Raw genomic sequence first — 283468 nt, 5'->3', positions numbered from 1 at the left:
CATTGAAAAAAGTGACTTATAACTAGTTTTCACCCTTACGACCATTGCAGCATCCTCATATTCACGTGATCAAAATTCAGGTGCCGTAGTGGGCATAGTGATTAGAATGCAGTACTGCAGGCTATTTCTGCTGACTGCTGACTGCCTGCAATTTGGCAGTTCGAATCTCACCAGGCTCAGGGTTGACTCAGCCTCCTGTCCTTCCGAGGTGGATAAAATGGGGACCCAGATTGTTGGGGGCAATAGGATGACTCTGTAAATCTCTTAGAAAGGACTGTGAAGCACTGTGAAGTGGTATATAAGACTATTGCTATTGCTTGGCAAATGGCCTGGGGTCATGCGATAACCATTTGTAACCTTCCCGGGTGGCTTCTGACAAGCAAAGCAAAATCCAGTAAGACGGATTCACTTAACGATCACATGATTCATTTAACAATGGCAGTGATTCCCTTAACAACTGTGGCAAAAAGTTTGTAAAGTGAGGCACAACTCACTTAGCAACTGCCTCACTCAGCAATGGAAATTTTGGGTTCAATTGTGGTTATAGGTTGAGGACTACCTGTATCTAGAATACAGGTCTCCAGTTTTTTGGGACATATTCATAAATTTGAGGTGAGATTCCGTTTCATCTGCCGGTATTTATCAATTAAAAATCACTTAATTCGTGTAATCTGTTGTCTCAAGTGGTATCTACATTTCATTTGGCAGGCTTAGCCAAACAGTGAAAAGCAGTTATTGGTAAAATGAGGCTTAAATGGGGGGAAAAATGGAACTTGGTTAAAATATTAACATATGCAGAATATTTATTGTCCACAATTATATACTAAAGAAACCAGAAACCCCTGCAGTTTACAGCTGGAAGCATGAACTTTTAAAGACTCTTGAGAATAATTCTATCTGGGCTGCCTTCAGAAATGAAGCCGGGCTGGTCACAGATTTGATCTCCTGTAGCTGTTCTGCAAGGCAGAGGCCTCCACCAAACAGGCCACAGTCTCTGGGTCCCCACAAACTTCACCAGATGTAGCATGGGGGCCTGTAACATTTTCATACAAAATGGGTAACAGTGGTGGTTCCGGATCCTGGTGCAACTGGTACGGTGCAAGGGGGCGGGCGTCCACCACATGCACACGCGCAGCATGCGTGCAGCATGCACATGCATACTTACCGCCCGCGATGCTCCAGCTGCTCGGCAGAGCATTACACAGGCACCATGCGCTCCGGGGAAACACGGTAGATGATATCTGGATAAGCAGCAGCTCCATTTTGTCTGGCTTCAACCTTGGCTTACTTGGTCCTATCTGGATCTACATAGCTTCCAGGAATGACCTGCCGGTGGGTCTCATCAATGCTCTGGCAATATCGCCTGATGATTAATGACTTATCCCAGCAGCCTCATACAGCTGCTAAACAGCAAAGAGAGAAAATCAGCCACTGTTGGAACATGTAGTCCTTGACTTATAACCGTTCATTTATTGACTGTTTGAAGTCACAACAGCACTGAAAAAAAGTGGCTTAGGACCATTTTTCACACTTACAACCTTTGCAGCCTCCCCACGGGCATGTGATCAAAATTCAGATGCTTGGCAACTGACTTGTACTTATGACTGTTGCAGTGTTTCGGGATCTTGTGATCACTTTTGCGACCTTCTGACGAGCAAGGTCAATGGGGAAGCCAGATTCACTTAACAACCGTGTGATTAACTTTAACAATCGCAGGGATTCACTTAACTGTGGCAAGAAAAGTTGTAAAATGAGGCAAAACTCACATAACAAATGCCTCAACGATAGAAATCTTGGGCTCAATTATGGTTGTAAGTCGAGGACTATCTGTAATGGAATGCCCATAGGACTGATGTCACCACCACTATCTGGTATTGCCTGGTTAGAAAACAGCAGAATTTCTGAAAACAATGTCTCTAATCTCTATTGCTGGCTGGCAATCCAGAAGGATATCATGGCAGAAGATATTGAAAGCTATCAAGAGATGAAAGGGGACCAAGATGCCCTCCTGTCATCCAGATCACAGCAATTTACTCCCTAACTGAAAAGGATGCAGATAATCTCCTCCAAGGCATTCTATAATTGGAACAACCTTGCGTAAAGAGGGGAAATTGGCAACTGGTTGATATCCAATCTTGCTGGGTCTCAGGAAGGCTTTTGGCACTGGGACAGCAGCAAAGAATCACGAGGAATTAAGACTCTAGAAAATTTGAATTATTTTATCGATGTAGTGTAACCAGGTCATAGATGCCTCTGCCCATTCCTTCCCACAAATCCATTGGGTAAGAACCCTACATCACTGTGCTTGCCCATTCAAGCCTTGGTAATAGATGCCAGGCCTTTCTGTTCATCTACTACAAGTTTAAGAATCATTGTTTTACTGTAAACAGATCTGGCATGAATCCAGACACACCTGAGGTCTAGGTCACCAGCAAGTTGGCTTCCCAGATCTAGGAATGAAGAATGAGCTGGAATTGGAAAGTAACACTAGACCAAAGGTCTCCAACTTCAGCAACCTTAAGACTTGTGGACTTCAATTCCCAGAATTCCCCAACCAGCAAAAGCTTATGGACTTCAATTCCCAGAATCCTCTAGCCAGCAAAGGCTTATGGACTTCAATTCCCAGAATCCTCTAGCCAGCAAAGGCTTATGGACTTCAATTCCCAGAATCCTCTAGCCAGCAAAGACTTGTGGACTTCAATTCCCAGAATTCCCCAGCCAGCAAAGGTTGTGGACTTCAATTCCCAGCTTTGCTGGCTGGGGAATTCTGGGAGTTGAAGTCCACATGTCTTAAAGTCGCCAAGATTGGAGACCTCTGCACTAGACTGTTGGTTTCATTTTCCCTGTTATGTCTTGCTCGTTTTCAGCCATTTCTCCTCCTTCTCATCACTACCAAAATCTACTTATCTAAACCTTTCCCCTCCCCTCAGCAAACCTGAGGCAATATCTGACACCTACTTAGGTTCACCTATATCGCACCCATATAATCACACAGGAAATTGCGGTGGGGGGGGGGGGACTAACAAAATGTGTATTGTGACATTGTAATACAGGAATGTCAAACTCAAGGCCCCGGGGACCAGATCTGGCCCAAGGGCTGTCCTGGAAACAGCAAAGGACCGGCCCACAGTGCCTCTACCAGCAAAAATAGAGTTCAAGAGGATCGCGGGAGGCCCTCCCGAGCTCCATTTTTGCTGGCAGAGGGTTGCAGGAAGGCATCACAGCCAAAAATGGAGCTCAGGAGCCTGTTTTTGCTGGCATAGTGCTCAGGCCGCCACAGGAGCACCCGGCACGAGATATGCCCAGCTGGCCACACCCACCCTTCCCCCCTGAGGTCAAACACAACCCTGATGCAACCCTCAATGAAATCGAGTTTGACACCCCTGTTGTAATACAAACGATGACTCAGATTTGCATCCAAAATCAGGGCATAAACGCAATTTGGATTTGTGCTATGAAGTTGCAACACATTTTTTTTGGTGTGGTTTATAATAGATCATATAGCTGATCATCAACACCCATGTTTAGAAAGTGGACTTTTAGAAGGTACTTGAGCAGGGTGTTGGACTAGAACAGGGGTCTCCAACCCTTGGGCAGTGCCCTACTACCCGGCCATGGTCTATTTGGAACTGGGCTGCGCAAGGGGCTGGCCAGAGCATGCATGCACACAACTGAACTTGCGCAAGTGGCAAGTGCACGTTGGCCTGCCACTCGTGTAAGTTGAGCTGTGGGTATGCGTGCATGCATCAACCCACCACTCACATGACCCAGTTCCCCTTTCCCCCCTCAGCTAGGCCACCAAGCCACAAAAAGTTGGGGACTGACTAGAAGAGCTCCAAGGTCCTTTCCAACTCCGTTATTCTGTAATTTTCTGTTACTCCAGAAGTACTTTAGGTGTTCCAGAAGATAGAAACAGGAAATTTCTCCAGCATCATTCCCAAGAATACTAGGAGCTCAGCAAAGCCAATAACTAGCCATCATGACATCCAATTGATGATACATGGCATACAAGTACATAATGATATCATGGTGTCTGACACTAGTAGATTAAGCACATCCTTTTCATGATGCAAACATCCTTTCCTCTCCTTGCTCTCCTGCTGCTGGTTTTAACAGATTAACAGAGTTGGATGGGGCCTTATGGGTCATCTATTCCAACACCCCGCTCAAGCCGGAGACCCTACACCATTTATGACAAATGGCAGTCCAATTTCTTCTTGAAAGTCTCAAGTGATGAAGCTCCCACAACTTCTGAAGGCAATTGTTGATTTTTCTCACTGCCAGAAAGTTCCTCCACATTTCTAGGTTGAATTTCTCCTTGGTCAGTTTCCATCCATTATTCCTTGTCTGGCCTTTAGGTGCTTTGGAAAATAGCGTGACCCCCCTCCTCTCTGTGGCAGCCCCTCAAATATTGGAACACTGCTATCATGTCTCCCCTGATCCTTCTCTAGATGAGACATGCCCAGTTCCTGTAACCATTCTTCATATGTTTTAGTTTCCAGTGCCCTAATCACCCTGGTTGCTCTCCTCTGCACTTTTTCTAGAGTCTCAACATTCAACTCAGCAATTGTAGGTTATTCAGTGAACTCTGCAAAATTAACTAAAATTATATTTTCCTTATGGGATATTTCCCAAAGCCTAGGTGTCAATGACTGTATATAGGTTGTATCCACTGCAGGAAGGAAACTAAGCCTCCCCCACCATTCACTCTTGGCCATCCAACCTTTCAACCATTTTCAGAGCAAAGGATTAGAATTACACTTAAAAGGATTTATCACCAAGGTTGAAATGAGCAAGATAAGAAAAGGCGTCAGAATTCTCAAATAAAATGTCTTTTATTTTGTCTTTCCTCTCTATCTGAGACTTCCCCATTTCATAAACAATGAGGCTCTTTATTTCCAAGGTCATTGCTTGATTCAAAAGGCAAGAAAACCACAGCAGAGCGCTCCCTTTTGGCCATTAGGCTAGTTGCACTTTCTAAGGTGGGCTCTGTTCAGCCACTTTCCAGGAGAAATGGAAAATGTTCCTATAAAAGAAACTGGGGGAGGGATTGGCACGTACAGGTAGCCCTTGACTTACGACATTCACTTAGTGACCAAAGTTGCAACAGCATTGAAAAAAAGTTACTCATGACCATTTTTCGCACTTGTGACCATTGCAGGGCATCCCCATGGTCACGTGACTTCCATTTGGATGCTTGACAATTGATTCGCATTTATGACTGCTGCAGTGTCCCAGCAAAGTCATGTGGTCCACCTTCTGCAAACTTCTGACAAAGTCCATGGGGAAAGCAGACTCACCTAACATCCATGTTATTAATTTAATAACTGCAGCGATTCACCTAACAATTGTAAAATGAGGCAAGACTCACTTAAATTATTTAACAACATAAATGTTGGGCTCAATTGTGGTCATAATTTGAGGACTACCTGTACCCCCAAACAACTTATACTTAGACTGTGCCTTTGGAAATAAACATCTCTGCTTCAAGCAACAGTTCTGTCTTCTTTCAAAACCCAGTTTGGAAGGGACCCTTCTAACACCATTTTTGCTCACAAAGTACAACATCTGATTTCCTTGCAACAGAAGATATATTGTGAATACAGCTACTGCAGGCTTGAAATTCTGGGCTTGGACAGCCTAGAACAGTGGTGGGTTGCAGGCGGAATGCCTCGCTACAGGCATACCGGTGCCTGCCGGGAGCACCGGGTACCATTCCAGTACAGTACTCCAGAGGGTTCAAACCCACCCATCACCGTTCCTTATCTGTATTTGAAGGAAATGGGGCATCTGCGTATGCGCGCGCCGTGTATGGCGTCTGCGGGATGCTCCGCCAAGCAGCTGGAGCGTCGTGGAGGTGTCGCAGGCGGTAATGCACTGCGGGCATTCATGTGCTGGCTGCTGGGCCCCGTTGCACTGTACCGGTTGCACTGGGATCTGGAACCCACCACTGGCTTAGAACTACCCCTACGATCTGAGTCTGACCTAAGTGTAGTACACAAAATTATCTGCTACAATGACTTCTTCAGCTTCAACTGTAATAATACACAAGCACACAATATATGCCAACTCAAGGTAAACCACTCCAAACTCGATTGCGGAAAATACGACTTCAGCAACCGAGTGGAATGCTCTACCCCCAAAACTTTCTCCTTAAACTGTGAACCTCACCCCATTGCTAAGAGGTCTGTAAGGGGCGTGCATAAGTGCATCAATGTGGTATTTGGTATTTTGGTATTTATTCGATTTGTAAGCCGCCCTATTCCCCGAAGGGACTCAGGGCGGCTGAACAAAAACCAGGGGAAGGGGAAAAACAAATACAGAAAGTAAGACAAACAGGACAGTGATACAATTTAAAAAAGCACAGCAAGCACAGCAAATTCGAGTTGGGGGGGAACTCAATCCCAGGCTTGCTTGGACAGCCAGGCCTTAACGGCTGTCCGGAATACCTGAAGGGTGGCGAGGGTCCGAATCTCCACGGGGAGCTCGTTCCAAAGGGCCGGAGCAGCCACAGAGAAGGCCCTCCTCCGGGTGGTCGACAGCCGGCATTGGCTGGCAGATGGAATACGGAGGAGGCCTAATCTGTGGGATCTAATGGGTCTGTGGGAGGTAATTGGCAGAAGGCGGTCTCTCAAGTACAACATCTCTGTGACTAACATCCCTGTCCCCATTTATTTGTACCCATTTCCAGTGTTCTTATTCATGTTTATTCTTATTCCTGTTATCTTATACATGAGTGACAAACTAAATAAATAAACTTTTGTATTTCCTCAAGAAAAGGTCCCTAGCCTGTTTAAAAAAAAAAAGAGGGAAAATGGTACAAAACAACAACAACAACAACAAAAAGAGACTGCCATGTTGCTCCTCTCAGAAGCGGGAGACGGCAGCTGCCTTCGGGCGTTATAAACAGCCGAGGTCAAGGCAGCGCCGTTTTCCCCGAGTGAAGGTCGCCGGCGGTGTTTCCGCGGCTGGTGGCAGCGGCGGGAGGGGAATCCTTCAGCGGGAACAGCCTCCCGCGCGGTGGAGGGAGGGGGAGCGGGCAGGAGGCGGCGCGGAGGGAGGGCAGGCCAGCTTCGGGAAGCGGTGCTCCGCGCTGGGACTGGTTCCTTCGCAGCCATTTTCTGTCCAACCAAACAGCCGATTTGTGGAGGGAGCCAACCAGGGCCGCACTGGAGGTTTGTGCCTGGCTCCGGCCAATGATTGCTAACCGGTTCCACTGCAGGCTCGAATGAAATGTCCGTCTCCCTCCCCGGGCTCCGGCGTTGCCGCCGCGCCGCCGCTGAGGGGACCAGGAAGTGTGGGGAGCCTGGAAAAAAAGACCAGCGGAGCCCACGCCGGGCCCGCCTGCCTCCCGCTTCTTTGTGCCGCGGCTTCTGCTCCCCGCCGCGAGGGGAGGAGGAGGAGGCGAGATGGCGGCGCTGGCTGGCCGGCCGGGCCCTGGAAACGCGGCGGCCGCGGCGGCGGGGCGGACGACCCAGAGCGAGGCCCGAGCGAGACGGCGGCGCCTCGTCCTGGGTCGCCTGCGGGGCAGCGGGGAGCCCAACCGTCCTCGCCTTTATTCCCCCCCCCGCGCCCTCTTCCCGAGTGGGGGGTCCTCCTGCGGTGAGGACCCCCCTGAGGCCCCCTCATTACTATTTGAGGTGGGGGCGCTGTGGTGACCCTCGGGGAGGGGAGGACGCCTCCCCGTTTCTCTCCCTCCCCGGGCGGAGTTGGGCTTGTTTTTAAGCCGCTCCGCTTTGTCCGCTTCTGGCTGGGCTCGGCCTAAAGAAGAGGGGTCGCGGGGTGGTACGGGGCGGGTGGCCCCTCGCCAGCCCCGACCCTCCCGTCGCGCCGCGCCGCTTTTTCCGCGGTTCCAGGACTGGCTGGGGTCCGAGGGGGGAAATGGGACGCTGTCAGAGAAAAAGGGGCTCCTGCAATCCCCAGCCAAGGAGGAGATGCTTCGTCCTGCTGCCCGGGCATGACGGCCCTAAAGGTGGGTGGGTAGGGAGCCTGGTATTTTATTGCCCGAAAGCTTTTTCCTCCACTGGGTCTGGGGTTTTTTTTCCCCCCACTTGCGCATTTATTAGCATTCAGACGTGGCTGTTTTCTCTTGTTACGTCTCCCACGTGCATCTCCTCCACCCACCCACCCCGGGTTGTCAAAAGGGCTTTATCGCTCCCGGCCTGAAAGGATTCAACCCACCAAGTGGATCTTCACTTCGGAGTAATTCTTTCATTTATTTATTTTTTTAATAAAACGTACACACAACTACAGCAGTATCGTCGGATCAGGGTGTTGTTGTTGTTGTTTTGCCAGCCTGCCTGCCTAATTTTAAGGTGCCACCATGTGAGTAAAATGCTGGTGAACCTATCAGAAGTGCAAATATTTCATGAGACTTCTCTGACTTCTTTTTAAGGGAGCCTTGCATATTTTCTCTGGGTTATGTTTGTGTTGTTGACTTAGACAGAAATGATTAGTATTAAAGATGTTTTATCCTTGACGCAGAATGTATACTTGCCTGTTAGTTCCCAGAATTACTGATTTGATATTTATTAGAAAATTCATAGGTCTAATATGGATCCTCTCTGGTGTTTTGCTCATTAGGAAAGCAAATGAATAACCAAGACTATAAAAGCAAATTGTGGAGTTATTTTTAAAAGTTTCAGCATAAATCATTCACTGACAAAATATATACAAATTAATCTGTCCAATTGTCTGTACTTTATTAGACTTGAGACTAATGCAGATAGTTCTTGACTTATAATAGCATTTAGTTACAGTTCAACATTAATAATGGCTAAAGTAATAAACCTGTTTTTCACACTTATGACCATTGCAGTATTCCCATGGTCACATGATAAAAATCCAGATGCCTGCCAATTGACTCGTATTTATGACAGTTGCAGTGTCTTGGAGTCATGTGCTTACCTTTTGTGACTGTCTGGCAAGCAAAGTCAATGTGGAAGCCAGATACATTTAACTGTGTTTCTAACTTAACAATTGCAGGGATCCACTTAACAACTGTGGCAAGAATGGTCATAAAATGGGTCAAAACTCACTTAACAAATGTTTTAGCAACATAAATTTTGGGCTCAGTTGTGATTGTAAGTTGAGGACTATCTTTATATGCTTTTTGGCTCGTGTTCCTTTTTTGCTTCCTAAAATACTGACTTCACACACGCACGCACTCACGCAGAGAGATGCTTTTGCAATTAATAACATTCCAGACATATAAAACTTGGAATAATTGCATTATTTGTCAAGTATAATTTTAAAAGGGCATAGAAAACTGAAAGGGATAATATTCAATATAGTTATTAATAAGCAATGTACATTATTGTCTCTAAAAATAACTCAAAATATATGTACTTAGATTTATATAAAATAAATTAATATACTGTTAATGTACTGTTAGCAATATTGAAAAGACAGCTTATAAATTAGTTTGCCTAATATTGAAATTTTATATCTGAATTCATGATATAGATGAAGAAAGATATCAAAGATTGATTATCTTCACAATGGGATACATTTACTTAGAAGTTAAGTCTAATTGACCTTGATGAAATCCATAGATAACAATGTATAGGATTAGAAATGTAATATCTCAGATCTAACTTTTCAAAGTACATTCCTCAAAATGTAAAAATGGTTTTCCCACCCAATTGTATAATAGACATTAAATCATTCTATTATAAAGTAAGATTTATGAAAATATGATAAGGACTCTTTTGGCACTTTCAGATGTGATAGATGATTTTAGCACATCTTGAAGACTTGAATAGACACTAGACAGGACTTGAGTGAAATACTGTACTAGAAAGACTCAGGACTGCAAGCTAAAGAAGTTTGAAAAAAATATCCCAGAACAGTGGTTCTCAATCTTGCCAATGCCGCGACCCTTTAATACAGTTCCTCATCTTGTGGTGACCTCCAACCATAAAATTGGTGTCTCGGTTCCTAAGACCATTAAAAATATGTGTTTTCTGATGGCCTTAGGCGACCCCTGTGAAAGGGTCATTCGACCTCCAAAGGGGTCGCGACCCACAGGTTGAGAACCGCTGTCCCAGAGGGATGCCACTTTTCTAGTGATATCAAATAGTCTATGTCAGGGGTGTCCAACTCACAGCCCATGGGCTGGATGCATCACATGTTGGCCACGCCCAGCCCTGGTTTAGCAAAGGAGGGAAAAGTTGTGATACGTCACATAATGTCGTGTTGTCGTGAGTTTGACACTCCTGGTCTATGTGGACATATCCAGAAGTATTATTTGCATTAGAGAACCAGTTCTGACAATAATCTGTCATGGTTTGTTGACATGTCTTCTTCCTCTTGCTGCTATGATCTTGTCTTCACTCTCTTCCTATTGACTAATCACTGAGGTGGAGAGGCTGGATCATTTGCAGCCATTCTTTGAGCAGAGAAACATGGGGGAATGTGCCCTGTTAGGGATACCAGTGCATTCTCTTTCAGTGGAATGATAGAGACCTACTCTGATACAAATGTCTGGCTCTTGTCAAGCAATCCAAAGCAGTTTGCTCAGTGGTCTGGTGCTGCATCCCTCTTCAGTTTGCAAGGGAAAGACTAGTAATTTGGCCTGTGATCAAAGCAGCTGTTGAACTGAATGCCCATCCCTTTCAGCCCACTTCTTTCACACTCCTCTCTGGGCAACCTTTGAGTCACAGGGTGGCTATCTATAAGCCTCTTCCTACTTCCATCCACTTTGTCTGCTTCAAGTGTGAGCTACTGAGAGCAGAAAGCCCCTTCTCAGGTCAGATTAGTTTTAATCCAATATTGGCCTTGTAAAACAGCAGTAGATGATGCTTCCTTGGCGGGGGGGGGGGGGGGGAATTGAGATTATTTTATTGCTTTATAATTAATAACAAAAAAGGACCAAAACAAATATAATAGTGATGGAGATACATAAAATTTCAAAATGAAGGAACCTCCCCCCCCCCTCCCAAATTTATTAAATTTATGTAATCCTTATTTATGGAAGTAGTAGTAATTCTCTTTGAAATTCAGTTTAATGCTTCTTGAAGTGGACCCAAAGCATGAAATATTTACACAGAGAAACATTATTTTGTGAACAATTTGCCTAATGAACAATGGCCTCTATCGTATGGGACCTAATGCACTGAGAAACACTCAGTTATTTGAAATAGTGGATAATTAATTATTTATGTGTAAGTCTTTAACATTTGATATCTGTTTGATAACTTCTGAAATACTTCAGTTTGTATAAGTTCCCACAAAAGAATAAAGTTGACTGCCTGGGGATGATAAAAGAAATGTCATACCATAATAGTATCCCGGTATGCTAAAACAATTTAGCAGATAGATTGAACTGAATAAGAAATTAAGAAATGTAGTGGAATTTTCTTAATATACATGAAAGTTAAAGTTCAAGTACAGAAGATTATTGATATTATATATATTGCCATTCATGATTATAATATTTTGTATATATAGCCAATGTTCTGTTTAACAATGTTATCTTATTATTTTAGATGGATGGTGATAATTCTACAACAGATGCTTCACAGCTGGGAATTGCTGGAGATTATATTGGTAGTAGTCACTATGTGATCCAACCTCATGATGGTAAGTAATATGTAGAACAGAATCTATTGACTCAGACCCATTCTGTTTGAAATGCCTTTTTCTTTCTTCCTGTACAGGAGGCTGACAGGGAAGATATAAATGATTTGTTTTAGTGTCTACATTAAAGTGTTGCAAAGAACTTTTGAAGGAAGGCCAAAAAACTACATAAAATTAGTACAAGAATGACATCTTGCTCATAGGCTAAGCATGCCCATCTTTGATATAAATTATGCCTTAGGCCAATGATGACTAACCTTTCTGTCATCATGTGTTGAAAGTGTGCGTGTGCCTGTATCCATAATGCAATGCACACATGACACACACACCCGCACCCCGTGCATGTGCGCATGACCCCAGCACATCCACGCGACACCACACCTCCCTGCAGCCTCCTGGGACCAAAAAAGGGCCAGCAGGAGGCACGAATGCATGCATGATGCAGCTGGGCTGGGGCGACGGCTTTTGTGCCCACAGAGAGGGCTCTGCATGCCACCTATGGCACACATTCCATAGGTTCGCCATCACGGCCTTTGGCTTAATATTGCTGGTTGTATTAGGCTAGTAGCATGGTCTTTTCATTCTTAGAATGACGACGTGTAAAAATATGAAAATCACATCTATAGTGAACCAATGGTTTGCTTAACAAGTGCAATGTTCCATTAACAATCATCACAAAAAAGTTCATAAAATCGGTCACTTGGGTGACCAATTTACAGCCTCAAGAGTTACAGCCTTGATGAGGAGGCTTCATTACTGTTGTACTCAAGGACTGCCTATAATACAAGTAAGTGTAGGTTTTTCAGTTGGGTATCAGTGTATTGATTAACATTTCTGATTATGTAATTAATATTTATTTGTGTTTTCTTAGATACTGAGGACAGCATGAATGATCATGACGATACAAATGGTTCCAAAGAGAGTTTTAGAGAACAAGATATATATCTTCCTATTGCAAATGTGGCAAGGATAATGAAGAATGCTATACCTCAGACAGGAAAGGTAATATATGTAAAATAAATCTTTGATAGTTTTCCATATTTTAAACCCAGATTAGGGTCTTTGGATATGATATTGCTTTTTAACAGTGAGTCATCAGTCTCTGTTAACAGGCAAGAGTGTCATATTGTTTGGTTATTACAATTCCATCTTGTCCAGAATAGAAGTTTGCATTTTTCTCTTGTGAGGGAAAATAACTTTTAAATTCTGGGACAGTTTCATTCTCTTAAAAGGAAATGGCCAGGTCATTTTTCATATTGAGGAAAGACACTCCAATAATTAAAAATTCTCAGAAGCATTCCTTCAGTGAAAGAACATTTATTTTTTATTTAATGGCAGGCAAAATATTTTGAGTTTCAACTGTTTTCCATATGGATCATCCTGGTTGCTTTCAAACAGATTACTTCGTTAATTTTAGAAGTTTTGTTCTTAAAAAATATTTTTCACTTTCCATTTCTTTGTATAAAATGCATATTTTGTTAGTTTTCTTAATATACTTAAGAATTAATTGAGATTAATCTGGGGAATATGCTTTATTTATTATATTATTTTAAACATTAGTGGCTTTTAATATAATTGGCATTGATAATTAGCTAGATTGGCTCTTCGATTAGACGTAGGCGTGCATTAATGGGGCAGATTGAGTTTCTAAAAATGGTTCTGCAACATTTCTGCACATGGTACATGGTACTTTTGTTAAGAAGTACAACTGGGGAATTTGACACAAAGATAACAATATTTTAATATTCAGTTCTGATCTGCTTGTCATCTGAATCAGATGGAACACTGGTTAATCAAGTAAGATGTTAATAATACTTAGACCTAGTAACAACATGAATGAGAATCAGCAAACCAAAGCAAAACTCCAGTAGAATAGATGCCTTTGATATAAGTTTCCCGTGTCCAGGAATCTGTTACATACCCTGTTTTCCTCTTGAACAGAAGATGTATCATTCCCAGTCCATTTGATGACTGATTTCATCTTTAAAGATCAAAATATTTTGGGGCTTAAATGTCTGAAAGAACATACCTCCCTGTATCTGCCTGCCTTGTTTTTATATTTTAGACATGCTCCATTATTATGCCTTTTTAATATTTTTATTATGTTTTGGAGGGGGTTAATATAATTTTTATCTTTTTGGAAAATAGTAGTTTACAATATGTTAATGTACATTGTGTATATTTTAGATTGCTAAAGATGCAAAAGAATGTGTGCAGGAGTGTGTCAGTGAATTCATCAGTTTTATCACATCAGAAGCAAGTGAGAGGTGTCATCAAGAGAAACGGAAGACAATAAATGGAGAAGATATTCTCTTTGCTATGTCTACTCTGGGGTTTGATAGCTATGTTGAACCTTTGAAGTTGTATCTTCAGAAGTTTAGAGAGGTTTGTAATTCTATTTGCAACTGTTTCATTGTATGTTTAAATATATTTTTATTAAAAGTAAAGATAGCTAGGTAATTTGTATGTGTTACTATTGGAAAAGATCACTTTTTACCTGTACTTCAGTGCTTTGTAAAGATTTTCCTTTACTATACAAGTGTATATATTTATAATAGAAAAATATTCCTATTCATATCACATGGATTAGACTAAAAAAGCAGCTTGTATTTACCAATTTGTTGCTTTAACAATGTGGGTTAATCAACATTTGCAGTTAGCGTTGTAATTTAATGTGTTCAGTTCTGAGAAGAAAATGGATGAGAATCTCCAAGAAATCAAACTAAAGTATATAAATGTTGACACAAACAAGCTTTCTTCTCTTCCCCCTCTTATTTGCACTGTTTTAATGTGGAGGGGGTTTTGTGGCTTCACATCTGTTTTACTTCTACTTTGTTTACAATAATGATAAGAATGAACAGAGTAGAACAGAGTTGATACATATGCATCTCATAACAAGGAATGGTGCTTATCGTTGCAGTTTCTCTTCGTAAACAGCTATTCCTAGCAAGTTGGAAGACAGAACCTCAAATCAGCCTCTGGTTAAGACAGACTGAGCTCGCAGTAGTATGGGGAAATTCTTCAAAACATCTGCCTAATTTGCAATTTTGTCCAAGAAACTTGCCCAGAAAACCTACTATATGAATATTTAATATGACCAGTGATAAGGCAAAATCAACAGGCTCCTATTAGGAAAAGTATTTTGTATACGAGATTTTGTATACGAGAGAAAGAGAGATTTCAAACTTATTCAATTGTATAGTGAATTGCAGAAAATGCATGTGTTATATGTAAAACTACTGTTTTTCAAGGCAATGAAGGGAGAAAAGGGCATTGGTGGAACAGTTACCACAGCAGACGGCCTTAGTGAGGAGCTCACAGAGGAAGCATTTAGTAAGTACTGTATTTCTAATATTGCCTGGGGCAGATGTGGTAATTGTTGCTTAATGCTTACAATTAAATAGGCTTGTTAATTGTATTGAACTATAGCCAGTATTTATGTGACAGTTTAATGGCAAAGTACATGCAGTCCACAAAATATTGATGCTAGTCCTTGGGTTAGGGACTGGGCAAAGCGCAAAGTCATGTGACCTCATCACGTAGTGATAGCAATCCCAGCTATCATTTCCAGTTGCCATAATAATTCCAAGTTCCACAGATCATTAAGCAGAAAGTGGCAGGAGTCCCAGGTAAGTAGCATGGGCAGAAGGGGAGGATCCTGCGCAAGCTACACATGAGTCCAGGTTGGCCAGGGGACTGGAATAGGTGACCTTCTCTGCCAACTTTCACATTGACTTTGCTTGTGGGAAGCTGGCAGGGAAGGTTGCAAATGGCAATCACGTGACCATGGCTCCCTGCAATGCTATAATTGTGAGCCAGGCAATCAAGTGTGATCAAGTGACTGCAGGGATGCTGCAGTAGCCAGAACTGAGGATTGGTTATACATCCATTTTTTTCAGCACCACTGTAATCTTGGAACAGTTCAATGAACAAATTGAACAAGCAAAGTATTATCTTAAGTTTGTTTATGAATCCTTGAAAACAAGATTGAAACTAAATGAACAAAGAATTATACTAAGTGATTTACAACTTTTGAGCAAGATTTCATATTGACGTACACTTGTTGCAATCACTATAAATGATTGGCCATTGAGAATTTCCATTGAAAATTACATGTGAGATAGCATAACATATATTTTGATGCATGAAGATTTATTCCTTAATGAAAACACAGAGACAAAACAATTCTGCTGCTGCTGTTGGATTACTTACTGAAGCTTACTGAATGTTATTTTTTTAATATCCTTCATTCACAAATAGTAGCCTTTGATCTCAAGTCAGCATTGTTATTTATTTGAAATAGTTATGTCCTGAACATATTCAGAGAATCTCACACTGATTATAATGAAGAAAAGAGAATGAAACAACACTACTGTGGAAAATTAAATTGAAAATTAATGTGAAATACTGGGTTTAAAATACAGTTGTTTACCTGAAACTTGATAAACGGTAACAGTGTAATTTACCTAAAACTAACCATGCATTCTTACCATAAGGCAGAATTGTTTTAATAAAAATTTATGTAGAAAACAAATGTTTCTTTCATTATGGGATATGTTTAAACTATGCAGAATTCTGATGTCTCACAAGATCCCATTGTAAAGACATTTTTAATAGCATTCTTTGCATTTGATAACAGGTGTGTGTCTTGCTTAGAGTTCATTGAGCTTTTAATTAGATATCTTCCACAAGTTTTGAACTCTTCCTTTTTTCCAGTAGAATACAGATGCTTTTGAGTGGCTGAAGATAATTATTAATTGTACATGGTTTTGGTAGAAAATCTAATCAGGCAGGAAAGGAGGAATTCTCTGATAAAACTTTATCACAGCAGAACTATGTTAATTGCAGTTGTTTTCTTCACTGAATTATATTCTAAATATTGAGTGCCTGTATAAAAAAAATCCCTATACTGATTAAAGGATCGTGTGAATATAGATCAAAGTGTGTGTAGGCATTGCTGATAGAAGCTTAGTTCCTTTCTTCCTGTTGCCCAGAAAGGTTCATCTGAAGGTCAGATGATCCTCCTGAATGAGAGGAAGAATGTGTGAAAGTAAGGCAGAGAGACCTTTATGTAAACACCATAAAAAAGAGGTGTCTAATTTTTAATAGTTCATCTCTCTCTCTCTCTCTCTCTCTCTCCTCCCCCCCCCTTGCAATACAACACATATGCAGGTAGTCCTCGACTTACAATCGTTCGTTTAGTGAACCTTCATAGTTATAATGGCACTGAAAAAAGTGATGTATGACCGTTTTTCACAAGGCTGCTGTGGCATCCCAGTGGTCATGTGATCAAAATTCAAATGCTTGACAATTGACTCATTTATGATGGTTGCAGTATCTTGTGGTCATGTGATCACCTTTTGGGACCTCATGACAAAGTCAATGGGGAAGCCAGATGCACTTTACATCTGCATTACTAACTTAACAACTGCAGTGATTTATTTAACAAATGTGACAAGAAAGGTCATAAAATGGGGCAAAATTCACTTAACAAATGCCTCACTTAGCAACATAAATTTTGGGCTCAATTGTAAATGGAGGCCTACCTGTATTTTATTAGAATTTTAAAATGCTCAGAGAAACTTTGGGAGTAGATTGGAATATAGAACATGGAGCAGCAAGTATGTGAAACTTGAGGACTGAAGTTAGTAGACCATGCTGTTTTGTCAGAAACATTGCATTTGTTTCTTATTGCATTTGTTTCTTGTTGCATTTGACAGGCTTGTTGCATTAGATGGAACTCTCCCTGTTGAAATGATCAGGTGTATTTGTTTTGTTTTGTGTGTGTTATTAAAAGAATATTTGCCAGACATAGACAAACAATTATAAAAGAGGATAGAGAACCTTTGAGCATGTGTTTCCATTAAAGTACAGTGATTTACTTAAAAACAGTCATGCTTTAAAAAACTGAAAATATTAAAATGCACTGTAAAGAATCAATCTGACTTCCAACGTAAAATGAGAGTTAATATATTATTTAATGTTTTTATTCATACTACTGTGTGTTTTTATTTTCCAAATTAGTTCACAGTTGAACTCTTAGTTTCTTTTTAGAAAGGTCTAACATTCATCTGGCACTATCAGGTTACAGTTCTAGTACATATTAGTGAAAGAGATCAGTTTTGATACTGTTTAATGGTAGATTCTTAACTTGGATTTGGTGTTTAATCCTACATGAGCAGAAATCTTCTAACAGTGCTCTTTTTCTCATATAGCTAGCCAGTTGCCAGCAGGTTTGATAACTACAGATGGCCAACAACAAAATGTCATGGTTTATACAACGTCCTATCAACAGGTACAGCATTTCCTCCCCCCCCCATTTTTTGTTAAATATTTCCATTTTTGGTATCAGTACAATGAAAAAGTATGCTATCGCTACAATACAACACAAGCAAATGTGTTTCTGGATTGATTTTTGAAATTAATATGTATTTGTTTTCTATTCCCTAGATTCCTGGTGTTCAACAAATTCAGTTTTCATGACTTGAAGACTTTAGACATGTAAGAAATATGAACAAGGGACGCTAAAGGAAAGAGAACTTGAATTTGAATTGGCTAGCGAAGAAAGAAATGTCACTTTGTATATTCAATAGTTGTAATGTAGCTTCCTGAGGCTTGACTAATTGAGACGTGAACTCTGAATCAAACCTTTTTTCATGAGTGATTTTAAAAGAAATTTGGATTTTAAAGGTATTAAAATATTTTTTTTGTTTTGTACAAGAGTTTGTTGCTCTGTATAACTCCTATATGCATTGTATATTGCAATTTACTACTGTCAAGAGATTTGTAGACAGTTTCTTATTTTCATATTGAATCATGTTACTTTTGTAATTCAAGTAAACAGCTGGGTTTAATTCACGTTTACCCTTTGAATAAAACATAAGGGTACCGTTCATTTTGAATGCAAGTTGCCTTTATTATAAAAATTGAGATGATCTTTTGTTTTGTATCTGTCTTGCATGAGTTGAATTAAATATTTATTAATATTTAACTTGAAATTCCTCAAATGCCCACAATTCAAAATGAGCGCTCCCAGTACTTTTAATATAATACTTCAAATAATGGGAATCTAGAAGTAACCCATCTTTGGATCCTAGCATTATAACCTTGGGTCATGGTCCCTGGGAACTATTTTGCACAAGCTGTAAAAGAATGAAGGTGGGTTTGTCACGAACTGTTGTCTTGTATGCAGAATTAGTTCTGTGGATTGTCTGGTACCCAGTATCAGTGTTAACTGTATCTGGTAGTGCAGTCCCTGTTTTGCAACAATTAGAAATATGTAGTAAAAGGTTTTTTTTTTGTTGATCTTTGAATAGGGATATTCATCTTGCTACTTTTGAAATAAATTCCTTTTAATTTATGATTTCTCTCGAAAGAAGCCAGATTCTGTTTGATACTTTATTGTCAAATTACCTCTTTAACATCTTCATAGTCATGTGTGGGACCTTGGATGTTAATTACTGTGGAAGCTAAGAGGGGCATGTATTTCCAGGGATGTAAATGGAAGGTTTGAGCATCTATTTGGCTGTTTCCTGTTGATGCAATAAATTTTAAGATACTTACAAATATTGTGATTTGTAGAATGATAGTAAGTGAACAAATGCCACTGAGAACTTGAAAATGAAATTGCTGATCAGCACAGCTTTGTCCTGGAGAAAATTGGACAACAACAAAAAAAGGGGCTGCTGAATTCTAAACCATGAAGAGAGAAATGTGAAAATCTGATGCTCATCCCTCCATGGGAACTGGTTTCTATTTTAAATCATGATGGCAAAAATCCTCTAAATTTAACACACTGAACTAGCACATTCCAGTAGTATTTAACATTGGAAAAACAGAAACCTCATACAATTTTTCCTCAGAAGCTACATAGTCCAAAAGGTCCGTAGAGATTCTCAGTCACCCAGGTCATGGTTGTCCCAAAGGTGCTTTTTCAGGAGACAACTAGGCTTGAAGACGTTTCGCTTCTCATCCAAGAAGCTTCTTCAGTTCTGACAGGTTAATGGGGAAAGATTATAAATCCTGCAAGGATTATAAATCCTTCCACTCCCCACTATCCTGTCAGAACTGAAGAAGCTTCTTGGATAAGAAATGAAACGTCTTCAAAGAAAAAACATAACAAATCTAGTTGCCTCCTGAAAAAGCACCTTTGGGCTATTATGATTTATTTTAAAAAATAGCACCAATAGAGAAAGCATCTCATTATCTGCAACAAATTAAGGGAAATGAATACACATTTGTGTTTTCAGAAAGCTGTAGATATGGTGCAATAAAAACAATTAGATGTGGGAGAATCTGGAAGGCTGTTGGAAATTTGGAATGCAAATTACCAGATTTTCTAGAAAGTTTATTTTATTTGACATTGGCTGTCAATGTTATGACCAGAATTAACTTATGATCCACCTCATGAAATCAATTGATTAAGGGATTTGGAAAAATGTGAATAATTTACCTTTTAACAGAGATTAAGTCACTCATTGTGCAATACAAGCCTCAAATGAAATTAAAGTGTAGCAATTCATTAAAGAGACACATTTATGAAGCTACCAAACATAACTTTTGATAAACAAGTTTGCATCTGTGAATTTGCAGTGCACTTACTAAGACAGTGGAGAAGCAAATCCACTTGTAGCCACAGAGGATCACTTGATTACTTTGAGCCAGTTACTTTCAGCTCAATTTATTTCACAAGATGGTAAGGGGAGAAAAATATGCTCCCTTGAATTCCTGGGGGGGGGGGGGGAGATCTGTTTAGCATTTTATTGGTTCTATAGTTAAACATGGGCTTTTTGATAAATGTAACTGCACATTATAGTACTAATACCAAACCTATTATAAACACTGCTTGTGTTAAATTTGTTTAAGAAATGAAGCAAATCTAATATGTTAAACTTGAGATGTATTTAAACATTTTACATCTCTAGCCACAGTAGCTTAATTAGATTTGTTCACATGATTCAGGTTGATATAATCATAAAGTTTTATTACACTTGAAAATCAACCCCACACATCTCACCTTGTTTTCCCTTGCACTAAAGCCAAAATAACATACTGCAAAATTTAGCTTCTTAGAACACTAAACACTCTGCAATGTGAATATGTGAAACGTTTATTTCCAAATGTAATTATTACTGTTGAAAGTTGCATTTTTTAAACTAATACCATAGGTTTTAAAAAAACAAAAACATTAGGACAAATCACTTTTATTACAAATAACAATGCTACTTTTATTATAGAAAATATTGGATTTCTCTCAAGACATTTCAGCTGCAGATCATAAGACCATAAATAGCTGGCTTTAACAATCACTTCAGAATTCCAGTTAACTGTGGTGTCATTTTTGTTAACTGTTCACTGGTTCAGGCTACTTCAAAACTATGGTCAAATATTGCTATAAATCATACATAAAAATGGCTGCATTCAGATGGTCACATTACTTTAGTAAACAAACAGACACATATGAGCTATTTTTCCTCATTCTTATATATCTTACTGAATAATTACTCAGCATTTTTACAACACTAAGTACTGTACTTTATTCTATAGGGTCAATGGGGAAAATGTCAAATTAACTGGTGTATTACATTTTACCAAACACAGTATGAGTATGTTTTAGAACACACCAGTGCATGAAACCATAAAGTTGATTTTCATACTTTGATTTTATTCTAAACTGGTAAGCAGTAATTTGGAACTGCAATCCATATACATAGGCAAAAAGCTTATTTGTATCAGCTTATTAAATATATATATGACCCTCTGAACCATGCCAAATTTTTATCCACACTCCATGTCACAAACAAAACTGAAGTTGAACTGATGAAGTAAGGTATAAATAGCAACAGACTTCCATTTATAAAGATTGATACTAAGTCTATTATTATTGAAGGTGGAACAGGATGGACTAATTTATACAAGATTGTTATACATATATTTACAAAGGCAAGCAAAAAAACAAAACAACAACCAGTTTCCCAAATAGTCTGATTTTATATATATTTTAAATGAACTTAGGTTGACTCATTTATCCAAATATAATGATACTTTTAAACAGAATATGCTTCAAATATAAATTCATAGTTGGATGAAATATATCTTAAGTGCTATTAAGAGAAGCAGGCTGCAAAAATAGCTAGCCAATGTATGGGTGAGGCTACCAAAGAAATTATACACTTGTTACTAATCTAGTTCCATATATGGGAAACTGCTGAATTGTAGTAAAATCGTAATAGCCTATTGGCATAAGCACATGTACACTGAATCTCAGGTCTGAATTAACATCACCACAATTTTACCTTTGGTAATCATGACATACTCTTAAAACAAGTGCAGAAATATATGAACTCAAAAGTGCAAAAATACTCACAGATATACTCAACAGATCATATTGTCAAGTAAGGTATCTACAATCAAAGATTAATAGCCATATAATTCTCACATTCTGTCACAGTAGGCCTCCTAATTCAAAAAAGTTATAGAAAACAACACACTACAACTATGTTGAGTGAGTTCCTAAAGGTACTTCTCTTTGACCCTGTGACCACTGGGATATCTGGATTCAATCCAGAGTTGGAAGTATGTGGCAGGTAAAGTGAAAGGAAGCACATTTCTTATGACAATTCAAGGAAGAGCTGAAATTCTCCTAGCATCTAAAATGGACCTCCTCAAGAAATACTACCTTCAACTCTGAAGAACGTATTTATAGATTTTTGAAGTTTCCATTTCATAGTATAGTTTCAAAAATCTAATGTTAGCTTGAGTGATTTTTAATTGCTAAGAACAACCAAAATTGTGTGGCTGCAACATACATTTTCTCTGGGGTGTTGTTACATACTTGCCTTAGGAAAGGGTACATATATCATAAGGTGCATGAAAGAGTATGTTAGTTTCACTCTGAGCATCTGTATTATTATGCCACAAAAAGACAGTGTTGTATAGGTAGTATAACTGACATCCCATCCCATTCTCTTTATCTCACACTGCAAATATTTATCTCGGGAAAAACCCAGTAAGCAAAAGTTACTGTCAGCTGACTAACATACACAAAAGTTTGTTGATGGAACTTATTCCTTCTTACAGAGTAGCCAGTAAAAAGTGCTACTTAATTTCCAATTTATTAGAAAGCTTTTAACAAGTAGTCCACTGCTTTTCACGGCATTACAAATTGTGCTGCATCAGTATGATTATTGTAAAGTTAGAATTCTATTACCTTAGAGTGGTTTTCTCTACCAGCCATTCTCCTGATGTCTTAAGACCGGAGCTTTTAGCCACTACTCTGGAAACTTCCAGTCCCCACACATCTGAGGGTACAAACCACCTCTTCCCATACATCAAACTGTTTGCCGCTGTTATTCAAATATCTCTGGAAGATGATTATTAATAAGTATTGGAGATAAAATTGAGGGACTTGGATCCTAATTCCATCCAAACCACGAGCTCACTGGGATTAAAGGTGGCTCAATGGTTAGAGTGCAATACTGCAGGCTACTTCAGCTGACTTCTAGCTGCAGTTCAGCAGTTCAAATCTCACTGGCTCAAGGATGACTCAGCCTCCCATCCTTCCGAGGTGGGTAAAATGAGGACCCAGATTGTTGGGGGCAACATGCTGACTCTGTAAACTGCTTAGAGAAGGCTGTAAAAGCACTATGAAGCGGTATATAAGTCTAAGTGCTATTGCTATTGCTATTATGCTAAGCCATTTTGATTTGATTTGATTTGATTACATTTATATGCCGCCCTTTTCCCCAAGGGGACTCATTTTGTGGAAGCTGTAATGGTTTGTCTTATGTTAAGCCATAAACCAAGCAAATCACAGTGGCTTAATTAATATATCATAGCAGTAATTCATATATCTAATCATCTCATGGTTTACTAAGAACTAAGCCAAAACAGACTTTCTTCAAATGAATTTATCTCAGTTTCTCTACCTAAGAATGGGTTACAATGGGGCTTCTCAAAGATGTTTTGAAACTGTGAACATGGAATGACAGTAAAGTATTAGAATTACCATAATCCACTTTAAAACTGATCCTTGCAGATCAAGTGATTCCCATCTTAATTCTTATGCATTGATGGAAAACTGAAGTGCAAAATATTCATTCTATTGCACATATGCACTAAATCAGGTTTCAAAATAGAGATTTTTAAAAAAAATCATTTTATTTAGATGCCTAAGGATGCAATCCACAGGAATCTGTATAAGGTCCATGCAAATTAATGTAAAAAGCACTATTGTTCACAGAAATATCCCTGTGGGATGCATCATTAAGCTCTATTCACCACCTATATTATATACTGGCACAATTTAGCCACTTTATGCTATATTATGATAAACAATTACTCATGTATAAAACAGCATCTAAATGCCTCTATTTAATACACTTGTGTGCTTAGGAACAGATTAACATTCCTAATAAGTGCTTCATACACATTTTTGCTACATAAGGTGGTAGATAAAAAGTGCCCACTAGCATTCTGATTATTACTTTTTGATGCACTTGCACTATTTTGCTGTCTCATGTAGAAAAACTGTGAAGGGAAATGAAGCAGCTGGCACATTAGTCACAACATGATTAAGATAAAAATGTTACAGAAGTCCAATGTTATGATAGGAAACTAAGGCAATTAGCAAAATAAAATCCCAAGCCTTTGAGGAAAGTCATGAAAAATGTATGTCAGAAAAGCAATGCAAAGGTGTGCAAATCTGCTTTAAATTTAGACCAATACAGCTAGTTTCTGGAACCAACACAAAAATGATACAATTCTTACTAGTGCAAAATAGCATGATTATGCCAAAAAAAAAGCGTAGGATTCTTTCCCTTTCTTCTTCTTCTTTTTTTTGTGGGTATGTGATGCATTCATGATGGAGAACTTTTGTACATGTTCAAACTTTCTACAGATTTTAACATTTCTATGCCCATGAGAAATTAATAGTAGTGCATTTACACAGAATTTGCTTTTCATAACAGAAGTAACTAGTTCAGCAATTTGCATATTAGGATAGTCTCAAAGATTAAAATATGTGTTTGTAAACACTAGAAAAATCTTTACAAAAATGAATATATTAAAATATTCTATACATTTTAAGTTACTGTAAACAAAAGTATCTTTGTTACACTAAACATGGATACAAAATATAAGCCAGAGGAGAACAAATCTGCATATATATGAAATTCAGGTGGAACAGGAGCATAATCTACTCACTTGTGATTTGTCATACTTTGGGGACTGCATTTGATGTTTATCTTTTGGGTTCTACCTTATAATGTCATACCAATATAATTGTTATTAAGCCAAATGGTCAGAGTTTGCTGGAAGACCTGTACTGACCTATGGCATCACATCAGATTTGCCTTCATTCCAAAATTAGGTTGTTAGCCTATGCATTATGGGTATCATTAAAAAAAATTCTTTATGCAAAACTGTGTAGAAATAAGCTCTACTCAGCTCAATGGGATTTATACCTATTGCACAGGCCAGTGTTTTGCAGTCTGGCTTGCATTTTTTTATGTGGATACTAGAAGAAAGGAATCTTGACAGTGAACCTGCCAGAGAATTAATGGAGACATTTTCAATTTGCTTCTCAGGCAGCTGGTAAGAAGGCGTTAAAGCACTAGTTCTAGCCCTTATCTTTATTAAAACCAGAAAAAACTGTACTATCAAAAATTAACAATGCTGAATTTTGGTAAGCACTGTATCTTAATGCTATAGAAATAGGGATGACAGAGCTGCGTGGGCCTGTAGATTTTCCACAACTCCATTTTTAAATTAACTAATGTAATGAATTGATTGTGGTGTCCACAACAGTAACTGAATATAGCCCCCGCTTGTTGTTTTTCATGCTTAGGCTGGCCATCATGTTAACTCAAGAGTCTTTTAACCTCTCACTGGACAAAGGCACACAGCTGTATGCTGTCTCAGCACAAAACTATAATTCATTCTAAAGAGATAATTTTTATATGATGGCTTTCATTCTCTCCAAGTCACTCCCACAAATACTTTTGAAAACATGTAATTAGGCAGGGAAACAACTCTTGTTTAACAAGGATACATATTGCCTTGTTTCCTTTTTTTTTGATAAGGTTGATGAGACTCATACCCATGAATAAAGCTGTACATCAAAAGCAGCCCTATGCCACAAAAATGAATGAATAAAAGCCTAAGACAAATAACTTTTCTCTGAAATTGTTACTATTGTAAAAAGGTGACTCAATTAACCAGTATTAATGATTTTAAAAGGCCATTGTTATGCTGTTGAAAACCAAATAATTCACTTCCAGCATCTCTGATGCTATATATTTACAGCAGTCTTCAAACAGCTCATTCTACAATAGTTTTACAGACCATCATCCATGAGGATCTGAACACAAGCAAAGTTTTCAGGGACCCGCTTATTGGCTCCCCAAGCAAACCTCTGAGTTCTATTTTAAACATTTATAAATCTGTCCTGAAAATAATTTAAAGAGAAATTAGTATTTATGTAGTTTATATGCCTCCCATCTCACCAATAAGGTAACACATTATTCTTGCTCCTCCTCTGGTAGTTTTCTCTTTAAGCAATTTTCATAACACATCACATTGCTTTTTTAAATTGAATGAAATTTAAGCAGTAATTGAGCATCTATGTTTAGGAACACAAAGAGCCTTATTCAAACCATAATCTAACTCAAGATTGTCTACATTAATCAGGAGCAATTCTCTGAGCTTTCAGACAGGGCCTTTCCCAACCCCAGCTGGACTAGCCAGAGATTTTCCCTTGGCACCTTTCACATGCAAGGCACATGCTCAGTCATTGAGCTATGGCCCTTTCCTATGTGTTGGAAGCTAACACAATTGGGGATCTCTGTGTTAGGAGATGTAAGGAAGACTCTCCAAAAATTCAAATGATTATATAACCTTCTGGATAGTAGCCAGTGACCATGCTGGATAAAGTACAACCCAAAAATATGATCACTATAGGCCCAGTTTTTCAAGACTGTACCACGCTGATCTCAAGCTGGCATAAAATGAAATATTTGGAAGATTCGTAAAACTTCAAGAGTACTAACTGCCAATTCATAATCCACAGTGTAATGTCCTGCTTCTACTTTGAACTTGATGTTTTCATTTCTGTAAGGAAAGAGAAAGTTTTGTTACATCTTCAAGTATTCAGAACTTTCCATGAAATTTCTTTGTAACCTGAAAACTGGGTTTATTCTTGACTATCCAAATGAAACATTTTATACCAAATTGTTCACTGATGCTATATACTTTGAATAAAACAGGGATATGTAATTTTCAGTAATTATGGGCCACATATAACTTTTTTTTGGTAGGGCTAAAAATTGTGATAGAGCAACTATAAAAAAATGGGCAGAGTTACATTATATGCAGCGTTATGCAGCGTTATGCAGCGCTAGGGATGAACCGTTGCACTGTTGATCTTCTGATTGACAAGCTCAACGTCTTAGCTACTGAGCCACTGCAACCCTATTGCCTATCAATATTAAAATGCTACTATAATCTTTCCTCATGACGGTGTTGTTCTAGAGCCACAAGAAGTTGTGTGTAGATGACATTATTCTCCATACAGCAGAAGGTTTTTTCAACAAGGAATGAGGTTGATAGATAGCAATGGTGGGTTGCAGGCGGTACACCCTGGTATGGGCGTACTGGAACCTGCCCGAAGCACTAGGGACCGTTCTGGTACGGTGCTCCGGAGGGCCCACCAGCCTGCCCAAGCTACCTACCTGTGCTTTTAGCCTTTGGCGCGTCCGCGCATAGTGCATATGGCGCCTCGCAATGCTCCACCGAGCAGCTGGAGCGTCACGGAGGCTTGCGGAAGCATTGCAGGCAAGTACGATGCATGCTCACACCATGCGTGTGTGCGTGTGCGCATCCATGTGGGGGCCATTGCAACCGTACCGGTTGGAACGGAATCTGGAACCCACCACTGATAGGTGTTTTTCAAGTAAATTATGCTATCTATCAATCCTAGAATTCCCTGAACAGGAGAAGGCAACTGCTGGTAGTCCAAGAGACACAACTGTACCCACTCAAATTGTATTTGCAGACTTGCTACACGGAGTCTTGGTGCAGACTTATTTGATTTGTTGGTTAACTGTTTGAGCAAAGAAATATTGTCAAGGCTACCGAAACTACGTTATATAGAGCTAAATCTGAAAATCTGTCATATATATTCTTGAAAAATGTTTTCACATATTTCAATAGTCTTTGACTTATAACAGTTCATTTAGTGACCATTCAAAGTTACAACGGCACTGAAAAGAGTGCCATTTTTCATACTTACGACCACCGCAGCATCCCCATGGTCACGTGATTTATCTTTGGAAGCATGACAACTGGTTCATATTTATGACGGTTGCAGTGTCCCAGGTTCATGTGATCACCTTTGGCGGCCTTCTGACCCGCAAAATCAATGGGGAAGCCAGATTCACTTAACAACCATATTACTCAATTCAACAAGGGCAGTGATTCACTTAACAAACATGGCAAGAAAAGTCATAGACTGGGCCAAAATCCACTTAACAAATTCTCACTTAGCAACATAAATTCTGAGCTCAATTGTGGTCGTAAGTTGAGGACTACCTCTTTTGAGAAAGATTTTGAGTCAACCACTCAATTTACCTTGGAGCCATCGAACCTGTGTAGCAGGTCCGTATCCCCTCTCATTCTTGGCCGAAATCCTGAACACAATGGCCGGCTTGGATGTATGATCAACGTGAGCATTTGCAAGTTGGGCAGCAGTCACTGTACATGAGGTCTTAAGGCCACAATAGATTTTCATGAACATCAGTTGATTAGGATTTTCATGAAGCTGAGTGGTTCTTATTGCCAAATAAGCGGAATATTCCAAGATATTTCCCGAAGGGGAAACTGGAGGCTCCCATGAAAGATGAATACAGTCTGCACTCTAAAGGAAGAAGCAAAAAAACCCTCCTTTTACAATTCTAGAGAGGAAAAACACTGTAATTTTGTTCTCTAACTCATGGTATGTGCTGCTCAATACCGAGCAAAAAACTCAGAGGCACTATTCAGTTCATACATTGTACTACTGAGCCATAATATAGCTTTCTGGATTCTGGGTTAGTGTGTTGTAAAAATTCAATTCAAGACTGCAAATGTCCTGTGTTTCTGATTTAGTGTGATCTGGGAACAGAGTAATCAATGATTTATTCAATAAAACATGGTTAAATAAAACAGGCTTCTCATGATAAAGTGATCCGGGATTAAATATTGTCTTTCAAAACACATATGTCTGTGTTGAGATTATGACATCTTATGGTGTTTCAGTTATTTCTCCAGTAGGGTACATTTTGTGTGTGTGTGTGTGTGTGTGTGCGTGTGTGTGTGTGTGTGTGTGTGTGTATGTGTGGTGTGTGTGGTGTGTGTGTGTGTGTCAACATTAAAAATAATGGCTTTCTGTCTGGATGGTGACCTGATAGACAGAGAAAGGAAGCAGTATGCTTCCTCACATGTTTGGGCATACCAGGGGTTGTGACATAATACATATATACATATGTATACGTATACGCATATATATAGATATGGATATAGATACACACACACACACACACACACACACACACACATGTGTGTGTGTGTGTGTGTGTGGTTCTAGATATGAAAACAGAAGTTACATCATGACTAAAGCTGCTCCAAGATCCAGTGCTGGATTTAACAGTAAGATTTTTTCCATTAAGAATCCATATTGTTAACCATTGTACCAAAAGTCTGATGACTACTCAGAGGTTGGGGTTTTTTTTTTTTTTTTTGGTCAACTCAAAATTACTTACTTTGCTCACAATGCCTTATTTTTCCATTGCCGGCTTTTCCAAGGAACATTCATTTCTCTAAGCCTTTCATGAATGTTAACATTCCCTATTCAGATTTACACACAGAGAAGGAGGAAAGAAGGAAGAATTATTACCTTGCTAATTTTGACAATTGAAGGTGCTCCGGGAAATCCAGGGATGCAAGTCTTAAATTCACTGATTTTGCTGAAAGGCCCTACACCGCATCCATTAATTGCAGCAACCCTGAACCTGTATAAAGTGCCAGGAGCGAGATCCTGTTTCTTAAATAAACTGGCATTTGGAATATCTGTATTGTCTCCCTAAACATAAATAACATGAAAAGAAATAAATAATTATTTGCTTTTCTTAAAACACAGGTTCTAAAGACTCCTTATGTTCTAGATGAACGGTGTCAAACTCACGGCCCACGGACCAAATGAGTCATGCACTAGCCACGTCCACACCTGGTTTAGCGAAGGGGAGAAAAGTCATGATACGTCCTGTGACACTGCCGCAGTGGTGAGATACGACCGGTACGCCCTGGTACGGGCGTACCGGTGCCTGCTGGGAGCATCAGGTACCGTTCCAGTATGGTGCTCTGGAGGGCCCACGGTGGGAGGGCCCACCGTACCTGTATTTGAGCCGATCGGGGCTTTCACGTACGGAGCGTATGGTGCCTGCGCGACACTCCACCAAGCAGCTGGAGCATCGCAGGTGGTAAGTACACATGCGCATGCTGTGCGCGTGCTGATGGTGGACGCCCGGCCCTGTTGCAGTGCACTGGTTACAACGGGATGTAGAACCCACCACTGCACTGCAGTGACGCTGCGAGTTTGACACCCCTGTTCTAGATCGAATTTCCTATTAGGAAGAGCTTTCAGCATAGCTGCCTATTAAGCAAAACCAGCGTTGAATGTTTTTAAGATCCACTGGTGTAAATGGGAGAGTGGAATATATGATACATTTTCAAATGGCACATGAGATTTACCTCTGCTTAATTTGAGAATAGTATCAATGATTAACGTATAGAACTTAAAGCCCAAATGTTAAACGCCCCTGAACATCTTGGTTGTGGTTCCTATAAATATCTAAAAGTTACTATCAAACTGAAAATGTTAAACGTAAAATCACAAAATCATAATGATTTTTAATCTTAATCAAAATAAATCACGTTGAATTTCATTTGTATAAAAGCCGATGCAAATCTCTGCTTTTAAAAAAAGAAATAGGGTTCCCAAATTGAAAGAAGAAAAGTTTTTAAGGTTAACTGGCGTCAGAAAAAGACTATGTAAATACTACAAACCCATAACCACAACAACTAGAATGGCATAGGGCAGTGATGGCTAACCTTTTTGTCCTCGTGCTGACAGTGCGCACGTGCACACACCCATAATGCAATGCACACGTGACAACCCCACGTGCGCCCTGTGCCCCTGCACATGCGCCCCCCACACACACCGTTTTGGTCCTAGCAGGCCTCCCTGAAGCCCCCTGGGACCAAAAACAGAGCGGGGGAAGCGGGTGTGTGTGTGCAGCGCCCCCCCACGGCACCCCATTTTTGGTCCCAGGAGGCTTCAGGGAGGCTGTAGATTCACCATCATGGGCATAGGGCACAAGTTTGGTTAGTTCTTTACATAAGATACTAATTCCTTCATCTCAACTTCCAAGATCCAATCACCTCCCTACTTAATCTTGTTGTTACTATTTAATAGGAAAATTCAACTAACCTTCTTGCTGGAAAAAATCTTTTCTTCTTGCAGCAAATAAAACTGGCTCACTAATGCCGTGTTGCTTTGAAAAATCCCAACATCATTCCACTTTCGTTCTTGTGTCCTCACTCTTGAATTCTGCTTTGGTGGTGAAGTTTTCTATAATTCAAAGAGCAGCAGGCAGTGTTAAAAATATGGATGTTGTTAGGTAAGCTCCCCAGCTGTCTGTATGTGGTATTGCGTATCAACACCAACTCTCCTTTAGCTACGTCTGGTATAACCTGGGCCCATAACCAGTGTTAGGTAAGCTCCCCGTTGGGAAAGCGAGTGTGTTCAGAGAAGTGTTGTGAGAGTTGTGTTGGAGAACATACAAACCAGCATACAGACACACTGTAGTTTAAACAGGCTTTTACTTTCATGGAAATAGAGGTATCAGAGTCCATCAACAGTCCAAGTCATACACAGATAAGACAGTCAGTCATCAACGTCTTTCAGTTAAGGGATAATCCAAATAACATAGTCCATAATCATAAAACAGTCTGGTACTCAAAATTTGCTATTAGCACTTTCTAACAGCCAGCTTCCAAAACACTCAGATCAGATCAGCCCAGCATCTAACAAACAGAGAGCTAACAGTCATTCTGGCTCCCTCTTATGGCCGATTGAGGAAAACAGCAACCAATCACATTTTACAGTATGATTTAAAGAAACAGGTACAGCATTGCTATATGATTTATATATTGCCAACCCAACCGTTAAGATTATATTCCTAACAGACGTTTTCCACATCAAGAGTCTAATACATACAATTCAGTCTTGGAGACCTGAATGTGGAAGGAATTAAATCTCCCCCTCCACATCCTATGACAGCCCTACCAATGCTAGGAGGAGAGAGCAGATTATGTGATAGTACTACACATGTCAATTATCATTGACATAGGTAATCCTTGACTTACGACCATTTTATTAAAGACCATTCAAAGTTACAATGGCCTTGGAAAAAGTAACTTACAAACTGTGCTTCCATTTACAGCTGTAAAATGACTCTCATTATGACCAGTTGCAGTGTCCTGTGGCTACGTGCTTACGATTATGTCCAACAAAAAATATACATTGAGCTGGATTCACTGAATGACCAGTGTAAAAACTATTGTAAATGCAGGCCTGAAGCAACTTGTGACTGCAACGACTTGTGGAAAATCCCAATCCCAATTGTGGTTATAAAACTGCTTGTACAATGTATTAACGTCATCTTCTTTTAATGACCTCATACTCCCTTGTGGGGTGGAGTCTGGGAAACTGAATGGAGCTAGCGGAGTGTTTTAATGGTCGGATGCCATTCCTGTCGCCAAGGTGGAGTTTTGTTCAGCAGATACATTCTTAGTGTGCCCAGAGAGAGAGAAATCGAACTCACAGCCTCCCAATTGTGAGACAAGAACTCCACCTCTAGGCCACCAGAGCACTCCCAGTGTATTTAAGTCAACCAACCACTTATATACTAGCCCTCTGTGAAATATTCTTCATATAACTCCATGCTGCAGAAAAGTCAAGACAGCAACTGAAATCAATTTGATGTCATAGTTGCCAAGGCTATGTTAAACTAATGCATTTTATAGAATGAGCAATTAAGGCACATAGGGAATAAAAGTTGTCAAGTCTGCAAATGGTGTGACTGACTCAGTTTTCTCTAACTGAGGAAACTGATAACATAAAATACTGATCTTTCTCTAAGTGATAAATCTTATTGTGAATATCTGCTGCTCAAAATGTGTCATGTACTTACAGGTGATTGAACAGCTGAATCAAGAGGGTTAACAACTGTGGCTCTAGTTGAGGGCACTGGAGACTCTTTAACTAGGAGAAAGACATTTGAAAATTCTTTTACTACAGGTACAAACACTTGCAAAGGTAAATCCATCAACAGTGGAAATCTCTTTATCTCTTTCAGAGATAACGTTCCATATCATTTCTGTTGTACAGACAAGAAGCAAAATGCTGGCTTTCTACTTGGAAAGCAACTGACAAACTGCCTGTAATGCATGACTATCAAGAACAGATATATACCAGTATGCTGAATGAAAAAAAAATATTCCTGTCGCCAAGGTGGAGTTTTGTTCAGCAGATACATTCTTAGTGTGCCCAGAGAGAGAGAAATCGAACTCACAGCCTCCCAATTGTGAGACGAGAACTCCATCTCTAGGCCACCAGACCACTCCCAGTGTATTTAAGTCAACCAACCACTTAGAATTAAATTGAATTCAAGTTTATTCAGGTTTATGAATGCAAAATTAAATAAAATAGCTTCATTTTTAAAAAGTAATCAAGGGCAACCAAGATTTAAAATCCTACATTTTCATGTGGGATCTTCGACAAGATATTGTACATTTACCAGATTCCAGGCTTTAAAAAAAACAACATTCCTTCGCCTACATTTTTTGGAACAAATTAAAAATACATGGCACAATGAATATTAATATGCTTAATAATATTAAGTACTGCAAACAGTTTAAATTGTAAATTTAGATGTCAGTTAATTAAAACTTGGAATATTTATAGCCCAACTTTATTCAAAATATAAACTAAATATATGGAAACAAATAATTGATCTCACGTGCAACAAATCTCCACCATTGTTTTTTTTTAAATGCAGTTTTAAAAACATAGTTATTTGTAACTCAAATATCTAAACTTCATTCATACAGCATAATTTCATATACTGCATATGTATCGAAAGTTAAAAATGGCAAAAAAGTAATATCTACATTCAATCCAAATTAAATATTATTTCCAATTGAGAAGAAAATCAAAAGAAACCTAACATTGCAATTTTCTAAAAAAAAATCCATAAGGTATAAGAATAAGGGAAGACTGAATAAAATTATTACACTAAAAATTAAACAGTTCCGGTTGAGAAATCTCAAAATATAGATCATCTGGCAAATTAAAAGAGTCTTATGGCTATTTGATTGGCCCAGGTTGTCCTCACCTATATTAGGAGCAGATATGCTTATTTGTATCTTAAAAAACTCATTTGATCACAGTTTTGCTTCATAAACCAATGCATGAACAAATCTTTATACCTGCACACACGCTGAAAAATTGGAAACTGTTCTATCTTCCCTAGCTTCCAATTTCATCTGAACTTCAAATATGGTGGGATGAAACCCACAAATGGAACATACAGCTAGAAGGATTTAAATTATTTAAAAGAAATAGACCAAATAAAAGAGGAGGTGGAGTTGCACTATATAAGAAATAACTACCAGCATGAACTCTCTGACAAATTGAAAGACAAAAAAGTTAAGTATAAAAAGTTTAAAGAGGGGGACATAACTAAGGCAGAACATCAGCAAATAGCCCGAGCCTGTAAAGATGAAGTAAGGAAAGCTAAGGCTCACAATGAAGAAAGGCTTGCCACAAAAGTAAAAAATAACAAAAAAAAGCTTCTTCCAACATGTTAAAAACAAGAAAAAGGTTAAGGAAACAATTGGTCCATTGCTGGGAGAAAGTGGTAAGAAGGTGACAAGCAACAGGGAGAAAGCAGAACTATTTAACTCATTTTTTGCACCTGTCTTTACACAAAGGGATAAAACAGTCCAACCTATCAAAAACAGCACCACAAAAATCAGATTAGGAACACAAATTGAAATAGGGAAGAAAATGCTAAGTGAGCACCTGTCTACCCTAGACGAGTTCAAATCACCAGGACCGCACGGATTACACCCCAAGGTTCTGAAGGAACTGGCAGATGAGATCTCAGAACCACTGAACTATATCTTTCCGAGATCCTGGAGCACTGGGGAATTGCCAGAGGATTGGAAAAGAGGTGATGTGGTTCCCATCTTCAAAAAAGGGAAAAAAATAGATCCAGGAAACTATAGACCTATCAGTCTGACCTCAATACCAGGAAAGATTCTTGAAAAGATAATCAAGCAACAAATTAGCGAACACCTAGAAATAATAGCCAAAAGCCAACATGGGTTTGTCAAAAACAGATCATGCCAGACTAATCTTATTGCAATCTTTGATAATGTGACAAAATTAGTGGACCAGGGGAATGCCGTCGATATAGTTTACTTGGACTTCAGTAAGGCATTTGATAAGGTAGCCCATAACCTACTACTAGATAAAGTAGAAGAATGTGGGTTGGACAGCATCACCACCAGATGGATTCATAACTGGCTGACCAACCGCACTCAACGTGTAGTCCTCAATGGAACTGCATCTACATGGAGGGAAGTATGCAGTGGAGTACCCCAAGGCTCTATTTTAGGCCCAGTACTCTTCAACATCTTCATCAATGATTTGGACGAAAGAATAAATGGGGAATTCATCAAATTTGCAGATGACACCAAGCTGGCAGAAATAGCCAACACTCCAGAAGACAGGCTTAAGATACAGAAGGATCTTGACAAACTTGAACATTGGGCACTATCTAATAAAATGAAATTCAATGGTGAAGAGAGTAAGGTTCTACATTTAGGCAAGAAAAACGAAATGCACAGGTACAGTATAGGTGGTACCTTGCTCAATAGTAGTAACTGTGAGAGGGATCTTGGAGTCCTAGTGGACAACCATTTAAATATGAACCAGCAGTGGGCAGCAGCTGCCAAAAAAACCAACACAGTTCTAGGCTACATAAACAGAGGGATAGAATCTAGATCACATGAAGTGTTAATACCACTTTATAATGCCTTGGTAAGGCCACACTTGGAATACTGCATTCAGTTTTGGTCGCCATGATGTAGAAAAGATGTGGAGACTCTAGAAAGAGTGCAGAGAAGAGCAACAAAGATGATTAGGGGACTGGAGACTGAAACATATGAAGAACAGTTGCAGGAACTCGGTATGTCTAGTTTAATGAAAAGAAGGACTAGGGGAGACATGATAGCAGTGTTCCAATATCTCAGGGTTTGCCACAAAGAAGAGGGAGTCAAACTATTCTCCAAAGCACCTGAGGGTAGAACAAGAAGCAATGGGTGGAAACTAATCAAGGAGAGAAGCAACTTAGAACTGAGGAGAAATTTCCTGACAGTTAGAACAATTAATCAGTGGAACAGCTTGCCTCCAGAAGTTATGAATGCCCCAACACTGCAAGTCTTTAAGATGTTGAATAGCCATTTGTCTGAAAAGGCATAGGGTTTCCTGCTTAGGCAGGGGGTTGAACTAGAAGACCTCCAAGGTCCCTTCCAACTCTGCTATTGTATCGTATCAGGGGTTTTCAATTCAATTGCATAGAACATGAAGGATGTGTGTTTTTGTTTTATTTTTATAGTTTTCTGATGCATAATGTACACTGAACATGGCATGTGAATATACCAAGCCGGGCCATTAAACCAGCTTTAAATTATAGATTAATATTCATCTACAATTTAAAGCTGGTTTAGTGGCCTGGCTTGGTATAAACCTGGCAACCATTTTTTCTCAGTCTGAATGAAGTAAGGAATTACGGTTACTATATTATTTATTGATTCAAGCAAAGGCAGTGCTTGCATGTATTATAAAAACCTATTCATAGCTTGGTTAAGTGTTAGATATGTACCATATTTTTCGGAGTATAATATGCACCTCCCCCCCCCCCAAAAAAGAGGGTGAAAACGTATAGACTCAATACAGCATTTTTAGCCTCCCTAAACCCGCCCCCTTCACAAAAATTGACATGCAGAGGGTTTGGGAGGCCTGCAAAGTGTTCCTGGGGGCTGTGGAAAGCAAAAATAAGAGAAAAATGAGTCGCTTTTTGCTCGTTTTTGCGCCCCCCCCCCCAAGGAGCACTCTACAAGCTTCCTAAAAGCTATGCATGCCATATTTTTGCTTATTTTTGCCCCCCTTCAGCTCCCAGGAGCACTTTGCAGGCCTTTCAAACTCTCTGCATGCCCCGTTTTTCACAAAAAAATGAGACGTGCAGAGGGTTTGGGAGGTCTGCAGAATGCAAAAACCTTTTTAAAATTTATGTCTTCAAAATCTTGATGCGTCTTATACTCTGGTGCATCTCATATTCCAAAAAATATGGTACATCTTGATGCTATTCGAGAAATGGAGTTCTAGAACCACCATGAAAAAAACCCATAATGAATGTGATTCAAAATGGAAAACATCACTGACTTCCAGGTTTGAACTACCTGTTGATAATAATGAAGTTTCATCTTTTGCAACTGCCCCGTTTGATGAGTTGGTTCTAACAGCCTGCTGGGTTACTATATTTTGTGTGGTGGAGGCTATGCTAGGTGTAGAAGTATCTACTTGGGGAGATCTTGAATCAAAGTCAAGTAATTCATTTAGATTTGCTGATATCTGAGGGCCTGAAAGGAGAGAAAAGCAAAAGCCCATCACATATGATCCCAAGATAGAAATCAATAGATGTTTGTTTCCTACAGAAATTCTTTTCTTCAGATGTAGCTGGGACGTCCATGCAGCAAAATGGCTTAATAACGTGGTTTTAGGTCTTTGGGGTATATAAGATGTCCATTTTGAATGTTTATTCGCATTAAATCTATTTTAAAAACTTATTAAAATCAAATCAAAGAGGGGGCGGTGTCTCTACATGGTTTTGTCTGGGATGCTCATTTTCACAGAATGGGACAACTCGCCGTGGCCATCTCGCCACAACCAACTCGCTGTGGGGACAACTTGCCACGGGACAATTTCACACGGGATAACTCTCTGTGATAAACATTCTCCGCCACTGTTGCGCTGACATTATTTCCATTGACAAAAATAACAATAAAAATATATTAATAAAAATCAAAGCGTTGATATCCATTCTTATCCCTCAGACATCTGGAACCACACTTGACAAATAAGTTTTAACTTAGTGCTGCTTACCTAAAGTGCTAGCAGGCAAACATAAAGGGACATTGGACTCTTTGGAAACGGAATGGTTTTTCTTCGTATTTTCAGTTTCTGGAATCTTGGCCTTAGCCTCTGAAATGGAAATTTGCACCTAGACAGAGAAGACAAGCACCAATTTCTCTGTAGTAACCACTGTGTTTATGGCTATCAGCATCTAAGGACTCTTGATTCTGCTTCTGGTTGGAAACCAACAGCTTTATGAATCTTTCGCCCAATAGTCTCTATAGCAGTGTTTCTCAACCTTGGCAACTTGAAGATATCCGGACTTCAACTCCCAGAATTCCCCAGCCAGCAGATGCTGGCTGGGGAATTCTGGGAGTTGAAGTCCAGACATCTTCAAGTTGCCAAGGTTGAGAAACACTGCTCTATAGATTTTATGGTTTATATAGGAACTAATATCTGAACTTTTTTTTGGTTGGGGTGTGTGTGTGAGTTAGCATAGGTTCTGAATTCATTCTGCTGAGGGAAGGAGAAATATCCCCTTTGGCCCCTAATCACCTGAACGTTGGTGTCTATTGCTATATCCTCCCATATGCTGCTGGGTGAGGGGAAAACTGGCCCCCAAAAGCAGGATGTGCTTTGCTCTCACAAAGTCTTGGATTGGGCTTCCCAATCCACTCTAAAAGTCATCCCTGAGTTTATAGTTCTAATAAGGCAGTGATATATATCATGGTGATATAATGACCCCTTTTTTAAAAATCCATCCAGCGACTGGGTTCAGAGGCCCAAGAACTCTCCAATGGGTCTGATGGCAAGCTTGGGTTTGGTGCTACTTTGGGTAGGATAAAAAGAAACTCAAGATATCTTAATTTGGGATGAGGAACAAGTGTTAGAGCGCCTTCAGGGTGGATACATAGGCATGGTCTACCAGATGATGCCTTTGTTGATTAGGAAAGCAATGAGAAAAAAAGGTGTGATAGGCTGGATGGTTGGGTGGGTACAGAGGTGAAATCTAATTCCCCCCCCCCCCAAAACCGGTTCTGTGGGTGTGGCTTGGTGGTGGTGATGGGTCATGTGACTGGGTGAGGATGGCCATTTTCCCCCACTTTATAAAGCATTTTTTCTTTAAATGCTTTAAAAAGCTTCCAGCAATCATGCAGCTCAGCTGTGAGCCGTGTGATCATCGGAAGCTTTTTTTTTTACTACCGGTTCGCAGAACCAAGGACAATCGTCCCTACCGGTTCAGCCGAACTGGGCCGACCCGGATTTCACATCTGGGTGGTTGTGAGTGGCATCACCATACTGCTGAATCCTTGGATATGTAACGTTTGCATGTTTTGTCCTAGTTAGCCAACACAAGGGAGATTTGATTAGGCAAAATTAGTATTTTGGCTTTAGGACAGCTACTAGGTAATAAGGGTTTTGTTTGCTAATAATCATATAGACCACTTACACTGTAACTTTTGAGCACATATTCATATTATTTGAAAAAAAAAGTCCTAATAATATCCTTCACGGTATTAACTTACATTGCTTGAGGCACTGAGAGTTTTGGGGTGGAGATCCAGTTTAGTTCCTGGAAGAAGGACAATATTAATTCATTTTAGAACTTGCTGCATAAGAAAAGGGGGAGAGGGGATGCTGTTCTATGTAAAGGTACAAATAGTTAAAGGAATTAAAGGCAAGAAGACCCTCCCATCGATTCCGAGATGAATGAATTAATCAATCTAGATAGTGGGCACAATTCAGTAAAGCCTGGGAAAGTTTAATTCTAAATAATCAATCAGGACCAGGAAATGTTCACTGTTTTGAGTAATGTTTTTTTTTTTAAAAAAAAGGAGACAATTTCATTTTGCCTTTCATTTTTTAATTTTCTGCCAAAAACAGCCACCCACAATCCTGGAACAAAGATTGATAAAGAAATCAGAAATCTCCAGCTTGATCAATTATTATTCTTTTGTTAATGTAATATCTAGATAGGCAATTAATTTTCCCAAGGGGCCACATTAGAAACTGGGGCTGTTATTCTGGCCAAACCAATAGGCTGAACTTAATTCTGCTGCTGGTGCCAATGTGCTGAGGGAGGAAGGAATGTGGAGCCTCACTTCAGCCCAGCTGCTTCTGCCGCAGATGCAGAAAAGCTCTTTCTCTTGTCAGTGAACTAAAGGAGCACGCTTGTCTTCTTCTCCTGCCCCTCCAGCACTCTTAATTACATTTTATTTTGTAACTTCCAAGTGGCCTCACATGGGCCAGAAAGGGACAGCCAAAATGCCCAGGTCTGATGTATATGATGGGTTGATCTGAAGCTCAAATGACATTTTTAAAGATTTGCAGTTCTGACTTTTTAAGTTTCTTTAAGAAAGAGCATTGCTCAGAACCTGAACCATTGTTCAGGTTGCTTCAAATATCCATACTATGCTTTCTTTTCATCTGTGAAATCTTTTGGTTTGTTGTAAGATTTAAACTCTCCTCTGACATTTGAAAGGTACACTATAAAATCAATCTTTATAAGACAAATTGGGTCCTTTTGTCACTTTATGCTTTGCTTGCTATGTCCTGACCTGAGGAAGGCAGGTTGGGTGATGATATGCACCAATCTCCAACAGATCAGCAAGATCTTAGAATGGAAGTTAGGCCAGAATCAATCCCAAACCACAAGAGACATTCCAGAAAAAAAAGAGAGTTATGCAACTATTTTACTCATGTAACTTATAAACTTGCTGGGAAATGTGCTACTTTACCTTGCACACAGGATGACTGTGGCTCAGGTGTCACAGTAAAGGATACGTCAGTTGCAACCGGTGTGGGCACATCTAAATGTAGTTGAAGAAGGTATCCTTCAACAGTAGGAACTTCGTCCCATTTAACTTGAAATGAATTAGTTGTAGCTCTGATCAACTGTACCTGCGATGGTGCTGGTGGTTTCTCTTAAAAGAGAAGAATGCAATTACAATAAAATGAAAGACTTTTTTAAAGATTTTAAATTTTCTAATACAAGCATTATATACACAGCATGCTTCAGAAAAGGAGCAAATGTTCTCAAATGAGGAGAAGGAACACACATTAATATTGTAAAGACAGTCCAAGCCTATCTAATATCTAGTGTCAAAACTCTACAAGAGTGTATCTCAATCTCAACCACTTTAAGACGTGTGGAGTTCAACTTCAAGAATTCCCCCCCCCCCCCAAAGATTCTCTCTTGATACCTGAACCTATAGGCACAAAATTCCTCAATATCCTTTGTTTGGACAGTTTTGATTAGAGGAGAAAATGATGGTTTGCTCAGATATGTAAGCTGGGAAGGAAAAGGAAAAGGCTTAAAGTAGTTTCTTAATTCTTCAAACTACAGGGCAGGCATAACAGTAACAGATGTTAGAATTGAAATGTTAGAACTGGAATGTTAAAATGGAATCAAACACAGGATCCTTCATTAAGCGAGTCCTTATTTACTGAACTAATTTAACTGCCTATTGTTCTCATAACAATAAACAATAAAGTAACCACGTTTCAGCCTTGTGGATTGTGTAAATCCAGCCTAAGTGTGGAGTCTCAGAAGAGAGCAATTCTTACCTACATTACCTGATTTTTTAAAAGTTTCAAAAACAGAAAAGCAAATACATTTAAATCTGAGCAAGTTTTTAATCACCATCAATAATGTTATCAGAAAGTATTAGGTAGACCACTCACCTGTATCTAGATACCAAAGATCTTTGCAACAAACTTGATTGTTCCAAGCTTTCCTGTAGCCGTCTCTGCCACTCCATATATACAAGCGAGAGCCAACAATGACTGTGCAGTGGCCAGCTCTTGGACCTGGTAACACATTGTTTTTGTCTTCTTGACAATCTGGGATTAGATTTATCCATTCTAAAGTATCTGATAACAAATTAAATAAAAACAAATTAATATTTGACGGGATTAGGATTTAATCAAATTAACTCTACGCCAACTGCTTAATACACACTAACTCACAATGAGCAAGTTCATTCTTACCACTGTTTATTGGAGGTAGAAAAACAAAATAAACCAGGAAATCCTATAAAATCTATGCAATGTACATAGTTATTAACTAGAGTTAAACTAGCAACAAGTCCGACAATAGTTGTTTACTGACTTAAAAGATATCATGGTTTGTTTAGTCACCCTATTCACATATTTAAACTATTTAAACTAGGGGACTGGAGGCTAAAACATATAAAGAATAGTTGCAGGAACCGGGTATGTCTAGAATTCCAGTTGATGAATGTATGAGACAAAATCATGTTGGTAAAATTACAGTCGGACTTCTGGGGGAGGAGCCTGTCGCCGACGGGAGCTCAATGGAGCTCCTCTCAGAGTTCTGGTCTGTATATCTTATAAGATCTATAGATATCTCCCCTTTCTGGCAGAAAGGGGCAGGGAGAAGGTCAGTCGTTAGGATCTCTTTGTAATTCACAGCTTTTTTCTTCGCTGTGAACGGAGAAGAGGTTCAACAATAGCTGAGCTTTTACTCCAGCCAGTTCTTCTCAGCTGCTTTTTTTTTGCAGCTCTAGGCAGGTTGCCCCCCCCTCAGGACAAAGCTAAGCTATTTAAAAATCAATCCGAGCGGGGACCATTCCTGAGAAATCTCTTCTATTATTATTCAAAATACCAGCTTCAATTTTGTAAAAGGCTTATTTGTCTAGCTGCGTCACAAGATGGCGATCTTATAGCTTTTGCGTTTGATGTGACGTACTCAATCAGCCCTACTCTCCTGAAGACCTCTCCGTATCAACTGTTAAAAGATTACAAATAGTATCCCATCTAAAACTGAGGGGAGCAGAGACTTTGTTTGTTGGCTTGTTTGATTGCTCGTTTTTTTATTTTTTTATTTTTTTGGAATGGCTCCCAAATTGAAGCAGAAGCGCTTCCTTAATAACACATCTCAAGAAATTGCTATAAAGTCGCTGCCCTTGCCTCCTACGCCCTCTACTGGAGATTTGTTAACGCAAGAATTTCTTTTCGAAACCCTTAACAATTTCAGACAGGAAATCAATCAACTTATATCGGATTTATATGATAAATTTGATGCTAAAATTGCTCAAACAAAGGAGGATATGATCGGAATTATGACAGTTATGACAGACTATATTGCCGGAATGGAGGATAAATTGGAACTTTTGGAAGAAACCAACTCTAATTTGACATCCAAAATTCAAACGTTACAACAGGAAATTGAAAATGCTCAAAAACAACTTGTCATGATAAATTATAATAAGACTGCGTTTGCAATAAGAGTTAGAGGACTGCGTGAAAAGGAACAGGAGAATTTGAAACAGACCTTCTTTGAGGCTCTTAGTCGTTCGGTGGGAAGTCCGGGACTTAACTTTGATTGGCAGATTCAAAAAATTTACCGCCAGAACTCGTGTGCAGCAAAACAGCGACAGCTTCCGAGGGATATAATTATATATTTCACCACAAGGGAATCCAGAAATGTGATAATACAGAAGCTTTATAATAAGAGGCTGAGAATTGATGGACAGGACTTGGTTGTTTTTAAAGAAATACCATCTCAAATATTAAGAGCAAGGAGAGACTACACCTTCTTAACTGAAGAACTCAGAAATTCTCAGATACCATATAAATGGGAAGTCCCAGCTGGCATTACAGTCACATTTGAGAATCAAAAACATCGTCTTAATTCTGTTTGTGAAGCCCGAGATTTTTATTACAAGATTTTGAAGGCGGGACTTCCTGATTCATCCGGACTTGGAGAGAGACAAGGAGAAGGAGAAGACAAGCAGCGGGACACGTGGCTACAAGGCGGAGGGCGTTGTTTCCTCTTCCGGAAGGGCAGAAGAGTAAAGAATAAAGATTCAGCGATGCTTTTAAAATACTTTTCAAATTTTTAGTCCGAATAAAATTTCATGATTCCTGTCTGGTATAAAATGGCAAAGTTGTATATCGATGATGAGACATGGAGGCTGAAAGAAGCGCTGCTGATTTTGGACATATATTGTATATAAGATTCGTTTGAACTCTAACTTAAATTGCGCATGAATTATTTTTCCAGGCGAGGAGAGCGGAGATCGTGATTTTCTTGAGTTGTGGTTTGGGACGAACGGAGTTGGGAGGTGCGGGGGAGATGGAAGGGTAGCGAAAGTTTAATTATATTACTCTGAGTCAGAATGTAAGCTGATTTTTGTATGAATTGCTATTTGAATATAAGGTTAAGAAAGATTAGTCGGAGAGTCTCCAGGAAGGTGGAGTAAATATGAGGAGCAATGGATGAGGATAAAATATATATGTGGACACGGGTAAAGGCAGGGTGGAAGGTATAAAATTTATATGTGGATGTGGGTAAGGGCAGGATGGGAGGTGTTGGAAATGAAAAATGAAAGAAGTACTTGAGTCTAATGGCTTTATAGAAAGGTTTGGATATTTGGATAAAAAAGAGATAAATTAAAGGTTTGGATATATAGATAAAGTAATAAGGCCCTTAGCTGGAGAATTCCATTTGACTAATTTACTTGGTTCTAATATAGTTTGAAATCCTGCAAGTAATAAAATAATTGAAATTAGGAATGAGGTACATTGTTTAAGATTTAAAGATGATGGGAAGCTGTGTTAATGTAGTGGGATTATTGATTTTTCCTGTTTTTCCTTTTTTGTGTGTGCGTCTTGTTTTTCTTTTTTTTCTTTTTTCTTTTTTTACTATTTCTCTTTTTTTGTTTTTCCTTTATCTTTTATCTTTTAACTTTAAAGTTAGTTGGTTTTAATATACCCCAGTGCTTGATAAAGAATTATGCCGGGTATGGGACCTGGGAAGTCGTAAGGGGGTTAGGGAGGGGGGTCTATCGGGGGGAGGGTGGAAATACAGTTTCAATTCTTAGAACAATAAGAATGCACTTGTATACTGTTGCTCTCTTTTCTTTTTTTTTCTTTTTCTCTTTTTTTTCCTCTTTTTTTTATTTTTCTTAATTTTAGTGCAGAATATAAACTGAATAGATTAATGAATTGTAGAGATACACCAAAGTGAGGAGTAGAGGGAAAGAAGAGGGAGAAGTAAAGAGGGAGTGAGAGGGGAATGTAAGGAGGGTGAGATGGAGGGAAGGGGAGATGTCTGAGGGGGAAGGGAAGTAGAAGAGGGGAATTTTGGAGGGGAGAAATGAAAGTTGGAGGGGGAGAAGAAAGGGTGTATGGGGGATTGAAGTGTTATGTTGGTTTTTTATGGTGGATTTTTTTTTGTTATGCACAGTATATAAGTGATTGTATAAAATGAAAATGAAAAATGAAATAAAACAGTTTTAAAGAAAAAATTACAGTCTACCATCCTATTTGGTATGTCTCGTTTAATGAAAAGAAGGACTAGGGGTGACATGATAGCAGTGTTCCAATATCTCAGGGGTTGTCACAAAGAAGAGGGAGTCAAACTATTCTCCAAAACACCTGAGAGTAGGACAAGAAGAAATGGGTGAAAACTGATCAAGGAGAGAAGCAATTTAGAATTAAGGACAAATTTCTTGACAGTTAGAACAATTAATCAATGGAACAACTTGCCTCAAAGTTGTGAATTCTCCAACACTGTAAGTTTTTAAGAAGATGTTGGATAACCATTTGTCTGAAGTGGTGTAGGGTTTCTTGCCTAAGCAGGGGGTTGGACTAGAAGACCTCCAAGGTCCCTTCCAATTCTGTTATTCTATTCTATACAACACACGGCAGCATCCATAGCAAAGCACAATGAAATAAAAAAGAGCTTGTATGTGAAGTCATCATATGAATGATTATTTGCTTCCATACCAATGCCTGATGCAAGTACATAATTATGGCACTGATGAGATAGACACCATGTTTCATCATTCGCCCTTTAGGTCCAGCAAGCCCTAGGAAACTAGAGATTCAAAACCTGCTCTTCATTTTAGCCACTCCCACCTTCCTCATATGATACACCCATAGTTCCTGATAAGCAGTTTGATTTCAAAGCTTTGAAATGTAATTCAACCTCGCAATGACACCTTTAACATTTGAAGATTTCCCCATTAGATTAGATTAGATTGCTTTTATTTATCGGCCGCCCTTTTCCCTGAGGGGACTCAGGGCGGCTTACAACCTATAGGGAGGGGATACACGTAATGACATATACACACAATACATAATTAAAAAAATAGAAGCAACATTCATTCATCATTCGGGTGGGGACAGATCCTAATCTTTAACCCCAGGCCTGGCGGGATAGCCAGATCTTAAGGGCTGTGCAGAAGATCTGGAGGGTGGTGAGGGTACGAATCTCCACGGGGAGGTCGTTCCAAAGGGTCGGAGCTACTACTGAAAAGGCTCTCCTCCGCGTAGTTGCCAGTCGGCACTGGCTGGCAGATGGAACTCGGAGGAGGCCTAATCTGTGTGATCTAATCGGTCGTGAGGAGGTAATTGGCAGGAGGCCAATTAATCTACTTACATGTGTTAAACACCATTCCCCAAAAATACCAATTGATCACAGTGTCAACTCTGAAGCTGACCTGGCTGGGGCCACTCTGGGGCTACCACAACTGGAGCTGTGGGAAAAGGGAGGGGAAAGTAGAGATAGCTGGGGTACTGTAGCCAAAATAAAATACTTTCTCTTGGGAACCAAGGACATTCCCACCAGGTGTCCAGGAGGAGAGACTGGACTGTATCCTGATTGGACCATAGGACTGATTGCTTGGAGAAAGTGAAAGAACTTTTACTTTTAATTAGGTGAAAACCGGGGGGAACATTTAGAGTCGGTTTCCACCAGCTCGTGCCAATATGACACATCCAATAAATCTATTCTTTGAGGAATCCAACTGCCTCAGAGTTTTGATTGCTATGGGTCTGTTACTTGGAATCCTAACATACAAGATCGTATCAAAGAACTCTCAAATGTTTTATATTTTCAACAAAGAAAATCCTTTGTCAATTCTTTCAAGTACATTTGAGTAGTCTTTAAAACCTGTTTTCCTAGAAGCCCTCTGTGTCTTCAGACATTGGCCTTGACCCCCCTACTTTGTGATAGCAGTTTGGTCATTCCTATTGCCATTAATTAATTTCCAAAAGACACGTCAGTTATCATCCTCCCCTTCCTCTGGTATTTTCCTACTTGCTTCAACAGCACATGTATTTAATTGGATAGAGTTCTCACAACCTATGCTACTTTTCTGGCAATTAAAAAGTCAAAATGTAAAACAACGAAATCATTTCATTAATGCTACCTCCTGGCAGCAAATCATAGTTGACAGTGACTGCATTCTTCAGCTCTTCTGGAGAGATAGAGCAATAGCACAGGAGATATAAACCCAAGCCTTATTAAAAGGAATTTTAAGAAAAGAGAAAATATAAGAAATCACAATTTTGAGTATCAAAATGCAAGCGTTCAATGTTGAAGAAGATAAATTACCAAGCTGTGCATATCACCATAAACCATCACTAATAACTTGTTAAAAAGATCCGTGACCCGTCAAAACCGCGGAGGACAAAATCGCGCTCGACGAAAGCACGCATGTGACGTCATCACAGCGCGATGAAAAAAATTAAAAATTGAAATAAAATTAAAATTAAAGCAAGCCGATTCACATAAAGGTAAGGGTTAGGGTTAGGGTTAGGTTAAGGGTTAGGTTTAGAGCGTTAGGGTTACGTTTAGCGTTAGGTTAAGGGTTAGCGTTAGGTTTAGCGTTACATTAACGGTTAGGTTTAGGGTTAGATTTAGGGTTAGGTTAAGGGTTAGGTTTAGGGTTAGGTTTGGGGGGGTTAGGGTAAGGTTTTCGCTTTATTTTTACATTTTTCGATCACAGCGCGATGTTTTCATCGCGCTGTGATGACGTCAAATGCACGCTTTCGTCGAGCGCGATTTTGTCCTCCGCGGTTTTGTGGTGGAACCAAAAAGATCAAGATCCAAAAGAAAAGGCAGTGCTCTAGAAAGACCACAAGATGACACTATTCTCCTACAAATGGAAAATTATCTGCTCATAATCATATGGATCACACAAGAAGTATTATGGATCATAAAAACATTAGCTTCATGAGGTGGTGAAATTCTTTTTTTTTTTTACTACCAGTTCGGTGGGCATGGCTTGGTGGGTGTGACAAGGGAAGGATACTGCAAAATCCTCATTCCCTGCCCACTGTGGAGCCAGTCAGAGGTGGCATTTGCTGGTTCTCCGAACTACTCAACATTTCTCCTACCGGTTCTCCAGAACCTGTCAAAACTTGCTGAATTTCATCCCTGACTTCATGTACATAACTTGAGATATGCATGAAGGCTGGCCTCAAACATCATATTTCATCGTTTGTGTACAGAGCCAGAGACTTTAAGACTCAGCATAAAACAGCAAAGGAATCATAAACCTAATGCTAATTCTTGGCTAAACATGTGATTTGTTTCTACAGAAACAGCAACTACCTGAAGTGTATTTTTTCTTGCTTCAATTCCCTGGACCTTCACAGCTTCTTGGGGTGCCACATGTTATTCAGAGTCTGCAGGAGAGATGGAGAATCCCACCATTTGCAAGTGGGGTCCACAGACGTTTGCCAAGTTCTAGCCTGAGTTTCAAAAGGACCAAATCTCTTTTATCTCCAGAGGGCACAGCTTTGACTTTTTTCACCCAAAGTGATGGGGACTATAAAGCTGAAGCTTTATGGAGTGGCAACCTACATTCACAACTGCTCGGTTGGCCTCTTCCATGGAGCTGCCCCATAACAAAGCAATACAGAGCCATAATCATTTATTATAAAAGTGAAATAGGTTAATGCCGGGTTGGCAAACCTATGGCATGTGTGCCACAGGTGGCATGTGGAACTATTTGTCAGGGCACACAAGGCATTGCCCTGTCAGCTGGTCAGCGCCCATGCGCGCGCTGGCCAGCTGACTTTAACCTTTTTTTGAGGCCATTTTTCGCTCTCCCCAGGCTCCAGAGGCTTTATAGGAGGCCTGGGGAGGGCGAAAACAGCCCCCCCCCCGAAAGCCCTCCAAAGGTTTCAGGAGCTTCCCTGAAGCCTCCGGAGTGCAAAAAATGGTCCTACGGGCAAACTGGAAGTTTGGGAACGGACTTTCGGTTTGCTTGTAGGGCCGGTTTAAGCCCTCTGGAGCCTTCAGGGGCCGGCTTCCCTGAAGGCTTTGGAGGGCTTAAATCAGCCATACGAGCAAACCGGAAGTCCGTTCCTGAACTTCCAGTTTGCCCATAGTGCCCTTTTTTTGCGCTCTGGAAGCTTCAGGAATGCTCCTGAAGCCTCCGGGGGGCGGGGGAGGCTGTTTTCGTCCTTCCCAGGCTCCTATAAAGCCTCTGGAGCCTGGGGAGGGTGAAAAAAGCATTGCAAAAAATGGGGGAACCATCTGTCATGCACGCATGCGTGCTGGGGGGGATCGCGCATTGCATTATGGGTGTGGCACATCTGTGCACGACCCCCAGCGCTTCCCCCACATATGGCACACGAGCAAAAAAGGTTCACCATCGCTGGGTTAATGTATTGTTTTAATATTTGTTATAATTTCCTGTATTAGTTTAAGAACACAGCGATGTTATTTGTAGGGTTATCCAATGTAGTAGAATCCCTGCTACGCACAAGGCAGAAAAGTGATGGCAGTAAGTGATAAAAAATGAAGTATACTAACCTAAATTTAAGTATGAAAATGAACCAGTACATTTCCACTCCCCATCTTGAGCAGGGAGGCTCTCATCTGTACTCTGTGGGATCCATCCACCAAAAATGTACATTCTACAAATATAAGAACATTGAGAGTGAAGACAAGAACAAAGTGGGGGAGGATATATAAGCACAATTTCCAAGCTTCATTTCATCTTACAAATTATACAGAAACTACTAGTTCCTAACTAAAACTTGATCTTACCCCCCTTTCCCATTTCTCCACTCCTCTCAAGCCATACACTCAGAGAAATGAAGAATCAATCATGTTTTTGCTTACTGGATTTTATAGATGATATTAATACAAAACTGATTATTAAAGTTGCTTTAGAAGCTGCATTAAAATAATGCATTATTAATTTATTTGTGTGATGTCTTAGTTTTGAAAGGATAGAACAATTTCAATTGGCTTTATAAATTGCATTAGTCTATGGTTTATTCAGTCATGATTTACTGAAATTATGAATATGTTGAACCATAAAGCAATGACTTATGCCTCTGTTGGCTTAAAGCAAACATCACATTGTACCTTAGCATGATGGGTGAACCTACATTGTGCCATATACATGAATTACTACAAAACATATTAAAACATCATAGTATTGGGACAGCAGATTATCACAAGTTATACTGGGCTAACTGAAAGAGGACTCAACTTCTTTCAATTAAGCTTTTCAAATCTTGAAATGACTGTGTTTCATTCAGAATTTTATGGAGAGGGAGGTCCTAATACTATTTTCCCCTTATTTTTTTATCTTTTTTTTTTCAAACAGAATTTTTTTTTAAAGAATGCAGAATTACTACATGCCTTCTGAATGGTGGTACAAACTGTTTTCAAATCTGATCATCTCTAGCAACAAGCCAATCTTAAAACAACTAGGCCATACTAGTGAAGAACATGATAATGTAGAGATAATTTCCCTTACGAGGCAGCTGAAGTCCATAGTCCACTATCTTTATTTGTGACACAGTAGAGAGTCAAGATGGTGGACTGGTTAAAAGCATGAGACGTGAAACTGAATTCTAGTCCTTCTTAAGTACAAAGCCAGCTATGGAACTTTGGGCTAGTCACTCCCTTTCAGCCCTAAGGAAGGAGGCAAGAGCAAACCACATTCAAACATGTTGTCAAGAAAACTGCAGAAACTTGTCTAGGCAACTGGCTGAAGTCAAGGAGGATTTGGAGGTCCACGTAAACATCATGGCAAGCAATCCCAGTATCTGTCATCATCTATTACTAAACCTAATCATTGATACATTAGATCATTAGATACACTCCCCCGTGGCACAATTATACACATGTAATGTCAACATTATACAGTGCATATTTAATTTGAACCATGTTCTTCAGTTATGTGTGGGTGACAAGAAGGGACTATATCCAACAAATGGTTATGGGTCGCTTTTTCATTCTGCAAATCAAAGGAAACATAAAAATCTAGTAAAGGATGGGAGGCCATTTGATTCTGTAGCAATATAATTTGTTTGGGAGTTTCATATAAGAAGATAATATTCATGCAATGCCAAAATGAAGATTGGGGGAGCTCAAAGAACACATGGCAGCCGTTGCCAGGGTGGTTTTATGCAGACTCATCTAATATTCCAGTTCTACCCATTCCTGAGCCTAGAAGCCTTGCTCACGGTGACCCACCCATTAGTCACCTCGTTTGGATTACTGTAACTTATTCTAGATGGGGCTACTCTTGAAGAACATTCAGAAACTGAAACTGGTCCAGAACGTAGGCAGTTTTTGGTATTTCTCATTATGCCCCTCTAAATACTATTGCTCTACAAGTGGCATTGGCTCTAGATTTCTGGGTACGATTCAAGTTGCTGGTTGTTATCTATAAAGCTCTCACAGCGTAGGGCCAGCTTCTTGAGGGATCATCTTTCTCCCATTGCCTCTGTTTGTCCCACCATATCTACTAGAGAGGGCATCCTCCAACAGGGGCCTTCTATCAAACAATGTCATCTTGTTGGATGCCTTCTCAAGGACAGTACTTGCTCTGTGGAATAGCATCCCGCTGGAGTAATGTTTCTCAACCTTAAGACATCTGGACTTCAACTCCCAGAATTCCCCAGCCAACATGGAGAATTCTGAGACTGTCCAAAGACCTTAAAGTTGCCAAGGTTGAAAAACACTGATGTAGAGATTTAAATGGATCCAACCCATCTTTCATAAGGCATTGAAGTTTCCCCAAGCTGTTTCCCAAAGCATTTGAGTCAGATGAATGGGTGACTTCTGTTGTTATTGACAAGGATTTTTTTTTGAGGGGGGGGGGGAGTGGATTACTGTCTTTTTTTGGCCATTGGGGGTTATATGAGGTGAATTTTCTGCATTTTAATCTTTGTAAGATGCCCAGAGTCACTTGAGCGAGATAGGCAACTACTGTATATCATCTCCTTTTAATGACCCCATAATCCCTTGCAGGGTGGAGTCTGGGCAACTGAAAGGAGCTGAGCATTTACTGGCCAGATGCCCTTCCTGTCGCCAATGCGGAGTTATATTCTCAGTGTGCCTGGAGAGAGAAATATCTGCCCCTACCTAGGATCAAACTCACAGCTTCCTGACTGTAAGGCGAGAGCTCCACCTCTAGGCCACGGCACCACTCAAGAGGCAACTACTGTATTTAAATAAAATAAATAAATAAAGTGCATTATGTAGGGTTATTTTCTTTACAGAAGACACACGTTTGGTGTCCAGTGCTTATAGTGGTGGAATTCAGAGGCAAATCAGATTTCAAAGTCAGATTTCTAGCAACAATTGATGCACACTGACTGTAGGGAAACAAATATTCTATCATGTTTCTGAGTTCCTCTGAATTTTATATACAAATGGATCATCACATTAGCAGGGGTGGTATGGAGATCACATGACTCCAACTTAAATGGAAATGTAATGCCCCAAAAATGTATCTTGAGGGATAAGGTTAGATAGACACCAGAATATGTGCTATAATGTACAGCTGCAATCTTCAATGAAATAATAGGGCTGGAACACACATAAGTTATAAAAAAGCAGCATTACCAATGATAGCAATCAACTACAAATTATGAATATGAATAATCCTGCAACATCTTAAACAAACTATATGGATTGGTTACAGTATTATACTGCAACTTCTAGAAATATGACATTAGCATTACTCTTATGCCACTTCATGCTATAAAGTATTTTCTCCTCCTAACGCACCAACATATAATAATATATCAATGCATAAGTAAGCGTTTCCTGTTTTCAAAGCTCTTTGTTTTTTTCTTCTCCTTTCTAAAAGATGTAATGGGCTTTCTAATTAAATTTGAAGTCATGCGCAGAGGATTATATGTCCCCAAATAAAAAACATATGTTGCTTAAGAACTCCATTTTGGTTTCCCCGGGGCCTATTGTTAGCTCCCCTAATCTGCAGGCAGTGTTTCTCACAGGGCTGAAGCTCACTACATTCCACATTACAAGCAGGATCCCTAAATACAAACACTAGAGTAATGGTCTCCTACTAGGTGTACCTTTCTATAGGTGAGCTTTTAACAACAGACATACTTGTTTCCTATTACACTGGCTGTATGGAGACTACGGGGAAGTGGCACTGTCCCTTTAGTTTCTGGTTTCGACCAAGTCATTGTCTCTATTAAGGGAAAAAACAGAGAAAGCATATAGAAGGGATTATTTATTTATAACATTTATAGAGCCATCCATGTTCTAACCAACTCTAACTGGGTCCCAATAAAAAAAAATTTTATGAACATTTTATTACTCCATGAACATTTATGTAAGACACACTTGTAACATATTGTTTTTCAGACTTCAGGAAATTTGTCATGCATACAGATGCTAGGGGTGGTGGTGTATTTTTGAAAAGTATATTGGTAGGCACCAAAAGTTAGTGACAACATACAGGAAGGTGGTATTTTAAATGGTGGAACACTTATTTTTCAGTGCCATATGCTATGAAAATTGGTAATCTCCCTTAGACTTTTCAGAATCCAAATTCCAAATATAAAGTTTTATGCAAGATTACAGACAAGCAAAATAAAAAGGGAAATTGCCATTGTTAGTTTTACACTTGCATTTCATCCCTCAAATAATATCTTTTGAGTTATGGAAATTGAACTTTTATTATCACATGTGTACAGTATTATTCACCTTCAATTCTAGAGTCTGTGGTATCCTACAATTATTATTGCATTTGCAAAACAAGTGTTAAAAGGACAAAGCCATCTCTCAAAAGAAGTCATTAGTCTTGTTTTGACTAGTTTCTATTTTGTTTTTAAATAATTACTCAAAGAAATAATATTTTGAAATTCTTTTTAAAAATGACAGCTTAAAAATACTTGTCGTGTTAGCAGTATTAAAACATAATGCAACAAATAGATTTTTTTGAAAATCTAATTTTGATGAAACTTAGAAATGGCTACATTCCATTAAGTCAAACTGCTTATTTTGCTGTGTACTGTAATAGCATTCAGATAGAGCTGAAGTTTAAGAATAAATTTACAAGGTGATGCAAACTTTCCCATTGCACAACAAATCCTTCCGAATTAATTATTCCTTAGTGTATTTTTTTTAAAATAACTCATACAACTTTACTTGCAGTTGTACTCACCTATATCAAGCTCCCAAAGGTCATTCAGCCGGCAACCAGACATTCCTCCAAACATAAACATTTTTGGATTTCCCAAGTCTTTTTTACAGTATATAACAGCTGTGTGGGATTCTCTGGGAGACGGCAAAACTCCCCTGGTCAATGGAACGCTCCAGCCTATGACTCCTGATCCATGCTGTAGCTCCAATTCATAGAAATCGTTTAAATATCTAAGGTGGGTTATAAATACACCAATAACTTTCTATGGCACTACCATAAAGAAATTTCAACCTGTAAATGCAATCTCTGAGTTTTTATTACAATGCCTTTTTTTTTTTGCAAGGATACAGTATATTAAATGTTTGTTAAAAAAAAACCACAGATTTCTAAAAGAAAAAAAAAAAAACCAGAGGAATTTTCTTCGCCTGGAGATTTGTCAAAACTACCTTATGTCTTCCAGGGGCATTTTAAAACTTTCCCCCCCCACAATGCCAATTTTAAAACGGATGGGGTGGAGCCCCAACTTTTAGATTAGTATAACTGTAGGCTAAATAACAAAACAAACTGAAATATGTACAGACACTGCAACTTAAGGTGCTAAAGCAAAATTAGCTCTGATCAATTAATGAAAACCATTAAACCATACATCACTATACGTTTAAGATAATCTTAATGTAAACTGCTCTACCGTATAGCTCAGTGATGGCAAACCTTTTTCTTACGGCATGCGAAAATTGTGTGTGCGTGTGGCCACACAAATTCGATCCTCCCTGCCTAACTGCCATGCATGCATAGACGCGTGCACACACACCCTCGCATACACCTACTATCCCTCCCCAGGCTCTGGAGGCTTTCCTGGAGTCTGGGGAGTGCGAAAACGGCCTCTCTTGGCCCGCAGGAAGCCGGAAACAGATCATTTCTGAACTTCTGGTTGGCCTGATGGGGCCATTTTTCGCCCTCCCCAGGCTTCAGGAAGACCTCCAGCCCGAACAGGCCCGAAAGCCTGTTCGAAAGCCCTCCGGAAGGGCGAAAATCAGCTGGCCGCCACGCAGCTGACGTGCCAGAAAATATGGTTCCCCGTGCCACTTGTGGCACATGCCATAGGCTCGCCATCACAGGTAAAGCTGATTAAAAGTGAGAAAACCTAAACAAATCATACTAAATATTTTGTTCCAAACTCATCCACATACCTTGGAATGTTATTGTTTGAGTCTTCACTCTCATTTGCCAGTCCACCAAATAAGTAACACTTGTTGCCATATAGACAGAAGCTATGGCCAAGGCGAGGGCATGGAGGCAAACCTGCTGAAGGGGGCTGGGGTCTCATTTTCTTCCACAGCCATCGACTTGCCTTGTGGATGGAAAAAGAGCACGTTGAGAAATGCAAGCAAACTTGTTTAGAAAATTACTACTATTGTGGCTGCCAGACACCAAACTCTCATCCAAGTAAGCAAGCACTGCTCTTCAATCAATCAATTTTCTAAAAATGCCTCTAGAAACTACGTGAGGACCAGAAGCATTAATGGAAATAAAGGTTGTGTTGGAGCTGGTTCTTTCATTCCAGCATGCTAGCTTTCATAATCTTTTTTTTTAAAGTATGGTACCATACTTTACTTTTTTTTAAGTATTAGTAGTCACCAAAGAATGTGTTGGAAAGTACATTGTTATCTACAGATGCCATTCCAGGATCCATAAGATAAGGATTTGCTTTATTTTACCTTCCAGAAGTCAGAATTCTATCTGGCAAAAGTTTCAAAGGAAATCCCAAATCAGCCTGATATTATGGGTAGTTATGTCCTTGCAATCTTCTTAGCAAGGTTTTACAGAAATGGTTTATTATTGCCTCTTTCCTAGGGCTGAGAGAGAATGAAAGCCCATGGTTACCCAGTTGGCTTTGCAGTTAAGGCAGGACTCATGGTTTCCTTTTTTCCATCCTGGTTGCCTTTGTTATAAACCCCATTATGGGGTTTATAACAAAGGCAACAGTAAAAATATTGGGTTTCTGTCGTGATGGACTCTTGTGACGAGCCGATTGACAGATGATGGAAGCAGTTAGCTTCCTCCCATAATTGGGGCTTACCAGGGGTTGTGACACTAAATATATACCTTCTTCCCTGGCTTCAGCTGATAAGGAGGAGACCTGTGGCATAATGGCTAAGACGTTTGCCTAAGATGCAATACAGCACAGGTTCGAATCCCAGTAAGGGTATGGCTAGCTGATGAGAGCTAAATAGCTTGAAATAGATCTATACTAGTCTCCCTTTATTTATTCATCAGCACAAATAAAACACAAATATAACAAAGGTAACAGTAAAAATATTGGGTTTCTGTCGTGATGGACTCTTGTGATGAGCCGATTGACAGATGATGGAAGCAGTTAGCTTCCTCCCATAATTGGGGCTTACCATGGGTTGTGACACTATGTGTGTGTGTGTGTGTGTCTAAGTGCTATTGCTATTATATCAATCTATTCCAATCTTAATATGTACAATATATAGGCACCCATTTAAGAATGTATTAAATGATACCAAGATTCTCAACCTAGTTAATAATTGTGAAAAATCAATCATACAGTACCTGCAGTTCATACAAATCATTACTATATCTTCCATATTCAACCATTCCTCCAAACACTAATATTCTGGTACCATCACAGACAAATCCATGGGCTGCACACCCTGGTGGAATATCTCCTCTGACAGCAGGAAGGAACCATTGGTTTGTGGCTGCAGCAAAAGAGACACAAAAATAAACCTAGGTCATAATTAATAGTATGAGCCCCATACGACTTCTAAACAAGACAGCCACAAATTTAAACACAGAAGCCCTACATTTAATAAAGGGAGTTTAATATTCATTAATTATTAGGTTTTAAACCTAGCATTCTTAAACAAAAAGGTATTCCTTTCTTCATCTGGAAAGAGAAAACTTTTGATTCTTTACTTTCCAATCAGTCTCAAGATCTGCCAATTAGAACCTGGTGCAAAAGATAGGTATTTATGTAATAAAACATTGATATGTTTAAGTAAAACAGAGATAACAATCTTTTTATATAAATATCCATACCAAATTACCAGACAATTTTCATTTTTGCAGAATAACTTAAAAGCAGGGTTGAGATAATTTGATCACACAATTTTGAACTTCAAAACTCCATGCAAAGTATTGTACAAAAATCAATAGGTCCCAATTTATTTTTTGCCAACTTGCCCATCAAACTTTGTACAGTATATTAAAAATTAATATTAAAAAAGAAAAATCATATGATCAGGTTCTGAACCCAAATCTACTCCTTTATTTCATTTGCAGTGTAAAAACTATTATTCTCATAATCTTCCTTCATCTAATCAGCATAGTCTCTTTCTTTCCCTCAGCACAAAGATTCACTTAATAAAACCCTGTTTTATGAAAAAAAAAGTCCCTACATTCATCCTCACCGAACAGATTGGATCATGAAGTTTTCAAAGCGTACAAATACATCTCATACCTACTAGAGCCCCATTCCCAAACTAGCAATACATTCCTCCTATCATCTACCTCTAGCTTTCCTAGCTAGGCTAATCACATCCATTGTGATATCCCAATTTCAGCAAATCTAATTGGTTATCAGTCTATACTTTGAACAACTTTATTTTAAGACCCTTCTTGCTACAGTTGTTAAGTGAATCACTGCAGCTGTTAAATAAATCTGACTTCCCCATTGAATTTGCTTGTCAGGAAGTTGAAAAAGGTGACTCTGGGACATTCTAACTGTCATATATGCATAGCAGTTGCCAAACATCCCAATTTTGATCACATGACCATGAAGATGCTGTTACAGTCATGGGAAAAACATTCATAATCACTTTTTTCAGTGCCACTGGAATTTCACTAAACAAAAGGTTGTAAGTCAAGGACTACTTGTAAATACCAAATTGGTGGCCTATAATCAAGATTCAAATCTGTTACCGCCAATACCTTCCAATTATCTCCCTCATTTATCATGTGCAAATATCCAAACTTACTTTCCATTCATAACCTCTCAAAGCAAAATTGCTGGACACACATCATCTTTTCCTAGAACTCGGCATTCAACTTTTTCATCTTAACACTGTTTCAAATGCTTTCACATATTCTCACCAAATATTTTGTCACTTCCTGACCCATGCTTATAGCAATATCACCCATTTTTAATATAGATTCACAATATAACTTTTCATTTATCTACTGACTCAAAGCATTTTTATTGGAAAGCTTAACTGAAATACATCATACAATAACTCGCAATCCCTCCATGATGAAAGCATTATAAATTGTTTATAATTATAATTGTTACTTTATAATTTATTACTTTACAAAGTATTTTACATAGTCAACTAAACTTAACAGAAAAAGTGTTTTGGTGACTTTGCAGTTCTTGACATATTTTTATCTTTATTACCTATATTATATCTATAATTTATACACCTATATTGCTCGTATTCTTTATTATGCACTATTTTATATGAATCTTCCTTATCTCTGGATACAATGATTTTTTTTACTGTTATACTCATCTTTATTCAGACCATATATCTCTGATTATCTGATTAGCATCACCATCAGGCAAAGTTATGAAAGACAAAAGTTATTCCATCTTCATCTAACAGATGTATGCTATAGGACAGTGGAACAGAAGTTTGCACATTTATAAAGCTAATCTTCACTAGTACTTATCTTGTGTACACAAAATACACACAGCACAAAAAATATATACACAGTAAACCCCCAGACTTCATTCCTTGCTTCTACCACACTAAGATAGCAATTCCCTGCTTGAATAGGTCATTATAACCAAAAATAAAGAAAAAAATAAAGGTGCATGCAGGGACTAAGATTATGCCCTTGGAGATAGCAAATAGAAGCAAATATAAAGCAACACACCCAAAGTTAATGTACCAATGGAATTAACCAGTTAACTCAATCTTCTGCAGTAACTCAATTTTCTACGTTGGTGCACTTTATGACCAACACATTAAGCTGAAATTTGTGGTTGAGTGAATCTTGCGGGGAATAAATTTTGTAGGAAAAATCAGACTGTTTCGCAGCCTTCGGTCGCCAATCTGTACCCCAAGAAGGAAAAGGGCTACACAAGTTCAGCCCAGAGAACGAGGACTAAACCTCCGCGGATGCCCTTGAGCCAAAATCGCTTCGGAGTCGCTTCCCTTCGGATTAAGCGCAGAAGACCGGCTCCGTGTCAGCGAATACACACGTCCTCCGTGTTCCCTTAAAGCCCAACAGGGAAGGAGGGCAGAAATTTCCCTCCGCCACGAAGCCATGCCAGGGCAGAGGGCTGGATCGTAGGCGCAAACTCCCAAGCCTATCATCCCCAGCCACTCACCGGGCGCCCTCCCCCCCACCATTAACCCCGTTTCGCAACACGTCCTCCCTTCTCGTCCAACCCGACCCTGAGACCCCCGCGCCGAAGGCCTTTTCGCGGCTAGCGAAGCAACAGCAGCAGTTACTGCTGGAGGGGAAAGCGCCCCGCCGGGGCAACCGAGCCCGCCCTGCTTCTCCTTCCCTTCCTTCTTCCTCCCGATCCGCACCGGTATTGTATACATGCAGCTCATCGGCGATGCCTTCGTTGCCGCCCCCGAAGATGATGACCAGCTCGCGGATCGCCACGGCGCGATGGCCATGGCGGGATCGGGGGACCGGCCCCGTGAAAGAAGAAACGCGCCTCCAATTCAGGGCAGCGGCGCCTGCCGCCATTTTATCCGCCCACGCCCACAATGCACCGCGGCGGGGCCCGAGGCAGCTGCTGGAGAGTTTGGCGAGGAAGCCGGGCCGGGCCGGCCAGGGGAAAGTGCGGGGAATGAAGCTGCAGCAGCCATAATAACAGTAACAATAATGATGATGATAATGATAAAACTAGGATGCTGGCAGCAACCCGTATTAACCATCAATGCCAGTCAATAATATTTGTGATACATTTTCAAATGTTCAATTGACTCTGTTTCATGTTTAATGAATAAAATAACAACAACAACAATAACATTGTACATCTTAAGAAGGTACTTGGTTGATACCTAGGACGCTGGCAGCAACCCGTATCAACCATTAGCACCAGTCAATGGTATTTGTGACGCATCTTTAAATGTTCACTTGACTGAGTTTCATGTTTAATGAATAAAAGAATTATTATTATTGTTATTGTTGTTATTGCTGACCACAATAATAATAACAATTAGAATATCTCACATGCTGAACTGGAAAATGTGGACTGGAAAACACACAAACTTTTGAATATGTACCACACTTTGCATTCACAAAGTAACAACGACAGGTTGTACTTGTCAAGAAAAATAGGGGGCAGGGGGCTATTGCAAATCCATCAAACTGTAGAAGAGGAAAAACAAAGTTTGAATAATTATGTGAACCAAGGTACAGAAAAATTGCTACAGGCTGTGAAATCGCAGAACAGCATAAAAACAACAGAAACAAAGGCAGAATATAAGGAAAAACAAGTGGATGACAGATTAAATAGAATATAAGGCAAACCAAAGCTTTGCATAGACAGCACTTAAAAAACATTGAAGGAAAATGTGATGACAACTTAACATGGACATGGTTTAAGATGGGAACCATCAAGAAAGAAATGGAAGGTTTAAAATACTCGCTGCTCAAGAACAAGCACTATAAACTAATGCCATGAAAGCGAAGATACAAAAATCCACTGACAATCCAAACTGCCGACTTTGCAACAACAAAGTTGAAACTTTCACATTTAATATCTGAATGCAGCAAAATCGCACAAACTGATTACAAAGTTAGACACGACCGAGTTGCTAAATTCATCCACTGGTCATTATGTAAAAAATACAACTTACCTGTATCCAGAAAGTCATGAGAGCACAAAGTTGAAAAAGTTACCGTATTTTCACGACTATAAGCCGCACTGAAAATCCTAAAATTTGATCCAAAACCGGCAGTGCGGCTTATAACCCGGTGCGCTTTATATGTGGAAAAAGATCTCCCAGCTGCTTTCGGGGCTTCCTGGAGCGCCAAGAAGATTCGCGCTCTCCTCCGCTCCTCGCGACTGCAATAGATGTCCAGAAGCGGCTTTTGGGGCTAATGGGGATTGGATTTCCAGCTCGATAGCCCCTGCCACTTCTGGACGTCTATTGCAGTTGTGAGGAGCCGAGGAGAGTGCGGAGAACAGCGCGAAGGTTCTTGGCGCTCCAGGAAGCCCCGAAAGCAGCTGGGAGAGGCGCACGGCTTGGTTTCTCCTCCCTGGACGTCGCAGCAGCAGCCCCAAGCGCACCGATCTCTGTGTTTTTCGCATCGGGGTGTGCTGCAAGAGCATGCCCCGATGCGAAAAACACAGAGATCGGTGCGCTTGGGGCTGCTGCTGCGACGTCCAGGGAGGAGAAACCAAGCCGTGCGCCTCCCCCAGCTGCTTTCGGGGCTTCCTGGAGCGCCAAGAACCTTCGCGCTGTTCTCCGCTCCTCCTCGCGACTGCAACAGATGTCCAGAAGCGTCGGGAAACGTGCGGCTTATAACCCGGTGCGCTTTATATGTGGAAAAAGTTTGAAAAATTAACGCTAATTGATACTGCGGCTTATAATCTGGTGCGGCTTTTGGTCGTGAAAATACGGTACTGAAAATGAAAGTGAAGATCTTGTGGGAGTTTGAATACAGATAGATCGTCATTTGGAACACAACACGCCATGGTTGTAGAGGGCTGAAATGTATAATTTATTGACATCGCAGTACTAGGAGATGCCAGAATCGAAGAAAAAGAACTGGAAAAAAACACAAAATACCACAACCTGGCCATCAAAACTACCCGATTATGGATGAAGCATGTAAAAGTGATACCCATTGTCATCAGGGCACTTGGTACCATATCCAAGAATTTTATAAGATACATCAACAAATTTCAGCTTCCTGCACTAACACCAGCGGAACTGCAAAAAACTGCGCTACTGGGAACATCATATATTTTAAGAAGGTACTTGGTTGATACCTAGAATGCTGGCAGAAACCGTACCAACCATTAACACCAGTCAGTGGTATTTGTGATGCATTTTTGAATGATCAGTTGACTTGAGTTTCATGTTTATAATACGGCTGACCATAATAATATATGCCTAATATAATTTGTCAGTTGGAAAACAGGCTACCAGACTTCTGATTTCTCTCTCTCTTTCTCTTTCAGTAATCAATGGCGGTTTTGTGACATGGCTTTCTTCCTCCTGCAGCAATTAATCAGTTTTCATTTAAGATGGGCAGCATAAACAGTTGTTTTTTCCTAGCATTTAAGGCAGCAAGATAGCAATTTTTGTCATTGGAATTTCTTAAACCATTTTTTTAAAATGTTATTTTCACAAGGGGGATGATCATGAAGTATCTGCGTGGGGGTGGAAATTTTAAAAAGTCAAAATGGTGGTTGTGATTTTAAGTTTAAATCTCTTTTCTAGCTCAATGTTGCGACACATGTAAAAAGGAGCCTGAACTGACACGCTGCCTCCCCCATGGATGCCCCTGAGTTTCCCACTGATGGATTATAGGACGGCTCTCATCTTTAATGACCTCTTGAAATATCCACAGTGCAGAGATTAAATATATTCTGTACAACTTTTCCGCAACTATGTTTTAACATTATCGGGTGAACGTTGCATTGTATCTTCTAAAAGATGCAGAATCTGTAATTATTTTCTCAATCCAAACACAGACTGGCCTTATAATTTTAGATAAAATAGGGTTTTTTCTACTGTTACTCATTTTTCATGCTTGTAAGTTTATAGATGCTTCTTTGTTCATCGTGATCTGAAATATACACAACATTAAAAAAAAATCTAAACTTGGGCTCTTCCTACAATCTTTTCCGCCCCGTCTCTGGAATTTTCTTTCTGATGAAGAACTAGGGTGGGAGGAGGAAAGTTCACCAATTCTGCAGCTGCCGTATTCACCACATCTGGAAGCAGTTTAACTTATGTAGCTCTCTCATTCCAGCAGGCCGAAGTCTGGATTCTGTACAGTTCCATAATCACGGAGAAAGGAAAGGAAAAAGGTAATTTCCAAGTAAAACACCGAAGATATTTTTTTAAAAACAATTCTGCCTCAAATTAGTTTTGAAGAAACTAAAAAGGATTTTGAAGTATCTCGCATGTAGGATTTCAAGTGGGAATCCCAGGAGAAAAATGGTTCTGACATGAATGTTTATTACACTGAATCAGCCAGCTATCCACAGCAACTGCTTGCTTGAAGTTATTTTTCTGGAGAGAAAAAATCCACAATTGCTCTGCTGTTGCCTTAAAAGGTAAAATTTTGAATTTTATTGGAAACAGAGTATTTACAGTTTTATTTTCTTACTATTGTTTCTAGAGTTTGTCAGCCTTTAGGGAAAAAAATCCCAAGTATTGAAATGTCAGCAAAGTACTGAGCTAATATGATCTCATTTTTGAAAATGAAAACTCTAGCTTTGTTCTTAAATTCTTTTCATTATTAAGTAAAAGTGGGCATTAGAAGTTTCTAGGTATAGATATAATTATTATCCGTTTACAGAAAGTTTTGCATTAACTTTGATTTGCAGTTGAATTTTGCATTATGGTTGAAAAGCAAAAACACGTATCTTATATCTACCAGAAATGAAAGAAATCAATTCTTTATGTGTAGAATGAATGATTACATTATAAGTATGTTTGCTATATTGAGAACTAGTCTCTAAATGTAAAATCTCTATGCATGTCATTTAATATTATTAAATATATTACTTAATAGATTTATTATCAAATACTAATTTCTTAGGTTGTTACAAAACCTAAAATATGACAAGTATTACTTAGTTGACAATATGGAATTATAAAAATGTTTAGGTTAAAATCTCCATTATGATAATGACCTACATTTAATTTTCATAGTTCTCATGATTTTCTTGCTAATACTATGGCAAAATAATGCACATCCATTCTTTACTAACTACTCTTCAGTATTATGTTAGGTACAACACTGAAATTTATTTAAATACAAACTTGAGTTATTTTTCCTAAGATGATTGAGGGAGAGTACTATAAACTGGAGGGCAAACTTAGAGTTTGCTATTTACAGTATTTTATAGTATAAAACAGTGTTTCTTAACCTTAGCAACTTTAAGATGTCCATGCTGGCTGGAGAATTCTGGGAGTTGAAGTCCATACATCTTACATTTGTCAAGGTTGAAATATATTGATATAAAGAACAGAGAGAGACAGTTCTTCGTTTATGTAGATGTACCTGTAGCTACAATAGTTAGCAGACAGAATATATACACTTGCTTCTTCATTGTTATTTGTTAATTGTTGAAGGGAGAGAAACAAACAAAAAAGAAAAGAGTAGAAAGTGTTTAATAAATTATGATGGAGTGCATTAAGAAAGAAACTGCATCCCTTCAAGCTTTGTTTACATATTTCAGATTCAAACATATTTAATTTAGACCTATAGAGGTCTCAGTATACATATGGTAGATTTGATATTTTTGCTGTATTTTAACTTTCTGTTTTTTTCCTCTTATTTCACCCACAGGTTGCAACCAAATGAAAGGGCCATATGGCTTTATTACGAAAAAGTAAGACATCTTCAGAAAAAACAAAGTGTGATTAAAGAGTCGATATCTTTTCTTTTTTTTTTGCTCTTAGGGATTTTTATTTTGCAAACATGTAATGAACACTCTTGTAAAATGGCTGTGGGAAGGGGATTTTCCCATCCACAGGACAGCTTCTATTGAGGGCAGAGCCAGTTATACAGATGTACTAAAATGTTGTCTTCTCTAGCCCACTCCCTTCCATAAAATGCACTTATTGAACACAGCAAAAAAGGTTGTAAAACTGGGTCCAGTCATGTGATGACTTGGTTTATCAAAACTAACAACCATAATCAACAGGCTCAATTACGGTCATAATTTGAGGGCTACTGTAAGAGGTGATCAAATCAGAGTTGGGTTGTTGCTGGTTTAGCCCAGATCGGGTGAACTGGTAGTAGTGGCAGCAGTAGGCTCCACCCATCCGCCTGGACGCTTCTGCGCATGCAAACTGGTAGTAAAAAAAATTGGCAACCCACCATTGGATCAAATCTTAGCATTTCATTCTGATATTTAGGGTGTTTTTAATAGCCCCAAAGGCAACAAGAGACACATTAGCTTGCCAAATTAATGTACTCTTGTTGTCTTTGAGGCTATTTAAAAAAAACCACTCCTAAATGTCATAATCTCCAAGGCAAAAATCATCAGCATTTGAAGATGTTGACAAGGGTAAGAGATAAGAAACATGTTTACTTAAGAGTTTTTCTCTGGAAAATTTAAAAAGAGAATTGCTTGAATAGTCTAGGAAGAAGGGAGATTTGAATTCAGTAAAAGCTGAAGAAGCTCTTGAAGTTAAGCAAACTGCTGAAAGTATATTAAGTAACTGGGTACCATTGAAAAAGAAGATAAATATTCATAATCTAGTTTCCTTGGTTGCAGAGAATAGCTGTAACTATAATGAATGCTAATAAACTTTATGTAATATTTAATTAATTCATTATGAATACTAATATATATTACATAACACACATAATTACAAGGTAGATTTATTAGGACATTGCAAACATAGAAATGCTTCATTTTTATCTAAACTACATTTTGCAAAGTGAAAAGCACAAGAGAGACAAGAAGTTAGTTAAATGGGTCTCTGTGTTTAAAGAGATCCAATTAACTTCTTGTCTCACTCTTAACTAATTTAACTAACCCACAGCCACACAGACAGAATATGAAGACCCTTCTCCTTATCCATCTCTCACCATTGTTCCTTGTTGTCAAAATAGCCACATAGGTACAAAGCTACAGAGATGCAATTGTTGAACAGAAGCAATTTCCCATTCACTTGCCTTCAATATCTGGTACCTGCTTTTCTGCTCTCATTTAAAATTCTATATAGAAGTAAAACGCTTTGTAAGACATAGACACCCTGCTTCTAATGGGATTATTTAGAATTTTAAATCAACACTTAAAACTTCGGGCAAGGTGTCATTTTAAATTGTGATAAGAGAAGATGATTTAGTGTGGGGATGCACATACACACACATATACACAGTATATTCTCTGAAAGAATGCAGAGAAGAGCAACAAAGATGATTAGGGGACTGGAGACTAAAACATATGAAGAACGGTTGCAGTAGTTTAATGAAAAGGAGGACTAGGGGAGACATGATAGCAGTGTTCCAATATCTCAGGGGTTGCCACAAAGAAGAGGGAGTCAAACTATTCTCCAAGGCACCTGAGGGTAGAACAAGAAGCAATGGGTGGAAACTAATCAAGGAGAGAAGCAACTTGGAACTGAGTAGAAATTTTCTGACAGAAAAATTAATCAGTGGAACAGCTTGCCTCCAGAAGTTGTGAATGCCCCAACACTGGAAGTCTTTAAGAAGATGTTGGGTAGCCATTTGTCTGGAACGATATAGGGTTTCCTTCCTAGGCAGGGGGTTGGACTAGAAGACCTCCAAGATTCCTTCCAACTCTGCTATTGTATTGTATTGTATTGTATTGTATTGTATTGTATTGTATTGTATTGTATATATCAGTGATGGCTAACCATTTTGGTGCCAAATGCCCAAAGCATGCACTCGCGCAACCCCAAAATGCAAGCGCCTCTGCGCATGTGCCCCTTTGCGCATTTTTGGCTTCCAGGTTGGTACAGGCCTTCCAGGCCAATATCAGGGTGCGGTGGGGCATGTGTGCACACGCATGAACCCCTAAATGCAATGTGAGTGCTCCCTGCATACCCCTACCTCCTGCGCATGCGCGGCATGCATGGCAGAGACTTGAAAACCATGGCTGGTGGGAGGCACGTGCACATGCGCGGTGGAGCTGGGCTGGGGCGACAGAGAGGTTTGCCATCATGGATATATCCTTATCCTTTCTGTGCTTATAGTGGTGTCCTTTAGAAATATATTTTTTGCTAAAACATACTGCAGGAATTTTAAAAATGTACATGTTAAGACTTGACATGTAACCAAATTAGGTTTTTTTCTGACAGAGATCTATAAATAATTCTAATGGAATTCATGGATTAATGGGATTTATGAACCAGATTCAAATTGTCCTCGTTGTTAAAGAGCCAAGGTGGCGCAGTGGTTAAATGCAGCACTGCAGGCTACTGCTAGATCAGCAGGTCAGCGGTTCAAATCTCACCGGCTCAGGGTTGACTCAGCCTTCCATCCTTCCGAGGTGGGTAAAATGAGGACCCAGATTGTTGGGGGCAATATGCTGACTCTCTGTAAACCGCTTAGAGAGGCCTGAAAGGCCTATGAAGCGGTATATAAGTCTACTGCTATTGCTATTGCTATATTCCTATGACAAAATTACAATCAGATGATGATTGTATGATGATAAACTGTGTAAAGAGCGTTCACTTTTGGCGTCATCAATACTTTGATTTAATCCCATGTTACTTACATATGAATAAAAATAATTTCATGGGAAAATGTTTAAGTTTGTAACATGTAGAGATTTATCTTCAGGTCAGTTGGAGATGCATTGAAATATAATACAGTATTTGCAGCCAACGGTACATGATCAATCATGCAGTTAAAATATAAAGTTAAAGTCCAATTGCATTTATTAATTAGTCATGGAGCATACTAATGAAAATATTTGTGCTGCAGCTTATGTATATGTGATTGATTGAACAGCTTTCTTTATGTTTCAGTTAATCAGATCCTACTATTCCTTCTTGTTTTGACTCTCTGTGTTATTCTGTATAATAAAGTTCAAAAGATGCCATCTGCTATTCTGAATAATGAATCCAGTAAGCACCTATTTTTATTTTTTATGTTACTGAGACTGCATATGTTGGTAGCATTATAGCTCATATTAAAATTACCTTTCAAATTAGAACAGAAAGAGGCTCTTAATTAGAGCTGTTCTGGCTTTCTTTCTTTCTTTTAGTAATGCCTCTGAACATTTTGTACATCTTGATGGCTACTGACTGCAGAGTGAGAATTATGGCACATATAGTACCTACAACTGGTTGAGAAAGGCTTGTATCACTAAATGCTGCCTGTGAAACCTGTGGGATGGGGTAGCCATAACAAGGAATATGGACCTAGGAGTAGATAAGTGAGCTTACATAATAAACACAGGGCCATTTAATGTAATTGACAGAATTTAATCAGCTTTCAACAAATTCTCAACTCTTTCAGAGGCTTTTGTAAAATGCTTATTGCTTAAGGCAACAGAACTAAATAAATCACAATATATATGATAACTCATGTTTCTTCTCCTGCCGTTACTACTCTCACTGCTATTACTTACTCCCACTATTAGTTGACTTGGAGATTGTAGAGGAGATGGAAGAAGAAATTCCAGTTGTGCTATGTGCTCCTGCAGGTAGAATGGGTGCAACAATAGCTGCAATCAACAGCATTTATACCAACACGGATTCAAATGTCTTGTTCTACATAGTTGGGCTAAAGAGCAGCATTCCACATATCAGGTGAAATCACAGTGTTGTAATATAAGTGAGTGAGGGTATCATCTCTTATCCAGGGAAGTTTGTTACCCCAATTGATTGCTACATGTTTATTTATTTATTTGAAATAAACAGAGTGCCCTGGGCAATCTATCAGCCCATTAAAACAAATTACAGTGTTTTTCAATCTTGACAACTTTAAGATGTGTGGACTTTCAGTTCCCAGAATTCCCCAGCTAGAAGTTCATCAGCCAACATCTGAGAGTTGAAGTCCACACATCTTAAAGTTGTCATGGTTGAGAAACACTGTAATGGATAATAATACCCATAAGGCAACATAAAACCAAACAGAAAAATTATTAAGGTAAAAATCTTCATTTGGTATCATAATGCCAGGAATTGATCTGCTGTCGATGTTCGTCCATCCTATTCGAAGAGGACCTTGACATCTAATTTAAGGGATGTCAAGACTTCCCCGTGATTTGGATTAAAGTGAGGGAGAGGTGCGCAGGTCAGCCTCACTCTCTCTTCCCAGATTCCATTTTGCTCCATTAGCAGGATAAAGAATCGAGACAGTTGGAGATGGGCTGGGTGCAGTGGTTGACCAGGGCATCTTTCGTGTCTTGCCGTACTATTAGCGTACCACATTGCTTGCAGAGACTGCCTTCAGACCGGTATCTTATTCTAACAGGTTTCATCTGCTCAATCTACCAGAATCTGTCTTCACATGCTCCAGATAGACAAGTCCTTATCTCACCGAAGGTCAATGACCCAACAACTACTCTCAACCTGGTTTGGCCAGCCTGTTGAAGCTGTTGCCCGGGGTGTGATCTGCTGTGATGAACTAGTGTTAGCATAATTATAATTGGGCAGAAGTATAGGTTTAGCACAGGTTGGCCAATGGAGGACATGGACTGATTAGGCGGAAAAGGATAGTTGAGGACTCTCTAAGATGCTTCCAGAGGCCACCTAGGCTAGTTCACCCAAATATACAATATTATAGCATGCAGTTCTCTTTTCTTTATATATTATTTTTCTACAAAAAGTGGGAGGAAAATGGTGGGAACAAACAGGGGTATCATAAAAAAAGTGTTTGTCCAATTCGAAGGCTTCTGTAAAGCCTAATCTGGAAAGGGTGCTTTTAGTAAGGCTTTGTTGTGTAATTATTCTATGTTTACAGAATTTTACCAATTGTGTCTTTAATGTGTAACCATCGCTCTAATGGTGGCTGCCTAGAAATCACCAGAGCTTTGTACTGAATGATTGGAAGTTTCTCCTAGCAAAAACTCAGACTTATTTTTCTCTTTGCTCTTTCTTTTCAGATTTGTTTTTTGGTACAGCTTTGAAGCTAAAATTCCCTTGTATCATGAATCGATTTTTGAGACTACTAGATTCCAAGGCTTTAAGTCACTAGTTAACCTAAATACTAGAATTTCTGATACTAAACACTAAAATTACTAATTAAGGCTACTAAATACAATCATTAAACTAAACAAAAGTAATTTAAATTAAAAGTTAAGTGCTTACTAAAAAGCTGTTCCTCTCTGTATCCATCCCACTTCTGTCTTTTGTCTTTCTGTACAGTACTGTAAACATTAGTTTGGGAGGGGAAAACTGAACAGCTGCACTGTGTTATTTGATCCCTGGCTCAAGGCATCATCCATCTGGAAGTCTTCTTTTTAGCTGAAAGAACATGAAGTTGTTGGGTCATTACCATATTTCAGATGCTAGTGTGTATAATTACACAATTCAAAATGATTTCTAAACTTAATGCACTAATAAACAATTAGAACAAGTGCTATTGGGCCAATTTAAATTGGATATGGAAACTTTTATCTAAAGTCTACCTTAGTAAAGATTAAATGATTTATGAATGTCATATACAGTACTCAGAAAATGTCTCATTTTATAGCATTAATAATAACAACAACGTGCAATTTGCTACTTAGGCTGTGAGCAATATTCAGTTAGAGATAAGCTACAATGCTCAGACCAAGGTTTATGAAATGAAAGAATAATAGCAACTATTTACCGCTCTGTATTTTTTGCTTTATAAATCTAACATGCTTTTATTTGTTCAGGCAGTGGATTGAAAACTCTAAATTAAAAGACATCAAGTTTAAAATTGTGGAATTCAATCCTATGGTGCTTAAAGGGAAAATCAGACCAGATGCAACACGTCCTGAATTACTTCAGCCTGTGAGTATGCAAAACTTCCTTTATAAGATATGAAACATATGAAAGGAGGCACATAATTTGAAGTTCCAGAACTGCTTATGCTAATCCAAAGTCTTGTATGTAGTCCCAGAGATTTCTAACAGTTCATATTAAAATGTAATTTTAAATGTGCTAATAAGGAAAAATTATAAAATTTAAAAACATGCTACTAACCTTAGTTCTAGCAGTGTATTCTTCAACAGTTTTACTACAGACTGGGATGAGGAGGAAGAAATGCCAATCAGACTTGCTGATGAAGCAGAATTGAGTAAGAGAGCTAATAGGATTAGGTTGGCACTTCATATTTAAGATAAAAAATGTGTGTTAGTGAATAGAGCACCTGATTGCAACAGTTTAAAGCAGCGGTGGCTTTTTTGCATTATAATTTATTTTATTTATTTAGAAAATTTATATTGCCACCTACTCACACATGGTGACTTTCATAAACTTACAATGTGCTAGTATTGATATGACTGCTAAAATACAAATGCCAACTTAGGCTGCTACACTGAAAATTTAATTGCAAAAACAGAGGAAGTAATAATTCCACCCAACTTTGCATTGGTCAGACCCAACCTTGGGTATAAGTGCCGTTCTGGGCACTATTTTTCAGGATTCAGATAAACTGAAATAGGTTCAGAGAAGGGCAATAAGAGTGTCCAAGGAGTTAGAAACTGAAAATAATTTGAGGGATCTGGGAATGAGTAGGCTGAGGGGATATAACAGCACACTTTAATGAGTTGAAAAAGACACCAATGGGATTACACTGAAATATAGAAACCAAAGATCAAACAATTTTTAAAAAGTTTTTTTTATTGTGCCTTTATTGTCATTATAGACAGTGAACATATCTAATACTCCTTTCTCCTATTTTCCCCACAACAACCCTGTGACGTGAGTTGGGCTAAGATAGAGTGACCAGCCCAAAGTCACCAGCTGGCTTTCATGCCTAAGTTAGATTAGAACTCACACACTCTTGATTTCTAGCCTGGTGCCTTAACTACTAGACTAGAGCCAAACTGGCCTTCAGTTATCACCTTTCATCTTCCCAAAATGCAGGATTTATGAAATAATGGATTTATGTTAGAGAAAAGCAGGTTCAGCTCGAATGCTAGAAAAAATGTTCGGGGGGCTATAAAAGTTGAATGCATTTGAAGGGCTCTGAAATTCTCTTTATTTTTCTTGCCAAAAACTGCAGTCAATAGGGAAATGTGCAGATAATCTCTTAAACACCAGAGATGGTAGATTTCGGTAGCCCAAAGATGAGGACAAAAAGAGAAATAAGACTAGCAACAGCAGATTTAAGTTAAATCCTTTTTGTAAATAATATTGACAACATGCAAATGTGCATGCAAACCAAAATTCCACTGGTGTACATTACATGGGTGTTTGCTTGTTTGTGGCGGTGGTTACACATAGCATTGTGATATTTACATTAAATAATACTATCTAGTAAACTAGATACAAAGAATTTGTATTGTCTACTTTGTTAATATTTTTTTTAAAACATTCAACAGCTAAACTTTGTTCGATTTTACCTCCCTCTACTTACCCATGAACATGAAAAAGTGATTTACCTTGATGATGATGTGATTGTACAAGGTAAGTTATGAAAAAATCCTGTTTTTTCCTAATACAGCATTTCCAAAATATTTATATCATTGTTACAACATTGCTCTGTCTTATACATGTGAATGTTTGAAAGTAGCCGCAAAGAACTTATAATAAAATTCCTAGAGGCTTTTAAAGTTTTATATCAGAATATATAAAGGCAATTGATAATAACATTTCTTGAGGGAGGAAACAACCTAGTTTTTTCTTTAGGAGACATTCAAGATCTATATGATACGAAGTTAACCCGAGGACATGCTGCAGCTTTTTCAGATGACTGTGATCTACCTTCAACTCATGAAATGGTTAGAAGTGTAGGAATGCAGGTAAAAAACAAAGACATTTCTAAAACATATTATTTACTTAGGTGGTGGTAGGGGAGAAATTATATTTGTGCTTTCTTAAAAAATGCTTTGTCCTAAGTTAATATTCAAAGTTTTGGCTTACATTTGGATGAAAGGCCTCCAGAATACAAGGCTGTAGGACAGCAATGGTTCGTGTGCAATAAGTGGGGGGAGTGCAGGGAGGTCGTGTGTGCGCGTGCCGCACCCATAATGCAATGCGGGACATCCCCCCAGCACGCACGTGCGCATAACAGGCGCTGCCCCCATTTTTTGCATGCTTTTTTTGCCCTCCCCAGACTCCAGAGGCTTTATAGGAGCCTGGGGAGGGCGAAAATAGTCTCCCCCCCCCCCGAGGCTTCAGCAGCTTCCCTGAAGCCTCTGGAGGACAAAAAATGACCCTACGAGCAAACCGGAAGTCACTTCCGGGTTGCTTGTAGGGCTGATTTTAGCCCTCCGGACCGTTCAGGAGCCCTCAGGAGGCTTCCCTGAAGGCTCCGGGGAACAAAAAATGACCCTATGAGCAAACCAGAAGTCATTTCGCGTGCCCTGACAAATGGCTTTGCGTCCCACCTGTGGCACGCGTGCCATAGGTTCACCATCTCGACTCTAGGATATACTGGGATAGTGAAAAAATAATAAAGCGATCTTGGAAGAACTTCTGTAGTGATGTCCAGAAATCTACATAGATTATTCAAGAGTCAAATGTTAGATATATTTTTAGTGCAGGAATGTGCAGTAGTGTAACTAGTTACTTTGTTTTATTTTGTTTTGTGCTTCACTAATACTATAAGGGAAGGAAGTTGAGGCGGAAAACGGGCTTGAGATTTTTTATGAATGCTGCCTGCTTTTAAAGGTTTATAAATGTGGCATCTCTCCTCAATTTAAAACAGACTACGCTAGGGTCTTCAGTACCATTGGAAGAACTGAAGTACCAGGTTAGGAACAAATTATCAAGGAGAATACTGACACAAACTTGATGACACATCATAAATAAATTAGACTTTTCAAACCATCGCATTTAATAGGATCATTTCAACCAGGCAGCATATCCCATGTACTATTAAAGGCATTAATTATTCAAATATCTTTGCTGTGGATGATCAGTAACTGTCTCCATGGATGTGCCCTCTATTTCTCTGGGAGAGAAACTCTGGGAGACAGGTTGAGCACGAGCATAATTAACCATGTGCTACCATATCTCTGCTCTATCTGCTCTTCTGCATACTAAATAGAAATGATTGGATCTGGGCCCAAACATGCCCACCAAAGCTGCCAGCAAATTTTAGTATACTACTTGTTATTGAAAAGGGAAACTAAATACATGAAGGTAATATAAACTGCATAACACTTAAACGTAACCTGATTGAATCAAAATTAATGTTTATCCTGGCTACATTTTTTAAAAATTCTTAGCCCATATTTGGGGTACTGCCTCAAGTAGTAAAAGGCTACTTGACTGTGCACACACAGTTTTGAGGTTCGATATTCCTTTCTTCCCTAGAACACTTATATGGGCTTCCTGGATTATCGAAAGGAAACAATCCGAGATCTGGGTATAAGTCCCAGCACCTGCACGTTTAATCCGGGTGTCATTGTGGCCAACATGACAGAATGGAAGCATCAACGCATCACGAAGCAGTTAGAAAAATGGATGCAGAAAAATGTAGCGTATGTACCAATAGTCCTCTATTAGCAAGAACAGGTTGCCCATTGAGTTTATTTGGTAATATACCGGTGATGATTGCATGCCATATTTATTTTATCCTGCTCTATGAACATTCAGACTCCCACCACAAAGACTAGTACGGTATCAATACTCTGTGGAATGTATTTAATTTGCACTAGCTCAAAAGTCATTCTGACTATAGCACTATATTAGTGTTTGAACTAAGTATGGGAACAATATTGCATATTTTGATGGATGTATTTAGTTTAGCAAACCAATAGTTTGATCAGTTTCTGATGATGCTCAGATTAAAAACAAAAAAGCCAAATTTTAAGCTAAAGAAGTTGAGTTTACCTAGAAGTGAAAGTGTGACGGTGCATGATTGGCCCAGTCACCTACTAGTACCGAGCTTCAAATTGTGTTCTACTTCTCTACGGTTCTAATTGAACTGTATTTTGCTTTATTTACTGCATCCCCATTTAGTAAAATAGCGGTTTTAAAAATAAAGCTTCTACCCATTTGACAATCTAAAAAACTTTTTCAGAGAAAATCTATATAGCAGCACTCTTGCAGGAGGTGTGGCCACTTCTCCAATGCTCATTGTTTTCCATGGAAGATATACAACTATTAATCCTTTGTGGCATATTCGACATTTAGGTAAATTTTGTTTCTGATAAAGCATGTTTTTATTTTCTTTTGTTGATTATATTAAGCTATTTTTTAAAAGTTTGCATTGTGATAGTTTAGTTTAAGAATTAAAATGTAAGACATCTTCAACTGAATGTTTATGATCATGTATATTGTTGCTGCACTTACACATAATATTCAGCACAGTATTCTCCTCTGCTAGTAAATTGTGCCACTTTTATAAAAGTACAGAATATTATGTACTTTAGTATAGACACCTCAGTTGCTACAAGACAACAAAGGAATAATGTTATTATATCTGTTGAATATAGGTAGTCCTCAATATATTACATATCATTTAAGGAATATTTAAAGTTACAACAGATGCCCCCAAATTGCTATGTCATTTCAAAATTACAATGGCTGGACCCTGTGGTCATTCAACTTTACAGCCAACCACAGGGATACTGCAGTGACCCCCACCTCTCCCCCCATCATTCCATCCTGCTCCTCACATAGCTATTACCCAGCTCACTTATCTTTTGAAGCTCTCTAGACCCCATGTTGGGGAAGGAGGGTAGGCCATGGTGTTCCTGGATTATGTGTTGGCAACTTGAATATGGTCATTTTGTTCTGCCTGCTTGTGGGTGGGGACAAAATGGTGGCTGTCAGACAAACCACTTTGTTTTGCTGCCTTAATAAGGTCTGTAGTGTTGCAGAAGCTTCTGAATGCTGCAGGATGCTTCTGCAGGGCTATTGAGACCCCAGCAAAGCAATGCAGTTTGTCTCTGTGTCATGTGGTAGTCATCCAGAAGTGGCTACCATGTTTTGGGCAGAACATAATGGCGGTTGCTTCTGGCCACCGCCATGCAGCCTGGAAACAAAGTGGTCCATTTTGCTGCCCTAATGAGGTCTGCACAGCACTGCAGAAGTTTCTGAAAGCTATAGAAAGATTCTGCAGCACTGTGCAAACCACGTTAAGACAGCGAAATGGATTGCTTTATCGCAGGACCACATGGTGCTATTCCAGAAGCGGTGGCAATACCAAAATGCAATTCAGCCAGTGGAAACGCCGTGGAATCATGCCAGTGCAATGAAGCAATCTCTTTTAGCCCTCTGGAAGGCCTTGAAGATCCTCAAAAGCTAACTGAGGAGGGTGTTTGGCCTGGTGCGATGAGAATCGTGCCTAAGGGGACCTGGTAGGTGTGGGGAAAGGCGTATGGGGACCCAAGGGGTGGGAAGCAGAGCACAGGACTTCTCGGAGGGTGCGGGAGGCCTTGGGGGTCCAGGGTAGGTGGGTCTGGGCTTCTGCTAAGCTTCCAAAGGCCTTCCCCACCTGTGAGGCACTCCATGCTCCATTTACTTCATGCACATTTGTTTAATGATTAATTGGGGAGAGATGGGATGGGACGGTCATTAGTTGAGCTGCTTAATTTAATGATTTTTGCAATATACAACTGTTATGTTACAACAGTTGTTGGCTCTGGCTCTGCAGGCTCCATTACAGTCATATCTCTATATGGCTGTAAGCTTCTGAGATGCGTTTGGTTGGAATTGTAAAAATCCTAGCATCATTTGAAAAGGACTGATGGATTTTATGTATGTATGTATTCATTTATTTAACAGATTTATATGGCTGCACAGCTCACACATTGTGTGAATAAAGGTATATTACCTTCCACAAGTATTTACTACTATGCCTACAGATCCCAAAGTACACTGAATTCAACATAGCTTAGATCAGGATATACAAGCCCAGTTTAGCATTGAACACATTTAACTAAATGCCATCTACATACAATTTATTCTTAAGCAAAATATTTTCTTTGGTAAAAAAAAATGACCAAAGATACTTTTCTTCCCTCCCCCCTCCCCCCCCCCCCCCCAATAGGCTGGAGTCCTGATGCTAGATACTCAGAGCATTTTCTTCAGGAGGCCAAGTTGCTTCATTGGAATGGGAGATATAAGCCTTGGGGCTACCCTAGTGGACACATTGACTTTTGGGAAAAGTGGTTTGTTCCTGACCCTTCCGGAACTTTTAAACTGATTCGTCCTAACAACTAATTATGCCAAGACATCAGGAACAGTTTTCAGCATGATCATGGTTGTATGTGGGATTTACCTCTTATAGTGAACATGGCTCTACTGTATAAGATTGTAATTGAATCCTATGATATAGAAGCGGCAAAATGAAACTTCACCACAAGTGCAATGAGGCCACAAAATATGCACACTATTATCTTTTTAGCAGGAGCTGAAACTGAAACATTGTTTAGGGGAAACAATCTTTATATCACCAAGGTCTCTATTTAAATAATTCTGTAAATAAGAAGTTACCAAAATAGTTTGTAATACTTCTGAATATTTTTTTTTGCCATAAGTGCATCTTTTATATATAAAATTGAGCTAAATAAAATTAAGCATCCATTATTTTATTTCAAATAATTTAAAATTGCTTTGTTGTAACAACACCAATACAATTAATCATTGACTTTTAAACAATGTTACAATAAAGCACCAGAAAATATTATAAGAATTTGTTCTTGGTTTTTTTGCACAAAAAAAAGGCAGGTCAGACATATTAAATACATTTTAAAGCACCATATTCTAGAACTGATGTGCATTCACATCTCATTAACCTGGATGTTTCTTTCAAAACAAGTCATCCCCTTTTCACATCATAATAGTGAACTATGCATGATCGGCAGCAAGATAATTCTCTGTTTAAAAAAAGTGTTCCAGATCCCTGATGCAAGGCACTTCAAGCACTTGCAAAAAAGTATCCATGTAAACAGTGACACATAAGTGTGCAATCTTAAGCACACTTACTAGGAAGTAAACCTTGTTGAATATCGTGGAGCTCAATTTGAATAAACATGCATAAGATTGTGCTGCAAATGAATTTACTAGATTATTGACATGGAGTTTCCACAGAGACTAACCAACATGATTAGAACTAGATACACATCTTAATATTAAAAAGAATTGGCTTGGAGGATTAATGTACATTATTTTATGGCAGGTCATAAATATGCTCATCTTTTAATGAGCAAGAAATCAAAACACTCTGGAAAAATTCCAAAGTGACTAGCAAGCTATGGTTTGATTTTAAATTGATCCATACAACCCTACTTCCTAACATTTTAAACATTTCCAGCTATTTGTGAAGTAGTTAGATAATCTAAATTATATACACATTGAAATAGAGTTCTAGTACATAATTCAAGTATCTAAAGCACCTAACCAATAGATTCTGAAAAATTTTGTTTACTTCTTTTATTGCTTTTATCTCTACCTCTCAAACAGAAAACAGGCTGGAGGAGAAAAGAAGGCATAGATAGCACAAACATTCTCAGTAGGAACTATGCTTTTAAAAAGACAATGGTCACAAACTGTTGCACTGCAAATTTAGCACATCATGCAGAATAGTCTAACAGAGTGCATATCCTCCACAAGCAGAACAGTGGAGTGTCATAGATAAAAACAGTGCAACTCCTGTTTTCACATCTATCTTTCCTTCTCCAAGCCTAACTTAGAGCGATAAATACAAAAGTAGTTATATCAACTGCATAGAAAAGCATTGCTTTACTCAAAGTGAACCATTTGTTGACACCAGCAATGCCAACTGAAATTGTTGTAACATATGCCTACAGAGAGCACCATATCCAGTAGTAACTCAGAGCTAAAATAATTTGGGAATGAAGCTGAAAGAATGATAAACAGAAATAAAAAAAATACAGAATTGGGTCCCTGAAAAATATTTTTGAATTTAAAGGTAAATGTGACTTGCCCCCCACATTTTTCAAAAGGCAGTTTTCACATTTGATTACCAGTGACAAGACCCAGAGAGAATTAGGAATCTAGTCCTTTTTGGGGAAAGAGAGGTAAACTAACCTGTTCTGTCTGAATAACTTCTCTTAATGGATAGGCTTGCATTTCTACTATCTTGTTATGTTACTGTTTGGTAACTGATAAATCAACATTTCTGCCCTTTAATTCATATAAATGAGCACACACAGGGTATATCCCAAAACCGATATCTTAAAAATATAACTTCACAGAGTATCTTACAAAAAATGGATTTAAAACAACATTGGACATCACAAACAAGAAATCACTTGGCTAAAACGGCAAAAATGGAATAATTTTAGCTATAAAACTTTGTACCAAAAAAAAAAAAAAAAAAGAAATAATGGGGAGAGAATTATTTTCTCTAACAAAGGACACTTCTTTAAATTAACCTAATTCATCTACCAAAAATGTCTCATTCTAAGAAAAACTAAAGAGGTACAATGCTATTCAAATGCTTCAGTTGGGGAACTGAGGTACCATTCTTGACCACTGCATTAAAAAAATGACTGTAGAATATAGAGTTGATTCTAAGTACTGACTCTCCCTTCTTCTTGTGCTCTTGAGAGGCTAAATTCCGGAATCTGATCTGTGAAAGTTTGCATCATCCACTGTCCATTAGGAACGGAAGAATCACTGCTGTACTCCATGTTGGTTGCTGCATAAAAAGAAACCTTCATCAATTGCTAAAATTAAAGGAGGAACAAGGAGCACAACTACATACAAAATGCATGAAGAATATAGAAGCACATATTTTATAACATTTATGCTGTTCATGTGTTTATAGTGAATTCAAAATGAATTTTTATGTTTAGGAATTTAAAAAAAAACCTAAGCAAATCTTCTGGCTTTCTGGGACACAATTTCAGGCTTCAAAGCCTATGCTGGAATTCCTCTTCTGAGACTGGACAGAAGGCTCCAATTTCGGAAGAAAAAATCCAAGACTCCTGCTCTCTCCTTGAGGATATTTTTGCAATTTTTCTCATTCCCACACTGTAGAGAAGAAACAGGACTAGAAGTGGTGTTGGCTTCAAAAGCCAAATCTCTTGTACTTGCTTTCTGTATTTCCAACACAAGAACATTTTGAACCACCCTTTGTACTAAATTAATACCCTCCTGCCAAGAAAAGTGTGTATAGTCAAGGCTATGGTTTTCCCAGTTGCAATGTATGGCTGTGAAAGTTGGACCAGAAGAAAGGCTGAGTGCCAAAGAATTGAGGCCTTTGAACTATGGTGCTGGAGAAGACTCCTGCAAGTCCCTTGGACTGCAAGGCAATCAAACCGGTCAGCCCTAGAGGAGATCAATCCTGACTGCTCCTTAGAACAGTGTTTTTCAACCTTTTTTGTGCAAAGGCACACTTTTTTCATGAAAAAAATCACGAGGCACACCACCATTAGAAAATGTTTTAAAAAATTAACTCTGTGCCTATATTGACTATATATAAAGTAATTCTAGGGCCTAGAAGACAGAAAGGAGGACCCAAGCAGTGGGGGGGGAGGGGAGGGTCCCCTGCCCGGTCAGCTTGGAAGGATCTTTCCCTGCCCAGTGAAGGTTGAAGGGGCTGCAGGAAGGGCCAAAGTGACATCCACGAAGCTGATCACTCCAATCAGGGAAGGGGAGCGGCACCTTTGTCCCATCCTGAGAAAGCCCTGGCAGCCTGGGCTGCCTCTGGGTTCCCCTCCTCCAGGGAAGGGAGCATTGGTGATGGGCAGGCGGCTGCCCGGGGCAGTCTTGGAGAGCAAAGGTGAGGACCTCCTTTGTCCAAACGGGGATCTCTCTTCCGCTACCCACACCGCCAGTGGTCAGCCTCTACACCCCCCAGCCCGCTTCCCTCCCTTTCTTCGGGTTGGGCCGTTGGAAGGGGCGGGTTGGGCTGAGCCGGGCGGCGGACGAGACTCCTTTCTCAGCCGCGCAGGGCTCCTGGCGGACCCTGGCCCCGTGGGACTGCAGCTCCCTTGGACGTTTGAGGACGAGAGGGGCGCTTTGGCCCTGGTAGTGGTCCTTCGTTTATTCCCTGGAGCCGTCGGCTGGGCTGGGCATCTTCGGCTTGAAGCCAGCGAGAGAGCCCCTGTGCCCCAGCGGAGGGCGGGCGGGCTGTGGGCTCCCGGTCCCCACATCAGTTTGCCTCAGTTGGCGCGGCTCCAGGGTCGCTGCCTGTCAAGCGGGACATCAGGTCGCGCGCCACCCCTTTTGCTCCAATTCGGGGCGTCCTGTTCTGTCAAGGCTCGCGGCGAGGCGGCGCTCGAAACCTGCCACCGGCCCCGAACGGAATGCGCCGCGCGAAATGTCTCCCCCGCAGCTCCGGCTGTCCAGGAGGGCGGCCGGTCGGACCCAGCGCGGGCTCACATACGGCGCGGCAGCGGGAGCGAGCAGGCGGGCGGCGATGGCGGGTGGGGGGGTCTCCAGCCCCAGAGGCGCTCGCGGGGCAGAGCGGCATCCCAGGCATGCCGCACGCCCCGCCCAAGCCACACGGTAGTTGGCCGGCGTGGAGGAGAGAGCCAACGGGGCGAGGAGACAGGAATCGCCTCCCCCGATGCGCCACGGAGTCCTGCCGACGAAAAGGTCAGCTGACACGGGTCATCCTGCCGCTCATCCAGCCGAGAGCTGCCGGCCCGCAGCAAGCTTGTCTCCTGCCGCTTGTCTCCTGCAGGGGTGGCGCGACGCGGGGGTGTTTCTGCTCGGCCTCCTCCTGCGACTCCGCGGGCGAGGAAGAGGTCGGTGGCTGCTCACACACACACAGACATTCTCCCACGCACAGAGCGGGAAAGGCGAGCAGCGACACCGGGCTGCTTCCTCCTCCGCCGCCGCCGCTGCCTTCATGCAACGTGCACATTCCCTCTCTCTCAATTTCTCTTGGCTTGCAGCTGCAGCTGCTCTCAGGCAGGGTCAGCCCAGAGCCTGCAATGACAAGCCCCACCCTTGCGCAGCTCCCTCCCTCGGGCTCGTCGTCCCCTGGAGAAAATAGGATCGCACACGTGTGCAACGGCCACGGGGCTTGCCGTAGCTCTGGTTCGGGTGAAATGGACGGTGGCGGCGGGAGATTAAGCGAATTCCCCCCAACAGAGGCATTTTAAAAACGATTTTTGGGGGGGAGGGGGGGCGAGTGTTTTTCCCACGGCACACCTCACACTGTGCCGCGGCACACTAGTGTGCCGCGGCACAGTGGTTGAAAAACACTGCCTTAGAAGGCCACATCCTGAAGATGAAACTCAAATACTTTGGCCTCCTAATGAGAAGGAAGGACTCACTGGAGAAGAGCCTAATGCTGGGAAAGACTGAGGGCAAAAGAAGAAAGGAACAACAGAGAATGAGATGGCTGGTTAGAGGCACCGAAGAAGTCGGTGTGAGCTTAAATGGACTCGGGAGGATGGTAGAGGCCAGGAAAGCCTGGAGAAACATTGTCCATGGGGTCGTAATGGGTCGGACACTACTTTGCAATTAACAACACTGCATACAATGCAAAAGATGAATATTTCTTAAACTGACAAATGGAAGTTATATTTGCTTTCTTTTATTCCATGCCTCCAGTCAATGTACTGGCAGAAGGATTATGAAGTAAGTGAGGGTCATGAAGATCAGAGCATTCTAATTATTGCAGCTTGCCCAAGAAACAATTTTATTGCCTTCTCAGTTGGGGACAATAGATTAAAATTAAAACATAATTTGAATTTTTTCATGCTGTACCTGTTCCATTTGTGGGGAAGATACACTGTTCATTTTCAGAGGTTGTTGTTTCACCATAAGTACCTCCATAGGCTGCTTCATATCCTGGATCATATTTTTCTTCTTTAACAGCCATCTTCTTCGCGTCCTCTGCATAAAACCAGACTCATAATGTTGAAATTGTTTTTGTTTTTAATTCTTAAACACAGAACCATTTGTCAAAGTTATCCTAGTTCAGAATAAAATAAAATCACAACTTGAAAACTTGTAAATATCCTGTTCTATCGATAAGAATTGCCTTCCAGAAGGAGTCACACAATGGAATTTGCATTATTCTGTAATCATTAAATCTGAAATATGCAAGAACTGTCAACCATAAATTCATAGCACGAAATAACTGTCTGGGTCTATTGTTATTTACCTCTTAAGATTTGATATATTAAGTAATTCATAACTACTATTTTGATTTCACATGGAATACCTTGTGCAAGCTGCAAATCAAATGTATACTGCACTTCCTGGACTTCAGCAGAAGATGCAACCCCTTTCAATTGATCCCTTAAGTCTTTTAGCTTTATGTAATAATGAACTTTATCCTGTGCACGAGGAAACTGAGCACATCTTGCACTGGATGATGGCATCACATAGCAAAGCTGTACAAAAAAATAGGAGAAAAAAAGCAACCAATTATGTCTTCAAACCTGGTTATTTTCAAATACTAAAATAGTTTGTTATAGAGCTTTTTGATCTTTGGCTGTCTTTCTGAAAACTTAAAGAGAATAGCAGTAATTTGTGAATGCCCCAACACTGGAAGTCTTTAAGAAGATGTTGGATAGCCATTTGTCTGAAATGGTATAGGGTTTCCTGCCTAGGCAGGGGGTTGGACTAGAAGACCTCCAAGGTCCCTTCCAACTCTGCTACTGTATCGTATTGTATTGTATTATAATTTTAAATGAAGACTTGTATCAGAAACAGCAAGATGTTTGATTTACATATTGAAATAAATATATTTTGAAAGTCCTTCCATAAATGTGAAAAAATGATATTCCAATAAAGACAAGAACTTACTGTTTCTGTATCTGGAACCTTATGTGGCTGTAGTCCAAATTCTAATTTTTTAACCTTCACTCCAAAAACTTCTTTACTAAAGATGTCATAAATACCTATAGTGAAACGGGAAATACACCCATCAGATATAATACGTGCTTAACCACAACAAAATGCCCAACTCTCATTTTTAGAAACCTACATTTTCCATTAAAAACAGCTATTTTAGGTTGATACTTCTGCAATTTCTGCACTAGAATACGTCCTCCTTCCCGAAATTCTTTGCTGAAAAGAGGACAAAATAGCACAAATAAAAAAATAGGACCATAATTTTCTGATAAATACTGTATGATTAAAAAAATATATACCTGGAAAGATCTTTGCTACCTGGTGTTGTCCTTTCCACCATATTTGTAAATCCAATACCATATTTATGTGGCAAAGTATGGTCATCCATATGATTCAATTGTTCGTTGCTTAGCCCAGACATAAAAAGACATTTCCCTATGGAGCCAAAAAATGTATTTTTCATATTTTCTGGAAAGTACATATCAAAACTCTATAATTTATTTTTAAATTATATTTATTAAATTATATTTATTCTTACTTTCAAAAATAGCAAAGCAACTATAGTCATATGTAAAATGAGGTTAGTCAATATAATATAGCATAATCTTTATTATTATTTAAAGAAAATAATGAAGTCTCTCTTGAATCAAGCTCTATGGTGTCTACATAGTTATATCCAAGCAGCTTTCTTGTTAACCTGATGGTAAGTGTTTGCGCTGTTCAAAATATTTTTTTCATTTCTTGGTCCAGTCTACTGGTTCCCTGTTCAGGTATCAACAAATCCAGGGTTTTTTTTGTATGTCCTAACAGGCAATTTGTCACATTATTTGCTTTGAAATTATGTAAAAGAAATGTTTGAGTTACCTTCATTGACATATGAATATATTGGTTAATCTATTCTAGCAATAACAAAATCTTGATTACAGTCGTAAACTATTGCTTTCTGTTACTACAACTAAAAAATTCTAGATTACAACAAAATTTCCAGAGTGCATGCAAAGGCATACTCACAGAAATGATTTCCAGGTCCTGGATAATGATGACCTTTGTACGCTGCCATTAAACCTGGGTTTATACCAATCTAGGAAGGAATACATAAATGAAATCATAATTTTGTTCATGATAAAAATGTATTGGATGAAATGAAAAGAACTACTACAACACAAGTAAAACCACTTAGATAAATAGGGCATACGTCACTCCTGATGGTCCAATAAATTCATCTGTTCATAGTGATTTATATAATTTGCATAATGGCATCATTAAGCAAATGATACAAATTATGTCATTACAGAAATACTGTCATATACATTAATACATGTCCTGTCCACGTCAACCGAATGAATTCTATAGTTATTTTAGACATGCTCAGATGGAAATTGTGCCTGTTGCACTGAAAATCCATTAAATGGCATTCCATTAAATTGAGTCCTTTTATTATTTAGCTTTAGATTTCCTAAAGCAGGATATCAGATTAAGACAATATATTCAAATTCAAAGTTAACAAAGGAGTCATGAGTTTCAATCTCCACAAATTATAACATGTTTTATCTGGTCATTCAGTCCTGTAAATTCTTCAAGATATCAAGGGAAAACAAGAAATGATATACTGTACGGTCATTAAATATCAAAGTAGAGCTCAATTACTTCCATATAAAACCAAAACATAGCCAAGACTCGCAACAGGCTATCATGAACACCCTTCAAGAATTTATCAAGAAATTGCTTAGTTAATTGATCATAACCACTATCTACAGGTAAACTATTTTTACGGTTGACTTACAATTACAATGTCCAAATTGAAGGTCAATATATCGGGAAGAGTTTTGGTCAACAACTCAGCTTCTGAAACACCATTAAAGCGATCAACTTTTCTTTTGACTTTGAAAGTATCTGTGATTTTTTCCTGTTTCCCTTTGGATTTTACAGGTTTGGGTTTAGGTTTAGGTTTAGGTTTAGCAGCAGATTTTTTGGGTTCAGTAGATTTATTTCTTCTTTTCCTTCCTTTAACAGTTGCTGAAAGACAGGAGACATCTTATTTAATAGGGAAGGTAGAACAATTTTCTTATGTTTTAAGTTTAGAAATGTTTTTCAAATTTATCAAGGTTTTTTTTTCAGTTAAACTTACCAATTTCCAACATAACAATGGAGAAATTTTGGTCCACAGATCTAACCAGCAACTTCATTGTCTCTCCTAGCCCACACGACTTCTCCCACATGTTCTTACATTGTTCATCACTGTCTTCAATATGCAATTTCTTGGGCTTTCCCACCCCACAGCAATTCCTTAGAGGACTACTTTTCAAAAAACCCTCAAAAACCTCTTAGTGTATTGAAGAACCATCACCCTAAGGTTAAAAAAATCCATACAGGAAGAAGCAGCTTAAAGTTTGACCCTTTCCCCCACATCTTTACCTCAAACAAGTACTGTCATCTTTAAATTGTCCCAAATACTAGCAATTGGCAAGTCATAAACTGAGTCAAATCACACTTGAAAATGTCTCTGAAACCAACTAATACAGGTAATCCCCGGGTTACGAGTGTTCCCTTAGCAAACGTTCAAAGTTACGAGATAAGCGGTTCACCGACAAAACCGCAAAGCCCTTTTCCGCGCCGACATAACCGCGGAGGGCAAATCCGTGCCATCTGAAGAGCTAAGCAAAATGCGACCCTAGAGTGCCGACATAACCCTGGAGGGCAAATCCGCGCCTTCCGAAGCGCTCAGCAAAATGCTTTTACTAGCATTCAAAAGCTAACCCTAACCCTAACCTTAACCCTAAACATAACCTTAACCCTAAACCTAACCCTAACCTTAACTTAAATCGGCTTTCTGTCGTCGTGCTGTTGTAAAGCGCCCTTCTGTCGCCGCGCTGTTGTCGGCGCGGTGATGACATCACGGTTTTGTTGGCGCGCTTTTGTCGGGTCATGAGATAAGCGCCCCCTAGCATTTACGAACAAGATCAGAAACTACGAATCTTGTAGGATCACGGCAGTTGTTCGCCCTTACGAACAACCATAGAGGCTCTGCAACATTCATCTTGCATGTTGCTGGCCGAAATGGAGCTTCTGAGGGGAGGATCTGCCCCTCAGAAGCTCTGTTCGGGCATCCAGAGGCTTTGCCTGGCATATTGTGAGCTGAAAGTGACCTTCCGAGGGACTCATCCGGCCCTACAATGCTCCGTTCAGCCCTCTGTGGGACTCCCCAGGCTCATTATAAGCTGAAATAGAGCTCCCAGGGGCCGGATTCATTTCAGCTTGCAATAGGCTGGGAGAGGCCCGTGGAGAGCTGAACGGCACATTGGAGGGCTGGATTTGCCAATCAGAAGCTCCATTTTGGCCGGCAACCTGCCAGGCAAAGTCTGTGAATGCCCAAATGGAACTAAGTGGGGCGCATGAGGTTGGAGAGGAGACTGCTTGCTAGATCTTCACAAAGTCACCTGGTGCAGCGGTTGAGGGGGGGCAAGTAATTGTGGGGAGCACATGAGGTATATCAGTGGTTCGAGAAGGCCTTGGGTGTTCACTAGCCCCCCCCCCCCCCCCGGCCTTCCTCACTCTGAAATACTGCTTGTGCACTTAATGAGCCTCAAATTCCATACAGCTTGCCGTTTCATCAAGGATAGTAAAAACTGTACATTTAAGATCAAGGTTCATTTATGCCTCTCATATTGCAGAACCTATTTAAGCATATTATCTTAAAGAAAAGCTCTTTACAACTGAATCATTTCTGAGAAGAAAACAATCCTGCAATTCCCCCAAATTCCAGAAGAAATTATTGTTTGCAGGATTGTGCTCTATATTTCAAGTGGAAAATAAATAAATAAGTAAAATTACCTTGAATAGGTTCCTGAGCAATGTTTGGTTCCAAAACTTCCTCAAGGCCTTCATGCTCATTCATCATCTCCAAATTAGGAGCTGCAGCCATTGTTTGGTTGTAGGAAAAGGGATAAAAGGCTGGTTGAAGAGGAGTGTAATATCTTTTTTTTAAAAAAGAAAAAAAAAATCAAATAGTAAGTTAAGGAGGAAATACCCATAGTACTGGACATACATTTGCATAGCTGATTTGAATGTATTTCAACGTGTATAATTCTTAACTCATATGTATTAGATCAGGAATGGCCAAAAATCAGCCAAAAAACTGTGTGGAGCTCACAACCAAAAATAATCCAGCCTCAGAACACCTCTCACTCTTCCCCTTCCAACAGGTCAGCTGATGGGCAGAAAAGGATTACTAGTTTTCCCCTGACATTAACGGCATGGAGGAATACAGATAGACCTTGAGATATAACCATTTGTTTTGTGACTATTCAAAATTACAATAGCATTGAAAAAAGTGACTTACAACTAGTCCTCATACTGACAACCAACCCAGTATCCTAACAGTTGTGTGATCAACCTTTGGGTGCTTGGCAACTAATATGTATTTACAATAGTTGTAATATGCCTGGGTCATATGATCGCCATTTGCAACCTTTCCAGCTGGCTTCCGATAACTGAAGTCCGTAGGGGAAGCCAGATTGACTTAAGGACCACATGATTCAGTTAACAACTACTGTGATTCACTTAGCAATCATTGCAAGATTGCAGAATTAAGCATGATTCATTTAAAATTGCCTAAGCAACAGAAAGTCTGGTCTCAATTATAAGTCGAGCATTACCTGTAACTGAGTCAAATTAAGTAATCAGCCAACTCACAAAGGATAAGACTGCTGGAAATCAGTGAAGTAAGATAGGGATCAAATGCATACATGTGCATGCTTTCAGACAGGGATAAATTTGTATGTGAATAGATGAGAATGGTACCCAACATGACTGTCTAATTCAGGCCTTCAAATAGGTGGCTGGCGGCGTGATGCCCATCCCAATTCTGCAAAGGCAAAAAATATCCCAATGCATCACAATATGGCCCACAATGCAATCAGGTTTGACACCGCTGTCTAATTCATTTGCCCTACCTTTGTATTAACACATAATCCTTGCTGCTACAGGATCACAAATATACTGACATTTGGAAATCAGCATGCTTTAGACAAGCCTACCAGATTTGGCTGCAAAAACTAGATCCCCATTCAATGTGGTACACAGATGTGTACAAATGTCTACAATGTGGTACAGTAAAGCCATAGATCTACTGCCATCCAGTTTCTGCAGTCCAGATCTCATAAGCCTAGTTTAAGTCTCAATATAGATACGCCCACAACACCTATGCCCAGGACTGTCTATTAAAATACAAGTCGTTCTGGTCGGCCAGACTATTTTGCACCAGTTATTAGGTTGGCTTGATATGACATAGCAAAAATTGAGCCATACAGATGCATGTTTTTTTAATCTATGCAGTTTGGATGACAGTAATGCACTCTGCGGGGAATTGTTTGGAAACGGCAACTGATACTAAAGGATAAAACTACATATTCAGGTCATATTACACATATTTCATATCATTAGTTTTAGTTGCTTATTTGTTTCTGGGACTGAAATGCTAAGAGTGCTGAGAAAGGATTACTTGAAGAAACGTCTAACCAGAAGTTTATTCAAGCATTAAAAATAGCGTTTATGCCCTTTTCATTGTCCCTCTGGTGAATACTGCATGTAGGCTAAAAACTAGGCTCTCTCTACCTTGCTGGTAGCACTGCTGCTACTACCAGCAGTATCTTGATACTGCTGAGCTACAACTCACAACAGCTTTAACAGCATGAACAATAGTCAAGGCAAACTAGGAATTGTAGTTCAGCAGTTTTGGGACAATGCACCAGCTGCTATTCCTGCCTTAGGCTTTTTTCACCAGTGGTTTCATATTTATCAAGTCTTCCCCTAGCAAGACATGAATGACTTTATTAAGCAACAACCTAATGAGGACACATTTTTCCAGTGTGTACATTTAAAAAAAAAAACACCAAATTCACCATTAAGAAAAGTAAGCTATTGTTGCTTGTGCTGTGTTTTAATGAAATTTATTAATTACATGTCAGCTTTTTGTAAGCCTATCAGGTGAAGATAATGCATCCTGATGGTTTAAAATGGTTAGAAAATACAGTTAGTCCCCGACTTATTACCACAATTGAGTCCAGAATTTCTGTTGCTAAGCGAAACATTTGTTATATGAATTTTGCTCCATTTTACAACTTTTCTTGCTACAGATATTAAGTGAATCACTGCAATTGTTAAGTTAGGAACACTGTTGTTAAGTGAATTTGGCTTCCCCATTGACTTTGTCAGGTTCGCAAAAGGTGATCATGTGACACTGGGACACTGCAAGTGTCATAAATATAAGTCAATTGCTAAGTGTCTTTGGATCATATGACCATGGAGATGCTGTGATGGTCATAAGTGAGGAAAATATTCATAAGTTACTTTTTTCAGTTCTGTTGTAACTTTGGTCACTAAACAAACTGTTGTAAGTCAAGGACTACCTTCAGAATGGATTCCTGAAATTAATTTAAAAATGTGCTACTTATAGGAGTGTGCTCTTACTTACATAACTTATGAGCATTTTATCAGGTATTAAGAAATAAAGACGATGAACATGTACAATGATTTACACCAATCCAAGCAGTTATAAAATAAAAGTTCTGCAAGCAGAGATATCCAAGTGTGCAAAGCAGGAAAGAAAGAGCAAAACTTCCTGCCACCAATTTATGTATGGATAAAGAAAATAGGATCAAAGCTTCTTATTAATCAAGCTAGTAAGAATCATGTAAGGTCAAACATTCTTATCCAGAACTGTATTCACAGATCTGTGCTCTTTAGTTGAAATTTCTGAACTGAAGTAATTCTGCTGAACCTTAAATTTTAAACTTACTATGATCTAAGTACATCGGAATGCCAACTTGAAGAATGAATTATAAGATTCCCAGCAATAAGTCAACCTTTTTTTCTTCATTCTGACTGCATCCCTAAGTAGGATACTTAGTGGAAAGTAAAGTGTCATCCATATTAGCTTATCTTAAAAATATCTCCCAGAGAAGCGTTTGATTTCTAAATACTCTTTAAAAGAACATCTTTAAAAGAACACATTTGAATAAACCTTCAGTAGATGTTCTGATTCCATAGAGAGCTGTATGTCTGGTGTGGATGGTATTTTATATTTTATCTTTCTTACAATGAATTCTCATCCGCAATACAACGTAAGCTCTGGTTTTATCATTTAAAAGCAAATCTGAAATGTTATCAAGATTTACAGGGACCATTTGTCAGATATTTATCCCATTCTTAAACCATTTTACAGTGATTTTCAATGCATTACTGTAATATCACAATAAAGTGATAACAGTAGCTTTCTTTCAAAACTAATCTCCCTGCCCTCACTTGCTCCTCTTTCTCTCTCACAAACACACATGCACACACCTGGAATAGTGGACTGGACTCAAGCTAAAATAGAAGGCCAGAATACGAAGCCCAGAAAAATAACTACAATAAATCATGTCCTTCAATCACACAACAAAGTTGACAGACTCTATCAAAATCATGTCCTTCAATCACACAACAAAGTTGACAGACTCTATCAAACAGCATAGATGACCATGGAATGTTGCAAGTACAACAGACAGGTAAAGAAAAAAAAAGCACTGGTAAAATATATAGAAGATGATGCATTGAACCTAGTACACCATGAAGGCTTACTGAATACCAGAGATTAAATTGGCCTTGAAGAAAGACCAAATGAAGAAGAGAAAAGAGACATGGCAAGGCACAGTATTACATGGCCAGTAAGTACTTAAAAAAACAACTAGTAAGCAAAACAGATTAACAATAAGACCTGACAATGGCTAACAGCAGTGAAGCTTTTTCACAGAGGGGCTAATTCTGGCTTAAGCCTTAAAAGACCAAATGCATATAAAACTAGAATTGAGAAGACAGCAACAGACAGCAAATGTAAAGAAGCTGAAGAAGGGATGAGCCACCTAGTTGAATGCTGCAAGAAAATTGCAAAATGGCTACAAAAATGGTTTGGCAAAGTAGAACAAGGATACATTGGAACATTTTCAAGAAATAAGATTTGTTTGCAAGCAAGAACTGGTAGGACCACAAAACAGACAAAATTATTGAGAATGAAGAAGCTGGGGTACTCTGGGACTTTAGAATTCAAATAGACAAGCAGCTGCCGCTCAAAGCTTGCAGGCTTAACCATGTTGATAAAGAAGACAAAACAAGTTTGGATGGTGGATTTTGCTATAAAATACTATAGAGGAGAAAGAATTGGAGATAAAGACCTGCAAATAAAAAGACTGTGGCAAAAGAAAGCAAAGATGGTACCAACAAGTAATAAGATGCCTTAGGTGCAATTCCAAAACATTTTGAACATTATTAGCAATTGACAAAATCCCCCTCTATCCATTGGCATTGGGCAGTTCTACCTGTATAAGCTTCCATCTTGTGACAATCCCAATATTATTAAACAACATCTGCCTATCCCAGATCCTAGGGAAGATCTTGATGAAAGGATAATAATGATGATGATGATGATGATGATAATAATAATAATAGTAGTAGTATACTTTAAGAAGATACTTGGTAGATACTGAGGATGCTGGCAGCAACCCATGTCAACCATTAGCACCAGTCAATGGTATTTGTGATGCATTTTTTAATGTTCGGTTGACTGAGTTTCATGTTTAATGAATAAAGTATATAATAATAATAATGATAATAATAATAGGCTGAAACATGTAACAGTGATACCCATTGTCATCGGGGCACTTGGTACCATGTCCAAGAATTTTACAAAACAGAAAGAAATTGCAGCTTCCATCGGAACTGCAAAAAACTGTTACTAGGAACAGAATACATTTTAAGAAGATAGTTGGTTGATACCTAGGACGCTGGCAGCAACCCGTATCGACCATTAGCACCAGTCAATGGTATTTCTGACACATATTTAAATGTTCAGTTGACTGAATTTCATGTTTAATGAATAAAAGAAATAATAATAATAAGTTTCATGTTTAACGAATAAATTATATAATAATTGCAAAATCTAGTCTAAACAACTGGCTGCTGGTGCGAATCATCATCATCATCATCATCATCATCATCATCATCATCATCATCATCATCTGCCGCCTTCCAGAGCAGCAAAGAAATGGAAGCCAACGAGGAGAATAGGCTGCCCTCCCTTTGAGGATCGTCCGGACTTTTGCGGTCCAGATCCAGTAAAAAAAAAAAATTCCCTTCCTAAAAACCCAGGAAATCCAGGCTTCGGCCTTCCTCTGGAGCTCAGCCGGAAGCCCTTTGTAGTAACCGCCAACCCGGCGACAGGAAAGCGCCCACCGGGGGTGGGTGGGTGTTGCCGTTCCTTTCCTCCCCAGCAGCGTTAATATCCCCCCCCTCCCCGCGAATACCTGGTCCCTGGCTCCTCGGTTTCCATCTCCGAGTTCTGGTGTATCACCGCCACTACCACCCGCCGTCCACTCTGCCGGCCAATGAGCCTCTTTCGGGGGAAGGCCGGGGAAGACGCGCCGAAGCCAGCCGAAATCCCCCTCCCCGCACAGCCCCTCTCGCGCCCCTCTCCCACTCCGCGCTTATATACCTTCCGCCGCCGCCACGCGCCCCCTCCTTCAGCTCTCAGCACGCCGGGAGTAGCCAGCCGATAGAGATACGAAAGTAGAAGAGAGGTCCACAAAAGCAGAGTTCCGATTTCCTCGGGGGGGGGGGGAAGTAAAAATAAAATCACTTCGTGGTAGGAAGGCGACACTCATCTATAATCCAAGAGCGAAATATTGGTGGCATCTGAAGCCAAGTCAAAGGATGGATGAAGGGCCAAGACTCAAAAGTTGAATTCCTCGCTTGGAAGTTTTGAAAGAGCCTGCCTCAAGAGGGTACCTGAAAATGGATTGGCTTTCCAAGTCCCATAATTCCCTTCTAAATTTGGTCATTCCTTGAGGATTGTTTGAAATCAAAATCTTGCAATTTAGGTAGAGGAAAGCCTGGTTCAAATGTGTACAATATAGATAGTCCTCGACTTACAACAGTTCATTTAGTGACCATTCTAAGTTACAATACTGAAAAAGAAAAAGACTTATGACTGTGTTTCACAGTTTTTACAGCATTCCCCATGATCATGTGATCAATATCCAGATGCTTGGCAACTGGTTTATATTTATGACCGTTGCAGCATCCCAGGTTCACGTGATCACTTTTTGCGACCTTCTGAAAGCAAAGTCAATGGGGAAGCCAGATTCACAACAGCTGGGTTACTAACTTATCAACTGCAGCGATTCACTTAAAAACTGTGCCAAGAAAGGTTGCAAAATGGGACAAAACTCACTTAACAAATTCTCACTTAATAACATAAATTTTGGGCTCAATTGTGGTTGTAAATTGAGGACTGCCTGAACAGTTCCAGTTAGAAATAAGGCATTTCTCGATAAGTGGGACAGATCATGGTTTTGAACAGTGTCAAGCTCCCACACACAGCAAATACACTTTTGGAAACAATGGAAATCAGTCGATACTGGACTAGTAATGCAAAGGCTATTTTCAAATGCAGAGGAAAGAAGCAATATGTTATAGGGAAAAAGAGACCCAGATTAAATTGACCCTACAGTTTAATTGGACAGTCGCTAATAATCATAAATACTATTGTAACATTCTAATTTTTCCATTGATTTCTATAGGCAGGCTCGCTTCTACTCTAATCTATGTTTTCCTCTTACTGCAGTGGAGAATCATGAATCGATAACAATAACCTAAAAACTAGCAGAAGCCTGTGGGTAAAGGCAACCATCTAAACTAAGCAATGTTTTATTTTTAAATTTTTGGCCCTTTAAGATGGGTAGACTACAACACTCAGCATTCCACAGCAAAACATACCGGAGAAGTGCTGGCTGAGGAATTCTGGGAGTTGAAGTCCACTCATTTTAAAGTGCTCAAGTTTGGAAAAGAAAAGAAAAAACAAACGACTGAACGGAGTGGCACCCAGGCGGGACCGTCAACGACAGCGGAGCAAACTTAGGGCTGATACATTAGAGGGTTCCAAGTATTCTTTTTCACCAAATCTAGAAAAATAACAGGCGGCTTTAAAAAATAAGCCACGCTTCATAATTCGCGCTACCAACCGGCTCGCTTTCGGCTCTCTTCTCTTCCTTGCTCTCTTTCGCCTCCCCAGAGGTGACGTCTCGTCCTCTGACACGTGGCTTTGCACATTGTAATGTTGCCTTCCGCCGTTTGGATGCCTGGACGGATCCGCAGACTCTTCTCTCTCTGTCGTTCTTGCGGGGATCCGGAGTTCGTTCTTGAGGGGATCTGGACCGCTAATGCTTGTCGGGTCTCTGGCGTCCTTTGTAAGGAGAACCTGTTCGGAAACTTTGGTAGGATCTGAGTTTATCGTATGGGCGGGAGATGGGAAATAATCCACAACTGGGTGTGTGTTAATCAGTGTGTTAGTAAGTTTTGACTCCGGATGACTGCAGTTTTCTTGGCAAAGTTTTCCGAAGTGGCTCGCCAATGCGTCCTTCCTGGACCTAAGAGAGAGAGAGAAAGAGACTGGCTCAAGGTCACTCAGCTGTCTGTACACCTGAGGCAATACTTAGTAATATTTTCATACTTTGCTTTACTAATCGATCGCTTGGGATCTTTCTTAACATACCTCTAGTGAAATTATGTGTCCAAATACAGCTGACAGTGGAACAGAGGAAGGATGTGAGGGAACAGCCACAGCATGCTAGGATGCCTGTGCTTTACTAAACCTATTATTTACACCCTGCCAACAAAAGTGTGTATAGTCAAGGCTATGGTTTTCCCAGTTGCAATGGATGGCTGTGAAAGTTGGACCATAAGGAAGGCTGAGCGCCAAAGAATTGAGGCCTTTGAACTATGGTGCTGGAGGAGAAGACTCCAGCAAGTCTTTTGGACTGCAAGACGAACTTACTGGTCAGTCTTAAAGGAGATCATCAACCCTAACTGTTCTTTAGAAGGCCAGATCCTGAAGATGAAACTCAAATACTTTGGCCACCTAATGAGAAGAAAAGACTCACCGGAGAAGAGCCTAATTCTGGGAAAGACTGGGAGCAAAAGAAGAGGAAAAAAGAGAGAATGAGATGGAGTCACCAAAGCAATAGGCGTGAGCTTAAATGGACTCAGGAGGATGGTAGAAGGCAGGAAGGCCTGGAGAAACATTGTCCGTGGGGTCGTGATGGATCGGACACAACTTGGCCGCTGACAACAACAACTAAAACTATTTCTTTGGGCCTTTACTAAACCTATCTCTATTTTGGGATAGAGGTTTACTGTCTGTTTCACTACAGATCCCAGATATCCCAGCTCATTAGCTGATTGATCATGTATCAAGTCTTGGCAACAACATAGTTAGATTTTCTCTGTGATGATCTCCCTGTAACCTGGTCCGTCAGTGATCCAAGAGTAATAGAGTACTGACAGTAACTGACTGTGACCTGCAAATATCCCTTAGAGAATGCAAATCATACCCCTACCCAGTAATTAAAACAGTAGAAAACATAAGCATGGAAACCCTTCTTGGCCTTCCTAAAGAAGGATGCCTTTGTGTATAAGTAGACCTCGGCCTGTGCTAATTTGTTCAGTAACTGTTCAAAGTTATGGTTGAAAGTACGGTCATAAAACTGATCATAAAGTGGCAACATTGTAGGAACCCTCTGATCACATGATTATGATCCAGGTATTTCCACAGCCTGCCATGGCACCCCATGCCCCTTACCTTGGATTCCTACCACTTCCAGTTTAACAACCCAGGCATATTGGGGTTACAACAGTGTTGTGGCCCAGCAGGATCTGGTTGAGCTGCTGGTGGATTCGGATAGCGAGAAACCATATGAGTCTGCCCTGGACGATGTGGAGGACCCTTGGCAGGGTTCAGACTCAGAGTAGGGACCAGAGAGGCTGGTTGGCCACCAGGAGGCACCTGAGGCATGGAGCAGTGGAAAGGATCAAAGGCAATTTGTCCCTAATGCTAGATTGAGAAGGGCTGAGAAGGAAGCAGCAACTCACAGAAGATGATTAAGCACAGGTGGTTGTGGATTGGCCCCTCCCAAGCGAGATTATAGGTGAGGCGTTGGGAGGGGACATTTGCAGGAAACAACCATTTGAATTAGTAGTTAAGAAAATCTATCTGTGTATTCTAGCTGTATTTGTTCGTTTGGACTATCTGCGTTGCTTCATTTAAATTATCTGTGTTCCTGCAGAGATACTTTATTGAACGTGAGTTGCCTGGGCCCTCAGCCAAAGGATTCGTTATCTCAGTAAATTAAACAGTGGCAAACAGTCAAGCCTGTGTTTTGGTTTATTCACAGGCTGGTGGGTCAGAACACAACAGTAAGCAGGAGTCCTGGCATAATGTGATACTGCATTTCATGACCAAACTACTCACCTACAGCAATCCCTGTCCCAATTGCTGGAAGATTTCCTGTATATTAAGACCCTCATATAATAATATAGCTGTCACTTCAAAATGAGGTGGGCGGCAAATAATAAGTCAAATAAAGGAGTGATTCTCTTGAAGGCATAGGTCAGATTCTACAGGTTCTGTAAAAACAAGGTATGTGGTCTTCCCTTCCTCTCAAGCCATAGGGAAGGGCCATGCCAATAGCTCCTCAATCAGCCAATAGAAAATTGCAGCCTCTGATCTCAACAACACCAAGTTCATGAATGAGGGCATTGTAGATTTGTGTGTGTGTGTGTGTCCCTCCCTTCCTCCCTCCCTACTTACTTTGTGCTGGAAGAGGGTAGAAACCCCTTATTTAAAATTACAGCAGCTATGACACATTCTGTATGCCTTTGGTGGGCTGGGAATAAACATTATAGTTGCTTCATGAAGAAGATGTCTCTTAAAAATCGGTCATCTCTGTGCTATTGTGAGTTTGTGAGAAAGACCCCTGATTTGTAAAACAGTCTCAAATACTATATGTTCTTGCCATGGTCCATTGTTGCTTTGACTTCAGTGGTCTGCTCTGTATCTATATATCCCAATTCTGCTTTGAGACTGCTGAAATATTATTTTATCTCCAAATTTCTTATACATCCCATAACTCTGGCTAGTTAAAAGATTGATTCCTGCTGGGGAAAACCATGTCTTAACTTCTACTATGTTTTCTTCTTCTTCTAAGGTCCAGAACCATGCCTGCTGGTATCAGTTGGCCTAAGTACTTGAAAATCCTTACTGCAACCATGTTGTCCATGCTTGCCGGTGCACAAACCGTCCACAAATTTTACAAACCTGACCTCGTAAGTGCCTCCCACCCCCCCTTGATTGCTGTCTTGTCTTCTGCTTCAGAAAGAGAGGCTTGTTAGAGATAACATACAATTGGATATTTCTTTTATCCCTTAGGATACATCGCATGGCTCTTTGGTGATTGCCTTACCTCACCTGCAAGCCTTGTCTTTTGCAGAGAGGAGAGCTATGTAGGAGGTTACTTTTATGGCTTAGCTATAAGTCCGTGATGGCGAACTTATGACATGCATGCCACAGGTGGTACGCAGAGCCCCAGTTCAGCTCCACCACACATGTGTGTGTGCCTCCTGTCAGCCAGCTGGTTTTTGGGTCTCTGCCGCACATGCACATGCACAGGGGGGAGGGGTCACGTGGGCATGTGCAGGGGGGGGAGGCCACAGCCCATTTTTGGTCCCAGGTGGCTGCAGAGAGGCCTAGTAAGCCAAAAATGGGGCGCAGGGAGATACGCGGGGAACACAAGGGCGGTGGTGTCGGGTGCGCATTGCATTATGGGCGCAGGTGGGTGCTTTCGGCACGTGAGAACAAAAAGGTTAGCCACCACTGCTATAGATTCTTCTCCCTAGAACTTTATCCAGATGTGTGTTTTTAAAAAAGAAATCAAATTTTAAAAAATGAACACACTTTTTTCTTTACTCAGAACTTGGAAATGTGTCTTATCGTTTCATTTAAGTTACTTCTGTGTTAGTTGACAACATGTGCTGTATCTCTTTCTCTGGGAGGTCAAAGCAGTACAAATGGGCACTGCCACCCTTTTATCCATAGAACAATCCTATGGAGCAATTAGTTGGGAAAGCAAAACCGGCCCTAAGCACTTGGCCTAATTTGCCCTAAGACTTGGCAAACATGGCTGTAAAATCTAGAAACAGCCATTTTTAAACAAATTAATGGTTTTATTATAAATAAAAATGTTGATAGTTTGGATTTCAGATATCGACGGCTTATTAAAGATGCCTGTTGTGCTCCATTTTCTCTATGTATGAGATGCATCAAAAAGCTTTTTAAGTGGTCACAGCTGGGGTAATTTGTCACTTTCAGTTCAAGTTGCTTCTGGGAACTAGTCATTGAACATAGAACATGGAATAATAGAGTTTGAAGGGACCTTGGAGGTCATCTAACCCAGTGGTCTCCAATCTTGGCAACTTTAAGACCTGTGGACTTCAACTCCCAGAGTTCCTCAGCCAGCTTTGCTGGCTGAGGAACTCTGGGAGTTGAAGTCCACAAGTCTTAAAGTTGCCAAGATTGGAGACCACTGATCTATCCCCCTGCTTGAGCAGGAGATCCTATATCATTTCAGACAAATGGCTTTCCAGTCTCTTTTTGAAAGCCTCCAGTGATGGAGCGGCCACAACCTCTGAAGGCCAGCTGTTCCTTTGGTTGGTTGCTCTCACTGTTAGAAAAGTTCTCCTTAGTTCTAGGTTGCTTCTCCCCTTGGTTAGTTTCCAACCATTGTTTTTTTTTTGTCTTGTTTTTTGGTGCTTTGGGAAATGGTTTGACTCCCATGTCTTTGTAGGAGCCCCTCAAATATTGGAACAGTGCTATCACGTCTCCTCCCCTTAGTTCTTTTCATTAGCCTAGACATACCCAATTCCTGTAACTGCGCTCTGTATGTTTTAGCCTCCAGCTCCTTAATCATTTTTGATGCTCTTCTCTGAACTTTTTCCAGAGTCTCAATATCTTTTTTTATATTGTGGTGACCAGAACTAGATGCAGTATTCCAAGTGTGGTCTTACTAAGGCTTTGTAAAGTGGTACTAGAACCTTCATCTGATCTTGATTCCATCTCTCTTAATGCAGACTAGGATTGCATTGGTTTTTTTTTGGTTGCTGCCACATAGTTGGCTCATATTTAAGTGATTGTCCACTAGGACTTCAAGATCCCTCTCAAGATCCCTCTCGCAGTTACTGGCACTAAATGTTCACCAAGTCATCTATACAGTTGGGTGTTTTTTAACCTAAGTGTAAAGTCTTATTTTTATCTATGGCGAATTTCATTTTGATAGGGCCCAATGTTCAAGTGTGTCAAGATCTTTTGGGTTCTTGAGCTTGTCTTCTGGCATGTTGGCGACTCCTGCCAGCTTTGTGTCATCTGCAAATTTGATAGGTTCCCTTTCAATTCCCTCTAGATTGTTTATGAATGTATTGAAGAGTACTGGGCCTAAAACGGAACCGTAGGGCACCCCACTGCTTCCGAGCCAAGGTGGCGCAGTGGTTAGAGTGCAGCACTGCAGGCTACTTCAGCTGACTGCAGTTCTGCAGTTCGGCTGTTCAAATCTCACCGGCTCAAGGTTGACTCAGCCTTCCATCCTTCCGAGGTGGGTAAAATGAGGACCCGGATTGTTGGGGGCAATATGCTGACTCTAAACTGCTTAAGAGAGGACTGAAAGCCCTATGAAGCGGTATATAAGTCTAACTACTATTGCTATATTCTCTCCATGTGGATGTAGTTCCGTTGAGGACTAGATGTTGAGTTTGTCAGCCAGATAGAAACCCACCTGGCTGTGGTACTGTCATAGTCTGAAAATGAATAGTCACTGTAAGTTTCTAGTAAGAGTGCTAAATATAATCTGGAATTCTAAAATGTGTGGATTGACATGGACATGTGATGGATTTGTTTTTGGATATTATTTATTCATAGACACCAGAAATTCCTCCGGAAGCTGGGAAGCTCAGAACAGAACTACCAAGTCTAAAAATGAATGAGCCAGTTCAACCTTTACAACCACGATCATGAAAGCATCAACGTTGCATCCTCCATAAAGTGTTCCTTAGTAGGATTTATCATCTGATCGTGTACAATTGGAAAATCATGCATATTTAAAAGGACTTATTTTGTATCTGTATTGTTTTCTTGACTCCAAGACTGCCTCCCCTACTGCCTGCTCCCCCCCCCCCCCCAAGGGTGACTCCCTGCTCAGCTAGTTATTTCCCCTAAAAAATTCTTTGCAGGATGTATTATGTTTTGGAGGATGCTGGGATATCTCTCTATATAATAAGTTCAATTACCATTTAAAAAGCAAATGTTTGGAAACGTTTTGCTATAAGCCAATTGAACAAGGTATCCATTTGAAGATTTAGCCTCACTGCTGTACTGCAATATGGTTTTCTGCAAAACATCCTGTGTCAAAAACATAGAAATTTTATTTCAGTGATATTTGTTCTTGACTATTTTGAATTTTCACAATCAACTTCTAATATTAAATGCAATGTTTAAATATAGTTTCTGTAAGTGTCAATTCATTTCTAGACATAATTCACTGTATTCCTTTCGGCTGGAAACTTATGGGAACTGTAGTCAGCACACTTGGTGGACACTAAGCTGGGGAAAGCTGGTCTATTTATTTTGAAGATTTGATTCAGAATAGCAGCATTAAGTGCAAAAGGCCTCCGACTCTTCCAAAATACTATACTGTTCGTATATACTAATACAAATACTATACAGACTATTCAAAAATTGTCCCGTGTATTTAATTGGAAGCATTTTATTGTAAACATATTTTCAATTTTCTGTGTATTTTGCATTGCAGTTATTAGAACTATTTTAGCAGTCAATAGAGATAGTCCTCAACTTACAAGTTCATTTAGTGTACGTTCAAAGTTACAACGGCACTGAAAAAAGTGACTCATGACTAGTTTTCACTTACAACCTTTGCAGCATCCCCTTGTCACATCATCAAAATTCAGAGTTGGAAACTAACTCATATTTATGAAAGTTAGTGTCCCAGGGGCATGTGATCACTTTTTGTGACCTTCTGACAAGTAGTTCATGGGAAAGCCAGATTCACTTAAGAACTACAATGATTCACTTAACAACTGTGGCAAGAAAGGTCGTAAAATGGGACAAAATTCACTTTAAAATGTCTCACTTAGCAACCTAAATTTTGGGCTCAATTGTGGTCCTTAAGTTGAGGATTACATGTATACCTAACCTTAAATATGTGTAGCAAATATTTTCTTGAACTGTGTAAGTGGGATAGCACCTTGATGGGGCAACTGAAAAGAACAAGTCATCATTTATACAGTCTTTATATACATATTTTTATTCTTATGTCTAACAGAAGTATTTTGATTCTACAGCTGAGCAAAATCCTCTATTCAACCTGGGTCTAAATACGTGTATTAAAATGAGGGGGGAAACAAATTTTAACATTGGAAACTACAGAATCTAGGAATGAAATTTAAACATTTACTTGATGATAGAACCGCAGCAACTCCTTGTATTAACACTGCTCAAGTCATCAAGTTTTATTACTGTTAACTCAGATTATCTTCCATTCACATAAAAGCATTGAATAAGGTAACAGAAACACCATGCTACAAGTAGAAATTATTTATGAGGAAGCATGAAAAAGGGCATACAACATGCCTATTATGGCATGCAATGACTTCAGTTAGTATTGTACTCTTCTGCAAAGATGCACATAGCTAGTTTTATTGTCTTAGGCGTCTTCTTGAAAATGACCAAATTTCTATTTCTCATTTATTTCACTTTAAATATTACATATGTGAAATTTGGCTGAGGGTGTAATTGGCTTAAAATTATCCAATCTGCATCGTAAAGATATGTCAGAATTCAAGTCCATTTAGCTCTCAGGATATGATAGATGCAATCAGCAGGACGAGCAAAAGTCTCCCACTGTATATAAAACCATTATTTGCTCCTTGTTTAAAAATAGATGCCAATTAGCTTGATAGAAGTCATTCATTTTTGAGTATCTAATGGCTTACTTTATCATAAAGCATCTCTGTAGGGTAATAACACACTTTCCCTCCAGCAAAATGTAACCCAAATTGTGCTCTTCCATCATGAAGGGAATATATTACAATGGTTCACACAACAAAGCTTAAATGGTATTTTACTAAATCCAATGTATTTAAGACTTGTTCAGAGAAAAATTAGGAGGAATTGCTGCAAAAGACTTCCTAAGTTTTGCCAACCAGCTAAAAATAGATTCCATTAAGCAGAAGCTTGCCTTAACAGGCTAAGATTCTGGTACAAATTTTAGTAGAATAGGAAATAATTGAAAGATATCAGTTCTAATTAAAGTGACCTTCAGAAAATAATTCCAGTCGAAGTGTTTTGCAATGTTTCTTCTGTTACAGAAGAATGTCACTGCCAAATTGAGTCTATACAAGTTTTCTTTACATCCAAAATTAGTAAATAAGAACTTCAATGCCCCATAGAACTGGTGTGAACATTTTAATTTTGTACACATGACAAGATTTTACACCAAGCAGTCAGTTAAATAGTACAAATTTACATTGTGAGGAATGTTTAAAAAATGCAACTTAAAAAAATTCTTCTGCCCAAAACCCTACGCCTCCCCCCCAACATTTTACAGTGAAAAAACAAATTCAGTTCACATTCCTGCTTTATCCAAAACACAGGATAGTATTTGAGAGTGCATTTTACAATTCATCTTTTTCATCTGTGGACACCTGCAAGAAACAAAGCATATGTTAAGTTAAATCCTGTAGACATGCAGAATCCCCAATAAATCACTTTTAGATATGTTCACACACACCCTTTTTTTTGTACAGCATGGTTTAAAAATGGCAACTATCTCCTGCCTGTTGTCACTATGGCTTCTTCATGAGACAGAAATTTTACAGCTTCTAAGTTTTGAGGGAAGGAGAGTGACAGAGATCCAGCAAGTGCAAATTTATTATGACACTATTAAAAAGTTAAGCCACCGGTAAAAACAAGTGAACACAAGGCCCAGAATGGTAGTGCTGGTGGTAAATACTGTAACGCTTATTCTGAACTTCTGTCAGCTGATTATACAGATAGAAAAGATGGTACCTTATGATACCCTCCCCCAATTTTTCCTGACCACACTGACCGGTTTCTCTGTTTCACTGTCTTCAGTATCTTCCTCAGCTTCAATTTCCTCTTCTGGTTCTACTTCTTCAGCAGCTTCCTCTAGTTCTTCGGGCTCCTCTTCCACCTTTTAGAAATATTTAGCAAGACAAAACTTTATATAACATTATATTTGACACACACATACATGACTATGAAACCCCTATCAATACAAAGTATGTTTTAGATATCACTATACAACAAATAGGGCCATTGTTTCAAATATATTTCTTTACCAGATTCCTCAATGCCTTCAATAATGGCAGAACATAATTCCATTACTGAGCAAGGCAGTTAAATTGTGTCTGATTTTACGACCTTTTTTTTTTTGCCAGTTAAATGAATCACTGCAGTTAGGTGCAGCACACTATTAAGTGAATCTGGCTTCCCACACTGACTTTGCTTGTAGGAAGCAGTTTGTGTAGATCAAACAATCACATGACTCGAGGATGCTACAATCATCATAAATACATGCTGATTGTCAATAGCCTAATTTTAACAATGTGGGGCTGCTGCAACAGTCATAAGTGTGAGGATCAGTCCAAAGTCATTTTTTCCATGCTGGTATAATTTGAATGGCCACTAAACAAATAGCTGTAAGCTGAGGACTATTTGTACCATATATATTTTTTAAAAAAATTCAGGGATATATTCAGAGACCTGTCTACTTTGAAAATAGCTCATACCAAACTGCACACTCAAACATCAGGCGCTGACCACAGGAAATGTTTTTTGTTTTGCATTATCATAAAATGTTTTATAAAATTTGCTGCATTTTAATTCCATGGGAATCAGAAGTCCTGTACTGTGAATGCATTATTTGAAGTACCTTGGTTGAAAAGCTTTTGCTTTATGATGCACTGTTTTGCCCACATAAAGATTAAAGACAGAAATTTTAGTATTGTAGAGATGTCAACATCATAACTTTAAAACGTTGCTGAATGAGTGCACTTGTATATCCTGCTGAATTTTTAACAAGCCAAATGTTGTGCTGATGCAATTCCGGCAGTTGAATGGGTTCAAGTACAGGGTAGTCCTTGACTTACAATCATTCACTTAATAACTCTTCTAAGTTACGACAGCACTTAAAAAAGTGACTTATGACAAGTTCTCACACCTGTGACTGTTATAGCATGTGATCAAACTATGTACGCTGGCAACCAGCATGTGTTTACTATAGTTGCAGTGTTCCGGGGTTCTGGGATTGTCATTTGCAACCCTTCCTAGGGAGCTTCTAGCAAGCAAAAGTCAAAGAGATAGGTCAGATTTGCATAACAACTGCATGGTTCATTTAACTGTAGTGATTTGCTTAACAACCATGGCAAAAAGTCATAAAATGGGGCACAAATCACTTAACGTCTTTGCTTAGCAAATTTTGTTCAATTGTGGTCATAAGTCTCAAGGACTACCTATAAAAGAAAATAGGAATGACAAGCAGACAACATTTTGAATCAGAAGTGTTAACCCAGAAAAAGAAAATGGTCCCAAGAATTATTCTGGCACCTTCAACTCAAACTGTAAGTCATGAGTCTACCTCCTCACGTATTACACTATCCAATTTTCACTAACCTTTTCCTCTGGGTCAATGTTCAAACTTAGGCGAAGCATTCGTTCTATCCTTTCTCCATATTCCTTTGTATCGGGCAGCAGATAACCTGATCTTAGGGTAGCAGTTTCAAGCAGAACCACAGCAAGATCTGCAACTACTTGATCTTCTTCATTTTCCTGCACCCCCAAAAAACCCAAACAAAACACCACAGAATATTATAGGAATTGTTTAGGAATTTCCAGTTTGAGACTCATTAAGTCTCACAGGCTGCAGTGTTGAATTATTTTTTGCATTTCTCGTCTAAAATTTTACATTAGATTCATCTGTAACTTTTAACATTCTTACCTGAACACGCCTGAGCATGTCTTTTATGAGTGGATGTTTAGGATTAATTTCAAATATCTTCTTTTGGCTAGCATAGTAACTAAAAAAAGATGACAATTTTAAAGACAATTAGATATATTCTACTATCATGTTACAAGTTCTAGAAATATATTAAACAATTTTACTTAATGCTATTATACTAAAGAAAGAACCTCCATCTGACAAATCAGTAATTTAAATGAATACAGAATTGCAGTTTATGGAAAGACAAAAGTATTTTTAGTGCATTTTCATCTAAATTTAGCCACATTAAATGAGACCACCCATAGATTAAGCATGCAAATATTCAGATTACATTATATCACCTACAAACACACATCAATAATACAATTCCCAGTTTTTCCTTAGCAGAATTGTTAGTGCAGATTATTGGGGGAAAGGAAAGGGACAAAGAAACATTACTTGTTGAAATATAAAAAGCTGGGAATCCGCACTGATCTATCCACATGCAGATAAACAGCATGGACCATCCATTTTGCATATATTTGTTAACTAAGACTTAAGTGACCCACTTCCTATGCTGTATTATAGTAAAACCAAACAAATTACATTAGGCTCCAAATGAGGCCCAGAAATAATTATATAAATTATATATTACTTGGTAGCGATATCTTTCCCAGTTTGGTAAGCCTGAGCCTTCATGATTCTTTCCATGTTGCCAGACCATCCATATTGACTAGCTACAAGAGCACATGGTGATTGGGTTAATCGCTGAGATAATACTGCTTTTTCAATCTAAACAGAAAGAAAAAGTAGCATTAAGTACAAATAGAGCACACATTTTTGGAAGAATACCAAATTCTAAAATACGTACTTTGTCCTTTAAAGCTTTGTCTTTCATCCAAGTTAATAGGGGTTCGTACTCTTTTTCTAAAGCCTCACGAGTTTCCTTTGACTTTTCACTTTCATCAAACTTCACTCCTTCTTTAGCAACATTCTGAAACCTTTTGTTGTCAAACTCTGGGAGAGCCTGAATGCAATATTCATCCACTGGTTCTGTCAAATATATAACTTCATAACCTTTCTTTAGAAGCCGTTCCACAAAAGGTGAAGATTCAGCCTACAAGATAAATTCAAAACATTTAGTATGACATAATACCATACAATTTTAGAAGAAAACAAATAATGCATTTACTACTGCAAATCATTTTATTGAACAAGATACCAATAATTTTCTATCTTTATAGCTTCAAAAGAATGAACTGGAAATAATTAGCTAGAAAATTGCTTTTTACCTCTTTTCTACTTGAACCAGCCATGAAATAGATTTTATCTTGCTTCTCTTTCATTCTTTCTACATACTCATCTAGACTAGTAACGTTGCTTTCATGGTGAGAAGTCTGGAAACGAAGAAGTTTAGCTAGACGAGTCCGATTTGAATGATCTTCAATCACTCCAAGTTTGATATTTGTGCCAAATTCTTTCCAGAAAGTGTCATTGTATTTTTCTTCAGCAATCTTTTTGATCATATCAAGTGTCTTCCGAACAAGTTTCTTTCTGATTACCTAAACATTCAGAAAAAGATATGTAAGAAAACAGGATTAATCTTTTGATCCCAGTTTAAATGAACACCATTTTACAATCTGAGCAACTTCTAGATGTACTGACTTCAATTCATGGTATACCTAAATGAGAATTGCTGAGCATTCTAAGAGTTGAAATCAACTTATTTGGAAATTCTTCCCTTTTGTGGGAAATACTGCAGGTAAATCTGAAAAAACAAACTATATTAACTTGTTGGCCTTAGTTTCTATGTCATAATGTTGGCTCCTATGTACACTCATCCTCCTGTAACAGATGCCTTTAATATTTTGACTGTGCCCAGCACCCAGAAGAATCCATATTCCCCTGGCTATCACAGCATGAGTGGGAAGAGATAATACACTGATGGTATTATAGAAATAACACAACTCATGTACACTTTTCAATATTACATTTATCCCCATCTCACAATTGAGCAACCCAATTTAACTATACCATTGCTATTGATCATGATCTTTCATTTTGGTATCAAAGCACACTCCCTTCTTAAACTAGTTGAGAATAAAGTGATTCTCATCCTGTTCTTTAGCACGACAAATTTATATATAAGAGAACATCCATTTTGGCTTAGTGGTTAAAATATCAGTCTAGAAACCAGGAACTGAATTCTAATCCTGACTCGAACATGGAAGCCAGCAAGGTGAGCCATTCATTCTCAGCCCGACCCACCCTCACAGGGTCATTATTGTGGGGTAAATAGGATGAGGAAGTATTATGTTCATTGCTTTGAGACATTTATAGAGAAAATCAGTTCCAGTGCATGGTCTCTTACCTTTGTTGTTCTTTAACCCACATATAGAATAACTGAATCTACTACAAAGGACTGGATGCTAATGGGACTTGAAAGATTTCACATCCTTGCTGAGTTAAGTAGGAAGTAAGAGAATATAAAAACAGGCCTAGATGGACTAGTCTTCTCCTGAAGACTAGTCAGAAGCTATAGCATGGTAATTGACATACCTTTAGTAGTTTGTGCTGCTGGAGGGTCTCACGAGACACATTTAAAGGAAGATCATCTGAATCTACCTAAATTTAGAACAGGAACATTTACAGAGGTTTAGCAAAAAAAATAAAAAATAAAAGGATACATTTTTAAATGACTAGTACATATTATCCCTGAAAATACTTACAACACCCTTGACAAAGTTAAGATATTTGGGCATCATATCATGGAAGTCATCTGTGATGAATACTCTACGGACATACAGCTGCAAAACAAAATTTTAATTGTGATTAACTTTTGCAAGACTATATATACAACTTCTCTTGCTTTTTAAAAAGTTGGATCTGATTATTACCTTTATAAAGTCACTTTTTTTGGATCCATATTCATCAAATAATCCACGTGGAGCAGTGCTGGGAACAAATAAGATGGACTTGAATGTCACTTCTCCTTCAGCAGTGAAGTGAATGAAAGTCATTGGATCATCAGTTTCCTGGGGAAAAAAGCCAAATCCTAAGTCCTCACTTCCAGAAAGGTTGAAAATAAATGCATTACAAATATAAGTGGGTATTTTACTCATTCCAACCAAAATATGCATGGTATGGAGAAAAATATTTTTGTTCCATATGAGGAATGCATTAGTACAGGACACAGCAAGCTCAGAACAGAGCTGTTTATATTTGCTCCAATTCTTTTTCCCCTACCTGGTACTAAGAATTTTAATAGACATGATCTTAGATCAGTCCCAAGCTATAAAGGTAAACCCACCTTAGAAAATGTTTTGTAGAAAGCTTTGTATTCATCTTCTTCCACTTCTTTAGATGGCCTCTGCCAAATTGGTTTTATGTCATTCATAAGCTCCCAATCCCAGACTGTTTTCGAAACCTGAAAGCAATTCCAAATTCATTCATTTACTCTCTGATAAAATGAAACCATCAATTTTTGACAAATTGATTTGATAAAATCTTTAAAAAGTTATGTTGTTAATTTGATTGAATAATGTTAGAAATCTTGCCGGTTTAGTTTTGGGTTTTTTCTCTTCTTCCTCTTCCACAGCAGCTTCATCATCTGTCTCATCTTTGTCTTTTACTTCTTCATCTTCAATAGGCTCTTCTACAGTCTCAGTCTACAGAAAAAATGTATATTGTAATTTTTCAAACATAAGCAATTAGGATACATAACTATCATAAGCGATTAACATAAACTTTTGTCTGAAATTTTCTGTTTGAGCAGAGGGGAGTTGGACAAGAAGACCTTCAAGGTCCCTTCTGTTATTCTGTTCTGTTCTAAATTTAACTTGTACTTTAAGCAAGGAGTCAAAAACAGAAGAGATATTCCATTAAATGTTATGTCAATTCATTTAATATTGATACAGGTTTTTATATAGTTTTAATATAGAATTTGCTAAACTACGTACTGGTAGTACTGCATATTCAAGAAATCATAATTTTTGTAATACTACACTGGTAATTGACTTTGCTGCAAAATGCAACTAAAAATAACAGGTGGCTATATGATTTTGAGTTCAATCTATTCATATTTTAAATCGTGAAAAATCCTTACAAACTTCTGAAATTCATTTACTTAACTAGAGCTCTATTTTTTCCTATCAAAATTGCCTGATTCATTTTTCCTTGTGCCAAGTAGGGAGAATAATCAATTTTTTATAAATTTCATTTCTGAAAACTGTTTTGTATGACTAATATATCTTTCTTTAAACTTTAAACATTATGCCGATAAGTCATATTACAAAGTATGTACCTTGCTACTCCATACATAAATAGGGAAGTTTATGAACTGGGAATACTTCGTGACCAGGTTTTTAACTGTATCTAGTTCAAGATAATCTGAAGCTTCTTCTTTTAAAACAAGGCTACAAAAAACAAAAAACAAAAAGCAATTCAGGGCTGTATTAACTCAAAACAACTTCAGAAATTGAACTATTAAGCTTACAAAAAGTTACTAAAAGTACAACAATGCAAATTATATTTTACATAGAACTGAGAAGTTCTATTGCTAAAATATTTCAAACAAAGAGAGCTTTGACATTTCATATACTGTCTGTTCCTTTTATCAAATATAGTTTCATTTGGTGACAGTAGCACTAACTTCTTTTGTGATACTTTGATATAGATAACAATGGTATGTTTGCTGTATAATATTGAACAAGAAATTTTACAATCAGGGAAGTTCAGGTTTAAAAAACAACAACTGCTAATCTACTTTTTGGTCACAATCAAATCCTTCCTTTCCATGGAAGATAATGAAATACAGAGTGGTTTTTAAAAAAATGCAGTAAACTACATAAAATGATAATTAAATTCAAAGCCTCCAATAAAGAAAGCTGATCTTTATCACTAAATCTCTCTACCATGTATAACATAACTCCAGGTTGAGCATACAAAAAAAAATTACTTATCAGAACCAAAGTTTAAAATGGGAAGATATTTAGCTGAGATTTTCTTGAAACACCTTGTAAGTCTTATGTTAAAGAATCATTTCTTTAGAAGATTAGCATTTGTCTAGTCAAACATACACAATTATAAAATTATTTATAAAAAATGATTCCATCACATATAAAAAAATCATATATCAATCAGAGGAAACAGCAATCGAATATCACTGTATACTATATAAAATAAAATTGGGATTAATACTAGATATAACTGTAGTAGATACAGCTAAAATATCACCCTAGTTGAAGGATCTTTAATACCAATTTTAAGTATTATGCAACACTGAATCTTTTGGTAGACATTTTCTGTACTTTTGTTTGCAGATTTCATCAAAATACATCTCATTCAATAAAAACCAAATGTGTATTTCCATTAATACATAGAAATATTAATAAAGATTGTAAAACTTACGTTATAGTAGTGCCTCGTCCCAAGGTATCACCCCGAGGATCTTCAATTACAGAGAACTCATTTGAATCAGATTCCCAGATGTGTTGACTGTCATTATTATGCTTTGAGGTAACAATAACCTTATCTGCCACAAGGAAGGCAGAATAGAAGCCAACACCAAACTGACCAATCAATTCAGAGGTTGACTGGTTTTCTTCCTGCATTTCAGATATTTTATTTAGAAATTCACTTGTACCAGACTTAGCAATGGTACCCAGATTTTTGATTAGCTCATCTTTGGTCATGCCAATTCCAGTGTCTGTAACATGGAGCATATTCTTCTCTTTATCACACTGTAAAACAAAAATAATTGTATATGAATTTAACATGCCTGTTTAAATTGCCAATTTAATAGACATCAATTTTAATAATGCTGCACTATATGTTAAATTGGTGGTCTATAATGAACTGTAATGATAGACCTATCATAAAGCTGTTATAATCTGAAGAAAAAAAGGGCAGTCTGTTAAATGAATCTGATGCAACAGGCTCCTCTCATCTACCCTTTTCTGTAGTCAATTCCTTCCCCAAAATGTGAAAAAGTCATATTTGAATCTCTGCATTAACTACTCCAAATTATATGAAAGATGTATTTAAAACAATAGAAGCTGAAATAATTTAAAGAAACATTAAGGGAAATCAGTGGCACCTTACCTTAATTTTTACTGTGAGTTCCTCATTACCAGAAAGAGCATTTTCATCAGTCAATGACATCAACCGTATTTTGTCTAGAGCATCAGATGCATTTGAAATCAATTCCCTCAGGAAAATCTGTAAGAAATTTTAGAGTAATCAGACATAATCACAGAAAAATTTGTATCAAAACTTTTAGAAAGGTATATTAAGGCTTACCTCTTTATTTTTATACAGTGAATTGATAATAAGTTTCATCATCCTGTTTACTTCAGCCTGGAAGGCAAACTTTTCTGATTTTTCCCTAAGTTGTTTTATTTGTGATGCATTTAAACCATCCAATTGAATAGATTCCTCTTCCCTGCAGAGAACAAAAATCCATTGATGTATTACTAATCTTTATTTTTTCAGTAATGTTAGCAAAATAAGAATTTGTTCTAGACTCATGTTGCTTTTGCTACAACTCCAGATGAAGTCAAACACTAGCCTGCAGCAGGATTCCCCTGTTGTATGTGAAGTTTTCATTTTTTTTAAACTAAAACTCCCTCCCCTTTTTTCTCTCTTTGTAGTGTTTTACACATTCTACATCTATATTTCAACCTTCTTGGGTAGCTAAGATAATATACCTACTATAATCTATTCTAGCAGGATAGAATATTTTGTTTTACAATTAATTTCCATGCAGCTGTTTCAGCAATTGTATTATGTCTACTGATAAGTTATAAATCTCCTGCACACTTTAATAATTGGAAATTCATTAAGATAATGCAAGCAATAGTAAAAGCACATAATCCTTCTTGATGATTTGGCCAAATTAATGAGAAACAAATATTTGTTTTTCATTTATCAATAAGAAACTATTATCTTCCTGGAGACTCTATACAAATTATTTAAGTATTAAAATTCTTATAAAGAATTTGGTTGCATATCCCTCACATAATCAGTTATCCAAGCCCAAAAGCAAACTATTCTGATCTCAAAACTATTGTCTGTGAAAATACATAATACAAAACCATGCCAATTTTCATGGCATCAATTTCAGTTATTTAATTTATCCTTTTCTCGCAGCTTGAAAAATTTCAAGAACTTGTTTCATTTTTCAAAGTATTTTTTCCATAATGCACTCTGAATGAAACTATATAATCATTAGGTTTTCATGCAAGCTTTCCTGTATTAAATACATTTCAGGGGGCAATCTTATTTTGGAAAAATAAGCATCTTTGTTAAAAGATTTAACATAATAGTAAATTTAACAAAGCACCTACTCTCCCAATACATAATGCCTTACAAAAATTTTTACCAGTTGTTTCATGACTTTGAGAACAATTACAGTCCAATTTTCCAAGCCCAAAGTTAAACTGACAAATGTTCTCCTACAATATAAGTCACCAATATCCCACTAGATCAAAGTATTAGATCTGGATGGCAGGCATCCTATTTAAAGGAGTGCCTCATTTTAATCAGGAAGTGGGACATGTATTTGAAATATAAATTATAATGCCTGGTTTAAGCATTTTAAAAAACAAACCTCTGAACAACTTCATCATCTGTCCGAGATCCATCTCTGCTTTTACCCAAGTCATCTTCAACAGTGCCATCCACATCAGGATCATCAGCCAGGGCAGAGGCTGTAAAAATGGTAATTTGGACAAGTTAGCCCCACACCATCATTCAAAGTAAAACTGCTAATCCATGCATATACCCAGCATTGAGGATCTCAGAATGCTTGAACAAGAAAGTGCAAAAAAAGAAAAAAGAAAAGAAAATGGTGCAGTTCACTTTTCCCATCAGAAAGCTGCTGAAAATTAAAATGGGGAGCCAAGTCAGCGGTGTTATTTATAGGGTCATAAACAACGGGACTCCTACCCATTTAATACATCATATTTCATAGCAGACATTAGGGTGACACAACGGGTGGAGGGGGGGAATGTGAAAGCCCCTGGAAAGATTAAGCACGCTTTCAAACTCTTTCTGAATAAGCAAAGTAGATTTTGAAACCGTACTCCCATGACAGAAGCTAGTCAAGTCTCTTAACATAGTAAAGGGGAAGCCGTATCCAGCCAGCATAAATCTTGACATCAGCGTCCCTTCCTGGGACCATTTGGGTAAACTCCCTACTTTAATCTCCGGCCAGACTCCCAGAAAAGGAAAGCGGCCTTGCTGGGCTTGAAAAGTTTAGAGCGCTTTGATGTTCAACCTGTTCAACTCGTTACGTTCAGTTCAAAGGATTTTCACGAATGTTCCAGGAGTTCAAAGGATTTTCATTAATGTTCTTCCAGGAGCGCTGGAAGAACCCTCAAGCTACCGGTCCGACCCTCAGTGCCTCCGCTTTCTCCCCTACCCCGACAGGCAGCACAAATGCGCCTTCGGGACGTCCCTTTAAAAACGCCGCATCCCACAAACCGGGGACAATTTCTCAGAAGGGCGACTCCAACTGAGCTTCCACAGAACCACAAATCTCCTCGGGCCGAAAAGGCGCCTCAGTTTTTACAATGTCCCCCCGCGCCATTTTAAGTTCCTTGTCCCAGAGGAAAAGAGGCACGAAGGGAAAATACCCAGCCCCCCCTTCCCTCGCAGTCACGTCCAAAGCCGTACAAGGGCGGCAGGAGAATCGACTGAGGTAAAAAAAAGTTGACACCATTCTCTTTTTCCCTCCGCCATGCAGGGAATATTCCAGAAGCCGCCCCCCACGCGCACTCACCAGCAAGCAGAAGGAGGCATAAAATGCCAAGTCCCCACAGTTGCTTCATCTCAATATGGTGCCCGGGACGGAGAGAGAGATGCAGATTCGTACCGGCCTTCTATGTGCCTCCAAGGGCAATCAATTAAGCGAAACCACTACCCCTCCCCTTCCTCGCGGAATCACCGGCGCGGGTTTTAACAGTTGAGCCACTAACCAAGGCCAGCCCGACCCCCAAGCTTATCACTACCACACGCAGGGGGCGGGGGCGAAAGCCTCTCGGCCGCGCCAATCGCAGCGCACCACGCCAAACACAGAGCCAATGGCAAGAGCGGAGGGGGTAGGCGGAGCTATCTTTCTGCCAATCGTTGTCTTCCAGGTGAAGTTTCTCGGCGTCAAAGCGTGGCTGGGCTCCATTGGTTGTTGCTATGCGCGATGGCCAATCACGGTTAAAGGCGGGAGTAGTAGGCCTTGGTTTGACTGTTTTCCATTCATTTTTTCAAAATGTATCTCTTGGACTATGTTGCCAACAGCATGTGATATTAAGTGTGAGACTGGGCATCATTTAAAGAAAAATAAAACGCGCACGTTCCACTTCTCTTAGAACTTTCCAGAGAGTTAGCAAAAAAGCCCACCCGTTTCCATAACGACGTTAATTTCCGTTTTTTTTAATACTCCATAGCAAATGGAAGCTAAGAGTAGGTAGAAATTAGCAAAGACATTTTTATTTCACGCATTTCTTCTAACTTTGTGGCTCGATGGACAAAGCGTGACAGCTACATTTTAAGAATTATTTTTTAAAAGGAATTCTGCAACTTTTCCCAGCTTGCCATGCTCTCGCGTCATAAACCCTCGCGTCGTAAATGCATGGGCGCTCCTGGATGACGTCATATTGCTTTGCATGTTGGAAACCGCCTTCGTGTGTTGCATGATGGGAATTGCAGTATATTCGTATGAGAACGGGTTTACTTCTGTTCTTATGCAGATTGGCGGGGTGATGGGCGCTGTAGGCTAGGTATGAAAGGCATCAGGTGGGCTGATCCCAAAAATGCTTGATGAAGTATGAAGGAATGAAAAAACTAAGGTGTTGGGCTATGAACTGATTATTTTTATAATAATACTTTACAATCTACCTGAATAGCCCTTTGAAGTGATTTATAATAATAATATAAGTACTTGTAAGTAAAAGGGCAATAAATATTGTTTAAATGTTTGGCAAACTTCTAGATTCTGTCCTGCAGGACATTTGGTGATAATAGTTCTGCAGGAGAAAGGATTAGAAGAACAGGTGAATAGGGGTAGTTGTTGCATTCATGCTGACAAACACTTTTGATCTTTGTTCCATAGCAAGCATATTAAAGAAATTTGAACACCCATTAGTTCTTTTTTCAGTTTCCAAGTTGCTAACTGGAAAACAATGTTATTTGAACTGTGCTTATCTAAAAGGAAGATAATACTGTGTTTAAGTTAAACACTGCTTAAAGAATAGAAGAGTAAAAAATCTATGGTACAAGATTTTGAATGAATCCAACATTCAATCAAAGATTGAGTGAAACAAAAATTGTTTTATAAGTATATTAATTAGCCTTCCCTCAGGTAAATCAGTATGTTAAATTTTAGGATCTGGTGCTTCTAGAATTTCCAGTTAGCTTTATATGACTATATTTCACTTACTTTATGGATCTTGTGAATGGCTATTTTCTGAGAGCTGAATGCAACGAAATTTAATTTTAATATATGCTGATTAGTGTACATTTAAAGTTACATAAAATTTTTATTCTATTTTGTTTGTAAGAAAAAACAAACAATAGAACTGTAAGATTCCAGAAATTTCCCTGAGCCACCGAGATGCCAAAGAGAATGAGATGGGAGAGGAGGCTTGCAAAAAATAACAGTTTTTATTTTTGGCCAAAGCTTAAAGAGCTGGGTGACAAACTATTTCCAAAATATAGGCAAAAGCATGTAAGAAATAGCCACACCCCTGCAAGAGTGGCTGAGAGTATTATATACATTTTACCCCATTAGAAACAAAGTTTATCCAATCACAGACAAAGGTTTATTACCAATGTGGGTAACAACGTGGGTCTTTATCTTCAAAGGTTTCTTTGTTCAGGCGACTCTGTCTGTTTATTTTATTTATTGTGCATCCCTATAGCCCTGTCTGTGTGTGTGGGAGGGGGGTGTTCCCTTCCCTGGCCACATTGTTTATTCAGCAGAATGCTTTCAGGTAACTCCCTGCTGTAGTACTATCTATGAGGCACGACATTCCCTACTCTGGTTCTTTTATCTATGGGGCCTGATATTCCTGGGTAATGATGTCTTTTATATTTTCAAGGATGTGCCTAGCTTTGAAGCAAAGAACAGAAGTGAGACACAGAAGCCAAATAACAGGTTTTGCACTAATGGCAACCAATATCAAGGTTACAATTTATTAAGCTAGAATTAATTCCTAACAACTAATTTCTGGCAGTATACAATAATATAAGCAGGAGTCAATAACAAATCTCAATTCATAAGAAATGATTTCTAGCAGTATATCATATCAGAAGGTAACAGCAAGTATTGGTTTAATCAGTATCAAATATATAGTAGCATAAGCAATTCATGACAGAAGAAAATAGCCAATATTGGTTTGATCACTATGTTTCTTCAGAACAATACAGATCCACTTCTTGTTCTGTTATTTGAAGAATTGCATCCTCCTATCCAGCCTATTACCCCACTGATAGTAAACACTCTGATTCTAGATGTGCAAAAGAAAAATATGCCATTTGTCAATTGCATTAGGCCATATTATTCCTCGATTACAAATTGAAAATGACATCCATATTTGAGGCAAGAAAGTTTTTTTAAAAATAAAAGTCTGATATGTAAATGTGAAAGAGGATGAGATATCCAAGGAATACATCTACTGTGTCAATATCTTTCTGTGTCTTTTTCTCTGAACACAAAGGATTATTTTCATTTATATTTTGGGCTGTTTTATCCCATCAATTTTATTTAAATATCATACTTAATATCATACCTCACTGATTTAGTTTGGTAGCAAATAAAGAACCCGTTTCTTGAATTTCACTAAAAAAATATCCACTTGTCTAGTCCTCTAAAATGAATATTCTGACTATATATTATTCAAAATCTTGTTTGTATCATATAGACATTAATAAGATTTAGTCAGATGTTGAAGATATGTATGTATGTATGTACGCACGCACGCACACACAGAGCTGTGTGTGTGTGTGTGTGTGTGTGTGTGTGTGTGTGTGTGTGTGTGTGTTCCAGGATAACTCTGGAACGCCTTGAGCCAATTCAACCAAGCTTGGTACATAGATGACTCTCTCTGGAAACAAATATTGAGGGGGTTAAGACACCCCTAACACCCCTCGGGTGTGTGTGTGTGTGTTTCCATGTCCAGGTGTTCCAGCATAATTCCAGAACGCCTGGGCCGCTGAAACGAAAAGGTTTTAATTGTATCTATAGTGTCAACTCACAGTATTTTTGACAGTGATAGCGTACATTTTGGATTTAAGTTCTGTTAAGGTACAGCCTGTTGTGCCTTAAAATGGCTTCTACTGCACAGCATAGTAGAGCTGCTATGGTAGTGGCTTTGCAGTACTCAACAAGGGGGCTTCCTTTAATATAGGATTGGGATAAATACATACCAAGGCTATGCCGGGTTATCAGCTAGTTAAGTATAAACTTGAAAAGTTATTAAAGTCAAGTTGTATATAATAGTAGTATATACACATCAATTCAATATACTGTATCAATTACCAAATAGCTTCTCTAGTTAGGAAGTTTCTTGCCAGCTAGATGGGCAAACTACATCTTGCACCTTTTATATCTGTATAAAATTATGTTACCTGACATAAAGTGTTATACAAGCCATGAATACAGAATTAACTCCACATCTTTTAAACACAGAGAAGTGTTGCCTTTATTTGCATATGTTCATCCTGATTGTGTTTTTCCTCCTGTGAACATAAGTTGCAACACCATACAGCAAAACATCAAATGTAGAGGTAATATACCATGAGAAACCTCTGTGTGGAAAAACATTAATCTACAATTTCCCTTCAATGCAGAGAATTGGAAATGTACCCCCTTTTCAGGTTAGGAATTGAAATTAAACCATCTTTAATAAAAGTTCTCATTCAGTCTCCGATTAAGGTTACTCAGTGGAGAAAACTGCATATTGGTATTGATTCTACAGTCAAACTCCTCTTAAAATTAGTTTGTTTTTTCTAATATTTGCCTGGTATATGCCTACCTGCAGTTTAGATTGTTATTCCATATTCATTGTGTTGGCACAATACAGAACAGAACTTGGGCTTTGACCACAAAGTTTCACATTCTTTCAGATTCTTCAAAGTGCTAACAGTGTTCTCATTTTAAGGCAAATCATAACAGGTTCTTTCAGGTTTTTTTTTTAAGACTGGTTTCAGTCCGCAGATCACCCACTGCACCTGTTCCAGTTTATCTAAATTTTCTTAAAACATGATTGCACATTTCTTTGAAACTTGGCAGGACCTTTTACTCAATGGGTTTAGAGCATGTTTCTCACCTTAATAATTTTTTGATGGGTGAACTTCAATTCCCATAATTTTAAAATATTCTTTGTAGGGAATTCCGGGAGTTGAAATTCACTCATCTTAAAGTTTCCAAGGTAGAAAAACATTGGTTTAGAGCAGAGGTCCCCAGCCCTCAGGCTACGAACCAGTATCAGCCTATGGCCTGTTAGGAACTGCACCACACATCTTGAGGTGAACAGTGGACAAGCTTGCAAAACTGAAACCAGCCCGTCTGCTGGTCCGTGGAAAAATTGTCTTCCATGATTTTGGTTCCTGTTGCCAAAAAGTTTGCAAACCGCTGGTTTAGAGGATACATCATTCTGCATCAGACTGCTTTATAGCTGTGTAGGTTATATAGAATCTGGTAGCCTCTCCCCACTTTCTTTCCTATATGAAGTTAACTGATACTACTGTACTATTTAGGCCAGTTCTGGCAACAGCCCATCAATGCCATGGCCAGGGGTCTTTTTACCCTTCTGGAATATTCCTAGCTTGTACTCTATTAACAACACAAATTTCCATTCTTGCAATGTGCTAAGAAGGCATATTTAGGATGAATGGTTAGAGTTATTGTAGTTTGTTTATTTATTTATAAATATATATGCTCTGCCCCGTCTCTTTCCAAAGCGACTTTTTCCTTTTCCAAGTTATAATCAGAGATTTGTTTAGTATTGGTTTATCATCCTGTGTGAGTGCCATTATTGTTTTAAACTATGCCATCTGGCTTAGCATGTTTAAACTTACTATGGTCTATTCAGTAAACTATGGCTTAGTGTGATATGGATTCAATTAAAAGTATGGGTGAATCTTAAAAACAAGAAAATGTTTTCTAAGATACTTGATATATGAAGTAACTTAACAAAATGTTACTTCACACTAAAACAGGAAGTGCATGTTGTTTTAAGTAGATTGCATTATCTGTGTTTCATGCTTTCATAATAGTATTTATAAGGCATTCAAGAGGCTGAATTATCCAACAAATAAGATTAATAGAGCCAGTGTTAGCCTAGAGCAAAAGCCATTCCATCTTATAATTAAATCCACACTGGATAATGACACTGAACCTGCAGGGTGACAGGCATATGCTTGCATGCAGACAACCATCCAAACTAAAACAAATTCCCACAAGCAACGAGAAACAACAACAAAACAACTCTAACATGGAAACCAGATTCTGCAGCAAACTCAGACATCTATTTTGTCCCAACATTTTCATCAAGAGCATGATCCCCAGTTGCTTCTCACCCAAGATTAAAGAAGTGTTAATATGCTCTACTCATAATACAGGGGTGAACAATTAATTTTCCCAAGGGGCCACCTGAGAAACTGGGACTGTTGTGGAGGGGTGAACCAAAAAGGCTGTGAAGATGCATAGATGCACACGAATTGAAAAAAAAAATAGCAGATGCGTTCAAAACAAGTGATCTCTTATGGGTTGGACAGGGACAGCCAAACAGCTGAATGTGGCCCAGGGCCATAAAATACCTAAGTTTGCTCTAATTGTGATATATGCCAACATCTGCTAGCAATGTTTTTGTGGATTCTACGTAGGAGAAAGAGAATGGACTTCATGCAAAAGAATGAATGGACAAAAACTTGACATCAGGACTCAAAGAAGGACAAAATAACACAACATTTTAACTTCCCAGGACATTCCAAAACAGCTTTTGAGGAACAAAGAAATTGTACCAGCACAATCAAACTAGCGATTGCTGAGTTGCTGAATGCATCAGCAGGTTAAAGCTATCTCAGAAGATCATAAAAAGCACAAAAGTTACAATTGTTAATCGATAGGATGCTTGGTATAACCTGCATTTGAATAACCACTCTTTCTTTCCTTCTTTTCTGTCCCCATCTCCTCCTGATTTAAATTGTGTGTGTGTGTGTGTTTTTTCTCCTTCATATGTGTATTGGTTTAGTCAGTCAGTGGATTTGATGAAGTGAACTATTAAAAGCTTAAACCTTTTAATAAAATTTATCAGCCTGAAAAAGTGCGACCAGATTCTCTCTGAATTCAGGTGACCTGTGTAAATAATTCTAATGGTTCATTTAAGAATATTTTAGAGCTGTGTCCCTTCTGTTATAATCTGTGCTATGTGGAAAAACTAGACTCCTAGGCTTCAGAATATACTCATGGTTCAATATGTTATGTACGAGATTTTCCTACCTTATTTTTTGCAGTGCCAACTATTAAAATGTCTTAGTAGTTTACTTACTATCTCCAGTGTAGGCAGATATATTTCTGTTATAAAATATCATTAGTTTTTCATCAGTTATTTTCTTGGTTTAAAAAAATTAGGTAGAATTTGACTGAGAATATAACTGCATTTTTGTAAACTATTTATGCATCCAAGAGCTGTCCCATGCCCATTAGGTGGAGCCATAAAGCTTACATAGATTCTGCTACACATTAAACATTGTCAATGGAAGAAGATACACAAAGTAGGAGAATTAACGGTAAGTAAGGAGAATTAAAAATTATTAGTGGGGACATGCTCTCTCTCAGCTTATAAAGGTATTTAGAATGTCAAACCTATTGAAAGAGCAGGATAGTTGGAAGATGTGGCAGCCTTTGTCTCAACAGAAGAAGGAAATGGGGGATGAAAGATAATACTGAAAATTTCATGCATGTATGAATGTGTGTATACTGTTTGGTGCACACATAATGCATACTGATAGTGTTGTGTGAATAATATGTTGCCAGTTGGTGTTTGCAGTCAAGTGCATGTGGAATGATCACTATTCCAGCCGGACAAGTCTACCATTTTCCAAATTTCTCCATTCCATTCTTTCTGTGTCCTGATTTTACATACCTTCTTACCAGTCAGCATTCCATCCCCCATTATAATGCTTTATTTTATTGGCTGTTTTAATTATTTATTAGTTGTGATAATAGCAGCAATTATTATTATTGCTTGTAAAGATCCTATCTTTACAGTTTTTAGAAGATTTCCCCCAAGTGATACCTCTTTCTGAGACTTTATTATTTGAGGATGATCACACCGATTGACCTTGTAATAGGAGAGCTGTGTCAGTCTGTGGGGATAAACTATCAGGAGTCTGATGCAAGTTTTATGACCAACAAATGTTATTCAAAGGTGTACCTTTACAAAAGCCTATGCAGTTTAGTAGAATACAATGCTACCAAGTCTCCTGATTTTTTTTCTCACATTGGCTGAGTTTACATATTATGCTATGCTACAGTTGGCTTGGCATGATTTGTGTACAGACCACAGTTATCTGTGTTCATACATTATGCTATGTCATGATGAGTTATATCCCACAATGGATGTTTTTGTACAATATATTAAGCCAAATTCTAGGAGACCTCCTTATGGTTGGATTTTTAGATCACACTAAGCCAAAATATGATACATGAGGGAGCCTAACTGTTGCAGCATGGAATCTCTGGTTTATTATGGTTTACTTTGTAATGCCAATACAGCCAATTGCGATTAGCAGAAAGGTAAACATTACAGTGCTCATGGATACCAATGTACTCCAAGATATCTCACTGGTTCACTGGTTCATTCACTGATATTTTGAACATTTTCAATTTAAGAAGTAGAAGTGCATAGGTTAACTAGATGTAGGAAAGCAATGGCCTTTAATGTCATATTTATTTTGCAGGAGGGCCCATTTTGAGGCGGGTCATTTTGCCTGCTCATAAATCAGAGGTGGGTTCCTACCAGTTTGCACCTATTCGGTAGAACCGGTTCGTCAAATCTACCGAACCGGTTAGAAGAGGTTCCACCAGTGGACCCGGAAAGCAGGCCACACCTACAGAAGAGGTTCCAAAATTTTTTGAAACCCACCACTGGCCCTTGGATATGATTATCCTACACTATCATGCTCCTATTTCTAAAACTCAGTGCCTCTGTGAAAGGTAAGGATGACTACTGCGTTTGTGGTGCAATCAGAACATTGCGTGTGTTGAAGTTGTTTTAACGCAAACCAAAGATGCCTTTTAAAAAACAAGTTTACATCATATTCTTATGCATGCCAGTGCTGTGCGAGAGGTAATTTAAGGTGGTTCTGACAAGTGTCGTTGGCATCTTCATATCCGGTCACATGGGCAGCAAGCCACTCCCATAAAGGAGGCCACACCCACAGAGCAGGTTCGAACAATTTTTGAAATCCACCACTGTCGTAAATGGATATTTTGTGGTTGGTCAGGCTTAGCATGGTTACCATTTTGAGAATAGATGGTCTCCCATGAATGTCATATTGTGAGCCCTCAACTTGTTACCCAATTATGGTGGCTCTAACTTGCCCTTACTATAGCATCATGTGTGAAGGTAGCTTATGTTAAAGTATAACATGTCCAAAGTTTTGGAAAATAAGCTTGCTTAAGTGCACTGTGTAGGCTCAAAGGCTCATATGTCTCAATTATATTGTTCCTTGCTCTTACATCAATCTGGGTTGGGTTTTTTTAGCTAAGGAGATGCAAACTAGCAAATATTATTGTTCTGCAGGGATATTTGGGCATAATTTTATCCAATTTGTAATTCCATGTCAAAGTAATGGATTTAAAGCATACAGTTTTACATAGGATTTTTCACACCTTTCATTTTGTTTTCTTTTTATGGATTCAATTTGGATTCTGCTCATTCCAACCAACCGTGGCTGTGTGAAGCTGTTCTAGAGAACACCATAAATAATCCCATCTAATTTGGGCTGCAAAAATCCAGATGTTCACTAGAGGGCAGCACAGAGTTTTCAGTGTCTCTTTTTTGCTTTCCAGCCATCATCTGGATTTCTGTGGCCCAGATAGGGTAGGCTGACTACTTATATCCTGAATCATTTTTATTTGTAGACAAATGGGAGAAAAATGGAAAAGGGGAAGAACAGGTAAAGTAATGGGGAAACAACCATTTTATGATTTTTTTCACTTCTTCACATTTTCTGTATTGGCCCTTAATCTTGGTTTGGTTTGGTTTCTCTTCCAAGGAGAATAATTTAGTGGTTTAATTTGTGGAGGGAAATTACTCTTAGAACTCTGTGCCTCTTCTGGCATTGAGAGTTATTTGCCTGGCTTTATGATACTATGTAAATCATACTTGGAACAGCCTGTTCTAACTAGCTGTATCTTTTTAATTTAGTGATATAATTTCTGAAAGGAAATTATGTTAGAATTATATGTCTCTTCTTCCATTAAGGGCTATTTATCCAGTTAATGCATGCTTCTAATTCCATCCTCAATGAGGAACGATTGGAATACTTTGGGATAAGTAGTTTGTAACCAAGATTATTAGATATGGTTGTGTAGGCTTAAGTGTAACAACCCTTGCTGGAAACCAGATGATTAATAGTCCTTGTAAGGTTGGAACCATTTATAGCATTAGATTTGCTATGTTTTACCATTTGACCTGAAAAGTATGCCAAGAAGCATGACATCTGTAAATCTGTTGACACAGTATTTTGGTTTTCTAGAATAGAGTTCAGCTAAGCACCTGACTTCACAGGAGGTCTGTTGCCAATGACAACATATTTTGTAAACCACCAAGTGCCCTAAGATTGTGATGATCTAAAAATCTAATAAATAAAACATTACATTTCTTCATTTCCACACTGCTGTATATAGAAGTTGGATTGATAAGTCCGCCTAGAGCAGTGATGGCTAACCTTTTTAGGAGCAAGTGGCCAAAACATGTGCATGCGTGTGCAAATGCATGTGTGTGCCCAAACCACCAAAATGCAATGCGTATGTGGCCCACATGTGCCCTGCCCCCTGCACATGCTCATGCCTCCCGCACACACCCTGCCCCCCCTCACATGCACCCTGCTCCTGCTCATGCCCCCGCGCTCTACGCCTCACCCTATGCGCATGTGTGGCAGAGACCCAACGATCAGCTGGCCGGCAGGAACTGCGCACGCATGCGCGGTGGAGCTGAACTAGGATGACAGCTCACGTGCCTACAGAGAGGGCGTTGCATGCCACCTGTGGCACACATGCTATAGGTTTGCCATCACAGGCCTAGAGTTACCCTATGGTAAGATAGGCAGTCAATACATTTTATAAAATAAATAAGTACTAAATTTATCTTGGCTTCTCTGATTAAGAATAAAATCTTACCTATAGTATGTTTACTCTTGATTAAGAATAAAATTTTACATATAGTATGTTTACCTGTGAATAAACCATGCTGGGCACAAGAAAACCTATTTTTGAGAAGTCATACTCAGAGCTGCATGATTTTGTTGGCTAAGAAGTAAAAATGTTACAATGGTAGAGGTACAGTATGTTTATTCCTATGTATGAATTTCAGTTTTCTGTCTCTCTGCTATGAAAACATCTTAATTATTTTAAAACTATAGTCATACTGAAAATAACATCCATTGCTATTAATTTTTTTAAGTCCAGATATTTGCATATGTTTATTTGCAGGTTTATTTTTCTTAAGTAAAAACTCCCACTTATTCTCACATCCATATATTCCTTGCAAACTCAAAACCTAGCTGGCTAGATCAGGTTTGAGCTCCAGAAGAAAGGAAGTGGGAGAACCACATGGAATGTTTTATCTCTGTGATAGTTTCCAGGGATTATGGGTCCCATACAATCTGACATTTTCAATCAGCTTCTCCAGTCCATCAAACTTTGGCCATTCTGGCACTTCCCTCATATATGTTGGTACTTTCTTACTGGGATGTAATTGCAAGTTCATATATGAACTCTTGTTTTGGGAAGCATATTTTGAAACTCTTCATTCTACCTGGTGTAAAGGGTGAAATCTTCCTGAGTAAATTCTTCTTTTTGGCTTGCTTTGCGTAACACATTTTTCACACACCTCTATTCAAATATATATGCCACCGAGCTTACGCATTATCACTGAATCATAGAATTATATATTGCCATTAAATGCTAGTGACAGTGGTATCAATATACTGAGGCAAATCAGTTTGATGTACTGCTTAAGGCAGTGTTTGTCAACCTTGGCAACTTGAAGATGTCCGGACTTCAACTCCCAGAATTCCCCAGCCAGCATTCGCTGGGAGTTGAAGTCCAGACATCTTCAAGTTGCCAAGGTTGACAAACACTGGCTTAAGGCATCAAAAAGAGGGCAAATTATGAATTCTAGTCCCATCTTATCCACAAAGGCAGCCAAATGACCTTGGGCCAATTATTCATTCTCATCCCTAGGAAGCAGGCAAAGGCAAACCTCCTCTGAAACATGGTTAAAAAAAGTCACAATGACAGCAGTGTCATTAACGCCCCATCCCGTTATGTACTGCACAGAAAAAGGAGAAGTCATGGCCACTACCTTGACTAATAATAAAGCAGCTTCTGAGATAGAGCTTTCTTTAACATATATTCTACTGTAATGAACAAAACTATGACTCTATGTACATAACCATGACATGGTGTCTAACAATACAGGTTGTACTTGATTTACAACAGTTTACTTAGTGACCATTCAAAGTTACAATGGCACTGAAAAAATTGATTTATGACAATTTTTCACACTTACAACCTTTGCAGCATCCCCATGGGCATGTGAGCAGAATTCAGTCGCCTGGCAACTGATTCATATTTATGACGGTTGCTGTATCCCGGGCTCTTGTGATCAACTTTTGCAACTTTCTGCCGAGCAAAGTCAATTGAGGAAGCCAGATTCACTCAACAACTGTGGCAAGAAAAGTCATAAAATGGGTTAAAACTCACTTAAGAAATGTTTCAATTGAAATTTTGGGCTCAATTGTAGTCATAAGTTGAGGACTACCTATATTGGTAATATAATGTGAGTATTAATACAAATTAGTTGATGGTCTATTTTCTGCTCTGGCAATAATGGGGCTACAAGCAGTTCGTTGTCCTATGTTATTAGGTACAATATTCTTTAAGCATACCTTACCAAGGGTGTGACCACTTTCAGACCATTGATGGTATCCTACCCCTTATACAATGTTTTGCATATCTGCCCATGTAGCAGTGCATTGGGCCATCCAAATTATAGTGCTTAGCAGTAGGAACACTTTATTTTATTTTAAAAGGTTTGTCCTACAGCATGACAATGTAGGACAATTTCATAAATATAAACATGTTTGTGCAATTTTACAATTCTATTTGCTTTTCATTGGTGATCATAGTTGGTGAGACATTTTTATTTTTGAGCTTAACTTTCCAAATACACCTAAGCAGTGCTGATTACTGCACAGTTGTTTTATTTCAAAACCTGCACTCCTTCAAGCCTGTGTAAATCTACAGGGAGTGCTGATTTAATGACTGCAGTAGGCACCAGCGACTTGGTCATTAAGCAAAGTGATCACTAAATGAAATCACAACTGTCAAGAGAAGGCAAATATACATGGCCCAGGGTAATGTTGCAGGCGGTTTATTCTTCCAAGCATTCAGGCTTGTGATAGAGCCCATCCTCAGGGAATTTCTCTCTCACCAGAATCTCTGCACTGGGCTGTTCTAGTTGTATTTATATGTTGCCTGATTGTGTGTGGCCTTTAGTTGTTAATAGCTGGCCATCAGCACTGCAATTAACAACTAAACGCCACATACAACTTACTACTATTTAAATGCAACCTACAGAAAGAGAAGTTCCCTGAGGATGGGCTCCAACACCAGCACAAAACCTTAGAAAGATAAACCCCCGGTCCTGGTGACCCACTCAGATTGGATCCTGCAATCACAACTATGCTTATGATTGTACTTCAATTTGCCTTTGCTTTACAGACCTGTGAAGGTTTAAATGCAAGGATTGGTCAGTAAGTTACCTTTTTCATTTTCATTGTAACTGAAATGCCTCGCTTCAGGAGGCATTTTCCACCAGCAAATGGAATCTGAAGTGGATTGTCTGATCATCTCATTCTCCTGTGATTGCCCAACTGTGCTGCGGCCTATGCAACTGTTCATGCTATAAACTAATTAAATACATTTTAACCTCCTCGTGTTTGTTCATCAATCATTTGCATGTGACACTTTGTATTATTGTTCAGTAGATACTATGGTACTACACCATTCTGTAATGCGATACAGTATTTTGATGCAGTATTTTGATTTGAGTATAGTGTGTTAGATGTTAGATGATTCCAGATTTCCACGTGTTTTTCAAGTTTCTTTTTAGAGAATTAGGTCACTTGTCTAATTCATCTCAAGGTTGAGGCAATCACTACATTGCCTTCAAAGTAGCTTACAAGTCAATCATTTTATGCTCTGTTCAAAATTCCAGCTGTAAATGTCAGACTGACTGATCTTTGATCCCCTGCATCCCATTTCCCCCCTTTTAAGGAAGATAACAGATATTTCTCTCTATCCATTCATCTGGGACATCATCTTATCCAGTGGTGAAATGCAATTTTTTTTTACTACTGGTTTTATGGGCGTGGCTTGATGGGCGTGGCGTGGCAAGGAAAGGATATTACAAAATCTCCATTCCCACCCCACTCTGGGGCCAGTTAGAGGTGGTATTTGTGGGTTATCCAAATTTCCGCTACCAGTTCTCCAGAACCTATCAGAACCTGCTGAATTTCACCCCTGATCTCATCCTTCCAGGATGTCTCAAAATGGGTTGGCCCAACCAACAGCCAGTTGCTTCGGTGCCCCTGAGGGGCAATCCATCCAGATGTGGGGGATGTGAAGTTCTTCCCTCTGCCTCCAATAAAAATGCCCGGATCACGAGCTACACCGCGCAATTCTTCCCTTTTCGAGCAAAGCATTCGATTCAAACACTGAAGAGCGCGTAAAAAGGTCGTTCACCTTTCTAAGCGAAAGGAAATCAAGGCGTTTTCAGGGGCCGCAGAAGCCCGGAGGCTCATCTGAGCAACAAGAGCCGTGGGTGGCGCAGCAGTTGCAATACTGAGCGGCTCAAGGTTGACTCAGCCTTCCATCCTCCCGAGGTCGGTAAAACGAGGACCCAGATTGCTGCGGCGGGAGGGGGGCGGGGCGGCGGCAATATGCTGAGTCAGTAAACCGCTTAGAGCGGCCTGAAAGGCCCCGTGAAGCGGCATATAAATTCAAGTGCGCGCGCGCGCTCAGAGCTCAATCCAGACCCCTGGATGGTCTTCGGCGAGCCCGAGCAGCCGGAGGAGGCGGGGCTTGAGGAAGTGACTTCAGCCTGCAGCGCTTGCACGCGTGGAGAGGGAGAGCTCCCGGCGCGCGACTCACCGACGTCCCTGCCTGAAGGCGCTGGAGGCTGTTGCGCTGGTCATGGCAGTGGCGGCTGCTGGTACCTTCAGGCTCCTTCTCAGGGCAGCAGGGAAAGACAATGCGGGCAGGACGGCGGCTGCGTCTACTACTGCGGCTGCTGCTGCTGCTGTTGTCCCTTTTCCGGACCTCTCCGCCGGGCTCTCTCTTGGCAGCGGCGGCGGCTTAAAAGCGAAGCCTTACTGCACGCTGTCTCCGCAGCAGCAGCAGCCGTCCGCTCCGCCTCCGGATATGAAAAGCTACCTGTGGAAAAGCTACAACGAGGCCAAAAGAGTCACCAAAGGTGAGCGAGAATCGGGGGATGCGGCGGCGGGGGGTGGGTGGGTTGAGAGAAGGTTGTCCCGCAGGGCGAGCGCGCTCGCCTACCTTCTTGGCGCGGTGCCTGTTGCACGTTTTAGCGCCGGGCAGCTTTGGTGCCTTTTCAAAAACGAGGCTTCCGGCTTCCCTCGCTGCCCCCTTGAGGGTCGCAGAAAGGGGGCTCGCCCTCCTCCTCGTCTCACTTCCCTCTTTTGTTCCTCTTCGTTTTGGGCGGGCTCCACAATGACTTAAAAAAAATTCTTACTCGACGGTGAGTAAGGTGATGCGCTTCAGCTTCGACGTGGGGAAAGCCATCTCCTTGGCCAAGGTCACGGGGGGGGGGCAGGTTTGTCGCCCTGCAATGGCTTGAGCTTAGAATCGGAGTTGAGCAGGTGATAAACCAGGCAATAGTAGGTGGTACTGGATTTGTAAGTTGTGTGGGAGGATGCCTGTACAAACAAACACAGAGTCCTCTATCAGTAAGAACATTGGGGTGTTTTTATGGATGTCCTGATAGAAGAACGGTGTGCTGTTGATCTCTGGATAATGTATAAGGAAATGGACTTGGGAAACCCATAGTAAGTCCTTAGTGGACCCCCCTGCCTGCGGATAATACTTCAAGAACTCCAAGAGCCATGTAGGTTAAGCATCCTATTTGCTTAATTCTAGGCTGCAGACAGGGATGAAATCCAGCAGGTTCTGACAGGTTCTGGAGAACCAGTAGCAGAAATTTTGAGTAGTTTGAAGAACTGGCAAATACCACCTCTGGCTGGCCCCAGAGTGGGGTGGGATTGGAGATTTTGCAATATCCTTCCCCTGCCACGCCCACCAAGCCATGCCCACAGAGCTGGTAGTAAAAAAAAATTGAATTTCTCCACTGCTGCAGCATAATTTACAGCTCTAGTAGTTGCTTTAATGTTTACTTTTAAATAAAATGGGAATATCCAATCAGAATCTCCCCAACTGCAGTGGTTGTAATTTGCTTCTGCCTCATAGGCAAGTTTAGTTGAGTTTAGTTTATTGTCATTGCACCTCGTACAACAAAATTAAATGCCATCTTCAGTGTACATCATACATAAGAAAGCTATAAAAATAAAACAAAAACATGCATCCTTCACATTTTACACAATTGAATGGAAAACCCCTGATGCTGCATTAATATTACACTATACAGTAGAATTCAATAGAGTAAGCAAGGATTACCAGGAATCTTAGGTAGGAGGATTGCAAGCAAATGTACAAGAGAATCAAACAAAGCTCTGCCACCAGGAAGAGAATAATTAAATCAGGCATTTTGAATAAGAAGTACTGGGAATGAAAAATATAATCAAAATGGAGGTAATCCCTAGGAAACGCTTTTTTTAAAGGAGACATGTGGGTAAGTTTTCTATAGGGGCCCTTTTTCTTTTTAAAATGTAAAGAAATCATTAGGAAACATTACTGCCATTGCAGAATTCCATCTATGCTTAGTTTGCTGCAGTTGATAGTAAAAATCCGAGCTCCGTTCAAAGCGCTACTATAAAGTGTGCAGTTGGGACATGCCAGGAATGACTCTCCCAGGCATATTCTGCCCATCTCATATAGATTATCAAAGGAGTGGCTTTTGTGAATCACTACCCACACAAGAAATCAGTGGGGCATGGTTGGTACATTCTGGCACTCTTCCCCCCCCCCCCGAGGACAAAGAAGTTGACGCCTCCTGTAAGTTTTCCTAGACAGGAATTATATTGCTCTGTATAACTCCACCCTGTATAACTCAAGGGGTTAAAATAGCAGAGTTTTTGAAAAAAATAAAATGAGTGATTTCATCTATTTTTATAAAGCATTATAAAATATCTTCAGCCTCTCAGACATGGACTTGGTTGCAATGAACCACTACAATGAGTGCAATGCACTGTGACGGTGACCTTCCTGGGAATACAGCCCTAGTGTATCTCTTTCCTGACAGCTTCTACTCTGATGACCAACGTATTAGTTGGATATATCATGGAGCAGCTTTCTGGTCTTTGGAGATGGACCTGTCAAATCTATCCTATTTAGAAGTGGAAGAAGATTAAGAGAGGATTCAAATGACTTGAGGATTGAGATGCAAGTTACTACATAATATAACAGATGTTGCTGCACTTGCTAGCTGGTGTGGGTGATAATTGCACTTTAATAACCAGAAGGCCATATTTATTCCACTCCTTAAAATTCTAGCTGCAGCTTACCTCTATTGGTGAACTTTGAGAAAACTGTGGAATTTACCAGCAATTCTTTCAAAACATTAAGAATCATTTTATCTACAACAGTGAAAAAATAATCTGAAAAGTCCATTCCTGATATGGTATCTTTTTCTTTTTCTCCTTTTAAGAGAGCTATGCTTCTTCAATATTTTTTTTAAACTATGAAACATAGTAAAGGCATTGTTGAAGGTGATAGGCCATTTGAAAATCAAGGAAATGTAAGAGATACTAATCTTCCAAACATGATTGTGGATCAGTTTGCTTTTGGAGTTCCTTTGAAACATTTGTGTCTTCAGCAGCAATAATAATAATAATACGGCGAAACAACTGGCCGCTGTGATACAATTGTATGATAATAATAATGATGATGATGATGATATTGTTGATCAGTGTGAGATAGAGAAGGTTTGTATGTAGAATCAGTTTTGGTCTAGCGGTTAAAGCACCAAGTTAGAAAGCAAAAGAGACCATGAAGTCAAGTCCTACCCTACCATGAAAGCTGGTTGGGTGACTTTGGACCGGTCAACCTCTGTCAATCTCACCCACAACAACGTTACAGGGTGGTGGTTGTGGGTAAAATAGAAAAGTGTGTTGAATATTTCACCGTCTTAAATTATTTGTAAAAATAAAAGTGGGATATGGAATGAATGAAAGATTCAGGATGGCATGAAGATATTTTAATTCAAACCTGGGAAATCACTTTGCTGCTATGAGCATGCTAGAAGACAGAGACGTGGGCTTTCTATCACAATGAGTTACCTGGGCAGCAAAGCTACTATTAGGAAAGATTCAAACTGGAGAATGAACGTTCAGTATAGGCCTCTATTGGTTAGAGTTTTAATTGAACTTGGAAACCTATAGGCAACTATTTGCAGGGCCTCAGGACAGCTGCCATCTAATTATGATGGCTCACCTGTGGTTTCAAAGTCAATCCTTTCAGAGTGCATTGCTATAATCCAATCATAATTGCACAGATCACTGTTGTGAGGGCCTCCTACCATGTTTCTCTGAAAACAAGACCAGCTATAAAACAACCCCTAGCATGATTTTCAGGATGCTCGTAATATAAATCCTACTCCCAAAATAAGCCCCAGTTAAGATCGTCAGCCAGATGGATGAATTTAATACCATATTTCCCCTGAAAATAAGCCCTAATGCATCTTTTAGAGAAAAAATTAATATAAGACTTGGTCTTATTTTTAGGAAAATATAGTAATTAGATAAATTTCTGGGGACTAGCAATATGTTCCTAGCTGATATTATTCCAAGGTAAGCCTGGAGTTCACGCATTGTACCAAACCATAATGTTGTCTTTCTGGTCTGTTATAATGTATGATGAGCTGCTGCAACCCCTGGCATGCGAACTAGTGTGTAGTGTAAGCCAGACAATTTGATTTATTCACAAATCATGACTAAACAAGCCATGGTTTAGCATAACGTGTGAATGCCAATAAAATGAACTACAAACCAGGCTCATGTAACCTTCCTCAACAGATAGTAAGAGTAGAAGTAGTTAATTCAACAAGAAGTGCCAAAACAAGCCATAGGTTAGTGTCGTGTATGAGTATAATATACTTGTATTTCATAAAGAGAGGCTGGGCCATTCATTCTAAATCAATTTATAGTACTGTATTTTCAATTATTTATTTTAATTTTAAATGTACTCTTAAAGCAAGGTTACAGTATATAATACGTACATGAGTTAAGATGTTTGCCATTTTTTCACAATGCTTTTCAAATGAGCTGCTGCATAAGTTAGCTTAAATTTTCTCTCAAGATTTTGTGCTGCAGTTGCAAAAAGTATATTTCATGTATGCTTTCATACTTTTGTTTAAATAGGGCAGATGCATCATGCCGCTATGCTAAATTATGCCTGTTTCAAAGTACTATTTGTCAGGTAGCATATGCATTTTATTAAAAAGCCAAGTTACATTATGTGGCTTCAGGATTTAAAGAGTGTTCCAGAATACATTCATTTACCTTATTAGGTAAGGATTTTCATGCAGCAATTTTATCTTGCTAAGATAGTTGCAGGTTTTGTAAACAGTTAGAAGACAGAAAACTGAGTGCTGGTACATTTTAAATGAGAAAGTGAGCTGTACAAATCCTGGAGTAGTTTGGTTTGCTTTAAAATTTTTGTGCTGCATCAAATACTTTGGGCAATTTGTAAGGAATATAAAAATTAAAATGCAAACCACGATGTAATATTAAACTCAGCAGTAAAAAACAAGAATCAAATAGTTCAAACATTAAAATACTGAGGTCAAAATAATGAGAACTGAAAAGTTGGGCAATGAACAAAAGGTCTTTATGTGGTGTCAAGATAACCACAAAGATGACAAACAGAAGAGAACTGACTGTCTAAATCTTAGAGGCAATCTACCACAATGTATTTGTTGTTATTGCACTTGTTGGCAAAAGTAAAAGTTTTTAATGTAGCCTCCTGATATTGAACACTTTAGCCATGTGTTTTGCTACATGTATTGTCCCCAAGACTTATAGATTTGCTTTTTTTTTGTAAACATAAAATCAATCTTATTTAATGTTATAAAATAGGCAAGCTGTTACATACTTATGTACAATCTTTATATCTCAGTCTAATTTATTCTAATTTATCTTTTCAATCTGTAATTTATAAATATATAATGTTAAAAAGATGAGGTGATTATTTTAAATTTAGTTTAATATAGGAAAGAACTATTGTATAATGTACGGATGTCAAAAGCTGTAGGAACTTTTAAATTGCTCAATAAAAATTAAAGAATACCCCACATTGGTAAAATCAGTGGGAATTTTTCCTGGTTTCATTTGTCCAAGATCTGCTTTTTAGTTTTTCTTTCTATATACCTTGTATTGATATTCTGTTTTGACATTTCTAAAGGCTGCTTTGGATTGGAGGAAGATGGAAATCTCTTCAGTTTTTTAATCTCTCGGTTGTACATAAATATCTAACAATGTGTTCAGTTGGTGTTAAAATTGACTTTTATCATACAACAGAAAAACACCTTATTTTGTCATATGGCATTTATATGTTCATAGGTCTGAATCTTTGTGAAGTCAACACTGCATTAATAAATTACATGTAATAATCAAGTGCTTCAGTGCTATCTCAGTTATGATCCTTATAATAAATGATTTATGAACAACTGAGCATCATTACATTTAACATAATTCATTTCTTATATTTGCACTTCTTCCAGTGAATCCAGGATAGCCTAAATGGCCTTCCAGTTTTATCTTCAAAGGAACTTTGAAGTGTTCTTCTGATTTCTGGTGTGCATGTGCGCATGAAGATCAGTTGGCCAGTGTACATGTGCGTGCCAGAAACCAAAAGATCATCTTCTTGGTGTGCGTATACACACCAGGTGGCTGCTCTTCCGGTTTCTGGCACGCACGTGCACGCTCCCATTTCGGCACTCAGTGCCGAAAAGCTTCGCCAACACTGACCTAGGTCATACCACATGCTGAGATGTCCAATGCACATTTAAAATACAAAAGAGCAAACCATTTCAATAAGTATTGAACAGGCAAAGAGTATCCAGAACAGGAGCCTCTTGTGTTTCAAAGATGTGTTGTTGCCTCTTAAGCTCCCGTTAACTCTACCAGCATGAGGAAGTAATCTGTTCATGAAAATGGACTGGGGGAAAGTTCCCAAGAATCAGATCTGAGTGACCACTATCTGAATGAGCTACTGAACAGACCAGAATCTACATCATGTTAGCTAAAGAATAGCATTAAGTATCTTTTATGTAGATGCATCCCATTTATGATATATATTATGAATACCTATTCTTGAATAAGTGTTTCTATGTGTCTTTTTCTTCCATAGACTTAGTCCCTTCAATCATGAGTAATTTGTTGAATCCGGATGCTATCTTTTCCAACAATGAAATGAGTCTCTCAAATATAGAAATCTACGGCTTTGATTATGACTACACTTTGGTCTTCTATTCCAAGCATTTACATACATTGATTTTTAATGCTGCCCGGGACCTTTTGATCAATGAACATCGGGTAAGATGATGTACCAGGATGGGTGCTATAATATCCTGGAAATTCAATTGTATAGCAAGAAATAAATTCTGGATAAAAAGCATATTATGGAAAGCTATATTGTATTGACATAAATTATATTACAGAACTTTCATAAATTTTCCAAGTGGATTCAAGAATGTAAATTGGCAAGAAGTTGACTTCATCACTTTTTCTTGCATAGGACATGCAGTAATTCAGAATGAATTTAGCTCATCCAAATTTAAAAAATTAATAATTTTTTAGAAGAATCTGAAATCATGATGTCATCCTTAAAATTAATCAGTTTATAGGATACCCTTCCCCAAAGTACGTGCTCTCCAGATCTGCAGAATTCACAGGTGTAGCCATACTGCAAAGTGAATTCTGGGAATTGATATCTGCACATCTGGAGGTGAATATAGAGTAAGGTTGCCTTATTATTTGAATTGGCCTAAATTCATGAGTTTGGAGGGAATTGTTTGTCAAAAGCTTTGAGGACAAGCATTATTATTGCCATGTTATGTTTCAGGAGTGGGGAATTTCATTCCTAACTCTACTGTACAGGTAGTCCTCAACTTATGTTTGGTCATCTAGTGATCAAAATTACAATAACTCCTAAAGTTGATCACATGATGGCCTACTTTACAATTGTCATGACTATAATAGTCAGACTTCATAACAATCATAAATCAAGGACCAGCTGTACCACTTACCTGGATGATGTCAGTGGACAGGACAGTTCTTGCTTCAAACTTGTTCTCTCTAGGTCAAAACTCCACCTTACAGCCATTATTTTTTGGGCTGAAGTGTAAGGGACCATGGTACCCTGCCTTGCACTATTTAGAAGAAATGTACAGACGTTATGCATATATTTATGACATTTCAGAGGAGGGGAATGGCCTCCTTGGGCAGGTGCAACCTAATTACATTGAGATTATTTAGTTTTAGCAAATTCTATATAGGTAATCCTCAATTTATAACCACAGTTGCACCCAATTCTATAGCCTTTTTTGGCATTGTTAAATCACTGCAGTTGTTAAATTAATCATATGGTTTTTAAAAGAAAATCCAGCTTCCTCATTGACTTTGCTTGTTGGAAGTTGGCTGAGAAGGTTGCAAATGGTGATCACATGGCCCTGTGATGCTGCAACTGTTGTAAATATATACTGAATTTTGACCCAGTGATCCTGGGGATGCTATGATGCCCATAAGTGGGGAAACCCATCATAAGTTACTTTCATTGAACAATTGCCAAACCAAAGGTTATAAGTCAAGGACTATATGGGGAGATGAAAATGTTCAATTTACAGATTATTGCAGTAATGCGCGTGATATAATTATGCTACCCTAAAAAAAATCCTTGGTTTGAAAGTAAATAGAGTCTTTGTTGCTGATTTTGCTGCCTAGAATGCTATCCCAACAAAAGGACTTCATTGAATTAGTAAACACAAGTAGTAACCCTTTATATACTATGAGGGTGCAAACATTTTTTGTCTGTGTGAACTAAGTTCCCAATACAGTTTGTTAAGCATACAGTACCCAGAGCTGCATTTCTGTCCAAAGGTCAGTGGCTATATATTCATATCTATAAATATCTTTGTAATAGTAAATAAGAAATTGGATCTTAACACACAACTGGTTGCAATCTTTGGTTTAGTGCAAGCCTGGAATAGAACTATTTTTACGGGGCTAGTCGTTGGATGGAACCAAAATAATGGCCAAGAATTACCTGTGTTTTGTCCTGTGAAATAAAACTAGATCAAGTGCAATTTAATGAACGTTCCCCAGCTTTCTAAGTTCTGCTGAGTAGAGAAAGTAAGTGTGAATTTTTTTCCACAAAGCCTCTTCTGTAGAGGCATAATGGATGTGAAAGAGTAAGCAATGAATATTTGAATTTAGAACTGGCCTTCCCGTGGATGCATGAGATTACACATTTGTAATGCAGTTAAAATTAAAATAACAGGTAAAACTATACTGTAATCTAAGAGGTTTTTTTTTTCTCTTTTATTACTCTTTTGAGGATTCTTACGATAGCATGATGTCTTATTTTGGAAGTAAACAAATAAATAGTTCCTAATTTTAAAAATTGTAATGTTGATGCCTTTGATCAGATGCCAAAGTTTCTCAACGAATAGGTTTGATTGAAATTTTTCAAACAATGTTACCGATATACAGGAAGGAGAGAAATGGGAAGGAAATATTAACCAATGTTTTTCGTAATTGACTCTTTTAATTGCAATATCTAGCACTGTTGTAATGCCTTGGATAAATAGAACCAGAACTATTTTTTCTACATTTAAATTGTGTTTTTTCTTTCCCCCCTTCTTAAATTCCATCCATGGTGTGGCTACAGATTAGGATGTAGCTTTCCTGATAAAAATTGGAAACAAAAGAGGCATTTCATAGAAGTAGAAGAAAGGGAACTGGACCTCACTAGATCTATTGAGATGTGTTTCTTATATGGCTTATATTATGTGCTAAATTACTATTGTTTTTATGATTTTGCCAGTATCCTGCAGAAATCCGAAAGTATGACTATGACCCAAATTTTGCAATAAGGGGGCTTCATTATGATGTGCATCGGGTAGGTATGGATTGTTTATTTGGAACTTCAATGGTTATTTTCTGTTTTCATTTCTAAGTAGTCTGAAATAGTTGCCAGGTGCAAGCTAGCAAGCTTACTTTTCAAATTTGAAATAATATTTATAGAAATGGTATTAGGAATTACATCTTATGTATTAAACCCAAGGTTCCTTACAATCTAATTGACCAATTATGTGCCATCAAACTGTTTTTGATTCCTAGCAACCACATAATAGATCTCCTCTATGATGATCTGTCCCTCTCCTATTCTTTCAAATCTGTCAATGGCATACTAATTACCACCATTGAAGGGTGCTGGTCACCCTTCTCTTCTCTTTCCCTCCACCTTTCGCAGCATTAGAACCTTTTCTAGAGAGCGGGGTTCAAAGTGGGATGATTTGAGTCTGGTCATTTTTGCTTTGAGGCTGAATTACTCAATTATATATGGTTTGTACTTTCTGCTATCCATGGTATTCTCACTCTTCTCCAATATCAAATTTACCTTACAGCATATACATTACATACATACATACACACACACACACGCACGCACATACATACACACACATACACACACACATCTATCTATCTATCTATCTATCTATCTATCTATCTATCTATCTATCTAGATAGATAGATAGATAGATAGATAGATAGATAGATATTGATATTACAATATCAAGACACCCTTCAACCTGACCAAAAAATTACCAACATCTTAAGAAACCCCAAAGACAAAATCCAGCTAGAAAACCAAGGAGTCTACGAAATACCATGCAAAATCTGCCATGCAACATACATAGGACAAACGAAAATATATAATTTGTTTGTTTTCTGAGGTTTTCACAGGTGTATTTTATATATATATAAATTTATATATATATATATATATATATATATATATATATATATATATATATATATATATATATATATATATATATATATATATATATATATATATATATATATATATATATATATATATATATATATAATATTATCAGATAGACAATTATTAGGAAAGACTCAAGGTCTGTATAAGATTTTCACAGATTACAAATCATCCAGCCTTTTCTGGTTCCAGAGGGAATGACAGTTCATCAGATTGCTTGGTTACCTTGCCTGAAGTATTACTGCAGATACATCACACAATTCTGCATCCTATTCAGGTTCAGGAAGTGGAAAGGTGCCAGAGTACTTAATCCGTTGTTCCTAGTTGAAATACTTCTTTGTTTTCGAGGCTTCACAGGAAAAGGAAATTGGCTTTATAATGGCAGAAGAACATTTTTGCTATTTGTCAATCTCAGTCGTTAACTCCAGTAGAGCGATTCCTGTCAATCTTTATTAGGGTCATATAATGTAAGGGATGTGAAAAGAATATAGCCAATAATTTTTTTAAAAGAAAGTATAGGAACAAAAGCTATAAAAAGGTACAAGGGGGGGACATAAAAAGTTAACCTTTGAACTACTGTGTTTTCCCCAAAATAAGACAGGGTCTTATTTTCTTTTAACCCCCAAAATAAGCATTTGGCCTTTTTGGGGGGGAGGTCTTATTATTTTCGAGGTGCAGGAGGCAGTGAGCATAGTCACTTCATGGCTGCTGCTGTGTTGCAATATTTTCAAAGAGGGCTTATTTTTTGGGGAGGGCTTATTTTAGCACATACACTCAAAAGCCCAATTGGGTTTATTATCTGGGGAGGTCTTATTTTTGGGGAAACAGGGTAAGATGAAGTATAATTTAAAAACTTGTTTTCTTCCTTTTGTCTGGCACATTTGTATATACTGATTATTCTATAATCTCCTCCATTGTCTTACTATATCTAATCAAGTCATAATATATGTAATTTTAGATATGTAATGGTTTTTTGGGGGTGGGTGGGAGGGAGGACTACTTATAACCAAACTCTATCTTTCACAATCAAAACAGGTGAAATTGACAGTTCTCTTTCTCAATGCTCCAAAATCTGCTTTCCAAACATAAATAATCGGAGCACGTTTAATATTTCATTTTAAATCTCTGTAAATCACCACAGGGTTAATGTTAACGAGGATCAAATGGAGTTTCCTTTTGACAACTGAACTCAAGAACAGCACCCTTGGGTTCTATGACCACGTAAATGGGAATTGATGAATATATCCATGGGTTATTTAACTACCTTTAACATTTTCTATAAAATTAGCAAAGACATTTATCAATGAATATTAGCCCTGGTGAGTTGCTGTTATGCAACTCTTCTAAGATTTCTGATCATAACATTTAATTGGAGACACTGATTAACTGAAGTATATCTTTAAAATATGTAGTAGTAAAGGCAAAAAAGTTTCTCTGAAAATTAATCAAAACTGTTTAGGATGATTTATAAGTTTAGCCTGTATTTTTTTCTTGCTTTAAAGGCATTATTAATGAAGATTGATGCTTTTCACTACATTCAACTGGGAACTGTGTACAGGTGAGCCAGGAAGCATTTTTTCCCTCTGGGAACCTGTAATTCACTATAATAGCAATATATGAGTAGAATGAACTCCTGTCTTGTTTGACTATCATCAAATAGTCATCATCACCCATATGATGCATTTTGACTTTCACTTTGTTCTATCTTCTGCATTAATGGAAAAACCCAGAATACTATCTCTAGTCATTCTTTAACCATTCTTCCCATTACATCCAAGAAATACAGATTATAGTACTTCAAAAAGACAGGGTTTGAAAGTCAAATTTAAATATAAATATGTATGTTTAGGCGTGTACCAGTAGAAAAGAGAGAGCAACAGATGGCTGGGCTGTCTCTTAAGAATCACCAGAGTTATTAAACTGAGTCTCTGCTGCAGTAAAGGTCTGAGTGCGATAATGTTTTTTTGGCCGAACTAAGTCAAATCTATTCTTTAGCTGGAATGGATTAGCTGACTAATGTTCTTGTTTCCAGCTGTTAAAACTGTACTGGCAGGCTGCTAAAAATATTCCACTGTTTGCAATCAATGTTGCCAACAAGACTGATTCTAAATATTTTTCAGCATGAATCACCATTCTGTTTGTGCACAACAAAAATTCAGATATACGCATAATGTTAATTCTGCAAACACTCATTGATTATTTAGTCCGTTCAATTTCTGCAAATGTTTAAAACTCAGTTGCATGTCTCTGAAACAATTGTCTTCTATTAGGCTGCATTCCTGCATTTTAAAAATTGAGATATAGCCTAACTGTTGCATTTACTAAACCAAAAACAATGGCATGCTATAATGCTAGAGATTTTTTTTTAAATAATAAAAAGAATGTATCTTTAAGTTACAGTTTTTTTAAGCTAAGAGGTTTTAACAGAGAATATTTGACCCAAATTGGTGGGCAAAAATGTTTGGATTTTCCTCCTTGTTTAAATAGGGCAGATTGTAATTTGTTTATCTCAATTAGCAACTAGAGAATTTAGAATTGTTCCAACTACCAGTATTTTGCTTATGACAAGCTAGAAAATGGTATATATACCTGTTAATTTGTAAAACCTGCTTGGCTTTTGCATTGATGTTATTGCTATTATTGCCAGAGGATTGAATGTTGTGCCAGATGAAGAAATAATTGCTATGTATGATGGTTCCCATGTGCCCTTGGAACAAATGAGCGACTTCTATGGAAAGGTAAAACCTTTTTTTTGGTGCTTTTAATGTGTTTTGTCATTCCCTTTTCCTTTTTATGTTAATTTGCATCTTAATTTATGATGTTGAAACTTAAAGGTATTATAAAAAGAAAATAAACTTATATGAGTCATATACTGTTACATGGAAATTTGAATTCATATAAGTATGTTTTTCTTCTGCATCTTTTGTAGAATACTAACTTACAACTAGGCGTCTCATTACTTCTGCTTTTCTGCAGGGGAAAAAATCTTAATTTTTTTTTAAGATTTCAAAATTTAAAGCAGTAATCTAGGGCATATTTAGAATCTAGGACAAATCCTTTAAAATAGAAAACAGGGGACTTCAATTCTTATGGGCTAGTGTTGTGACTCAGCAGAAGTTTGCTGTGAGTTGAGTCGGGATGCAAGATTAACAATGCAGCTGGGGCTCGTTAGTGGTGTCTTCTGGTGATAAAAGGACCAATGGTGCCACGCCCTTGTTTCAGGAGTCAACGTTCATCGGTCATGGTTTTGTTTGTGAGAGACACTTGGAGAAGTGATTTGCTTTCTCTAACCCTGATTCAAGGAGACACTTGGAGAAGTGAATTGTTTTGTAAGAGTTTTGTTTTGCATTCTGTTATCTTCTTGTCAGAGACTTTATTTATGTTTATTTTTGGGCTCGCATCCAGTCTGAGCCGAGGACTGATAAAGTTCTTTCCTTTTAAGTTTGTCTGCCTGTCGTCTGTTAACAAGCGAAGGAGGGGGGGGGGACAGAACAGCTAGTGGCCACAATTCAAATTTGAGTGTTTTTTGGGCGTTTTCACCAAGTGTCTCAGAAGGCTTGCTGCACCATAAAATGGATGCCACCAGGGAAATGTAAAAGACCAGTTTGCAGAATAGTGCCTGCCATCTATTTAAACATCTTGCCTCTCCCAGCAGAGTCCTTCCTATTGTCTTTACACACCAAAAACTATTTACAGCAGCAGCAGCAGCCAACTTTTTTGGGCAGCCAACTTTTTGGGCACCAGGGACCAGTTCCATAGAGAGAGGTTTTTCCACAGACCTGAGAGGACCATGGTTTTGCGTGCTGCTTGCATCCCGTGGATGGAGCTTCGCTTGTTTGCGTGGCCTGGTTTTTGGCATGCTGTGCCCCGGGGCCGGTCCATGAATTAGGCAACCATAACTACATGATCATAACCACCATCTTTTAGAATAGATGTTACTGGTCCCTTCCCAACAAAGTGATGGAATGTAGTTGTTCATTCTTACATTCTAAGAAAAATTAAAGAGCCTATTTGCAGCTTCTTGAGCTTGGAAATAAAGATCATGCTGGAAACTTTGCTTTTGCAGTTTCCCTGCTTAATTTTTAATGTAAAAAGACAGGAGGGGCAGAGCCTGAAGAATGACAAGAAAAATACCCATGGGTGCCTTGGAGCCCATCACCGCTAGTTTATAAAACTTAGGCATAAACAATTTAAAAGCTAGCACATCTTTCAAAAAAATGGATTTAAATATCTTTCTAAGGACAACAAAGAGAGATCCAATTGTATATTCATTGGAGATGTTGCCAAAAATTTGTTGTCTTTTGTGTCTGCTAATCTGACTAAATTGTAACTTGCCCAGAGGTAGAGACATTATTATATGCCATCTTTTCTGTTGGTTGGTTGCTTGCAGGCAGGCTGATTGAAAGCATTATTAACACTTCTGAAATATCTGATATTGTTTTATGGCACATACATGAATGTGGTATGTTTGCTTACAGAGTTCACACGGTCACACTATGAAACAGTTCATGGACATCTTTTCCTTGCCTGAGATGACTCTCCTGTCTTGTGTGAATGAGTATTTTCTGAAGAACAATATTGACTATGAGCCGGTTCATCTCTACAAAGATGTGAAGGTATTGGGCTATCCCAATGTGACAGTCATCCATATAACAGAGTTTTCGCAGCCTGATGCCTTCTAGCTGTGTTTTACATCAACTCCTATAATACCCATTCTTCAGGAATAGGATTCTATTTCTTGATGCACATTCCACATGATTATTTTTTCACTGCTAAGAGCCATAATCCTTTATGTCCAAAATTTTAAAAAACTCAATTACTACAAAAAATGTGGTAATACCCTTATGTTAAAAAATTATGAGCCAGAGAAAAACTTCTAGCTTGGGGTTTTTTTTGCTATTAGTTTTAAAAATATGAAAGATGTTAGCTTCATTCAGATTTAGCTCACGTTTATATATATTTTCTTGTTGACAAATCTAGTTACTGAAAACAAGATTTGGGTCTTTGGAAACAAAGTTTCTGGATTTTGTGGCTGTAAAAATATCCTTGAAAATGTGTGAGCAGTGTCTAAATATCTTAAAAGTTGAGTGAAAACCTTGATTAGGTAACTGAGTGTCAACAACATGTGGAAAAAGTGGAAAAGGGACAGGGCCACTGAATGATTGATTCAACACATATACTGTAGATTTCTTTATTTGCATGAATTTGTTATTGACTGGCAGGTTGGATGAAAAACTCTTGAACAGATTGTAGTCTTTCCATGCTTAATCTGAGAAACTGCAAGGGGGGGAGGAGGTAAATAGACTTATAAACATTTAATATTTTATTCAGCTTCCTGTTATTAGCAAAATGGAATTATTCATAGCGAGCATCTAGATATGAACTTAATTTACATAATGTATACATCAGAATTCAATTTCTCTTAGAAAGTGGTTCATTTTGGCATAAAACTACCATTAAAAATGTAAACAGGATTCAGCTAATGGTTTATGAATCTGGCTTGTTAGTACACTGATTTTTAGACTGAATTTATGAGTCACCGTATTAACATAATTTGAGCAAATTGCTTTAATTTAAACAACTTGAGCAAATGTAAAGTTTTAACTTTGATATGGGCAACCTCTTATTCTGAATGTTGTCTAGGCTCACCCTGAACCATCATCTGGCTTATTTGGTTGTGTGAGCTTAGATATTATGGTTTCTAAAACATGATTGATGCTCAGTGTCTGCAAAATAATTGGGGTTTTATTTGGGAAACAACTATTAATCTATAATATAATGCAAGGTTGAAACCAATCTATTTTCTAATCATAAAGAAAGTTGAGCAGTAGGAAACTAGAAGATATTACTAATAATCCATGAGTGAATAATTATTTTCTTGGATAGCTTTCAGTTTTGTTTGTCACAGGTTTGCTCATACCTTGTCTTGCCATGCTCCCAGCAATTTACTTTATCAGCAACTGAAATAATTATAAAAATTGTTGGAGGTAGAAGATCCTGCTAATTAATTTCTTTGCCCAAAAGATGTAATTCTTATATAGAGAACTCAGTGGTGGGACTCAAACATTTTAATTACCGGTTCTGTGGGCGCGGTTTGGTGGGTGTAGCTTGGTGGGTGTGGCTTGGATACTCTCCATTCCCTCCCCATTCCAGTGGAAGGTTACTGAAAATCCCATTTCCTCCTGATCAGCTGGGACTCGGGAGGCAGAGAATAGATGGAGCGGGGCCAGTCCGAGGTGGTATTTACCGGTTCTCTGACCTACTCAAAATTTCCGCTACCAGTTCTCAAGAACTGGTCAGAACCTGCTGAATACCACCTCTGAGAGAAATATCTCATTCTCCCTTCCATTTTTCCTAACAGGATTCAATCAGAGATGTACACATCAAAGGAATAATGTACCGTGCAATTGAAGCAGATATTGGTGAGCATGAGAGAATTTTTTTGAAGAGAACACTTTTTCTTCTATTAATGGATATATATAATCTCCTTTGAATTGCCATGTATTACATTTCCAGAGAATGCCCAATATTAATTAAAAACAATGCAAGTGATTTGCAGGTGTTCCCTACTGAACATTATTTTTGTATAAAAATCAATTTTCAAGATTTCATGGTGCTTATACAACACCTTGAAAGATTTTGGTATCTAAATCATGGCATTTTTAGAATCATTTTTAGAGGCATGCTACTTCTTGTAAAGTTTGGGGTAATTTAAAAAATGAAATAAAATAGAGTGAATTTGAAAAGATTATCAAACCTTGGCTTCCATAATCCTTCCCTAAAAAATAGACTCTTTGCCTAATGTGCTTTGGTTTGTTGATGGGAGCTAAATATTTAGCAAGTTCAATTTCATCTTTGTCCAAAGCTTTCTAGTTGCTCTTTATTTTTAACTATATTCAGCATTGATTTCTGTAAGAGGTCCTACAGTGATAGCGAATAAACTCTGTAATTTTTTTCATAATAGACAATAACAGAAATAAATTGCCTTCTGTTGTGATGCAAATGTGGCAAACCCAAAGTGAATAATGTTATAATTGAAGTTGCATGCTAAGTGCATTCATATGAAGGTGCGTAGATACTTATGAATTTTAAAATCTTGGCACATGAAGTATTAAACAGTTTAGGTAATTTAAGAACATAAGAATTTTTACCGGTAAGATAAGAAGTATCGCATATCAGGGTCTATAAAATCCTGTTTTTGCAGGCTGATATATTTATGCATGTTTGATTATTAGGAACAATTCTTGAGATGCCACAAATTTACATTTTGGTAAAGCTTAAGTTCTATATTTAAGATTTGTTCTGAAACCAATTTTCTATGCCGGGTCAAAACCTTATAGCTTTCTGAACATGTCTCTGAAATCTTATGATTGGACCATCTTTCAGCAATGATTAATTTTAAACTGTCATCAGTTCATCTACATGGTACATCTAGGTAGTTTTCTTAAGAACTGACTTTTATTTATAGAAACCAGTCTGGAAAAAAATGGGAAGGTAATGTCAAAGAAAATAGATCAAATTTTACATGCAGTGATGCCAGTTTCCATAAAAAGGCTATTTCCGTGCATTGGTTCATATGTCTGCAATGTTTGTCATCCAGTCAGCTACCATCAAGGTCATATATTGTTGCCATGGTCCAGTGTATATGTGTGAACTAAAATCTCCAGTGCTGTGGCAACTATGTGGAGCATCCCCAAAGGTATGGGCTCTTCAGTACTACTGCTTAAGTAGCCCTAATAATAATTAAGCTTTTAGTATATGAGCAGGCTTTTCATTGCAGTTTTTTCATCAAAGGACCTCCAAGATTGCTTGTTTTTATTAGTAATGCTCAATATGGAATTATATGACTGCAAAAAAGAAGAAGACTTTGCTATAAATTTTCATTCAATTAAAACACTTGATTGTTTTCTCTTATCTTGTTCTCTTCTAGAGAAATACATTTGTTATGCTGAGCAGACACGTGCTGTGTTAGCAAAGCTGGCAGCTCATGGAAAGAAGATGTTCCTGATCACAAATAGCCCTAGCAGCTTTGTGTAGGTGGTTTCTTTGAGCATAAAGCCATCAAAAATTTCATCTTAATGTTAACCATTCGTTGTCACTTTAACAAATCCAGACTGGTTATACTTGTGTTATTAAATGTTGGATTACTTTTATAGGGACAGAGGCATGAAGTACATAGTTGGAAAAGATTGGAGAGATCTCTTTGATGTAGTCATTGTCCAGGCAGAGAAGCCAAATTTTTTCAATGATAAGAGAAGGTGAGTTTCTTGCTGAGTTATAAATATCTCTAAGATGGCCTTTATCGTGATGAACTTGCTTAAGTATTACAGTGAGTCAGAGAAACTGTTCCGAAAATGTGCTATATGCACTTGAGCTGCTGTGCTCTCTGCCTTTAGAAGAGTAGCTGAGATATATCTTTTGCCAACTCTTTAGAATAAGTTTATTTATATCGTTATCCTCCTGATAGTATTGCTTGAATGTGTGTGTGTGTGTGTGTGTGTGAAAACAACTTTCTGCCTGGATGGCTCCCAGAGTGAGCCAATAGACAGAAAAGGGAAGCAGTATGCTCCCTCCCATATTTGGCCATACCAGGGGTTGTGACACAATACATACATACATACATATTCAAAGAGCCAGCGCTGTCTGAAGACCTGTCCTTGGTCATGTGGCTTGCATGACTAAACGCTGCAGGCACACAGAACACGGTTACCTTCCCACCAAAGATGGTTCCTATTTTTCTACTTGCATTTTTACATGCTTTTGAACTGCTCGGTTGGCAGAAGCTGGGACAAGTAATGGGAACTCACACCGTTATGCAGTGCTAGGGATTTGAACCACCGAACTGCCAACCTTTTTGATTGACATACTCAGCGTCTTACCCACTTTGCCACCGCATCCCTATATATATGTTTGTGTGTGTGTGTAGTATGTATATAGTATGTATATGTATATATGTATATGTATATACATTTACAGACACAGACAGACAGACAGACAGACAGACAGACAGACAGACAGACAGACAGACAGACAGATAGATAGATAGATAGATAGATATTCGTAGATTTTCACGGGTACAGGTATGCAGGTCTTGGCATATTTGGGTCTTTTCCTGTGTAAGATTGAGAGTATCTTGGTGATGTTTTGACAATGTCCCACTCGCCATCTTCAGGCTGGTGCCTTCAGCTTCGTGCTTGTGCGAGCAAAGTGTGATTGGAGCTGTCATCTTTCTATAAATATTGGTGTGTATGTGTGGAGTGCTGGCTTTGTTGCTGTAAGCAGATTGGTTGGCTGTGTTGTAACATCTTGATTAGTTGGTGGAATTGATGTTTGCAGATTAGTCGGCTGTTTCATAACATCCTGTGTGGCTGAGGTACTGGCTGTATGCCTATTGTTCTTTTGTGTTGTAATGACCTGTGTAATGGGCTGTGTAATGACATCCCTAGTTCTATTTTAGTGATATCCTGAGTCCTGTGCTGCAACCTCCTAGGGGGTTGGCTGCGTTGTAACATCCTGAGCCTTTGCGTTGTAACCTCCTGAGTTCTGTGATGTAATGTCCTGCGCAGATGTCTGTGGTGTAACATCCCCGGCTTTGATTTGGCTCCGAGTTTGCGGTCTGGCCATGTGTTCATGGCGTGTGTCAGTTTGCTTTGTGTGAGGGTCAGAGGGGGGTACAGCAGTTGTGAGACTGCCATGGTTTGGCTTCTGGATGGTGGTTGCATTGGTCTAAGGGATGGGTTTGGGTTTGAGTCTGGTGAGGGTGATTGGTGGTTGCGTCCTGTGTTGTCTGGGTCTGGTGTCGGTTTTCGTGGCTGGGACTCGTTTGTTGACTAGGGCTAGTTTCCAGATGTCTGGTAGGCAGGACGTATCATCACATTTATTCATGTTGTGGGGGTGTTTCTCTATTTCGATGGCTTCCATAATTATTCTCTTGTTGAAATGTTCAGTTTGGGAGATTAATTTGGTTCTTTCAAAATTAATTTCATATCCTGTTGCTTTAAGGTGCTGGAAGAGGGAGGAAGTTTTTTCTTCTTTTCTGACTGCGTTCTTGTGTTCTGTGATGTGTGCATTTATTCTCCTATTAGTTTGTCCGATGTATGTGGCTGGGCAGATTTTACATGGTATTTCATAGACTCCTTGGTTTTCTAGCTGGATCTTGTCTTTGGGGTTTCTTAAGATGTTGGCTATTTCTTGGTCAGTGCCGAAGGCTGTCTTGATATTGTGCTTGTGTAGAATTTTGCTGATTTTATCTGTGGTGCCTTTGATGTAAGGGAGGAGGGCGATGCCGTTGTCCTGTTCTGTGTCTCGGTTATTGGATCTAATACGTTTGTGAGAGTGTGTAATTCAGTTTTCAGGTGGTCTTTGTCGGCTAGGCGTTTGATTCTGGAGATGAGGGTCTTGGCTACGGAGTTGATCTGTGCAGGGTGGTGATGGGATTGTGTGTTTAATCTTGCACGGGAAAAAACCCGAATACGCCAAGACCCGCATACCTGTACCCGTGAAAATCTACAAAAACACACATACACATACACACACACACACGTATGTATATATAAATTTGTCAAAGCACCTGGTATGCCCAAATATGAGATATTTAACACCTTAATCATTTCCTTGGCTCAGCTGGCAAGGAAGTGGCTTAGAGATTAATATAGCTGCCTAATATGTAAAAACAGCCCGGGTTTGAATCATAGTAAGGGTATGGCTGGCTGATGAGAGCTAAATAGCTTGAAATAGTTTTATACTAGTCTCCTTTATTTATTTATTTCCTTTATTTATATATATAAAGAGTTGTTGCAGAGAAATCAAATCCAGAAAGCACACACAGATAACTGATTCAGCTGGATTCATTAGGTATCTCTTTCATAATTGCTGATTCTTCCCCCCCTCCTTTTTTTCAGACCTTTCCGCAAAGTGACTGAAAGTGGTGTTTTGCTTTGGGACAAAATTCATGAATTGCAGAAAGGGCAGATTTACAAGCAGGTATTGTGTTTTTTTATTTTTATTTTTTAAAAATATACTTTCAAACCAGCTAACAATCATGCTGAAGTAAAACAGAATATCCAAACAATTGAAACAATGCTTATTTCATATTTGCATATATATATTTGCAAATATGAAATATATATACATATATCTATACTTTTTGTAGATTTTCACGGATGTAGGTATGCTGGTATTGTTGTATTCTTACACAGGAAAAGACGCGAATACAAGAACAGCATATATATATATATATATATATATATATATATATATATATATATATATATATATATATATATATATATATATATATATATATATATATATATATATATATATATATAATATTTTTATCCCATCTTTATTATTTTTATAAATAAATATCTAAATATTTGTGCCATATTGTTAGGAGGACTGTGTTGATTAGGTAATTATTTATAAAAATAATAAAGATGGGATAAAAATAAATAAATATGCATTGTGAGATAGCTATAAATAAAACTAATTTCATTCCCCATCCTGGATTTTTCTTACTGTTTTTAAAGGAAATCATTTTATTTTATTCATTTTAAATTCATTTTAAATTGTAACAATATAAATCATGGAAAAGGGGCTGCAACTCAGCAAATGAGCTCTATTACCTTAAAAAGGATTCTAGTTCAGACCTCAGATTGGAAAGGCCTTCTGTCTGAATACTGTTAAACACAACTAATTACTCATTTTAATCAACACAGAGATTATTGATCTGATTTGCTATACTGAATTTTCCTGTAATCAACTTGAACTGTAATAGTCTGCAAGTTGAAACAGTAACTCTAGAATTACCAATGTTCAATGAAAGCCTGAATAACAAACTGAAGTGATTGCTTTCATTTTCAGTCATAAATTCAGCTTTTGACATTGCCATAGGTTAAATCTCTGAAATTCGATTCAAAGGTCTAGAAAAGATCAGAGACCCCCAACCAGCTGTTACCACTTCAAATTGTATCATGTGAATTAAACACTTTGTCTTCTGAGTTTTATGAACCGCATATGCGAGGCAAAATAGTCCAAAAATATTGTCTAGTTAGGCAACAGCTATTTTTCTTACTTTCCCCTGTTCCAAAAATTGATCTTAAGAACATTCCTTAAGGGATTACTTAAAGGAGAGAAGCCTAATTTAAGCAACCAGAGCCAAGGTGGTGCAGAGGTTAGAGTGCAATACTGCAGGCTACTTCAGCTGACTGCTAGCTGCAGTTCAGCAGTTCAAATCTCACTCGCTCAAGGTTGACTCAGCCTTCCATCCTTCCGAGGTGGTAAAATGAGGAGCCAGATTGTTGGGGGCAAAATGCTGACTCTGTAAACCGCTTAGAGATGGCTGTAAAAGCACTATGAAGCAGTATATAAATCTTAAATGCTATCGCTATTGCTAATCTTAACCCATAACCCCACTACAACAATGTAATCTCAGGGCTGGTAGATTAGAGGACATTTTGGGTTAATGAGGAGATTGAAATCAAATTTCTAGATTAACAGTAACAAAATTTTGCTGGTAACTCGGTGTTTACTAATTCCCTTCCCCTAATTCTTTCTTTTAGGGTAACTTGTATGAATTTCTGAAACTGACTGGTTGGCGAGGTTCCAAAGTCTTATATTTTGGTGATCATATTTACAGTGATCTAGCTGTAAGTACGTTCTTCCCTATGTGTGTGTGTGTGTATTTAATGAAGCTGGTGTGATCCAGAAGAGTGAGCTATGTATTATGAAATTAATTAAAGTAGAGGACTACTTCAAAAATAAGAAAGGGCAAAGCACCACATTTCTGCAATAAAAGTGGGGAAAAGTCATGAGTAGGATTAATCTGGTCTTCAGAAAAAAACACAAGGCTCTTACCTTATTGCTATGTATATTTTCTGAATTTGTTTTATACAGCTTTCAGCAGCCTGTTTCTTCCTAGTAGCAAACATTCTGCAATAATAATTGAAATAGAACTCAGAGTTCCAAATTTATAACCTTCCTTGCAGCTGCCAGTACAGATTATACTGTTTTTATATTGTTAGAAATTGCTAACCAACCTGTTGCAAGAGAAAAATATCTCTCTGATTTATTTAATCCAGGTCCTGTTAATATTTCACCATTTTCTGATCTTAAACTCCTTTCTCTCAATTTACTCACCCTTTTTGCTTCTGACCAAACAATATCTGATCAGTTGTGCTTTATTTATTTACCTCTTGCCCTTAAGCCTGGTTCCTGGTTTAGAATGGGTTTGTTCTCTACTTTTAATTATTGCATGATGATATAACTTAAGATGCATTTACTTAAAAGTATAGATATCTTCGGATAGCATCTAACCTGAAAGAATAGAAAGTAAGCTCTAAATGAAATTAACACAAATGCTTTTCTTTTCTTTTTTCTTTTCTGTGATCATGGTTGGCAAAAAAGGATTTGACCTTAAAACACGGCTGGCGTACAGGGGCAATTATTCCAGAATTACGAAGAGAGATTAAGATCATGAATACAGAACAATATATTCAGACTATGACTTGGCTGCAAACTCTCACTGGATTACTGGAACACATGCAGGTTTGTTCTTTAATTTTTTTCATTCTTCTCATCCCCACCCCATTCATATCTCAGAGGCTACCACAAAGAAGAGGGAGTCAAGCTATTCTCCAATGCACTTGAAGTTAGGACAAGAAGCAATGGGTGGAAACTAATCAAGGAGAGAAGCAACTTAGAATTGAGGAGAAATTTTCTGACAGTAAGAACAATTAACCAGTGGAACAATTTGCCTCCAGAAGTTGTGAATGCTCCAACACTGGAAATTTTTAAGAAGAGTTTGGATAAACATTTGTCTGAAGTGGTGTAGGGTTTCCTGCCTAAGCAGACGATTGGACTAGAAGACCTCCAAGGTCCTTTCCAACTCTGTTATTCTATTCCAAAGATCCATGATTGATTGCATTTGCAACTCCATTTTTTTCCATTGCTATTATTGCAAATAAAAATGCACAATATAAAAACCATCTGAATTGATGCATGTAAACTCTAGATGGGATAGAGAGGAGATTAACCTCTTGTTTCCAGTTCTCTGGCCACTTAATAATTAGAGGGACCTTTATCTAATGCTTTTTTTGCCCTGGTCATGATAATGCAGTTCAAATTATTATGTGAAATCACAGTGCTGGTATTAAAATTCAAACATACGTTTATATTGCTTTCAATGTATGCTGGTGATATGGCTATTTTTAAAAAAAATAAAATCTGTCTCTGTGTTTCTTGTTCAATCTGTCCTGCCCATCTGTTATTTTTATAAATGTGTCCAAATATAGTCTATTTTAAAACTCACAAATTTGTATCATTTATGTCATGTCATTTCAGATTCACAAAAATCCTGATTGCCAAATGATATTAAATGAATGGAAAAAGGAAAGAAAGGAAATGCGGTAAATATTGAAATTGGATATTTGTGTATAAGTTTATCAAAGGTTAAGCTGAACTCAATTTTTGGGGTTATTTCTGTGTTATTTCTGTATTATCTGTGAGCATAAAAGGTACTTATTCTAAGCCAGTGTTTCTCAACCTTGGCAACTTTAAGTCCTGTGGACTTCAACTCCCAGAATCCCCCAGCCTGGCTGGGGAATTCTGGGAGTTGAAGTCCATAGGACTTAAAGTCGCCAAGGTTGAGAAACACTGTTCTAAGCTTTTATAAAATGACCTGATTAATTCGTAATAAAATAAAACTAGTCCTTACTTTCTTCATTTTCCTCATAACTTTGTTAATAGTAATAATTAGTGCACAGGAAATTCAGCTTTAAGTTTTAAGTTTCTAATCCACCTTTAACTATGGAATTTACTGAATTATTTTGGTCCTGCTCTGCTAGCCTAAACTTCAGAGGATGATGGTTGTTGAGGATAAATGAGAGATCCCATGTATTCTACATTGAATTCCCATGCATAGGTGTGGCACAAATACAAATATGGTAAAAGTATATATTTTTCCCTCCTTTCTTGAGCGGCCTTACCTCAGTGGACAGTTTTGATTTTGAGGTTTTGTTGATATAAGAACAAATCTGTCCTAAACATACTAAATATCTCGGGTCCAAAAGAAGTCTTTCATGGTATGTCTATGGAGATTTTCAATCAACCAATTCATGGTTGTCCCAAAGATACTTTTTCAAAAGGCAACTGGAATTTCTTGGTATTTTTCCTCGAAAACATTTTGCTGAAGAAGCTCCTTGGATGAGAAGTGAAACGTTTTCAAGGAAAAGCCCAAAGAAAGTCCGGTTGCCTTGTGAAAAAGCATATTTGGAATACTGACTGCTTTTTTTCCCTTTTCTTCTCTCATCAGAGAAACGACCAGAGATTTCTTCAACTCTCAGTTTGGAAGCTTATTCAGGACCGACCAAAACCCCACCTATTTCTTAAGGCGCTTGTCTCGTTTTGCCGATATCTACATGGCATCGTTGAGTTGCCTGTTGAACTATGACCATGATTATACGTTCTATCCACGAAGAACTCCTTTGCAGCATGAACTTCCAATGTGGTCTGACCAGTTGTGCACGGGTACATTCAGAATACCATTTCTTCAGCAGATGATTCAGATCAAATAACCTCCCTGACTCCCAGGGTTGCTTTTTTTTGTAATGCAATTGTTACCATATTACTACGCAGTGGCTTTTTAAAGGATATTTATTGTAAGAGCAACTTTCTCTATAGTAATTGGTTCTTGCCATACATGCTATGGAGCAAATGTGTCTATTCAGCTGCTCTCTTTATTTTTTTCTAGTGAGAATCGATAAGAACTATGGTTGCACTAAGAACGGATTCTTTCCTCCAGTTGGAAGAGGGAATGGAAAATTATTTGCACATAAATTTACATACAGCCCATAATATTTGTCTTATGCAGTCTAACCAGAGGTGGTATTCAGCCAGTTCTGACAGGTTCTAAAGGACCAGCAGTGGAAATTTTGAGTAGTTCGGAGAACCGGCAAATAGGCTGGTCCCACCCCCGCTGACTCCCAGCCTCCCAGCTGATCTTTTGTTGCCCTGAACAGGAGAATGGAGCTGGAAAGCAGGTTAGTGCGGTGGGGAGGGAATGTGGATTTTGTAGTATCCTTCCCTTGCCACATCCACAAAGCCACGCCCACAGAACCAGTAGTAAAACTTTTTGAATCCTACCACTGATTCTAATCCATGGGTGTCAAACTCATGTTGTCATTGTGGCGTCACATGATGTATTGGGACTTTCCCACCCTTCGCTGAACTGGATGTGGCCAGCGCATGATGTATCTAGCCCATGGGCTGGGAGTTTTGACAGTCCTCTTCTAACCAAAGATCATTACTTGAAATTTGGGCATGATTTAAATATTTATTCAGCTAAAGGCTCAGCTGCTATTATACTTTATAAAGAATGTAAAATCTCGTCAAGGTTTCAAATCCATGCAGAGCTGGATAACTTATTTTTTTAATCAGAATATTAGAAAATAATTTTTAGTGGATGAGAGATTTAAGTCCATGCAGAACTCAGCCATTCCCCCCCCACACACAGATGTATTTTCCATAGACAGCCAGGAAAAGCTGTAAGTAGAATACAATATTGTATTGCTTGCATTGAACCAATCAAAGCTTTCATTATAGAGATTTCCAGCCAATGAAAATTGACAGGACTGTTACTAAAATTCGCAGTAGAAACACTACAATAGCACCACAAGTGTAGAAACAGGACAATACATCTACTAAAGTATGTTCAGTGTGAACATTTTAATAATATAACAGCTCTGTATGAAGAAGATAGGTATACAGGTGAGACTCGAAAAATTAGAATATCGTGCAAAAGTTCATTTATTTCAGTAATGCAACTTAAAAGGTGAAACTAATATATGAGATAGACTCATTATGTGCAAAGCAAGATAGTTCAAGCCATGATTTGTCATAATTGTGATGTTTATGGCTTACAGCTCATAAAAACCCCAAATCCACAATCTCAGAAAATTAGAATATTAGGGAAATGTGCAATATTCTAGGCGCAAAGTGTCTCACTCTAATCAGTTAATTAAGCTATAACACCTGCAAAGGGTCCCTGAGCCTTTAAATGGTCTCTCAGTCTGGTTCAGTAGGAATTACAATCATGGGAAAGACTGCTGACCTGACAGTTGTGCAGAAAACCATCATTAACACCCTTCATAAGGAGGGAAAGCCTCAAAAGGTAATTGCAAAAGAAGTTGGATGTTCCCAAAGTGCTGTATCAAAGCACATTAATAGAAAGTTATGTGGATGGGAAAAGTGTGGAAGAAAAAGGTGCACAAGCAGCAGGGATGATCTTAGCCTGGAGAGGATTGTCAGGAAAAGGCCATTCACAAGTGTTGGGGACTTTCACAAGGAGTGGACTGAGGCTGAAGTCAGTGTATCAAGAGCCACCACACACAGACTTATCCTGGATATGGGCTTCGAATGTCGTATTCCTCTTGTCAAGCTGCTCCTGAAAAACATCAGAAGCTTCTTACCTGGGCTAAAGAAAAACAGACCTGGTCTGTTGCTCAGTGGTCCAAAGTCCTCTTTTCTGATGAGAGCAACTTTTGCATCTCATTTGGAAACCAAGAACCCAGAGTGTGGAGGAAGAATGGAGAGGCACACACTGCAAGATGCTTGAAGTCCAGTGTGAAGTTTCCACAGTCTATGTTGATTTGGGGAGCCATGTCCCATGCTGGTGTTGGTCCACTGTGCTTCATTAAGTCCAGGGTCAATGTGGCCATCTACCAGGAGATTTTGGAGCACTTCATGCTTCCTTCCACAGACGAGCTTTATGGGGATGCTGACTTCATTTTCCAGCAGGACCTGGCACCTGCCTACACTGCCAAAAGCACCAAAACCTGGTTCAATGATGGTGGGATTACTGTGCTTGATTGGCCAGCAAACTAGCCTGACCTGAACCCCATAGAGAATCTATGGGGCATTGCCAAGAAAAAGATGAGAGACATGAGACCGAACAATGCAGAAGAGCTGAAGGCCGCTATTGAAGCATCATGGTCTTCCATAACACATCAGCAGTGCCTCAGGCTGATAGCTTCTATGCCATGCTGCATTGAGCCAGTAATTGCTGCAAAAGGGGCCCAAACCAAGTACTGACTACATATGCATGCTTATACTTTTCAGAGGTTTAATATTGTTCTATGTACAATTCTTGTTTTATTGATTGCATTTAATATTCTAATTTTCTGAGATGGTAGATTTGGGGTTTTCATGAACTGTAAGCCATAATCATCACAATTATGACAAATCATGGCTTGAACTATCTTGCTTTGCATGTAATGAGTCTATCTCATATATTAGTTTCACCTTTTAAGTTGCATTACTGAAATAAATGAACTTTTGCACGATATTCTAATTTTTCGAGTTTCACCTGTAGATACAGAGTAAAGCACTAGTCACATTAGTAGAATGTCATCATGTACTTTAAGAACTATATTTTATATATTGAGGCTGCAGTCTTGTGATTACATTCTTGGGAGTAACTTTCATTGAACACAATATTTTAGTAATGTATAAATAGTATTATTGGCATGTCTTCATGATAAGAGTAAAACAGTTATGATTTTTTTTAATGGTGAAGGTTTTCTCTCTCTTTTTAAAATTATTATTCCCATGCACTTAAAAATCATGTAGGTTAAATTGTTGAGAGTTTTAAGCCAGTTCCCACTGTTCTTAACAGGACTAAAACTCATATTTCTTTTATTCACTTCTTGAGTTCAGCAGACAAACAAAGTATGTATTAAGTTGAAATCATAAATACTGACACTATTTCTAGGCTGATAATAAAACAATAATATAGCTAGAGCTTCAAAATAACAGTCTCCTTCCTTGTTGGCTATTTCAACAAATAGAATAACACAACCTTTTAAATAATCTATTGATAGCCCATAAAAATCTACATGGTAGAAGTTGATATATAATATACCAGTTTAAATCCAGTGGTTACTGGTTACTAAAGAAATTATTCAAGTTTAAAACTGTTTAATATGCAATTCTGGCTGTTTCTAAGTGAGCCAGAAATTTCTAAAATGCTTAAAGCAGTAGAGTGCAGCTTTCATGGGCATTGCAGTCCATCTATTTTGAAAATATCAAAACATTCCTTTAAATATATATATTAAAACTTTGTGTATTTTAAGAAGATATTCAAAATGTAACCAGAATTTATTCTACATTTATTTTAGGAAATAATTTGGCTCCCCAAATGCTGTTTACATAAATATTAAGCGTTTCAAGTTTGCAAAAGCATGTCTAGGTAGAAATTTGTAACTACATATACTTTTAAATTTTTTTGATGTGTAACTAAGAGTAATAGCTGGCATTATTCCATTCTGGATCCAAATACATATCTTGAAACAGATTTTCAAGATAGGTGGGTGTATTTCCTGGAGAGTAAATCTCTAAACAAATAACCCTTAAGAGAAAAACTGGTTTTATTACATTTCTGCTACTATACCAGTTCTTGTACCCAGATATTCAGCGATTATGTTGCGAGGGTCTGCTGTACTGCAGTGTTAAGTGAGATGTGCAGAAGATTATGAAAGATGAATAAGTCCTCATTTAGTGCCAGGATTCATGTTGCTCCATAGGCTTTTCATAGATTCAACCAGCCAAGCCATATTTCTCCCCCAAAGCTCCATTTTGAGTGGAAGGTTTTCATAGATTGTCTCTGCTTTTTTGATACTTTTTGTAAAATTCCATGATCATGTTATTTATTGAGGAACTTGAGCTGACCACACAGTGCTGTTGCAGTGTTACACAATGTAGACATAGAAAGATATTGATGCGGAATAGATGATTTTGATTGACTGAAGGGAAGAAAAATACCTAATGGAATCATTGCTCATCAAAATAGTTTACCTTTATATCTTGTCACTTAATTGTTTTAACTAATGATAAAACACTAAGTGGAAAACCCAAATAACAGAATTAGGCACAAACTAAAAGCTCATAGCTTGACATTATTTGAACGGTATGCATCAGTCCTAGATCTTCTGAATGATATTTGTTCACAATATTAAAAAGTCAAATTAGCACAGATTCTGAAAATTAGGCATAGTGTGTGAAATCTTCTGAAGCTTCTGTAGCTGTTTTTGTATCAGAGTATGCTATCAAGTCCTGTGAGCCTATTAATTGTAAGCATTCCTACTCAACATACTCAACATTTTGAGGACTGCTTTAAAGAAGGGTTCTTTTACTTCAGAATAAAATTTTATTTCTTTGTGTAAAGTACTAATTGCTGCTACTGGTTTTTTAAAATGACAAATATTGTAAAAAAATATGCATGAAAAGTGACTGTGGAGAGCCTTTGCATACACAGCTGCAAAATATTTTAAGAGAATGTTATGTTTTGTGTCCTTATTCTGGTGTAATTTTGAAATTTTAAAGCACACTTAAATTCTGAAATTTCTCATTTGCAATTACTTTGCTTGCTGTAGACTTTTGTCAGTATGCTCCACCTGAATATCAAAAGTGAGACAAGTTCATTTGTCAATAGTTAGAAGCCAACAAGGAAAACATCTGATTCTTAAGCTGAAACTTGTTATTGGAAAAATATTTTCATACATACAAAAATAATTTTCTAATAATACAGCATTGTTAACTTACAAACTAATAAATATTTTATTAGCATTTATTGTAATTAGGATGGAAGTCAGTGCAAGGTTTTAAGGTAGAAAGCTGGTTGGTGGAAGGGGAGGGAGAAGACCAGTGAAAACATTGTGTATTTGAAGGAAATATCTGGGGAATATGTAAATTGAATTTATAGCTGATGGTTTTGATAATTAGTGTCTATTTCAATAAAGTACCAAAAGTAAATATGAGTGAGTTCTACAAATATTAGTTAAAAAATTCTACAAGTAGACTGGATGCAAACATGCTTCTTTAAATTGCTGCTTTGAAGGATGACTTATGATGAACACGTAATACATGTTTTAATTTCTCTAACCAATGCTGCTAATGTAGTTTTGCTATCAAAAATAAGATGTTAATGTAAGTATAATGGATGAGACGCTTCTCAAAGCTTATAACAAAAGACTTTGAAGTAGTAATTGTTGGGAGAAAACTATTCTTCTTGGTAGCACAATATGTTAATTTTGTTTAATATTGGGTAAAATGTTCTTTAAAAATGATTAAAAGAATTTGAGTTTTGGATTCGTTGAAAGAATATAAAGTGCTTCTACACATACAGTGTGTATTATTCATCAAGATTAATGTTAGAATAAGTAGATGAACTTGTCTACCTTGGTATAATGTTTTTAAAGGTAGGAGAATGGAGTGATACTTAGTAAGTACTAGCAAATATATAATTGCTAATCTGTGATTTACTGCAAGAAATTAATATTCATTAGAAGAAGCCATAATGGTGTCTATGCACATGCTTCTGTTCATTTTTTTATATTGAACTGATAAGTTTCCTATGGCAGGAAAAAACAAATGTTATATTTGTGTGGTAAAACCAGAAGACATAGAGTCAAGAATGAAGTTGAAAAAGGAAAGAGGATTGAATATAAAATGAGTACAATATATTGGCATGGTCTTTGAATGAGAATCTGTTCAAACAAGAAGATGATATGAGCCTCTTTACTTCTTTCTTTTTGAGGATAAAAAGTGTTAAAAAGAATAAGACATAAGAATTAGTGTACTATATGGGTGTGATGGAAGAGTTATGGTTAGGGTAAGGTTGCATGGATGTATGTGGAAACGTGAAAACACGTTATCTTCAAATCTCTCATAAAAAAATCTTACAATTAAGACTGTACTATTATAAAAGATAGCCTTTAATACATTTAAGAGCAGCTTATCCAACCTTTCTACTATTCATTTGTGTTAAAACACAAATTACAAATGTGTGATTTAAAAAAATATCTGGAAATTGTAATGCTATCTGCTTGTGTAATATACAGTAAATCATTAAAAAAAATTAATTTTTTAAAAAAAGAATATCATTCCTTTAATGACAAGTTTGTAGCAACCCCAAACAGCATAGCTATGCCCCAATCTTTTACAAAATGAAATGCTATTTTGTAACATTTATTACTTCTGGAATACATGGAAGAGAGCAAAAATGAAAACAGTGATATTAGGATCTGCATAACTAAAATGATAGAATTATTTTCTAACGAAATTAAACAACGTTGTTTCTTAGGAATTTTCTTAGGAATTATGTTCTTCAATGGCCCTTCCCTGAACCACGTATGTCGCCTTGTATTTTAATTATTCAGTAGGAAAATGATTTCTCCAGTGAAGAAGAAATAGCTATTAGAAATCATTGTGGGAATCACTGCTCACCAACTTCTGGTCATCGGAAACCTGTTTTTAAAAAAAGGTTATAATCATTTATAACAATAAGCAATAGCACTTAGACTTATATACTGCTTTACAATGCTTTACAGTCCTCTCTAAGTGGTTTACCGAATCAGCATATTGTCCTCAACAATCTGAGTCCTCATTTTACCCACATCGGAAGGATGGAATGCTTAAGCCTGATGAGACTCGAACTGCCAAATTGCAGGTAGCAGAAGTAGCCTGCAGTACTACATTCTAACCACCACAGCTCTATTATTTATGAATAATCCTCTAAAAATTTGTTGCCAAAGTAGTTAGCAATATATTATAAATGAGCAGAGGGCTTACTTTCACTCTACTTTCAATTAGTGCTTTCAAAGACCTGATAAAGCAGTTACTTTCTTTAAAAGAAGGCTGGAAAGGGGCCAGATGTAAATGCCTCATGTCCATGGAGCCATTGCTGAGAGATCCCTATTTCTAGTAGACTGCAGAGCAGGGTGATTTGAAAGCCATTATTCAGACAGGAAACGTTATTGAACAGGAAACACTACTAAGACATTGAAGGTTCTGTTAATCAACAACTGTGAAGTTTGGCTCTGGTCTGGATAGAGAGTTGATAACATAGTTAGCATTTCAGGCTGTAGACTGGATTAGATTGTAGATTAGTTGCAGAGGACATACTTGAGATGCAGACTCTCAAAGAGGATGGTTGGGTTCAAACATTGCACCAAATATAATGTGAGGGAGTTTTGCTTTGATCCTTAAACAAGTTATTTTGACTTGGGCACCCTGCTTTGACCACCTGCCCTGCCTGAGAAGTGCAGAGGTGCAGATAGTATTTCTGTGAAATTTCCTTCCAGAAACTTAAGTCAATCTTGAGCCAACCCTAAAAAGTATAGTCCTACCCAGACAGGGTGCGGCTGTAGGGAAAGCTGTATTGCCCTTCTCTTGGTGTGTTGTTTGAATCCAGAGACCAGAATTTACTGATGGGTTTTCTATTTAAAATATATATTGAAAGCTAAATGGCCGAGATAGGTGATTAAGACTATCTTCGATGTTGTCACAGATAGAGTTGTGGTGTGTGAGTATGTATTATCTTATGGCCCCAATCCATGCTAATTCAAAGGGGATAACAAAAAGGAATAAAATACAAAAACACCCCCATACTATGTGCTGATAGTTCTGTTACTAAAAGAAGATAAAACCATATGGTCAGTTAAGTAGAAGCCATAATATTTTGTTCTATAATCCAAATTCTTGCTTCTGACATATTTGGAAGAAAATCCTACCCCCTCAGTATAAAAACTTACCAAAAATGGATCATAAGGAGGATCTGATGGAGGAGCTGATGAGTTTTCATAATTGGGATTTGAGATGTTGCTTGATGGTGCTTTGTCCAATGTAGTTACATCAATATCATCTTTTTCCTATGTGATATTTTTGAAAGAATAGTTTATGTTCAGAAAATCATTACAAAGAAAGCCACTTCGGTGTAGTACTTAAAGGCATTGAGGTAGGAAATCAAGAGGCCATGAATGCTAATCCTGCCTTTGGCTTAAATCAGATGGGTGAGGTATTCGATCTCAGTCATAGGAAGAAGGCAATGGGAAGCCATTTCCAAAAAAATCCAACCAGTTGCCAGGAGTCAAGGTGAATTGAGGACATCAAAAAGCAGAGCAAACAGGGAAGTCAGAACTGTTGGTTGTATTTATAAGTTATTTAAATACTAAGGTTTCATTATCGGAATGCATTAAACCAGTGGTTTTCAACCTGTGGTTTCCGAACCACTGGAGGGTATGAAGGCTTGAAGAAATGTTATGATTTAAATCTTGAATTAAGTCTTGGTGCTCAGTGCCATGGTCCATGGCCACAAAAGGTATTTAAAGGGGGTCCGTGGTGAAGAAAAGGTTAAGAATCATTGTGTTAAACTAAGCCTCATGTACTTCTATATCCCTTGCTTGTCCTCTTCTAGATTACCGTATTTTTCAGACTATAAGACACACTGGTGTGTAAGACGCAGCAAGATGTCAAAGAGGTAAGTAAAAAATGTTTTTGTCCTCCCTGGCCCCCAGGAGCCCTCTGCAGGTTTCAGCAGGGTTGGGGGAAGGCAAAAACACCCCCATTTTTGTGAAAAACGGATGGAAAATGGGCCATTTTCTGCAAAAACTGGGGCATTTTTGCCTTTCCCCAGCCCCACTGAAGCCTGCATAGTGCTTCTGGGGGCTGGGGGGAGAGACAAAAACGGCCCGTTTTTTGTAAAAATGGGATGTGGGGACAGGGCTTCGGGAGGCCAAAAATGGCTGTATTCAATGTATAAGACCAACATTTCCATGTTCTTTTGGGAGGGGGGAAAGGTATGTCTTATTCTCCAAAAATATGGTATATCCCATCTTGACTGAAGTGTTGGATCTATTCTGGTTAGGATTAGAGTTATTGTTATTCAGAAGTTGCAAGAGCTTCATCACTGGAAGCTTTCAAGGAGAGACTGGACTGTCAGAAATGGTATAGGGTCATTTGTTTGAGCAGGGGGTTGGACTAGATGAACTACCAGGTCCTTTCCAACTCTGTTATTATTCTTTTATTCTGGTGTTAGACCATAGTCACCAGAAATAGCATCCTCAGTAGAGCACAGCAAACTCGACAGGAGTGATGGCAATTTCTTTCCCCTTTTCTGCATGCTCTACTCAGTGAAGCTGAATGGATAAATCTGTTCTTTGTATGAAAGCAACTGCTTGTCACATATTTCTTGTTTTTGATCTCCTTGCACGATCAAAGTTGCCTATTTAAAAAAAAAATCCATGCACTGTAGCTGTTCTAAATAAAAGTCCATTTATGTTACTATGCTTTTTCTTACCCTGAAAAGTTGAAATTGAATAGTTCGGTTCTTAAATCTGAAGTATGAGTATCCAATCAAAGCAATTATTCCAATGACCAGAATGATTGCAAAGAATATTCCTGTGCCAGCTCCAGGATGTAGAGAAGCCTTGAATTGAGACAAAGAAGGCAAATGGATAATAGGTAGGAAGTATAATTAAACATTTCAAAAATTCTAAGGGAAAGTCATGTTGCTGTGTGTTAAGATACACACCCGAACATGGCATCACATGGTATTTTAAAATTGATCCAAATGTATTGTGGCACAGAATTTGGTACGTTAACTCAGAATGAAGGAAAATGTCAGTTTTAAAGCCAAGAAGCAGGCCAGGTTTTCTTATGCATGCCATTTTGCTACGAAGGTCTCAGTGTGAACTATAGTTTAAAACATGCATATAGGAAATTTGTACTACATTGCCTAATTTAAGAATATGTCTATATTAGAGAAAGCAGAAACAACAACAAACCCCAATATTTTGTAAATAAATCAATGTGTTTACCACACCTTGATAGCTCAAACAAATGTTTCTAATGAAGGAGATTCAAAAAGAGGAGATGGTTGTTTTAGTTGTGTTGTTTTCCACGGACTTTCATGATTGTCCTGAAGCTGGGTTCCTCATTTTATAAATCCCAAGATGTTGTAAGTTCCCCAACCAAGAGCTGTTTCATGGCAAGATGCACATCTGTATGTCCCTAAGGCACATAACCTATAGGTCCAGAACTATATATTCCCTCCCCTATACAAAAAGTGTTGAGTAAGATCCTCAGACTATCTCCAGAAGATGAAGTAATATTAACATGACAGAAGAGGAAAATGTGAAATGGCAAAGCACATTTCCACTTTAAATTCAATTTTGAATTAAAATCTAATGTTGCTATTTTGATTCTGAGTTAAGGCCCATAAATGCCACTTAAGCAAAAGATGACCAAGTGTCCCAAAATAGTTTTTACTTCTTGACATACTCCATCAAGCCTGCTTCCAAAATAAATATTCATTCAGAGTTTTTTTTGGAAGCCACTCCATTCAAAAAAATACATTTCTATATGCAAAGCACTTACAGTTTCAGGAGGTGCCTTTAGTGATGCTTCAATAACATGAATGACCCCATTGGAGGCAATAATGTCCCACTCACGAATAGCTTTACCATTCACATACTTGGTAGTCATCTGAAATATATATATATAACTTGAGCCACAACATGATGAACATATTATATCATCTTACTAAGATACTCCCTGTAACACAATTGATGTTTACAGTGTCAGCTCCAGCCAGCCCAGAGCCGGGCCAGTTGTCAAGACTCACTAGGCTTCACTCCTCCACAAGCAGCTGAGTAAATCTACAAAGCTAGTGATAACTGACTGACAACAATCCACGATTAATTGCTGGGTGGTTTTCGTTCTGGGTTACGAGGGGATGGGTGTGCGCACTACGGGGTGCAGGTTATCCTTATTACTAAGTAACTATAAAAGGTGGTGTGGAGCACCAGGTGGCAGCTCTGACAATTTATTCATTGCCTTAGTGCTTTGTTGATCAATTGTTGCCGGAGGAAGAATACAAACTGCAATTACAAACCGTTTCTGTGTTTGGCTATTTTCTTTTTTTTTTTTTTTGCATAATATTTTTATTTCCGTTTCATTCTATACAATCACATGTTTACTGTGCATAACCGGGGCATATAACATTGAGTAATAAACACAACCCTCACTTATATAGAAAATGCCCCCTACAATACAAACCGAATATACCACCTTGACCCACCATACACCCTCTTTCAACCCCCTCCAACTTTCATTCTTCCTTCTCACATACCCCTCTACACCTACTTCCCCTCCCCCTCTATCTAACCCTAACCCTATCACTCCCTCTCTTAATCCATTCCCTCCCTTCCTTCTCCTCCTCCTCTCTCTCACTCTCTCCACCCTCCTTCTTTCACTCAGCTCCTCCCTTCGGTATACTTCTATTACCTTCCAATATATTCGGTTTGTTCTGTTTTAACACTAACATGTGTTTGGCTATTTTCATTAACCCTTCGGAACCTGGCATACAGTGCACAGATCTTTTGTATATGATTTGCTTTGTATATGAATACTACTACTGCCTACAAAACTCGCCCTTTTTGTGCTGTTGGACATTAGCCCAAAAAAGACTCAGCTCTTCCTTGGCTGAAGTAGCAGAAATGGCTGGCCAAGAAAGAATGTCATACAAAGAAATTTGCTATTGCTACTCATTCAGTGTAGAAAGAAAGTTAAATCACTAGTTGAGCAAATGCCACCCCCCCCCACCATGTTATTTAATCCAGATAAATAATATATAGTGGTTGCTATAAAGACTACATTGCTGAACTATACACATAGATTATACATTAAAAGTACATACAGAAGGGGTGTCAAAAATGACACAGCAGCGTCATGTAATGTATTGCAAATTCCCCTTTGCTAAACTGGGCGTGGGCGTGGCCAGCACATGATGCATCTGATCCGTGGCAAAGGTGGGTTGCTGCCGGTTTGGCCCGGATCGGCTGAACCAGTAGTAATGGCAGCGGGAGGCTCCACCCACCCACCCGGACGTTTCTGTGCATGCACAGAAGTGTCGTACATACGCAGGAGCACACCCAAACTGGTAGTAAAAAAATTGGCAATCCACCTGTGGCCCGCAGGCTGTGAGTTTGACATCCCTGATATACAGTATATAAAATAAGATAAACCCTGTGGAAAGTGTAATTCTTTACTCTTTCTTTCTTGTTTTCCTAATCAATGAAAGGAATGTAGAAAGACATTTTTATGCAAAATCATAGAGAAGGAAGTCCAGGAGAATCCAGGCTACTAGCTTAATTTAAAGAAAAATATTAGGGCTGCCAGGGATGTCCAGTGGTAATAGAAAATGAGCAGGGTAGAAATAAAAAAGTGATCATAGAAGATAGAACAGGACGACAGAGAAATATGAGGTGTGTGAAGCAAGAGAATAAGCTTGTGCAGATTTTGGGGTGTTCCAAGCTCTGTGATCCTGAAGTTCCGTGGAGTGCATTTGGGATCTGCATTATGAGTACATGTCCTCCACTTACAACAGTTTGTTTAATAACCATTCAAATAGCATTGAAAAAAGTGAGTTAGGATCATTTTTCACATGACCATGGCAGCATTCTGGGAACTACACAGATTTTAAAGTTGTTAACTTTCAAAAACACTTTGTTATGTACCGTGTATGCTGGCCTATGACTGTAATAAAGATTTGAAAGGCTATTTCTCCCCCTGAAGACTTTAATTCATGTCCAATTCATATCAGAATTCCTCTGTTTCTGCTTTTTGTACTTTTGGAGGGGAAAAAATCAATGCAATACAAGCAACACACATCAGGATGTATCCTTATGAGCAGCATATTGATGAACAAATCATCTACCTTTTTAGTGAGTGAAATCTGCTCCTGGTTTTCTTCTTGGTGTGTAATTAACAGTTTTTCCCCTATTCTGCTTTGGAGAGTTGTTCCATTAACCAAATCTTCATAATATGTGCTGTTCTTGGTTAGATGATACTCAATGTCTCTTCCAGAGAGTGTCTTAAAGTAGCAAAAAATAACAAAGTCCACAATCAAAAGGGCTGCATTTGACAGCTGATATCTTTTTCCTTTATTTTTTTAATTCAAATCTCATTCCTTACCTTTGCAGCTAAAAATGAATAGTTTTATTCCATAAATTATATGGGGAGAATCTTTTTTTACTCTGTCTAAAATAACTCCAAGTAGTTTCTGTTATAAGAGCTCAATTTCAATTAATTTTTTTTAAACAAAATGAAATCAGGTGGAACAAGGAGCCCATTGGATATTAAAGGAGATACCAGCAAATACGTAAGGGGTTTAAGCATCATGACTGGGAATGAGACTGTATATATTAGTATTTTTACAAGCTAATGTATATATCAGTGGTTCGTTCCTCTCCCCGTCACTATCAGTACGCTGCGCACAGAGCCGGGCTTTAAAAGCAGGTATGGAATGCAGGTGGGCGGGTGGGCCAAATGAGCCACCGTACCGGTATGGTGGCCGCTGCTCCCAGCTGCTCCCGGTATGGCTGTACCGGGGAGATACATATATTGCTTCATCACCTCCATAGATTCAACCTATGTTCCATACATGTTACGCAAACAGCCAGAAGTAGGCAAAATTTTAGGATATTTGTTTAATTTCATAAATTGATGACATGGGCATTAGGAACAATGAGAATTCAAAAACAGCAAACATTACTTTCCATGATCATCCTACTTAAGCTTCTGGAGCTGGCAAGGAAAACATTCATTTTTTTCCATTTACCTCGTTCTTCCTTAAGCCATCATTGTTTGGTACAAACAAGGTTGCTTTAATGGAGAGATTTGTGAGGTATTTCATGAACTCTTGGCCTTTTCTTGAGGTATTTGAATAAGTAGAAATCTCCTGTGAAGATAGTAAATTATGACAGTAAATCATTATGACATATATTCTGCTATGTTAAGAGTCTTGCAAAATAATTCCTGAGAAAAGAAAAGAATGCCCGATAAACAAATACTGCTTCTGATATATTTTATGAAGCCCTCAGATTCTTCTTGCATGCAAGGATCCAAAATGCATTTCTTAATGACACATATTTAAACAAATGAGTTGAATCAGGGTTGGCTTTTTCCTTTAGAAATGGAAAACTCTGCTTTTAAGGACAGTTGCTGACAGGTGAAATCACTCTCTTCTAGTAGAGTGGATTAAGACCACTGAAAGAAGGCATGTAGTATGTAATTTCAGATTGAAGCTTTCACAGATAACTATTTTATGCTGTTATACTATTGCAGGGGAGGGCAGAAAGTCTTGTTCGATCCTCCTTTTCTCCCTCTCCTCCTCTTTGGAATTCAACCAGTAGTCTTGTCAGCCTGGAGGCAGAGCAGATCAAGAAATAACCCCGTGGAAGACTACAGACTTATTTTATTTGGATTGGCTATAGCAGCATAGTCTTGTAAGATTGATTGTGTTCTCTACTGGGAAGTAAGAAGCATCAGCAAGCCTTCCAGAAATGGAGTTAGATTGCTGGCTTCTTGTTGCTATTGGTAGAATAAAATGAGCAGAGACTGGGCAGCCCAGTGGATTGCAGGCTTGTGGATGTAGAGGGAAATTTATCATAGGAGCAAAACATAGGAAAAGTGGCCAGGTCTCTCATATTTTGCAGCTGAGGATCTCATGCCGCCTATAAGCTATAGGATGCCAATTTTGGATCACAGAACAGAACAGAAAAGGAAACCTGTTGCTTCACCCTCTCAGGAGGAAGTGTTACTATTGTTAGTCCCTCCTATAGTTGGATTTGACTGTTTTCAAACATCGATAAAAACAAAGAAATTTAAAGCAGGTGTTTTTTTTAGTAATGTCCTCTTGACCTTGAATGATAATGAGCCCATTAATAAAACTGCGGCATCCAACAATTACAATATTTTCAACTATAGTAACAGATTGTCATATTTATTGCTCCCCTTTAAACAACTGATTCAAATCATATTTTATTTATTTAGTTTGTCACTCATGTACAAGATAACAGGAATAAGAATAAACATGAATAAGAACACAGGAAATGGGTACAAATAAATGGGGACAGTAGGACAGAGATGTTAGGCATGCTGGTGCGCTTATGCACGCCCCTTACAGACCTCTTAGGAATGATTCACATTTGTTCCTTTGCTTTCTAGGGGGGGGGGGAAGCTTTGCTTTTATTACTCACCGAGAGAAAGTTTGTAAGTGTTGGGAAAGTAAAGAGGACTTGAAGCAAGTTTCCACTGCATGTAAATCCATCTCCCACATAACCAGTCTTACAAGTGCAATTGACATCTATAAAATAACAAAGAGAGTTTAGATAGGAAACTGAAATGGTTCAAGGACTTGAATATCTATTAGGAATAGGGGGCCTTTTCCCAAAGACTGACCCAGCTCCCAGGCCTACAAATAATTAATTTCCCTGCAATATGAATTATATAATTATATACTAGGACCTATGCCTATTAAAATGTTTACATATTGTTTCTCATTTTAAAAACTGCTCATAACTGTGATATGCTTAAATACAATAAGGTAAAGGTTCCCCTCACAAGTATGTGCTAGTTGTTCCTGACTCTAGGGGACGGTGCTCATCTCTGTTTCAAAGCTGAAGAGCCAGCGCTGTCCAAAGATGTCCCCATGGTCATGTGGTTGGTATGACTAAACACCGAAGGCGCATGGAACGCTGTTACCTTTCCACCAAAGGTGGTTTCTATTTTTCTACTTGCATTTTTTACATGCTTTCAAACTGCTAGGTTGGCAGAAGCTGGGACAAGTAAAGGGAGCTCATTCCATTATGTGGCACTAGGGATTCGAACCTCCAAACTGCCGACCTTTCTGATCAACAACCTCAGCATCTTAGCCACTGAGCCACCACATCCCTTTTTTAAATACAATGTAAATATGTAAATATAAGGCAAATCTGCCTGAGATTGCTACAATTATAAAAGTGTCCAAGATCTATAAAGACTTTAATTCAGACCTCAATGGGTTGAGCCTAGAGTCAAGATGGCAGATTCTGAGAATTCAAACATTCTTCTATTTTTACCTTTGACTCGGTAACAGAAAACATCCCAGGTTTCAGTCATGTTGACTCTGATTCCGTAATCAATAATGCCAACAACTCCTCCACCACATTTTGGGGCAGAGAAAGCTGTTGGATATGCGACTCTTCCTTTAGCCAGCCAACCAGCCGCACACAGATGATATTTGGCCTGTTGTTAACATGTAAGGAATACAATTATGAAACAAAAGAAAATGGATAACAATCCTAAGCTAAAGCTATGGAGCTTATCCAACATAATAAATATTGGAAGATGAACTGCTTTCACTGGGAGACAAAATGAATATAGCAGTTCCTACTGCGTGAACATGCACATGAGGGTTACATTAGTGAGAATGCTACTGATCACAGACTTCTGTGATATTTATAGAATCCCAGACGCACTCTTTGAAGCTTCAACAGGGTGGATGAGTCACAGCAACAATATGAAAGACAGATTGACTCATTTTCCAAATAGAACTTGGAATTCTATCCCAACTCTGGTTGGCAGACTGTGGCTATTACACACTTGCAGTCTGGATTTTTCCACAGAACTGGCTGCAAATGGTTCAAATTTGTAGAAGAACTTTTGCAACCTGGATATCTATGGAGTTTCTCAACCATCCAGGACATGGTCATCCCAAAGGTGGTGTTCAAAAGGCAACTGAATTTCTTGGTTTTTTCCCCCCCTTGAAATCATTTTGCTTCTCATCCAATATCTATGGAGATTGTCAGTCATCCAGGTCCTGGTTGTCCCAAAGGAGCTTTTTTCCCAAGGAAACCGGACTTTCTGGTTTTTCTTTGAAGATGTTTCGTTTCCCATCCAAGAAGTTTCTTCAGAGCTGAAGAAGCTTCTTGGATGAAAGCAAAATGTTTTCAGAGAAAAACCAGAAAGTCCAGTTGCCTCTTGAAAAAGCACTTGTGGGACATTCTCATCCAATACCATGCATATTTTCCCTCTTGGCTAGGATAAATAAGCATTCTTACCTTTTGAGCATATAAGAGCTGAGTGTACGTAGCTACTGTAGCACTTTCATCTTCACAAGTCTTATTTGCATCAGCAAAAGTCAATTTATACTGCCCTTTGGCAGACCGTACGTGAAAAACACCAACTGTAGCATCTGCAAAGAAGAAAGATGCAAAAATATTTAGGGGTTTCCAGACATGATGATTTATAAAAAGCCGGAAAACATCAGATATAAATGGTGTTGCTTTGTAAAGACAAGAAAATGAAGTATTTCCTTTGCACAATTGCATATTTCATACCAGCTTCGGTATATCCTGACAATATGATTATATAAAATGTTGAGTCTCTCTTTTGACATCTCAAAAATCTATGCAGATAATACAGTAATTCATTAGTCTTGATACACTAGGGACTGATGCACACACTTGGTGTATATTTAGACATCGTTGTATCAAATCCGTATATATCCATGTTGTAACAAGGTGCAGATTCTACAGGTGAATGTTATATTTTTGATTTGAAAATTTTTGGTAAATATATACATGGAACTATCACGAATAGTGCGGGAGTAGACCCAAGTTGTCAAAGCCACCAAATTATTGTTTTAAAAAGACCTATAACAATTGACTGTTGTTGAGTTATTTCATATTAGAACCACCTCTTTACTGTAAAGAATTCTCAGATTTAGCATCATTAAGAAGCATAAACATATGCTTCTTAGTAGCGTAGACCTGGACAACCTACAACTACACTGCCTATGGTCGGACCTAAGCATAGTACACAAAATTGTCTGCTACAACATCCTACCTGTCAACGACTACTTCAGCTTCAACGGCAATAATACACAGAGAGTCAAACAATTAATACAAACTCAAAGTAAACTGCACCAAACCTGATTACAGAAAATACAACTTCAGCAACAGGATGGTCCATGCCTGGAATGCACTACCCTACTCTGTTGTTACATCATCAAACCCCCAAAACTTTAACCTTAAACTCTTTACTGTGGATCTCACCCCATTACTAAGAGGTCTGTAAGGGGCATGCATAAGGGTACCAGCGTGCCTAACATTCCTGTCCAACTGTCCCCATTTTTTTTTGTATTTATTTGTTGCCACAAAGAAGAGGGAGTCAAACTATTCTCCAAGGCACCCAAGTGTAGAACAAGAAGCATCTAATGGAGTGGAAACTAATCAAGGAGAGAAGCAACTTAGAACTGAGGAGAAATTTCCTGACAGTTAGAACAATTAATCAGTGGAACAGCTTGCCTCCAGAAGTTGTGAATGCCCCAACACTGGAAGTCTTTAAGAAGATGTTGGATAGCCATTTGTTTGAAACAGTATAGGGTTTCCTGCCTAGTCAGGGGGTTGGACTAGAAGACCTCCAAGGTCCCTTCCAACTCTGCTATTGTATTATTGTATTCATTTCTTATGTATATACTGTACATATACCTGCTTATATGTTTATATATTATATTCATACTTAAACTTGTTTTGTCATACATGCTTGACAAACCAAAATAAATATTTCTAAATTAGAAGACTGACCCTGGAAATGGAGGTCGGCACAATTAGCATCTGCATGGCATTGTCCATTGTCCTGTGAACATCTGTCTATTGGCAGTTGATTTACTTCACAATCAATTCCATCCCCAATGTAGTTCTGTTTACATTCACATTTACGCTTATCCTGAAAGGAAATTTTATTATAACTGAGTATATCAACAGACTTATAGATTTTGTGTCACAAGTCACTAGAGCTGACTTTAGACTTCTATTTAAAAACAAAAACTACATTTCAAATACCCATGATAATGCAAAGTCTTGCAAAGCTTAAAACAGTTTTTTCCTTCATGAGTAAGTCTGTTATTCTGCTATAAATCTAGTTAAAGAATGGACAATCTGATGCCCTTCAGTTATCTTGGCTTTGGTCTCCTATTTATATTAGAGACCTCGTGCCAAAATCAAGGATAACCCTATTTGGATGACTGTCTAAAAGGTGATTAACCGGATGACTGTCTACAATAAACTTATTTTTCCCCAGGAAACTCTTGCATATTAGATAACTTCATTTGCAGGCATCTATGCATGCTTATTTACATAAACAGGAAAACTAATTCTACAGCAATATTTAAATACATAATACTTACTGGCCCTGTCATTGTACAGACAGCATGTTCGTGACATCCACCATTGAGTCCATCTGTACAAGGGTTGATACCAGTGCAGGTATAGCCATCTCCCTGGTATCCTTTCTGACATGTACAGTTGACTTTTACATCAGTTTGTACACATTTTGCATTCTTATGACATCCACCGTTGTTTTTCTTACAAAGCTTCTCAGCTGTGAAGTGCAAAGAAGCACAGATCAAATGAAGATTTACATCAGAGGGCCCTTGGAACCTTGTGACAAAAGTTTCCTGTCATTTTAAGATAGGAAACATAATCGAATTTATAAATAAATGTATAAATAAACTTAACACAATTTAGCAAGCAAAGAAAACCCACAAACTCCTTCCAAAAATCAGAGGGGAAAAAAGATACCATCCATCAAAGGATTGCCCATCCCTGCTCTGCACATTTCCCATCCCCTATAGAAAGCAAGTATGTCAATCAAATAGAAGATAACAGAAATAACCAAAAATAAAAATGTTTATATAACTTTCAATATTACATAGTTCACTCAAGAGTAACTTTGAAGGAAGAGTTTCTAGTCCACTATTGTGTTTGAAGATATTTAGCCCCGATGATCAGAACTGCTAGTTCTGATGGTTAAACAAAATATTGTTCCATAATAGTAGGTAATCAGAGTACAGAAAAGTTTTCATCTCAACATCACAGATGGTATTCAGCCAGTTTGGGCTGGTTTGCCAGAACCAGTAGCGGAAATCTCAGGTCCCACCCTGGCTCTATGCCATCCTCTTTAGGGACATTTTTTAAGGCTGGGTGCATGCGCAGAAGGCAGGCATGAGAGCAAAGCGCATGCTGGAAAGCTGGAAATATGCACAGAAGGGGTGCACAGGGCGAACCGATAGTGACAAAATGTGAACCTCACCGCTGCTCAACATCTGCTTTTTTCAGTAAGAATCCAAATGTGACATGTGGTTTGTAAGTTACACTTTATAATCCAGCGGTCAAGTAAACATATAGTTTCTCTTCATTCATAAAGTGCCTATACTCTTTTCTTGAAAGCTGACCCAGAACTCACTAAAATACTTCTTTGTGGACTACATATAATTAGTTTCATATTCTAGAACAGTGTTTTTTAACCTTGGCAACTTGAAGATGTCTGGACTTCAACTCCCAGAATTCCCCAGCCAGCTGGGGAATTCTGGGAGTTGAAGTCCAGACATCTTCAAGTTGCCAAGGTTGAGAAACACTGTTCTAGAATGTTCCATGGAGGAATGGGGAAAGAGTGGTGGGGAACAGGAGTTTATGAAAAAAGATTCTCACAGTTTAAGATAAATGATAAAAAATGCATTCCTCAAGTTTGAGGAGCAGCTGATATTTATTCTATGCTTATGATAATTTTTACCTGTACATGTAAGTCCATCCCCAGTATAATAAGGCTTACACTGACAAGTACCATCAGCACTACATACTGCATTGACAGAACAGCTGGGTGAGCATACTGAGGTTGAAGCTGTAAAGGAAAATTAAAAACCATAATTTAAATTTATGTTCTCAGAATCTCAAGCCCAACAGTAAAGAGTAAAAGAGTGAAATAAATATTTTGAAAGATAAAAAGAATGGGTAGCCTTATTGCATCCATGCTTATTAGCTAAATCAAATTCAAATAAATCAAATGCAATTGCAAGAGTTTGCTTTAAGTATTGGTTTTTTGTCTTTGCTTTATACATTGTTATGAATAGTTGTAGCTAATCATAAAAAGAAGGTTTTTTTTTTGCTTCAAATATAGTCTATCGATCTAGCTGTAAAACCTTTAAAAACAATAAATAGCTGTGCGGGGAGAGATAAACTCTCTTTAATACTATCTAGAGTTCATTAGGAATTTTCAGCACAGAGAAGTCCTTTTCAAGTGAATTAATTAAGTCCAAGTGTTTATTTCTTGGTATGAGGCATCCATCTTACAACTGTTGTTTCTATTGGACATAAGTAGACAATGATTACTCTGATAGCAGATCATTCCTTCAAAACTTACTCAATAAGCACAGAACTGTCTGTCAAGAGAATATCTTATGTAGGAAACAAGGTTGTAAAAAGGATTTGTAAGATAACATGAGAATCATGAATCACAGGTTGCCCAATGTGTAAGTTGTTTAAAACCTGACATTTAAAATCAATTCATATTAGTTTTGGTTGTTATGACATATAAACATAACAAATGAGTATTATTTGTATAACAATCAGAGTATCAAGACTGTAGCAGCCACTTACAACCAAAAATTGAGCTTCTCGGATTTTTTTTTAACCAGTTTTATTGAAAAGATAGGGACACTTGTGATACCTAAATCTGAGTAACTGACTATTGTAACTTTACTACCCAATTTATTTGTAAGATTTTTAGGGCAGAGCATTCTTGACCATCTCACTGATCTCCAGCTAATGCAGTGGGAAGGTCGACTACTTTCCCTGATGAAGGAAGAATATGCAGATAATCTACACTTTTTGATATTGTCTTTGTCAGATTTTGATAAGCCAACATACAGTTACATACAGCTTTTGTATTTGTTGTACTACAACTTTTGCTTTGCATTTGCTCAAAGCATCAATGTTGTAGTATAGATACTCCATAAATCATCCATTTCCAATCTATTACATTGGGAAGTGCAACTTTCAGAATTATATTCTCTTGAGGATATCCAATTGGGAAAGGCTGCCCTATTGTTGTTTATATCTATCAATCTACCTATCCATTCATCAACCTTAGGAAGCAATAGGAATTAATTTTCAATGGATTATCTCATAGTACTTCAATATCAATAAAGTATGAGAATAATATTGTTTTCTTTCAAGTTCTAAACAAGAAATCAACATAGGAAAATAATTTAGCAATCTGATCAGTCAAAATGACAAAAGCAAAATGAAATGTTCTCTATGAGCAACAGATTTACATGATCAAATATTGTAGTCAGACCTAATTTTGTTTCACAGAACTGTCCAGTCCATCCAGTTTCACAGAAACAATGTCCTGATCCAGAAATCCCTTCATCACACTGTCCATGTGCTGTACAATCGCAATCTATGAATAGAACATTATTAGATTATTAGGACAATGATCCACATGGATGATTTAATTCATAAACTGGCCTTCTGCCTTAGGATCATTAGTTAGTCTTAAAAAAGGCAATTCTCCCAATAATTAGAAAATTAACAATGATCTAGAATATGGCTTTGCATGAAGGGTCCATTTCAGTGGTGGGTTTCAAATTTTTTTAGAACCTCTTCTGTAGATGTGGTCTGCTTTGTGGGAGTGGCTTGCCAGCCATGTGACTGGGTGTGAGTGGCTTGGCAGCCATGTGACTGGGTGGGCGTGGCCAACTTGTAAAATGTGGTGAAACTCACTTAACAATGCTCTTGCTTAGCAACCAAAATGTTGGCTCAGAAACTCTGGCATTTGAAGCACGCAGGTCTTAAAGCTGTCAAGTTACAAGACCCCTGCATCCCTAACCCTTTAGAAAAAAAACCCCTGGGGGTGTTCAAACTTGACAGTTTTAAGACTTGTGGACTTCAACTCCCAGAATTCCCCCTCCAGTCATGTTGGTTCAGGAACTCTGGCATTGAAGTGTGCAAGTCTTAAAGCTGTCAAGTTACAAGACCCTTGCACCCCTAACCCTTTAGAAAAAAACCCAGGGATGTTCAAACTTGACAGCTTTAAGACTTTAAGGTTTAGATAGGACTCTTAGAGGCGGGCGGGGTGATTGGTGAGTTAGCCAATCAGTGAGTGGCAGGCGGGGCAAGGGTGGTGCGGATGGGCGGGGGGAGGGAGCTGGAACCAGTTCTAAATGGCACGGTAGATTTGTGGAACCTCGTCTATAGAAGAGGTTAGAACTGGCAGGAACCCACCGCTGGTCCATTTATAATAGTTGTCTGTATTGCAGATTTCCTAGCCCCGCTGAGATGAATATATGAAGCTCCCTTGTCCTGGATTGTACATCTTATTACTGTCTACTGGCTCACATGAAGTGTCCTAAAACTCTAGAAAATAGAAAATACACTCTAGAAAATAGAGTGTAGTGTACAGATTTGCAGGGCAAAATGTGATTCAGAGACATACAACCCAAAGCCTTGGAATCAAAATAAATTAAATTTATCTTTTTCCAAAACTGCATGGGAACTGCATAACAATTTAGAGAATCTTTGTGACAGAAATTCCTGTGAGCAGGCCAGAAATGTAAAATACAGAGAAAATGGCTTATACACAAAGTATTTTATAGTTTTTTGTAGATTTTTTGGGGAAAAACCTCAAGTACACAAGGAAAAAATGAAAACAATAGAGAGATTTCAGTTCCTAAAAGCTGTCTAGACATTTCATTACTTTTGTTAAATTTTCATTTTATCATTCAGGGGATCCGAGATATACATGTTTGCAAGCAATCTCCCACCCAGGAACAGAGTAAATTTAGTTCAGCAGCATTCCTACATTATTTGTTTCAGATATGCTATGCATGATGGTTTGGATTAGAATAATTGAATTTAGCTCTCCCAGATTTAGGCCAGACATTTGATCCAATGAATCATGCAAGTCCTCCTACATTGGCTCAATGTTACAGTATATTTGTTATTTAACTGTAAGTCAACAGGTAACCTACTTTTGCATTCCAAACCATATCTTCCTGGCATACAGAGCTCACATGCAGTCCCATTGAATGCAGCATTACACATGCATTCTCCTGTGCCAGCATAACCTTCATCACAGTATCCATGGTTATTGCAAGGAGCTTCTGGACCTCCTGGGCAAGCTGAATAGGAGTAAGAGGCAATGAGTCAATCCTTATACATATAGATTTAGGGGGGGGGGGAATCCCATCTATGCCCTCTAATAATACATTGGTATTTAATTGCCATAATTCCTTGGTCCATGCTGACTGGCAATTCTATGGGCAGAGGTCCAAGATATCTGGAGACCACTAAGTTGGTGAAAGCTTAGTCTGTTAGGATTTCCACAGGAAGTGTCTCCATTGTTATACCCAAAATACTCTTTCATCTCCCTTAGCAAAAGATCAGACTATTTTCAATCTCTAGCAGGAAAATATAGAAAAACTAAAAATTGCACCAGCCTATTTTTCAGACATTTGTTGTTGTGAAGTCATGTCCAACCCATCACAACCCCATGGACAATGTTCCTCTAGGCCTTTTTCTGTCCTCTACCATCCCAGGAGTCCATTTAAGCTCACGCCGACTGCTTCAGTGACTCCATCCAGCCACTTCATTCTCTGTCGTCCCCTTCTTTTGCCCTCAATCGTTCCCAGCATTAGGCTCTTCTCCAGTAAGTCCTTCCTTCTCATTAGGTGGCCAAAGTATTTGAGTTTTCATCTTCAGGATCTGGCTTTATAAAGGGCAGTTAGGGTTGATCTCTTCTAGGACTGACTGGTTTGTTTGCCTTGCAGTCCAAGGGACTCGCAGGAGTCTTCTCTAGCACCATAGTTCTAAGGCCTCAATTCTTTGGCATTCTACCTTCCTTATGGTCCAACTTTCACAGCCATACATTGCAACTGGGAAAATCATAGCCTTGACTATACACATTTTTTTGGCAGGGTGATGTGTCTGCTTTTTAGTATGCTCTCTTGCTTTGCTACACTTTCCTCCGCAGGAGCAAGCGTTTTTTAATTTCTTGACTATAGTCCCCATCTGCAGTGATCTTGGAGCTTAGGAAAATAAAATCTGTCACTACCTCCATTTCTTCCCTATCTATTTGCCATAAATTGAGAAAGCCAAGTGCCATGATTTCAGACATTAAACATCTCAAAAGAGTATATCTGGACAACTGAAGATCAAATACAACACACTAGGCACAGTAATTTGCAATAATAGGTCTGTCTTCCAATAAAATAGTGCAGTGGGACTATATTCATATTAACTATTCTAACCATCTATCTTATTTTCGAGGATGTTCCATTTTAATTCTTACCTATTTACCTGTTTTTTGTCACTTTAGTAGTCTATTAGCATTCCAAGGCTACTAAGAATGTTCAATCTTTCAACTTTTCTGCTTTTTTTGTACTTTTATAAACTTTTATAAACCTCCTTTGCACTTCTACAAGCTGGAGGTCACCATTGATCCTGCAGATATTTTTCTCATGACAATGTGGGATGTCATTTTGGGCACAAGGAATTTACATTCAGAATGAGTTTGGTATTTGTGAGTGCACCAACATTCTGAAATTATTTTAGAGAGTACAAATGAAGATATAATACAGGGCAGAGCGTCAGTCCATTCTGCAAAAAGCAGATAAGATGCCCACTGGAATCAAGATACATTTCATTTATAACAACATTCTTTCTTGATCTTAATTATAGACATAAGCCCAATTAAAGGCAAAGAACGTTAATCCTTTCAGTTGCTTCAAAACTTAATTGTACAGGCAAGGGAGCAGAAACTCTTGATCTCAGATAATTCAATTCCCCTACTACAAAGCTCAATCAATTCAAAGAACTGAATCTGCTGAACAAAAATCTTCAACTAGTTTAACATTAGTTTTCCAACCTGACCTATTTAAATGTGTTACACTAGAATCCTGATTTTGTTTCACCAGCATGACCAAGCTGAATGAGGATGAAAGGAATTGCAATGCAACATAATGCAACAATCGAGGAACATCTAAATAAAGTCTATCTAGGACAAACAACTTTTTAAAAAGAAAAATGATTTGGCTACTGTTAACTTAAGTTTCTACAAGTTTCCTTTACTTCAGTGCCTCCACTACTCAAGCACCTACTCCATTTTTGAAACATATTGAAAATCCTCTAAAACTTACTTCAATGTATGATAATGAAAAGAATATACCAGGAGTAACAACTTTTCATTTTATTACTTTAAAAAATATATATATACCACCTGTCTTTATCATATGCTACATGATTGACACACACCAGCTTTTCTGCTTAAAGGTCAAAGTAGACATTGCATGGGAGAAATGTAGTAAGATATTTCAGGTTTTTTTCTTAGACAGTGAAAGAAGAATCCAGTTTTCACCAGAACAGTAAACCAACATTCCCCTTGTTTTTTTCTAGATATGAATTATGTCTACTCCTAAGTCTGCGAAAAACCCTATGTAGATATCCATAGTCCTTCATCAAAGTTCAAATATTTAAGATTGTAGCGACTGACCTTGGCATTTATTTCCAAAGAATCCTTTGCAGCACTGTGGTATTCTCATTGCCATAGAGCAACTTCTCCGACAGCCCGACAGGATCCTGTGGCCGATGGTATATTCACATTGCTGCTTGTCTCCCTTATGATTTTGTATGTGGAAATAGGAAAACAAACTAACCAACCAGGGTATTAGCAGACATAAGCATCTCATAAGGCATAAGCATCTCTGTCTGACCGTTGGCATGAATTCCAACCTACTGTGTACAAACAATAGAAGTACTGACTTTGTTAGTAAGGAGAGATTGTGTAGTGTAGTGGTTAAGGTGTTGGACTAGAGATAGAGAGATCCAGGTTCTAGGACCACATGGAAGCCAGCTGAGTAAACATAAGCCAGTCACTCCCACTCAATCCTAATGAGGGTCAGTCTGTGCAACAAACTGGCTGGCTACTCCTCATTGGATGAGACACTGATAGTTCCCCAGTCTCGTGAACTATGTGAGCCCAGTTAAAGCAAGCTGACTTTGGAACCAAATGGGACAAAGCTAAGAAAAGTAACAACTTAGTCCAGTGATGGCTAACCTTTTCGACACCGAGTGCTGTGACTGGAGTGTGCTTTTTTTTTTCTTCAACACTTTCAACACCCTAGGGCTACAGAAGACTGGATAATAGTCATAATTGTTTAAAAATAAGTACCCTGTTTCCCTGAAAATAAGAAAATAATAAGCCCAATCAGGCTTTTGAGCGCATGTGCTAAAATAAGATGCAGCAGCCATGAGGTGATCACGTTTGCCGCCTCCTGTATCTCAAAAATAATAAGACCTCCCTGAAAATAAGGTCAAGCGCTTATTTTGGGGGTAAAAAGAAAATAAAGCCCTGTCTTATTTTTGGGGAAACATGATAATACTGATTTTTTTTTGCAGATTTCATGATTATTTGGGGAGGAATTCTGTGGTGATTTTTTATTTATTTTTTGGCCTTTAAGGTACACAAATCCTGTGTGAAGGCATATAAAACATCTTATGTCTTCCTGCTCATCTTCACATATAGGAGCAGATATTTACCACCAATATTTGGTGATTCATCAGGAAATTTGGAAATATGGCAAAGAAATAGAAATTGGGGTTTTTGTTTCACTTTCTCTGAACCCTTTAAAAAAATCAGTTGATTATTTAAAAATTGAATAAAATGTACAGTCACAATTACCGTTACTTTACTTCCACCAGGACACTGATAATTCCTGAAACAGTTGACACAATCTCCCTATTGAGAAAGGAAACACATGCTTTAGGCCAAATACTTAAAATAACACTTGCCAATTTTTAAAAGCACATACTTCCTTATGCATACAATGAAAATGCCTTAATGCATGAGCTACATAACCCAGCATTGTGAAAAACACAGCAGACATAATTTCCCCTTATTTTTGCAATCACGCTCTTGCATGGAGATATATAGTGATTTCTATACTCCAATATAGAATCTTGTTCTTGCTATTTGCAAAAGTTCCATAAAATCAGCATATTTGTTTTACCGGCTTTGTTCATATTAAGATTGTATGGAATGCACAAATCACTGTCACAGAAATAGAAGAAGAGTTGACAAAGTAAAAACCGCAGCTTTCTAGCCTGATGAAGCTTCAATGCTTTTGGTTGAATTTGGCAGAATCTGTGCTTCTTTGAGCCCACAAGGAAGCTCAAATGCATAATGGAGAATTTTTCAAAAAGCAAGTTCAGTAAACAAAATAAATGAAGATGAAGAAAGCACTACAGTTCATTAAGTTGTCTTTATAATAGGATTTAATACCACTGAGTCATAATGATTTGCATTTTTATATATAAAGCAATCATTCTTGCTATGAGCCATGGTGGTGCAGTGGTTAGAGTGCAGTACTGCAGGCTACTTCTTCTGACTGCCGGCTGCTTGCAATTTGGCAGTTCAAATCTCACCAGGCTCCAGGTTGACTCAGCCTTCCATCCTTCCAAGGTGAGAAAAATGAGGACCCAGATTGTTGGGGGCAATATGCTGACTCTGTAAACTGCTTAGAGAGGGCTGTAAAGCACTGTAAAATGGTATATAAGTCTAAGTGCTATTGCTATTGCTAGGCCACGGCAACAGCTAGAAATACTGGCTACTTAAATCTGTTGTTTTTTATATCACAAAACAACTAGGAAGGACCAAATGACATAAGTGATGTCAGAACTACTTTAACTCTTGGTCTCAATATGAGCATCCATATAGCAACGAGAGCAAGTTTGGTATAGTGATGAAAGACACCAGACTAGGAAAAGAAATATTATGAGTTCCAGGATGACCTTAAGCATGAAACCAGTTGTCATTCTTACTCAACTTTTGGAAGTAGGCATTGACCAACTACTTCCAGAAATCTTGCCAAGGACTTACGGAGGAAAAAAATGGCGGCCTGAAGATGGCCCCATTAAAAGCAGAGCCAGAGATGTGCCAAAGAACGAAGAGCCAGACAGTAGAGCGGCTCCTCAAATCTCCCTGAATAGGGAGAGGAGATAGCAATAGCAATAGCAGTTAGACTTATATACCGCTTCATAGGGCTTTCAGCCCTCTCTAAGCGGTTTACAGAGTCAGCATATTGTCCCCACAGTCTGGGTCCTCATTTCACCCACCTCGGAAGGATGGAAGTCAACCTTGGGAGTTAGACTTATATACCGCTTCATAGGGCTTTCAGCCCGCTCTAAGCGGTTTACAGAGTCAGCATATTGTCCCCACAGTCTGGGTCCTCATTTCACCCACCTCGGAAGGATGGAGTCAACCTTGAGCCGGTGAGATTAGAACCGCTGAACTGCAGATAATAGTCAGCTGAAGTGGCCTGCAGTACTGCACCCTAACCACTGCACCACCTCGGCTCACAAGTGTCCCAGACATTTGTTCCTAAACAAGGAAACAGCAAGGCAGAAGTCTCTGGTCCGTTTAGAGCTCTGGAAGATGAATGATTATCAGAGGGGTGAGATTCAGCTGGTTCGGAATGGTTTTGGTGAACTGGATGTTAATTTTAATCTGTTTCGCCAAACCGGTAGTTACAAGAACCAGCTGACCCTGCCCACCCTGCCCCTCTCCTCCCAGGAGTCTCCACACAGCCTGTTCATCATACCAGGTAAGTGCAGGGCCTGTGCAGGGGCTCTGGGACGGCAAAAAATGGGCCTATAGGAAATACCGGAAGTCTGAGAACGGGCCTGTTTGCGGCATTTAGAGAGCCTCCAGAACCTGGAGGAAGCCATTTTCACCCTCCTGGAGGCTCGAAAAAGCCTCTGAAGCCTGGGGAGGGCAAAAAAAAAAAGAACTACAGGAAGTCTGGAAACGGGCCTCTAGAGCAGTGGTCCCCAACCCCCGGTCCGCGGACCGGTGCCGGTCCGCGGAGTACCTGGCACCAGGCCGCGCAGCGGCCGGGGGCCATGATCGCTGCAGCGCAAAGGCTCCTGGGCCGTCGCGAACAACGCCCCCCCACCCCTGCGCGCGCTCAGCGGGCCACGGTAAAATTATCAAAGGCTGACTGGTCCGCGGCGATAAAAAGGTTGGGGACCACTGCTCTAGAGGACCTCCGGAGCTGGAGGGGGGGGGAAATGCCTCTCCCGCCACCATGGTGCAAGAAGCCAACTAGGCCATGTCCCCATGGCCAGGCCCACCCAGCAACTGGCCAGAGAACCGGTTGCGAACATTTTTCCAATCCCATCCCTACATGGCCATCTTGCTGAAACTGCAATTGGTGCCTTTAAACTGAGACTAAATTTGCATGCTTCCTTGTGTAATTACATCTGAAAATTGCTTGTTCGCTGCTTTTTAACTATTATAACTACTTTTGGATCACCAAGTCTGGAAACACCAGGCAAGTTCTTCCTACAATCCTTAATGAAAGAAAATTTTAACTACAAGCTCTTATGAACTTAAAAAAAATAAACAGCACAAAAGTAATTAAGACTTTAATTTCAGAAAGTTATAACCGGATAAAGAGTCCAGATAAATTTGTAATAAGCTTGTAGAATTAATTGTAAAGAATGCTTCCCGTGGGAAAGGAGATTCATTTTGGATTTTTTCTAAGAGGCAGTAGAGATAGCCAATATTAAACACTGGGCACTAGAGGGTACTAAATATTTTAATTAAAGAAGAATATATAAAATATAATCTAATAATTCCCACACCTCCATGAGTAATAAATAGATAAGCATGAATATGTGCTTATACATACATAGAGTGTTCCAGAAATAATAGGGCAGCTAAGTGCCAATCACACAATGTTGATATTATTATCTTCATTTTGATTGTTACATTTTACACTTATATTTGTACAAGACTAATAATCTCTTTTTGAATAATTGTTAAATTTAAAAAAATACTTTCAGATTTGGAGTATTGATTCTGGGGCAGGATGGGTGGATGGATGGATGGATGGATGGATGGATGGATGGATGGATGGATAGCAAGCAAGCAAGCAACTGCATTAGATTCATGTGATATCTGGAATGGCAACAACATTTCATTAGAAAAACTGACCGGAAATTCAGTTGTCATAAAAGTGTCACAACGACCACCAAGGGAGGGATCAGTTAACATGCAATCAATCCCATAAGCAATGCCATCATCAAACTCTAGCTGCCTTTGTATTATCTTGCATCTCCTTTCATTAAGGAACAATTCACCCTAAAAATAGATATAAATTCATGTTGATATTAAGAAAAAATATATGACATGGTTAGGGGAAAAGGGAAAAAGATTAAACTAGTCATCAACCTGGTACTTTTCTTACTTCTGGATAAAACTTCCATAATCTTAGCCAGCATGGCTTATGGTAGAAAACTTATATATACATATTTCTCAATCATACAATTCTGTTTTCAATAACATTATGTTAAGCACCAAAAAGGAGTAAGAAATATCAAGAATAAGAAATCAGTTTTCCTCGACTTAACAACTACCATATAATAGAACCTGCCCATTAGGGCCATAAATCATGATGGTCATAAAGAAGATTATCATGTGATTGAACCCAATTTTATGATCTGTATTGCAGTGATCATTAAAGGACTACTATGATCGTAAAGTGAATGCCATGGTCATTAAGCGAATCCATTGTTCTCTACTGGAAGTAAATGCTGGTAAAAAATGTAGTAAGTCACATTTATGTCAAAGTATGTTGGTCTCTATTTTTTCTTTCATGCTGCTAAATGTAAATGAAAATATTTGATTGTCCTTTCTACTTATTTGAAACTCTCATTTATTTATGATGCTGTACAATGGTTAGCATAATAAAAAATATGAATCAACTTCAGAGGTGTTGAATTGGGTGAACGGTAGTGGTGGTGGTAGGCTCCGCCTACCCACCGGGATGCTTCTGTGCATGCGCAGAAGCGTCGCGCATGATCATGAGCAAACCAATAGCAGGATTTGCAACCCACCTCTGATCGACTTATTTAAAAATGATAAATACTCACAGTATTGGTGTCACCATCACCACATTTCACACTCAGATCTGAACCTTGAAGTGTTTTCAGTGAATCTGAGCTTGGAAGGGCAAAAGCTAAAATCTGTGGAAGACACAGGGAAAAGATGGAGGAAATTCAAGTTTAGAATAGAGAAGTTCTATTGTGCCCATTTTATAAATTTAGAAATAAATTTGTAAATTTTATAAATTGAGACCTTAGAACGCCTTACCTTAGCGTTCCCAATAACATGGAATTTCAAGTATTGTAGCAGTTTCTCTTTGTTTGACATTTTGAATAGTTCGTCTTGCTGTTCCTTTGGCAGAGCTCTGATTACTTTGTCAGTGGGCCAGAACAAAGTGACTGGCTGATGAAGAGGATCATTAATAAGATTTATCAGTCCTGACTTCTACAAGAGGACAAAGAAGAAATCTGATTTTGTTTCTCAAAACAATTTGCATGTCATCTAGCAAGCAAACAGTGAAAAAATGAATGTGGTTCTTTTTGACATCTACAGTCAATTAAGGCATATTCACCATGCAGACTACCAATTGATTTAAGTGGAATTATGATTTTGAACTCTAAGTCAACCATGTAGACCAGGTGTCAAACTCAAGGTCTGCGGGCTATATCCAGCATGCAGGATGCTTAGATGTAGCCTGTGGGCTCGCCCTAAGAAACAGTGAAGGACCGACCTGTGGTGCCTCTGCCATCAAAAATGGAGCCCAGGGAGGCCACAAACACCCATTCCTCCTCCTCCCGAGGTAAACACAACCCTGCATGAAATTGAGTTTGACACCCCTGATCAATGGTGGGTTTCAAATTTTTTTAGAACCTCTTCTATAAGTGTGGCCTGCTTTGTGGGAGTGGCTTGCCAGCCAAATGACTGGGTGGGAGTGGCTTGCTGGCCATGTGACTGGGTGGGAGTGGCTTGCCGGCCATGTGACTGGGTGGGCTGACAATGGAAAAAAAACCTCGGGGCTGTTCAAACAAAGCTTTAAGACTTGTGGACTTCAACTCCCAGAATTCCTCCTCTCGCTCTTCATCTTGATGTGCGGATGGGCGGGGGGAGGGAGCTGGAACCGGTTCTAAATGGCACTGTAGATTTGTGGAACCTCTTCTATAGAAGAATTTAAAACTGGCAGGAACCCACCTCTGCCCCTGATGTAGACTTACTTCTATTAGGTTGTAGAACATGATGTATTCATTGCTTGCTGCGACAGTTTTGAGGTTTTCCTAGGAAGAAAAGAAATACTTGGCTCAATTTACATATATAGGAAATAGAAATATTTGTTGAGAAATATCATCAGCACACTATGAAAAAAAATGCAACGCTGCTTTCAGAAATATGTCACAGGAAATATTTTTGGTTGTAGGTGCTTCATTATGTATTCTAACAGAAATGGAAAATGGGAATAGTTGCTTTTCCAGATTCCCAAGGGAAGGAATGGAATATGCATACTGTACTACCTTACTTGTTCTGAGAATAATATGTAGAAACAATTCTAATACATAGTACTAACTTGGGGAGACAATGGAGGACAGGAGAGCCTGCCGTGTTATAGTCCATGGAGTCATAAAGAGTCAGACACAAGTTAGTGATTGAATAAAAACAACATACAGTCCTAACTGATGCAGTGGGTTGCATTTTAATGAAAACAGGAGTTGATTTTTGAAGCCAAGAGGCTGTGAAGGCATATCTTTTTCTACCAGCATCAAACTGTTCTTGATTTTATCTGGAGCTTCTGCACTGCCTATTTATCTTGATAGTTTATATTACCTCTACCACAGTGAAAATAGAAGTTGTTAGAGGCTGACAATGAAGAAAGATTCTCACTGTCATGTCTTGTGAGTTCCATTATGCCACTGAGATCCAGAATGCTAGATGAAGAAATATTGGCCTGGGGTGTGTGTGTTTGTGTGTGTTTCTTAACCCACAGTTTCAGTAGTTAGGTTATAACAATCCATGGGCTTTAATATCCACAGCATTTTTGTTTGTGACTGCATTGGTTACACAAACTATGAATGGTAATCTTTGTTATTGAACATCCTGGTTTATCATCTGGATTACCTGATGTCTTTTTCTCTCAAGGCATATAATTCTAACTCAACCTTTTGCTGATTAATGTGCATAAAAAGACAGTGTATAAATTTGATGAATGAATGAAATAAAATAAATAATATGTACATGTGTGTGTGTAAGCAGCAAATACATGTTTGTGTTTTATATAGTTGTCCTATGGCACAAACTGATAGTTTATCAGTGTTTTCTTGAGGAAGCTTTTTTCAAAATTCATTTTCCATATTACTTAATTAACATTTTCATTCTATTCCAACAGGTTCATTTGTTAGCAGCAAACAATATTGTGATCCACAACCCAGCAGCTTTTAATTAGTTGAAAAATTCAAGGCATATGGAGCGCACCTTTACTGGTTTTCCTTTTCCCAAAGGAAATTCTTGAGTCTTCTGTGGAGCCAGGACCTTATCTATGATATGGATTACTCCATTGGTGGTGATTATATCACTGGCCAATATCTTTGCTTTGCCATTCAAAAAGACCGTGTTCTAAAAAAAAATGTACAGTATGAAATAACAAAGCTTTCCTGCAATGCTGAAATAAAGCGATGTAAACAGTTTTATTGCTGATTAAACAATTAAAGGAGAAACCACTTTTCCTTTCAGTGCTATGTACTGAAAGAGCCGAGGTGGTGCAGTGGGTAGAGTGCAGTACTGCAGGCCACTTCAGCTGACTGTTATCTGTAGTTCAGCGGTTCAAATCTCACCGGCTCAGGGTTGACTCAGCCTTCCATCCTTCCGAGGTGGGTAAAATGAGGACCCAGATTGTGGGGGTGATATGCTGACTCTGTAAACTGCTTAGAGAGGGCTGAAAGCCCTATGAAGCGGTATATAAGTCTAACTGCTATTGCTATTGCTATGTACAGTGCTGCTCAGCATGCTTGCCAAGAGGAAAGAGGAAAGAGGAAAGAGCAACATAGCATTCATTACAAGCAGGATTACACATTTGAGCAAGTGTTGCTGTATTGAATGGGCTCAGTTTAAATGCACAGGCGCTGTTCTTGCATCTAAAGTGTAAACATTGATTGCAGGTAGAGGTTGTGAGAAGAGATCTGTGGATTATGACTCCTCAGAAGAGGCAACTTAACATCATACTGATTCAGGGAAGTGTCTGCATTTAAAAACCCATGATATTCCCAAAGCCAATATAAGAGAGTGGGATGGTGATCCAACATTTTAGTATTAGTATTTAGTATTGAGCCATGGTGGCGCAGTGGTTAGAGTGCAGTACTGCAGGCTACTTCTGCTGACTGCAGGCTGCCTGCAATTTGGCATTTCGAATCTCATCAGGTTCAAGGATGACTCAGCCTCCCATCCTTGCGAGATGGGTAAAATGTGGACCCAGTTTGTTGGGGGCAATATGCTGACTCTGTAAACTGCTTAGAGAAGGCTGTAAAGCGGTATATAAGTCTAAATGCTATTGCTATTAGAATTATAGGAATTTAGGTATTTCAGAAGATTTAGCAGATCAAAAACTGCACAATTCTATCCAGAAAGGATCAGATCCTTTCCCCTTTGCAAGCTTTCATGATATTTCTCTGGTATCTGCAAGCAATAAATCCTAATTTCAAGTTCCTAATTTTACTTGTAATAATTTTAATATTGCATCTTATCCCTGGAAAGTCCAATGAAGGTGTAGCTAAACCCCCAGTTGATGAAAATTAGTTACCTGTGCAAATGTGATCTTGAGTGGTTCTCCTTGGAGGGTGATGACAGTTTTATCTGAAGTCAGATCATTATACAGCAATCCTGCACATGATACAATATGATAACGCAGAATCTGGGGCAACACACCTTTGGAAACCCAATTGGAGATCTTGAAAAAGAATTGTTCAAAAATGATTTACTGTATTGAAAGTGGCAGAAAGCAAAGAACGAACAATTATATTTTGACTTTGCCATTATATCATTGTGATCTAAACTCATAGATCTTTCCTAAGTGATTCTAAATGAGCGACTAGCATTTCACATTGGACTCTCCTGCAGAGATTGAATTGAAACCTATTGGAAGCAGCTTCATAGAAAGAGACTGCAAAATTCATGACCGCTGAACTGTGCTGAATGTCCCATCGAACATCAAAATGCTTTTGTATACTTACTTGCAATTCAGTTAGAACAGCTTCATTTGTCGGTGCAAAAACCGTGAAAGGGCCCGTTCCTGTAATATCTCTGAGCGAAGCATCCTATATTAGTGAAAAACAAAATGCACATTTCAGTCAATATAGACAGTATTTTAGGTACCTTTATATCTCTCAAAAGGCTATTGAATCTGAAAAAAAATTATTCTTAAAAAAAGCCTTCTGCAATTCAAGACACTGGGAAGGGATGGCCTATGACAGTGATGGCGAACCTTTTAGAAACCAAGCGCCCAAACTTCAACCCAAAACCCACTTATAATTACAGATTGTACAGTTATAGAGATTAATTTGATTCTGAACTTAACAATGGCAGCAAGATTGTTGGTGGCGCAGTACTGGAAGAAGGAAGAATTGCCTACGATGCAAGAATGGATGTTAAAAGTAGTAAACTTAGCAGAGATGGCCAAAATTTCAGCATATTTGAAGGACCGTTCAGATGAGAAATACAAGTTGGAATGGAGAAGATGGATTGACTACATTCAAAATAAATATCGGACTAAGTAATTTCAATTAGCTTATGAATGAACAAGGAATGTTACAACTTATCTAAATTTAGCTTAATAAAAGGGCAGTTAAAGTTCAAGAGGGAGGTAGGAAGCTATAGTCAGTTAGCTTATGTTAGTGTATGATTGTTAACTGTTTATACCCTGTATTTTGCTCTGGGAAGTTGGGGGGAGGGAGGGTTGGAGGGGGGTAGGGTGGGGGTGGAGGGAGAGAAGGGGAAATATTTGTAAAATTTATTAAAAATTTTCAATAAAAAAAACCCCACTTATTTATCACAAAGTGCCAACATGGCTATTTAACCTGAATAATGAGGTTTTACTACCTAAAACAATGATAAACAAGACAGAGTTCAGCTAATTGTTCTAAGAAAAACGTGATAGATGTACTTTTATGCCCCTTCATTTTCCCCCCGCTTTTGAAATATTACATTTAGCAACAATAAAAAAGAAACACTGTTGTAATATCATTACTCTCTTTTCCTCCCTTTCTCTCTTTCTCCCTCTCTCTTTCTCTCCTTCTCTCTCTTTCTCTCCCTTTCTTTCCCTCCCTCCCTCCTGTGGAAGAAATGCAATGGAGCTGGGCTGGGGCAACAGCACACATGCCCATAGAAAGGAATCTGAGTGTCGCCTCTGGTATGCATGCCAGAAGGTTCGCCATCACTGGCCTATGACTTTCTTACCAATAGTTTCCCATTAAACCGAGTAGTATTGAACTCCTTTGCAAGTTCCTGTAATAATAATAATAAAAAATTAAAATAATAAAATGGTACCCAGTAACACTGAACATGTAAATATATACAATTATTTCTACATTGAAGTCAGAAACAGCTAGATCTGAGTTATGTTCTGAACTAGAAACTGATGTTTTAGGTCTCTCTATGGATTAAGATATCTTAAGGCTTCTTGGGTATAAAGTACTGCTAGGTAACCCAGTTACCTAGAAAAGGCTAGGCCATGGATACAGTGGTTTTAATAAGCCTTCTAGATGGCTTTGTTGTGCTGGGTTATGAAGAACTTAGCTAACATTACTCCTCTGGCATCCCATTATTGTATTATTGTATTGTATTATTGTCCGCAAAGCCCTTAAAACCTGGCTGTTCCGACAGGCCTGGCGCTAAAGAACTGTCGCCCCCGTCTCAAATTGGTATGACTGTTGTGTTTTAATCATGCATTGTTTTTTTATGTCGTTTTAAATTCTTGTTTGTATCCCCCTTCCCTGGTTGAGTTGTGAGCCGCCCTGAGTCCCCTTCGGGGGGAAAAGGGCGGCATATAAATAAAATCAACATAACAACATAACATAACACAACATTACAGGGGTGTCAAACTTGTGGCTCGCATGCGTCATGTGCTGCCCCCCCCCCAGTTTAGCAAAAGAGAAAAAAAAAAGTTGCGATAAGTCACTTGATGACAATGTGACGATGTGAGTTTGACACCCCTACTGTATTACATTACATCAACAAAATTGATAGTTATCCCTGTGTGCATGCAATTTTATTATTTAAGTATATTGAAATCCAATGCTTCTAGTGTTTCTTAAACATGGGGATGAGGATTATTTGCATTAGAAAAGCATACTAAAAATTAAAGACATCTTTTGGTCATAAAATATTTTTGAAAATAAATAGATAAATAGCAACCATGGTTTCCATTTGCCCATGCAGGCTGATATCAAGCCAACTTGTAATTGTCCTCAACTTTTCTCATTTAGAGCATCCCTGGATCTATAGATTTGGGCTCCAAGATCTTGACTTAGGTGCTCTCTAGGGGCGTAATTATAACTGGTCAATTGCTAATGTGCTTTCTTGTGATATCTCACCCATACTCTGGTGTAATTTGGCCTGTTGGTACTGAGCACAAAAACTGATCTCAAATAAGCAGCAGGGAAGATATCTCACCAGTGAGATGCTACCTCGGCAAAGAAACCCATCTCCAATGAAATTGGGTTTACAGCTGCAAATCCTTTCTGACGGTAACGTATCATTGCAAATGGCATTTTCTCCACATCCACCATTATTCTGATAAAAAGATAAGCAAGGAACATTAGCTAAAATATACTTCATCTCAATAAATTTCAGTACAAAGTTCACTGAATAAACTAAGAAATGAAGGATGCAAAGGAGAGAATCGTAGAAAAAGCAAGGGCTGGATCCTTCCTTCAAACCCTTTAGGGATCCCTTCATCATCAAGCAAACAGGGAGGCAGCAGGAAAACAAATTTGAAATAAGGGCTGGGGGAAAGCAGAACAAAGCACAGAGCAGCTTGCAGGAGGAATGTTTAGAGGAGAACATTTCAGCTGGAAGTTTCTCCAGTGTATAGTGTGCCCCCCTGTGGAATTGTTTTGATTAAGAAAAGCATGATGGGGGAAAAATTAAAATGAAGTTGTAGCACTCTAAAAAGTAAAAAAAAAGTCAGTAAGACAATTCATTTCAGTTGCATTAGCATCAGAATCAAATTCCTGACCTTATCTTAGTGAATCTTAACTGGAGCTCGAGTAAATTCAGCAGGATTTCTCACTTCTCCTTACAGTTTGTATAAGAAGAAGTTTAGGAGCTAAAAAAAGCTGTCAGTTCTTGATTTGTAATAGAGATTGTTGCTTGAACTGTGAAGGACGGGTATGAAGGACAGGGGCCGTCAAAGTCTAGACTCACCAGTGTACAGGGACTGATGTAAGTGCATGTTTTCCCATCTCCAGAATATCCAGTGAAACAGTTACATGTTGCCTGTCAGAATAAGGAAATAATCCAGGTTAAAATATGGAGAAGGATAGCATTTTATTTCCTGATCTTTGGAAGTCCTTTGACAACTTTCTCCTGTTTGGTTTCTCTTGGGCGTTAAGACTCTGTGATTTGTTTTCAGTTTTTTTCCTTACTCATGCAATCATTCAGAGCTCCAAATGATTAAATTATATCTGACTCAATGGTGGGTTCTTAGCAGTTCGGCCCTGTTTGGCCGAACTGGTAGTGGTTTGGTGGTCTGGGTCATTGGAACCAGCAACCCAGGCCTGCCACACCCTAAACCGGTTCTTCGGGTGGTGCCGTAGGGTCCGCCATCTTGTTTTTGCTTCTGCACATTCACATGTTCTGCATGTGCAGAACAATTTGTATTTTTGCACAGTGCACCTACAAGCGAACCAGCAGTAGTGGTTCCACTGATCTGGCCTACTAGTTATGTATTTGTGTAGTCCACCTAAAGGTAAAGGTTCCCCTCACACATATGTGCTAGTTGTTCCCAACTCTAGGAGGCAGTGCTTATCTCAGTTTCAAAACCGAAGAGCCAGCGCTGTCCGAAGACATCTCCGTGGTCATGTGGCCAGTAGGACTAAATGTCGAAGGGACACAGAACGCTGTTCCCTTCCCACCAAAGGTGGTTCCTATTTTTCTACTTGCATTTTTACATGCTTTTGAACTGCTTGGTAGGCAGAAGCTGGGGCAAGTAACAGGGAACTCACTCCATTACGCGTTGCTAGGGATTTGAACTGCCGAACTGCTGACCTTTCTGATCAACAAGCTCAGCGTCTTAGCCACTGAGCCACCACATCCCTTGTAGTCCACCTACAGTAGTTCAGCACAAATCATATATTTTGGTATCATATTTCTTTATTCATCATTTCTTATATGATCCTAGGCATAGTTTTTGATATTTCCAGTCAGATCTAGAAGCAAACAAGCTGTCAGCATGAAAAGATATGGAAGCTCTGTCAATCATAAGCAAGAACACCAGGCGAAATGAATAAGTGCCCTACCTCAGTTGAGTTGCATTGAATTATATTGTAGCCTGTGATTTGCCACTATTTTATATTTTATTTATTTGTACATCAGATTTGAAGACCGTCCATCTCACTCACAGAGTGACACTTATTACTACATGGAGTATAATGCACAATTAATATAAAATGGAAATACTGTTTTACCTTGTTGGGTCCAGTGTGAATGCACTCTGCATTTTTAGCACATCCTCCATTATTCTCCAGGCAGGGGTTAATTTCTTTATGGAAAAAATAAAAAGGAAAAAAAAACATTTAACTTTTATGAAATTTAGATTAAGAGCCAAGGTGGCGCAATGGTTAGAGTGCAGTACTGCAGGCTACTTCAGTTGACTGCTAGCTGCTGTTTGGCAGTTCAAATCTCACCGGCTCAAGGTTGACTCAGCCTTCCATTCTTCTGAGGTGAGTAATACGAGGACCCAGTTTGTTGGGGGCAAAAGGCTGACTGTAAACCTCTTAGATAAGGCTGTAAAAGCACTATGAATCACTTAGATTTAGATATAAATCTAAGTGCTATTGCTATTAAATGAGAGATAATTTATTGTAATTATTTTTGCTTTTTTACTTGTCATAGCTCCTTTTACTTATCACAGCCCTCTTAGTGAATGAGTGCGGTATTTGTAATACAGATGTTATATACTTTCCTGAGGTTTATTCCAGGCAGTTGCCAAGAGTCAATGGTGAATTAAAGGCATAACATCCCCACAAACCAGGGGTGGGTTCCTGTACCGGTTAGTACTGATTTGCTACGTGCATGCTTTGCAGACTTTTTCTGTTTTAATCGCAATAATATGTGCATGAACAACCACTTTAAACTTAGTGTAAATCATTCTAAACTTGATTGTACAAAAGTATGATTTCTGTAATAGAGTTGTCAAAGTCTGGAATGCTCTAGCTCAGGGGTCAGCAATCTTAAATACTCAAAGAGCCACAAAGGTCCTAACCGGAAGCCCCCTATTCACTTCTGGAGCCGACTAGAAGTCTGGTTTCCCCACCATAGAGTCTTCTCCTAGCGCGGTGTCCTTTTTCCTCTACCTGTCCTAACGGAAAGCCCTATCAATTGTGGAGCTGACCAGAAAACCTGCCCCTTTCCATAGAGTCTCCTTTTGGCGCACTCTGCTTCCCCCTCCCCCAAACCGGAAGCTCCTCTCAAAATTGTGGTGCCGACTGGCAACAAGGAGCCCCAGCAAAGGGATGAAAGAGCCACATGCGGCTCCAGAGCCGCAGCTTGCTGACCCCTGCCCTAGCTGATTCAGTTTTCTCAGCTACACATTTTCACAGTTTCAGTCACAAATTGACTTCCGTGGACCTTACTTCATACTTAAATGATCAGTAGAGGGGGCGTGCAAAAGTGCACTAACGTGCATATCGTCTCTATCGCTTTATTTTTATTCTCTTATTCTTGTTATGGCTTTTGTTTGACAAATTCCAATAAATAAATAAATAAAGCTACCATTTTAATATCTCTAAGGCAAGGGTATCAAACTCAAGGCCTGGGGGCCCAGATCCAGCCCGTGCGGTGTTTGGATCTGGCCCACAAGGCTGCCCTGGAAACAGCAAATAACTGGCCCTCAGTGCTTCTGCCAATGAAAATGGAGCTCAGGAGCCCATTATCATTGGCAGAGCTCTCAGGCCACCACAAGTGCCCTCTACACAAGTGACATTGAGCTGGCCACAACCACCTTGCCCCCACTGCCCCCCCAAGGTCAAACACAACCCTGATGTGACCCTCAATGAAATCAGGTTTGATACCCCTGCTCTAAGGGATATGAAGTTGAGAAAAGATGCTCCCATATATTTTCAGCTTGCCAGCTGGCTCATAAGTACCATGTCTGTATATGCATATGTATATATCTCTCTATAAGTAAATATGTGCAATAAAGAGATTGCATAGCACATAGCATATTTACTGATAAAAAGTGATTTTGCCAATTTATATGACTCCAGCTGATCAACATAAATATGTGTTTCTGTCACTTTAACTTATAAGTTTCAATTTCAGTTAACAAAAACTACAACGAGATATTTGCAGAGGAGTTGCTAATTGTAAAAAGATGGGGAGGGAGGGACAGACATTGTCATGTTAATCAGATGGAGTAAATTCAGGTCTTGAAAAAGTGCAAAATAGAACAAGCACTTACCAAAGCAGGCAATTCCATCTCCAGAGTAACCTGTCCTGCAAACACATACTCGTTTTCCTGGAGTGGTACGTCTACATTCTGCTTTGGTAGAACAACCTCCATTGTTGTTCTCACATGCATTAATAGCTGAAAGACCATGCAGAATTGAAGTTATGTTTCAAAGGTTACACCACTTAAATTCCTTTATTTCAAAGCAAGTTTAAATAGGTCAAATTTAAATTTAATTTTATCAAAAAATGTCTGCATAGGAAGTATAAGGTACCTCTGTTATATAAATGTGGACATGGGCTTGTTTGATTCCTTATGTATATACCTAAAATAAATGTTGCTATAGACTGGCTGGCCATTTCTTAACCAATCAGGATATCCCAGAAATTGTGGAATGTTATCTATATAGGAAAGCTAATTGACAGGAGACCCGAAAGGGCAAGTTTATTGAGAGGTGTTAGATGGGATCCCTCTGGGTGGGCAAAGAATTCATTTTAAGCTGTGTAGATTTAAAAATAATACACGTTTAAGAGACAAATGAATTAGCTACAGCAGGAATCCCTCTCTCAGGAAATAAGATGTGGGATTGGTTGTCTGTAAGGATGCCTATTGTTTCCTCTATTGATTCCTCTACTTGCATAATTGCAAAAACACAGACATTACAGAAAGAATGCAACCCTTCAATTTATATCTACCGTATTTCCCTAAAAATAAGACCAGGTCTTATATTAATTTTTGCTTCAAAAGATGTATTAGGGCTTATTTCTGGGTGATGTCTTATTTTTTGTTGCAATGGACATACTAAATATGTCCGCCTGGCTGACAATCTTAACTAGGGCTTATTTTTGGGGTAGGGCTTATATTACGAGCATCCTGAAAAATCATGCTAGGTCTTATTTTCTGGTTAGGTCTTATTTTAGGGGAAATATGGTAGCAAGAGACAACATACTTAGGCTTCATATGGCATTACTAGATTTTTATAGTCTAAACCCCATTATGACATTGCACTCTTCAACTTTTTGGCATATGGATATGACTAGCTAGCCTTGAAAAAAAAAGTAAGTTGAACTTGGTCAATACCTGGATGTGATACTGCCTTTAAATCTCAGGGCTAAATACAATGCTGCTAAGGTAAAGTAATCAAAACCTGGCTTAACTCAAAAGAGTGTTTTTCAATTTTTTTTCTTGTTTGGTGGAAGAGAAACCGAGAGGAATACAAGAATCACAAAATATTTCAGGATTGCTGGACAAGGTAATTGTTTCCAGGAATCTGTCCAAGGTCCTGAAAGGACTGCCACTGACTAAATACAATCAACTTTAAATTTTTAAAAAGGGTCTTCTTCTCAGGACCTCTAATTGATTTACAATTAATTGCCAGAGAGTAAACATTCTCCAATATCTTCTAGCTAACAATGTTTTCTTTGGCCGAATATTAATAAATTAGTATTTTTCAAAGCTTAATTAAAAAAAATACATTAGAAATTAATATTTTTAATGTAACTCATTATAAGATATTAATTCCACCTCTTGCTAGATCAGATTTTTGAGCATGTCAAAAATTGCATAAACAGAATAAATCACACTTACCCGAACAATATGTACCATTCCCTTTAAACCCAGCTGCACACTTGCAATATGGTGGACCAATAGGATTAAGAAAACAGCTAAAATAGAAAATCAAGATAGATTATAATTTGCAATTTATAAAAAAGAAATGGCATGCTTGGAAATCCCAAGATAGGTGGCATCAAATAAACTCACGTCATTGATCAGGGTCATAATAAAAGTCTGCTAAATTTTAAGTAGATGAGGTGTGCATTTATTTAAATATTAACTTTTGCAAGTGAAAAATACAAAATGTTTTCACTATTAAAAACAGTTTTCTGCCACACTGATTATATTCAGTCTGCAGCCTGAGCAGCCTGTGGATGTTGGTTTAATTTCTAAAGACATTTATAAGTGTCAGTCTCTTGCATTGGATTGGGAGAAAGAGAAGTCACAGAGTGGTGGAAGTCAAGGGCAAGTACAAAGGGAAAAATTAAAAAAAATGCATGACCTATTTAATCACTTGCAATTGCAAGATCAAGTCCCTGCAGTTGTCTTAGCAAGGTTTTTCAGAAGTGGTTTGCCATCTCAGGGGTTGCCACAAAGAAGAGGGAGTCAAGCTATTCTCCAAAGCACCTGAAGGTAGGACAAGAAGCAATGGGTAGAAACTAATCAAGGAGAGAAGCAACTTTAGAACTGAGGAGAAATTTCCTGACAGTTAGAACAATTAATCTGTGGAACACCTTGCCTCCAGAAGTTGTGAATGCTGCAACACTGGAAGGGTTTAAGAAGGTGTTGGATAACCAATTGTCTGAATTGGTGTAGGTTTTCCTGCCTAAGCAGGGGGTTGGATTAGAAGACCTTCAAGGTCCCTTCCAACTCTGTTATTCTGTTCTGTTCTGTTCTGTTCTATTCTATTCTATTCTATTCTATTCTATCTCTCCTGGAGCTAAGAGAGAGGTACTGGTCCAGTTGATGTTGTGCCTAAGGCAGGAGTAGAACTCATGGTCCCCTAGTTTCTATTCCAAAGCATTAACAAATACCCCAAACTGGCTCTGATTGCATATCATTTGAAATTAAAATTTACAGTTAGAGAAAACATTAGGGTTATAGTCAGGATCAAGTAAAGAATAATATGGGGTCAATAACTAGTTGGATGCAATACATACTTGGCACTGGTGTGGCAGGTATTGTTGCACTTATCATCTCTGATTTCTGGAGAAGAGAAAAAATGTTTTTGTGAGTCAATATTCCATACAATTCTCCCCTTTATTTTGTTGAGCTGAAATCTATGTGTAGAGCTCACCTAAATGCACAGATTTCCCTGGACGATATCACATTCAAATTGAGGTGGGTTTAAATGTTTCTTCATTCCTGCGCTTACTCTGGTATTCTGGTTCAAATGCCACCTTTTTGCTGTTAGAACAAACTCTGTCTAGAATTTGCTAATAAACACAGCACTTTTCCCCATGTACACGTTCCTTTTCTAAGCAAAATCTTTAACAAAAACTCCAGGAGATATAGCAGGGGTCCCCAAACTTGGCAACTATAAGACTGTGGGTTTCAACTCCCAGAATTCTCCAGCCACATAGGAGTTGAAGTCCACAAGTCTTAAAGTTGCCAAGTTTGAAGGCCTCTGATATACTGAGACACAAGAGAAGAAAGAAACAAATCACGTTGTTTCTTTTGAACCGTCCCCAGATGTTTTCCTCTTTACTAACAGAATCAAGAATAGTCTTCTCAACCTATCTTTCTGCCTCAAATGCCTTATTATTGTAAATGTAAGTTGCTAGACCAGCTACTTTCTGTTGATGGAACATAAGAGGCCTATCTGGTCCTTGACCTCCAGCAGCAAAACATTGTTCTGACCCAGCCTTCACAAGTAATGATAAGCCACTTAATCATCAGTAAAACAAATTCCTTTTCCAAACAGGCCCAGAACAGTTTTTTTATTTACGTGAATAAACAAAAACAAACATAATTAGTCCTAACAAACCTGGTTCTGGCCAAGGAATCCAAATTGCTTGTTGTATACAAGAAAACCAACAGTTGTCTGCGAACAACTGGCCACTATCAAACCCCTACTATTTATTTCCCAGCCAGGGTGGGACTAGCTAGCATCTACATCTGCTTTTCCCTGAGAGCCAGCTTATTGCTTTCCTTTGCTCTCCTCTCCTTTTATCTCTATGCATATGCACAGCTGGGATGGGCCCCATCTGTTCCTCCCTCTCACTCAGCTCAGGCCCTGAAGATACAGATGCCTCTGGGAGAGGATGGAAGGCCCATGCTCTCCCTCAACCTCTTCCTCCTCTGGCTCTGCTGCTAGCTCTGCTGGCAGCCGACAAGCCACAACAGACATGTGTGGCTGGGTCCTGCATATTATACAGAGAATGAACTCTCTTGGACAGAGAGGCTTGGCCAGAGCTGCTGATGACACCATTACTACTTTTAACTCTGAAATAGGATGCAGCAATCAACTTACCACTGTCACATTTGACTCCTCTCCAACCAACATCACATTCGCAGGTCCCGTCTCCTTTAATTCCACTGTTGCACCTCCCATTGGTGCAGGCACAGTCTAAAAACAAAGGAGTGGTTTTAATTCCGAATAGCTCATAAAGTAGTACGAACCACTAGCATGCCATCCGCTCTCCTTTAATCTCTTCCAAGCTTTTGCGATTCAATTTACTGACATATTTTAACATGACAATTTATGTCTGGTTTGCAATTGCATCAGCTATACCTTTGTCTACATTCACTAAAAAGTGCCTAAGCTGTAATATTACAAGTGTAGCACACATAACATGGTGAGAACAATGGAGCTGTTTCTTTCTTTTCAAAACCTGAGCCCTGAAATGAAGTCTGAAGGATTATAGCTGGTTACCTTGTGGAAATCACTGAGATCTAGCAAGCTATTTTACATACAGTTGGTCAACATCTAGTACAAATGGTAGAGTGGATTTTCATATTTATTAAATTTTGATTCATTTAGAATAGAATAGAATAACAGAGTTGGAAGGGACCTTGGAGGTCTTCTAGTCCAACCCCCTGCTTAGGGAGGAAACACTACACCACGCCAGACAAATGGATATCTAACATCTTCTTAAAGACTTCCAGTGTTGGAGCATTCACAACTTCTGGAGGCAAGTTGTTCCACTGATTAATTGTTCTAACTGTCAGGAAATTTCTCCTCAGTTCTAAGTTGCTTCTAAGTACACATGGAAGGGTACAACAGATAGATACAAAAAGAAGTATCTATTTACCAAACAAAAACAATAGATGCAGTTGGGAAGCATATGGACAATGAACAATACCATTATTCAGAAATATGAATTGCGATGAAAAATAAAGTAGGAAAATAAAATTGTAGTTGTAATGTTGTTACTTTTGACTGTGTCAACGAGAGTCAGAAGTTGGTGCTTTTTTTTCTTTTTTCTCCCTTTACACTATACCTCTCTTTTTCCCTTCCTCTCTTCTTACTTTTCCATATTTTTTCTTTGTATTTTATACTTTGATAAACTAATTAAAAACTTTAATTGAAAATAAAATAAAATAAAATAGGAAAATGTAAAACATTAGAACATAAAATTAAGCAAAAGTTTGATAAAATGTTTGATTATTCACCGATAAGCACTTCAGCCACTTGGATGCTTATGTATCTACTAAATTGCACTCCAAGGAAATCCCTCTGAAATTCAATGTGATCCACAAGAAACAAAAGTGAAAAGATTGGTATAGCATAATTCATGATATCTGTGACTATAATAGTACTTGACAATTACTTGGAAACTTTGCAAAGTAAATGGTTCTGAAACCAGAAGTACCTTGGTCACAGTTTGTGCCATATTTGCCTTCAGAACATTGCTCACAGGCCACTCCCTTGAATCCTTTTTCACATTGGCAAGACCCAGTGCCATTGACGCCATCCAAGCAAATCCCATTGCCAAAACATATTTTTCCAGATAATCCTGGGCAAGACTCACATTGTGGGCCATAAAAGCCTGCACAACATTCTCTAGTCTAAAAAAGAAATCAAGACATTAGGGCTTCTGCAATGGAAATCCTTGGAAAGGATGAAAACCAGAGAGTAAGGATGGCATTCTTGAGCTAGTTGTCAACAGCATATAGATAACTTTTGGGACATAATTTTATTATTAGACATAATAACCCAATCACATTCTTCTTCACACATTGTGCTGCATCATTGTTTATTTTAGGCTTCTCCCCCCTTTAAATAACTAAGGGCCGCTGTAGTTATACAACATGTGTTGCAAACCACAATAAATAAACATGCTAAGTCAGTGTCGTTCAGAGCTAAGTAATCTTTTGGAGTAGTTTCCAAAAATTTACCTGTACATAAAACAGTGTTTTATGGTTTTATGGCTATGGTTTTATAGCTATGGTTTTTGTAGCTATGGTTTTATGGTTTTATGGCTATGGTTTTCCCAGTTGCAATGTATGGCTGTGAAAGTTGGACCAGAAGAAAGGCTGAGTTGAGAATTGAGGCCTTTGAACTATGGTGCTGGAGAAGACTCCTGCGAGTACCTTGGACTGTAAGGTTATTAAACTGGTCAGTCCTAGAGGAGATCAACCCTAACTGCTCTTTAGAAGGCCAGATCCTGAAGAGGAAACTCAAATACTTTGGCCACCTAATGAGAAGGAAGGACTCACTGAAGAAGAGTCTAATGCTAATGAGTCTAATGAGGGCAAAAGAAGAAAGGGATGGCAGAGAATGAGGTGGCTGGATGGAGTCACCGAAGCAGTAGGCGTGAGCTTAAATGTACTCCAGAGGATAGTAGAGGACAGGAAGGCCTGGAGGAATGTTGTCCATGGGGTTGCGATGGGTCGGATATGACTTCACAACTAACAACAGTAACAAAACACTGTTAAAATCTGAACTATTCCTTTAGACAGAGGTTAAACCTTTTATTCTTATGGTTCATTGCACAGTCATCCAGATGTTCAGACTGGATTTGGCGTTTTTATCCATCATTGAAAACCTCCCCTTGGATTAAGTATCACAACCCACAGCAATGCTTAAACCTAACACTCTTTCCCGTGGTATTGTATCAATAGTATGCTTACAATTCTACTTTTAGTACATTTTGACTGGCATCCCAGACGCATCGATGTTCCATACAAGGAGACATAATAGCAGATCCCCTTCTTGCCTGGCTGTATGAAAGAATAAACAATTTTAGTGAAAAAGATTTAATAAGACGTATGTGAAGTGCTGCAAAAACCTATTCTAAATTTCATGTAGTATTTTACCTATACTTCAAATAATGAAATATTTTTAAAAATAAAGCAACTCTATTGGCTTTCATTTAAACTCTAAACCGAGGGCCAGACTTGATGTGATTAAATTTTTTAAATCAACTATTCATGATAATTATTTTACAGTTTTCTTTTCAAGTAAGTTCTTTAGAATTTTAAACAACAAAGAATGCTGTTTTTTTCCCTGACCAGATAATCCAAAATGATAAAACGGCTGAATTGGACATTTCTTGGGCTACTTTTTCTTTCTCCTCCTCCTAATTTCTCCACAATAGTGACCCTGTAAGATTACCACAAGTGTTTTTTCCGGTGAGACCAGTCCATCAGGGCAACCTGATCTACTCAATTATACTGCATACTGCTTCCGCTTTCACCTTTCATCCCTAATCCAAGAGCCTTCACAGGCAGTCGCTTTCATGACAAACTATTTTTAAAAAAACATAAATTCAACATGACCTTGTAAGATGAGATGGGCTGAGAGAGAGCGACTAGTCCAAAGTCATCAGCTGGCTTCCATGCCTAAGATGGGACTAGAACTCACAGTCTCCTAGGCCAGTACTTTAATCACTGCACCAAACTGGCACTCAGATGCTACTCCCTATTTCTAGCAATTTCATTCTCAAATACTTACAATTTTTGTACTTCCAGTAGGACAGCTAGATATCTGTGAGCAGGGTACACACCTTCCCTTGAAAAGAAAACACACATTTGACAAACAGTAGATCCAGAAAGCATTTTCTGTATTGCTAGATAAGCATCAGAGATATTGCATTTTCAAAGAAGCTTTGATTACTTCCTCAATTAATTTGCTTTCCTTATCTTTCTTACAATTATTTCCCAAGATGACTTTGCTCTGTCCTTTGAATATAAATTGCAGTCGCATTTCATTTCTTTCTTTTGTGTCGCTTATTTTAGCATCTGCTGCTCATTGTCAACCGAAATAAAATCAGTGGAGGAAAGATGATACTTGAGAGTCACAGGGAAAGACTGTGATACTGGCCCAAGCACTTCCTTTCAGTCTTAACCCATAATAGATTATTGAGGCTGTACAAGAGGGGACGATAAATGATGTCTCGCAAAATGAACAGTTTGAGATGGAAAATCTGGGAGTCCTGACATGCAAATAGATAGACTTGAGTTTGCTATGGCAGGGCTCCCCAACCTGTGGGCTATGACCCTCTATAGGTGATATGTTTCCTCCTCAATCTCAGGTCCTCTGCCAGAGACTTGGGAGTTTGAAGGTTCTGTATATTATTGTAGCTGCGCTGTACTCTCCTGACAGAAAACTCTGATGCTTTTCCTGGGATCTGTTGGAGCCATTCCCCAAGTGGAATGTTGATTAACCACTGGTTAACCCACAATTAACCAATGGAATGGCTTGCATCCAGAAGTTGTGGTTGCTCCATCACTGGAGGCTTTTCAGAAGAGAATGGACAGTCACTTGTCTGGAATGGTATAATTTGTCCTGCCTGAGTAGGAAATTGGATTAGAAGATCTCCAAGGTCCCTTCCAACTCTGTTATTCTGTTATTGTTATATGTTTCTATTACAGAAACTAGATAAAACCAGATTAATAGAAAGTTCTGGATTGCTTGTGTTAGACAGCTGTGCTATTATAATGCTAATTGCAACATACATCATTAATATTTAGTACAAGCCAAAAATCATTACGTTTTAAGTATATATTGATTGGTATTTTTTCCAGTGCAGATTAATTAAAAATGCAATGCATGTTCAGAAGCGCACAACTTACATTTACAATCACAGTATCATTAATATCACATCTGTTCTTTACAATTTCCATTACTTTTCCCAGTCCATGGATTATTCCTTTATCTGTTGCAACATTTGGGTAATTTATAGGTGCCTCGTTTATGTAGAGCTGTGCACAAAATGTTAACACATGTGAGAGAGATTACTTATAAAAATATAGCTTGCATAACATTTACTCCCATCCCCATTTTATTCAGCCAGAATGTGTAATAAAGGACATTGCATTATAAAACCTTGATCTGAAAGTCTGCAGTTGCAAAATTTACATCTTATTCAAACTATTGTATATCTCTAAGAGCAGATTTTGTTTATTTCTGATCTTATGACTAAAGTGCATATGATTAAACCATGAAAATAAAACTCTTGGTTATCATTGTGCAGCTGGTTCTCTGAACAGCATAATTATGAGAGGGATACCGAAGATCAGACTGATGTAAGAAGAGTTGCAGTTTTTGACTTAAAGACTTACACCTTTTCTCAGTATATTGTGAGGGCGACAAGTGTCCCCTCGCAAAGCATGTGTTGTAATATCACAACATTTTTTCCATCATGAAAGCGGTAACATCTTACGGATGCTGCCGTTTCTGTTAAAAATCTAGTCTCTAGAGTAGATCTCCGAAACTCATCATTGTCGTTTAATGACCCCATAATCTCTTGCAGAGTGGAGTCTGGGCAACTGAATGGAGCTAGTAGAATGTTTTAATGGCTGGATGCTCTTCCTGTTGCCAATGCGGAGTTTTGTTCAGCAGATATATTCTCAATGGGCCCAGAGAGAGAAATATCTGCTTCTCCTTAGGATCAAACTCACAGCCTCCTGATTGTGAGGCAAGAGCTCTACCTCTAGGCCACAGCACCACTCCAGTACAACTCTGAAACTGATGGCTAATAATTATGCTGGGTAGAATGATGGGCTTATATTCCATCATGTCTGGAAAGTGCCAGATATGAAAAGTTTCCTTAAGACTATTTGCCCCCCCCCCCAAAATGACCATCCCACTTCAAAAAATGCAGCCTTGGAATAAGCAGCAAAGCGACATTACAGAGATGACTCCTAGTTAAAGCCAAAGATTAATGTTGATTCATTTGTTCTCAATCCTACTCTCCTTCAAACCCAACAATTAATGCACTATTTAATGTTTACATCTGATGAATTGCCCAATTAACTGAGAGCACAGATACATTTATGGTAGGTAGGGCATCCTCTTGGGGAGTCTGGCGTAAAATCCTGCTTACTGAAACCAATGGGATTTTTCTGAACACTGTCAATTAATGTAAATCTTTTCTACGCGCAGGTGTCTAGATAAATAAATTACAGCAAATTCCATGATAATGAATACTGGCTTCACCTGATCATCATGATTGAAGAATCCTACTCTGAAGGACAATCCAAGCATGGTTGTCTTGAACATTCCATTATGCAGGTCATTTTTCAAGAGCTTCTCTCCCAGGATAATATGATACCGGATCTGATCTTCATCCTGTGGTTTCCAGGAATAGGGATTGTTGAATACTTAAGCAGGGTGTCAAATTTCCATTTTTTCTAATAAAAAGTTGGTTGTCAGCAGATGTTATTACTAATTACCTTTTGACTGGGTGTAAGGATTTTAATTTAGAAAGAGAGAAAGCTTATGGTGTCATGATAGAGAGATGTAACTTACAACAGGAGCACACTTTCTGGATTATCTGCTAAATAGGATTTGCAATTTTTAAAATTACAAACCCCTATTTAATTCAAAGACTCCAATGAAAAAAAACATGCAAGTCATATATTAATTATATCTCTAACAGGAACTTTCTGGAAAAAATCCAACCATTCAGAATTTAAATATGTATAAAACATAAATGCCAGAGCCTATTTATAGGCTTACAATTTCTTTCTACTTGCTTCCCACTGCATTTGGCAGAGAGACAAGAATAGGGTAAAAAGCTTGTTTGCCCTTTTATCAGAAAAACTGTAGAATAGAAAAGATTAAGAGGTTTTTCCTCACCTGTATGATTCTTCCTCTAGAAGGCAGACTCTACATTTCTTTTGGATTTAAATAAAACATGACTTGCATTTGATTCTAAGACAGAAATGTTCTGTCTTCATTTTTATTCAGATAAACTGAGTTTGAGAGTACTGGGTCCACAATGGTGTAATCAAAGGTCCGTCTATTTTTGTATAGGTGTCACATAAAAAACAGATACGACTTTTGACAGCATTGTTGTGGCCACCATCTTGACTTTTTTTAAAGCATAACTGTGGATGCCCCTAATATATCAATTTACTATCTGCTCATCTGTATTTTATAAAAGCAAAGAAGAGGAAGTTAGTTTTAGAAGAATAAGGGATTTGGTTAATAATCATAAACGCAGTTATCACTTTGTTGCACTACTCCTGGTTTTTTTAAGTTAACATTTTTATTGAGTTATAACAGGACTGTCAAACTCATAGCTGGTGGGCTGGAGGTGTTATGCCCATGCCTGGTTTAGCGAAGGGGAAAACAGTTGTGATATGTCACGTGATGCTGCCATGATGATGTGAGTTTGACACCCCTGATTTGTAAAATAAAATAAGATACAAAATACAAAAGAAAATAGGAAAATAGTGGGGAGGAATGTGGGGGAGAGAAGAGTGAGGAAGGATTAGGAAAAAGAAAAAGAAACATTGACTTGTGATTCTCTCTGTTGTAGTAAAATAAGGCATTAACATCAATCACAACTTTTTGTTTTTTCATAATAATATAAACTAACCATTCCTATAGTGTTCCCGATTTGTTTTATAGAATGGTGACAGATTTTTCTGTTCAATCACCATCTATTCTGGATTTTGAATACTCCCCTTAATTCTGTTTATCTATCTTATCATCCTCTTATAATTTATTCATAAATCAATTCATTTGGGTTCATTCTGATGCAGAATTTTGGCAACCCAGAAATAGAAAATGACAAAGTGATCTACCTCTCCTGGGAAATTGATAACAACATGCTTGATGGCTGCAGAAAGCTGCCTTACCATGCTAATTTTATTTGGACCCAATACCAAAGAGCCAAAGACAAATTAAAAATCATGACAGGTAGTCCTTGACCGATGACCACAATTGAGCCCAACATTTATGCTGCTAAATGAGACAGTTGTTAAGTGAATTTTGCCCCATTTTATGACCTTTCTTGCCAGAGTTGTTAAGTGATTCACTGCAGTTATTAAGTTAATAACACGGATGTTAAGTAAATCTGGCTTCCTCATTGACTTTGCTTGTCAGAAGGTCACAAAAGGTGATTACATGAGCCTGGGACCCTGCAACCGTCATAAATGCAAACCAGTTGCCAAGCATCCAAAGTTTGCTCATGTGACCATGGGGATGCTGCAGTTTGTAAATAAGAAAAATAGTCATAAGTCACACTTTTTTCAGTGCCCTTGTAACTTCGAATGGGGATAACAAATGGTTATAAGTCAAGGACTACCTGTATGGAGTTCCAAACCAAAGCCATGGTTCAGTTAGTCAGTCAGTTTAGATAGTCAGAGTTAATGCATCTCACCCAGACACTGCTTATTTAGAATCTCAGAATCTCATAGAATATGCTAACCTTATGCCAGAATGATCATTGGTACCGCCATAGTTTCAATTTTGCTCGTGAAACTTCCCTAACCTGCTCCAGAGTTGCCATAGGCAGGGGGATGGGGAATCGAGCCTCGAAGCTGCATCAAGGAATTTGCACTTCATTCAAAACAATGTGCATCCTAGCCGGCCAAAGTCAAGGCCATCTCCACAGAAACCAGTAATAGCTATGGCCTGCGAAATTGCTTCGTTGGGGAATGTGACTGATGGCACACCTTAGGAGCAGGGGGAAACAGGGTCAGAGGCAAGGTGAATGGGGTCAGAGCTGGCTTCACTTGGTCTGTGCTGACATGTTGCTCCTAATGAATAACTGGATATCTCTTGAAAACTGGCTTGAGGCTCCTGCTTTTATTAGGGCATCAGTTGGAACCCTGACACTATCCTTATGCCAGAATGCTCAGCAGTACTGCCATGGTTTCAGTTTTGCTCTGAGCCATTGGACAGTTAACAAACAAACCTCAGTTAAAGGTATTTTCTTAAGGAAAGGTTTGGGAGTTAATACATACTAGAGATGCTGACTGTTTTTCCTTCAGGTAACTTTCAATGGCGTTATTACTCGGAGCGAAAACCGAGTACATGGGAGAGGCTTCTATTACATTTGCCAGATTGTAGTGCTGTTATGGAAACACAAATGCAAAGTTATGAAATAAGTTTGTTTGATTAATAGGGGGCAATTTTAATAAGAACCTGATGATTTACAATGATATAGTTCCTGAAAATGGAGTAGTCCGGCATCTGTTCTAAGCGAGGAAGCAGTTTTGGCAAAGAGCCACTCAGTCCTCTAAGAGGCGCTAGAACCTGCAATGCAAAAAAAGAAAAAAAGAAAGAAAGAAACCACAACGTCAGATTCAGACAATTCATTTTGCTGAAGTAAGGTCCAATCTACTGAATACCATAGGAAAAGAAACAGTGTTCGGTATATATTTGTCATTCAAGAGATTTTAGAAAATATATTCTGAATTTAGCAAAATGAAAGTGCTGCTAGGGCTAAAAATTTTCGCTTGATTTCCAACAGAGAAGGACAAAGATTCACTTCATCCCAAAACAGAACAGTTTTGTACAAATGCCAAATTCCTAACAAAATGGGTTGGGTAATAATAGGTATGAACTTTGGTCAAAGAAGGGATGCGGTGGCTCAGTGGCTAAGATGCTGAGCTTGTCGATCAGAAAGGTCGGCAGTTCAGTGGTTCAAATCTCTAGCGCCACGTAATGGAGTGAGCTCCTGTTACTTGTCCCAGCTTCTGCCAATTTAGCAGTTCGAAAGCATGTAAAAAATGCAAGTAGAAAAATAGAGACCACCTTTGGTGAGAAGGTAACAGTGTTCCATGTGCATTTGGCATTTAGTCATGCCAGCCACATGACCATGGAAACATCTTCGGACAGCACTGGCTCTTTGGCTTTGAAATGGAGATGAGCACCAACCCCTAAAGTTGGGAATGACTAACACATATGTGCGAGGGGAACCTTTACCTTTTACCTTGGTCAAATAATATCATTATTTTAAAACTGTATTTTATATAGTTTACTAAAAGGAAGTTCTGCTAGTGGAAGAAAATAAATCACAGTTCACAATCAGGCAGTACTCAATTAGAAGTAAAAATGTTATCAAACATTATAGTGAATAAACTTTCAAAAAGTACTGAATGTTCTCCCTGTTGGATGTACATAATAACTCAGAGGCATTTAAGAAAAAGAAACATTGATAATACCTTATCTATTATATGAATAATCCCATTTGTGGCTGCAATATCACCAGATATTATGTTAGCTCCATCAATTAAAACATTCTGGAAAAGAGAGGACAAAAGTGGCTTAATTAAGATGCATAAAATTTGCTGGATTTCTAATCAAAAATGACTAAGTAGGAAATTATCTTTTTCCAAGGCTACTCTAACCCAGACTTTTGTTAGCAAATTGGGTGTGTAATCCAAACGCTTTTCCCAAAAGGCAACTGACTTTTTTTTTCTTGAACTGAAGAAGCTTCTTGGATTTGTTTTGGATTGAATTTGAATTGAAAGCATTTTCAAAGGAAAAACAACTCAAGAAAGCCCAATTGCCTTTTTAAAAAAAGCATATTTAGGACATGCCATATATGATTGAGAATCTGCGTAGACATTTAGCTGTACAATCCAAATGTTCCCTTCTATTTGCAATTTTCCATTTTAAGCCATATCCCTTTTATAGATAAATGGTAAAAAAAATTATGCAAATTTTGCTCCCATTTAATTGTCATCTTGATTTTTGCATCCAGGATCTGGCAGCCCAAATTCTGTAATATATTAAGGTTAACCCTAGATGTATAGAACACAACCACTCTTCTTCCTTTTTCATATGAGATTACAAGATTGGGCTCATTGGTAACATGTACATTGAGTTGCCAAATGTAACACTCCTCTGTGGCTTTCAACAGAAGGAAAAAGTACAAAAAATAATAATGAGGAAAAGCAGTTTCAGCTCTGTGGTCCCAAAGTCACATTTCAGCCTACAAAAGATTTCTCATTTGGCTCTTTGGAGAAACATGTTTAAATTCAAGAATACACAAGTTTAGCATATCTTTTCTTAGCACATAGGAGAGGAACAGCCTAAAGTGATGGGTTGCAGTATAATGGCCAACGTACCCCATCTCTTTCCGACAATGTTAGGAAGTTGTCCTGCAATGTCCTTGCAAATGCATTAGACTGTGTCATGGTTTGAAGATCCTCAACTCTGTATGTTCCATTTAATATGTGATGCCTAATGGGAGGAAGTATATTTAAATGATGTAAAGTATTGATTTGCTTATAGAGAGTTGTGTCTTTCTGAATCCAAAACTCTTAGTGTGGGGCCAATTCACAATTTACAGCAGCACTAATCAAACTATAATCATCTCCATTATATAGTATCTACAAATATGTTCTTCTACCTAGGTGGTAAAGTCTTTTCTGTAAATGGGGCCCCCTACTATGTAGTTCCCTGCCATAATTTCACAGTCCTATGGAAGGTAAGTAGTTGAATGCACTGTTATATTTCCAAGTAAACATTCACATCTTTTCTATGCAATGTCAGTCCTTTTTTGATTTCATCTTCTTGACCATGCTTTGTTCTTTTCATTTTACTTCATTTAGTTTTGTTTTTTCAGTTGTTATGGTATTTGTAGCCTGCCATAACTTTCTTTCATTATTAATATTTAATTCTTATATCACACTGAATATTGATTTTTCTCTCCGAGGTAACATGTATGGGGAAGTCTTTTCTTTTGAACCCCCACAAAAACAATCCTGTGAGGGAACTTTGCAGAGATGGTATTTACCAGGTTCGGACCACTTCTGGAGAACTGGTAGTGGAAATTAACTATCTATTAACTATTAACTATTATCTCTTAACTATGAGAGGAGTCCTAGTAGATAACCATTTAAGTATAAGCTAGCACTCTGCTACAGCTTCCAAACAGAGACTGTATCAAGATCTGAAGTGTTAGTACTGCTTTATACTGCTTTGGTAAAACCACACTTGGAATACTGCATCCAATTTTGGTCACCACCATATAAAAAAAGATGCCAAGAATCTAGAACTAGAAAAATTTCAAGGTCCCTTCCAACTGATTCTGTTAAAATAAATGAATACGCCTATGACATACTATGAGCTTTCTGACTAAAGAAAATCTTGAAACTGGATCTTAGTCTAGCATTTTGTTGTTTCATGCCAGCAAACTAATAAATGAACTGAATGTTCATTTATGAATAATGGATGTTCAGGGAAACATAGAAAAAGACATCTGAGCTGCTAAAATATGGGTTGCTTCTCAGGTGTTGTCCTATTGCATCACTGAATCACCATCGGGCTTGAAAGCATACCTCTGATATAAAAAGACAAAAAACAAATTACCATATTTTTCAGAGTATAAAACGCATCTCCCCCCCTAAAAGAGGGTGAAAATTTGGGTGTGTCTTATACACTAAATGTAGCCCCACCCACCCACCGTCCCCCACCCTTTGACCTCTGCCTCCCAGCAATTTACCTCCTTGCAGCAAATGGGGAAAATGGGGCTTGCGGAGGCTGTAATAGGCTATAGCAATCCCTGAAGCCTGAAACAGCTGATGATTGGGAAGTGTGCTTACATTGAAACTGAAACTTGCTGTTTGCTCCAAGAGGCAAATTGCTGGGAGGCAGAAGCAAAAAAAAATATCTTGTGCTAATCAGGCTGTTTGCTGAAAGAAGGGAAATCAATAACTATAAATGCATATAGAATGTTCAAATTATTAGACTTATTTTTTAAACACTGCTTTATTATTGTTGTACACAGCTCAACAAGATGAAGAAGCTTTTTAAAATAAATACTTGATCTGAAGAGGCCCAGTGCTAGTGTATATTCTTTTAAATAGCAGAGAATAACTATACTTCCAGAAAGCACATCAATTTTAACAGCATCTGTACAAGTATAGTCTGAAATGTAATACTACAAACAGTGTATATCGTCTGTACTGTTTGCTGTTTGTTGCAAGGAGGCAAATTTCTGGGAAGCAGAAGCGGATTTTTCCCCTTGTTTTCCTCCCCTAAAGCTAGGTGCATCTTATACTTTGGAGCGTCTTATACTCTGAAAAATACGGTAAGTGATACAAGACATTCATAGAAACTTAACTCCTACCAGAACGAGAACCTTCTAATTCTGAAGTAAATATAGTAGTTATCTCCTCGCTTGCCCAGGGGAGAAAAACAAATACATTTTTGCTAATTTTATAAAATTGAATTCTGGGTTCAAATACAATGAAAAAAGAAAAATTTTCTTTGACTTGAACTTCAGGATTCCTGATCATTTCATGAACCTATAGATTTCACGGTATGAGTTCAACATTTCTTTTTTCCTGACTTTTCAGTTTAGTGTCTTGCCCAAGGATATTTTGGATTCCAATACTTCACATTCCAATATTAAAGATTGGTAAAGATCAACAGATGATGCCACCTCTTGTGATAAATCTTTAGATGCTGACCACAGTTGTTCTGAAGTCAGGTGATGCCTAAATCATTTAAATTAAATTAAGTTATTTCTAGTCAGGATGTAAAGAAAGGTTTAAGACCTAAAAAAGTATTTTAGAACTACCTAAAAAAATGTGGCATACCTAAAAAAATACTGTATTTTTTGGAGTATAAACGCACCATTTTCCCCTCAAAAAATAGACTGAAAATCTGGGTGCATCTTATAAACTGAATACAGCATTTTGTGCCTTCCGAAACCCCACCCACATCACCAAAATGGCCATGAGTAGCATTTAGGAGGCTTCCAGAGTGCTCCTGGGGGCTGGGGAGGACAGAAATGAGCAAAAAATGGCCCCCCCAGGAGCACTCTATAAGCCTTCTAAAGGCTATGCATGCCCTTTTTTTTTGACAAAATATGGGCCTGTTTTTGCAAAAAAACAGGCCATTTTGTGCTCATTTTTCGCCCACCCCACCCCCAGGAGCACTCTACAAGCCTCCTAAAGGCTATTCATACCCTTTTGTGGAAACAAAACGGACCCATTTTTGCAAAAAACAGGCTGTTTTGGGGAGGTCTGCAGAGTGCAAAAACTTTTTTTAATTTGCCTCTTCAAATTCTTGGTGCGTCTACTCTGAAAAATACGGTATTTTCTTAGGGACGCCATAACTTTCCACCTTTAGCTCCTCTTGCTAATGTGCAATTTGAGTGATGACTTTGCAGACAAATGTGTTATAAGAATTAAGGTTTCTGTACAGTGTAAAAGAATTTCAAACTCTATATATGAAATAAACACAACAATAATTATGACCAAAATACTTTAACATACTTGGTTAGGAACAGAATGTTGTCTTGGGATGTCCAAAAAGCAGCTGTATATTGATCCAAGTTTTGAATAGCTTGCCGAGAAGGTGCCAGGATAGTTATATTGCTCATATCTGTCAGCAGAGTTCTTATTGGAGATGTCTGGAGGCACAGAATAAAATGAATTGTTATTACTAACTGATTTTTTTCCCTACAGGTGAGGAGGATTCCATTTTTTAAAATTATTATGCAATAGTAAGATAAAAATGAAAGGACTTCAAAACTACAACAGCGGTTGAATGTTGAGAATTCTGAAAATCAACGAGACCTTTTTAGAAGCAAAGAATCAATGTCAAGCAGTTGAAGTTGTTTTTACAGTAATTTTGATTATTATATTTAATTTTGAGGGGATGTGTGGCTCAGTGGCTAAGACGCTGAGGTTGTTGATCAGAAGGTTGGCAGTTCGGCGGTTGGAATTAATAGTTTTGAAGAGTTACTCACATTAAACCATTCATGAAAGCCAGCTGTGCCTGACAGAGAAGTCAATTCCTAAACAGGAAAAATAAATAAATTACCATTAGCAGTCATTATTATCATTATTCAGTGATGTACTTGGTATGTATAAGGGCTCATAACAACTGGCTTCCTGATGCTTTGGTAGAATCTTCCTTTGTACATACAGTTGAGTTCAATTCAGGAAACCTCAGGATCACTAAAATCCTAATGTCTAAGAAAGAATTCCTTTTTCCCCTCTCTCATAAGAACTGCTTATTAACCTAGAGCTGTGGTATTCTCTGGATGACTTTATTGGCACTTACACAGACATGTATCCCTGTATCTGTACAGACATCACTGAAAAATTCTAGAGCTCAACTGCATTTTGGTAGAAACACTGCACATATCTGAAAAGACACCCATTATTTACCTCAGTTCCTGCAGCAGACACATTTTTAGTATAAGTCTGCCTGTGAGTGGTTGATGAGTGGACCATTAGTCCCCTCACTGAGTAAATATCTGAATAGTCAGATATTTACTTGAAGAATACAGTTACAGGTTCTTCAATTTTTTTGGGTTTCTACAAAACATTGGTTGATGTGTAACAATATGTTGTTGAAAAAGCAGGTATATAATGGTACATCTAATAGCAGGGCCAAGTCTATAGGCATCCACACAATAATGACAGAGAAAGGATAAGATCACATGTATATGACACAGTGCAAAACTCCAAACTTCTATAGTTGGAGTGTCCATTTCCTTCACTGAGTGGATCTCTAACGTTAGAGATAGAAGAAGCTTTAATAATTGTAATATACAGTACATAATTATAAGTCAGAAATGTTATTCTGTGATAAGATTTAGAGTGATTCTCTATGCCACAATTTGCAATGACTGATGATTTGAATGATGAAGTGCTACTTGAAGCGTGGAAAGGAGATACAGAATGTGGGGCAGATGACAGCATATGCCAGTGATGGTGAACCTTTTCAGCACCGAGTGCCCAAATTGGTATGTGCATCGTCCAGCTGGTCTTTGCGCATGCTGGAGCACCGGAAAGTCAAAGACCAGCTGGCCAGTGCACATGTGTGTGCCAGAAACCAAAAAAGCAGCTGACGATGGCGTGGGTGCCCACAGAGAGGGCTCTGCATGCCACCTCTGGCACACCTACCATAGGTTCTCCATTATAGGCATATGCCTTTGAATAAGGTGTATAGCTACCAAAAGCTTGTTATTTGTTGCAACGTTGGCAGATTTTAGTGCTACATCTTGTTATTGCTGGGTATGGGGAGAACCTTTAAAGAAATGATCCCATTCAATAAATAAGGAAATGTCCAAGGGAGAATTGGTATTGTGGAAGGTCTTTGTACTGATGCTCTTGTAAAGGGCATTCTTCAGTTTTGCAAATAAATCTTTAGCTGGTTGATCCTGACTATAAAAAAAAATGAGAGATGGGATTCCAACTGTTATACATAATTCACTCCTGTTGGATAATTGAGGCAGTCCACTAATATATTCTTGGTATAATAAAAGTTTATAGGGGTAAAAATAGCATCTCTGGTGGTGCACCAAATACATGCTAGAGTTATGTGCAATAATGTTGAATATCTAATCTGATCCTATTTATTCAGATAAGAATAACAAATGGGTGGGGAACGTATAGTTGAAAAAGTAATAGAAAATGATTAGGTTAAAATATTGTAGGATTTCCAAATACAAACTGATAAAGCCTTGTGCATAATACACCAGATGTAATTGTTGAAAAGAAGAAAGTGTGAAACATTGATGTGGGGATAGCAGAATAGAGACAAAGTTTTGGAGAAGATCACAAAGTATCAAGTTTTGAAAATTGAATTAGAAAGACCTCACAGAAGTGATACATATATATATACTAATGATGAAACCTTGTCTCTCATATACATTCCATGATTAGTCCCAGTGATGAAAGATACACCTACCCACCACTGCATCATGTTACACAGAAAAATATACAGATGTCTTCTGTGGCCTGGAATGTCTCCATCAATTTCAACTTGGTACACAGATTACTTACTCTCTGGAAACAAATAATGGGGTAACACCCCCCCCAACACCCCTCAGGGTGTGTGGTCTGTTAAGATACAGCCTGCTGTGCTCTAAAACAGCTTCTACTGTACTGCCATAAAATGGCTTCTAGTGTGCAGTGCTGTGGAGTTGCCATGGTAATGGCTTCACAGTACTCCACAAGGGGGCTCCCTCTGGTAAGGGGGTAAATCCAACATGAAAAATTGCAGCGAGGTTCATGGAAGGAGGATTGGGATAAATAAATACCCGGGCAGCACCAGATTATCTGCTAGTAGTTGATAAAAAGATTAGAAAAAAATCCCACATTTGTCTGACTAGATAAATGTAAACACAGTCAGAAAAATGATTATAAGATCACTTAAAGAATTTTTACTCACATCCATAATGTTGCCATAGCATATACTGCCATCTCCCTCATATCCCCTTGAACACACACACTTCCAGACTCCAGACATTGTGAGCTGACAAACTGCCTATGGGGAATAAATTAAACATTTATTATAGTAAGTTTATAATAAACTAAACGTTTGTGTCTATGAATTCTTTTTTTTTTTAATTAAATGTTTTATTCATTTTTCATTTTCAATTTTGTACATTCACTTATATACTGGATGTTTGCAATAATAATAATATAATCGTAAGAAAAAACAACAAACAAAAAACCCCAATCTAAACACAACTCATAAACCCAACCTATCACTTTCACACACCCCTTCTTCTCCCCCTCCAACTTTCCTTTCTCCCTCCAACGATCACCCCTCCTACTTCCCTTTCCCCTCCTATCTTCCTTTCTCGCCTTCCTCACCCTCCTTCCCCTCTCATCCTCCTTACATTCCCCTCTTCCTCCCTCCTTACTTCTCCCTCTTCTTTTCCTCTACTTCTCACTATGGTGCATTTCTCTATTCCTTACACCCAAAAAAAAGGAAAGAAAAAAGCAATAAGAAAAAAAAAGAGAAAAATAAAAAGAAAAGATAAGGAACAACAGTATACAAGTGTATTCTTCTTGTTCTATATATTGAAGCTATATCTCCACCCACCCACCCACCCCCAATGAACCCCCCTCCCTAACCCCCTCCGACTTCCCAGGTCACACACCCGGCACAGTTCAGTACCATTCACCTTCAAAATATCTTATTAACAATAATAATGAAAATAAAATAAAAAGAACACTCCGAAAAAGAAAACAAAAACAAAATAGTAAATAAAAAAAATTGAAAACTCTTTTGCATTATGCTCAGCCTCCCATCATTCTTAAAATTTAAACAGTGTGAATCATTCCATTTATATTTTGTCCTCGTCCCTTACTTCTTTGATATTTACCCCCCTCTTCCTGTAAAATCTCCAGATAGCCTTTCTTAACCTTATATTCAGATATTAGTTTATACAAAAATCAATTTATCTTCATACTTTCGCTACTCCTCTTCCTATCCTTCATTTCACGTCTCCATTCCTCCCAAGTCCAAATTGCATAAGATTAGGATCTCGCTCTTCACTTTAAAATCCTGAGCTTTTTATATTATACTTCATACATGTGAATTCGTAAAATATATGCCCAAAATTCATACCAGTTCGTTCAATCCCAAGATCCCTTCATCAATATCCCGCTCAACCTTCCTTTCTGCCCCACATTCCATTCATCCCAAACCGCAATTCAAATAAATCTTAGTCCCCGCTTTCCTCACAGAAAACACTTCATGCGCAGTTTGGGTTGAGATTCAAATAAGTCTTGTAAAAGTCCCGTATCAGTACACAGCTTTACCATTTCATACAAACAGAAATCCTAAAGTTTTAATCAGTCCAAAAGCTTAGAAAGTATTTTAAAGACGTCGCTGGATCTATATTCTTTACTCTTCTGTCCTTCCGGAAAGAAAAGGCAACCCTCTGCCTTATAACCACGTGTCCCGCTGCTTTGAAAATATAACTGAATCCTCAGTTTCCGCTCTTCTGCCTCTCCAGTAGGGGGAGAACAACTCCCTCCTTCTTGTAGCCAAGTGACTTGCTGCTTGTCTTTCCTTCACCTTGTCCTTCCGCGTTTCCGAGTGAGTCAGGAAGCCCCGCCTTCAGAGTTTTATAATAAAAGTCCCGAGCTTCCGAGACAGAATTAATACGAAATCTTTGATTTTCAAATGTAACTGTGATTCCAACTGGAGCTTCCCATCTATACTTTATTTGACGATTTCTGAGTTCTTGGGTTAAAAAAGTATAACTCCTTCTTGCTTGCAGCATCTGAAGCGGGATATCTTTAAAGACGAACAAATCGTGGCCATCGATTCGAAGCCTGCTATTATAAAGCTTTTGTGAGATCGCATTTCTGGCTTCTCTTGTGAAAAAATATATAATTATATCTCTTGGAAGCTGTCGTTGTTCTGCTACATGCGAATTTTGGCGATAGATTTTTCGAATATTCCAATCAAAATTAAGTCCTGGGCCTCCCACCACTTGGCTGAAAGCTTCTACAAAAGTCTGTTTCAAATTTTCTCCTTTCTTTTCAGGCAATCCTCTGACTCTTATTGCAAACGCCTTTGTATTATAATTTATCATTGTAAATTGTGTTTGATTATTAATAATCTCTTGTTGTAAAGCTTGAATATTAGAAGTCAAATTAAAATTAGTCCTCTCCAAAGTTTCCAATTTCGTCTCCATTTCTTCAACATAATCTGTTAAAGTAGACGTGACTTCAAACATATTCGCATTTATCTGGGCAATTTTGGTATGTATTTTATCGCATAAATCCAACACAAATTCTTGAATTTCTTTTCTAAAGTCATTAATTATTTGAAAGAGAAGCTCCTGTGTCAAGAAATCTCCAGTAGATGGCGTAGGAGACAAAGGCAGCGATTTGGTAGCAAGTTCTTTAAGCACGAGGGGGGAGGATTTTTTTGCCTGTTTAGACCTGGGAGACATTATAGATAAAATCTGAGAATAGACAGATAAACAGTGTCTTCAGCTGGCCAGTTCTCAATAAATTATTTGTAGATTTTGCTCATTAATGAGTAGCGGTCTCCGGGGAAATAAAGCCAGTTAGTTACGTCATCAATCACCAACACAGTAAAAACGCCATTTTGTATCCCAATTGCGCAGAGAGGTTCAAAGGAAAAACAAGGCTGGTGTTTAGATAGTTAAAAAAAAAAACACATCACAGAAGTGCGACCCGCTCGTATTATCTTAAAAACAATTTATCATTGTCCTGAGTGCGGGAGTCGGCTGTCTAGGGCTGCAAAAAGGCAGCTGCGAAGAACTGGCTGGAGATAAGAGCTCAGTTACGCTGGATCATTCTCTGTTCGCAGCCCAAAAAAAAAAAGAAGAGGGCTGTGAACTACGAATAAATCCTAACACCTGAGCTTCTGCCTGTCCCTTTCTGCCAGAAAGGGATGATATCTATTGATCTTAATTAGATATACAGACCAGAACTTTAAGAGGGGCTTCGTTGAGCTCCTCGGCGACAGGCTCCTCCCACAGGAAGTCGTGTCTATGAATTCTTGGTGTGACATGGTTTGCAACATACAAGATAGCCCACGTGTAGCAAAGCTGCTAAGGTTTCTGTGGATGGCTATGTTTCTGTTGAAAGACTCAAGTGTGCTTATTTACCCGCTTGTGACTAAATCATAATGCAATTAACTACAAGACTTTGAGGATCAAAGTATTTGCAAAACAATTTTTTAAAATCCAAATAGATGAATTAATTGTTTTCATTGCAAGAATTAGTTGCTAATATAATTTATTTATTAGATTTTTCAGCATGATAGACTTACTGTGTCCTGTGAAAGCCATCATCTCATTTTGTATAAATAGCTTCTACAAGAAAGAAGGACTTTGTTTGCCAATCTGGCATTCATTTTATGTGAAATCCAATCTGGTACATGATTCTCAGAGGAGAGAGAAATCCATTAAAGAGGTAACTAGGGCAGTGATGGTGAACGTTTTTCTGCTTGGGTGCCAAAATGGTGCATGTATGATAGTGTGCATGCGCATGCCCACACCCTAATACAATGCCTTCCCCTTGCGCATGCATGCACAACCCCTCCATGCTCCCCCGTGCATGCGCGCTGGCTCACTGAAGCATCTGGTCTTCAGGTAGGCCCATTGGGCTGTTTTTTTACCTTCCCCAGGCTTTAGGAAAGCGGCCGGAGCCTGTCGATAGCGAAAAATGGAACTTCCGAACTTCCAGTAGGCCATTTCTGAACTTCTGGTAGGCCTGTTTTTGCCATCCACAAGCTCCGGAGGCTTTCCTGAAACCTGGGGAGGGCAAAAATGGCCTCCCTTGCGCTCCAGAAGGCCGAAAGTGTGCACATGTGCGCTGGAGTTGATATAGGGCATTTTCTCGCATGCCCTCAAATATGGCTCCACATGCCACCTGTGGCACGTGTGCCATAGGTTCACCATCATGGATCTAGAATGACTTTGATGCCACAGCTAGAGTTGATTGTACACAGTTAAGAAATGTGAAACTTGTAGAAAGTTGGAGAGCTATTTGGATCTATCATATTCCTGGATCACATTTGAAAAGCAAATTGTTTTCTGAGTTTGAGAGAAACTGCTTGGTTTGCCAAGATACACTTTCAAATTTGACTTCACCTCCTGAGCTGAGGTCCAAACCTCAAAGCATTGCATTAAGCTCATCTGAAAGTTGAACCATTGCTATTGCCAATAAGACCATGAGATATGAATATATGGGGATGATAGGAGGAACAGAACCTATCTACAGAATCCCAAATCCAATTCCAAAATGACTTATAATATCAACTGGTTAGAAATCAGAACTCTCTCCATGGCATTACTACAGAGGTGGTATTCTGCCGGTTTGCCCTGCTTTGGGCAAACTGGTAGTGGTGGCGGCGGCGGGAGACTCTGCCCACCCACCCAGACATCATCACGGACTACTGGTTCTCCAGTCACAAGCAAAAGCATATTTCAATATTGTTCAATTCAACAATAAAGTTACAGAGAGGAGGAGCCAACATCACGATGATATGGATGTGTGGTCTCGATCCTCCGAGATTGCAGCCAATACTTTTGCTGCTGGGTGGTCCAATCGGACCTAAACCATCCCACAGAGATGGTGAACAGGAAGAATACATCTTGGTGACCTCAGGGACATCGCAAAGTCCCTGATAGAAGCAAGAGAAGTTCTTCAAGCCAGCGACAAAAAATTCAGCTAAGGCTGACGAAGTCGGGGTGGCTCCAAAATGGAATGATATGGAAAGAGGAAGTGTTTCCAGCTGGTGAGGAACTTTTACTGTTTTAAAAAGAGATTGCCTATAAAAAACTTAAAATTAATTCAAATTGGAGAACAGAAGAATTAAGCAGCAGAATTAAATTTGGAATGGTTTTGACAGTGGTTATCTTACTTTTTCAATGCTATCTTCATGGATGGAATTTATGCAAGCCTTTTGAAATGGATGGATTAAGCTTTCTTCTTCTATTTTTTCTTTTATTGTTCTCTGTAACCTATGGACTAAAGTTTTCCTCTTGCATTGCTGTGGGTATTTTTCTAACTCATTTAAAAATTGGACTCTTTTTTTAATTTGAAATACAAAAAAGATACAAAAGAAATAATATTTGCAACAGTAATACTGCTGCTCGGAGGCTGGGGGGTTTGTTTATTGGAGTTTGTGTATTGGAAATGGAACATTTTTTTTCTTTGCTGATTGTTTTGGCTTGGCATTGGAAGGTCTTACTGCTTGGTTATAGAAAGTGATCCAAAGAGAAGCACACAGATGTCCCTTTGAAGTATAGCTCTAACCAGAGAAAAGTGAAAACAAATATTTTTGTGAATCTATGTTTAATTTTTTTAACCTTCCAAGCTAGAGCAGCTGTGTTTGTTAGCTGGAAATAATGGCACAATTTCAAAAGCAAACAGAAACCTTGAGCTTGCAAAATATATTTTCAGAAATACAGAAATTATCAAATACATTTGAGAGGACAGACAAGAAGTTGGAAGACTTAGAGCACATAACAGCAAAATATGATGAAGAAGTTGAAGATATTTATCACATGCAAAACGTGGTGGTTAAAATTCAAAAAATTGAAGTGGAAAATGAATATAAAGAGATTAAATTTGCTGATATTTATGGCTGGTCTCTGAAAATGGAAAGAGTGGAATACTGAAAGAGGAATTAAAGGGAAAGGAAATTTATCCCATAGGGCAAGACATAGAAGAAGAAAAAAACAAAGAATCTATGGATTTAAAGAGAGAAATTTCATTAGCAATAACATGGATAACACTATTGACAATCAAAGATAAGCTGATTAAGGAAACAAGAAGGGCATCAAGATTACATGAGAGATCTTATAAGCAAGGAGTTGCTAAGAGGAGTCCATACAAAGTTGATCAAGGAGATGATTAGAGGACTGGCACCACAAATGGCAAAAGATATGAGACTGTTTTGCTATTGGAAAGATACAGGTTGATAGATGGAAGAATATAATTTAAAACTAGTTAAACTTACTGAAATTTATTGACAATAGATATGGTTTAAATAAATAATTGATAATGTTATTAATGTATACAATGTGTAGTGTTATGATGAGTATAATTGGATATGAATATGGAATGGTACCCATGTAAGGAAGATTATACATAAAGGTTAATAAAAAAGGGAACCAACTTAGATGCAGCTAAAGGTTTGATTATTAGGGGGAAAATGTTATGATACAGGATATAGTCAAATAAAGGAGGGATAAGAATAACAACATATATATAGAGATGGGTATAATATAGAAACTGGATGTAAATTTTAAACAGTGATTTGGAAAGGAGAATTAGAAAACTTTGTTATTAAATATTATGGATGTTTAGCTAGAATAGGACATAAGGATTTAGTGTTAGTGGAGGATCTTAGAAATAGTAATTGAAAGGCCAGTATGTAGTTATGTATGAAACTTTAGTATATTTTATGATGAAGGATGTTTCAACAATTATAGTCAAATGAAAATGGAGATATGATGATGGTAACATGTTTAAATATTTGAGTTAAATTTCTTGAGTTAATATAAAGTATGTTGACTGTGGAAGAGATGCACAAACTGGTACACCAACTGTAACCAACTGGTACACTTTCTACAGCATGTAAAGAAGGATTGTGTTTGTTTTAAATTAAATTAAATTAAAATAAAAATAAAAACAATTAAAAAAAACAATAAAGTTACAGAGAATTTGAGACCTTTTATAAACCAATCCAAATGAATAACTCACCAAAGGATGGCATATCCAGTTTTGTTCCAAACAGTAGTTTATTGGTTCACATTCATATCCATTGCCCTGGAATCCTTCCTTACATTCACAATCATTCTGTGTTATATAGAAAAGAAGGAATAAATTAATGTGCTTGAAATAGATTTGCTCACCCCTATAAATCACTGACTCAGTAAACATTTTGAAGAAATATTTAGGATGAAGTATTGCAACTGTAAATTCCAATGGGCAATGCTGGAAATTAACTCAGAAAATCCTGTTGACTCAACAATGCATTTATTGTATCAGTGCTAAAACATAGAATTAAGTTATATAGCCCACTTGAACACCCCATAAAAGGAACAAGAGTGAAGGATTGCAGATGCACAAGTTCAACTATTGTATACTTTGTACAGCAGATTCTATTTATTTGGTATTCCACTCATGATGTAACTTACTGTTAAGGTTGCATCAAAGTGAATATATTTCAATATTTTTGAAAAATATCCAAACATTTCAGACAATAAAATATGCAGTATCTAAAATCTGAAGAGGAGCCAGTTTCTTGGATCCTGTCAATCAGCTTCATTACTATATTGTCCTTATTGTATTGATGTATTTCTAAAGCCCAATATAAATGAATGTCCATCATATCCACCATAATATTGCTGATTAAACAATAATTCTAAACCAAACATTCTCTTTGCTCAGCCCTTATAAGAATTCCACTTGATGGATGTATGAGACAAAATCATGTTGGCAAAATTGCAGTATACCATCCTATTAGGTATGTCTAGTTAAATGAAAAGAAGGAATAGGGGGGTCACATGATGGCAGTGATCCAATATCTCAGGGATTGCCACAAAGAGGAAGGAGTCAAGCTATTCTCCAAAGCACCTGAGCGTAGAACAAGAAGCAATTGGTGGAAACTAATCAAGGAGAGAAGCAACCTAGAACTAAGAAGAAATGTCCTGACAGAACAATTACCATAATCAATGGAACAACTTGCCTCCAGAATTGAACAACCATTTGCTGAAATGATGTAGGGTTTCCTACCTGAGCACAGGGTTGGACTAGAAGACCTCCAAGGTCCCAACTCTGCTATTCTATTCTATTCTATTCCCTCTGTCTGACATTTTTTCTATATCTTCAAATCAAGAGATAGTCATTTCATTTAGATGAGTCTCTGGGTTTGGCTTGATGGCATTCATTCTTTTTCTCTTTATGCCCTGCTACGTTGATATAAGGCTGATAGTAAATATATAAATTGTTTTCAATCAGTGCTTCAGCAATTCTAGAATGACTATAATTCCTTTAATGGGTATCCTTCTTATCCATGCTAGTCAACCATACTGTTATTGCAAATGCCATAAACCCAACAATATAGAACCACCTTCTTCAAAGTTGGGTCCTCCAAATATATCAGGGTCACCACTGACCAAGATGATGGAAAATGTTTGGGGTTCCATTTCCAATATATTGGAAGGAAGCCCCACGAAGAAGGATGTTCTCCATTATTGAGATCTGTAAGTTGACACCTTGTCTATTCTAATTGTATAAAATCTATATTACGTAAAAAGTTAAGCAAGAAGAAAACTTACTTGGCCTGGACCTATGTATTGGCAAGTAGCATTAGTGTGACACCCTCCAAAAGATGACAGCAGGCAATTGTTTATTTCGGAACAATCTCTTCCATTTCCTGTCCATCCTGGTTGGCATATACACTCATGAGTTCCAGGACCAGTCTTGATGCAGTCTGCCTACAAGTATATTTCTGGGAGTAAATACTACTCTTTATACATAATAATTAAGTGAGAGGAAAGGAAAGTACGCTCTCTCAATATAAATTGTGTAATAGCATGGAACAATGAGGTCTCTCAATGCTAAGAAAAATGATCAGATTTTACTTATGATACACTGGTTTCTTGTTCAGCTTTGCTTATCCCTATTCTAGAATTACTATTTTATGTGCAATTTTCATTGTTGAAAAACGACTGGGCTCAGGACTGAAAAAACAATACACTGATTAATTTGAATAAATAACCTAAATAAACTGTTAAAAATCCATGGTTAGGCAAGTACATTGTTCAATAGACTAATTAAAGCAGATGCTATGAAATCATAAAAAGCAAAAAGCAAAAAACCCAAAACAGGTGAACTGAACCTGAAAAATGACCTATATGATTATTATTTATTCTTTTAGAAAATTTATGCATGTACTGGAAAAAGAAGAGGAAAGTTCGTCCTGGCCATTGTTGAGCTTCCTTTGCTGGTCGTTCATGCAAATAAAATAATGAAACCAATTTGAGATATACAAGACTATTTTAAATTCTTTATTTTGAAAATGATATCAGTTTGGAAGATGTAATTCAGAATTTAAATGGGATCAAATAAGATCATGTCTATATTTATGGTTTACTCAACCAGTAAACAGTAAGAATTTATACTTACATTAACATTGCAACTATGTGGATTTATATGAGCACAAGGATCAACTTCACTGCAAATTATCCCATCTCCTTCAAAGCCAGGTTTACAAACACAGCTAAAATTGAGCATAAAAGAACCTAGGATTAATAGGAGTGGAAAGGGTAAAAGAAATTGAAGATACATTTCAGCACTGAACAGCAGCTTCTATAGAGAGATAAAATAAGGAAGCTTGACATGTAGTTGAGCATTCAAGAATGTTGGGAGTCTTCATCTTACTAAGGCCATGCTACACTTCACTGCTGTTATCTGGATATGCTTTTGCAATTTGCTACTTGCATTTTATGCAGGTGGAGAATTGAGATTTCAGTACATGGCAGGAATAAAGTCTATGTCAAAAGAAGATGTATTGCTGGCTAACCTGTCTATGAAGTTGGCAAGCAACGTGTCTTTCTGAGTGCCCGTCTGAAAAGATTTAAATTTACTATATCACATGGTGAGTTGAAACAATGGATCAAAAGCCAGTTTGTGAGTATGAAAATGTCTGTATGCTCATTGATGTATGATATGAAATAAAAAAGAAATACTTAGGAAACTGTCAAACAGGAAGAACCAGAACCATACATTGAGTTCCAGTTAAGATGATTTATTACACATGCCTATACACAAGAATTGAATGAACTGAATGCACTAAATTGGTACTAGATAAGAGTCAATGGATTTCAAGCGGGGGTTCAATGTAGACTATTTGTGGGAAAGTTGCGACTCAAAGTTGATTACTCACTTGACCCTGCCCACTCTTCTCTTACAGAAATTTCTTGTGAGAACCTCTGCCAGGATTCCAAGTAATACACCCATAATAAGTGGAACTACAAGGCAGTTATTCCTCAAATAATTGGTTTATTGGATATATCATATTGACACAGGCTGGTAAAAACCGATTCTGAATATTCCCACGATTTTCACCTAATTAAAAGTAAACGTTTCCTCCCTTCCACAAAAATCAGTCACATGATCTAATCATCGTGTCTTCCAGTTGCCTAGTAACTTCACTCCTCCTCTTTCTGACCACCTGTGGGAATGTCCTTGGTTCCCAAGAGAAAGTATTTTGTTTTGGCTACAAACCCCTGTATCTCTATTCCCCGCTCCCTGTGGCAACACTGAAGCTGAGAAAATGGCCTGACTCAGGCCAGCTTCAGGGTTGACACTTCCCTTGAGGGGGACTGCTGGTCCATGAGGTGAAAAACAGTACCAATAACAATCAGTCCTCTTTTGTTTGAAGTGTTGCATAATCAGATAGGATAGGCAAACCCCCCCCCCCAATGATAAAGTTACAAGTATATGCAAAAATGTTCATAAAGTAAATAACTGAGAAGATAAGTGTTAATCCTAGGTAAACTACCTGAATGGCACAAAAGATGTACATTATGTACCTACCTCATGGTACCATTCCTCAAGATGCAATCAGCCTGCACATCACAAAACTGAAAAAAAGGCCCGCATGGCATCACCCATGCATCACAGAGATCTCCAGCATAGCCACTTTTACATGAGCCAGGAAGGCAACTCCCATCACCGTCTATCTGGTTGTCACATTTTCCGTGAACACACAAACATTCTGCAGAAGGATTGAGGGGGTGGGAAGGAATATCAGTTAATTAATTTACTTACCACTTACCTTGCATCCAGAACAGGCCACATGGAGACTCCTGGGAGGGTGGGGTGTAGTGGGAGGGGCCAGCCTGTGGTGGCATATGGAGGTTCTCTGAACCAGCCATAACGTTAGCTACAGGTTCTCCCAAGCCTGGGCAAGCCTGTAGCAGCCCACCCCTTAGTAAATCTCTGATTGTATTTCTTAGAGAAGATCTCAGTAATTTGACATTGAGAAGAAAGATTAAATCCTAACACCAACCTCCACAGGGAATGTGCTCATTTATCATGGGAGTCATAAATACACAGAGAATGGCATTTTAATGGAATATTGCCAGTTCCTTTTTAGATTTTTAAAAATAATGTACAAATCCAACTTCCTCTTCCAAATTCATTTTGCTATTACTCAATAGCCAAGTGTTAATAATCGTAAGGGTTCCTATAGTTTGCTGAAATGATGGTTGGATTCTCACATACTAAACTATCCACCCCATTGTAACCTAGGACATGTTCCTATTTATTCCTATTTGTACTTCCCAATCTTTCAAAGCAGCTTGAAAGAAATGGTTCAGAAATGAGGAGAGCAAGGAACAAAAGAGCCGAGGTGGTGCAGTGGTTAAATGCAGCAGCTGACTGCAGTTCTGCAGTTCGGCTGTTCAAATCTCACCGGCTCAGGGTTGACTCAGCCTTCCAACCTTCTGAGGTGGGTAAAATGAGGACCCGGATTGTTGTTGGGGGGAATATGCTGACTCTGTAAACCCCTTAGAGAGGGCTGAAAGCCCTATGAAGCGGTATATAAGTCTAACTGCTATTGCTATTGCTAAAAGCCATTACCTCATGTTTTTAGCTGCCATAACTACTGCAGCAATTCCCCTCATCTCCACGGCACACAGAAAATGAAAGGAGAAGGTGGGGTGAATAACAACACTTTAGTCAATTTCATCCCTGCTTTGCCTGCCCAGTTGAGGAGAAGATGCAAAACCCTCCAACCACCTTTAAAACTATAGTCTATCTTGGTGCAAATAGATCTACAGTATATAGATTTCATTTTTATTTAGGAATGTTGTATTCCCAGTAAATTGGAAACAACTACATATAGGCAGAGGTGGGCTGCTATGGGTTCGCCCGGGTTTGGGAGAACCTTTAGCTAATGTTATGGCTGGTTCGGAGAACCTCCAAATCCCACCCTTGAAGGCTCGGGGAAGGGGAAAAACAGGCCTCCGGAGCGAGGGGGAGGCAGTTTCCGCCCTCCCAGAGGCTCAAGGAAAGCCTTCGGAACCTGGGGAAGGCAAAAACGCGCCCTTCCCTCCATGGTGCAGGAGGCTGACTAGGCCACACCCACCATGACCACACCCACCAGCAATCGGGAAGAGAACCCATTGCTGAAATTTTTGAAGCCCACCCCTCCTTGTACATAGGGTGTACATTAGCACAGGGGCCCACAAATCCCGGTCCATGGATTGGCATAGCATGCTAGAAACTGGTCCACGCTAACAAGCAAAGCCCCATCTGTGGGATGTAGGCAGCATGTGAAACCACACCCCCTCTCTGATCTGTGGAAACCAGTCTTTGATGCCCAAAAGATTGGGGGCAGGGGCGCTGCTCTAGCAAGTTATAAGAAAATAACATCAAATTAACAGGTATTTGAAGAATGTGTTTCCCTGCTTAAATTATAATCACAACAGCACATCTATGGCATTCTGGAGGGGATCTGTACCTTCCAAGCATAGCCTTTCGGAGCTGCAGAAGGATAGCAATAGCAATAGCAATAGCAATAGCAAAAGCAATAGCAGTTAGACTTATATACCGCTTCATAGGGCTTTCAGCCCTCTCTAAGCGGTTTACAGAGTCAGCATATTGCCCCCAACAACAATCCGGGTCTTCATTTTACCCACCTTGGAAGGATGGAAGGATGAGTCAACCCTGAGCCGGTGAGATTTGAACAGCCGAACTGCAGAACTGCAGTCAGCTGAAGTAGCCTGCAGTGCTGCATTTAACCACTGCACCGCTCTAGGATGCAGTGGGAAGTTTCTGCAAAAGTCCCAATGCCTGGGCAGAACCCCAATTCCATTGATTTTGGATCTGACACTCCATGCTGAGTTGGCATGTGCATTGCCCCCCAAATAGCTCCTTCCCTTGTCTTTTGAAAGAGGAATGCTTACCTTTGCTACATTGCGGTCCATATTTATTGGGATCTGCACAAAATTGGCACTGCGAGCGTACAAATCCACTCTTGCAAATACAAGTGCCATTTCCTTTCATCCCATCCATACACTGCATTGTGGGGGAGAAAAATGCAAGTTTGAACATGGCCATTAAGTGATGTTAGAAATCCCTGATCTGGAGGAGATAAGAGCTGACATTTCCTGCTATATTCATCAGAAAGACGAATCACTAGAAGGAACCGGTCAAGGAATGGAGCTCATTTTCTAGCATACAACCAGTAACATAGATCCCGAAATTTCCATTTGCATGCCGTTATTTACCTGGCCGTTTCCAAAGCACGGGTTCAAAAAGCCACCAGGACACTGATTGCAATCAGAGCCAAAGAATCCTTTGCAACACTCAGGCTCCTATGAAACAAGTGTGGAAAGAATTGTAATCAATTTAGAAACCTTAACTCAAAAGTAGATTTAATTCGCGGCTGTTTCCGACCCTCTGATTTCTGATCATTAACAAACAATCCACAAATGACAGACAACAGAAACTGTGTACTTTGTTGCAAAAGATTGCTGAATCGGCTCTCTGCTAAATAATTGACAGCAGAGTTGAAAATGATGGAATTAAGTAAAAACAGCAAACAGGGGAAATCCTTAACATAAACTTCCTGAATTAGCCAAACTTAACCCACACAAAAAATGGAGCTTTACAAACACAAAAGAGAGGTTAATTCAAATATTTTTCCCAATTTTCACTTCAGGCTTAAGGTGGTATGGGAATATAATTTCTTCATCAGAAAGGGGAGGCACCTGTCAATAGTTTTTTTTAATTGTTTCCCCCAAAGGACATTTTTGTAAATTGAATCAACTGAGTCATGTTTAAAATTTAGAAAGGCAACAAAGAGGGAGAATGTCTTTTTAGGAGTGTACTATGGTGTGAGATAGGGGACTCGGAGGCTCAGAGGCTAAGAAGCTGAGCTTGTCGATAAAAAAGGTCGGCAGTTTAGCGGTTCGAATCCCTAGCACTGCGTAACGGAGTGAACTCCCATTACTTGTCCCAGCTTCTGACAGCCTAGCAGTTTGAAAGTATGTAAAAGGTGGTATGGTAGTAGAAAGTAGAAAAATAGAAAAATAGGAACCATTTTTGGTGACAAGGTAACAGTGTTCCATGCCCCTTCAGTATTTAGTCATGGCAGCCACATGACCATGGAAGCATCTTCGGACAGCACTGGCTCTTTGGCTTTGAAACGGAGATGAGCACTGCCCCCTAGTGTCAGGAACAGCTAGCTCATATGTGCGAGGGAATCTTTATCTTTATGGTATGAGATGGTAGAGCACCAAAATGTGGTCTATTGATGACCTCCATTCTTTGAACCATGCCTGTTCACCTTGGATTATACCCTATCTCTCTAACTAGGCTTGGCACTTGTGATTAAAATGTCTAGCATATAATTTGCTAATGACACTGAAAAAGGTCGATACGCTTGTAATTGCATGATCATTCTTATGACTCTTTTTATAAATTAGGACTGTTGTCAGTACCCAGTCATTTGGAATATATCCAGTCTGATCAATAATACAAACAGAGATGCTAGCAGAGGCTGCCATCAATTGTGATTCTTTCCAATTATTTCAGACAAAACACAATCAATGCCTAGAACCTGTTCACCTTAAGTAATTCAATCAATCAGATCATGTCTTGCACAAAGACTGTGAGAAAGTGAAGGTTTAAATTCTTTCACACTTTTGATTTTCATCTCTTACCTTTTGTGTCACATTACAGTAGTAAGCACATCCATATTTCATCAGGTACGAATCCTGATAGATGCATTTTCTATTTAATGAAGCCTAGAATATTAAAAAAGCAAACACAGAAATATTGTTAACCATGAAAGGTGATCTATGTTGTACAATAAGGCAAGCAGTGGAGTTTTGCTAGTTTCACTGTAGAATAAAATTATTTTCATAAAATATTGATTGGATTTATTATTTCTCCTATGATATCAGCAGAGGTGGGCTGCTATGGGTTCGCCCAGGTTTGGAAGAACCTGTAGCTAAAGTTATGGCTGGTTTGGAGAACCTCCAAATCCCACCATGGCTGGCTCCGCCCACCCCGCCCCAACCAGGAGTCTCCATGTGACCCATTTTGGATGAGAGGTAAGCACAAGGCTCGGGGAGGGGAGAAAATGGGCCTCCTGGAAGTTCCTGGAAGGCTGTTTCCGGCCTCCAGAAGACCTCCAGAACCAGGAGGAGGAAGTTTTCGCCCTCCCAGGGGCTTAAGGAAAGCCTACAGAGCCTGGGGAAGGCAAAAACAGCCCTCCCCCCATGGTGCAGGAGGCCGACTAGGTCACGCCCATCATGACCACACCCACCCGGCAACCGTGCAGAGATCCTGCTGCTGAAATTTTTGAAGCCCACCCTTGGATATAAGGTAACAAATTTTATTGGAATGCATGAAAAAGGTAATATCTTATTTATTACCGAATTGTATAGCTGATGCTTTTACTTACAACGGGTAATGAATTTTCTGCACAACGGTTTCTACGGAGTGTACATTTTCCACAAGTTCCCTGAAATGAGACAATTCACTTTAGGAAAGATGGACTGACAGGTGTGATGAAAGGTGTCCATTGAGTCAGGTGAATAAAGCCAACATGGTGGCCATAACAATGTGATTAAAGTTTCAGTAGTTTTTCATGTGATGGATATTAAAATGGCTGGCGCTTCAATTGCACTTTAATGGCCACCGTCTTGATTTTTTAAAACCAGATTCTGCTAAGCAAGTCCTAAAGAAGTGCAATAACAAGCCAAAAGTTTACCAATAGAAGAGAATAAATGTAGCTTAAGGTTGAACTATGGAGTCCTAGGTGTCCTTAGAGCTTGGTTATTTGCTTGCAGATATTTCATTACCCAACTAGCAAACAACCAACTTCAAAGAACTCCTAGGTCTACACAATACTGTTTTCAAAGAGACATAACCTTGGCAGATAAATTAGCTCTTCTTTGCAGGCAAGGGCTGGAAACTCTGACAGAGGAATTTCAGGTCAAAAGTAGAGATGTTGAATATATCTGACCTGTTGATGTGCAGAAAATATTTCTTGTATGCTACACTATGTTTATCCTTCTCATCTGCTCCTCTACCTTCTCTATCAGTATCATTATTATGATTATGATTATTGTTCTTTGTTATTATGATTATTTTTGTTATTATTATTACTTCATTGTTTTGCATGTACACTGAGAACTTATGAACCAGAGACAAGTTCCTTGTGTGTCCAATCACACAGCCAATATTCTGTTCTGTTCTATTCTGTTCCAATACAGAAAAGAACAGAACAAAACAGAACAAAATAGAATAGAATGCTCCAATACTGGAAGTTTTTAAGAAGAAATTGGACGTATACCATTTCAGACAAACCATTTGTCTGAAATGGCATACAGTTTCCTGCCTGAGCACAGGGTTGGACTAGAAGACCTCCGAAGTCCCTTCCAACTATTCTGTTCTATTCTATTCAATTCAATTCATCTTGCTATTTATGATTTTACTGATATTCTGCTTATTGCCAGCGATTTATGTTTCTTGATTCTGTGCGTATGTGTATACATACACATACCTATAAAATGTAATCTGTCACGGCTCCTTCACTTAATAACCAAGAAAGAAACCACTCAATTCCACTTTGCAGAATTAAGAGTACTTTTACTGATTATACGTAATTAGAAGCTAAGCAAGGCCAACTGTCCGGATCTGAGCAAAAGGCGCGAAAGCATTAGATATCAATACATGATTTATTCCCCTCCCCTTGGTACCCCAGTCCATAGTCCAATCATATATCTCCACAGCTGTCAGGTGGGAGACACCTTCAAAAATCATCATCAGGTTGGTATGCCGGATAGTTGGCCTTGGCGGGAAACTCCCCTCCTTCCAAATGCGCAAACGAATGGTGAGAACAACCCCCAATTAACAGTCCTCCTGCACAGATTATTTCCCTCATCCAAATACCATGCCCTCCCTCCCCGTTTCAATGGCAGCCGAAAAGCAAGCAGCAAAACAAAGGCTGACATAATCTCTCTCTCCCCCTCCCTCCCTCTCTCACTTCCTGTCTTTCTCTCTCTGCAATTTTAAAATTTATAAAATATATTTAATATTGTACATTCCATGGATATGCATAGTGTGATGAACAGTTCAGAAACATTTCAAATGAGTATAGAAGCAGAGTATTATTTAATTAGGAGAAGGAAGGCAAAAAAGGAAATAAATATTGATTGGAAACTGTTTTGAACTTTACTGGACAGAAGAACCTTACCAACTTAAGTTCAGATTTCTCTTTATCACATCTTTGTGGCAAAATTGGAATTATTGAAGGAGGTATAAGTACACTAGAAAGAGTATAAATCATGCCATTTTTTGCAGCAATGCCAGCTTCTTCTATTTTCTTTCCATTGACCAAGACCTGCCCCTGCATAAATTATAACCATAAATTGAGATTACTAACTTTTGAAATTACTGGACTTTATTTCAGAATGTTTCTGTTATTTTGTGCCATTCTCTATTATTCTTAATGCTTACTGTTCACAGGCAAAGCGTCTGCAGATCAAAATATTTTATTGAATTAAAACAGCAGAACAAAATTATTATGTCAGAATTGAATTTGCATGGATTTACATTTTCAGTGAAGTTGAAATAGATGAACTGTTTAGCCAGAGTCTTGATGTGTCCTATAGAGATTAGGCTGGCAACCTCCAGCTGTAAGAAACAAATGAGAATTTAATTTATTAAATGTCATTAAATGTCATGTAAAGAATGACAGGAGTTACTCTGTCATTTGTCATGGATTATAATGAGTAGTAATATCTTTATCCATGGAAATGCTGGCAGCTAAATGATGCACCTATTCTTTTCTAGCCACCAAACATTATTGCAGACTCCCTCTCTTGTGATAGTTGGACATTAACACTCCTAACTGTGGAATCATCACAGATTTTAGCAATGTTTATTGCAAAGTTTAATAGACTACTGTTCATTTGTTGTGGATGTGGTTTAGACTTCACAAAGCTGTGATATCATAACAGCTGTAGCAACATTATTCATTTATTATCAAGCAATCAGTTATCACTGATATACGGATGACTCATCTATATATTGGAGATAGGAGAAAGGAGGGTTGGTGAAGATCTTCCATCTCTGTTCCATCAATGGAAGCCTAATGGGATCAGTTGAGATGCTACATATGAGGGACTTTTTAAAATGGTAAATAACTTTTGTATGTATGAGAGGAAGATGCATATATATCCATTCTGCAATAACTACAAATGAATTGAGTAGAGAAGATGTTTTCACATTTACCTGTGTATGAGAAACAATGTGATACTGCATCAGTTCCTGAAGCTTTCGTGAACCCTGCACAAATAACAAAAATCTTTATCAAAATGTAGACTGGCACAGAGAAACATCACTTAATGGGGCTATTAGGAAACACACACTGTAATAGTGCTTGTTTCTGTAAAAGCACAATGCTGACATGTGATTGAGAAGATAGCAGTTTCCTATAGCTCCTGCCTTCTCGTCCTTCTCCTTCTTCTAACTCTATTATCTGTGTTGTTCTACTGGAAAAGATCAGATTCTAATTTAAGATTGTAAGATATTATCAAGCAGAATATTATAGGTCAAACAAACAACATCTCTCTGTAGTTATACATACACCATACATGACTGCATTCACAGAATAAGATTATGCAACTTTGGGACTTAGAACAACCCATTTATTTATGAAGTTCATCACATTATTACAAACAATGTTCACCATTGGTTAAAAAAAATCATGCATAGACCAAACGCCATACAAATGATCAGTTGTATTACTGGATTGTTTGAATGGTAACCCTGAAATTTTATATATTAAAAATATAAATTGGATTAACCCATAAATCCCATTGAAAGGGGATCTGTGGTTAAGGCACCAAGGTAGGAAATAGTAGACAATGTATTCTAGTCCCAGTTTATGCACAAAGCCAATTGAGTGACCTTGGGCCAGTCACTCTCTCTCAGTCCGTGGACCTCACTCTATTCTTAAGAGATGCGTAAAGGGGGCGTGCATAAGCGCACCAGCATACCTTCCGTCCCTGTCCTACTGTCCCCATTTATTTGTACTCCTTTCCTTTGTTCATGCCCATGTTTATACTTATACCTGTTATCTTGCATACATTTGACAAACTAAATAAAATAAATAAAATAAAAAAGAATAAACCATTTCTGAAATCTTGCTAAAAAACCCCAAAACTGCAGGAACTAGTCCAGATAGTCACGAGAAATTAACACTGATTTTAAAACTTCCACTACAACATAAATGCAAGATTTAAAGGCATACCTCATGTGTTGACAAGTAGTCCAGAGTGCCCTCTTCCAAGTTTTCCAAAGCATCATTGGTTGGAATGAAAACTGTATTAGGGCCAGAATGTTTATCCAACATTGTCCCAAGGAATATGTTCTGCTTTAAAAGAAGGGGGAGTGGGGAATTGCGCAATAGTATTAACACATGTTTTAAAAGGGTTATCTATTTTGTTTATTCATTGTTTCTGGCTGTACCTTACCTCTAACATGGATCTAAATGTGGAGTATCTTGGTTTGTCTTGAAGGATTGCCATTATAGATTTCTAAGAAAACAAAGTCAGATTTAAATATTGATTAGGTGAAAGTGTTCTGGTCTTTTTGTCTCCTTCTTAGCTTTACATGATCTCTTTTGAAAAGTGTAAACTTCCAGGAAAAAAAAAGCTAAAAAGGAAACAAACAAACAAACAAAAGACCAGAATACATCCTCCCTGTCAGCTAATACACAAATAAGCAGGGATTAACCCCAGACAAACAGTGAAGCAGAAAACAATATCTTAAGGGACTACTGAATCAAGGAGAAAAACCATACCCCCAACACTGATAAGGCAAGCTATATATAAACAAGGAGCAAACCCCACACTCACTAGCACTGATGAAATTACCTAGTTAGATAAGGAAATGACTGCAAGCAAACAGCCAAGCAACCAAACAAGCTCAGAGAGAACCAAGGATTTTATAAGCTATTTGATAGTAGAATTCAGAAGTGAAGAGGCCATGATGGCTTGGTAGGAGACCTATTTTGTATGAAAAATTTCTAGTATTCAGGTATTGGGTTCTCTTGGAAGGAATGAAATTATTCCTCACAGAATCATTTAGTGCTAACAATAAACTTGGAATTCTGGAAATTTAAGTTCAAACCATGTGGGAGACTTTCAGAACACAGAAGTCAGTTTTACAGGCTTATTTTATATATAACTAGTCGATAATCCAGCATTGTCCAGGTATTTATTTATAGGGGGAAAATGTCTGGACCAAATGTAATTTCTAATGTTGGATTTTCCCTCTTACCAGAGGGAGTACTGTGAAGCTGTTACCATGGCAACTCCACTGCGCTGCACAATAGAAGCCATTTTACAGCAGTACAGTAGAAGGCATTTGAAGGCAAACAGGCTGTATCATAACAGAACACATACCTGGAGATGTGTTAGGGGTGTCTTTCCCCCACAGTATTTGTTTTCACAGTGCACATCTGCGTGCCAGGTTTGGTTGAAATTGCTTGAGGCGTTCCAGAGTTATATATATGTACTCTGGTTCTCTTAAATTGACACAATATATATTTAATTCCATTCAGAATTATAATTTGAAATCCCTTGCATTTTATTTTTAACCTTACCTCTTTGTCACTTTTAAAAGCAGGTTCCATGTTGTCCAAGGCTGTGTCGATAATATAAATAATTCCATTTGCAGCAGCAATATTCCCTTGTAAGATTTTACTTTTCTTCTTACCTCCCTGTATTCTGATTCTTAGCGTATTTTCCTAAAATGGCCCAGAAGACAAATATGAAATATATTATTTACAAACTATGTAAAAATACATATATTAATGTAGTTATTTAAAATTTATGTTATTAAACATTTTGTTGCATTCAGCATTTTCATTCTGACATCAGATGTAATGTTTGCAATTTTATACTTCTTGCAGTACATAGACAAATCATTCAAAGAGCCTATAGTGCAAAATACTTTAATTCTTAATCATAAAATAGTTTTATGTTTTCTTGATCTTTGCCTTGAATTGCAATGGTTGCTCATAGGAGGTACGGATGGGGACGGGAGAGTCAACTGATCAGGACAAAGAGGCAGCAAAGATCCAGATCACTATTCCTTTCTGGGGGAACCAAACTGGAATGGAGAAAAGGAGTCACTGGTTTGGGATTGCAATGGGAGACAAAGGGTGACACTTCTTCTCTCGACATGTCATGAGCAGGAGTGGGTTCCTGCCTGCATTACTACCAGTTCGGTGTGCAATTTTGTTTGTGCACATGTATGCGTGTGCATATTTGGCACCTTAAAAGGTCTGCGCATGCGCACATTGGAAGGGAAAAATACATTTTTCCAATGAAGATTGTTCTGCGCATGCGCAGAACAAAAAATCAAGATGGCGGTGTCGAGCATAGAACCAGTTTGGGCGCCTGTGCGGCCAAGTTACTACCTATTCGGCCAAACTGGGCCGAACCGGCCAAACCAGTAGAAACCCACCTTTGGTCATGAGCCTGTAAATGGCGATATAAATTTTTTTGGCTCATTGCATTTAGTGACGGTATTGTCTATCCTGAGCGCCCGGGGATATACCAGGCTGCTATAGGTCAATTAGGAATGTATTATAGCTGCAATAATACTGTGTTTACTTCAGTCTGACTTGCACAGTTTAGTAACAATAGATCTATGTCTAATGCAGTAGAGTGGTGCGGTGGCCTAGAGATGGAGCTCTTGCCTCCCAAGCAGGAGGCTGGGAGTTTGATCCTAGGTAGAGGCAGGTATTTCTCTCTCTGGGCACACTGAGAATATATCAACTGAACAAAACTCTGCATTGGTGACATTAAAACACTCTGCTAGCTCCATTCAGTTGCCCAGACTCCACCCCACAAGGAATTATGGGGTCATTAATAGAAGATGGCGATATGTATGTATACTGCATGTACATCTATATACAGGTAGTCCTTGACTTACAATCATTCATTTAGCAACCATTCAAAAGTTAAAATCATTCATTTAGCAACTGTTAAAAGCATGGGGAAAAAGTGACTGGTCCTTGTACTTATGACCATACAGTGACATATATTTATGACAATCGTGACATCCTGGGGTTATGTGATCATCATTTGCAATCTTTCCAGTTGGCTTCCAACCACCAAAGTCAACAGGGAAACTGGATTTGCTTAATGACTATGTGATTCATTTAAGAACTATAGCGATTCATTTAACAACCATGGCAAAACAATATTTATAAAATTGGGTGCAACTCACTTAACAAATGTCTTGCCAAATAATGGAAGATCTAGCCCTAACTGTGGTTGTAAGCTGAGGCTATCTGTATTAGGTCTATATGCCTATATATTATCTCTCTATGCCTATATATTAGATGAATAGTGAAAGTGCAATCAGAAAATTACTTATTAAAACATTATTTTAAAAACAACAATTTGAATTATGCTGAATTAAGCTAGTAGAATATTGTAAAAATCATTACAAATTGTTCAAGACACAATATGCTTTACAATTATATCTAACCGTTTCATCCTTGAAGATATCTGCTGGCTTGCCTGTCAACGTATAAACCGTTCTTGTGGCATTCTGCTCATTCAGGCTGAGTTGTCCAGCAAAAATATGAAGCTTCACAAAATATTGTGTGCTGTCTTTATCAGAAAGAAGTTCTTTAATCTGAAAGGTTGCCAAAGAATCAAAAAGATTACTGTTTGAAGCTTTTATTTTTTTGAAACACAGAGAAACACAGAGAGCCGAGGTGGCACAGTGGTTAAATGCAGCACTGCAGGCTACTTCAGCTGACTGCAGTTCAGCAGTTCGGCTGTTCAAATCTCACCGGCTCAGGGTTTACTCAGCCTTCCATCCTTCTGAGGTGGGTGAAATGAGGACCCAGACTGTTGTTGGGGGCAATATGCTGACTCTGTGAACCGCTTAGAGAGGGCTGAAAGCCCTATGAAGCGGTATATAAGTCTAACTGCTATTGCTATTGCTATAATGATGATAAACTTTAGGAGAAACCCTCCCATACTACCATTATTACAATATTAGACAACACAGTATCAACAGTAAAGACCTTCAGATTTCTAGGTTCTATCATATCTCAAAACCTAAAACGAACATCTAACATCAAAAACATCATCTAAAAAGCACAAGAAAGAATGTTCTTTCTGTGCCAACTCGGGATGCTCAAACTGCCCAAGGAGCTGCTGATACAGTTCTACAGAGGGATTATTGAGTCTGCCATCTGCACCTCTATAACTGCCTGGTTTGGCTCTGCAACCAAACAAGACAGACACAGACTTCAGAGGATAATTAGAACGGCAGAAAAAACAATTTACTGCCAACCTGCCTTCCACTGAGGACCTGCACACTGCACGAGTCAAAAAGAGGGCCGTGAAAATATTTACAGACCCCTCGCATCCTGCACATAAATTGTTTCAACTCCTACCTTCAAAATGACACTATACAGCAGTGACGGCAAACGTTTTTGTAAATGTGTGCCAAAATTGTCCATGTGCACATAATAGTGTGCCTGTGACTGCCCACACCTACAATGCAATATGCCCTGCCCACCTGCACATGCGTGCACTACCACCCCCTTGCAGATCATTTCCAAACTTCTGGTTGGGCTTTTGGACCCATTTTTTATCCTCTCCAGGTTCTGCACAAAAAGACCCAGAAGGGGGAGGAGACTCTTTGCAGCAACACAAATGCCAATGCAATCATTTTTATAACAATCACTTTTTTTCAGGTTTGCATGAAAACCTGGGAAAAAAAATCTTTTGAATGAATAGCAGAGAAGTAGTATTCTCAAAGTCAAGAATATTTCTTCTTACTTAGTTTGTAAGAACATATTGTCTAGTGTTTTGCAAACAAAATCCCAACAGACAGATTTTGTTTTGCTTGGCAAACATATGCATAGCATGCATTGAGCTGAGGTGGCGCAGTGGTTAAATGCAGCACTGCAGGCTACTTCAGCTGACTGCAGTTCTGCAGTTCGGCTGTTCAAATCTCACCAGCTCAAGGTTGACTCAGCCTTCCATCTTTTCGAGGTGGGTAAAATGAGGACCCGGATTATTGTTGGGGGCAATATGCTGACTCTGTAAACCGCTTAGAGAGGGCTGAAAGCCCTATGAAGCAGTATATAAGTCTAACTGCTATTGCTATTAAAGGCAGTTTTTGTACATTTTGGATCACACCACTTTTGAAGAATTAAACAAGTAAGTAAAGTACCATGCCATTTTAAAATAATTTACTTACATTGATTCCATTGAACCCCTTATTTGTTGGAATAAGAATTGTAAATGGTCCCAAACTAATCAGTGGCCATTCATAGGCACTTTCTGGAAAGGAAAAAAGGGAAAAACAAGAGAGAAAGAGGGGAAAATGCATAGAATAATGTAGTTTTTAACTAACACATGTTTTGCAGTCATTGTAGTCTGAAGATTTAGTTCTGGAGAATCCAAGGTTGCATTTCTTCACCAACCTGGAAAATTTAACTGATACAGAATCATCTTTAAGGGTAGATGGGTGGCATACACATTTAATAAATAAAATAAAAATACAATTCAAAATAGTGCTGCTGATGGGTTGATAGGAAACAGGATAGTGCGTTTCCTAGTGACTTATCTGGATTTAAGTGTTCCAGCAGCAACAATTTTCTCATACTTGCAGAGTTCAAAATTTATGCATAATTATTAAATTATGCATGGAGACTTTTATTTATAGAGTGCAAGAAGACTTAAAGATAAGACGTTTATTTTCTCTACCAGAGTGGTAGAGAATGGGATATTATAATACTAGATTTATGCAAATACAAAAACTAGGTATAGGAACGGATCCTTTGCTATCTCCAGTTATCAGTTTCCTTTACTGTTCTCATCTATCCTGTTTTCTTCATGAGCTAACATCCCTTTTCCTTCCATTTCCCATTTAGTGATAGCCGGAGAACTAGCAAAATGTCGTCTGATTCTTCAGTGAATCAGGGAGGTGTCTGAGCTGCTTCTCAATGTTATCTGGCTTCTATAAATTGTTGGAAATGTTTAAAAATACTTCACCTCTAGGACAAGGGTGTCAAACTCCAGGCCCAGGGACTGGATCCAGCCTGTGGGGTACTTAGATCTGGCCCTCGTGGCCACCCTCAAAGGACCGGCCTGTGGTGCTTCTGCCAGTGAAAACAGGTTCCCAAGCTCCATTTTCAGCTGCCCCGCCTCCTGAGGTTGCAGGAGGCTGGGGCAGCCGAAAATGGAGCACGGGAACCTGTTTTCACTGGCGGAGTGCTCAGGCCAACACAGGCGTCCCCAACAGAAGTGACATTGAGCTGGCCACACCCACACTGCCCTCCTGAGGTCAAACACAATCCTGATGTGGCCCTCAACGAAATCGAGTTTGACACCCCTGGCCTAGGCAAAGATTCTTGCATATTTTTGTCAAGACCATCCAGATATGTATGCTGAATAGAACTGTATTTTTATTGTATGTTTTTATGTTTTTACAATATGCTGATTTTAAGTTTAAAAACCCAGAGGTTACTAGGTCTTTACATAGAAATATTGAAAGTATTAGAAGGGATGAAGTCATTGACCTCTCTGACCCAGAGTCTTTAAAAAAATTATTCCAAATATATATATTTAATACAAGGGAAAGGGAAAATTATTAAACAACTATATTTAATTTTAATTTAAACTATAATTCAAGTGGCATGTATATGACATATATTATTGATTTGTGAATTTATGTAAATATTAAGTAACTAAAACAAAAGAACTCTTCAGGCATTGTATTTTACAGACAATATGGGTATGTAGATAAAATCATAGAGGTAAAAAGTAATTTTTACTTAAAATACAGGATTAACACTTATGTTGACCAAGAATTCAAAAAATTCAAAAAATTCATTCAAAGTTCATTCAAAAAATAATAATTTGGTTGAAATTTTCCAATGTTACTACCAAGATTACTAAAATTTACTACAGTAGTGTAACTCCCAACACATTGCACATGTATCACAGTTAACATTCAAAAAACGTTACTCTGTTTACCATAAGTGTACATATGGATTTTATAGCCCTTGGGTGTTCCCATCCTGTAAAATACTGAAAAAGTGGTGCTGGTAGAGTTTAAGAGAGTCAGTTCGGTGTACCATGGTGAAAGCATCAGGCTCAATCTAGGAGTCTATGAGCCTCAAGAATTAAGCCAGCTGGGTAACCTTGCGCCAGTCACTCTCTCCCAGCCCCCGTTAAGCAGAGGTGGATTCAGCCAGTTCTGACAGGTTATGGAGAACCTGTAGCGGAAATTTTGAGAGTGGGGAGGGAATGGGGATTTTGCAGTATCCTTCCCTTGCCATGCCCAGAAAGCCATGCCCACAGAACCGGTAGTAAAAAAAAATTGAATCCCACCCCTGCTGTTAAGGAAGTAATGGTAAAATTCTTTTGGAAAACCTGTCCCATAAAACTGGAGGGACTTGTTCAGGCAATACCATGAGTCAACGCTGACTCAAAAGTAGACAGAAAAGACAGACAGACAGATACAAATACATCCAGCTATATTTAAGGAGATTTTAGTATCCCCCTAAATTCATTTAAATCTAGACTTTTGATAAGTAGCAATGTATTTCAAACGTTTTTGTGTTTCTAAATTACATTTTTTAAATTTACCCACCAAAAAGTTCTATTGCAGATATCAGATTTCCTTGCCAATATCCTCCAGGTTCGTTATTCATCTCTCTAATTTGATCTATGATGTTTCCATAGCATACAAATCCATCACCTGCATAGCCCTTTTGGCATTTGCACCTGTGCGAAAAGTGATAAAGTATTATACACTGTTATCCAGCCTAAGAAGAAGCCATGTATTACAAATGACACAATTAAGCAGTGCAAGGTAACAATATTGTAAACTGCTTTGTGACATGGCTGCATTGGAAATGCCACAGAATGCATGTCTAAATAGCTGAAATTGCTTTATAAGACTACCTCAAGGGATTGTATAGACGGGATTATTAAGTATTGTAAGTAACATTTTCTACTCTCCTTTTAGTATTTAACATGAGATTTAGTCTGTCTTTAGACCAGTGTGTCAAACTCAAGGCCCGCGTGCTGGATTTGGTCCATGGGGTCCTTAGATCTCGCCCATAGGGCGGCCCTGGATACAGAGGACTGGCCCACAGTGCCTCTGCCAGTTAAAATGGAGCTCGGGAGGGCTGCATGTGGCCCTCCCAGGCTCCATTTTCAGCAGTGACAGCCTCCTGCAGCTCTCTGCCAGCAAAAATTGAGCTTGGGGGTGGGGTGGGGGAGGTGCATGTGCAAAACAAACTAAAAACAAAAGAAAAGGAGAAATGTTTCCCCTTTTGCATTTGAGCATCCAAGAAGGGACAGGAAAGGAGAAAGGGAAAGGGAAAGACAAGAAAAAGAAGGAAATATGGGAAGAGAGCAAGGAAAGAAAAAGAAGGAAAGAGGAGAAGGAAGAAGAAAGCAGAAGGCAGGAAAGAAGGAAGGGAGGAGATTATAATGAGAAGGAGGGAGGGTCTCAAGGAAGTTCTGCCTTAGTACTTGGCCACCACAGGTGCCCCCAACACAAGTGACATTGAAATGGCCACGCCCACCCAGGCCACGCCCTTCTGCCCCCCACTCAAGGTCAAACACAACTCTCATGAGGCTCTCAAAGAAATCAAGTTTGACACCCCTGCTTTAGATGAAACATGACTCACAACAACAATCATGGAACTGATGCAGGGATAGGTTGCTGCTGGTTTTACTACCAGTTCTCAGCACGCGCTCATTTTGCATCCATACACATCAGATGTGTGCTGTGTGTGTATTGTTCGATGTAAATTGTTCTTTGTGTATGTGCAGAACAATTTACAGTGAACAGCGCATGTACAGTAACTAAAAAACAAAATCGTGGCGGCCCAGTGGCGGTGAGGGAACCGGTTCAGAGGTGTGGCAGTCCTGGGTCACTGCCAGTTTTGCGATCCAGGTCTGAATTCCACTACCGGTTTGGCCAGACTGGGCCGAATCAGGAGCAACTCATCTCTGAACTGATGGCAGATCTTTTTTTTTGGTCAGTATGTAATACTAAGTATGTTGACCTCTCACCAGTATTTTTTCCCCAGCCCTTCATTTCCTGCCCAAAGTTTCTGATTAGCTTTCACTTCCTCTAAAGCAGCAATGGTGAACCTTTTTTGGCTTGCATGCCATAAGCGTGGGGAACGCAGGGAGGGTCATGCGTGGTCATGCTGCACCCATAATGCAATGTGTGACACCCCCCCCCCAGTGTGCATGTGCGCATGACAGGCGTGACCCACCCATTTTTTGCATGCTTTTTTCACCCTCCCCAGGCTCCAGAGGCTTTATAGGAGCCTGGGGAAGGTGAAAACAGCCTCCCCCACCCCCCGGAGGCCCTCCAGAGGCTTCAGGAGCTCCCTGAAGCCTCCAGAGGGCAAAAAACAACACTACAAGCAAACCGGAAGTCACTTCCGGTTTGCTTGTAGGCTCGATTTTAGCCCTCTGGGGCATTCAGAAGCTCTCAGGAGGCTTCCCTGAAAGTTCTGGAGGACAAAAACCACCCTACGAGCAAACTGGAAGTCACCTCCAGTTTGCTCGTATGACCATTTTTAGTCCTCCGGAGCCTTCAGGGACCTTCTGGAGGCTTCCTTGAATGCTCTGGAGGGCTTAAACCGGCCCTACGAGCAAACCGGAAGTCCGTTCCCATAGGGCCGTTGTTTTTGCATTCTGGAGACTTCAGGGAAGCTCCTGAAGCCTCTGGAGGGCCTCGGGGGGGGGAGCTGTTTTCGCCCTCCCCAGGCTCCTATAAAGCCTCTGGAGCCTGGGGGAGGGCAAAAAATGGCTTTAAAGAAGGCTGAACTCAGCTTGCCAGTGCGTGCATGTGTACTGGCCAGCTGACAGGGCAATGCCTCGCGTGCCCTGACAAATGGCTCCGCGTGCCACCTGTGGGACGCATGCCATAGGTTCTCCATCCTGGCTCTAAAGTATCAGAAGATGCAGTACTCACAAGGTTTGTCCTGGTGCAGTCATTGTGCATACTGCATCCTTATGGCAGGGATTATTGGTTGCACAGATATCTTTCATACTGCATCCTTGACCAGGTACAAAGTTCCTGAAATGTTCTTGGCATTCACAGTGAGACTTAATGTAAAGGAAAAACATGTTAGTTTTGTTTAAAACAGGCATTTACTCATCAGTCTTTTAATTTTTTTATTTTTCCATTTTTCCCCCCATATAAGCTTTCAAACTCTGAAAGGACTGAGATCTTTGTTGTGTTTAAATTACTCTTTAAATTGTCATTTACATTAATAATGCTATATTAAATGGTAATATTTGATTTATAAATGACTTATTTTTACTTGACGTGTTATTACAGAAAAGCTTTTGAGCCAAGGTGGTGCAGTGGTTAAATGCAGCACTGCAGGCTACTTCAGCTGACTGCAGTTCTGCAGCTCGGCTGTTCAAATCTCACCCGCTCAGGGTTGACTCAGCCTTCCATCCTTCCGAGGTGGGTAAAATGAAGACCCAGATTGTTGATGGGGGCAATATACTGACTCTGTAAACCGCTTAGAGAGAGCTGAAAGCCCTATGAAGCGGTATATAAGTCTAACTGCTATTGCTATTGCTATTTATATTTAATAAGGAATACATTTCTACTTAGATTACCATAAGTACTTTTTGCAATTTCTCTGGAATTAATGTATTTTTTGAAATCCTATTTGTTTCAAGTCAGTATCTGTTTCATTCATTATTGAAAGGCCTTTTATTGCTTTGGTCACATCAAGCTGTGAAAAGTGCCCAGAAAATTGGGAAACCCAGAAAAGCTCATTGTCCTCATGAGAGATTTATATAAGATCAGGAAGCCACAGTATAGGCAGAACATGGCCTATTCCACTTGTACACTTACCTTTCCAGGGCCATCATATTTACAGACGGTGGAACTTATAGGGCAGTTACCAAAGTTTTTTTGGCAAGGATTTATTGGTACGCATACTTGGCCATCGCCTTCATATCCATATTGGCATGTACAGTTATGATGATTGGGTCCAAGATATAGGCAATCAGCATGAGGATCACAAACCATTTTGGAGCATGGATTGATAGCTTTGGAGAGGAAATAGTGATACAAAGACAGCAAAATAAGTGTTCACACCAAGATTGTTATGCTAAACTACACGGCTAAGCAAAGAGTTCACTACTATGCTCATTTTTTATTTGATTAAATACCATCAGTCAGTATTATTGTACCAAGATTAAATTATACTTTATCAGATTTGGCACTTGATTTGAAATCCAGTGAAACAAATATGTGTTGGATTCATTGACAGTGGAGGGGAAAGGCCACCTTTGCCACCAGAGCTGGCCTTGGGTCTGTTTATGGCTGAGCTAAATGACAAGAAAATATTCCTAGTCTGCCTAGTGATATGACTAACCGTAGTCTTCCTTGCCACTAACATTCACATTTTGGTAATTGTATTGAATAAATGAATGAATGAATGAATGAATGAATGAATGAATGAATAAATAAATAAATAAGTATATGAATGAATGAACACTTTGCATTGTTGGGAGTTTGATAATCTTTATTCTAAATACTGATATTAAACTAGCCCCTAAACTAGTTACAACTAAAATAAAGTGCTATTTTGGTTTGTTTGCTACTTACGTTTACACTGTTTGCCATCACCTTCATAATTGGGAAGGCACTTGCATTCCAGTTGACTTTTGTCCACACTTGATACAGAACATCTGGAATTTTCTGGGCACTGTAAGGCTTCACATTCTGGTATTGCTGGAGGGATTAAAGAAAATACAATAGACCAAGATTGTTATGCTAAACTACACGGCTAAGCAAACTAACATATCTGTTCAAGTGTTAAATGAATAACAACTTCAACATTAAAGACTACCTTTTCAAAAACCTGACTGTATTTGTTGGTAAGAGAAAAAGCACAAAAATACAAGTCATTCTTAAATTAGATTTCTCTAACTTGGTCTACTACTACAACTATTACTAAAGTAGTAATAACTACAATTCACTGGATTTAAAAAAGAATTTTGGGGATTCGGGTATTACTACCTTAGTAACTGCTATCCTCAAAATTCTTTTTTAAAATCCAGTGAATTGTAGTTCAAATACATCAGTGCTTGTTGAACCAAGAAATCAATGTAGCATCATATGTTACTCTGACAGACCAAGCCATATATTTAAATCCTTGGAGCAGAACTCAAGATACAAGATGGCGAATAACAATTATGGTCACTTAATAGATAAGGAAAAAGGAAAAAGCTAAAAATATAATGTATTCCTAAGAAGAAGCTTGCGTAATAATTTTAATTCTGTTATTATTTCACTTATTCATTAGTATTTTTTCTTAGATGCACAGTTTTTATGAGATGAATATGTCTAAAAATATGTGCTAACATTTCCAGAGTTTGCTTATGTATATGAATACTATGCATACCTCATGCTATCTAAAAGTAAAAAATAAAATAGTATTTTCAAAGGAAGGAATGGGAGTGTGGAGATGGAGAAGTAGAAACAATATTAGGAAAGGGCATGCGAATAACCAGGACCAGGACATGATTTTTATCCAAGTTAATCACAGGAAAAAGTCTTTTTCTGACCGGTTAGTAGAAACACAAGTCCTAATCCTGTTACATGGGATAAAATGCATTAGCAACACTTTATCTTTGAACCTAATCACTTTGCTTCTACAGTTGCTGCTACTGTTGATCTAGCACCGGATGTTGTATGTAGAAAACTAGAGCTCTGAACAGAGTTTTTAGAAAGGGATTTCCTTTCAACAGTTCATGGCACATTCATCATTTTTGAATGGCTTCTAACTATATGATGAGTTCATTAACATGCGTCTCATTAGCTGCCATGAATAAAATATGTGCCCATGCCCCAAAATGTGCTACTTACGTTGATCACAATGAAGACCTTTGTATCCAGACATACACATGCATTGTCCATCACCAGTTAGCCCATTGTTGCATGTTCCATGAATGCAGCTGCATACTAAGAGGAAGGAAGCCTTGATTGGAGTCTGCAATATTTGAGCTGTACATTTTGTCCTACAACTATTGAGGTTGGGAGATACTTGAACCTGTGAGGTATGATCTTCCCTGAAGTCTATTAAAATAATCCATATGGATATATGAACAAACCTTTCTTTTGCCTAAGCTTTACTTGAATTTATTGATAGCTTAAAGAAAAGGAAGGCAGCTCCTGGGCCTCATCTGATCCTAAGCTCTTACTTTATTTTATCCTAAGCCTCCTTACACAGGTTAAATATTGATGGCAATTTGCTAAATTCTAAAGAAATTCACCTTTTTATTTATTTCATCTATTTAATTAAGCTGTGTTCAACTTTCAGACAAGCTTAGTGTAGCTCAAACTGCAAAAGACCCACCTCTTTTCCACCGCACTTGCTTCTGTGACATAATTACTGTATTTATCTTTTATTCCAACCCCTCCAGACCTTTTTAAGCAGTCAACATCTCAAAGATTGTCCATCACTCATTCACAGGTTTCAAGAAGGCCCATCATAACAAGCTTGTAAGATTCATAAGGGCTGCTTTGCATCAAAGCATTTATAAACCTATATTCTTTAATTGTTGCAATTCCCATCCTCCAAGCATGACAAATGATTGTCATTTGATTTTAGTGTATTATATCAATTATCAATTGATTTTAGTGTATGTTTATCAATTGATTTTGAAGGGACGCAGGGGCTCAGTGGCTAAGATGCTAAGCTTGTCGATCAGAAGGTTGGCAGTTCAACAGTTCGAATCCCTAGCACCAGAGTAAGCTCTTGTTACTTGTCCCAACTTTGCCAACCTAGCAGTTTGAAAGCACGCAAAAAATGCAAGTAGAAAAATAGGGAAATAGCATTCCGTGCACCTTCGGCATTTAGTCCTGCTGGCCACATGACCACGGAGATGTCTTTGGGCAGCGCTGGCTCTTCGGCTTTGACATGGAGATGAGCACTGCTCCTAGAGCTGGAAATGACTAGCAAGCATGTGTGGGGGAAGCTTTACCTTTACCTTATCAATTGATTTTAGTGTATCATATATTTTTACCTTTGTAACTCTTTAAATCCCTATAATTGTTGGAGAGTCTTAGAAATTTCAATGATAAATAAATACACAACAAGCTGTAGTTGGGGTTGTTAGGGGGAAAATATCTATATACAGTACTTACAGAAATTGCTTATATAACTGTAAAGGATTCTAGGATTTTTGGGGCAATTAGGATACATTGTATGCAATAAGAAGAATCATGTCACTGTACTTTTCTTATGTATACTTATTTTGCATAAGTTCTAATTTCTGATTGTAATAAAACGTTGCCCTTGGAGGGCTACACACCTTTCAGGCCCAAAACTAGAATGACATGTGGCAATTCTTGCAAGTTATTTTACACCTATAGATGAAATCTTGCCAGAGTAAAGATTCTAACACGGTATCTGTAACTACAATATACTCTATGAACTATTAGGGAGGAACTGTCTTCACCCTCCTTCTTTCACATATTATATTTCCAGGCTAAGTTTCCTTCTACTCAGAGATGGTATTCTATTTTCTTCACTACTTGTTCAGTAGCGGGAGCATGCGCAGAAGGTCCTTGATGATGTCAGGGTGCGTGGGTGGAGCCTCACGCTACTGCCACTACCAGTTTGCCCAAATCAGTGTGAACCGGCAGCATACCACCTCTGCTACTCCTCCTCTGGAATGCATCCCCTCCCTTCCTCCTAGTGATCAACCTCCTTACTATATTTCATCAGAATCTCCTTCCTTTTAATGGCACTGACAAAACTGGATCTTATGCAGGATGCATCCCCGTGGTCTTCCCAGATTATTTGAGATAAGTCCCAGAATTATCTTTAGGCTGGGATTTCTGACTGTTTGCTGCCTGGGAATTCTGTTGACTCTTGGTCTCCATACTTCTCATATGCTTGTTAGAAGTATATAACTGTAAAGTTAAACTATAGTATTGCCTAGGAAATATCTGTAGGAAATGTTTTTAGTCCATTCTCAGCACATCCTCAGCCACTAACTTAATATACCAATTACTGCTGTTTCCTTCAACATATAGAGCAGAAGCTATCTACAGGAAACATTGCTCTATCAAAGCATCTCAAAAAAAAAGTTGGTTATGTACAGAACTACAGTGGTCAATTGTTGGAAGTCTTTTCTCTATGGTTAGAGAAAGAACTGAATGGGAAGGAAGGGCTGTAGTTCAGTGGTAGGGCATAAACATTACATACAAAAGATACCAAGGACAATGCTTTGCATTTTTGTTTAGTTAAGCAGTAAATTAACTTGAGGTTTCCAACTATAGAGACTATAGAATAAGGAATGTGAACATAAATCACTATTTCAGACAGATATTGTAAATGATCCATTAATATACATATTTATCTGTTGCCATTTTAAAGATTTTAATTGTTTCTGCAATTTTCTGTTTCATTGATTCTTGTCTTAATGATTTTATTTTATACTGTACAACACTGCATTTTTAATGAAATGTCTTAAAGTATGTTTTATTAATTTTTTTAATTCATAAATTTAACTCATTTTTAATTGTAAGTGCTCTATTTAATAATAAGTCACCTTGAGATTTCTTTTAATAGGAAATCATACAGCTATGTAATAAATAATATTAGTTAGATTTTGAGGAACTAGAATCCTTGCTGATCTAGTTCAAATCAGCCAGAAATCTACTGATGATGATCTATCTTTTTAGTACATCTGTTGCAAGACAATATTAACTCCAAATGTAATGTACAAGGAGCTTATGTATGGTAGATGAAATTGTAGCTGATCTAAGGATCAGTTTAGGTGAAATTTGTGGTTTTAGATGTACTTCTGAGGAATTCCTGGTTGTAAGAAAGAAGCCAAAGTTAATTTCATGAATATTCTTCTACTCAGCTGTCACAAATTCTCAGCTGTGTGGGATTATAAGTAGTTGTTCTTATTCTTGGCTTCAGTACCTGTGGTTTTCCATATACATGTTGGGGAGCTGTGTGATATCACAGTGGTAAGATGTTTTGTTCATTTGGATTTTTATTGCACAATTCTCCTTGAAGAAGGATTTTTATAGGGTTTTTTTTAAAAAAAATCTTGCACGTGCAAAATGGTGGGCATCGCTTTGTTCATTTTCCAAGCCTCATTACCATGATTTTGTTAGGCCAGAAGGAAACTCTCATGTATATCAAAAGTTAACTTGCAGAAAGTTTTTGCTAAATTAAAGTGTTATATCTCATAAGAAATATTTGAAAGCCGTGACTAGATAAGATATATCAACTTACTTTGGAATGTTCCATTTTTATACTGCCACACAAGATATTATGCAATTTTCTGTGTGGGAGCATTCATACCATTTTCATGTGATTTTATGATATTCACTTTTTAAAAGGAAGCTCACACTATACCTGAAGTACAATTAGGTCCAAAAACATTGTCTTCTGCACACTTTTCACAGGCAGTTCCAGCAAATGCTTTCTGCAAAAATTAAGAAATTAATTTACATTAAGAAAAGCCAATTTTGATTTATTTTCACCCAGGAACTAGGTTGGCAGTCAGCTTATACACACTTATTATATATATCCTGGTAAGTTGGAATTCTGGTTTTCATAGTCATTGTATCTTTGGGTGCAAAGATTTGTAGGAAAGAGAGTTGAAGCAAAAGCAAATGATTTTGAGTCTCTGACAGGTGTTAATGAATTCATCCTAACTTATTATTTCAATTTTCCCTAGTTATGTGTCAAAACAGTCAAGATGGTTTGGAATTGTCCTTGAGAAGTGTTTAATGGTGAAATTAAAACTAGATGGCCTATACAAGTCGGGGTAAATGTAACCTATGCAATAAATATAGGAACAAATTATTCATCATGTTTCTCTAAGAGGCAAACTGAAGTAGGACCTACAACATAACATCTTCATAACTTGTGTCAGATATAAATTGGCAAAAGCATTTTGAGTCAAATTCACATTTTATATTATGTATATTCTCTGTTCTTTGGTCAACTCTTTTAAAACAGGATAAAATCTGGATTTTTATGTTAGTAGAAGAGATATGGTTAGTACATGCCTTTAAAATCATCTTAAATAGGCCCTCAAGGTTTTTTTTAATGTTAAATAATTACGAAAAAAACTCATACCTGGCAAGTACAGGTTCCATTCCCCCAAATTCCTTGAAAACAATGTCCTCTGTTACTGCACGGTGATAATGGTCCACCTGGACATTCTGAAAATGATCAGAAAACAAGATTTGTTAATTATTAGACTTAGAATCTAGGCAGTGAACCAGTCATAGTTGTTGAATTGTAATTTTGAAAGCAATTTCTGTAGAGGAACAGTGCTTGCTAGTTAAGAGCCGAGGTGGCGCAGTGGTTAAATGCAGCACTGCAGGCTACTGCTAGATCAGCAGTTCAGCGGTTCAAATCTCACCGGCTCAGGGTTGACTCAGCCTTCCATCCTTCCGAGGTGGGTAAAATGAGGACCCGGATTGTTGGGGGCAATATGCTGACTCTCTGTAAACTGCTTAGAGAGGGCTGAAAGCCCTATGAAGCGGTATATAAGTCTACTGCTATTGCTATTGCTATTAACCATATCACTAGCTTGGCTAAATTCTTTTTAATTTGCCATCTATCACAGCAGGATTATTTTAGCAAGGTGTAGTTTTAGATTAATAGACAACTAGCTCTTGTTCTTTAGTCTACAAAAGCCATTACGATCTGACTGTTGCTTAATCCCATAATCCCATTTCATCCAACCCTGAGACTTGATCCATATTTTGGAGCTGATCCCTAGTCTCCATCTAGATGATTTTATCCAAACAAGCATAAAGTAATGAAACAAATAATAATCTGACATGGTATATGTTATTCTCTCAAAACCAACTATAAATTTGTATTCAGAATTAAATTCCATTGAGACTGAGCAGCATGTATGCCATTTATATACTTAAAATATAGATTATATAGTTTTAAGATTATAGTCTAACCAATAGGGATTTAAAATCATAGATTAGGACCTGAAATTTAAAAGCTTGTGTAATATGGTGTATTTAATGTCTTTCTTAGTTTCTTTTAGACAGTGCAAAATGTACAATTCCTTTGCTGAAATTTAAGCAATTTTAAGGGCAGACCAATTAAAATAAACCAAAATAAAAACTTAGTTGACAAAGAAGATATTTAATTATGGAATTTGGATTTGAAATTAAAAGCAAAGGAAACACATTTTCAATCCTCTGTAGGCTCTGACTTTAGAAAATCTAAGAAGTTCCGACAGAAATGATCTTAACCGAAAAGCTCTTTTTTATAGTATAATATCTTAATAGGTTGTTGATGGTGTGGCCTATGTTGGTTAAAGAATGCCAGTTCCTCAGATATGGATCTAAACTAAAATGTTTAAGTCATTAAAGGTGAAACCAAGACTTTAAACTGTACTCAGAAACAAATAAAAGAAGAACTGTTTGAAAGGATGCCGGGGCTAATGAGACAAAAGCTGCTAAAAGATTAAGATCAACTAATACAGGGGTGACAAACTTGATTTCATTGAGGGCTGCATCAGGGTTGTGTTTGACCTCTGGGGGCAGGGGTGGGTGTGGCCACCTTGACATCACTCGTATCGGGGACGACACTGATGGCCTGAACACTCTGCCAGTGAAAATGGGCTCCCAAGCGTTGTTTTCGGCTGCAACACTCTGCCAGCAAAAATAGAGTTTGGGAGGGCTCCATGCAGCCCGGTCCTTCACTTTTTTCTGGGTGGCCCCATTGGCCAGATCTAAGCACCCCAGCTGGATACAACTCACAGAACCTTGAATTTAACACCCCTGAAGTAACAGGATTTAACCCTTCTTAGTTCTTTGAGAACTAATTTGAACTAATTTGATTCAACAAAATGATCAAGTATTCTTCTGTCTGAAAATCAAATTTAAATTGCAACTGGAATAATGAAATCAAATCATTGAAAAAAAATGGTTTTCAAAGAACTGCTGACAGTCATTTTCCATTTCCTTGTTGTCTCTTGTTTGGAAGCTGCACCAGAAGCAATTCTTTATCAGTTTGTATTTTTGTGTTATTGCCCCATTGTTCTACAATTGTTTCTTGGAAAACAAAGGATTTCCTTTTTTTCTTTGTGTTTCACAGAATGCTAGACTTTTCTCTGTAATGGTAAGAACAGAAGCCTATGCATGCTGATGTAAGTGTGAAAATGGGTATCCTACATGGAATTAATTCCACTGAATGCAGCAACATTTGCTTCCAAGTAGCCCATGAATACATGGTAGAAGTTCTGAACTATGAACAAGAGGGATTAATATAAAATATAAATCTTTAGAAAGTTTATTTTTGTTACATTTTCCCCCTTTAATTCACTCAAAGGCGACTTGTGGTCTTTACTTGCCCAAAGTTCCTAATCCACTTTTTTATAATCTAACTCTTATTGCTAAAACCTAACATCATAGTTTTCAGCATTGGAAGACAAAAAACGCATGGAAAAGGTGATGTAACTCCTACCTCTGGCATATAACTTTTAAAAAAGGGGGCTTCTCCTCCAAATCTCAGGGGAAAGTCCAAACCAAATATTTTCTATCTGCACTAACATGTACAATAATGATGGAATCCCATCCTTCCTATAGAACCGTTAATTTTTCTTGAAAACAGGAAGCAAGGACTTAAGGCTTTGCTATGTTGCTGAGCTCTTCAATATAGTCAGACATGCAAAATATTTCTCTTCACACAGAGAAATGCAAAGTTGGCTTCTAAGTATATTTCATAGCCCCTCAATTATTAGGGGTAAAGTATGTTGTGAAGTAATGAGGCGCAATCAACCAGACCCACACTTGAGGAATTCAAACTAGCTACTTTATTGTCCTATACTTATTTTACAGGAATCACCTCAGAGATTCAGCCATTACCTAGGAAAGACTAGATAACGCTCAAAGGCATTTGGAGGGGGAGGTCAGACCTTGCCCTCTTATGTTTACATAATGAATCCAGACTAATTCCCTGCTTGACTGGGATGATTGTTCTCCGTAGGAAGGTTGGGCAAGAACCTTTTGGGGCGTTGCAGGGAGGACTGGAACCGATGGGGAGGTCAATCCCTCGGTTGGCCACTGTCCAGTTGCCTGCCATGGTGCCATCTGCTGAGGAAGGGATAGGAATCCTATCTCCTTTTTCACTTAGCATGGTATAATCCAGGGGTCTCCAAACTTAGCAACTGTAAGATTTGTGGACTCCAACTCCCAGAATTCTCCAGTCAGCATGGGGAATTCCGAGAAGTCCACATTAAAGTTGCCAAGTTTGGGGACCCCTGTATAACCATTACTTTATGAATAAAATACCAGAAATACCGGTGTCAAACTGGTGTTTGACTATATGTATAAATGTATTGCAAAGAGCTGCATTTTTTAAATTTAATTTAAATTAATGAACTAGGAATCTCAGGATGTTTAAACAGAGCTGTTAGGTTAGGGCTAAGAATATTGCTAGTGTTAGAAACCGTTTAGGAACATTATAACCTAAAATATCATGCAGTTCATGAATATTTTGACCCACAGTTTCCCAAGATTCTACCACAACAGACTGCCCAACCCTTATAGGAAAGATCTACCCCTCCCTTAAAAAGTACTTTGCACGATTCTTTGCAAAATCTTTTCTGAGACATCGTGAATGTCCCTGTTAACTAATGCATAAAGCACTAAAAGATAAAACACAGGAATTGATTTATGAAAGCAAGGGAAAAAACCAACCATTATAAGATATCACAAGGATGAATATTTTTACCTAGGCAGTCTTGTCCCCAGTATCCTGAGCAACATTGTGGCTGCTTCAACGTTCGCATACAGGTATGCTGACAACCATTGAAAGAAAGAGTTAAAGAGTGGGTTTCATACTGGTATCTATAGGACAAAGATGTAGACTTTTGTTAAGGTTCTTGGTTTCCACTTTGGGAATATTTTCTTTTAATGGAAGAGCAATAGTATGGATAATATCTGCTGTATATAAGGAATGAATTTTGTCAAAAGTAGTAAAATGGTTTTGTACAGGAGGTGCATGCTTCTGCCCACTTCATTATATACAAGGGAGAATTTGACTATGTCAGGACAAATGGTGAAATTAGGCTATTTAAGAAGTGTGTGCGGTAAAAGAAAAGATGAATATCCATCCAATGTCTACAGGAAAAAATTAGGATCTCTCAGCAGAAGAGATGAAGGGCCTGGATTGCAACATTTTTCAGTAACTAAACAATAAGCTTGGACTGTAAATAATAACCATTATACTGATGCTTCCTTCCTATTGCACAAGTGGCTGAACTGATGTTTACTTCAGTTTACTATGGTGGAGATGAGAGCATTTTTCTTCCTTTTCTTTTTCCTTTTCTTCTCTAAGTTTAGTTTGTATTTTTTTTTTTACTATTGTAATTAACAGCACTTAAAGGTAAAGGTTCCCCTCACACATACGTGCTAGTCGTTCCCGACTCTAGAACTGGATGTGCATCTCTCCAGTCCTAGTCTTTTAACTATTCCACCCCACCGGTATTCTCACTGTTTTAATTCTATTAAGAATTTTGATTTCAATAGTAAAAAATAATACAAATGAAACTTAAACAGAAGTAAATAAAAAAGGAAGAAAATTCTAAAATGAAAAGAAAGAATATAATAAATTAAAAATTATGAAGAAGTGACTTCCAACTTTCATTGCAGGCATAAACAAATTTAATAACTCTTCACTTCCTATAAGATTACAAAGAGATATCTCTTCATCATATTTTCTACTTATAAGCAAATCCATAAAACATCAACATCAATCCTGATGCCAGCAAAAGGTTTATTAAAGGTTGACAGAACTTTGGGGAGAGAGAGAGAGAGAGAGAGAGGGAGGGAGGGAGGGAGGGAGGGAGGAGAGAGAGAGAGAGAGAGAGAGAGAGAGAGAGAGAGAGAGAGAGAGAGAGAGAGAGAGACTTACTTGAACTTCCATTTATTTATTATAGCATTTGATTTTTCTTCAATCCTTCTTTTTGGTTTCTTTCACACTTACATATGTAGCATAACATGTAGCATAACATTAAATTTTTTTTAGAATAGCAGACTCTTTGTTGCTTCACTTATTAGCACAGATATCTAGATCTAACCCACTTTCTTTTAATCCTTCCCTACAATGGGATGGAGAGTTAATTATGATTTAGTATATCAGACTTCTTTATGGGATTTTCCCAAGGACTATTTTCAGTTAATGAACATGACTAATGTTTTTAGTTGTAGCTTAGTCTCTCAATTAGCATCAATAAATCATTATGCAGATCTTGATGCTTCCACAGGCTACCCAAATTATCAGTTCTTCATTTTCTTTCAAATAGTTTGGAAGTATTTTGCTACGAGCACCAGAAGAGTGCAACTGTTTAGGATTCGATAGCAACGCATAGTTTGAAAAAGCTCTCACCCCATTTCTGCTCACAGTTGCAAGTGTGGTAGAATTCCACTCTCTGTGTTTAGGAGGCTTAGAAATATGGGAGTTCCTGAATGCCCAGAGGAATTCTTTGGAAGAATTCTCTATAGAAGAAATGTCCAGATACATCCCACCATCTTCACCTCCACATATATTCACCGTATGCTTCAGACAAAAACGTGAATATAGAAATATAGGATCTGCAGGTTTGTGCTTATGTTCAGTATGTGTGTAAGGGAGAGGAGTCAATAGAATATATCCTGCCAAATATATCCATAGGAATACTGTAAAAAACAGAGCTTAACCTGACCCCCACAAAAAATAGCCCTTTAAGTAATTAACTTTCAAAGTAGAAAATATCTGTCAGTGATTAATTTAAGCATTACCTGCAGCCGCGTTTCCCAGAGCCTTTGGTCATTTTGCTATAACCTTCAGGACACCGGATTTTATAATTAACAGAACAAGCTCCACATTTAGTTTTTGTGGTAAACACTGTATCCTCATCACATCTCTGTCTTTCCTTAAAGGACAGTAAGAAAGAGAGAGAGAGAGAGAGAGAGAGAGAGAGAGAAATTAAGGAAACATTTTTTGATAGAGCATAACGATGCTTTTAATAGCAGTTTGACACACCAATGCTCTATTTTATTTTATAGATGACTTCAAGGACAACAAGGAATACTGAATAAAATAAAATAGTAGAGCAGCAACAGTCTATAACATTGCTCCAGTATGGGATGGAGTAAAGAAAGCTCCCATTTACACCCTGGCCAGTGTCTCTTTTCACTTTTACCATTGGGCAGAAGACACCGAAGTATAGCCAGCTGTACAAACAGGTCAGTGGTGGGTTCCAAAATTTTTTGGAACCTCTTCTGTAGGTGTGGCCTGCTTTCTGGATCCACTGGTGGAACCTCTTCTAAGTTGGGTAGATTTGACAAACCAGTTCTACTGAACCGGTGAGAACTGGTAGGAACCCACCTCTAAAACAGGTTTAAAAACAGCTTTTACCCATGGGCTGTTAGACTCCTAAACATAACCACAATCACGCCACGTATATAGAAATATACAACTACTTTTTCCCAATTACTTGCACAAGGATTATTCTCTATTGCTATTTATGTTGTCTTGTATTTTTGTTATGGATGCACCAGTAGAGGCATAGAAGAGCCCATATGCGTTTTCTGGGGAAAACTGTTCCAGAAAGGTTGAACCACTTCAAAAAAAGATCCTGTCTGCATTCTTTTTAATCAGTTCTACTCTGATGCTGAGTATGATAATAGCCTAAAGAAACACACAAATGAATTTCACAATTTCAAATTAGCTAGGGTTTAAAGTTTAATACTGCCATGTTGCATTGGTCCGAGAAATACAGCCACAGATCATACAATTATAGTCCTTAAATCAAGTTCTCATTTGTGTTTTGCATAAACTGGAATTTTCACAGTCTTCAAGGTCAGATCCTAGAATAGGACATTATGGCAATTGAGTTTGGGCTCAAGTACCTTTTCACGTGCCACTGAAAAAGATTAATGTTCCTTAAATAGGGGAGACTACTTTTCCTGACAAAATTACCAGAAGTTATTTCCTTTCTTTGAGCCACACTTAAATGGGGCAACAATTTTGTTATATAACAACATCCTTCCTTAAATCATAGAACTAAAAGAGGCCACTTAGGTCTTCAGACTGAACTTCTTGCTAAGACACAGGTTTTGTCAAGTGACCAAAAATATTTTTTATCTGTTTCTGATTTTTTTCTTGTAATTTTTCCGTTAGTTTTTAAATTTTTTAATTTGGGATAGGCATAAGATCAGGATATAATTTCTGGGGATAAAATAAATAAATAAATATTTGCTTGAGAAAGGAAATAGCTTTTTGCATTGAATTCATTTTTTTCTCAGATAACAGTTCTCCAAATCTCAGTAAGAGAAATTTCTGGAGCATCAAACTTCTCTAAAAACATCGTAAACCAGTCTCATCCAACTTGGTTTACAGCCCAACCTTTGCATCTTTATTTGAAGTAAATTCTGTTTAAGAATACATATTCCCAAGGAATAACTAAATTATAAATTAACTAAACTGCCAGTATGTTTGCAGAAATGGTAATATAAATACTGATTTAAATAATTTATTTCTGATTTATCAACCAGAGATTCCAAGCCTGAACTTTTGAATCATGCTCAAAATTCACCCCAAAGTCTTTGCTGTATGACTACTTGGGATAAAATGTATGAATTTACACATAAGCTTCTGCCATCACAACAATATAAAATACTTCTTACCTGCTGAGTACTTTCCACAAGACTGATGGCATTTGTCATCACAAATGATAGGAGTATTGCAAGTGGCAATTGCTTCCTCATGATGAAGAAGAAATGGCTGTCAACGGACTCTAACAATGCATTAATAGATCATTCCAAGATGCTGTTTTGCTCGGTTCTTCCACATCAATAGATAGTGTGATTCAAGTCACACATCCCTTTTCTTCTCGTGCAGTGAGCAAAGAATAGAGACCACATGAAACCTGATATTGGACAGGAAAAGCTACCCCAAAGGCAATGGATTGTGGAAAATGCTTACAGCAAGCCCAGTTAACACTTCCTAACTGGCATCCTGTCTTATTTCACTCTATCAACTCTCAGCCACCAACTTCCCCCTCCCCAGTTTCTGCTGTTGTTGACAGCAGAGTTTCAAGGACAGATGACCAAGTGTCACTGACAGGAGATAACATTCTGGACATTAGTTTGGGAAAGTGGCTGTGACACAGTCTCACCCACAAATCTGTCTTAAATGGAAGTCAGTCAGCAAACCATTTGCCCTTGGTTGAAGCTCTAAATACTTGATGAGAAAATTTCCAGAGGTGGGAGAAATGTATTTATGTTTTGGTTAAATGTAGACAGAATTTGTTCAGTGATCCACCTTTTGGTGATCCTTTATTGATTGGTTTTTAAAGCTTGAACCAACACCTGGTTTGTAGAGTAATAATTGTATGTCTGATCTCATAAATCTCGTTTCTTTAAAAGTAAATCTCATTGTACTAAGTAGGCATTGCATTAAGTAGCCAGAACCACATAGTATCTGGTTCCATCCCTTAAACTAAAGTGTGATTTTCTTCTGACTTCATTAACACAGCTACAGCAGTTTATAAATCATGCTTATTAGTTTAGTGAATGTAACTACTGCCAATTGTAGCTATCCAATAAAAAGACATGGTTTAGTGTAAGGTACACACTGAAGCCCTGGCTGCTTATGCTACTTGCTGGGAAATAAATTAGTATATTTGGAGATAGTTTACTGTAAAAAAATTCAGTCAGACTGAAATAGGTTCAGAGAAATACAATAGGAATTATAAGTAGAGTGTACAGTAAATGAAATGTTATTTAGATAGGTGAAAATATCTGAAAATATTTAACCTTGGAAATAGAATTGAATTGAATAGAATAAATTCTTTATTGGCCAAGTGTGACTGGACACACAAGGAATTTGTCTTTGGTGCATATGCACTCAATTGTACATAAAAGAAAAGATACATTCGTCACGAATCATAAGGTACAACATTTAATAATAGTCATAGGTTACTAATAAGCAATCAAATCATACTATAAACATGGTTATAGTCATAAGTGGGAAGAGATAGGTACTAGGAAGGATGAGAAGAATAATAGTAATATATAGTAAATAATTTGACAGTGTTATGGGAATTAGTTGTTTAGCATAGTGATGGTATTCAGGAAAAAAATGTCCTTGTGTCTTGAGGACACAAGAGGAGACTGAAAGGATGTATCTGAAATGATGTCACACAAGATGAAACCCACCGGTTCTCCGATGGGCGGTGTAGGTGCCACTATCTTGTTTTTTGCTTCTGCGCATGCGCAAAACAATTTTTATTGTACTGTGCATCAAGCATGCAAAGCGCGCATCAAGCATGCAGCACAACCACAAGAGGAGCCCACCCCTGGTGCGTGTGCCTCCTGCTTCAAGTCTCTGCCGCGCATGCACAGGGACTTTTTCGTGCGGCTGTTGATAAAAATAGGATTGCCAACATGATCGCCAATGTCCGATGATGGATATGGCCGAAGAAGAAGAAGAAGAAGAAGAAGAAGAAGAAGAAGAAGAAGAAGAAGAAGAAGAAGAAGAAGAAGAAGAAGAAGAAAGGTGACAGGGGACTTTGTTAATGTAATTTTAAAATAAAGTACAACTAATACTTCTGAATGTGCTTCTTGTCTGGATTGCTGTAATTTGCAAGACTGATGGGTAATGTATGCTCTCCAGAAGGCTGCATCAATTCTGAAAGGTTTCTTTGATGGCCCAAATCTCTTGGCTGGTAACAGCTGCTAAGAAATAATGTCCAGGGAGGGAGTTTCAGAAAGCTCTGGAATAGATTGTAAAAATACAGCCCCTCAAATGAAATTCAAAGCATAGCAAAAAGATGAATAAGATCAGAAGGATGGATGATGAATTAAAAAGTGAGTGTGTGTGCCTGTTTGAGGCGATGAAAGTCTTTTTAAAGAAACCCCTATAATTACTGCAACCTAGGGCACTGCAAAGTTAGCAATTCATTGTCAGTAAAAATTGGCAAAGCCAAATGCTGTAATATGCCTTATTGTATTGGGAGGTTTCCTTCCCAAGACAAAATAGATTAGCTGGATCCTTCCAAATTCTATCAGAGGAAATATAGTGGGCTAAGAAGAAGATATAATCACGGGAGTGATGGCAAGGGATGGTAGGATCGGAGTTTCTCCCTTTCCAAGCATATCTGCATAGTTGAGACCCTTGAAAGGCAAAAATATGAGCGGTATGGATTTGAGATACTACAGGATGTGAGTTTTGCAATAGTGAAGTTTGTATAGTCTCAATGAATCAGTGGAAGGTGAATCTGTACTTAATTAACTACAGGGTTATCAAAAATGGTAAAAGAGAGACTAAATAGCCCTGATATCTATCTTGTGATAGGCAGTGAAATTCATGGCTCGTGGCTGCTTAATTCGTCGAATCCTTGAACGTAAATTTCAGGTATATGCCAATTTGTGTAGTTGTCCACAGCTTTCTGGAGATGTTTTCTGTCCATTCTAACTCTGCAGCTTTCTCAGTCCTTAGGCCACTTACGAAATATGAATCCTATCCCAGATTCACCTACACAATGATGAAATTATCTGGTTTTACAGAGAAGTAAAAGTCACCTTAAATGAGGAAGGAAGTGAATTTGCTTGGATTCCGGTTATATTTTTTTGGCAAAGAAATGGGAACATGGTGTTGGATACCTGCAAATGGTGGCAACTGCCATTGTTTGAAAAAATGTTTGTCCTCTTACTGTATGAACTATGCATATCTTCGCCCCCAAATCAGTGGTGGGTTTCAACTTATTTTACTACCAGTTTGCTTGTACTTACGTGCACAGAAGCGTCTGGGCGGGTGGTTGGAGCCTCCTGCCACCACCAGTACTGATTCGCCTGAACCAGGGTGAATCGTCAGAAACCCAACTGTGCCACCAAATGCTAGCAGAGCTTCATGAGCAAACAAGTAACACCAACATTCATAAACAAAATCATCCAATATTGACTTTGCTCCTCATTCGGTCAATTCTATTAGAATGATAAGTAGGGCCATTTCTGTGAGCACTTCATTAAGCAACCAACGAAAAATATGTTTTCATACACACCCAAAAATAGCTTTATATTTCCTGATTACTTGTACAAAGCCTAGGAGTTTAGGAACTTGTGTTATACATAGCTTGTTTTTCTTGCACCCCTATTCTTGTTACAGAGCTCACATTACTTTGGGGTCACAGTAATTTATTTCCTCTTATCCTGTGTCAACCAGGATATCTCTCGGTGGGGCTAGAAACCAGGCATTTCCCTTTCCTGTGAAATGGTCAAAATGAAACCAAACAAAAATTATTCTTTGACCATCAGAACTGAAAAAGAAAACAAACAAAACATCCCTACTTCCCCCCCCCTTTGAAATGTACAACATCTCCAGGGGTGGGCTTCAAAAACTTCAGCAACAGGTCTCTGCTCGGTTGCTGGGTGGGTGTGAACATGGTGAGGGAGGAAACTGCTCGAGGGGACGGAATTGAAGGAGAGTGTGATTGGTGATTAGAACATCTTCCCCCTGTCTTTTTCCATCAGAGACAGACACTCTTTCCCCACCCTAAGACTTATCCTAGAAATAACACCAAGGGGATGGCTGGAACTGAACTCAACCATCAGACTTTCCCCACTATGGTTAGTCCCTGGACTCCCCCTGTTACAGCTGCTGCCCAGACCTACCTTGTCCCCCATCCTCCCCTCCCTTGGACGATATTGGTCTCCTTAGCGGAGCTCCCATTAAGGTGCTACCCTCCTCAGGAGAGGTGGAAGGCACCTTGGGACTATTACAAACTGCGCAACTTTTTCTTATATTTCTTTTAATCGGTATGTTGAGTGCATGGGATTGTTTGAGATGATATGAATGATCTCACTTTTTATTATTATATAGTTGTATTTGTGTTTTTAACTTTTTAGTGAGGACTGTTTGTGTGAGAGCTTGGGTATGAGTGATTCGGAGGACCTGGCGGGATATGTGGGGGCCACCGGGGTGGTTGGGGGGGCTATATCCACGGGAGAGGGTCGGAGCATTGCGGTCATAACAGGGAGAGGCAGATATGGCGGGGACTTTAGGGCAGGCCACCATTGGGGAAGGAGGGTTCGCTATATTACAGAGATCCCTCCTTCCGGCCCTAGGAGTCCCACTCCAAGGTCAGATGGCGCGAGTGATCAGGACCCTGGTCTCAGGCTGCTGTCGCTAAATGCCAGGTCTGTGGTTCATAAGGCCCCCCTCATCCGGGACTTGATAATTGATGAGGGCGCAGACCTGGCATGTATTACTGAAACATGTCTGGGCACGGAGGGAGGAGTCCCCCTCGTAGAGATGTGCCCAGATGGATTTCAGGTGCTGCATCAGCCGAGAGCCCAGGGAAGGGGTGGCGGTGTGGCTATTGTAGTCCGGGAGTCTTTAGTACCTCGTAGGATCCCTGCTCCGGAGCTTGTCGGGTGTGAGTCCCTACTGGTGAAGCTGGACCTCAAGGGTCAAGTGGGTTTGTTGCTTACGTACCTGCCTCCCAACTGCGTTGCAACAGCCCTCTCCTCGCTTCTCGAGTCAGTAGCCGAGCTGGCGGTTGAGTTCCCTAGACTTATGGTGCTGGGGGATTTCAACCTGCCTTCGCTCGGTGAACGCTCTGATGGAGCGCAGGAGTTCATGGCTTCCATGACAGCCATGGGCTTGACTCAGGTAATTCGAGGCCCAACCCACTCAGCGGGTCACACGCTCGACCTCGTATTCCTCTCGGAGCAGTGGAGTTATGATCTTGGTCTGAGGGGTAATGAGATCATACCCCTGTCGTGGTCAGACCACTGCCTACTGAGGCTAGACTTCCGGAGGCCAAACCCCCACCGTAGGGAGGAGGAACCGACCAGGTGGTTCCGCCCCAAGCGACTGATGGACCCTGTTAGGTTCCAGACGGAGCTTGGGGTTATTCCAGATACTCTCGCCCACAGTTCGGTGGAGACGCTTGTCGCTGCCTGGCACTCGGCAGCTGCTGGGTCTCTAAACTGGATTGCGCCACTACGGCCCCTCCGGGTCAGCGGCCCCCGGAGGCCTCCTTGGTTCACCGAGGAGCTCCGGGAGATAAAGCGCCGGAGGAGACGCCTAGAGCACCTGTGGAGATCAGACAGGTCCGAATTGAACCGGGCACTTGTAACAGCATGCACCAAGGAGTACACCCGAGCCTTAAGATCGGCAAAAAGAACATACATTGCCTCCTTGGTAGCGTCTGCCGAGTCCCGCCCAGCCGCCCTGTTTAGGATAACCCGCTCCCTCCTAAATAGGAGGGAGACGGGGGACCCCTTACAGGGTAAGGCTGAGGAGTATGTTCAGTTCTTGGCGGACAAAGTTGCCCGGTTTCGAGCGGACCTGGACTCCACCCTTGCAGAGCCAGCTGAGACACAGGGGAAAGACTTGGCAAACCATCTCTGGGTTGAGTTTCAGGAGGTTGCCTCTGGGGATGTGGACAAGGCTATGCGAGCTGTGAGTGCCTCCACTTGTGTACTGGACCCGTGTCCCTCCTGGCTGGTTGCCAACAGCAGTGAGGTGACACGAGGCTGGATCCAAGCGGTTGTTGTTGCATCTCTTCGGGAGGGGCACTTCCCCACCGAGCTTAAGGCAGCGGTGGTGAGGCCCCTTCTGAAGAAACCGTCTTTGGACCCAGCTGTTCTTAATAACTACCGTCCAGTCTCCAACCTTCCCTATGTGGGGAAGGTTGTTGAGAAAGTGGTTGCTCTCCAGCTTCAGCGTACCTTGGAGGAAGCAAACTATCTTGACCCCTTCCAGTCCGGCTTCAGGCCAGGTTACAGCACAGAAACCGCTTTGGTCGCATTGACCGATGATCTCTGGAGAGCTAGGGATGGAGGCTTTGCGTCCATCCTAGTTCTCCTTGACCTCTCAGCGGCTTTCGATACCATCGACCATGGTATCCTTCTGCGACGACTGCGGGAGGTGGGGGTGGGCGGCACTGTCTTGCAGTGGTTCTCCTCCTACCTCTCGGACAGGTCGCAGTCGGTGTTGGTGGGTGGGCAGAGATCGTCCCCGAGGCCCCTAACATATGGGGTGCCACAGGGGTCGGTCTTGTCCCCCCTCCTATTTAACATATACATGAAACCGCTGGGCGAGATCATTCGGAGGCACGGGATAAAGTATCACCAATATGCGGACGATACACAACTGTATCTGTCCGCCCCGTGCCAACTCAATGAAGCGGTGGACGTGATGAACCAGGGTCTGGAAGCTGTTAAAGACTGGATGAGGGCAAACAAACTGGTGCTCAACCCAGACAAGACCGAGTGGCTGTTGTGTTTTCCTCCCAATAATTTGACTACCGTACCATCAATCAGGCTGGGGGGACAAAACTTATACCCCTCAGATAGGGTCCGCAACTTGGGAGTCCTCCTGGATCCACAGCTGAGTTTTGATCACCACCTATCAGCTGTGACCAGGGGGGCATTTGCCCAGGTTCGCCTGGTGCGCCAGTTGCGGCCCTACCTGAATCGGGAGGCCCTCACGACAGTCACTCGAGCCCTTGTGATCTCTAAGCTGGAATACTGCAACGTGCTCTACATGGGGCTGCCCTTGAAGAGCACCCGGAGACTTCAGCTAGTACAGAACGCGGCCGCGCGAGTGATTGTGGGCGCACCTCGGTTCGCCCACATAACACCTATCCTCCGCGAGCTGCGCTGGCTACCTGTAGATCTCCGGGTGCAATTCAAGGTCTTACTTACCACCCATAAAGCGCTCCATGGTAGTGGATCTGACTATCTGAGAGACCGCCTCCTGCCAATAACCTCCCTGCGTCCCATCAGATCGCATAGAGCGGGCCTCCTCCGTATTCCATCCACCAGTCAGTGCCGACTGGCGACCACCCGGAGGAGAGCCTTCTCAGTTGCTGCTCCGACGCTATGGAACAATCTCCCCGTGGAGATCCGTACCCTGACCACAGTCCAGGCCTTCCGCACAGCCCTCAAGACCTGGCTAGCCCGTCAGGCCTGGGGATAAATTTTCTTGCCCCTCCCGAATGCTGAGTGAATGTTGTGTTTTAGCACTTTTTGTTATTTCACTTTTCTTTTTGTCGTATTTTGTCTTTCACTCCCCTCCCCTCATTATTGTAAGCCGCCCTGAGTCCCCTCAGGGAAAAGGGCGGCCTATAAATGTTAAATAATAAAAAAAAAATGGTGGGCGTAGCCTAGTCAGCTTTCTGCACCACGGTGGGGTGGGGTCTTTGCCTTTCCTAGGCTCTGGAGGCTTTCCCTGAGTCTCTGGGATGGCGAAAACTGCCTCCCCCGGGCTCCAGAGGCTCCCTGGAGGTCGGAAATGGCCCAGCCAGGGGTGGGATTTGGAGGTTCTCTGAACTGGCCATAATGTTAGCTACGGGTCCTTACTATCTGCAATATTGGAGCATAAATGATCATAGAGGCACCTTCAATCAGGATGGTAGATATAGGAAATGTTGCCATTCTCATGGCATTGCAGACTACCTGAGACACACCAATAAAGAAGAATATTTGTAGTTCAGGATTGAAATGAGGGGTCCCTGGTGCTCTCTGAGTTCACTTGTTTTCTTGCAGAGATTTCATTACCCAAACTAGGTGCTAGCACTGATGAAGTTATCTAGTTTGGATAATGAGATATCTGCAAAAAAACAAGCAAGCTCAGAAAGCACCAAGGGCCCCTCATACCTGAAGGGCATAAACCTTTAGCAGCATTTAGGAAAAGGTAACAGCTATGCAGTTAGGCCTCAACTTATCACTGTTTGCTTCACAATGGTTCAAATTAACACCCTCCCAATGGTTCAAATTAACACCCTCCCAAAACACCCTTCACAATGGTTCAAATTAACACCCTCCCAAAACATCAGTTACCACCTAAATTCAAACTTAATTAATTAATTAGTTAGTTAGTTAATTAATTAAATAACTGATGTCCCCCACCCCGTTGTCTGTGATTGCAGTTTGGGGGCTTGGCGACTGGCTCACATTTACCTCCATCTGCAGCACTCAATAGTCACACAACTATTGTCGTGGTTTGCAATGCGTTTTGCTGATTTCTGGCAAAAAAAACGTCATTGGTTAATCTAGATTCACACTTATGAACACATGATTTGATTTAAGAACATGGTAAAAATGGTCCTAAAATTGGGTTTGATGGTTGTTCTGATCCCCTCCTTCGTCCAGTAACGAATGCCAAGACAAGCTTAACTGGAATGTACTTTAATAGCAAGAAACCAAAACCTCGGTGGCTGAAAGCCAAGCATAACAAACAAATAAGGACCTTGGCAGCAACTCAGACAAACCTTGGCAGCAATCCAGCCTGCCAAGATGGTTACAAAAGTTCTCCAACTTTTAGTCAATGCGTTGACTTCTGCAAGAGGGGCGTGTGCACAAGCAGTCTTTTTATAGTCTGGAGAGGAGCCTAATGACCACCAGCTGAGTGCAATTACCTCCTGTACTTGCGCAACTGTTCCTGACGCCTATTAGCTCTTTGGTGACGGGCATCCAGGAACAACTCACTACTGGCATCCGGATCACTCTCCCTTGTCTCCTCCCCACTGGTCCAAGGCTCAGGTGCCTCCTGGTGGCCAACCAGCCTCTCTGTGCCTTGCACGGAGTCGAAACCCTGTCCAGAGTCCTCCACATCCTCCAGAGCCGACTCATAGGGCCACTCGCTGTTGGAGTCTGGTGGCAGCTCCAACAGCTCCTGCTGGGCCATTGCCACCAACAGGTGGTAATGATTTGATTTACTATTACAACAAATTATGATGGAAATACCATCCCCAATTGGGATCATAAGTGGAGGAGTATTTGTATAATGATTATGCCCAGTAGACCAGAGTCAGTATATTCTCCCTTTAGACAACTTGGTCTGCATCCTTTTTTTTTTCTCCTCCTGGGACATAAACCAATGCAGTTTGGCTTGAGCTAGGATTTGCCACTTATATTTTTCCATATTTCTACTCTGAAGGCACTGTGGAAAATGGACATGGTTATTCCCTATGTGGGTCAAAATACTCATTGTAAATAAACTTGCTAGACCTTCCTCCTGCCCCAGGTGTGGAAGCTGTTCTTGAGAAGGAATTTTTTGCTATGATCTCCTCAAACTCCCCTCCAATTTGAGTGACAGGAGAGAGGGTGGGAGGGGGAAGGAGAGGAGAAGAGAAAAGAGGAGTGGAAAGGGGAGAGAGGAGAAGGAGAGAGGAAGGGGAAGTAAAGAAGAGAAAGATGACAGAAGGAAGAAAGTAGGTAGGGAGGGGGAGGAGAGAGGGAGAAGAAAGTGATGGATAAAGTATAAATATGGTGTATGGAGAGCAGAAGAGCCAATAACTGTTTTGGGGGGTTGATGGTAAGGTGAACTGATATAAACATTTAATAATACAATAGGATGTTGGTTATGTAATAGTATACATGTGATTATACATTATGAAAATGGAAAAATAAAAAACTTAATACAAAAATTCTATTCTCCAATTCTAACTCCCAGCCCAGTTTCTTCTTTCAGAGATAATTTGCGGGTAAATTTTACGTAAGGCTTTTCCAGGATGCTCTGGCAAAGCCATTGTACAAAGGCACGAGTAGTTGTGTCTTGATATTGAAACCAGCATTTTTGCAGAAGAAAGATCTTGCCGTTATAATGAATGTGCCAGTGGTGAAACTCAATTTTTTTACTACTGGTTCTGTGGACGTGGCTTGGTGGGCATGGTGTGGCTTGGTGGGCGTGGCTTGGTGGGCGTGGCAGGGGAAGGATACTGCAAAATCCCCATTCCCACCGCACTATGGGGCCAGCCAGAGGTGGCATTTGCCGGTTCTACAAACTACTCAAAATTTCTGCTACCTGTTCTTAGAACTACTCAAAATTTCTGCTACCGGTTCTCCAGAACCTGTCAGAACATGCTGGATTTCACCCCTGGAATGTTCTGATGACCATCTTCTGACTGATAGACAAGACTGGGATCCATTATAACACAGATTGACTTCTCTTAGGAAAATCAATCATCTCCTCAACCTACTTTGCTTCTCATGAAAAGGAAAAGGATGGATACAATCAGTGCAATGGTGAGAACATGCTGATGACCATCCGTTCCTTACTTCTGACATTATGTGGAAACTGCCGTGGGCCCAAAATTTGATATCTGGATGATTTGTCAATCTACATGCAGCTTTTAACTGTATTCCCTTTCTCCACTTTATCTCTCTTTGCTACAGATACTGTTGTGAATACATGTTGAGAGAGTCAATATTTGAATATAGGGCTAAATATTGTCACCCACAAAATATACTCAGTTTAATAAGGTGTATGGTAGGCACTGAGGGATGCAGTGGCTCAGTGGCTAAGACGTTGAGCTTGTCGATCAGAAAGGTTGATGGGTCGAATCTCTAGTGCCGCTTAATGGCGTGAGCTCCTGTTACTTGTCTCAGGTTCTGCCAAACTAGAAGTTTGAAGGCATGTAAACATGCAAGTAGAAAAATGGGGATCGCCTTTGGTGAGAAGGTAACAGTGTTTACTCAGTGTTTAGTCATGCCGGCTACATACCACGGAGACGTCTTCAGATAGCACTGGCTCTTCGGCTTTGTAATGGAGATGAGCACCGCCCCCTAATGTCGGGAACAAATAGCATATATGTGCGAGGGGAACCTTTAGCTTACTTATGGTAGGCACTATGCAATATTCGTTTTATTTGCATAAACCTAGGCAGGTTTCCACAAAGTCACTTCTATGAATGGCAAAGCATTAAACTTAGTTGTTAAAGATTATCTTGAACTAGTCTGTATTGGAAAGGAACAAAATCCCTATGAACAACTTATGCATCTCCGGAAAAGAGAATACAGAATAATGAAGTGCTGTGTTGGGAGATGGCTGGAGTAAGTCAGAAGGGAGCAAGTCAGAAAGGAAACAGAAGGAAAGGAAAGGAAATTGGAACACATCTATCTTCCTAAGTAATATCTTTGTCAATCAGCAGGACATAATAGAAAGATAGTAGGGCAATTATAGTATTTTGTGCTGAAGCCAACTGGAAAAAACACAATTCCATGATCCTGGAAACATGCCTAGGAGTTTGTTACATTTCCTATAGTTCCCCTCTCCAAATCTTTGCAAAAAAAATATAAAAGGGTAAAAAACAAGAAATCAAGCAGAGCTAGAGCCATTTTAATCACAAGATGCAGCTTCTTGGAGAAGCAGAACCTGATAGGTATCATGCATAATGAAAGTTAACTTAGATGTATTTGTGTGTTTGTGTGTGCGAGAGAGAGAGAGAGAGAGAGAGAGAGAGAGAGAGAGAGAGAGAGAGAGAGAGAGAGAGAGAGAGAGAGAGAGAGAGAGAGAGAGAGAGAGAGAGAGAGAGAGAGAGAGAGAGAATGAGGGGCAGAATGAATGAATTCTGAAAAGCCCATTAGAAGTCACAGGGTGGAGCTGCAGATGGTATGCTGAGGAATGTTCGGATGTCTGCTGGAGCCCACAGCTTTTCATCGGCATTAATGAGGAAGAAAGCAAAAACATCTGACTGGGCTGAGAATGCACTCATGGGGCACCCAGCGGATGGTGGCACATGCTGTCAGTCAAGGGGTGGTCTTATCCACAGATTAGATCTTTTCAGCCGCCTCTGTGGCATGCTTGCCCCTCCCCCTTTTTTTCTTAAAAGGCTTTCTCAGCTGGTGAAATTGCAGACAAAAGGCAGCTCAATTCAAAGCAATAATGCAGAAGGCATTGCCAAGGAAGGACATTCAGAGGAGCTGGATCAGTCAGGCAAGCATGGCTGAGACAATGCAGAAGACCACCGGCTGCAGTGCAGCGATCTCAAGGGTGTCTGGTGATTAGGCTCTGAGGTCCCCATTCTGTTCCTCTGGCCTAAAGTCAGGGGAGAAAAGGGCCTTATTCACACGTGCACTCCTACATGAAGCACAAATGAGTCATCAAATACATTTCCCATCCCCTACGCATGATATAAGGGACGCGGGGCTCAGTGGCTAAGACGCCGAACTTGTCAATCAGAAAGTTTGGCAGTTTGTCGGTTCGAAGCCCTAGTGCCGCATAATGGAGTGAGCTCCCGTTACTTGTCCCAGCTTCCGCCAACCTAGCAGTTCGAAAGTACGTAAAAATGCAAGTAGAAAAATAGGAACCACCTCAGAGGTGGGTTGCTCCTGGTTCGGCCAAACCGTTAGTGGCGGGAGGCTCCGCCCACCCACCCGGATGGTTCTGTACATGTGCAGAAGCTTCTGTGCATGTGCAGAAGTGTCACATGCGTGCACGCACGAGCAAACCAATAGTAAAACCGGTACAAACCCACCACTGAACCACCTTTGGTGGGAAGGTAACAGTGTTCCCTGCGCCTTTGGCATTTTGTCATGCCAGCCATATGACCACGGAGATGTCTTCAGACAGCTTTGAAATCAAGATGAGCACCATCCCCTAGAGTCGAGAGGAACCTTTACCTTTATTTACTCATGACATGCGATTGTATGAAATAATTTTAGCTGGTGTGGTATTTCCAGATGGGATTTTTTTATTGTGCAGACACCATGCCCTCATTCTGTAGAGTTTCTTAGCTTTGACAACTTGGATGGATGAACTTCAACTCCCAATTCGCCTCTGGGGAATTGAGGTCCACTCATCTTAAAGTTCCCTGGGTTGAGAAACACTGCTATTGAGGCTGAGATGTCACCACCAACTATATCTAGAACTTGTACTGTATTCTTTCCCGCAGCATTAAAAAAAAATCTTTTTTTCTCCTTCACCTGATAAGCAGGGAATGTTGAAACAGCTCATTAATATATTTTGACTGTCATGTTAGAAGGTCTTCCTGTGGAAGCAACCTTATTTATTTACACAGGGAAGGGGCCTGTCAGCAGCTTTTTCTCTCTTGGGAGCTGCAATTCATCTTCTTGGCTGTTCATGGAACTACACCACCGAAAATCTGTGGTCGTGTTCCTAAATGCAGACAGAAAATGCCAAAATAAGTAAAAAGAAACTCAGAAAGAATATCGCTGTCATCCGTTAAGAGCAGAAGCCTCCTGAGCAGCATTTCCACATGCACCATCGAGAGGGACATTTTGAACACTCACTCTTCTTCTAGAATTTTCCTCAATGCAGTGGTGAAATCCACATTTTTTTACTACCGGTTCTGTGGGCATGCCGTGGTGGGTGTGGTGTGGCTTGGTGGGTGTGGTTTGGTGGGCATAGCAGGGGGAAGGATACTCCAAAATCTCCATTCCCACCACACTCCAAGAGAAGAATACTGCAAAATCTCATTCCCACTCCACTCTGGGGCCAGTCAGGGGTGGCATTTTCCAGTTCACCAAACTACTCAAAATTTCCGCTACCAGAACTTGTCAGAACCTGCTGGATTTCACCCCGTCTCAATGGCTATGCTGGCTGTGGAATTCTGGGATTTGAAGGCCGCATACCTGGAAATTGCTACGGCACTGCCTCAGTATTATTCCTGTGGTATAAGAAAGAGAGTTGGTTTGGGGCAGCAGTTAAGGCATCAGGCTAGAAACCATGAGGCTCTGAGTTCTAATTATGTTTTAGGAACAGGTTCAGCTGTGTAACCTTGGGCCAAACACTCGCACTCAGCCCTAGGAAGGAAGCAATAGTAAACCACTTCTGAAAAATCTTGTTAAGAAAACTGCAGGGACTTGTCTAGGAGAATTGAACAGAGGAAAAAGCAAAAACAAATAAGAGTTTTATTATTGAAGAAGCCCTTGGTTCTGGGGTTGTTGTTGTTTTCGGTGGCGGGGAAGGGGATACTCCGAGGAGCCTTCATGTACTCAGTTTTTCCTCTCCCTGTGGATTCTGCTGTCAGGGTAGGAATTCATTTGCTGTGCTCAGTAAACTGAACTAGAAATTAGCCACCTGGTAACTGTTGGGAGCTTATTTGGAAAAGTTTACTGTGTCACTTAAGTCCATAAAATTGGATTAAATTAATTGTGATTGAAGCATGCTGTGCAAATACAGCTGGTGTTGGAAATTGGGCTGCTGGAGCTGAAGAGCAATATACGTATATCTCCAGATGGAATTTCTCATGGAGTTGCATCCTATGGGTTCTAGCAGTCACTTAGCCAAGCTTGTAGATGCTCCATACCTTGATAACCTCCACTCCTCTCATTCCGACGTTTTCCTCTGCTTTTCTCTTCCTATCTGGGACACTTCAAGCAACGTTTTCTTCCACTCTGTCTCTGTTTCTCCTGTCCTCATCCTGCCTCTCAGCACTGTCTTGAGAGCATACTGCTCTTAGCAAATATTCAGGCCAAAAACTAAGGCTTCGACAGGTAAAATAATATGTATCAGCTTTAGTACTGATTAGACCAGTGTTTTTCAACCTTGGCAACTTGAAGATGTCTGGACTTCAACTCCCAGAATTCCCCAGCCAGCATTCGCTGGCTGGGGAATTCTGGGAGTTGAAGTCCGGACATCTTCAAGTTGCCAAGGTTGAAAAACACTGGATTAGACAACACATGTTTTACTTAGAAGTGTGGATTTGGGGGCCTTTTTGGCATGAACATTTGCAATGATGTCTAATGTTTAATTATGTATTCTCACCACACCTTTCCAAATAAGGTTAAAAGAATCAGAATACAGATGGAAGGGACCTTGGAGGTCTTCTAGTCCAGCCCCCTGCTCAAGCAATCAGACAAGTTATTGTCCACATCTACTGCTGATGTTTCTCATGATTGGGTTGCATTGTTTTAGCTTGGGAATCATAGGTGATTGATTTTAACTGTGGTTCTAATCCTTGTATACTGTCCAGGTTCATTCTTGTGAGATGGGTGGCCATATCATCCTAACATTAAATCCATCCATCCATCCTTCCACCCTTGCTATGTGTGTGCAAGCGCGTACACACACAATACTTCCGCTGTATTTTTTTTCCTGTTTGCATGCCATCCCACCCTGACTTTAGCTGCAAAGGATAGGAAGGCAGCATGGCCTTCCTTCCTGCCTCAATGATCCAGCAGAGGAGATTATTCAGAGGAAGAAGCATTGCAAGTCACACAGTCATCGACTCCTTCTTTGCAAACCAAATATTTATCTTTTGTAGTTTTAATGCTTTTAGTGCTAAAAGCCACCCAGAATCGCTTTGAAATGAGACGGGTAGCAAATAAACCTAATAAACAAATACTGTACATACCATCTCTCTAAGGACATATATATTCAACAAAAGGTCAGCCGTTAGTTTAAATAAATGCTGCTTTTCTAAAAATGAACGTGATATGTGTTAGGTGGTTCCTCTTTTTGGAAACATAGGTACTTGGAACTGTTCTTGTTTCTTAATGGTACAAATCTTGAGAAATAAAGCAATAAGTGGGACCATATTGTAGAGCTAAGCTACAGAGGTATTTTTCAGGAAAGACTAATCTTAGCCAGATAGCATTGCAGGATTTGATGTCACAGCCCACCTACCCCTTGACCTCCTTGCAGATCCTCTGCATTTCATTTTTTGAGGGTGCTAGTAGTAGCTGGGTAAGTGGAGTCAAACAACCTTGCCTTTAGTCTCCTATTTATTTCAGGGAAGTCACTTAAAATCACTGCCTTAAAGCTCTCGCTAGCAGCCGAGAAACCAAAATGGCCCCTGCTCAGTGTCAAATTCAGTAAAAGGAGCCATAAACAATCCAATTTCATTTAGAATTTGTCTTTCAGAATGGATGCAGCCTTCAATCCCAATGTTTCTAAGAAAAGGCAGAAGAGTTTTGCAACTCTGCACTTCTTTATTTTTATCTTACTACTTGCTTCCAAATTCTCATTGCAAGTCTGGACTTTTTTGGAGAAAGAATTCCCCCCTTTCAAAATCCCTTGTTCCTAATTGTTTATATGGCATTTTTTTCTTTTTAATGAAATTTCCTCAGATTATTTGTAACATCAGATGTTGTCATCTTGATAGACTGAAAATTAGGAACTCTTTCCCTCATTTTTCTTAAAAGTGTTGATTGTGCAGAGTTTAATGTAGCGTGATAAAACATTATCAGTTTAATCTGAGTAATCCGACTGCCATCACTCAAGCTAATTTTATTTTCAAAATATTCTTTCCTATCAGTTTAATCAGCAGAACTGGATAATTTCTCATAGAATTTTTTTAAAAAAAATTATGTTCCCTCCCCTCCTCCCCTCCCCTCTCCTCCCCTTCCCAAAATAGCTAGGAACCATTGATTTCCCATAATTTTTTTTGAACAGCAAATTGTAATGAAAAAAGTGTTAATATTTATAGCATCTATATTATTATGTAAATATTCTGCTTGGGGATTCAGCTCTATATTTCTTTGTTCTAAATCTCAAATGAGGAAGTGCTATTTTAAAAAAATAAAGCTTTTCCAAAATCATACAAATGATATTTGATGTTCTTCTATTTTCATCTTATTCTCTTATTATTGAAATAAAGTATTTCAATAACTTTTTATTATACAGCATCTTTTCAGTATAAAGTGCCACTTTTTTAGTGATGCCATCAGCAATTAGCACTGATGATGTTACCTAGTTTGGATAATAAAATATCGGCATGAATGTTTGAATGTTTATTTTATTTATATGCCACCCTTTTCCCCCGAAGGGGACTTACATGAAAACATGTAAGTTCATAGAGCACCCTCATTTCATTCCTGAGCTACCTATTGTCCCAAAGTGCTTTTTCAGGAGGCAAAACCACCTTTGGGGCAACTATGACTGAGAATTTCCATAGACTCTGAGCTACAAATTGGTATCATTTGGCTGTCTATCCCTCTCTGTATATCCACCAGATGGCAGTAGAATAAAAGCAATTGGACTAAATTATGGTACAGCAGCCTGTTTTCTAGCACCCTCTCCTTTGTTGCAAACATGGGTAATAAACTTATTTGTGCTTCTTTGCCTCAAAATCAAGGGAAATAGACCCATGCTACTGGTATTCAAAGCTAATGTTACAGATAGTAGAAAATGGACCTTGGTAGTTCATAAGAAATTTCTAAACACTATATTCAGGCAATGTCTTCATTGGGATCAACTACTTATTTAGCATTGTAGACAAGCTTTTTAGAACTTCAACGAGTTGGAAAAGGCCATTTAAGCCATTAAGTCCAATACTCCCTGCTAGGATGCATCCATGTTGTCCATTTCCTACTTCAACAGTTCCATTGAACGAGAGTGTTCTCCTTTTTTATTAATTGGTTCCAATGTCCAGTGTCTTACTATTGGAACAACATATTCAACTGGAGTGCATTTTCTGTAACTTAAATCTATTGCCCTTATGTCCTAAGATAATCAAGAGCAGACCTTCTACTTGATCTTCTACTATATTTTGAAGGTATTTGAAGAACACTGTCATATCCTGCAATGTTCTACTGTTCTCAAGGCATTCACAGCTGGTCCCAATCAAACTATTTCCTGATTATGGAAATACATTATACATTTGTCTTTTTAATTTAAATTAAGGACATTGTTTTCTTTTTAATAATCCCTTTGTGCTATTTTTTGTATGAATTGTAGGCAAAAAGCTGGATATGCAGTAGGGACAGGATGAGGGAAAGCTAAAAAGAAACTGTAAAATGAAATATTTTCTTTTCCAATGAAAACCTGACTTTTCTCAACTTTTTCCCTATATGTTTTATACTCCAGAAATCTCAAGTTGCAACTTTAGATAACAATGCTATAGTACTCCTATTGACAATATTCCTCCATGGGCATTTTGTCAAGTAATTTGGACCCTGAACTAATAACAAATTGGGACAGAAATTTCAATGTATTTTAACAGGAAATCAACACTTCTGTCAAGAGTAGAACTGTACTAGATTTGTTCAGATTTCCTGGAAATCAGTTGCCTATCATGTATGTAGGTTTTCAGCGATGCTTAGCTTTAGTATAAGAGTAGGAGACCTGTTGCCTAAGTTCTCTTTCTACAGCTCTCCTTTGTCCATTATATTTCAAAACTGATGAAAGCTTTCTGATCTTCTCAGTTGGAGGTCAGATGGCTTCTGTAATATAAACTCTAGAACACAGAATAATAGAGCTGGAAAGGCCCTTGGAGGTCTTCAAATCCAACCCCCTGCTTAAGTAGGAGACCCTATACATTTCATACAGATGTTGTCCAGTCTCTTTTTGAAAGCCTCCAATGATGGAGCATCCACAACTTCTGAAGTCAAGCTACTCCATTGGTTGATTGCTCTTACTATTAGGAAATTTCTCTTCTCAAATTTTGAAATGTATTTCCCCTAGTCCTTCTTTTCACTAGACATACCCAATTCCTGTAACCATTCTTTGTATGTTTTAGCCTCTAGCCTCCTGATCATTGTAGCTCTTTCCAGAGTCTCAACATCTTTTTTTAAATATTGTGGTGATCATAATTAAATGTAGTATTCCAAGTGTAGTCTTACTAAGGCTTTGTAAAGTAGTACTAGAATTTCATGTGATCTTGATTCTATCCCTCTATTATAGGTATATATAGAACAAGTATACCAGAATTTCTTACTAAAACCATTTTGTTCACTTCAAATCATTCCAAGTTTTTATTCTAACCAATACAAAAAGCCATACCCTAGCTTTAGATTCCCTGTGTAGAAAGCTAGTTTATAAATAACAAATACCATAAATAAATAAACACACAAAAGAGCTTTCAAAGGAAGTTTATGAGGGTAGATTTGCCTCAAGTCTTAATAAGGTTTGTCTGGTTGCCTGTTGTGTGAATATATGAATGTGGCTTGTTCAGTAAACATGGTTAAGCAATTAGTGGCTTAGCACAAAATGTAAACTCAAGATAAGATGTTAAACAAGTCATTGTAGCCTGTAAACTGCGGCTCTGCATTTTCTATTAACCCAATCAATTGTGGTTTGTTCAGACCAGAAAATTATGATTACTGACGTGGATGGACTGAGAGGAACCATCCTCTGTCAGATGTGATGAATGAATTGAGCAATGAACTTTTGTTTGACTGGTATTAGTTCCAGTCCCGCTAGTGAAACAAAATTCCCTTTTGTTTGTATACTTTGTGCTCATTTTGCCTACAGGGTGAAAGAAGTTTGATGTGACCTCTTTGGAGGCCAAAATATGCATCTTTATCCCTTTAAGTGATCACGTCATAAGGAGAAGTTGGCAACAATGATTGCTACTATTATCCCAAAGTTCTTTCCTTTTCTAGGTCATAGCTAACTGGTCACATGTTTCAAAATCAATTTCATTACAAGTTGTATTTAGTGGCAAAATATGTTATTAGAATGTTACAAATTTTAGGTTGATAGCATACTGTGATGATCATTAAAATGAACCAAATCCTTGGTCAATGCATGCAAACTCTTTCTAAAGTAATCAAGATGAATATCATTATGTATTCATTATTTCAACAATTGTACTTTTTGCTGTATCAAAATGTGAACAGCTGTTCTATGTCCAAATTATCCATTAAACCTATTTGCAGGTCTAGTCAGATTTTTAATAGGCTTTTAAAGGTGTCTGACAAACATGCCTCTCTGCTTTTGACTTCTCAGTTGCCATCATCCTCATCAAAACTGACATACTCCCAAAGATTCTGGACAGTATATAAATCCTTTATCTTCTACCATTTCTAAGTCTTTCTGTAGATCCCCTGTAGAATAGGGTAATACAACTTCAATCCAAATTTAATCTGATGCAATCTTTTATGCAAATTCCTGTCTTTGAAGAACGCAATCTCAAGTTATTTTAGGCCTTCCTTTGTCCTTTCCTTATAGTTATGCTTTCTAAATCTTACATTTTTTCTAGTACTAGTATTGTTCAGAACTAGGTAAGGGTAAAGGTTCCCATCACACATATGTACTAGTCGTTCCCGGCTCTAGGGGGAGGTGCTCATCTCCATTTTAAAGCCGAAGAGCCAGCTGTCTCTGTGGTCATGTGGCCGCATGACTAAATACTGAAGGTGCACAGAACCCTGTTACCTTCCCACCAATGGTGGTCCCTATTTATCTACTTGCATTTTTACATGTTTTTGAACTGCTAGGGTGGCAGAAGCTGGGACAAATAATGGGGGTCACTCCGTTATGCAGCACTAGGGATTCAAACCCCAGAGCTGCTGACCTTTCTGATCGACAAGCTCAGTGTCTTAGCCACTGAGCTACCACATCCCATATTGTTCAGAACTACATACTGCTAAAATGAATATTCCAGTTATGAAACTTCTGAGCTAAACCCAAGTCCCTGAACCTCTTGTGATTATGGCACTCTTCTGTTTTCTCTATGGAATTAGATGAATGAAACAAATTATTTCTGACCTGTCATTTTTAAATCTTTTAAATCTTTTCTTTTCCAAAAGAAACCCAAATGCCACATTAAAATATACATTTAATGTGTATTTATGTATGCACCTTGATTTTTATCTCAGAATGCACATTTCCAAGTACAGTTTGACATGGATTTGTGGAGCCACAATTGTTGCAAAAGTCAGATAAATGTGAAATTTGATGTACAGAAATTTGGCACTATTGTATACACTTTAGATGTATAGATAATGATAGAATTGCAGAAAACAACCCTTGTACAGAGTAATATTATTTTTGAATATATTTGGCAATAAAATCCAATATTGATTTTAGTTTGATCTGAGCATAATTTCTGTTCATTACCCATGTTCAAGTGGGTTTATCCAGCCCAAAGGGTTCCTTCTATGCACAAGAGGAAATCCACTGAAAGTCATCATGAACCTGAGTTGCAATGCAGCTTTAGAATAGTCTTACTAATGTAGCACTTTACAGATTTACTCAGACTGCAATTCCCAGACAACATGATTGAGAAAAAGAGGACAGTAACAGCCAGAATTAATCCTCAGCATGTTCGGAGACTGTAGAAAACCAGGATGTGAAGTAGGGAAAGCTAGTATGGAATGGAGAACTTGAAATCTTGCACAAATGCTTAGCATACTGAAACATTTTGTTATAGCTCACCATTGAATGCATCTCTTCAACCATGCCTTGAATAATTCCTGCTTATATCTAATTCATCTCCTTCCTTCCTCCCTCCTCCTCCTTTCCTTCCTTCCCTCCCTCCCCTCCCTTCATGGAATGGAGAACTTGAAATCTTGCACAAATGCTTAGCATACTGCAACATTTTGTTATAGCTCACCACTGAATGCATCTCTTCAACCATGCCTGGAAAAATTCCTGCCTATATCTAATTCATCTCCCTCCTTCCTCCTTCCCTTCCTTCCCCCCTTCCCTCCCCCTTTCCTTCTTTCCTTTCCTTCTTTCCTTTTCTTTCCTTTCCTTCCTTCCTTCCTTCCTTCCTTCCTTCCTTTCTCCCTCCCTCCCTCCCTCCCTCCCTCTAACTTTAGTATTTCGCGAAGACCATGAAAGTACTGCCGAGTTCTTCAACATAAGCTGTGTTGGGCCTACTCCAGGGAAGGGACGAGAAATCTCCAACCTGCTGAAAAAAAG

The 283468-nt window shown here is 38.8% G+C and overlaps 8 protein-coding genes across 16 annotated transcripts; 4 read left to right on the top strand and 4 right to left on the bottom strand.

The window, feature by feature from the left end:
• Positions 1–7111: 7111 nt before the first annotated feature.
• On the top strand, positions 7112–19146 carry NFYB (nuclear transcription factor Y subunit beta). 5 transcript variants are annotated; one of them, XM_014076148.2, is made up of 8 exons: positions 7618–7972; positions 8254–8325; positions 11490–11583; positions 12452–12582; positions 13768–13965; positions 14832–14913; positions 17796–17875; positions 18031–19146. In XM_014076148.2, exons 1-8 carry the CDS (start codon positions 7958–7960, stop codon positions 18061–18063), a joined length of 705 nt encoding a protein of 234 aa, XP_013931623.1. In that variant the 5' UTR covers positions 7618–7957; the 3' UTR covers positions 18064–19146. The 5 variants fall into 5 exon arrangements, with proteins under 5 accessions (XP_087579207.1, XP_013931623.1, XP_013931624.1 ...); XM_087723081.1 differs by lacking the exons at positions 7618–7972; positions 8254–8325 and adding an exon at positions 7112–7175; XM_014076149.2 differs by lacking the exon at positions 8254–8325.
• A 4195-nt stretch (positions 19147–23341) lies between these two features.
• On the bottom strand, positions 23342–59800 carry HCFC2 (host cell factor C2). Of its 3 annotated transcripts, XM_087723078.1 has the most exons (16): positions 59628–59800; positions 56641–56789; positions 55254–55414; positions 54085–54293; positions 53022–53106; positions 49455–49558; positions 41561–41749; positions 40615–40800; positions 39403–39449; positions 37907–38024; positions 37204–37383; positions 32868–32938; positions 31103–31243; positions 29510–29695; positions 28207–28492; positions 23342–26688 (listed from the first exon to the last, which is right to left on the bottom strand). In XM_087723078.1, the coding sequence occupies exons 1-16, from the start codon at positions 59791–59793 to the stop codon at positions 26663–26665; spliced, it is 2304 nt and encodes a 767-aa protein (XP_087579204.1). In that variant the 5' UTR covers positions 59794–59800; the 3' UTR covers positions 23342–26662. The 3 variants fall into 3 exon arrangements, with proteins under 3 accessions (XP_087579204.1, XP_087579202.1, XP_087579203.1); XM_087723076.1 differs by lacking the exon at positions 37204–37383; XM_087723077.1 differs by lacking the exons at positions 37204–37383; positions 37907–38024; positions 39403–39449.
• Positions 59801–63015: 3215 nt separating this feature from the next.
• On the top strand, positions 63016–77508 carry GLT8D2 (glycosyltransferase 8 domain containing 2). Its single transcript, XM_014076153.2, has 10 exons — positions 63016–63346; positions 64588–64630; positions 67746–67844; positions 68363–68531; positions 70589–70706; positions 72242–72326; positions 72549–72661; positions 74181–74347; positions 74890–75002; positions 76864–77508. Exons 2-10 carry the CDS (start codon positions 64612–64614, stop codon positions 77034–77036), a joined length of 1056 nt encoding a protein of 351 aa, XP_013931628.1. The 5' UTR covers positions 63016–63346; positions 64588–64611; the 3' UTR covers positions 77037–77508.
• TDG (thymine DNA glycosylase) lies at positions 77384–93230 on the bottom strand. Of its 2 annotated transcripts, none has more exons than XM_014076152.2 (10): positions 93124–93230; positions 87432–87574; positions 85384–85616; positions 84612–84681; positions 83900–84035; positions 83734–83816; positions 83553–83647; positions 82966–83137; positions 82506–82634; positions 77384–79479 (listed from the first exon to the last, which is right to left on the bottom strand). In XM_014076152.2, exons 2-10 carry the CDS (start codon positions 87520–87522, stop codon positions 79352–79354), a joined length of 1137 nt encoding a protein of 378 aa, XP_013931627.2. In that variant the 5' UTR covers positions 87523–87574; positions 93124–93230; the 3' UTR covers positions 77384–79351. The 2 variants fall into 2 exon arrangements, with proteins under 2 accessions (XP_013931627.2, XP_013931626.2); XM_014076151.2 differs by lacking the exon at positions 93124–93230 and adding an exon at positions 92936–93104.
• Positions 93231–94711: 1481 nt separating this feature from the next.
• On the top strand, positions 94712–101012 carry UQCC6 (ubiquinol-cytochrome c reductase complex assembly factor 6). 2 transcript variants are annotated; one of them, XM_087723075.1, is made up of 3 exons: positions 94712–94876; positions 97673–97790; positions 100432–101012. In XM_087723075.1, exons 2-3 carry the CDS (start codon positions 97683–97685, stop codon positions 100525–100527), a joined length of 204 nt encoding a protein of 67 aa, XP_087579201.1. In that variant the 5' UTR covers positions 94712–94876; positions 97673–97682; the 3' UTR covers positions 100528–101012. The 2 variants fall into 2 exon arrangements, with proteins under 2 accessions (XP_087579201.1, XP_013931631.2); XM_014076156.2 differs by having other exon boundaries at positions 94715–94903.
• A 1968-nt stretch (positions 101013–102980) lies between these two features.
• On the bottom strand, positions 102981–114523 carry HSP90B1 (heat shock protein 90 beta family member 1). Its single transcript, XM_014076157.2, has 18 exons — positions 114312–114523; positions 113139–113238; positions 111830–111971; positions 111632–111748; positions 110939–111270; positions 109833–109944; positions 109087–109197; positions 108840–108956; positions 108427–108564; positions 108259–108336; positions 108089–108154; positions 106822–107091; positions 106401–106646; positions 106185–106321; positions 105548–105626; positions 105223–105378; positions 103637–103741; positions 102981–103232 (listed from the first exon to the last, which is right to left on the bottom strand). The coding sequence occupies exons 1-18, from the start codon at positions 114358–114360 to the stop codon at positions 103203–103205; spliced, it is 2385 nt and encodes a 794-aa protein (XP_013931632.2). The 5' UTR covers positions 114361–114523; the 3' UTR covers positions 102981–103202.
• A 14389-nt stretch (positions 114524–128912) lies between these two features.
• NT5DC3 (5'-nucleotidase domain containing 3) lies at positions 128913–157589 on the top strand. Its single transcript, XM_087723072.1, has 14 exons — positions 128913–129297; positions 135366–135550; positions 138060–138134; positions 140531–140586; positions 141676–141766; positions 143507–143644; positions 145390–145450; positions 146959–147061; positions 147185–147286; positions 149930–150011; positions 151592–151678; positions 152436–152576; positions 153372–153436; positions 154342–157589. Exons 1-14 carry the CDS (start codon positions 129018–129020, stop codon positions 154601–154603), a joined length of 1728 nt encoding a protein of 575 aa, XP_087579198.1. The 5' UTR covers positions 128913–129017; the 3' UTR covers positions 154604–157589.
• A 3446-nt stretch (positions 157590–161035) lies between these two features.
• On the bottom strand, positions 161036–261929 carry STAB2 (stabilin 2). The gene is made up of 69 exons (XM_087723073.1): positions 261811–261929; positions 259921–260054; positions 257873–257988; positions 254243–254328; positions 253514–253583; positions 250000–250095; positions 248737–248862; positions 247978–248174; positions 247078–247211; positions 244726–244859; positions 242326–242408; positions 240592–240741; positions 238694–238837; positions 237561–237623; positions 237338–237457; positions 236317–236370; positions 235636–235716; positions 235277–235429; positions 233480–233539; positions 232734–232817; positions 231297–231383; positions 230973–231084; positions 228598–228778; positions 227185–227278; positions 226335–226493; positions 224755–224850; positions 217937–218032; positions 215502–215549; positions 215026–215162; positions 211867–211981; positions 210958–211035; positions 209948–210046; positions 209755–209862; positions 206996–207127; positions 205630–205758; positions 204509–204565; positions 203686–203775; positions 202425–202620; positions 201083–201178; positions 199770–199815; positions 198643–198719; positions 197068–197193; positions 195074–195147; positions 193812–193883; positions 193059–193178; positions 191844–191891; positions 190622–190705; positions 190192–190338; positions 188871–189011; positions 187622–187681; positions 186678–186854; positions 186458–186550; positions 185520–185666; positions 182205–182261; positions 181017–181140; positions 178498–178647; positions 176823–176927; positions 175260–175367; positions 173875–174068; positions 173273–173414; positions 171746–171879; positions 170765–170930; positions 169904–170010; positions 168484–168603; positions 167581–167736; positions 165240–165347; positions 164161–164289; positions 162617–162733; positions 161036–161330 (listed from the first exon to the last, which is right to left on the bottom strand). Exons 1-69 carry the CDS (start codon positions 261889–261891, stop codon positions 161280–161282), a joined length of 7656 nt encoding a protein of 2551 aa, XP_087579199.1. The 5' UTR covers positions 261892–261929; the 3' UTR covers positions 161036–161279.
• Between the last annotated feature and the right edge of the window lie 21539 nt (positions 261930–283468).

The sequence above is a fragment of the Thamnophis sirtalis genome, unplaced genomic scaffold (genome assembly GCF_051295495.1).
Source record: "Thamnophis sirtalis isolate CommonGarterSnake01/CBP01778 unplaced genomic scaffold, rThaSir2_p1.2 scaffold_9, whole genome shotgun sequence".
Taxonomy (NCBI): domain Eukaryota; kingdom Metazoa; phylum Chordata; class Lepidosauria; order Squamata; family Natricidae; genus Thamnophis; species Thamnophis sirtalis.
Note: the sequence above shows the minus strand (reverse complement) of the source record. Positions and strands in the feature narration are given on the sequence as shown.

Excerpts from the sequence above, each read along its gene's own strand:
- STAB2 (XM_087723073.1), bottom strand. The coding sequence starts at position 261,891 with ATGAGGAAGCAATTGCCACTTGCAATACTCCTATCATTTGTGATGACA. Across the intron at positions 215,550-217,936 it reads GCTATGGCAACATTATGGAT|GAATTGACTTCTCTGTCAGG; the intron begins GTGAGTAAAAAT and ends TTTCCTGTTTAG. Across the intron at positions 176,928-178,497 it reads ATATGGTTTGGAATGCAAAA|ATTGCGATTGTACAGCACAT; the intron begins GTAGGTTACCTG and ends TTCTATTCATAG.
- NFYB (XM_014076148.2), top strand. Across the intron at positions 11,584-12,451 it reads TGTGATCCAACCTCATGATG|ATACTGAGGACAGCATGAAT; the intron begins GTAAGTAATATG and ends GTGTTTTCTTAG. Across the intron at positions 12,583-13,767 it reads CTATACCTCAGACAGGAAAG|ATTGCTAAAGATGCAAAAGA; the intron begins GTAATATATGTA and ends TGTATATTTTAG.
- NT5DC3 (XM_087723072.1), top strand. The coding sequence starts at position 129,018 with ATGGCAGTGGCGGCTGCTGGTACCTTCAGGCTCCTTCTCAGGGCAGCA. Across the intron at positions 135,551-138,059 it reads TTTTGATCAATGAACATCGG|TATCCTGCAGAAATCCGAAA; the intron begins GTAAGATGATGT and ends TGATTTTGCCAG. Across the intron at positions 153,437-154,341 it reads AAGGAAAGAAAGGAAATGCG|AGAAACGACCAGAGATTTCT; the intron begins GTAAATATTGAA and ends TTCTCTCATCAG.
- HSP90B1 (XM_014076157.2), bottom strand. The coding sequence starts at position 114,360 with ATGAAGCAACTGTGGGGACTTGGCATTTTATGCCTCCTTCTGCTTGCT. Across the intron at positions 111,271-111,631 it reads AACTCACAGTAAAAATTAAG|TGTGATAAAGAGAAGAATAT; the intron begins GTAAGGTGCCAC and ends TTTGTTTTACAG. Across the intron at positions 105,627-106,184 it reads GGGAAAGATATCGCTACCAA|TTACTATGCTAGCCAAAAGA; the intron begins GTAATATATAAT and ends ATCTTTTTTTAG.
- UQCC6 (XM_087723075.1), top strand. The coding sequence starts at position 97,683 with ATGCCTGCTGGTATCAGTTGGCCTAAGTACTTGAAAATCCTTACTGCA. Across the intron at positions 97,791-100,431 it reads AATTTTACAAACCTGACCTC|ACACCAGAAATTCCTCCGGA; the intron begins GTAAGTGCCTCC and ends ATTTATTCATAG.
- TDG (XM_014076151.2), bottom strand. The coding sequence starts at position 92,961 with ATGGAAACCGAGGAGCCAGGGACCAG. Across the intron at positions 84,036-84,611 it reads AGGACCTGGAAATCATTTCT|GGAAATGTCTTTTTATGTCT; the intron begins GTGAGTATGCCT and ends TTGGCTCCATAG. Across the intron at positions 83,138-83,552 it reads AGGTTCCAGATACAGAAACA|CTTTGCTATGTGATGCCATC; the intron begins GTAAGTTCTTGT and ends TTTTTTGTACAG.
- HCFC2 (XM_087723078.1), bottom strand. The coding sequence starts at position 59,793 with ATGGCGGCAGGCGCCGCTGCCCTGAATTGGAGGCGCGTTTCTTCTTTC. Across the intron at positions 54,294-55,253 it reads TCAAACAATAACATTCCAAG|ATATTTAAACGATTTCTATG; the intron begins GTATGTGGATGA and ends AACCCACCTTAG. Across the intron at positions 53,107-54,084 it reads CCTTTGGGAGCTTGATATAG|AGACAATGACTTGGTCGAAA; the intron begins GTGAGTACAACT and ends TTCCCTTAATAG.
- GLT8D2 (XM_014076153.2), top strand. Across the intron at positions 72,327-72,548 it reads TGATGATGTGATTGTACAAG|GAGACATTCAAGATCTATAT; the intron begins GTAAGTTATGAA and ends TTTTTTCTTTAG. Across the intron at positions 75,003-76,863 it reads GTGGCATATTCGACATTTAG|GCTGGAGTCCTGATGCTAGA; the intron begins GTAAATTTTGTT and ends CCCCCCCAATAG.